General features: G+C 35.9%; 27 protein-coding genes, 4 long non-coding RNA genes, 2 other non-coding genes and 3 pseudogenes across 52 annotated transcripts in view; 18 read left to right on the forward strand and 18 right to left on the reverse strand.

Moving 5' to 3' along the window:
- Nucleotides 1–17375: 17375 nt before the first annotated feature.
- Nucleotides 17376–27204, reverse strand: LOC147563350 (uncharacterized). Of its 3 annotated transcripts, XR_015223851.1 has the most exons (4): nt 26823–27204; nt 25577–25971; nt 18552–18657; nt 17376–17671 (listed from the first exon to the last, which is right to left on the reverse strand). It is a non-coding gene; the product is annotated as an uncharacterized LOC147563350 (long non-coding RNA). The 3 variants fall into 3 exon arrangements; XR_015223854.1 differs by lacking the exon at nt 25577–25971; XR_015223849.1 differs by lacking the exons at nt 25577–25971; nt 26823–27204 and having other exon boundaries at nt 18552–19873.
- A 9476-nt stretch (nt 27205–36680) lies between these two features.
- Nucleotides 36681–39577, forward strand: LOC147563351 (uncharacterized). Its single transcript, XR_015236435.1, has 6 exons — nt 36681–36829; nt 38127–38233; nt 38485–38658; nt 38864–38920; nt 39013–39180; nt 39327–39577. It is a non-coding gene; the product is annotated as an uncharacterized LOC147563351 (long non-coding RNA).
- A 6960-nt stretch (nt 39578–46537) lies between these two features.
- On the reverse strand, nt 46538–62528 carry PHYLLO (2-oxoglutarate decarboxylase/hydro-lyase/magnesium ion-binding protein). The gene is made up of 29 exons (XM_086637008.1): nt 62101–62528; nt 61795–62007; nt 61479–61699; nt 60473–60590; nt 60167–60283; nt 59748–59837; nt 58913–58981; nt 58705–58773; nt 58080–58184; nt 57716–57910; nt 56960–57058; nt 56134–56700; nt 55514–55741; nt 54493–54795; nt 53882–53949; nt 53476–53634; nt 53063–53188; nt 52865–52972; nt 52595–52712; nt 51630–51785; nt 51226–51492; nt 50744–50911; nt 50414–50557; nt 49617–50078; nt 48859–49158; nt 48614–48771; nt 48329–48436; nt 47512–47748; nt 46538–46816 (listed from the first exon to the last, which is right to left on the reverse strand). The coding sequence occupies exons 1-29, from the start codon at nt 62296–62298 to the stop codon at nt 46684–46686; spliced, it is 5304 nt and encodes a 1767-aa protein (XP_086493134.1). The 5' UTR covers nt 62299–62528; the 3' UTR covers nt 46538–46683.
- Nucleotides 62529–72916: 10388 nt separating this feature from the next.
- LOC147563353 (uncharacterized) lies at nt 72917–73907 on the forward strand. Its single transcript, XM_086637018.1, has one exon. It carries the CDS (start codon nt 73104–73106, stop codon nt 73704–73706), a length of 603 nt encoding a protein of 200 aa, XP_086493144.1. The 5' UTR covers nt 72917–73103; the 3' UTR covers nt 73707–73907.
- Nucleotides 73908–75808: 1901 nt separating this feature from the next.
- Nucleotides 75809–78527, reverse strand: LOC147563354 (Acyl-CoA N-acyltransferases (NAT) superfamily protein). The gene has a single exon (XM_086637029.1). It carries the CDS (start codon nt 76524–76526, stop codon nt 75945–75947), a length of 582 nt encoding a protein of 193 aa, XP_086493155.1. The 5' UTR covers nt 76527–78527; the 3' UTR covers nt 75809–75944.
- Nucleotides 76877–78527, forward strand: LOC147563355 (6-phosphogluconate dehydrogenase, decarboxylating 2-like; annotated as a pseudogene).
- Nucleotides 78528–79011: 484 nt separating this feature from the next.
- On the reverse strand, nt 79012–80321 carry LOC147563356 (uncharacterized). Its single transcript, XR_015236443.1, has 2 exons — nt 79783–80321; nt 79012–79657 (listed from the first exon to the last, which is right to left on the reverse strand). It is a non-coding gene; the product is annotated as an uncharacterized LOC147563356 (long non-coding RNA).
- A 5202-nt stretch (nt 80322–85523) lies between these two features.
- On the reverse strand, nt 85524–89627 carry COL2 (CONSTANS-like 2). Of its 2 annotated transcripts, none has more exons than XM_086637142.1 (4): nt 89182–89627; nt 88449–88679; nt 86410–87964; nt 85524–86102 (listed from the first exon to the last, which is right to left on the reverse strand). In XM_086637142.1, the coding sequence occupies exons 3-4, from the start codon at nt 87151–87153 to the stop codon at nt 85743–85745; spliced, it is 1104 nt and encodes a 367-aa protein (XP_086493268.1). In that variant the 5' UTR covers nt 87154–87964; nt 88449–88679; nt 89182–89627; the 3' UTR covers nt 85524–85742. The 2 variants fall into 2 exon arrangements, with proteins under 2 accessions (XP_086493268.1, XP_086493275.1); XM_086637149.1 differs by having other exon boundaries at nt 86410–87296; nt 89182–89255.
- On the forward strand, nt 89456–95850 carry LOC147563358 (Phosphoribulokinase / Uridine kinase family). Of its 2 annotated transcripts, none has more exons than XM_086637116.1 (12): nt 89456–90349; nt 91265–91608; nt 91940–92054; nt 92941–93136; nt 93263–93376; nt 93513–93686; nt 93801–93995; nt 94279–94401; nt 94474–94598; nt 94803–94926; nt 95039–95308; nt 95452–95850. In XM_086637116.1, exons 2-12 carry the CDS (start codon nt 91272–91274, stop codon nt 95668–95670), a joined length of 1992 nt encoding a protein of 663 aa, XP_086493242.1. In that variant the 5' UTR covers nt 89456–90349; nt 91265–91271; the 3' UTR covers nt 95671–95850. The 2 variants fall into 2 exon arrangements, with proteins under 2 accessions (XP_086493242.1, XP_086493233.1); XM_086637107.1 differs by having other exon boundaries at nt 89456–90337.
- A 143-nt stretch (nt 95851–95993) lies between these two features.
- Nucleotides 95994–100788, reverse strand: LOC147563359 (protein CLAVATA3 INSENSITIVE RECEPTOR KINASE 5-like). Its single transcript, XM_086637131.1, has 11 exons — nt 99626–100788; nt 99390–99522; nt 99189–99260; nt 98950–99093; nt 98792–98863; nt 98136–98195; nt 97953–98050; nt 97701–97850; nt 97243–97584; nt 96774–97153; nt 95994–96636 (listed from the first exon to the last, which is right to left on the reverse strand). The coding sequence occupies exons 1-11, from the start codon at nt 99732–99734 to the stop codon at nt 96313–96315; spliced, it is 1884 nt and encodes a 627-aa protein (XP_086493257.1). The 5' UTR covers nt 99735–100788; the 3' UTR covers nt 95994–96312.
- Nucleotides 100789–110947: 10159 nt separating this feature from the next.
- Nucleotides 110948–113773, reverse strand: LOC147563360 (H/ACA ribonucleoprotein complex subunit 2-like protein). The gene is made up of 4 exons (XM_086637088.1): nt 113546–113773; nt 113353–113422; nt 111876–111981; nt 110948–111319 (listed from the first exon to the last, which is right to left on the reverse strand). The coding sequence occupies exons 1-4, from the start codon at nt 113673–113675 to the stop codon at nt 111158–111160; spliced, it is 468 nt and encodes a 155-aa protein (XP_086493214.1). The 5' UTR covers nt 113676–113773; the 3' UTR covers nt 110948–111157.
- Nucleotides 113774–113836: 63 nt separating this feature from the next.
- Nucleotides 113837–118449, forward strand: LOC147563361 (uncharacterized). Of its 2 annotated transcripts, XM_086637069.1 has the most exons (7): nt 113837–114258; nt 115468–115551; nt 116708–116776; nt 116870–117019; nt 117159–117256; nt 117430–117640; nt 118167–118449. In XM_086637069.1, the coding sequence occupies exons 1-7, from the start codon at nt 114129–114131 to the stop codon at nt 118250–118252; spliced, it is 828 nt and encodes a 275-aa protein (XP_086493195.1). In that variant the 5' UTR covers nt 113837–114128; the 3' UTR covers nt 118253–118449. The 2 variants fall into 2 exon arrangements, with proteins under 2 accessions (XP_086493195.1, XP_086493204.1); XM_086637078.1 differs by lacking the exon at nt 115468–115551 and having other exon boundaries at nt 114033–114258.
- TRNAH-GUG (transfer RNA histidin (anticodon GUG)) lies at nt 113911–113982 on the reverse strand. Its single transcript has one exon. It is a non-coding gene; the product is annotated as a tRNA-His (tRNA).
- A 147-nt stretch (nt 118450–118596) lies between the features above and the next one.
- Nucleotides 118597–122246, reverse strand: LOC147563363 (uncharacterized). Of its 4 annotated transcripts, none has more exons than XM_086637047.1 (10): nt 121933–122246; nt 121184–121386; nt 120898–121093; nt 120548–120718; nt 120330–120446; nt 119903–120100; nt 119733–119792; nt 119546–119644; nt 119247–119359; nt 118597–119132 (listed from the first exon to the last, which is right to left on the reverse strand). In XM_086637047.1, exons 2-10 carry the CDS (start codon nt 121324–121326, stop codon nt 119027–119029), a joined length of 1203 nt encoding a protein of 400 aa, XP_086493173.1. In that variant the 5' UTR covers nt 121327–121386; nt 121933–122246; the 3' UTR covers nt 118597–119026. The 4 variants fall into 4 exon arrangements, with proteins under 4 accessions (XP_086493173.1, XP_086493166.1, XP_086493185.1 ...); XM_086637040.1 differs by having other exon boundaries at nt 121184–121405; nt 121933–122220; XM_086637059.1 differs by having other exon boundaries at nt 121800–122164.
- Nucleotides 122247–123169: 923 nt separating this feature from the next.
- Nucleotides 123170–127216, forward strand: LOC147563364 (cell division protein ftsH). The gene is made up of 4 exons (XM_086637158.1): nt 123170–125049; nt 125263–125586; nt 125688–125988; nt 126709–127216. The coding sequence occupies exons 1-4, from the start codon at nt 123979–123981 to the stop codon at nt 126891–126893; spliced, it is 1881 nt and encodes a 626-aa protein (XP_086493284.1). The 5' UTR covers nt 123170–123978; the 3' UTR covers nt 126894–127216.
- A 2501-nt stretch (nt 127217–129717) lies between these two features.
- LOC147563365 (choline/ethanolaminephosphotransferase 1-like) lies at nt 129718–139087 on the forward strand. Of its 5 annotated transcripts, none has more exons than XM_086637180.1 (19): nt 129820–129946; nt 130129–130297; nt 131066–131075; nt 131184–131234; nt 132179–132256; nt 133305–133380; nt 133474–133496; nt 133581–133681; nt 134333–134427; nt 134871–134939; nt 135025–135094; nt 136238–136301; nt 136379–136419; nt 136494–136578; nt 136817–136879; nt 137923–137981; nt 138105–138157; nt 138384–138456; nt 138865–139087. In XM_086637180.1, exons 2-19 carry the CDS (start codon nt 130161–130163, stop codon nt 138884–138886), a joined length of 1170 nt encoding a protein of 389 aa, XP_086493306.1. In that variant the 5' UTR covers nt 129820–129946; nt 130129–130160; the 3' UTR covers nt 138887–139087. The 5 variants fall into 5 exon arrangements, with proteins under 5 accessions (XP_086493322.1, XP_086493329.1, XP_086493314.1 ...); XM_086637170.1 differs by having other exon boundaries at nt 129833–129946; nt 130106–130297; XM_086637196.1 differs by lacking the exon at nt 131066–131075 and having other exon boundaries at nt 129718–129946; nt 130106–130301.
- A 2150-nt stretch (nt 139088–141237) lies between these two features.
- LOC147563366 (proline dehydrogenase 2, mitochondrial-like) lies at nt 141238–144119 on the forward strand. The gene is made up of 4 exons (XM_086637216.1): nt 141238–141804; nt 142244–142889; nt 142981–143221; nt 143689–144119. The coding sequence occupies exons 1-4, from the start codon at nt 141265–141267 to the stop codon at nt 143738–143740; spliced, it is 1479 nt and encodes a 492-aa protein (XP_086493342.1). The 5' UTR covers nt 141238–141264; the 3' UTR covers nt 143741–144119.
- Nucleotides 144120–145324: 1205 nt separating this feature from the next.
- LOC147563367 (proline dehydrogenase 2, mitochondrial-like) lies at nt 145325–147779 on the reverse strand. Its single transcript, XM_086637227.1, has 4 exons — nt 147134–147779; nt 146215–146860; nt 145721–145961; nt 145325–145598 (listed from the first exon to the last, which is right to left on the reverse strand). The coding sequence occupies exons 1-4, from the start codon at nt 147668–147670 to the stop codon at nt 145523–145525; spliced, it is 1500 nt and encodes a 499-aa protein (XP_086493353.1). The 5' UTR covers nt 147671–147779; the 3' UTR covers nt 145325–145522.
- Nucleotides 147780–150053: 2274 nt separating this feature from the next.
- On the forward strand, nt 150054–150872 carry LOC147563368 (uncharacterized). The gene is made up of 3 exons (XM_086637256.1): nt 150054–150190; nt 150292–150360; nt 150479–150872. The coding sequence occupies exons 1-3, from the start codon at nt 150134–150136 to the stop codon at nt 150551–150553; spliced, it is 201 nt and encodes a 66-aa protein (XP_086493382.1). The 5' UTR covers nt 150054–150133; the 3' UTR covers nt 150554–150872.
- A 34-nt stretch (nt 150873–150906) lies between these two features.
- Nucleotides 150907–153570, reverse strand: MIS12 (minichromosome instability 12 (mis12)-like protein). 2 transcript variants are annotated; one of them, XM_086637246.1, is made up of 8 exons: nt 153393–153570; nt 153162–153288; nt 152973–153030; nt 152598–152717; nt 151868–151957; nt 151636–151774; nt 151194–151331; nt 150907–151120 (listed from the first exon to the last, which is right to left on the reverse strand). In XM_086637246.1, the coding sequence occupies exons 2-8, from the start codon at nt 153281–153283 to the stop codon at nt 151059–151061; spliced, it is 729 nt and encodes a 242-aa protein (XP_086493372.1). In that variant the 5' UTR covers nt 153284–153288; nt 153393–153570; the 3' UTR covers nt 150907–151058. The 2 variants fall into 2 exon arrangements, with proteins under 2 accessions (XP_086493372.1, XP_086493365.1); XM_086637239.1 differs by having other exon boundaries at nt 151868–151960; nt 153393–153543.
- A 1215-nt stretch (nt 153571–154785) lies between these two features.
- On the reverse strand, nt 154786–157532 carry LOC147563370 (protein CHAPERONE-LIKE PROTEIN OF POR1, chloroplastic-like). Its single transcript, XM_086637097.1, has 5 exons — nt 157316–157532; nt 157042–157115; nt 155538–155917; nt 155114–155190; nt 154786–155017 (listed from the first exon to the last, which is right to left on the reverse strand). The coding sequence occupies exons 1-5, from the start codon at nt 157378–157380 to the stop codon at nt 154867–154869; spliced, it is 747 nt and encodes a 248-aa protein (XP_086493223.1). The 5' UTR covers nt 157381–157532; the 3' UTR covers nt 154786–154866.
- Nucleotides 157533–159380: 1848 nt separating this feature from the next.
- On the reverse strand, nt 159381–178760 carry PPC4 (phosphoenolpyruvate carboxylase 4). Of its 2 annotated transcripts, XM_086637273.1 has the most exons (20): nt 178674–178760; nt 165897–166365; nt 165650–165813; nt 165372–165564; nt 165207–165275; nt 165043–165121; nt 164878–164954; nt 164539–164634; nt 164208–164349; nt 163839–163970; nt 163631–163698; nt 163261–163524; nt 163035–163160; nt 162819–162920; nt 162591–162737; nt 162293–162391; nt 161803–161891; nt 161049–161175; nt 160750–160956; nt 159381–160526 (listed from the first exon to the last, which is right to left on the reverse strand). In XM_086637273.1, exons 2-20 carry the CDS (start codon nt 166050–166052, stop codon nt 159702–159704), a joined length of 3162 nt encoding a protein of 1053 aa, XP_086493399.1. In that variant the 5' UTR covers nt 166053–166365; nt 178674–178760; the 3' UTR covers nt 159381–159701. The 2 variants fall into 2 exon arrangements, with proteins under 2 accessions (XP_086493399.1, XP_086493392.1); XM_086637266.1 differs by lacking the exon at nt 178674–178760 and having other exon boundaries at nt 165897–166812.
- A 1505-nt stretch (nt 178761–180265) lies between these two features.
- LOC147563372 (uncharacterized) lies at nt 180266–180992 on the reverse strand. The gene is made up of 2 exons (XR_015223903.1): nt 180813–180992; nt 180266–180668 (listed from the first exon to the last, which is right to left on the reverse strand). It is a non-coding gene; the product is annotated as an uncharacterized LOC147563372 (long non-coding RNA).
- Nucleotides 180993–188372: 7380 nt separating this feature from the next.
- LOC147563373 (uncharacterized) lies at nt 188373–189293 on the forward strand. Its single transcript, XM_086637291.1, has 2 exons — nt 188373–188532; nt 188780–189293. The coding sequence occupies exons 1-2, from the start codon at nt 188458–188460 to the stop codon at nt 189173–189175; spliced, it is 471 nt and encodes a 156-aa protein (XP_086493417.1). The 5' UTR covers nt 188373–188457; the 3' UTR covers nt 189176–189293.
- A 7247-nt stretch (nt 189294–196540) lies between these two features.
- Nucleotides 196541–197529, forward strand: LOC147563374 (uncharacterized). Its single transcript, XM_086637312.1, has 2 exons — nt 196541–196691; nt 196939–197529. Exons 1-2 carry the CDS (start codon nt 196617–196619, stop codon nt 197338–197340), a joined length of 477 nt encoding a protein of 158 aa, XP_086493438.1. The 5' UTR covers nt 196541–196616; the 3' UTR covers nt 197341–197529.
- On the reverse strand, nt 197493–203902 carry LOC147563375 (putative phospholipid-transporting ATPase 9). Its single transcript, XM_086637300.1, has 10 exons — nt 202583–203902; nt 201002–202353; nt 200728–200838; nt 200358–200634; nt 200047–200244; nt 199512–199721; nt 199295–199420; nt 198958–199056; nt 198581–198772; nt 197493–198467 (listed from the first exon to the last, which is right to left on the reverse strand). Exons 1-10 carry the CDS (start codon nt 202976–202978, stop codon nt 197838–197840), a joined length of 3591 nt encoding a protein of 1196 aa, XP_086493426.1. The 5' UTR covers nt 202979–203902; the 3' UTR covers nt 197493–197837.
- Nucleotides 203903–206128: 2226 nt separating this feature from the next.
- Nucleotides 206129–208490, reverse strand: LOC147563376 (large ribosomal subunit protein uL14x/uL14z/uL14y). The gene is made up of 4 exons (XM_086637320.1): nt 208249–208490; nt 207831–208115; nt 207122–207163; nt 206129–206339 (listed from the first exon to the last, which is right to left on the reverse strand). The coding sequence occupies exons 1-4, from the start codon at nt 208256–208258 to the stop codon at nt 206257–206259; spliced, it is 420 nt and encodes a 139-aa protein (XP_086493446.1). The 5' UTR covers nt 208259–208490; the 3' UTR covers nt 206129–206256.
- TRNAK-CUU (transfer RNA lysine (anticodon CUU)) lies at nt 208422–208494 on the reverse strand. Its single transcript has one exon. It is a non-coding gene; the product is annotated as a tRNA-Lys (tRNA).
- A 689-nt stretch (nt 208495–209183) lies between these two features.
- LOC147563378 (uncharacterized) lies at nt 209184–212454 on the reverse strand. The gene is made up of 7 exons (XM_086637360.1): nt 211731–212454; nt 211477–211569; nt 210910–211054; nt 210701–210811; nt 210523–210605; nt 210340–210397; nt 209184–209574 (listed from the first exon to the last, which is right to left on the reverse strand). Exons 1-7 carry the CDS (start codon nt 212025–212027, stop codon nt 209495–209497), a joined length of 867 nt encoding a protein of 288 aa, XP_086493486.1. The 5' UTR covers nt 212028–212454; the 3' UTR covers nt 209184–209494.
- Nucleotides 212455–212471: 17 nt separating this feature from the next.
- On the forward strand, nt 212472–213773 carry LOC147563379 (nudix hydrolase 1-like). Its single transcript, XM_086637374.1, has 2 exons — nt 212472–212610; nt 213276–213773. Exons 1-2 carry the CDS (start codon nt 212472–212474, stop codon nt 213587–213589), a joined length of 453 nt encoding a protein of 150 aa, XP_086493500.1. The 3' UTR covers nt 213590–213773.
- A 5815-nt stretch (nt 213774–219588) lies between these two features.
- On the forward strand, nt 219589–226333 carry LOC147563380 (uncharacterized). Of its 2 annotated transcripts, none has more exons than XM_086637331.1 (11): nt 219589–219741; nt 220041–220424; nt 220636–220717; nt 220890–220965; nt 221200–221280; nt 221722–221858; nt 223108–223354; nt 223478–223541; nt 223623–224319; nt 225222–225322; nt 225432–226333. In XM_086637331.1, exons 2-10 carry the CDS (start codon nt 220100–220102, stop codon nt 225223–225225), a joined length of 1713 nt encoding a protein of 570 aa, XP_086493457.1. In that variant the 5' UTR covers nt 219589–219741; nt 220041–220099; the 3' UTR covers nt 225226–225322; nt 225432–226333. The 2 variants fall into 2 exon arrangements, with proteins under 2 accessions (XP_086493457.1, XP_086493464.1); XM_086637338.1 differs by having other exon boundaries at nt 219616–219741; nt 225249–225322.
- On the forward strand, nt 225329–226333 carry LOC147563381 (protein MIZU-KUSSEI 1 pseudogene; annotated as a pseudogene). Its single transcript, XR_015223914.1, has one exon. The product of XR_015223914.1 is annotated as a protein MIZU-KUSSEI 1 pseudogene (transcript).
- Nucleotides 226334–254195: 27862 nt separating this feature from the next.
- On the forward strand, nt 254196–259034 carry LOC147563382 (ATP-dependent RNA helicase HAS1-like). The gene is made up of 13 exons (XM_086637384.1): nt 254196–254891; nt 255173–255629; nt 255873–256058; nt 256439–256624; nt 256857–256940; nt 257124–257165; nt 257297–257368; nt 257451–257750; nt 257844–257882; nt 257980–258084; nt 258189–258257; nt 258418–258543; nt 258644–259034. The coding sequence occupies exons 2-13, from the start codon at nt 255189–255191 to the stop codon at nt 258824–258826; spliced, it is 1833 nt and encodes a 610-aa protein (XP_086493510.1). The 5' UTR covers nt 254196–254891; nt 255173–255188; the 3' UTR covers nt 258827–259034.
- A 1977-nt stretch (nt 259035–261011) lies between these two features.
- Nucleotides 261012–271901, forward strand: LOC147563383 (MAG2-interacting protein 2-like). Of its 3 annotated transcripts, none has more exons than XM_086637399.1 (10): nt 261012–261241; nt 262815–262920; nt 263268–263491; nt 263692–264555; nt 264812–265773; nt 266066–266154; nt 266646–267005; nt 267394–268627; nt 268784–269043; nt 269146–271901. In XM_086637399.1, the coding sequence occupies exons 4-10, from the start codon at nt 264002–264004 to the stop codon at nt 271795–271797; spliced, it is 6111 nt and encodes a 2036-aa protein (XP_086493525.1). In that variant the 5' UTR covers nt 261012–261241; nt 262815–262920; nt 263268–263491; nt 263692–264001; the 3' UTR covers nt 271798–271901. The 3 variants fall into 3 exon arrangements, with proteins under 3 accessions (XP_086493525.1, XP_086493521.1, XP_086493531.1); XM_086637395.1 differs by having other exon boundaries at nt 261090–261241; nt 262721–262920; XM_086637405.1 differs by lacking the exons at nt 261012–261241; nt 262815–262920; nt 263268–263491 and having other exon boundaries at nt 264240–264555; nt 264825–265773.
- Nucleotides 271902–271931: 30 nt separating this feature from the next.
- LOC147563384 (rhodanese-like domain-containing protein 14, chloroplastic) lies at nt 271932–274648 on the forward strand (annotated as a pseudogene). Its single transcript, XR_015223929.1, has 6 exons — nt 271932–272300; nt 272381–272431; nt 273064–273156; nt 273434–273572; nt 273688–273790; nt 274295–274648. The product of XR_015223929.1 is annotated as a rhodanese-like domain-containing protein 14, chloroplastic (transcript).
- Nucleotides 274649–277070: 2422 nt separating this feature from the next.
- Nucleotides 277071–280457, forward strand: part of LOC147563385 (protein decapping 5-like) — a 6594-nt gene continuing 3207 nt past the window's right edge. The window contains exons 1-4 of the mRNA XM_086637422.1: nt 277071–277567; nt 278335–278435; nt 279148–279222; nt 279315–280250. Of these exons, the coding sequence (XP_086493548.1) occupies nt 277420–277567; nt 278335–278435; nt 279148–279222; nt 279315–280250 (1260 nt within the window). The 5' untranslated portion in view covers nt 277071–277419. The remainder of the gene's footprint in view (nt 277568–278334; nt 278436–279147; nt 279223–279314; nt 280251–280457) is intronic.

Raw genomic sequence — 280457 nt, forward strand, 5'->3', positions numbered from 1 at the left:
TTTTTAACCTAATATTTAACACTATTTTTTTGAACCTAATAAGTTTAGGCATGGATCTTAGAGCATGCTCTTCTCCACTGTCCTATAGCAAAAAACATTTGGTTCCACTTTAATATCCTCTCTGAAAACATTATATCTATCAAGGAATGGATCTTCACGTGGAATAATGACCATCATAGATGTCATAATAAAAACAAAACTCAATTCGCTACTATACTGTGGATTATTTGGAAAGCTAGATGCGACAGCTGCTTCAAGTGCATTAAAGCCGATACTAAGGATATTATAAACACAATTATAAGTTACTCGGAAAAACAGTTTGAGATCTCCATTAAAAATCAGACAAATGTCGAAAAGTGGATGCCCCCAAGTGAATCTTATCTGAAGATTAGTGTCGATGCCTCTTACATTTCTATCAACGCCTCAATCGGCACGGGACTAGTAGTCCATAACTCAGAAGCTAAATTTATTGAAGCTGCCGCGAAAGTATCCAGGGCCAGAAATAGCGAAGAAAGTGAAGCCATCGCCATCCTTAATGGTATCCAATGGGCGATAGATCGAGAATATCAACACGTCATCATAGAAAGCGACAACTATAACCTCATAAAGCATATCCAAGATCAACGTCACGTTATCAAGTGGCAATCCAAGATCCATATCCACAAAATTCAAAAGATGATAACAAAGCTCGACAACATTCTATTCCATTATACAAAGAGGGCTCAAAACTCCCAGGCTGATCTTCTCGCCAAGTGGCTAGGAAGAATCGTGAGATGACTTGGAAGCATGTACCTTACTTTTATCTAAGCAATATTGTAATAGAATATTAATTTAATTTATAAAGTATCGCTTTCAACAAAAAAAAATTAAGTTTAGGCCTAATATAAGTTTAAGGTTCAAACCTAAAGTTTAAGTTTGAACCTAATATTTAACACTCTTTTTTTGTTTACATAACTTAATAGAATATATATTAAGTTTAAGTTTAAGCCTAAACTTAATATAAAGTTTAAGTATAAGCCTAAACTTAATATAAAGTTTAGGCTTAATATATATACTTTTAGCAATTATATGACAATTCTCACATCACATAGAACAATTATATGACGAGAGAGAAAGAGTGTTAAGTTTGTAGAGAATAAATATTTAAAAAAAAGTGAATTTTTTACCTACTTTATATTAAGTTTGAACATTAAACTTAATATATATACTTTTTAACTTTGAACTAATCGCTCACAAACCCCGTTGAAAAGTTTTTGCCGCAAAATAAAAGAAGGGTCATCTCGTTAATTTTTCTAACTGAGGGATTTTGACGGAAGCTAGTCTTATACTTTATAGGGGCCAATTGAAGAATAGAGGAGTCCGAAAACAGGCCAACTGTGAAACGATAAATACCTCTGTGATTATAACTCGAGTTAAGTCGAGTTATGGAGGAGATGATCGGGTGAAACCGAGAGGAATGATAACTTAGATAGCTCTCGGTTGAACCCGAGGAAGATGACGATGAGTGACACTCGGTTATAACCGAGGTTAGCAGATTGATGCTCTCGGGTATGGCCGAGAGTTTGACAGTATCACTTCTCGGTTGTAACCGAGTATAGCAATGGAGATATACGAGTAAGCCGAGAGAGGAAGATGATGGAGAACAGTTGATAGTGAGAGAGAGAGAGATAGGTAAATACCTTGTTTATTCACACTTACAACTTAACTTTTACATTGTGTATGGATCTCTTTATATAGGTTTACATTGGAGAAGTTTTAGAAATATAAAACTCTATCTAAATACAACAATCCTAATAGCACTAGGATTCCTAATTATACTAGGAATCCTTTTCCTAACTATGGACTAATCCACTCGGTTTAGCCGAGTGGAGTAGACCTTCTAACACTCCCCCTCAAGTTAGAGCGGGAATGGAAGTAACGCCTAACTTGCCAATAATGTTCTTGAACGGTTCTGCCCCAAGTGGTTTTGTGAAGATATCCGCTAACTGATTATCTGAACTGGTGAAGCGCGTGGCAATGACGTTGTCTTTGATCTTTTCACGAACGATGTGGCAATCTATCTCAATGTGTTTGGTACGTTCGTGGAAGACGGGGTTGTCAGCAATGTGGAGTGCGGCCCGATTGTCACAGTAAACTGTCATCGGGTCAGAGTGATCAATTCCAAAGTCAAGTAATAAATACTTGAGCCATTGTAATTCACATGTAAGAATGGCTAAAGCTCGATATTCTGCTTCTGCCGAAGATTTGGCAACTGTAGGTTGTTTCTTTGATTTCCAGGAAAGAGGAATGGACCCAATCATTGTAAAATATCCTGTAGTTGATCTACGGGTTGAAGGACAACCAGCCCAATCTGAATCACAGTATCCTGTAATGTGGAGAGAGCTGTTTGCGGATAAGAAGACTCCTTTATCAAGTGTACCTTTCAAGTATCGTAGTACGCGATGAGCAGCGTCTAGGTGTACTTGACTAGGTGTTTGCATGAATTGACTGAGGTTGTTAACTGCAAAAGTTATGTCCGGTCGTGTGACCGTTAAATAAAGTAGTCGGCCAATGAGACGTCGGTAAATTGACGGATCGGCCAATGGTATCCCGTCGGTTGGAGAGAGACGGAGTTTTTGTTCCATAGGGAACTCCGAAGGACGTGCAGCGGTTAGTCCAGAATCTTTTAGAATATCAAGTGCATATTTTCGTTGACATAGAAATATGCCTTGAGAAGAGCGAGATACTTCAATTCCGAGGAAGTATTGTAGGCGGCCCAAATCTTTTAAGGAGAATGCCTTATTAAGGAATATTTTCAGCTGGGAAATAGCATGATCATTATTTCCCGTGATGATTATATCGTCTACATAGACGAGAACATAAATTTGAGTGGAGTGAGAACGAAAAGTAAAAAGGGAATAGTCACTCTTAGATTGAGAAAAACCACGTTCGATAAGAACGGAAGAAAATTTAGAAAACCATTGACGGGAGGCTTGTTTTAGTCCATAAAGGGATTTGTGGAGGCGGCAAACTTTAGACTCCCCCTGAGAGGAAAATCCGGGGGGAAGTTTCATGTAAACCTCTCCATTCAAATCTCCTTGAAGGAAAGCGTTATTGACATCCAATTGATGGAGAGTCCAGCCTTTGATGGCGGCGATGGAGAGAAGGACACGAACAGTAACTAGTTTAGCGACTGGAGCAAAGGTGTCATTGTAATCTAATCCTTCGATTTGGGTGTAGCCTTTGGCTACCAATCGTGCTTTATAGCGTTCAATGGAGCCATCGGATTTGAATTTGATTTTATATACCCATTTACAACCGATGGGTTTCTTGCCAGGTGGTAAACTTGTAATTGTCCAAGTTTTATTTTCTTCTAAGGCCGAAATTTCTTTGGCCATGGCGTCTTTCCAATGAGAGGACTTCATTGCTTGAGTGAAAGAGGTTGGTTCGGTTGTTGTTAAAACCGAAGAGAGGAATTGTTGATGGGAAGTGGAAAACGAGTTAATAGAGAAGTAATTTTCAAGTGGATACTTGATTAAACTCGTGTTGGAACATATATAGTCCGCAAGGTGGGCTGGTGGCCGGCGAGCCCTTTTGGGTCGGCCGGAGTTCTCATCGTCCGAATCTGAAGCGGGAGCGACGGTCGGTGATGGAGACGACGAGGAGGCGTCGGTGGGTAAGGAAGGGACTGATGATGAGGGCGCTCCTGGACCAGGGAGATCATCAGTGGAATCTGCAGGCACCCCCGAAGGGAAGGTGGTCTGTAGAGAACCCGAAGAATAACTAGCAGGGGTGTCTGTAGGCACCCCTGTTTCGTTGTCCTGTCCAGAACCGACAGGAACAGCAGCTTCATCCGAGCTGTTGTTCGTCATCTGGACAGTGCGCTTAGGGACGTTCGCCGGAAAATCAAAAGTTCCATTGTCATCAATGGACAGATGTGGCGTCGGGCAAGGAGAGGACGGTGCTGCCGGAGGAGAAGATGACATCGGAAACCGAGTCTCTACAAACGTTACATCTCGTGAAATAAAAATTCGTTTTGTCGAGATGTCGTAAATACGATATCCTTTCTGTCCACTAGGATAACCAAGAAATATTCCGGCGGAAGAGCGGGCATCCATCTTTGTTTTGACCAAAGGAATTCGGGCAAAACAAAGGCAACCAAACACACGAAGGTGGGAAAGATTTGGAGGAGATCCAACTATAATTTCATGAGGAGACTTACCTTTTAGGTTAGGTGTTGGTAATTTGTTTATCAAATAAACGGCCGTTAACACACATTCCCCCCAAAAAAGGAGAGGAAGATTCGCTTGAAGGCGTAAGGAACGGGCCACTTCAAGAATGTGGCGGTGTTTGCGTTCAACCACCCCATTTTGTTGAGGTGTGTAAGTACAACTACGTTGGTGTATGATTCCTTTATCAATGAACCAATTTTGTAAATATGTGTTCATGAATTCGGATCCATTGTCCGATCTTAAAGTTTTGATTTTGCAATTGAATTGCGTGGAGACATAATCAAAAAAACTAGTGATGAATTTGCTAGCATCAGATTTGGAATTCATAAGAAAAATCCAAGTACAACGTGAAAAATCGTCGACAAGGGTTAAAAAATATCTACATCCGGAGGTGGATGGGACCGGAAAAGGTCCCCATACATCCGCATGGACTAACTCAAATATATGAGAGGAAGAAGAAGTACTAAGTGGAAAAGGTAGCCTAGTTTGTTTAGAAAGGGGACAAATATCGCACGGTACTTTATTAGATAAAAACTTAAAATTCAAACATGGAAGTTTAGAATTAAAAAATTGAAAACGACTAAAAGATGGATGTCCCAAACGGGAATGCCATAAAAGAAAAGACTCATGACTAGAACTATCTAAACTTGAAATCGAAAGGATGGGACGCTCCGTGCGAAGGAAGTAAAGGTCATCATGAAGACTACCATGCCCAATCTCCGTCCTCGTTGTTCGGTCCTGAAAAACACACAAATTGCGGTCAAAGAGGACGGTACAACGAAGTGATTTAGATATTTGAGAAATAGATATGAGATTAAATTGAAAAGATGGAATATGAAGCACATCTTGTAAATAAAATTTATTTGTAAAATAAATTGTACCAATATGATCAACCTTGATTCGGGAACCATCCGGTAATCGAACATAGAAGTCCGGTGGTGCAAGGGAATAAGAAGAAAGTCGGGAAAAAGATTTGAACAAATATGCTTAGCGGCTCCCGAATCAATGACCCAAGGAGGATGAAAAGAGGAAGAATACGTACCCGTTAAGTTGACAAGAGGATCCTTGTTGTGGGTTGTCTATTTCGGTCCAATAATGCCAAAATACCTTGATATTGCTCATTAGTAAAGGATGTTGCTGCAGGCACCCCCAAACCGTTGGGGTTCATGGCCGAACCATTGTTGTCTAAAACCGAGGCAGCCACGGTATCTTGTCGTGTTCGGTTCCTACTACGTTGACCATAATTGGGTGGATACCCATGTAATTTGTAGCATGAGGAAACATCGTGTCCATGAATTTTGCAATTTTCGCAAAAGGGTCGAGGACGTTTAGTACGTTGTCTATCGGAACCATTGAAACGATTTTGTGAGTAATCGTTGGAACCAACGGCAAGAGCAGCCGTATTGGAGTCAACATTCATGGGAGTAATGAGATTTTGTTGAACCTCTTCTTGCTTGATAAGCGAATGGATTCGAAGAATCGAAGGGAAGGGTTCAATTAACAAGATTTGACTCTGAATTGAGGAGAACCGGTCATTAAGACCTTGAAGAAATTCCATGGCTCTATCTTGGTTGGTTCTTTCAATCAAAGAGCGACCATGTCCACAAATACAAGGCTCGGTGATTAGCAAGGAATTGAGTTCATCTTGAAGAGCCTTGAGATGTGTAAAATACGTTGAAACGTCTAAATTCTCTTGTTTGAGACAAGAAATAGCTCTCTTTAATTGAAAAATTTTAGGAGCATTGGTTTGATGGAATCGATCAAAGAGATTCTTCCATATATCGGAGGCCGTCTCATCATATAAGATAGATGATCGAAGAGGTGGGTCTACCGAATTAATAAGCCAACTAGAAACGAGATCGTTGCATCGTCCCCATTGTTCTAATTCATTAGGATCGGTGGGTTTATCGATGCTTCCATCTACGAATCCTAGTTTGCCTTTGGCTCTTAAAGCCTTTGACATTCCTCGAGACCATGAGGAGTAATTATCACCGGTGAGAAGTGGTGTGATGAGGATAGTAGTAGGAGAATCCGAATGGTGAACATCAAACGGCCCACTATTGACATTAGTGTGAACTTGAGAAGTTTCCGAAGTTTCCGGAGTAGTCATGATTCAAGAGAAAAAAAAAATATATATATAGGCTCTTATACCATGTGAAACGATAAATACCTCTGTGATTATAACTCGAGTTAAGTCGAGTTATGGAGGAGATGATCGGGTGAAACCGAGAAGAATGATAACTTAGATAGCTCTCGGTTGAACCCGAGGAAGATGACGATGAGTGACACTCGGTTATAACCGAGGTTAGCAGATTGATGCTCTCGGGTATGGCCGAGAGTTTGACAGTATCACTTCTCGGTTGTAACCGAGTATAGCAATGGAGATATACGAGTAAGCCGAGAGAGGAAGATGATGGAGAACAGTTGATAGTGAGAGAGAGAGAGATAGGTAAATACCTTGTTTATTCACACTTACAACTTAACTTTTACATTGTGTATGGATCTCTTTATATAGGTTTACATTGGAGAAGTTTTAGAAATATAAAACTCTCTAAACTCTATCTAAATACAACAATCCTAATAGCACTAGGATTCCTAATTATACTAGGAATCCTTTTCCTAACTATGGACTAATCCACTCGGTTTAGCCGAGTGGAGTAGACCTTCTAACACCAACCACTTCCACTTTTTTCTACAAAGACTATACAAACGGACAAATAGGAATTAAAGTCTCCTCCTTGAATTAAGCCTATACCAGATATTTAAATGAAAGTTCCGTTAAAAAAAAAAAGATATTTAAAGGAAAGTTTGGTCCTCCACCAAATTGACCAAAAAGTCTACCTCGTTGAGTTTTGAATTCGAGACATTAACTTTTCAGAGGCAGAGCTCTTTACAAAATGTTTACATGCAAAAATTGAGAAAGTTATTCAAATTAGGTTAAGTTGGTATGTATTAAGACAACCTGTCAACCCATATTAGGCTATTATACGTCCCTTTTCTCTGCATTTTTAGGTTATGCAAGTTTTACTATATCTGAATATAGTAATTTTCTTCTACACAAATTGTAGCAGAATTGAGTTCTTCCTGTTTTACACAAATGATAGTCTGTTTGGTAGAATATACAATATATAAAACTAATATCTACTCCCTCTCTAGAATTTCAAATTGATTAGGAGCGTGTGGACCAAATTGTGAAATTATCAATAAAGTTGACTACTTGACTTAGACATTTAATAGAATTTAAAGCATTATGAAATATTAAAATGCAATACAGATATACCAAGTATATTAGACCATTAGGATCACATATAATAGTTCTCATAAGCTGAAAGAACTCTAGCTTAAATTAGACTTGGGAATTCAATCGACTCTCCTATTTCTATGGAGTGGTTCAAAATTTTCGAAACCAAATGTCGAATAGAGGAACTTATATTTGCTATCTCATTTCTTATTGCTCTAGTACTTGTCCAACTTCCTTTCCAAGAGGTAAACGGAAACCCAATTCCTACCCTAATATTCATTGATCATCAACCTTCTATTTTCCATTTTTTTGTTTTAGCTATCAACTTTGCCTTCACCGTATCTGTTCTTACCATCACTCTTCGCCAAGACTATCCCAAATTTGCTAAATTTGGCAGACAGATTGCCGTTGGCTTCTCAGCGTCCGCACTTGTTATATTGAGTTGGGCCTTGATACCTACTTCCTTTAGCTTTGATACTTCATTTCTTTCTTTTGTTGCTCTCATGTAAGAGGTTTGTATCTGCTAGATAATCTGTTTGTACTATTATTTCTCTTTTCTATAGTATCTATCTCATTGGAATATTACCCTTATTCTTTTGTACTCTCTTACTTACATTCCTTTCCTTCTAAATTACAATGATGATAGAGGGACTCCTTGTAAACATGGGCTATGTTCATGCAAGGCCCATTCGCCAATTTTCATGGACAAGGCCCATTAGTATGTCCCATACAATAAGACCATGTATAAACTTATTGGGCTAAAGGTTTGTTGGGCTCATAAAACTCATTCATGTATTGAATCTATGGACACTAACTATGTGTTGACAACAAAGCCCATCTATAAGCATGAGGTGTATAGACTAATGAGGTGTGTTGTCTTGTCTTGTGTCTTGACACTTAATGGTCTAGTTGTTTGACACATAAGGGACACTTGTCTTGTGTCTTGACACCTAATGGTCTTGTGGCTTGACACATAAGGGACACTTGTCTTGTATCATGACACCTAATGACACCTAATAGACTTGTTGCTTGACACATAAGGGGACACATGACACCCATGTAGTAACTTGTACAAACTCTATGATGGATTAGAGAATTGTATAAATAGAGATGGAGAATGAGATGGAAAGCTATGCTCTTGCTCATTAACTCAAGCTAGTATCTCCATCACTAGTGCTTGAAGAATAGAAGAGAAAAGAGTATACAAGTTCATCTTCTAGTAAGTAGAGAATTAAGGAGTTAATCTTATACAAGAAAGGAGCTTATATTGGTTCAAGTTAAAAGTTATTTCTAATCTCTACAATGGAGAAAGGTATGTAATTATTTCATGTTAATAATTACCTAATGTTCATATTTCCATATTGATTTTGTGACAAACATGAGTCCCTAGATTCTTGTGTGTTCATGAGAAGATTTTGAATTGCTAACTTGTCTCATGAACACTACTTATTGAATGTTTAACATGTGGTATCAGAGCTATGGGTGTGGACTTCATGTTTGTTCAAAATCGTTTTGGCAAATTATCGAATTTTAATCTATGTTTAGTTGCCATATTGGAAATATATTTTTAGAAGCTATATGAGTTGATTTTGAAACTTAAAATCTTTTGTATTAAGGAACTCATGTAGTTTCATAAAAGTTCTTTTAATTGAATTAAAAGTTATTAAAAACCACTAATGAATTTTGGTTTGATTTAAGAGAACCTTTCTTTATGTGTTTTATCGCCTTATGAATTTTCGATAAAAACTAGCAAAGGTTAATTTTAGAACTTGTAAGGAGACAATATTAAAGTTCATTATGTTGACTAATTAAAGTTTGGTTATAGTCAAATAATTGAAGTATATGAAAATTGTCTTTTATAAAAGTTTTAAATGAAAATTTGACATAAGAATAAAAGTTTAACCATGATATGTATAATTAGTGAAAAGGTTGCCAAAGTGACTTTTGAACTAATCTTACATATCTAAGAAGGTTAATTAATGTTCAAACTTATGTTGGATAATTTGCATTAAACGATTTCGATAACGTGTAATTTTTCCAAAGAAGAATTATAAGTTGATTGAATATTATTGTTAATGCTTTGTACCGTCTAATCAACTTGGTTCTTTTGCCCAAAGGTGATGAACTCTTTTGTGGTTAGACGATACACTAGTGGACTCATTTATGTATGATATTTAAATGATGAATGGTATGGTATATATCTTAATTTAGACCCAAAGGATAAATTTTGATATAGTTAACTTGCTTATAGTATATTGTCTAAATGTTTGCAGTATCTGCGCCGATATCCCTACATTCGCAAGCTGCGTTTGTTCCCTTGCTTACTGGCTCAAATTTTTCAGAATGGAGCGAACATGTCAAGTTCACTTTAGGTGTTCTTGATATGGATCGAGCCCTTATGTCTGATAGACCTGCTACTCTAAATGTATCAAGTAGCACTGATGAGAAAAATTTGTTTGACGCTTGGGAAAAATCAAACAGACTAAGCATGATGTTTATGCGAATGACTATTGCAAGCAATATAAAGTCATCCCTTCCTCAAACTGATAATGCTAAAGACTTCATTAATGCAGTTGAGGAGAGATTTCGTGCAGCCGATAAGTCTCTAGCTGGCACGCTAATGGCTCAACTCACTACCATAAAGTATGACGGTGTGAGAGGTATGCAAGAGCACTTAATTGAAATGATTAACATTGCGGCGAGACTTAATGGACTTGGTATGAATGTTGAGGAGCCTTTTCTTGTTCGTTTTATTATGAATTCCTTGCCTCCTCAGTATGGACCATTCCAGATGAATTACAATTCACTTAAGGAACAATGGAATGTGAATGAACTATCTAGTATGTTAGTTCAAGAGGAGACAAGGTTAAGACAACAAGAAAGTTTCTCTACTAATCTTGTTACTCAAGAAGTGAAAAGAAAGAATTGGAAGCCCAAGAAAGGTAAGAAAGTTGTCGCACCAAAGAACCATGAACCTGCTTTAGCTCCACAGGTTCATATTAAGAAGAAGGAATTCAGATGCCATTTTTGTAGAAAGATTGGACACTTTCAGGCAGATTGTCCAAAGCGTAAGGCTTGGTTCGAAAAGAAAGGTGAGCAGTTAGCTCTTGTATGTTTCGAATCAAATCTTGTTGAAATTCCTTCTAATACTTGGTGGCTCGACACGGGCGCTAATGTTCATGTTTCTAAAACGATGCAGGGCTTTGTTTCAAGCCGAAACCCAAGTCAGACTGAACGTTTCATTTTTATGGCAAACCAGATTTCCTCTGAAGTTTTATCTGTTGGAACCTATCGTTTAAAACTTGATACTGGTTGTTTTTTGGATTTGTATAATACTCTTTTTGTTCCAACCGTATCTCGTAATCTAGTTTCTATGTTTCAACTAGATCTTTTGGGTTATAAACTGTCTTTAGGAGATCAACGTTTTGAATTGTATAAAAATAAATGTGCTATAGGTTCTGGCGTTTTATATGATAAACTTTATAAAATCAGTCTTGATAATCAGTTTGCTGAATCTATTTTAAGCCTGCATCCTAATGTAAGTTTTGGAATTGAGCATAAAATAAATGAGAACTCTAGCAACTTGTGGCATAAAAGATTGGGGCATGTCTCCAAAGAAAGAATGATGAGATTAGTGAAGGATGGGATTTTGTCAAACCTAGACTTCACCGATTTCGGGATGTGTGTCGATTGTATAAAAGGAAAGACAACAACACACACCAAGAAAGGAGCCACAAGGAGCAGAGAACTTCTTGAGATCATCCATACTGATATTTGTGGACCTCTCTCCACAGCATGTATTGGTGGAGAGAAATATTTCATCACATTTATAGATGATTTTTCACGTTATGGATATATCTATTTGTTACATGATAAATCTCAGGCAGTAACTGTTGTTGAGATTTTTATCACTGAGGTTGAAAGACAATTAGATAAAAAGGTGAAAATCATCAGGTCAGACAGAGGTGGTGAATATTATGGAAGGTATGACGAATCGGGACAACATCCTGGTCCGTTTGCTAAACTCCTAGAAAAGCTTGGCATTTGTGCACAGTATACAATGCCAGGAACGCCTCAGCAGAACGGTGTTGCTGAAAGGCGTAATAGAACTCTAATGGATATGGTTAGGAGCATGATGAGCAACTCTAGTTTACCCATTATGTTATGGGGTGAAGCTCTTAAACTGCTGCATATGTCTTAAACCGAGTTCCTAGTAAGTCAGTTCCTAAAACTCCTTTTGAATTATGGACTGGTAGGAAACCCAGTTTAAGGCACTTTCGTGTTTGGGGTTGCGCAGCAGAAGCTAGAATCTATAACTCACAAGAAAAGAAATTGGACTCAAGAACTATCAGTGGGTTCTTTATTGGATACCCTGATAAATCCAAAGGGTATAGATTTTATTGTCCTAACCATACCACTAGAATTGTTGAAACTGGAAATGCAAGATTCCTTGAGAATCATGAGAATAGTGGGAGTACTGAACCACGAAATGTGGTTATTAAAGAAGTAAGGGTAACTGTTCCCATACCCTTACCTATTGAAAATATTGTTGTTCCTCATGAAAACTATCCAACTGTTGATAGTGAACAACAATTGATGGACCCACAATCTCATGATCCAGTAGAGTTACGCAGATCTCAGAGAATAAAGAAGTCTTCGATCTCTTCTGATTATTTAGTATATCTTCAGGAATCTGAATATGACATTGGGACAAGTAAGGAAGATCCAGTTTCATTTTCACAAGCAGTAAATAGCAATAATTCTTCTAAATGGATTGATGCAATGAATGAAGAGTTGAAATCTATGAAACAGAACAAAGTCTGGGATCTGGTTCAATTGCCTGAAGGGTGTAAGAAAATCGGGTGTAAATGGGTCTTCAAGACCAAACTCGACTCTAAAGGCAAAGTTGAACGATATAAAGCCAGACTTGTTGCAAAAGGTTTCACTCAGAAAGAAGGCATTGATTATCATGATACATTTTCGCCTGTATCAAGAAAAGACTCATTTAGAATCATTATGGCTTTGGTGGCTCATTATGATCTAGAGCTTCACCAAATGGATGTGAAGACAGCTTTTCTAAATGGGAGTTTAGAGGAAGAGGTCTACATGGAGCAACCAGAAGGTTACTCAGAAATGAGTATGGAACATATGGTGTGTAAATTGAATAAGTCAATATATGGACTTAAGCAAGCCTCCAGACAATGGTTCCTTAAGTTTAATGATACCATTGTGACCTTCGGATTTAAAGAAAACATTGTTGATCAATGTATATATCAGAAGGTCAGTGGGAGTAAGTTCATATTTTTGATTTTATATGTGGATGACATACTCCTAGCCACTAATGATCTTGGTCTACTGTATGAAACCAAGAAATTTCTCTCTAAGAACTTTGAAATGAAAGATATGAATGAGGCAAAATTTGTGATCGGGATCGAAATTTTTCGAGATCGAAAACAAGGTCTACTTGGTTTGTCTCAGAAGAGCTATATCGAAAAAGTTTTAGAGAGATTTGGCATGAAGGATTGTGCACCGACTGATACACCAATACAGAAAGGAGATAAGTTAAGTCTCATGCAATGTCCTAAGAATGACTTGGAAAGAAAAGGAATGGAAAGTATTCCTTATGCTTCTGCAGTAGGAAGTCTTATGTATGCGCAAGTTTGTACCCGTCCAGACATTAGCTTCGCAGTAGGAATGCTTGGTCGTTACCAAAGTAACCCAGGGATGACTCACTGGAAAGCAGCAAAGAAGGTGATGCGGTACTTACAAGGAACGAAAGACTATAAGCTTACTTTCAGAAGAAAAGATAATCTGGAAGTAATAGGTTACTCAGACTCCGACTTTGCTGGATATACTGATAGGAGAAAATCCACTTCTGGATATGTGTTCCTATTAGCTGGAGGAACGATATCATGGAGAAGCATTAAGCAAAGTATTTATGCATCTTGCACAATGGAGGCTGAGTTTGTGGCATGTTATGAAGCCACAATTAATGCTTTATGGCTGCGGAATTTTATCTCAGGACTTGGACTTGTCGACTCTATTGCCAAGCCGCTGAGAATTTATTGTGATAATACTGCCGCAGTATACTTCTCTAAAAATGATAAGTATTCGAACTCACGAGGAAGCAAACACCTTGAGCTCAAATATCTTATTGTAAAAGAGGAGGTTCGGAAACATACAGTAATTGTAGAACATATTAGTACCATGTGTATGGTAGCTGATCCACTAACTAAGGGTTTGGTATCTAAGACCTTTAAGGAACATGTTGCAACGATGGGTCTTAGTAATCCTTGTATCGTAGTGGATTGATATGTATGTAAGTTTCTACAAATACTAATTGAGATCTCATGAATGTTATGTTTCCAAATTCTTGTTTACTCATATGTGCATAATTGAAATGAGTGAAAGTGACAAGAATAGTCTTGATTAGACAGGAATAGTCTTAATCAGACATAGCTGAATTGAAACAAAACCACTTGTGTACTTGGTTTTGTATCTAATCTCCAATGAATGGTAATGTTAGGAAGTTGCTAATGACGTGGTACATGGAAGGAAATATGTCGCTTTAAGACATATAACCGCTATGACTCGCACTAGTAGCCTACCTGTTAATGAGATTGTGTTCATTAGATATGAATGGAGTTATTTTTTAAATGCGCGCATATATGTTTTGAGCCTAAGCCTTAACCAATACATTTACTAAAAGTTTTAAATGATCTTTGAAAACCTAAAATTTTGTTTTCAATTGTATGGTCCAAGTGGGAGAATGTAAACATGGGCTATGTTCATGCAAGGCCCATTCGCCAATTTTCATGGACAAGGCCCATTAGTATGTCCCATACAATAAGACCATGTATAAACTTATTGGGCTAAAGGTTTGTTGGGCTCATAAAACTCATTCATGTATTGAATCTATGGACACTAACTATGTGTTGACAACAAAGCCCATCTATAAGCATGAGGTGTATAGACTAATGAGGTGTGTTGTCTTGTCTTGTGTCTTGACACTTAATGGTCTAGTTGTTTGACACATAAGGGACACTTGTCTTGTGTCTTGACACCTAATGGTCTTGTGGCTTGACACATAAGGGACACTTGTCTTGTATCATGACACCTAATAGACTTGTTGCTTGACACATAAGGGGACACATGACACCCATGTAGTAACTTGTACAAACTCTATGATGGATTAGAGAATTGTATAAATAGAGATGGAGAATGAGATGGAAAGCTATGCTCTTGCTCATTAACTCAAGCTAGTATCTCCATCACTAGTGCTTGAAGAATAGAAGAGAAAAGAGTATACAAGTTCATCTTCTAGTAAGTAGAGAATTAAGGAGTTAATCTTATACAAGAAAGGAGCTTATATTGGTTCAAGTTAAAAGTTATTTCTAATCTCTACAATGGAGAAAGGTATGTAATTATTTCATGTTAATAATTACCTAATGTTCATATTTCCATATTGATTTTGTGACAAACATGAGTCCCTAGATTCTTGTGTGTTCATGAGAAGATTTTGAATTGCTAACTTGTCTCATGAACACTACTTATTGAATGTTTAACACTCCTTGGTAATACTCCCAGGCGTACTCCCCCTAAAGGATAAGGTCATTTTGGTCATTTTGGTCATTTTGGTCATACTCCTTGGTAATTCATTTTCTTTTTAAACTATCCAAAATGGAGTAAGGAGAAGAAGAAAGAGAGAAACATAGTAGCTCATCTGCATATATTGAAGGTGCCCAGAATTTAGTCAACAGCAAGTCAACTCATGGGAAGTTCTAAGGATGCTCCCCATTATTGCTAAACGCGCCTTTTTACACATGAACCCTCACGAAATCATCATAAGGGGAGCATATAGCAGTAATGGTGGCCGACTATAGATCTTCCTGAATTCATTTGATGGGTACTGTAGGTGTTTTGTGAACGCCAGCCTCCAGACAGATCGGCTTGTTAGTTAACGAAGCTTATATCTGTGTTTTTTTCGATGCTATTATCTTTTATCTTCATTTTTCTTTCCAAAATGAAGAATTCTTGAAAACATTGGTTTGATGGGCTGAGCAAAAAAAAAACACTACGTCGAAAGAACAAAACGAAACCTAATAATTATTGTCTATTAAATAAGGGGTAAAAGAGAAACATGTTCGTTTCTGGACTCAAAATTAGATTGTCCTCTAAGCCCATTGGGGGCAAATCTGATTGACTAAAGTATATATATTCCTTTCTTGACTCAGTATGTTTGTGACAAATTATCTTATTAGGCGTAACAAAAGGTATATTTTGTCACAAATAGGACTTTCTAGCCACGATAAATAATTGTTCTTGTTGTTGTTTGTAGTTGGCTCATCTTCCTCCTTTCCTCCCTCAAATCTTATTGACCAGAGCTTGTATACCTCCAACCAGATTATATTTCTTAAAGCACCCACACCATTCGACAAAGGTTAGGACAGTATGCTTCTGACAAATAGCTTTCATAGGCGTAAGAAAAGGTAAACTTCTGTCACAAGTAACCCTTTTTGGCCGTGACAAATTTGGAATTTCTACATTTTTTGTACTTTTCTTCTCCTCCTCTTCTTCCCTCTTACATAAAATAATACCTCTCCCTCTGTAACTTGGTGAGCCTTAGCTGTCATTGATATTGTTCTTGCTTTGACACCTAGGCCCAAACCCAACACGTACAAAGTTCTTCTTTTTATGAAGGCGCCAGGAGCCCATTAAAATATCTCGACACTTACTAATCTTGAGAAAACACCTATACGCTATTTTTCTGGCTCCCTAGCGGTGTGAAAGTCATTCTTGATTAATTTTTTTTGGAAAACCGAATGCCCCAAGTCTTAACTGTTACCGATATTGTCCCGCTTTAGACACCATACCCAAGCCCAATAACACATTAATGTTTCTTTTCTTTTGGAAAGGCTTCATGTACGCGTCTAAAGCCATCAAAATTGGCGAAGACACAATTCGCCCTACCCATTGAGTATGCACCAACATCAGCGACTTGCGACATACTCTCATACTGTAGTGAGTTTGCAAAGCTTTAGACAAAAGCAACACCCCGTACATGTTGGGCTTGGGTATTGGTGTCTAATAGGAACAATATCAATAATTGCTAAGGCTTGGAACGCCATAGATGGTATTAGAGCCGAGAACGGTTCCTCGCCGAGGGTGTGGGGTTGTCATAGTCCAACATTGCGTGGGAGAGAGTTCTAGAGCTTGGACTATAGGTGTACGTAAAACTTAATTAGTGAAGACCCTATACCTATTGGGCTTTTGTCTGAATTTCTAAATTAAAGACGCCATACCTATTGGGGTTGTCGTAATCCAATATTGGTAACTGCTAAGACTTGAGGCGCCACATTATCTATCTCCTCTGCCCAGCTTATCCTAATGTAGCAAAAGTCTCCTCTCTCCCCAAAGGGATCTTAATCTACTACTACAGATTGAAGCATTCAAATAATTTAGATCAAGTAACCAAAAAATGGGCATCTATATATGCACAAAACAAAGTGTATATATATGAGAGAAAACATATATGGATATCAAAGAAATGCATGAGATCAAAGTCATGTATGAGTATCAAGAAACCTGATAATATATGGAATTTTCATTCCAAACTAGAAGAAAACTATTGGGAGCTAGTTAGCAAGGCAGTAGGCACAGACAAACACTAAACAGATGATTCAAGAACTAAATATGTTATAGTGATTCAGACATGTTGTCCTAAACCAACTTTAATTCTACTCCATCTTGGTGATCAAAAGTCGGAATTTGGGTGATAAATACACCCTTCAGAAACAAACTAGGTAATGATTTGGCCCTTACTCGGTGTAGTAGGTTTTAGGGTTCACTCTGTCAAAGGATGTAGTCTTAAACTCTAAATTAATAACTAAAGTACGTACGTATAAGATTAATTTAGAATATGCTGCATAAGAAAACTCATTTCTAAAACTGAGTCAGATAGATAGATAGATAGATAGATATTGTCTATGCTCAAGTTGAGCAGGAGCTACAAATAAAACAGACAACAACAACAACAAGATAACTTAGTCGTCATACAAACCATCTAGCACATGAAAACATCAAACTCAAATAGCTCTATAACAAGCATTAAAGGTCTCATGTTTGCGAAGTCATGAAAACCCAGTAGTGTGCAAGACTACTGAGAAAGTTCAAAACCAAAGTCCACTGCTCCTATCCATCCAAAGTCCGCGAAATTAATCTGAAAAGTTGACATAAAATAATGAGCAAAAGCAATAGCATCAACTCCAATTGTAAGCAACTAAGTACACACACTCGGCACTTATGGTTCATGGGTTCTTTTATCTTACAATTCTATTTCAAAGGATCAAGTTCAATGGGTGTGGCAAAAAAAAGTGAACTTTCGAGGAGGAACAAAAGATCTGTTCATATATAACATGCCATATATGTAATACTATATTTTATGTCAAATTGATTATAATGCTATCATGAAATTTGGCGTACGACAACATGCTTTATTACTGTTGTACGCATTAACTAAACTTGGCACTGAACTATTGTCCAATTCATGCAAAAAGTTATGCATTTTATGTAAGGAAAACAAATCACTTATTTCATGACATAGTTATCACAAAACTCCTAGAATTTAGTGATGAATATATACTTTTAGGAGATTACTCTCAAATTTTGCAATCCATTAGTACGTAAGCTTATGAAGCATATTTAACCACTCAATAAATAAGACAACAAGTAATGTAAGAAAATGATCCTCATGCTGATTAAACTGACGAAGGCTAACTGATTATTATGCTTTCTGGTGAGAACACACAAATTAAACAAGATTATATTAAGGAATTCAAGTATTTGTGTATATTCCTATTTTGTTAAAATAGTTAATGCTTAATTGATCAGATCATTAGCTGCAAATTCATTCATTTCTATAAATGATTAGTAATTAATAGTTAACAACAAACATGATCTATATTGGGATAATTTATTTTGTAATCTTCTTGATGACTCTTTGCCATCATTTTTCCATGAAATCACTACTCTATTATTCACAAAAAAAAGATGAAAGAAAACCCTAATTATTTAACAACAAAAAACAACAGATAGCTTACCATGCATCACCATCACCACCGCCACCTCCAGGTCCACCACCACCACCAGGTCCACCACCACCACCAGGTCCACCACCAGGTCCACGGGTAATGAGCCATATGAAGACTGCTACGATCAGGAGGAAACAGACACATGGAATGAAGACTAGATAATTGGATCCTAGCAGTAACCCAATGATACGAAAGAATGTAAAGAAGATTGAAGAATTCCCGATCTGTATTATAGTGGCGATCATAATAGGCAAGGTAGTATCATTCAAAGTTAACCCTAGGCTGATCACTCCTCCTCCAAAGGTAAGTGCAGGTAAAAAGTCTTGAACAAAGTCAGGAAAATATCCGATGATGGAAAGAACAAGAAAACCAGTAGTAGAAAGAAGAGTTAACCTAATTGTTGCTAACCCTAACTGAAATTCTCTTGATAATGAGGGAGAAGGTATGAAGGGTATAAATCGGGTGTTGAGGCGAGGGAGGAAATTAGCAGAAAGAGTGTAACGGAGGAGGTCACGACGATGGGAGTCACTGCCGGAATCGGAAGATTGGTCATCAGTTTGTAACCCTAAATGGATAGAATATAGAGTGGTAGAATAAATATCACGAATCCAGTTTGAGATACGACCAGACAAAAGATAATCCAGAAATGAAAACAAAGAGAGAAACCAGCCGATGAAGAAACCTAAGGAGCTGCTGATTGGTGAATCGGACTGTGATGAAGTGTTGTTGTTGTTGATCGGTTGGGGATTTATTATTGCGTCTGCTGGAAATCTATTTAGATTCTCGCCGCCGTTTCCCATATCTTATTTTTTACAGATATGCTTACTCCTAGATCTTCTCTGAGTTCTCAAACACTAATGTCTGAAGTTTCTCTCTCTATCTTTCTATGTACAACAGGGTGCTTCTAGTAGAGACCCATCTTTTTTTACACATGAGTGCCAAGAGAGAGAGAGAGAGAGATGGGGCGCCTTTAGAGGAATCCGTACGTATCGTTGACCTAGAATATTTCAACCTTATTTCTTATTCTTTCTTTCTCTCTCCTAGAGTACCTCCTTCGTCCTATTTTTTCAACTTTTTGGTTCCGCGAAATTATGTTAACAATGACAACGTAAGTACTCGCAGCGTGTGTCCGCCGCAGGAGGAAATTGTATAAAATCATATCTTATATGCTAAGTAAGGTTTAGCATCATTTGTTCATGAAGTGATTTGTGAATGACATCGTCAAAATGAATGAACAACGTCATTGAATACCTCACACTATATTCTAGAGATTACTATTTGTCTACCATTTTTTAGTGCAACGGTTGAACATCTCTTTGCTTGAGCCCACGAGATCATGAGATCAAGTCTCGGTATTGGCTCGCTTCTAATTTAAATAGGCTCGAGAAGGGTAGGCTCGCTGCTTCGTTCATAGTCAAATTATATTTTTCTATAATGAAAATGCAAGTGACGGGGTTTGAATCTAAGACTCTTAAGTCTCAACACTCAACTAAACCAACAACCACTAAACCACCCCTCTTTGGTGGTGCTTATATATTTTTTCCATCAATGTGGTGATTAAGATTTTGGAAGATTCCGTCAAATTTTAATTCGAGACCTTCCTGTAATAAGTCCCAAACCTAAAAAAACATTAGATGCAAAAACAAAAAAAATTTATTGAAATCAGTTGACCACTAAAATATTGAAAAAATCATCCTTATCATAAAATAAATAAGTATGCATGCATTATTGCTTAGGCAACTTAGCAACATTATATTTTGAATGTATTTAATTATAATTTAACAAATAAAATAGAATTGAACATTTATATGGTGCAATTATAAGAATTCAAAAAATACTTTAATAACAAAATAAGTATGTGATTGAAAGAATTCAATATGCATAACATTATATCTATAAGAAAAGCATTTTGACATTATAAAGTTGATAAAAAAAAATAATAAAATAAATAAAATACGCATCACTCAGAAAGTCGCAGTCAAGGGAGAAAAATGAAAAATAGAGAAAAGGAGTAAAGAAGTAAAATATTGGAGTGACCCACCAAGAACTTTTTTGTTGAAAGCCCACCAACATTTTTTTTTTTGTTGAAAGGCCGACCAAGAACTTGAGATCATATTCTCAGACTAGCTTCTTTTCGTCAAAAAAAAAAAAAGAGAAATTATAAACGCGCTCACCATTTTTGTTATATGGGATTTTTTTTGTTCAAAATAGAGATGTGATGTGAGTGCATAAAACAAATTTTGGCGAGTGCCTTGAACAATTCCCAAGAAATATTATCTGGGCAACTAACTCATCTACAGGGTAGTCTCTGCTGAGCCCTATTGAGCTATGGGCCCATAAGAGGTTATTTCCCTTGGGCGCCTCAAGACATCCTGCTTTCTACTATTTCTTTTTTTGTTGAAATAGATAAAAGAAAACGAGAGAAGCTGAGAAGAGAATGCTCATGTTCACTCCCACAAGGACCCTATGGCAACAAAGGATGGGAAACCCTAGCTGGTCCCTTTCTCAGGTGAAAAGTGCTATTGGCCTAAAAAATGGGGCTGACCACAGACAAAGTGTTGATGTGGCTGGTTTCTATTGACCAAGCTACATGGAGAGATAAACAATCAAACTAATGGGAGTCCCATATCAATATTTGGCTTCCCATGATTGCTTCTATTTTTGGGGCCAAATGACATTTCCCTTATGAAGTCGAGCGTGTGATGTCTGTTGACCACAACGTGGTCCAATTTTTAGGTTTCGAACTCAACTATAAATCATACCCTACGTTGCATATTAATATTGCCATACAATATTCAAACATCAAGCGTTAAAATGTTTGGTTAAGCTATAAGTCGAGATAATCATTTTCGTAAAGAGTTTGACTTAATAGATCCTTGTGTCATCATACATAATTGTGTGCACAAAATGTTGGTTTAATACGTGACATGCTGATGCGTCTTCATTAAAAGACAAAAGAATTCAAAATTTTACTACACGATCTACTCTTTTAACTGATAGTGTCATCAGGTCACAAATTAAGTCAAGATCTTTTGTATACTTAGTATTTCTCAAAAAATAATGTTAGGTCGACAAGTAAATTCTCGGAGAATTTCTCTTTGAGCTTTTAATTAAACAGGTTAAAATTATTTTGAAAATTGTTGAAAAAGCAACAAACATTTCATAATTATTATTTAGGTCGAAATATATAAAAACAAAAGACCATTTTGTGTAACTAATTTCTCAATTTTTTCTTTAAACTTTAATTGCATATAACATTGTCATCAAATGTCAAATTTTGATAAACTTCTATATTTAAAAATGAATTTTCATTAGCTTAATAACAAGATCTACGTTCAAAATTATTTTTTTTTCTAGAAATAACTAGGTTTTTTTTAGTTTTTTCTGCAAACTGGGTTTGCAAAACGTAAATTCCAAACTGCGATTGCAAAACATAAATTGCAATCTTGATTAGCAAGTTTTGCAGAATGTAATTTCGAGTTGCAGATCTTGTAACTCGATTTGCAAATTTTGCAAATTAACTTTGTAGATTTTGCAAATTAACTTTGTAGATTTTGCAAATCTGAAAGAAAAACCGAAATTTATTCTTCCTGAAATTTTTTTTTTCATCATCATCAGATTAGTTAGGATTTCACATCTGGTTGCACATAAACATCATCTAAGAGGATATGATAGGACTCGATCAAGTTCACTTGTTGTGAAATTCATCTTTGTTGAGCAAGACAAGAAATAGATAGACTGGGTTTGATTCTCTTATAAAACACAACTGTACACATTGAAGCATCAATAAAAAGATCAAAAGAGAGATAAATTGAAGAAGGCGGTGAAAAAATCGGTTGGTGATGGTGGTGGAATTTGATTTCAAGCAATAGCTGACTTAAATATGTTGAAATATCTTTCTATATGTTAAGATATCTCATATAATAATATTAGGAAATATCAAATATTAGTAACTAGTAAGAATTAGGAACTTGTAAATATATTAGCATAAACCTATTAGAAACTAGTAAGATATTAGGAACTAGTAAAATTAGAAACTAGTAGTGTTGTAACGCTATAAATAGAGTCTTATATTTCTTTTGTAAACCATCAAGGCATAAAACAAGTTCTTTAATCAATTTCAACTTGGTATCAGAGCCAATGGTCTTAAATTTGTTTTGTGAATATATATTGATTGAAAGAGAAAGAACCTTCATCTTCATATTTTTTTTCCAGTTTAGTTAAAGTGAAAGGCTACTGATGCTTCCGCAATAATGACTCGCAATAAGGCAAATTCAAAGTTTGCTGAAGTTGTTGGTCAATCTTACAAAACTACTTATAAGTGTACTCACTGCAACAAAATTGGTCATACCAAAAATCATTGTTATGAACTGTTAGGCTATCCAGAATGGTGGGATTATAATCGAAAGAAAAACTCCAAGAAGACCCTGGATCCAACTGTTAAGCAAGCTTCATCGACAATAGCCACTACAGGTAATGTAGGCAAGACTTTAAATATGTCTACACATGTTTCGAATAGTACTTGGATAATTGATTCTGGTGCTACAGATCATATGAATTTTGATTTTAGACAGGTTTCAACCATTAACCAATTCACAAAACAAATTTAAGACCCTATTTGACTCTTATGATAGTTCCACCAAGTAGTTCTGTCATTTAATGGCTTCCATAGGTGAGACTAAGCTTGTAAATGGATATCCAAATATTCGACAACCGATCCGCATCTGTATTCGAATTTAAAAAAATATCTGAAATTTTAGATATCCGATACGAATTCGGATATCCTTATCGGATATCTGCTTATCAGATATCGAATATGGATACACTAATATTCGATCCGATAAATATCTGTATCCTATAAGTAATATAAAAAAATAATAAAAATTTAAGTTTAATCATAATAATATATAAAATGTATGGTTGAGATTATCGTTTAAACCTAATGGTTAAAAATTTCAATTTAAAATTTTGTCAAAGTATCCGATAAGCTACCCGATATCCGTAAGTAGTATCCGATTCGGATAATTATTTATAATATCCGTTGGATAATTAACGGATATCGGATAGCTTATCGGATACGGATATCAGATAGCTTATCGTTTACAGTCCTAGGTGAGACTAAGATGGATCATGTAGCATTCATGTTTTATTGATTTCTTGTACTTCTTTTGTTACTTTATAAATTTTATTTGGTCTTGATAAAATGATATCTATCTAATCTCTTCATTTTGTAGGTTTGATGTTGAGGCAGACTGGGGATCTGCAAAGAATTATGGCACATGACCAGTCACAGTTCTAATTTTGTCCTTCATCCTTGAGAAAATCGTCAGAAGCGTACCAACAAAGAAATCAATAAAAAATCGGGTGGGGACGGTCTCGATTTCAAGTAACAAGCGACTTAAATAGTCGATGAGATTTAAAAGTGAGCTGAACCAGAGAAGAACCAAATTGGTTGGTGATGGTAGTGGTCAGACATGATTAATCGATGATGATGATAACAGGAAATAGATTGGTGAGTTTAGAGAGAGATGAAGACGAGAGGAAATGATTTACTGAAGAAGAAGATAGTTGACTGAGTTTAGAGAGAGTGTTATAGAGTGGGTTAAGTTTAGAGAAAGAGAAGAACCGGAAAAAAAAAGATAATTTAAGAAGGGGTAATTTTGATAAAAAGATAAATATAAAATAACCTGATTACTAATTATTTATATTATTTTAAATTTTATATATAATTACCAATAATATTTGGATAACTTTAGTAAATGGAACAATATACATGTTTTTTTATATGAACAAATTTTTTTACCCTAAGAGCAACTCCAGCCCCAGCCGGGCGGAGGCCATAAATTCGAATTTATGGCCTCCGCCCGGCGCTCCAAGCCCAGCGGGGCGGAGCGGAGGCCCCAAGTGACCGTTGGGGTCCCCAACGGTCACTTGGGGACAGATCTTGGCCGTTGGTTTATCCAACGGCCAGATCTGCTTGTTTTTCTTTTTTTTAATAAAAAATATAAAACAATTAAATATAAAATTAAAAATAACTAAAAAATAACTTAAAAATCAAAACCACCATTAATAATAAAATTGTATTAATACAAACCGACTTTTGCATTAATAATCCGACGATCCAAAACACGAAGCTAATAATCCGACGATCGAAAACACATTACTAATAATCCAACAACCAAAAGTTATTCATTGTCATCGTTTGATCTCGTATTCCATAAGTGTTCAATGAGATCTGCTTTCAACCGAGAATGAGTATCTTGGCTTCTAATTCGACCTACACGTTCAAGCACTTCGTCCGATAAGTCTTCTCCACGCTCTATTGGACCCATTTCACATCCCTCAATATTGATTGTAGCATTTGGACTTTCGTCTTCAATAATCATGTTATGCATTATGATACATGCCTTCATAATATCACTCATGGTCTTTACGTCCCACCAACGTGACGGTCCCCGAATAATTCCCCAACGAGCTTGCAGCACACCAAAAGCTCGTTCAACGTCTTTTCGAACCGACTCTTGTCTTTTGGCATAATATGCTTCTTTTGGACCATGTGGATTAACAATAGTTTTAACTAAAGTACCCCATGGAGGGTATATCCCATCAGCAAGATAATAACCCATATTATATTGTGTGTCATTAACTACATAATTAACTGGGGGACTCTCATTGCTTAACAGTTTATCAAAAACTGGTGAACGTTCAAGAACATTAATGTCATTGCAGAATCCAGGCATCCCAAAAAATGCATGCCATATATGGAGGTCTGACGATGCAACTGCTTCTAGGATGATAGTTGGGGTTTTGACATGGCCAGTGTACGTAGGATCCGTGCCATGAGGCGGGACATTTACTCCATTCCCAATGCATACAATCAATACTCCCTAACATTCCAGGAAATCCTTTCGATTCACCAAGTGCTAGGAGTATAGATATATCTAACTCATTCGGATCTCTCAAGTATCTAGGGCCGAACACATGGATGACTCCGATTAGAAATTCTCTTAAAGATTCAATGACAGTAGACTTACCAATCCGACAATATTCGTCTTGTGAGTCGGCCGAACATCCATATGCAAGCATCCTCATTACAACTGTTATTTTTTGATGAGGTGAGCATCCCTTTTGCCCAAATGCATCAACTCTTTCAGTAAATCTGGGGTTGTACCCCCAACAGCATTGAGAATACACAAAAATAAACCACGATTCATCCTGTAGCGTGTGCGAAACAATGTGTCATCATAAGTTCGAGTTTCATTGAAATAGTCTCTTATGATGTTTTCATGACCGAGTTGTCTATTACGATCTATAGTTTGGCGACCCAAAACCGAACCAACATGACGAGAATGTCTTCGTGTAGCGTTATTTTCCATTTCTTCTAACATTCTACGATCATCGTCATCTCTTTGTCGAGCCCATTCATCTTCTTCAAACATCAACATTAATAAAGTAAAATTAGAATTCATGGGATTGAAAGGATTTATGGGATTCATAATATTCATAGGATCCATGGTAGAGAAAGAAGAAGATGAAGTTTGATGAGAAAGAAGAAGATGAAGTTTGATGAGTTTGTAGAGAAAGGGAGATGTATTTATAGAGAAATATGAGATATTTATATGGTGGTTGGATAGTTAATAATATTTAATATGGTAGAAAAGAGTGAAATTCGAATTTTCGGCCTCAAGAGAGGCCGGGGCAGGAGCTGAATTTTAGAGGCTGAGATGAGGCCAAAAATTGGATGAAAAAGTGGTTTTTCGGCCTAAGACAGGCTGGGGTTGGAGATGCTCTAACCATAATATTTTATTTTTCTTGAATTAAGAAATAGTGTTAGGTAGATAATTGCTTTCTAAAAGAAAAGAAAGAAAAGTACTCCTTCTCATCCGCCCGGTAGATATAAAACTTTTTAGGAGCAACAATTAGATGAACGTACACGCATAAACAATTTAGTAGTGATAGATCGTTTGGAAAAAAATTTCAAACCACGGGCCAAAATTTCTTCTTGATTTAGGACACAAATCAAAAATCAACTTCAACTGTTGATTTGAAATTCCCTCCAAAATCTTCTTAAGATTTCCCTTCCTAGATCATTTTCCTAAACAATTAATTATTTTATCTTTGTTTGTTCACGAACTTTTGTTTTTCTTTCGAATGATGTAGCATTTTTGAAATTACTAGATAGTGTACTCGAACTTTTGTTATTAAGAACAATATATGTAATAGGTTAGTTTAATTAATTCAGAAATGTGGAAGAGATAAACGAAATGAAAAGTTACTTACTTCACTAATGGAGGCAGTCAATCAATATAGATTGATCGAAATCTGATTCAAATCCAATATAGCACCAATAGGGATCAAATAAGGCATAATACCGTAGAATTATAATGAAATATAGGATCGACCATTATTTATCGAATTTGGAGAAAACTCAGAAGAAATAATTCGATCGTCTTATTTCTCCAGCCGAGAGATCCATGAATCTGGATCCTAATACATACGGATACAAATGATCCAACAGAAGCAAGACTTTTGACAAACATTTGGAACACTTCCTTTGTGATATGTGATTCAGCACCCCCAGAGGGAATGAGAATGGCTACTGCAACTCAAAACCACAGAATTTATGGACTAAATAAAATGGAGATTCTTTAATTTCATCTCTTTCTTTGGAGCATCCAATTAAGAAATTCGAATAGTTGTTTACTTGTTTTATTCAGAGCAAGAACATGTTACAGATTTTAAAAGTCATCGTGGACAGCTACCTGTCATTGACTTTTAGAATTGGAAGTCCCTACAATCCTCTACCTCACTTTTCATTTGTTTTTTTTTTTTGTTTAACATTAGTGCTATTTCATTAGACAAAACATGAAGATACTTTGAAGCTCATGAGTTCAACATCCAGTTAGACTTATTTGAATGATACCAGTCTTGAATGATGAGGTCTGTTCTAATGAACTTTGCTAATTGATCCAATAAGTAGTTAATTAGTCTTTTACATGATTAAAATGTCAAATATAGTTTTGAAGTTTCTAATTTGAGTTGTAGATAATGGGACAATGCCCGGCCACAATCCGGGCGGAGTATGTAGCCGGCTAATATTTAGAGAGAGAAAGTGTTGTTTGAGTTATGGTCTTACTGGGCCACAATCCCGGCCGGGGTACTTTCTCCCTCTAAACATCAGCCCGTCGCACCCGGGCCGGGATTGTGGTTGGGCACTCTACGAGGGCTGTTTGAGTTATGGGCCTTCTACTAGGCCATCAAACCTTTGGAAACATTTTTAACTACATTCTTCTAGTACCCTTCTTTTTTTTTTGACGGAAAAGCGAATTTCATTAAAACCATCCAGAGGATGAACAGTATACACGCTTACAAATCCAAAAAAGGATCAAAAGAAAATACAGACTATTTTAAGGGCTTAAAACTGATCTCGCCAACTCGTGAGGGGCTGAATTAGCTTCCCTAAAACAATGTGTGATTGCCACGTCTCTCTGTGCTAGATACCCACGTATCCTATCCAGATCGTTCACAAGGCGCCACGGGCTTGCATCTAGGCCGTCCAATATTAGGTTAACCATTACTAATGAATCTGTTTCCATATCAAAAGTTTGTAGCCCCATTCTCTCTACTAACAGAAACCCTAGCTCGATTCCTCTAAGTTCACTGTGAAGAGATGAGATCGGCGGGAATATTTGTGCTTCTGTTTCTATCATCTCTCCTCTCCAATTTCTCGCCACCGCTGCTGCTGTTGCTTTATCCCCCGTGAATGCTCCATCAACATTGATTTTGATTCTTCCATATGATGGAGGTTTCTAAGCTCTTTTGATGTAGACGCAGCGGAATAATTAAAGAACAATAAAATAAACTACGAATAATTAAAGAAAACTGTAAGAAACGATAAAATAAACTTAAATTCTTAATAACTTCAATGGTTTTTCTCTTCAAGGTGAATAATAACATAGACTAGATCTCCTTTTATAAGATAATAAACCTTCCTAGATAGACTCAAACTAGGATTCCTAAAATAATAAACTACTCAAACATAGAAACTTAAAATTAAAGAAATATCAAATTAAAGTAACTTCTCCTCTACTAAATAAACTACTATTATGACCAAATAGGGTGTGGGCACGCGTGGACGTGGGCCCACACGTTTGTGCGCCTGCATCAGCACCCTGTTCCCCAGAAGGTTCGTCCCGAACCGATTGTAAGATGGAGGCAAGTTCATCAGATCCTTTCGCAATCGGCAACAAAGTGATAATCTTCTTCATCCATGGAAACTCATAAACGTTCAAACGGCCTTTGTAAATAGCATCCACATCTGACTGCCAAGGGCGTCCCAAAATAATATGACAAAGATCCATATCGGTAACATCACAAGTAATGTCAGATAAATAGAAAGAGCCAATAGAGAGGGAAAAGGTACACATTCGATCAACACGTGTAGCAGTACCGGATTGAATCCAAGCAGTATGATAAGGGTGTGGTTTTGGAATAGTAGGAATACCCAAGTAAGCCACAAGTTTGGAAGAAATCAAATTCTCCACACCCCCATTATCAATAACAATCGTACAAACTTTGTTCAAGACTGTTCCTCGTGTAACAATTAAATTTTTCCGTTGAGAATGGTCATGTTCAAGAGGAGTAAAAAGTACCCGCCGAGTGACTAACATAACACGGTCACTTGAATCCGGGTCAATATTGACATGATCCGTCTCTTCATCTAAGTAATCCTGTTTTTCCACTAAATTTGCCTTACCACGTAACGAGCAATTATTAGAATAGTGACCAGTTTCAAAGCAACGAAAACACTTACCTGGAGGTTGTTTTTTGTAAGGATTTTCAGGAATAATCTTAGGTCCGTCATCCGTTTGTTTAGAAAGATCAGTATCATCTAAAGGTTGTCGAATATAATTAGTACGATTGTAGTTCCCCCTGTAAATAGATCGAGAAACCGATTCAAAAGAACGAGCCACACTAATACATTCTGAAACGGAAGAGAAAGGACGGAGGTTGACAAAATCCTTAATGTCACCTCGAAGGCCATCTTTAAATTTTTTTCCAATTTCATGGATTCAGTATCGGGGAGATCAAGCCTAGTACTTAAACGCTGAAATTCGGAGGCATATTCCTCAACTGAACGTCGTCCTTGACGACAACGAAGATATTCCAAACATAATTGATTTTCATAATCGAGAGGGAGGAAACGGACCATCATAAGTGGCTTAAGTTCAGACCACGAGGATATGGGAGGAAGATTTGATAACCGTCTTTGTTCAGATTCTTGTTTCCACCATGTTAAAGCTGTTTTTGAAAGATATCCGGTGACACATCTAACCTGTTCTTGTCCATATACCTGCATAACATCAAAGAAGATTTCCAATCGAGCTATATAATCCAAAAAGTTTTCAATGTTGATGGAACCGTCATATGCCGGGACGTCCATTCGGACACGGTACATAGAAGAAGGTGGTGGAGAATCGTGATCATCCTCTAGGTGATAGTCGTCTGGTTCATTATACTTGGGACGTGGATGAGTAAAACGGTTACGTTGCATGGACCCGTTATGAAGTGGTTCATTAAAGGTGGGACGGTTTTTGGTTCTAGCCGGTTCATAAAGGTGTGGTCGGTTTGGTGGACGGGCTTCATGATGGTAAGGGGAGTAGTCGGGTTCAATTAGGTGCTGTCGGGGTTGGTCATGAAGGTCTTCTCGATTTTGGTTATGGTTTAATGGGGAACCTATGTCTCGGTTATGAGAGGAAGGCGGGTAGTCAGTGGGTCGGTTGATGACCGATTCGGGTATTCGGGTTCGGGTAGGTTGGTAGCTATCGGTGAATTGATGGGCGTGGTGGGTTACGTTTTCCGGTTCGTGGTGATGGAAGGGGTGGTGACTATCGGTTCGTTGGTTAGAAGAGGATGTTCCTCGATTTGGCGTGGGATGTGGAGAGACGGCATGAGAGTGTTGTCGAGTGGGTGTTTCCATGTTGGTTTTTGAGGGTTCGGTGTGGCGGCTTTGGTGGTGGGTTTCGAGTGGAATGGTGCTTGGTGAATAATATTGCCGAGGTGCTTGAAAGGGGTACGGTTGGGTTATACTTGGGTTGGTAGTAGAATGGTGGGAAAACGATTCGGGTTGGTTTGATGTTTGTTGGTCGTTGAAGGAAAAAGGTGGTGTGGTTGGAATGGTTGTAGGGTTTATGTATGTTAATGGGAAAACCGGTGAGAGTGGTGATGTAGGGTTGATGTGAATCGGTGGGAGGAAAGTGGTCGGGCATGGGTTAGTGATAGGTTGACCAAGTAGGGGAATTGAAATTGGTGTTGTGGTTGGGAGTGGTTGTGGTGATGATGTTTGAATGGAAGTAGTAGATGAAGGAGTGGTGGTAGAAGAGGGAGACTTACATATGCCTTCGAGTTGTTTAGATAACTTCATGATGGAATCATTGACTTGATCGAATTTTTCCATATTTTCCTTCTTGTAATTTTCGAAAGCTTCTTCCAATTTTGTAACCGAGGATAACTTCTTGTTGATGTTGTCCCATTCGGAGGCAAAAGTTGGTGTCTTCTCTTTGATTGTTGGAGTAGGAACGGTAGGATTAACCATTGTGATTGGTTAAAAAAAAATGGCTCTGAATACCACTTGATGTAGACGCAGCGGAATAATTAAAGAACAATAAAATAAACTAAGAATAATTAAAGAAAACTGTAAGAAACGATAAAATAAACTTAAATTCTTAATAACTTCAATGGTTTTTCTCTTCAAGGTGAATAATAACATAGACTAGATCTCCTTTTATAAGATAATAAACCTTCCTAGATAGACTCAAACTAGGATTCCTAAAATAATAAACTACTCAAACATAGAAACTTAAAATTAAAGAAATATCAAATTAAAGTAACTTCTCCTCTACTAAATAAACTACTATTATGACCAAATAGGGTGTGGGCACGCGTGGACGTGGGCCCACACGTTTATGCGCCTGCATCATCTTTCCTGTGAAATAGTCGAAAAAGAAGAAAAGACAGAGAGTGATGGGTGTCGTTTGAGATCTAAAGAAATGTTATGCCAAATACGATTCAGATTAAAATCAGAGTTTTGAAAATGCTTTTCATTCCTGACTTTCCACCAATGCCACAACAGATAAGTATATCTAGTACCCTTCTAAGGTAAACCTACTCTTGTGTAAATAAATTTCCTCAAAAGATACTTCATAAATGAAGGACTTTTCATTCAATTTACGTTTATTTGATCTAGAAGAGTAGAGAAAATTTAAACACAAGAGTTTTAAATTAGTGATCTTTTGAAATATATACATTAATATATATAGTCAATAGTTTTAATATTATATAAGTAATGGTGTTTAGGCATGAGTCAGACCCGAATTAATTAAATTATGTAAACAAAAAAAGTTATTGTTGCTAAATGCATGATAACGGCTTGAAATGCTAGAAAACCAACAAAAATTCCCCAAAACGTGTTACATCGTTCGAGTTTGACAGGCAGGGGCGGACCCACCAAGGGACCTGTGGGGGCACGTGCCCCCACGACCCAAAGGTGGGTTCCAAGAGTTACGCCGTAAGTGTGCCGTTCTCTGGCTTTGGCCAGAAGGAAACATTTAGTTTAATAAGTGAGAATTGTAACATTAATGGAAGTTAGCCCATTGGTACCTTAGCTTGTTTTACACTCTAAAGGTCGCAGGTTCAAGTGGTGTTATTTTGGCTTTTTTTTTTCTCTCATTTCTTGACTTACTTTCTTGTTGGCCCCCATATTTGTCTATTTTAACTTTTGGCTCCAATTTGTGTCACCTACTCTTGACATGATTTTTTTTTGGCTATTTTCTTGTTAATTTAGTTTTGGACCTCCATTTTGTTAGACTTCATCTAAGCTATTGTCAATGTTATATTTTTGTCTCAAAATTCTCTATGACTTCTACTATTTATCTACTAACCAACAAACATTAAATGGTTAGTTTCATGCATTTCTATGATGATTCAATAATCAACAAAATTTACGCAAATCTCATTTTATTTTTATGTGGAAGTATAAAATTAACTTATTTTGAATTTAAATTTTAAATATATGTTAGAATAATGATAGAGAGATCTTTTAACAAAAAAAAATGATAGAGAAAAAGTATGTTGACCAAAAAATGTCTTTGAGTTGTAGTTTACAAATACATATATGTGACAAGTGAAAATTTCCTTTCGACAAATTTTAGGTTAGTCAGGGTTGACTGAAGATCCAAGTTCCGTCCATGGTAGGTTTCTTTTCGTCAATGGGTTTATATTCATTCTAAACTCAACTCTTTGAGCCCACTTTTATTTCATGGAAAGTTTAGCATACACTTACTTTTTTTCTCTATCGCACTCACATCTCTTTAATCAACTAACGATATTTGATAAAATTTTCATTGTTTACTTTGTTTAGTTTTTTATTTATTACAATCTTTCGGCGAATTAGTATTTTTTATATTCATATTGGAATAAATTGAAAAAATATATAATCTAGTTTTGTGTCCAAAAATAAAAATTCGGTGTGGTCAACTATATATATGTTACGAATTTTTCCAGTTATATAAATGTGCCCCCAGGAGCAAAAATTTCTGGGTCCGCCACTGTTGACAGGTACATCTTTATTTAGGTGATGTAACACATATGTCCTTTGAAGTTTGAACCTGTGCGACCCTCACCCAGTGTAGTGTTAAATTTGTAGAGATTAAACTCAAAACTAATTGACAACTTTATTTACGTGGTATTTTTCTTACATCACATAGAATAATTATATGACAATTCTATTAGGCCGCGGTTTTGGAGAATAAAAAAAATCTCTGGAGAATAAAGACTAAGTCAACCGTGGAAGCATATTTATGGTTCAACCCAAAAATTCACTTGATTGAACTTTACTCCCTAATCTTCATCTCAAACAAACTTATCTCTTTCTACAATCTCAGATAAACTTCAAATCTAAAAATTCTCATGATCTTTTTACGAATTGTAAACAGATCTGAAAAATTCTCATAATTTTCGAGTTCATTTAGCAATTCTAGATCTGCAATTGTAATCCCTTCAGAAAGTGGAGGTAAGAGTTTTTTTAATACTGTTATTTTTATAGAGGTTTAATGAAACCCATCTCCTCGTCTCCCTTTCTCTCTCTAAAACAATTAATCTTGTCATTTTGCTGTTTGGTTTTGTTTCCTTGGGCCCCTTGTTTTGAACCTCTAGTCTTGATCCTCTTCTTATTTAAATAATAGACATTAAAGTTCCTTCAAGTTTTACGATCTAACCTTTTATCTTCATAATTATTTTCTTTTCTCATTCTTCTCCAACAATCATACGGTTTCAGATATGTTTTTCTCAGATATGTTCTAACTACTACTTCTTCACTAGATCTTTTCTTTTACAGCATTAGGTTCTACTCAGTGAAATTACAATGAGTGAACGAGAGAGAGAGAGAAGAAGAGAGGAGACAGAAAAGGTGGTAATGGTGGTCGGAAATGGTGGTTGGTGGTCGGAATTTGTGGTGATGAGAAGATGAAGATTAGGGAGCAAAGTTCAATCAAGCAAATTATTAGATTGAATAATAAAGATGTCAGGCAAGTCAATCTTAAATGACTTAGTCTTTATGTCCCGGGAACTTTTCTTTATTCTCCAAAGTTGCGGCCCTCTATTATTGTCCTCGTTGAACAAATCCATCATATTTTTAATCAGAAAAATATAATTCCTTTTCTAGAGATATATATATTTTTATCTACAATTGCTATATCAATTGTTTTTTTAGATGTCAACTAGTTATGGCCTCCATGACCTAAGATCTAATTGAGTGACCAGCAATTGATCGTTTCAAAGACATTTTCCTTGCTCTCAAGTTGTTAAGAGTATCTTAAGGTAGCTATCGACAACTCATGTGTGCAAAATGCCTTTCAACCGATTGAAGAATTAGTTCTTAATTATTAGAAGAATAAGACTTAAGAGTGCTTCAACAAAAAAAAAGACTTAAGACTGTACACATATTTGAACTCTAACTTCTTTGAAGGCCTTATATCAGTAAACTGTTGAGATACGGTTAAGTCTAACGGAGATTTCTGTTTTTTGTTAGAGAAATTCAATATGCACTCTCTTTTATTGTTGTTAACGCTCCTTACAGCCAAAATTAGTGATAGGTGTATGAGTAGGAGGGGCGTCTATTGTAATAAACAAGTCCTTTATAGAACCACCCTTTCCAAGTTTTCATTATATGATCCACAACTAATCTTTTTCCGTCATAAAAGTTTGGATTTTTGAGTGAAAGGTTCAAATTTTGGGGGGTAAAACTAAAATAAATTCAACCTTGTCAAAAAATGAGTTTCCAGTCCAAATGTCAGGACAGCTCATTGTTTCCTGATTTTTTTTTTTTATCCCACTCTTGCCTTTGGACGGGATATGCTGACGTTTCCTGACCAAAAAAACTGGATGGTACATAAAATAATTTCCCGTACACAAAAAAACAAAAGAAATTTCAAATTCCCGCCCAGCAAACCATCTTTTCCCGGTAAATAAAACCACAGAAAACTCAAATTTTTAAATTTTTTTGAAAATTTCAATTTCAAATTCCCGGTACAAAAGTGTCTAGTACATAAGAAAATTTCCGCTAAATAAAATAATTTCCTTGTCACAAGAAAATTTCCGGTACAAAAGAAAATTTCCAGTAAATAAAATAATATCCCAGTACGTCAGACAATTTTTCGTTTCCCGGGAATTTTTCAGTGGCAATTCCGTAAATTTCTGAACAGTACAGATTCTGATGGATGAGTTGTCAGATTCTTTTTCAGAAAAAAATCGTTTCCCGAGAAAATTTCGATGGCAATTTTGTAATTTTCAATGGCATGAACCGTAAATACTTTGTTTTCCAAGAGCCATTTCTTCATTTTTTTTTTCCCAACCTGACTCTTTGGACCTGCCTTTCATTTTTTGGCTACCTAGGATGGGAAACCTATTTCCTCTCTCATTTTGGATGGTTAACCCAATCCCTCTAAAAGTTTAATTGAATAAACAAGATTACTTCGTCTCTCCTATATATATTTCAACACTTTTAGAAGTCTGGGATGTTAAAGTCACACCACCAGCTATGCTGACTAAGCTTTAGAAAGTTACTAGTTGTTATTTCTGACTAAGTCAGTAGATAATTTCAGTTTTGCTTTCCAGTCATGCATTCCTAGTCTTTAGGAGTTAGTTAGTCGAGAGTTTCATCCTACTTCTACGAAAGTTATTTGTCTATTTAAGGAGCATAACTCTACAGTTGTCATCCGTCTTATCAATAAGAAAAACTAAGAGTATTTCAGTAGAGAATTTGTTGTCTACCTATACTTCTATAGTTAACAAGGGATGGCAAAACAAATCAAACACATTAGTCAGAACTGGCATTAAGGAGGTAAGACTTTGAATAACATCATGACAATTCTACACTAACTCAAAAATTTATTCATATTGTTACAATGATACTAACATGTATTTTGATGATGTAAATTATTTAACTTAGAAAAAAGAATTTACGAAAACTCAAACAAATGAGTGACAACGGGACAATGTTTGATTTTTGCGAGAATAGTCTTGCATAGGAGAAGGGGTATCTAACAAACAATAATATAATGTTTAGGTCTTCTCAATTCATTGTTAATTGGTTTTGAGTTGGATGACCACAAACTTAGTACGGTATTAGAATCGCGTCCACATGTGATAAACTTTAAAGCCACATTGGGAAATTTGGTCAAAATTTCCTAAAAAATTTGCCCTTTGGTTAAAAAAGATTTATCTACTTTTTATAGACTTCAGCTCCCTGTGGCATTTTTGTAAATTATATAATATAGAGAAAAGACAAACACTACAAAAAAAAGGGCTAATAGGGACAGGTATTTTGGCGTCTGTCCCTGATATATTTGAAAAAGGGACAATTTATTAGTGTTTGTCCCTATTAAAATTTCAATAGGGACGAATAAATGTCTCTTGGGGCAATCTTTAATCCGTAGTAATATTTAGAAAATTTAGAAAATAATTTTGAGTAACCAAGAGGAAAAAAGAGCGCCCAAATTTCAGTTCCCGCATCAAACTACATTGGCGGTCAAACACAAAATGAAGTTCTCAAATATTTTTCTCTCTCTCCACGATTCTACTGCTTGAGTTTTCTTCTCGTCGTCTTCAGTTTTTTCTCTCCACGATTCTACAAACCAAAAAAACAGAGAAATAAAGAAACAGGTTTTTGTGGAATTAGAGAAATAGACTGAAGCAAATTAGGGAAAATCAGAAAACAGTTGCTCCTACAGGTATCCTATTAAAATTATGTAGGGTTTTCAAGGTCACTAACTGAATAAGCAGTAAAGAAAGAATTTATTTAGGGTTCTCTTCGCCAGAAGCAGAAGATGTATTTATGGATCATACCTTGAGAAAGATTTGGATTCTAGATTGTTTCAAATATGTTGTATTTATATTACAAAAAAATATATTCTGTTTTTTATTCATCAAAGTTTGAGTGGTAACGTGATGCTTTGATTTAGTAGAAGTGGAGGTTTTAGAGAAACAGTGAGTTGTTTCATCAAATATGTGTTCACAAAACCTTTTTAATCTCTAACTTCTTTAAGAATGAACTTCCATGTCACATAAAACCCTTTTCATTTGAACTTATTTATGAATGATTTGTTTAATAGTTCTCAACACACAAAATTAGATTATTCTAACTTAGGAGATCTCTATGAAAAGTTTGATTCTTTTGCTTTCGTTTGAATTTATTGTCTAGGTTGGTGATTTTGTTACTAATAGTTCATGTGTGTTCTTCCTAGCTATTTTATTTTTGTAACTTCTTGTTACTGTTCTAGCCTTCTAGGTTTTGCTTTTTTCTGTACAAAAATAAGATAAGTGTTGATAAATTGGTATAGCATTGATCATAACTCATCTCTTGTTCGATTTCATCGACATTGACTGAGTTAGTGTTCGGATTGATGTATTTTATAGTTTGTTTGATTTATTTTTAGTTACTCTTTTACAAAGTGGTTCTTAGAAAATTGGCACCCACTAAATGTTTGATAAAATGTCAGAAGGGAATATAAGGGGGAATTTCAATCTTAAATTAGTTACTTAATGTCCTAGACCAAAAAATTCTAGTATAGTGATCTTTTTTTGTTGAAGTTGCTTTAACATTTCTAGTATATATCTCTTCTTTCAAGTTGAAGTCAATATGTTCATGAATGGCTTGTTCTTAATAGTTATTTGGACATGAAACGAAGGCAATTAGGATATTTACCTTAATTCAAGGCGATTTTATTCCTGCTTAACTGTTAGATCCGAATCGAAAGAAACTATGAAATCCTAACTCTTGATTAAAAGAAAAATGATTACTTGAAAGTATTTGTTTTGATCCTCGTATTCTTTTACTTGTATATTTAGGTAACAAAGTGATTCATGATTAGGTACTGTAGATTAAGTGATCACCTGAATGTAAAATGTTTTAGTTTTGATTCTTATAGGATTTTATCTATATGACTTGTGAGCTTCTTGTCTTATTTTGAAAATCTTTATGTAGCTGCGATATCGGCCATTTAGTAAAAGTAGCCATAATTTTTGCAGGTTTGTGTGATCACCTTGTCGATCTCTCTCTTGTGGCGTGGTTTTTTTGTTTATCTTCTACTTCTAGGGTTATTCTGGCGACATCATAGTGCAGTTAGCACCACCAGGTATGTTCTTCCTCTTCTTCTTCAGATTAATTAGGGGTAGGATTTAAAATGTGGATGTGGATGCAAATTAGGTTAAATGAATATATTAGGTTAATTTGGTAGATGTGGATGCAAATTATTCAAATGATTTCTTTTAGTTTCACATCCTTTAGGTAGTTCTAATATGTAGAAATCTGATTTCAGTTACATTGGAGAAATCAGATAGGAGAATCATCCAAAAAATTATCTAAAGGTTTTATTCGGTGTTATAGAAAAGGCAACCTAAAAACTGCTTGGGAGAATCATCCAAGATTGTATCTCGCAAGAGCAAGGAAAGGACTTCAAACTTGAAGAAAGAAATGTAAGAAATGAAAAAAGAACTTGGTAGTACAAAAGCAGAATTAGACGAGATGAGGGCTTATTTTAGGCGGCTTCGCGATGGGGAGGTACATACTTAATAGAATTATGATTCAGAGGTAGGAGTTGCTAATGATTTAAGACAAAATACTTGAATACTTGATTGATGTTGCTGGGTTATATGCTGTCATTAAACCATCTAAGTGAGTTTTACTACTATTTTCCAATAGTATGTAATTTTTTGTTTTATGGCTGTGATGACTTATCATTTCCACTACTATTTCTTGCTGTCAGGAAAGCCAAAAAGAGAAATACAATGCTATTGAGTTCTATGCTGCCCTTACCATCCATGTGAGTTATAGTGATATTTACCAACAATATGTATTTTCTTGGATTATGACTGATGACTCATTATTTCTACTGCTAAAAATTCTTACTCTCAGAAGAGAGCTAGTGTCCGTTGATGAACTCCCTGACTTGATTCCAGAATTAAGACCTTACTAGCGTCGTGTTGTTTGTTGGATGGTTCAATGAGAGAGCAGTTTCAGAAAATTATTCCAATGGGTGGAGAAAGATGTGGATCAAAATGATTGTTTTTAATTGTTTGACAAGTATATCTACGTCACTTCTCAAAGTTACATTATTGCGTAGATAAGTCAATTTTTTGTTTACTTGATTGAATATTCTAGTTAATGATATTCTTTTTTTTTTGTTGAAAGAGAGTTAATTGATATTCTAGTGTTTTTGTTTGTTTCAGTTGGACTAAGCATTTTTGTTATGGGAAATACAGCGATGGCGTTTATGATGGAGATTCAAGCGCGGGTGCACAATTATGAATGTTTATTTAATATATGTTTCGTAATTAATCTAGCTAGTAGATGGCAGGTTGGCATTAGCTAGAATAGGTATTAGAAAAAAATTGGGTATTAGAATGAGAATATGTATTAGAGTAGCTATTCCTTTTAGTATGAACAAGAAATTCTAGTTAATAATTTTGTTTTAAACCTATTTAAAGTGAGTGTGAAATTTGTTTGATATTTTCATGTAGCACGAAATCTATAAATTCAATATATATTTTTGGTAAGAATATATATTATTTTTTGGTATGAACATAATACCTTGATTGTTCTAAATGCAAGTCAGAGAACATTTCGGCCAAATTTATAGGAACAGGTATTAACTGTACTTGAGAGGCAATAGAAAATCTCTGTCGATTTTATAGTGACAATTAGTAATTATCCCAATAAACAAATAAGAGAATTTTTACTAAATTTTTAGGGACAGATGTCATTTGTCCCAAATGCTAATAGGAGGAAAATCTTGCCAAACTTTCAGGGACAGTTAATAATTGTCACTAATAAATGTTTCTATAGGGACAGTTACAAATCGTCCCAAAAAAGTGTTGGAGACAGATGCTATCCGTCGCTATAACTGTCCCTATTATTATTTGGGACGCCGCTTTCTGGGACAGACAAAATCCGTCCCCAATAATCTATTGGGGACGGTTTTTCGTATTTTCGGGACGGTTTTATGCCGTCCCTAACAACCATATTTTTTGTAGTGAAAACTGACCTTATTGCAAAGCAGTGTAAACCAGATTGCAAAGCTCTGCAAGGCAAACCAGATTGCAAAGCTCTGCAAGGCAAACCAGATTGCAAACCAATTTGCATGCAAAGCTCTGCAAACCAGATTGCAAAGTGTGTGCAAAACTTTGCAAAATCATTGCAAGGCAAACCAGATTGCAAAGCAATGCAAATGAGATTACAGAGTTCTGCAAACGAGATTCCAGAGTTCTGCAAACCAGATTGCAAAGCTCTGCAAACCAGATTGCAAACAAGGTCGCAAAGTCAACATAAACCCTAACAAAATAAGTAACTAAGAACTAAAATTATACATCGAAATAATAGCAGATTCTCCTTACATTATTGTCTATGAGTCCAATTATAAAGAAAACAATGTATAAACCCTAGCAAAATCGTCTCATAATTGATCAATACGTATTTACTTTCTCTAGAATTCTTTCCCAAAAACTAATTGAAAACCATAAAAATCAACTTCAAACAGCAAATACAAAAATCGGCTAGCTCCCACTTTCAATCTTTTTTTTTTCTGAACTTAGAAAGTTTGAACAATGTTAAATCTTAGAGTTTTTTGATAATTTTCCTAGTCACAAAGGTTATTTAAGGTATAAAAAATGAGGGGCTTTTTAAATTGTCCTTGAAGCCTAGTTCTAAAATTTTGATGATGCTTAGCAACTAATAATATAACGTCTATAGGTCATCTCCACTCATTGCCAATTGGTTTGAGTTAGACGACCGACCATAAACTAAACAATTTTCTCTTAATTAGATTTAAAAATCTAATTCAAGTTCTGAATTGATTCGCGTCAAATTTCAGAAACTTTATTTTTGTCTGACTCTTCATGTCCAACTTGTTTGGGTAGCTGGTCTGGATCGACTTTTGGCTCTATTTGAGTCAGATGATTTAGATTGAGATGAATATAGTTCAAAGAGTGAGAAATCGAACGCTTACAAAGTCTATTACTATCATAAACAAGAGTGTACCATCATAAATACCATCTTCTCCAAGTATTATGGACCATGGTTGATGCTTATGAGAAAGAACTTCGTTTGAAGGTGTAACGGTAATGATGGAGTGACATGTGAAAGGTGAAATGAATTATTTTATTTAAGCCCACCTCTCTTTGGGGTATAGGTTGAATATTCTATTGGATTTTTGAGTGAAAGGTCCAATTTTTTGGGGGTAAAACCAAAATAAATCCAACCTTGCCAAAAAATGAGTTTCCATTCCAAATGTCAGGACAGCTAATTGTTTCCTGATTTTTTTTTTTATCCCCCTTTTGAAGGTGGACGGGACATGCTGACATTTCCTGACCAAAAAAACTGGATGGTAAATAAAATAATTTCCCGTACACAAAAAAATTCAAAATTTCAAATTGTTTTGAAAATTCAAACGAAATTTCAAATTCCCGCCCAGCAAACCATCTCTTCCTGGTAAATAAAATAATTTCCCGCACAAAAGAAAATTCAAATTTTCAAAATTTTTTGAAAATTCCAATTTCGAATTCCCGCCCAGCAAACCATCTCTTCCCGGTAAATAAAATAATTTCCCGTACACAAGAAAATTCAAATTTTTTAATTTTCTTGAAAAACGAAATTTCAAATTTACCGGTACAAAAGTGTCTAGTACAGAAGAAAATTTCCGGTAAATAAAATAATTTCCCGCTCACAAGAAAATTCTCGTTACAAAAGTGTCTAGTACAGAAGAAAATTTCGTTTCCCGTGAATTTTTCGGTGGCAATTTCGTAAATTTCTGAACAGTACAGATTCTGATGGACGGGTCGTCAGATTCTTTTTCAGAAAAAAAAATCGTTTCCCGAGAAAATTTCGATGGCATGAACCGTAAATACTTTGTTTTTCAAGGGCCATTTCGTCATTTTTTTTCCCAACCTGACTCTTTGGACCTGCTTTTCATTTTTTGGCTACCTAGGATGGGAAACCTATTTCCTCCCTCATTTTGGATGGTTCACCCAATCCCCCTATTCTATTATGAAGTCTTGGAATCCAACTATTTGGGTAGTTTATCATCAAAATTTATCTCTTTTAAACTTAGACAATAAATAAAACATAGGTAGAGATGGGGTTTCTAGACCTTAAGGACAACCACAAAGGTCTTTATAAAGTCCTCAGGGCTCAAAATATCTTACTTGACAGTTAGAGTGCTCCATCAATTCACGATGTAGCACACAAGGGCGGAGCTATGTGGAGACCAGGCTGGGCAGCTGCCCGGCCTGGTCTCCACATATTAGATGAACCCTGCCATTGCTTAGAATAGTTCACCCTAGCTCTAGTGGGGAGTTCCTTATCTTTCCAAGGGGAAGACATGGGTTCAAATCCAATTGCAAGCATACTAGATCCTTTTTAAATTTTTTTTATTTTGGTTTCATGTGTCATTTTAATAGAGATTGATTGCTACACAAGATCATGTTATTTCGGTACACTTTTGGCTATCGACTTATACAATCCTACTTTAATTTGTAAATCAAAATATTACTTCTATTGTTTTAGGTAGATTATTAAGATAAATGTAAAATTCATGATATGAAAAGTTATCCTTAAAAAATTGTCTTGTATTGTATCTTGTCATACACATTATAAATAGAATTTTACTTTATAAAGACTTTAGGCTTGCCCTCTCTATCATGAAATTCTGGTTCCGCCCCTGGTAGCACATATATTCAAATACAATGACTCCTCAATCCAATCTCAAAAAAAAAACAATTTATGTAAACTCTGATTTCACTAAGGGGTGTGTAGTAATGTTGTAATTATTGCTAGATAATGTGAATTAAATATTGACCCTATTCTTCAAATTAATTCTTTGACTTCCCACCTATAATCACAAATTAAAATCAGGTGTAATCCCTAAATTTACTTTTCCTTTTAAATGGAGTAGTTCTTTTGTCAGTGGTTTCTCTTTTTTATCCCCCGCCCGAGTGAGTCTTCGACAACGACCGTGTGACCATTTCGAAAGACCTTCAGCAATGGTTTCTAAACATCTCTACCACCACCTCAAACACCACTACCATCTCTTTCTATCCCCCATATTGGTGGAAATTTCAATCTGAGGTCTCTCTCAACCTCAAAGAAACTGATTGTTTGTTGAAGGTCTCATGTTGGTAGTCCGACAACCATTTCTGGCGACCCACTCTGGAGATAACAAAGAAAAATGAGAGGGAGAAATCATTTGGAAACAAAACAATTAGGTTTAACTAACATAACATGATTCTAGATAGTCTAATACGAATCTTCCATAAATATAGGGCTAAATTTCCGCCACAAATTAAAAATGAAATTAAAAATAAATTATCAACTTTAATTGAAGGTCCTTTAAAAAAAAAACTTTAATTGAAGGTGACATATACCAAACTCCGTCTTATTATACGCATTAATTTGTAAATTTCACACATGTGGGATGAAGTTTCATTCATATTAAAGTTTATTGATTTTTTCTAGATTTGATCGATCCACTTGCAATATTGGAAAAGAAATTTGATCCCACCTCCAAATAAAGAAGACAAATTAGAGGTTGGAAACATTGACTTTTGCTTCCATTATTTGTCTCTTGACGTGCACGACAAGTCATATGTTTGTGGTGATAATTCTATTCAGAACAACTTTGACACAATTCCGCAAGTTAATCATGATATTTTTTTTTGTTGGAAAATTAATCATGATTTATAGATATAATATAACAACTGAAAAAGGTAAAGTAGATTGGGAAAATGAGAAAAATAGGGAAAATAATTACTTAAGAAACAAAAGGAAAAAAAATAATGAAATGGATTCAAGTGAACAAAGGCTCCTTGGCCAACTACTTTAAACAAAAAAAGAATTATTCTGTCGGATTTTTCGTTGTTGTATAGAGTTCCTCACTAAAGCGTTGATCCTAAGGTTTTCATATGAATAAGTGATTAAATAACATTCAAGATTCAACGGTCATATTTTCTCACCCATTTGTTAACCTCGGGGGCAAAACAGGAATTAACGGACCGTTTTTCAATACTGCTATATATATGCTTTAGTGAAGAATTAAGAGGGAACTCTTAATTCTTAATTAAGACTTGAGAATTCATTTTTTTTTTGTTTTGCCCAACTTTCAATTTCGACCAATTTCCATGAAGTTGTCCAAACTTTGCCAAATGGGGAGTAGAATAGAGGAACTAATATTCTTTCTCTCATTTCTCACTGCCATGCTACTTGTCCAATTACCCTTCAAAGATGTAAATGGAAATCCAATTCCCACCATAATATTCATTTATCATCAACCTTTTGTCTTCCATAGTTTTGTTTTAGCTATCAATTTTGCCTTCACCGCAGCTGTCCTTACTATCACCCTTCGTCAAGACTACCCTAAGGTGGCTAGGGTTTGCAGACAAGTTGCCGTTGCATTCACTTCTTCGGCTCTAGGTATATTTAGTTATGCCGTGATATCGCCTCTTGCTTACAATTTTGCCCGATCAATTCTTCCTTTCCCAAAATCACAATTTTCATCTTCGTCCCTGCTCTTTGCATACACCTGAGGTATATATAAATACGAATATGTAAGTATGTTATTTTTACAGCCTGGTTAGCTTTTATTTTTTTTCGATTTCCTTGCCAATGCTATGCGGACAGTAGTTGTGGATATGGGGAGAGTTTCAGATAAGAAGAACAAAAAATTGTTAAAGAGGAAGTTGACAGGCCAGGGAAGTGGTTAAACTTACCTGCATCCATATGTCATTCTTCCTTGAGCTTGTGCAGTTTCATGCTAAAAAAACTAAAAAAAAAAAAGAACTATTCAGAGATGTGGCAGCCAGGTTGTCGGCCTGAGTTCTACCCAACCTGTTAGCACATCTCTTATATGAGGGGTGGTACATATACAAACTACTTACATACAATATACCAGCATCTTTGAGAAAATGCACAGATATTCGAACTTCTTGATTATCGTTGATTAGTCTGCCATAATGTCAAGAAACAGTTCTTTTTATCTTTCCCTAGTCCCTACTTAAACCATGGACATATATGGTGCGGATGTGGTGTACTTTTGTATTGATACATGTATTTTGCGCTTTTGGGTAGTATTGATACATGTATTTTACCCTTTGGGTAATACTAAAGTCCTTGCACCCACACTTATATGGTAAACTTTTCTTTGTTTCTAGTTCTGAATTTTGATTCTGCAATGGGAGAATCTAAGTCAGAATAAGAAATTGTTGAAAAATATTTCCGTATATATTTTTACGAAGTCCTTTGGTTCTCTTAGAAAAAAGGAAGAATATAAAAAATTTAAGTTTAATTAGTCTCAGATGCTTTAAATCGTCGACCTTTCGGAGATGTTCTCTTAGAAAAAAAGGAACAATATAGACTATGTTTAATTATCATGTAAAGGAGTTTCCATTGTAAGCCCTCATTATTTTGACAAACTATGGTTAGTAGTTGTAGCTATGTAATATAAACTACCTAAACTTTATGGAACAAGTAATCATATAAGTTTTCCAAGACATTAATTATACGCAAATACTTCATAAAATTATTCAAATATCATATGGAATCTTAATCTCAACATATCTGCAACTGCGTTTGCATAGCAACGGCCTTTCTTTAGTTGATCAGTTTATTGTACACTTTTTGTTGCTTGATTATGTAAATTAGTTAATTAGTGAGAATGAAAACATTATGTGTGTGACTTTGTGCAAGTTTAAAGAAATATTTCATATTAATTTTTCTTGTACTGTTTTCTTTTTTATTTTCTTCATCAAAGTATGAAATTCATGTTTTTACAGAGACTTGTAACTTGATGCAAAGAAAAATAAAAGTCAATTCCGAACTATAGACAACACTGACTCCGGAAATTTATCCCCAAAGAATTTTCTAATTTTGAACATTTGAAAAAGATAAAAAATTAACCAAGAGCAAGAACAAAGAGCAAGGCAAAACCCCAACTAGAGAAACGATCTTATTAACATTAATACCCAACAAAAGGGACGGAATAGAAACCGTAAGATCGTTCAACGGGTGGGAGTCCTTTTTTCCCTCAAAACAGTGGAAAAAAAGGAAATTTAGTAGAGAGACAACAAAAATGAAGAGAGAGGAGAAAGAAAGAGATAGTAGTGGGGGCGGTGGTGGTGATCAAAGGAAGTAGTGGTGATGGTGTTTCTTTTTTGTTGAAGAAAGTGGTGATGTGTTGGTTTAACTAATGGTGGGAGTAGAGAAAGATGTTATTTTTGTAGGGTCTCTGACAATGACAGTTATGACTATCCTTGCCGGCCAGAAGAGAAAAAAATACAGGTGGATGTGAGGTCATTCAAGATTTTTCCACCCAAACTATGGATGACGTACAGATTCTCAGAATGCCCAAAGCCGCAGACATTATCTTGAATTGATTTAGGTGCATTATTGACAATTGAGGTGAAACCTTTCCATTCTCACCATTAGACATTACCCAGTACAGATCAATCTCATAGAGAAACTATTTTACTACTACAAAGAAAAAAAACAGAGAAGTGTACAGATCAGAGTAGAAAGTTTATCTAAGATCCTTCTTTCAATTTAGCCACCCCCACCACCCCCGCATCCAGCACCGCCACCTTCGCCTCCACCACCATCACCGTGATGATCACCGCCACCACCGTAAGTGGTGGCTCCACCCATCATAACAACCCTGCTACCAGAACTCCGTCGGCTAACATCACGAGCATTTAGTTCTTTTCTTTGGTAGCGTATCAAACAATAGACTATCAACCCAAGTACCACCAAAAATGCAATAATAGTAAATGCAACCAGGATTCCTATTCCGCTCATATCCTTTTCTAACTTCTGAAAATTGTAACCCTTTCTCTCTCTCTTCTATTCCTAGTTTCTGTTATGCAATGGGCAATGAGGATCTAACCCTAGTTTACTTATTAATGCTTATATCTTTGTCATACTACATGTTCATCCAATAATTGATCTTTTCCTAACTCCCTAGGTAATAACTGTATTGAAGCTGAAGTTATAAAATATTATAAAGTTTTAAGTTTTTTTCAACACATCTAGGCGGAATTCATTCAGATCCATTTATATACTAATAAATTGGCAGAAACTTTTCAATTGAAAAATTGTTGGCCATGTGGTTGTGCATGTGTTCGTGGATATTCCCAAACCCCAAACATGATATTTTCATATTTCTGAATCTTAAAAGTGTCCGTTGCCTTTTTTATTCCTTAAAAGGAATAACTATGAGTCAGTAAATTTTCCTGTTTTACAGTATAGATTTAGCCAACAGCTATATTGATTTACAAGAGTTTCTAGCAGAGAATGAAGAAGGTGAAGACATGAAGTTTGAATATGCTCAATAAACGCAACTGAAAAGTACAAATTTGAATTAAAAAGAACTACCTGATTTTTGTCAAGAACTTGCTGATTGCATTGATGAGTGACAGAGGGTTCTCTAGATGAACAGCATGCCCACAATCAGGAATTTCAACGGGTTTTTGAATTTCTTCACTGGTGATGGTTAAACTACGAGCTACTTCCTCGTACATTTCTTGAGCAATCTTCTTGAATTTTGAATCTTTTTCTCCAACAACAAACAACATAGGCTTCTTGGTTTGTTTTAGTTCTTCCCACAAAGACCTAAAATGCAAAACAACTATCAATATAGGTTGCAGAAAATACGAATAAAACACTCTGTCGAAACCATGTTTTATTGGAAACTGGCTTCAGAGAACTCTGTAGCAGCACCTAGTAACAGTATGCAGAAAGTTAGTCTAAGTGATGTATTTGGGCCAACAGTAGTTGGCACAGTGAGTTCTAAATCTCATTCTGTAACAAAGTGAATTTGGACTGGTTCCGGGCTTCGTGTCAATGACAAAATCTAACTGGAAGTTCTCTAAATGTTTGACCATATTGAATCTTAACCCATACTAAGGTTGAAAAAGGTAATGATGTCTTGTCCGAAGCTAATCCTGGGTTAAATATAATAGTTCAGTCAGGATCAGCGAACCTATTGATCAGAGAGAATCTGAATCATGTCTGAAGTGGGAGATGTATGCTTGTTTGGTGTCATAGATATGACACGAACACTGGTATGTGAAAGTGGCTGTACATTAATTCGTAATGTATTTAGCTTCTTGCAACTGCGTGTCTTTGCCAAAAAGAAAACAAGACCTAGGACAGAAACCAATTCAAAATAATTGGACAAATAGAAGCTTACTCCTGCCTCCCAATACTTAAATCTGATAGAGCTTTTGCCAAAGCAGGTATATCCTTGTGTTTAACACGACTGGAAACTATTTGCTCAAATTGCGGATGGGCTCTGAAACTGTTCAATGAGAAAGTTGTTAGGCACAAGTTTGCAAATTAAGTAATCATATCAGAGCTTCCTTCATCTTTTGGGATTGATCATGTACTCTTTAAATTATTCTATATACTGTTTATAAATAATCGTTAAGGAATATGAATATAGCTAAACAAGAGAATGGAAGTGGAGAGAGAATACCTCTTCCATAAACCCCCAGCGTACCAAGTGTCCAGAAAGAACTGCAATCCGTGTTCAGTGAGGAACCTTGCCCTTGAATCGTCTAGTGCCACTCGGCCTCTTCTTAACTCATCATCCTTTATTCCAGGGCTTCCTGATATTACAACAGCTCCATTGATCTTTAACCAATGTTTTTATTTGTGTTAGCTCGCTGAACCAATGTCCTTAATATGTAATAAGCTGAATCTATAACAAGAACCACATACCTGATCACTACAATGGAGTGACATGTATAAAGCAACCCTTGCTCCCATCGAATATCCAACAATGACAACTCTTGTATCAGTAATTTCGCGGATCAGCTTAGTCAATATAGTTGAGATTACTTCCATTGACATACTTGGTTCTTGTTCTGCCTCATCACTGCCATTGTTATGAATCTTTGATTCCCCATGACCTGGAAAGTCTATAGAAATGCATCTTGCAGACAAAGAAAGAGCCTTCATTACTGGAATCCAGTCTTCACCCGTTCCAAGAAACCCATGAAGAAAGACTAGTACATTATTCTGCACCAGAAACCATGCACAATGAGTAAAATTTTGAGAATATTGGTAAATCAACATTTGCAATGTCAAAAACAAGACCCAAGGACTGACAGTGTACACTGGCCAAATAGCATTATTTCAAGACCCCACCTTGAAAAGGTATAGCTGGGGTAAATGATAACAGGCCAATTGGATGACAAACAGATAAAAGGGATGAAGATTGAGATTGAGAATGAATCATGGTCTGAAGTCTCTGAAAATATTGTACCTGCATCGATTTGTCTCATGTGTCTCTGTTGTCATCAATTGTTCATGCTGACAATTTCAATATCTATTTTTTAAGTCAGACAAGGAAACTGAGATAGATTTACGGGAATTGAGGTCTTCTTTTTACAACTTGATTGGCTAAATTTTCAACGTGCATATTCTTTCAAGATCTACTGGTACAGAAATGAGCTTTTACTCAAAAAAATACTTACATCTGTTGCCGTCCCACTCTCTCGCACTTTAAGAGAATAAGTGAAATCCCCATGATTAACCTTCAATTGGTAAGTTCTAATGTTTTCTCCACTGTAACTTCTCTCCATGGTTCTGTCGTCAATTTTAAAGTTGTGAAGTGCACGGGAAGCATCTTCTAAAGATGCTTCGACCACATCATTGTGTGGACGACCAAGAATCTTTAGTGGTTCCATCATTACATCTTCACAGAGCCATTGATAAGTCCCAAGGCCATGGGCTACAGGTAGCGGCAAATCCCTGTTCTCCACTTTGCATATTCCTCTATGTGTCTGCTCAAGGTAATATGAGAATTGAATGTATGCAGATAAACTAAGGGTACTCTCGAACGCGGCACTGACAACAGCCATCTTATTCTTTTGCTGAGCCCATTTGGCAATAAATGCGGCATTCTCAAAACCTCCAACAACAGCTGGTTTTATAACCTGAAAAGCAAGTACAAAATAAACTAGGGTCACCCTCAGGATATTGTAATAAAATCCTCTATAGGTTATAACAGGTTTAGGTTAGATACTTTGATATGTTTGATATAAGAATACAAGTGGGATTCTTTTTTGTTCAAAACAAAAATTCAGTGAATGTGAACCCACTTTGATTGAGTGGTAACAAGGTTCGAATCTTACTGTATGCGAAAAAAAATCAGTGAATTATGAGCCTTCCTACCTACTAGTATGCAAGTTGTTTTTATAAACATTGCAAGTTAATATATTAAGTCCGTGAGGACCTGTTATAAACACTATCTTCGCAAATACCTACTTACAAATGCAACTATTCCTTGGTGCGCGAATCTTGAAAGGCTATTGAGAGGATCTCCTTGAATGTTGTCCACAGTTTCATCTAGAGCAACAGGTATGCCAGTTTCTACACAAAATTTGATAATATCGTCCTCTGAGTGCACAGGTTCCTGATAAGAATAATTTAGAGCAGTTATTAAATTGTTGAATAATATGATTTCATCTCATTGTAAACAATCACTTAGAACTGCATTACGCAACAAAGATTGGAGAATATCAATCTCATTGTAACTTTGACCACTTAAATTATTTAACAAATATAATTTCTATCATGATTAAAAACCAAGAGATTGTACCTCAATGTACTGCAGGTCACAAGACTTTACAGAAGATGCAAACTGACATGCTTCTTCATAAGTCCAATTTCGATTAGCATCAGCACGAAGTTTTATCTGGTACCCGACCTTCTTCCTTATTTCTTGTATGACAGCAGCATCTTCAAATGGACTCTCCCTACGTGCAACCTAACAGTAACTTTTTTCAATCACCAACATCAAAAATATAACTGGAAGCTACAGAACAATGACACTACTCTTAAGTTTTCTGCTTGTTCTTGTCCATACGACAAGTATCAGCAGCACAACATATGCTGACATGCCCTGCCCTCGATCATGAAATGTGCACTTATGCAGTAGTTTAAGGTTTTAAATCACAAGATTGTAACTTAATAATTTCCTCTGGTTTGAGATTAGTTATTCCTTTTAAGATAAAAGCAAAAAAAAAAAGTAGTGTCTTAGCTGTATTGAGCAACCTTGTCCATGACTATGTTATTGTGTACCTTCAATTTTATTGTGGTGAACCCTTCTTCGACCAGTTTGGCTGCCACCTGAGCTATCTCCTCAGGAGAACCGTCAGAAGATATAAGAGCACAAATCTCTATTCCTGAGCTTTTAATTGTTTCTTCAGAATCAAGAAATTGCGTGTCCGGAGTTGAACATTCACGACCAAGAAGTAAATTTGACAGACTACAACCTTGTCTCGCTGCTAATCCGTTAAGGATAGCCATCTCCAAACCACATCTCACACTTGGGAATATTGAATGTGCCTGTTACAAAATAATATCCAAGTAGAAGCTCCAACGGATAAATATAACATAGATATGGAGGTTAATGTAATAAGAACATCTTTGGCATGAGAACAGAAATGGAAGTTCTTGATATAAGATGCCATACGCAGACTTACCGGAAGTCCTAAATTTTCCCATATCCAAGAAGAAAATGATCCCTTCAGCAAAGGTAGAAGATAACTAATCTTAGTTCCACGAATCACATGAGAAAGAAACCGTAGCTGCTCTTCTACATCTATCAAACTTTCCTTGTGGATCTCTAGAGGCGCAACCTGTGCAGGGGTAAATGAAGTGAAGCAACAATAAGGTAAAGCTGAAATAAAGTATTAGCGAGTAAAAAATCTACATCATATCTGAGTCAGTCAGACCTGAAAGGCTGATTAAATATGTGATCTTCTAAAGAGTGAATTACTCATTACAGTACTCTAAAGATCCGCTAAATCTGAACATATTTTCCAGCTCCCAATTATTTTACAAAATATGGACACAGAAACTCAGCTTCTCTATGTTGTAAACATGAATAACATAGTTTTATGATACCCACTGTGAACTCGGGAATCAATACAAAAACTAAATCTAATTATTTTCTCCGACAAGAGAGTACTGTTAAAGTCTAAATTCTTTTCCCACAAATCTTCCCAACCAATTTATCTTGAATTAGCACGTGGGTTTACAGAATTAAACTTTCCTTCCCTCTTCCATTCTCTATGGAGCATCAGACGCACTTGTCACTCGTAATCCAGGAAACAGTATTTTAAGCTATCAATTTCACATTAGCATTTAACTAGCACGGATTCTACTTAGATCAACAAATTCTCATTTAGACCATGCAAATATATAAATGACACAAAGATATTTCCTTGTTACATATGTGAAAGTGTCAACAGTGACAAACTCAGAATAGCACAAACGAGTGATCCCTTCAGAACCTGAGCCATAGTCCTAAATCAGTTAAAAATGTAAAAGCTAGAACTACAGAACCCAAAAAAAAATAAAAAATTATACGCGTTCCTCCAGCGACTAGCTTATATTTTAAATAACAATTTAGAATGGTAGTAGGTAGAGAAAGCCACACATTTACCTCACCAAACCCTACATTTCCATCATCAAGGTATAAAGATAGAATGAACCCTTCTCTATAAAAATTGACTGGCTCTTCTTTGTGTGGACTTGAAGTAGGTGGAGCAGAGAGCTGAATCCTGCCATGAATTGAAACACTAAAATTATTGAATTTTGCTGTGCAAGATAAGTTAGAACTGTACATTTCATAATTACCTTTTTTTTCGAAACCAAGTATGTTGTTTCAAGAATTTTAAATCCGTTACCTTTTACTGATGTATAAGAAACTTACCTATATAACGAATACTCCATCCTGTGTACTTCCGGGGCCTGAATTGACAGCCTAGATAAGAAGCTTACTGCATGATCTGCAGCCTGACGAGCATATACCCTCAATGTCCTGGAAAGAGGCGAAAAACATGGCATTGCAATATATGAGAAATTATCTACTAACTAGAAGCAAATTTTGTGTCTGCGATAATAACCAAACCTGTGAAAATTAGCATTCTCCTCGATACCGCTTTGGACTTCTATAACGCAGTCTGTCTGTGCTTGCTGAGTTATTGATAAAGCTTTCTGTAGTTCCATTTTAGTTCCCACTTCTAAATGTTTTATACTGCATTGTAAGAGGTTCTGTAAGAGTTAGAACTTAGAAGTCAAAACTGAATATAAGGAATCTGATAATGGACACTGTACAAAAAAATAAAAAGACATCAACTTCTGAATCACGTCTTAGTTAAGATGTTAATTTTTATCCATATCACAAAAATCCAAACAAGAAACGGCAAAAAGACTAGGCGAGAGAGAGAGAGAGAAAATGAACAAAGGGCGAACATGGAAGTGACACAGACTTGGGATAGTTTACGTTTTGTTTGAAACAAATTATAAATCTTGGAGCATTACCTATGTGCCTCACACAACTTGCTAATTGACGTGTTATGGGAGGTATAAAAATACTGATTCAGGATGCTTTGCCGTGTTACATCTGCGATAGGAAGAAGTCTGAAAATTGCTCCACCATGATTGTTTATAACAAGTATCGTCATAGGCTTCCTCTGGCTCCTGCATGAAATGTAGCCCTCATCAATAAAAGGCATGGGCAGTTCTGAACCAATAAATATAGATCTTTTATAGATCAAGAGATCATTTGGCTAGTCAAGTATATAATGACAAATATGTCTTCACTACAGAAATGAATTACAGACATCCATTACTACATATCCTTGATCCTTCAGAACTCAGAGAAGGATTATGTCCAATTGTGACATTTGACGATTAATGTATGCATGCTTATACAGTAAGTACTTACCTTTGGTTCAGAATTGCTAATCCATTTGTATCATAAAGGAAAGAAATATCTCCAACAATGCAAAATACCTAAAATAGTTATGAAAACGCAAACTTTAATAGTTTATAAGTTAATAAAAAAAAGTTGGTGGTGAATCAAACGAAACATGAGCCTATAATGAAAGCTTGAAGAACCAAAAATGCATTGAAAATATAACCCTAAACTCGGGAAGAATAATAACCACATGAAGGATTGAGAACTAAAGAATAGAAGGGGAAAATGTTAAATGTGAAGATATACTTAGTTCAAAACCATAAGTGAAGGTATTACAAATAAGTATTTAAGTAATATGTGGAGGTCAGAGTACTCAGAGGCCAGTATGCATTCGACAAAATTCTTCTTATTTTCGTTTTGAGAAGGAAAATTTTATGTCCTAGTCCATCTAATAGAAGTATAAAACAACAAATTAAAAGATGAGGAACTCTAAAAGTAAAGAAGAAAATTCCTAATTCATGATAACAATTTCGCATATGCCAATTAAATTGAAAGCGCAACTAGGCATACAAGATTTTCACATACACAAAGAGCTAGATGTATAACTCTTTCCACAAAAATAAAAAGGGACACTTAACTCGCTTATTGCACCCTACTGCAAAACCAATAGCTGTACTAAGTAATCCATCAATGCCGCTTGCTCCCCTGTTTCCAGAAACTCGTATTCCGAGGCATGGTAATTCCCAGCTTGACCCAGTAGGTTCAGTGTTTGTTGTATGCTTTGCCCAACCACGTCCATACATGTCGGCGTCACGTATTACCATACTGTTCCCGATAAATAAAGCAGCATCACTTGGAAGCGCTTCAGAAATTATATGTGCAACATGAGGTTCAGTCAATGAACACTCTGAACCTATTTGAAATTCAATCTCCCAAGCAACCTAGAAATTTTGTTCATTATTAATTCAAGTATATCAGTTTTTTTCAAAAATTTGGCCCAAGTTATATGAGTAACACAAACGTCTCGAGCTCAACCATGTACATGAGCCATGGAAAGAAGATTTCTCAAGTTACAATTGCCAAGGAGGCACTGGCTAAAACCACTATAGTCCTCCGTAGAGACATGAACTGGAACTTAATATTGTCTACGGCAGGATCATTACCCTAGCATATCATGGTTTCTCTACACTAGAAACCACATGGAACAGTTATCATGAAGTAACTGCGTTAAAATCTCCATGATCTATCTTCAAATCCACTGTTCACAAGGTTATCACATACGAATTTGAATGGACTGTGTTCGAGAGGATGGTTGAGAGTTAATACAGTTATACTGCACGAGCGCACAGGGTTTGTCTAGAATCTTTCAATCTTATGATTACACGGTGGCAACTAAAAACATGACAAAGACATAGGGGACACTCTTCTAACAAATGTAAAATAAATTATGCATAAAAGATTAATGCATCAGAGTATCCTTGATCTAGACAAGCCTCATATATTATAAATACAGGTTATAGCTTCTTATGATCAGTATCTTTTTCCTCCGAGAAGTTGCTCGGTGAAAATGGTTTGCATGTATGGGAAGTTGAGAAGGTAATTTATGCTTGATATACCAAGGATATTGACCAAAAATCGAAACATAAGATTAGCACAGACCGTCTTATTCAAATCTTGCATGAGATCCTTCCATTTGCTAATCGTCATCCTTGGGAAGTGAACTTTCAGTAAACAATCTGCAAATTCAGCAATAGAACTTTGAATCCGATGAGAAACGAGGTGAGAAGGATCATGACGATAAGGATGTTCCTCAACCATGATATACGAGCAGGGAGAACAGAGCTCTATCATCTGACTAATGCGCTTGCTTGTTATTCTGCTACCAATCTGTTGATATTACAAACCAAGAATAGGAAAGATAAGAAGAAAAGATGTACTCAAGATTCTTCTGTTAATAGTATGTAAGAATAGTATCTCAGTAGAAGCAAACCTCAAACGGTTTTATTACGGAACTCATCACGACAGCATGGCTATTGATAAAAAGATTGTCACAGGGTCAAAGGAAAGCCTATTTTTCAGCTTATACAAGGTACAAGTACAACGTAGTTTCTAAACTTCACATGGTTACATATTAGTCAATGTAATTGCTATTATGCTTCCTTGACAGTTTACATAAAGCACTAGGGATAGAATATACATTATAAGGACCCAGTTTACCAGAAGACCTCCGACATTATAAATACAAATACTAAAAATGGAACAGTTCTCAAAAAGCATACCTGAATGATCACATCCGCATGTGCCAACCCCCTGACTGACTCTGAGAGAAGAGCGTGATCAAGATGATCCACAAATATTAACTTCTCATTAATTTCAAAAAATGAAGTTAAAACCTTCCTAAATCGTAGACCTGACAAGATGTCAGCTACTACAGGCCAGGAGAGATGTTTAGCCAAGAGAAGAGCTGCCCACAACTCATTCTCTGAGTGGATACCACCGATTAAAAGCAGCCCCTTGTTTGCACCTTGGATTAATTTTACAACCTCAGCCATTTGGTAAGGGATACTCGAGCATGCACTAGACTGCTGCAATTTTATGTACTTAGTAAATGGTTTTGTGTTTGATATCCATAATTCCAACCCTTTCAAGCAGCTCAATCCCCATTGTCTTGGAGTACATTCCAGTGGCTCTCTGAAAGCACAATTAATATGTACTGGACCACTCGGTGCATTGGTTGCCCAACAGACAGCGGAGTCAACTGCAGTAAGTACCATTCTTGCGGGGATATCATCAGTTGGAGGAGGTAGACTGAAGAAATGTCTTACAAATGAACCAAAATGGTTGACCTAAAATCAAATATTAAATATGTATAAATAAAAAATTACAAAAAATATTTTGTAAACTAGGTACTAACTACTACAAAAGCAACAGTGCAATACTATAGCAGTATAACCGAAACGGAAAGTGGTCAAATCATTTCACAGAAGAGCGCTTTTGCTCAAGATAATCCTCGAACAAGCAAAAAAGATATCACATTTAAAACTAATTCATTGCAGAACCTCTAACGCGGTGTGGAAAACAGACTAGTATATTTTTGCACACTACCTGATCGATTGCTTGGTTTGCTCCCGCATCCAGCAGCTCTGGAGGCCGATCAGCTGTGAGTAATAAAAGTGGTACACAATCTTGACTGGCCTCCACAACCTGCAAAATTAGCATATTAAACATTCTCTACTGAAAATTCGAAGACTGGGGAACTTGAGCAAGTTTATGAAGAAAAAGCTATTAAGAGATACTTGTGAGTCATTTTTCTATATATTATGCTTCATGTTAGAATAGCCAGATTGGTCCACCAAAATAGGACATGAAGTCAACAAACCAACCCAACTTAATCACAGGTAACGAATTCGGTTAGGTATCAGATTTTGATGTAGAAGCGCCAGACAAACAGAAATCCCACAATTTGATATGCCTACATGTCTCACACTCTGTTTAAGAAATAAGACAATAAGAGAGTTTCCTGGTTCGTGCTCAGCAAACAAAAAAAGTAATACTCCTAAATAAGCTGAGTCCGGTATCTGGCAGTGAATATACAACACCATCGACCCGGGTCCCTCGAATATCTGAGATGCACACATCTTTGTCCAGTATCTTTCAACTTATGTAACATAAAATATATTCCTGAAATCCTTTTAGATTATTTTGAAGACACAAATAATGAACGGTTAAAGCATATGCAGTTAAATATGCACCAGAATCATATACTCAAGACCAAAACAAGTATTTTATTATAGATTCCGCATTTGACCCATGATATCGATCATAACATATGAAAAAGATTCTAAAAGTTCAAAATCTCACAGCAGGAAGAAGATTTGATACTGCAGTGCCAGATGATGTTATTACTACAGCTGGTTTGCAGGAGCCTCTTCCGTAGCCAAGGGCATGAAATGCAAGAGAGCGCTCATCAAAGCAAGAAATACAACTTGCAAGCGGGTGAGAAGCAGCAGCTACTGCAAGTGGAGATGATCTGGATCCTGGTGCAATACAAAAATACTAGAATGAAGAGTTAATCAGAAACATATAAGACGAACTGGTAAACCTAATGTATTGGAGTACTAGTTCCTAGATATGATATTGATCCTTTCTCGAGGAAAGCTACAAAAACGTAACAAAAGACAGGATAAGATAATATAAGGTTTCAGATGATAATACTAGAACTCACCGTCAAACCAAGTCGAGAGCATTCCTCAATTATAAGTGATGCCCACAGAGCATTTATGTTCGCAAAAGACTGTACTGAGCAACTAATTTCACCAGGATGATCCAACTGTAAGTAATGATTGGGTAAAACCTATGTCATCATGTTTAAGCATTTACACAGTAAAAGGTAAAACATGACAAGGTGAACCACATAATGAACCTAAAACTCCATTATGCTCACATGACTAGAAGACTGAAATAGCTTGACCCTGGCGTTACATATTCAAAGTGAAAGGAGAAAAGAAAGCTAGTGCTTCACATGCACTATTAGTTTCAGTTCGAGAAAAAAAAAATTAGTAACAAGGAGCTCAACCTTTCCATGAACTGATCACATAAATTCTACAAGCAACAAAAAATTGGCAAAGAATTACACTAAAAGCTCGTTCTACTAGTTGAAAGAACATTTTCGATTAATTGCTCAACTATTTGTCAGTTTTTTTTCCAATTTGATTCTAAAAAAAAAAATTCCCGGTTGTAAGGTTTATAATTATTAACTAAATAACAGTACAATTATAATATAAGCAAACAATCAATGACAACGATAATGAACTTATATGACAGTGAATGCTTATGTGATGGGTTTATACCATCTTGCTGGTCAAAGCAACGGTTGGTGAGTGCTTGAAATAGAACTGAGAAGAACTCTGAGCTCCTTCCTGCGAGAAAGGTAATACATGCTCAGTTGGAGCAATAAGGTCTCTGAATTCATAAGCTAAGCTACTGAACTGATTTTTTTTTAATTAGTTGCAGCAACAATTCTTTCAAATGAATGTGAGAAATAATATTAATTATTACCAGGATTAAGGGAATACCATGATTAGTGCTAGCACCTTTTCCAAATTGTGAATGTTCATTAATGTACACCTACAGAACAGAACTTATCAAACCACAAGCTTCAAACAAACGTATGTCGCCTCAAAGTTCTGGCTTGCTTCTTTCGTTTCAGAAGGAAATAAAATATTTCAAGGGAAAATGACAGAGCGGAAAAATTTGTAGTCTTAGAACTTCGTCAAAAGCATGAAACTAGTAATAACTCTCAAGAAAAGAAAAAAAAAATTATTGAATCACAAAACAAATATAATTTGTAGAGATACCCTCTTATATAGTAGAGGTTTCATAACCCTAAACAACGTTTATTTCCAACTTAATTGCTTAAAACAAAAGAACTCTTGCAAATAATGAAGTTTCTAAAAAGAGTAAATCTGCTGTTTTGAAAGCCTGGATGATGGAATGCGGACCCAAAGGTATATAAAAAAACATGGCAATATCTCACAGTTGTCCATCAACCAAGCAATTTCACGCAATTATAACCCTCGCATCATTGATTTTCCACTTTTGTTTCCTTCTTATTGACTCCGGCTGCCTAAGTTGATTTGCATATGATTCAGTCACCCCTCTTATAGAAAATAATCTTGTGCCTGCTATGGTTTTAATATTCTCTCTTTCCATTTTGTGTGTGGCAAGGAATGATATAAGAATGTAATAAATGCAAAAGACAAGAGATACGGACACTTGGTAGATAGAAGAAAAATTAAGCTTAAAGGGAACCTGAAAAACACAAGAATTTCCATACGAGTATACAAGATAAGATCAGCGAGACCATGTTTAAGTATGAAGGTTTAAAAGATACCATTTCAACATCCACTCGATCAAGTTGCTTCAGGGTGGAGTTTATGCACTTGTTTTGGTAGATCTCTTTGGATGAGAAATGATTCACCGCCTGAAATTTAATAACAAATAAAGTACATAAAGACATATCTGGACGAATGACTTACGGGTGTAACGCAGTATTGATGTATAATTTATCCATTTGTTTGCATTAACTGATCAGACAGAACAGTTCCATTGACGCTGATTTCTAACATGTAGTTTTAATAATGGAGTTCAATTTTAGGCAAACTGTCAAATGTAGGAAGTCGCATAATAAGTTGAATACATGTTTATGAACTTGACATCTCATCTAAGCATTTGTGCTTCTCATTCGATAAATAGATATCAGTGGTTGAATGGATGTCTATTGAGATATCTTAGAATATCAATCACAGTTACCTGGTGGAGCGATAACTCCGTAGACCTAACAGCTGTACTGAAATTACAGAATGAAGCATCATTCCATGCCAATGTTGCTGCTAATAGAGAAGCACTCCCATATTCATGCAGCTCAATCTGTAGTGTTAAGTGCTCAAATTAGAAAAATGTACATGTGTATCGCCACAAAAGGTTGAAGCAAAAAAGACATGACTGACATGCGCTGAAAAGTTAATGTTTTTAATTTAATTTTACGGTCAAACATAAACAAGACGAAAATAACGGCCGACAGTAATTACCAAGAATAACCAGAATAGTACTTTGTACCTGAGGGATAAAAAGGAAAAATGAACCTATATCATGCCTCACAGAAGATGCTTCTGTATCAAAATCTATACCTACGAATCCATAAGCCGTAACGAGAGGTGAATCAACTGAAAGATATCTGCAGAAGAAGCAATCGACAATCTGCAGATCTTTAGTTTTCTCACATCAAATTGGCATATTTCCACAAAAAGTAATCCTATGTAATACTCCTCATCAAAGAAAGCATGTAGAATTTACCCCAAGAACATTTCTTTTATTTAGTAGTAGTAAGGGGCCTTTAGCCAAACCTCTTACTCCCAGAGTCCCAGTGTTGCACTGTGCAACCACTTTATCTAAAAGCTTAAACTGTAGCTGAGAGGTGCCGCAACTTATGTGAATATCACATAATTTTGTGCACTGCATTGATGGTTTATCATAGTTCCACTAAATTTTGTTTTCTAACCTAAAATGTTGTCGCAAATGTAATATGGAACAGAAAAAGATATAAAATGTAGAGAATCCTATTGAAGTTTCACATCAAGAACAAATTTAGGAAGTGTGCAGAGAATGGTTACAGGTGTGAGCACGAGCTTAGTAAATGTCAAGGTCTTTCGGATCGTAGCTAGTAAAAACACTGTGCCTGTTGGGCTTAGGCCTGACTAGCAAAACAAGGATAATGTCAGTAACTATTGAGTCTTAGGTCTATGAAAGTTGCATAAAAGTCAAGGATCGTGCCGTCTTCAAGAGTGGTAGGAAGTTATAGTCCCCCATTGCTTCGGGAGTGTTTGGAGCCTAGCCTATAGTACCGAAGCCTTATGAGTTGGCTCACGGAGCCCTCGTTAGGAACAAAACCTTATTGGATTTAGGCTTCAGCTAGGCGGCAAAAACAAGGACAACATCGGTAACGGGTAGTAGTTAACTGTGCTGTAAATGTTAGGTCCAATAAGCTTGTTTAACTTCGTTTACACAACAAGAACATAGTTGACACTTGCCTACATCGGAAAATGAAATGAACACGAGAATTGACCTTTTTATCAAATTCCACTTTCTTGAATCACAAGGAGAAGAACAGCTGAAGTAAACAGCAGCACCAATTCCCCAAATTCCTAGCGCTCCGTTAACATAACAGGGATCAAGAGTTTTATTATCTGAATCCATCTTAGACAGATAAAACTGAGGAAACACCTCTGAAGACTGAGATTCACTGCCTAACCAACTCGAAGCCTTTGTATCTGGCGGCACTGCTACCTGCATTCATACATAAAAGATGTATTCATGTATATTATATCAGATTACAGCAGTTTAATACTAACAATTTTAGGGTTTTTTTTATTTAACTATACCTGAAATCTCAATAAACCACTTGTGGAACGAGGTGGATTTGATTTCAACTTTTCAATAGCTTCTTTAATCTTAATGAGTCCATGTTGAAGCGTCAAAGCAGGAGGTAATGTACTTGTATAAGAAAGATCCACCGGTAATTCAGAGTCAATATTTGAATCTGAAAATCCATCAAGTCCTAATTCCATGTTGTTTGAAATCACTCGTCGAGTAAACTAACAAAAAATAAACATAAGAAGAAGAGATGAAATCAGTAAGCTAACAAAAATGAGCAAGTTTTGTAGTAAGAGATGTTATCGTGGTAGTACCTTGAAATTAGGGTTTGAATGGTGGCGGAGTAGATTAAGACAACGAGAGATAGTTGGGAGGAATGGAGTGTTGAGAGCGAAAGAGATTGATGATGATGATTGGTTTGAGTGGATGAGAGTTGTTCTGGTAAATGGGAGAGGATGAAAATGTGAACGAGGAGCGAAAGGATTCAGTAATGAAACTGAAACCTCTTTCATGGGGTAGAGAGAGAGAGAGGTAGCGGAAGAAGAAGGAAAAAAGAAGAAGAAGAAGATAGGAATAGTAATTTCTTTCCAAGGATAAGCCAATCGGCAAAATGAAATTTCACTCCTGTTTCACGGCGGTAAAAAGGAAAATAATAATACTACTCAAGTTTCCCGCGTCTTTGTAAGGAATTTCCCGTATAATATACGAGAAGGCCACACCCCTTTGGGCATCAATTTTGCTTCTTCGTTCCTACCAAGATAGACTTTTGGTGGTAAATCAAGTTTGATATTTTTAAGGGGGATTGAGTGAACCCTCCACAATCAGAGAGAAATAGGTTTCCCATCCTAGGTAGCCAAAAAATGAAAAGCAGGTCTAAAGAGTCAGGTAGGAAAAAAAAATGACAAAATGGCTCTTGAAAAACAAAGTATTTACGGTTCATGTCATCGAAAATTACAAAATTACCATCGAAATTTTCTCGGGAAACGATTTTTTTTCTGAAAAAGAATCTAACAACTCGTCCATCAGACTTTTGTACTGTTCAGAAATTTACGGAATTGTCACCGAAAAATTCTCGGGAAACGAATTTTTTCGAAAAATTGTCTGACGCACCGGGAAATTATTTTATTTACTGGAAATTTTCTTCTGTACTAGACACTTTTGTACCGGGAATTTGAAATTTCGTTTGAAAATTTAAAATTTTGAATTTTATTGTGTGCGGGAAATTATTTTATTTACCGGGAAGAGATGGTTTGCTGGGCGGGAATTTAAAATTTCGTTTAAAGATTTCAATTTTTCAAAAAAATTTGAATTTTCTTGTGTACTGGAAATTATTTTATTTACCAGGAAGAGATGGTTTGCTGGGCGGGAATTTGAAATTTCGTTTGAATGTTCAAAAAAAGTTGAAATTTTGAATTTTTTGTGTACGGGAAATTATTTTATTTACCATGTAGTTTTTTTTTTGTCAGGAAACGTCAGCATGTCCCGTCCAAGGACAAGAGGGGGATAAAAAAAAATCAAGGAAACAATGAGTTGTCCTGACATTTGGACTGGAAACTCATTTTTTGGCAAGGTTGGATTTATTTTGGTTTTACCCCCCAAAAATTGGACCTTTCACTCAAAAATCCTATTGTTAAAGGCCACCGTTTTGGGGAAAGTCGAAAAGTTTCCGAAGAAGACGGTGGAAAACCTAAAAAACTAAAACCAAACACACCCTACTTTCTCCCAGATTTTATTCCTCTTTCTGACAGATTAGAGAGAGGGAGAGAGAGAAAGTAAGAGAGAGCTTCAGCTGAATTTCATGTCTATATTCTAAGTGAGAATTGATAAGAAATAAAAAAAAGTTAAGAAATACCCATGAATCAATCAATTAATTCTTACAAGCAAAAATCAACAAAGAAAAATCATCACCTTCTTCTTCAAAAATTTCTCCTCTAACCATAACCTGCTATCTAAAATACTTCTTGTTATAAACATGAACACAACAAAACCAATTCCAGGTCGAAAAAACCAGTCATGAACATCCCACATAAAATCAACTAGTAACCCATCAATAAAAATAGTCTGATTTCCTCTGAAATTCCATTGTAATCTCTTTACTTTAATCACCCTTTTGTTATCAATAGTTTGATCATCTCTCTCTTCTGCCTCTCTCTCTCTCTCTTTTCACCCTCTCTTATCTCTTTCTTCTCTCTCTTCTCTGGCGAAAAGGGGCAGCCCCTTTGTCGGAGCAAATCAGACGAGTAGATCTGGTTTGAAGATCAAACCAGATCTACTCGTCTGGAAAAAGAAAGCTCCGACGAAGGGGCTCCTCCCCCTTCGCCGGAGATAGAGAAGAGAAAACAAAATTCCCCAGAAATGGTGGTTCGTCGAACAGTTGCCGAAGATGGCGGTTGATGCACCCGAAAAGGTTACACACCCAAGCGGAGGTATCAAGTAGTAATCCGGCAAAGCCGGGATCGATCCAAGGATAGGAAGGTAGTTTGGATATCGAAGGGTCTTGTCCCTCATTCTAGATATTTCAAGCTAACGTAGACTAAAAAGGAAAGGAAACAAAGATAAATGGGGGTTTGATCGAATAAGGTGATAAGAGAATAAAGCAAACAAGTAAAATAAACTAAACTAAACAATAAAAGTAAACGGGCGAGAAAGATTCGAGAGAAGAGTCGAAGGAACAAGAGTCGGGAGACGGTAAGACTCGATTCGGGCAACAAATAAGTGAGAGAGGTGTCGAAGTCCGGGAATCTATACTGACAAATCTACGACTATGTGTAGTCCGATCTAATGTTTCAAAGTATAATCGATGTTCGACTCCTAAGATGATGTCTATAAGCACTACGTATATCCGGAGATCATACTTAGTCAAACAAACATCATAATCGGTTAATCCCGAGTCAACGAAAGTGTTGTCTAGTCGCCTAACTATGTGAAGTGCATGACAAGACACATGAAAATATGACTTAGACTACGATCGATATCGAATACTTCGTTTCGTCTATTAACTATGTGAAGTGCTTGACAAGACACATGAAAATATGATCAAAACGATAATCGAATTAAATGAACATCAATTCATAATCAAAACATCAAATCATATTAAACATAATTACGAATTCATCACATTTCATCTCATATAATCGACACACTAAAGTTAGCTAAACATGATGATTGAATAAGAAATGGAAAGAAAATGATGAGAGAATCCCCCTTTTTCGATGTGCTTCGAGGCTAAGATCATCAGAAAATATGAGTCTCTAAGGTGCAGTCGATCTCCCCTTAGCAAATTCTGGGTTCCCCATAGGGACCACCATCATCTTCTCCATTTATCACAAACCTCCATTAAAGCTAAACCCTAGCTTTCTCTCTCTCTAACAATCTTCAACCCAAACTAAAATCAAACCACATGGGAAGCTAGAAAAAGTGATGGGGAGTAAAAGACCTATGGTTTCCGGCCAAGATTATGGCCGGAAACCATAGAAAAATCCGGCCAAAGAAGCTTCAAGATCCGGCCAAAGTCATGGAGTTCCCGCCCAAAATAGCTATCCGGGCCAAAGGGAGCTTGCTCCGAGCCGCTGCTGCTGTCCCGTGCCGAGAAGCTCGTTGTGGGCGCGCCCCGTGAAGTGTACGTGCATCCCCGAGCTCCGGTAGCTGTTGTCGCTTCCACGGGAAGCTGCTGTCGTGTTCCAGCGTAGTTGCGTCCATGAGAACTGCAGCAGCAGCTCCCGTGCATCCTTCCCGCGCCGGCAAGCTGCTGTTGCAGCTCTCCCGAGCACCCTTCCCGAGCAGCCCGAGCTGCTGCTCGGCCGACCAAAGCTAGGCCGGCCTAGTGTGCTGGCCGGCCTATGCTTTGGCCGGATCCTCCTTCTTCTTCTCTTTTGTCTTTCTCTTTCAAACCCTCTTGATGAAGAACCCTAACTCAAGAACCCCCTTGCCTCTTTACTCTCTCTTCCTTCCTTCCTTCTTTCCAAGCTTGAAGATGATGAATAGTAGCCTTTGACCCCTTACTCTAACTTGAGTCAAACCCTAGACTTAGTCAAACTTGACTAAGTCTTTAGACCACAAATGGGTGCCTATAAAATCACTACCCAATTCTTCTTCTCTTAATATTTCTTGGGCTTGGACTTGGTTTTGGGCTTTGATTTAAAAACCAAGAGAGTGCCTCCATCCTTGTCTCTACATCTTCAAATTCTTACAAAGGACTAGAATACCCTCGGACTTCTTTCTTCCACATCTTCCCCGTCCGAACTCCGAATTGAATACCGTTTTCACCGTCGGACTCGTCATTGACTATACTTGTTATTTGATTTTCTTGAAGTCTTTTTCTCTCATTTTCGGCACATGAAATGATAGTGATAATTCGCTCCTTTTATTCCGAATCACATGCTTAACTCCAAAATAAGTACCTAACATGAAAAATACATAAAATATTATTGATAACACTCAAAAAGGACTAATTAGTCTAAGTTAGGCTCTCCAAATGTGACATTTTCGTGTCACATCAGTGGTAGTAGCTGAAAGGAAGAAGAAGCTGAAAAGTATTAGGTTTTGATTGTTTGGGGGAAACAAAAAATTATATTTTTTTTTGTTTCCACCTAATACTTCACACCCCGGAAAATTTATTTATTTCCTCGTAACACCAGCCTTTTTAAAGCGTCCTTGGTTTTGGCCTACTCTCTGCGGGTGTGAACTGAGCAGTCCGAGATCCACAGGCTAGAGTCGTACTAGATTTGGACCTAATTTGTTGTTAGATCCTTGGGGGCGCGAAAGAGAGGGGGCCAAAGAAAAAAAGTAGGGGTGTTATTGACGTATCATTTTTATTTGAATTTGTCAACAGGTTTAAAGGGCCCGATCCCTTACAAAAAAACAACTAAGAGTAAGAAAGTAACAAAAGAATCGTAAGTTCACTATTTGTTGTAGCTCGGGAGGAAGATCATGCGCCGTATATTCTGACATTTCCTCATGTGTCCTCAGTTTCGACAGATAGTCCGCCGCCTGGTTTATTTCTCGAAACACATGCTTGATTGAACAAGTCTCAAACTAATTCCATATATTCCTAATCTCATTTACTAAGCGTGTAACTTGCCAATGCGGTTGTTTAGTATTGTTTGTAAGAATGTCCACTGTAAGTTGGGAATCGGTGGCTATTTTCACTCTTCTTAGTCCATACTTGATTGCTAAATGGAGATCCAAACACACTCCTTGTAACTCATGCTTCAATACTGAGATTCGGTGTGTCCTAGTTGTTGCCGCCACAAGTACCTCTCCTTCCAAATTCCGAATAATATCTCCATAACCCTCAGCTGAATCGTCCAAAGCACCATCGAAAGTGGGGGCGGGAATCCGTCTAGACGGACTGCCCACGTACAAGTTGAGGGTGGTGGTTGGAGGTGAGATTGGAGACAGGGGCGAGCCCACATAGGGGCCCGTGGGGGCGCAGGCCCCCACGACCCTAACGTGGCTCGTTAATGTTATGCGACATTTGCCACTATATTAGATACATATATCTATATATATGTATATATTTCCGTTTTTCAAACACAATTCTTCCCTAGCTTAGTTGGTGAAGTGATTATGTTTCAATATTGAGGTTAAGGGATCGAGTCCCACACACAACATTCTTTTTTATTAGAAAATTTCTACTACTTACATTTTTTTTCTAAAATATCTACTACTTAAGTTAGTTGAAATTATTGTTTGGTTTAAGATGACTACTTATTAAAAATACATTGTAAAGGTCATACTTGGTTTAAAATTGGTTCTTATGAATTGAGATAACTAAATTTTGACTTCCTCAAAGTGCCCCTACTCATAAAAGTTTCTGGCTTCGCCATTGATTGGAGATGAAGGAAAAAAACAGGTTGATATTTCGAAGTGGGGTTCTAGACAATTTTGAACTTCACTCAAATTTCGGTATCTTACTTGGGTAATGAAGGAAAAAACAAATGATGTCTCGACATCTAAATTACTATTTATGCAGCTAACTCGTTATTTTATTTTCAACTTCAAAACACCTCATCTCAACGAAAAAAAACTTCAAAACACCTCAAACTACATTTACAAATATCCGTTTCATGGTTCTTCCGTATAGGGTTTAGTCTTTGTACTTTTACCTTACGCAACGTAATTAAAATTATTTTGCTTTTCTTTTTTTGTTGTTTAATATAAAAAAATTTAGTAAAATAGTAGTTTACATGGTTAAATCGTTGATGTCTATTAACAGATGATGATATCTAATAACAGATGTTTCATAGGTGCCAACCTAATAGGAATGTCGTGTAAAGCAAAGTGAAGATATCACATCTTTCATTTAAAAAAATCGTTGCTTCCAGTACTCAAGATTTGTTACTACCGATACATGTAGGGAGATTTTATATGTACCACGTTTTTCTTTTAGTCACACAATAATCACATTTTTTTTTTTTGAGAATTCGACTATGATATACGTTAGTCGTTACAAGGCATTGATGCATCATGAAGATGTAATAAGCACGATAGCCGCCTAATTTAAACCAATAATGAAAGAGGCCTAAAGCCCAACAACAAAGAGGCCTAAAACCCGACAAACTATTACATTATTTATAGCCTAAATTACATAGGATAAATCTTGATGGCAAATTGCTTCCACCTAGACTCGATCCCACGAACTCGTGGATTTAAGAGGGGTGTCCAACCGTTGCACCAAAGGGCGGTGGACCACAACAATCACATTTAAGCAAATGAAAGTTCTAGTCACATCAGGGTGTGCACAACAAAAAACTTGCTGTGTACATAAAATTTTTATATCTCTATCACTTGACATGGGTACTTAACATAGGGGAAGGTTTATATGCCAGCAACTGCTGTAGGCGCTCCTCTACAGTCAAGATTTGAGAGGACTTGGGTGAAATGGGCCTTTCATTCTTAGGACTAACCGATAAATTTTGTGTAGTTCATTGCAGAATGGGGTGCGTTTAGCAATATTTGGGTCCATGCTAAGTAAAGCCCAATAGGCCCAGTGACCATTGGGAATCTGCTAAAAGAAAATTTCCAATGACATATTCAAGAACACATACTAAGGTGGTTCTATGCATATTGCGTACATTAGGTCATTTCACTAGCTTCCACCGTACTGAAAACGAGAATATGAATTCTTAGGGACTAGTCGACGATAATAACCCTGAAATTTTCAGCATTCGGGCTTTGAGCGGACCAAGACACTCTTCATCAACATATTAGGGCCTTACACATACACATGTTACGAACTGTAATGATGAAAAAAGATATTAGAGCGAGCAGTTTTAATGTTTTATGAGCCCGAATTATAAGAAAATTCCGTTATGTTGATCTTGTGTAAATAAAAGAAACATAAGCTACTAATGTGTATTGTTCTTAGTCTTAAAATACAACTATAAAACCAAACAAAACTTGATTAATTGAATATTAGCATGTGGCCCAAAATGAGAATTGCTTGTTCATTTTGAGGCCACTACTTTCACATCCAAGGAAACAAATCTTAGATTACAATAAGAGGCACTACTAGTTTAACTACAACAAAATCTAAAGTGAGAAAGGGCAAATAACTTGCAAAACCTAAACTAAACCATATGGATGACAGGAGTCAAGTTTTAATAAAATAATAAGATTAAGTTATTAAGTAAAATAATTAAGAACTAAAAAGTTTTGTTATCCATAATGTTAGTGGATCAAAACCTTCCTATTAGTGTACGTAAGCACTTGTTTAGAAGTTAATTAAATTATAATAACACAGGGGTAGATTCGTGTACGTTAACATCACTCTAAATGCGCCTACCCCAATTCCCACTATTCTTTACTACAAATGAATTGAAATACTTAATTATTACATTATAATAAGCTCAAGTTCATGCTAATCTAATTACTAAACTAAAGAGAAACGAACTACAAAATTGCCATATAGTAGTATATATTTTGAGTAGAATTCGTACGTGTATATGTTTTGGTATTATGTTAAAATTGTAGAGTAGATGATTGATAGGTTATAATTACCCAAAGAAAACATAAAAGGAATAAGATATAAATCCCAATGCAAAAAGTATAAGCAAATAAGTAAATAAGATACTATCTCTATCTCCCTCTCTCTTCCAAACTCTTAAAGTCTTTTTAAGAACTCAAAGAAGGGGAAGAAAGAAGTGAAGTTGGATAATTGGGTTTGGATTAGTGGGTCATCTTAGAGAAGGCAAAGTTTTTGATAATTGGGGTTGGAATTGGATTAGTGGGTCATGCAAATTAAAAGAAGGCAAGCTTGATAATTGGGGTTGAAATTTGATTAGTGGGTCATGCAAAAAGAAGGCAAATTTGATAATTGGGGTTGGAATTAGATTAGTGGATCATGTAGAGACAAAGAACAAAAAAAGTTAGGGGTACCCATGACAAAATATGGTAAGCAACATTCCTTTCCATTCCATGATGATTGATGAGTAACATGAAGCTCAAATCCACACACATATATGGAAGAGTTAGAGAGAGAAAATGGAAGAGAGAGAGAAAGAGGAGAGAGAGATATGCATAAAGTATAAGTGAGAATTAAGTGGCTTTTGGTTGGGTTGACGGGTCAATTAATGGATCCGTGACGTAATAACGCACCGTTCACCCGACACCCACGCGCGTCTGTCATCGGGTCCCATGGGCCATGGGCATTCCCAATCCTCCTCTTAGTCCTGTATATGCCCCATAGCCCGGCCTCTCTTATTTGGTTTGATTTTTCTTCTCTTCCCGCTTATGTTTAAATTGAATCGAATCATATTAAGTTGATAATTTCTCGACTATTATCTTTCAAAACTATGGTAGTTTCTCTTATTTGGTTGATTGTTCTTCTTTTTTGGCTTAGGTTTAAATTGAATCTAATTAGATTAAGTTGATTATTTCTCCGCTATTATTTTTCAAAACTACAGTTGTAGTTTCTTAATCATGATATACTTACAACTTAATTAAAGTCTAAGTAGTGGTTTAAAATCAAATCTCCAATATAATTAAAGCATAAAGTTAAGACGAAATAGGGCAAGAAATGTAAAGGATGATGCTAGAAAGAAGGTGTTAAAAAAGACTCAACATGGTCTCTCTCAAATTTATATTCTCATTTGGGATTTGTTACAATAATATCCATCCCAACAAAATGATACTTTCTTTTTAAAAAAGAAGAGTTGTTCTCGTATCTTTCTCGAAGTTTTGCAATTTTTATTATCTAATTATCTACTCAATTAAGTAATTTTATGGGCATAATATGAAACTAGTTCTTCTTGAAGAAATTAAAGGTAGCACCTACTTTACTTGTAATACAGAGCTAAGGAATTAGCTGTGCAAGAAACTTCAAATGGCTAAAATAACGAGAACGTCTATTGATACAATAAATTTACAAACATTTAATTTTTGTTGGCAAATCTTTTTTCACCAAATCTTGGATTTAAGAAAATAATAAATGAAGACGAGGTGGAACTATGGTAAGTTAGTTGTATGGACAATTTTTTGTAAAACTACTAGCCTGATTGACACAAACGATTTAACGACTTGATGTACGTGACGTGACCTATACTGGTGTATTCTTGCATGTAAACTATACGTACAAATAAAAGTGGGGAGATTTTATAGAGCCCCCTCATTTTTGTTAAAAGACCCCCCTTAATGATAATTTACCAAGTAAAATGGTTCATGAGGAGGCCTTTTAACAAAATTGGGGAGGCCTTATAAAACTTTCCATAAAAGTGAAAAAGCCATTGTTCTCCCCCATTAATATTTATGCATTTATGTCATATAATGTATGATATAATATTTCTTTAACAACAATATTTCAGTAGTGATTTATTAACCCACATTAAACATGGGTTTCATTTCGTGATTCTATAAGCCTAAAGGCATGAAAGAAATTAAGAAATTATCGAAATGCAAGGACAAATTCGAATATGAGAATAGAATTAGGTGTGTTTAGGTAAATGAAACTTAATTTTAGTTTTGTGGTTAATGTTGGTGGAAACTTGAGTCATCATCTTATTTCTTAATTATATTTTTATGGTTGAAGAAGCCGACTTCACAACAACAATAGTCTCCCATTTACGTCACGATTTATCCATTGTTGGTTTTAAAAAGTTTTGTATTTTTTTTATAGGTGATTAAAAAGATCATCTTTTCTCATCTCATAACATAAGCACCAAAAAGGCAGAAAAAAAATAATACAAAAATCAAAACATGTTTTGAGATTGACTTTCACAACCAACTTAAAGAAGAAAGACTATGTTATCCACTCAAATGTGTTGTTAATACATCATTTGATTAGCCTAAGTTTTCAAGTTTGTGCCACCAAAATTTAACCATGGGTCTGGTTTTTTAGGTAGCTGCCCCAAGGACAGTGGTTTTTGTCCTCCACAATCACTCACAAGAGGGCATATTTGTTATTAGACTTGAGTAGAATTTAGGTATAGTCGCCATGAGTCCATGATATTCGACTTTCCTTAGTCATTACTCGACATGCTGCCTGATATGAAATTACATATTCATACTACAATCGAGAATATTGAATGATAGGCTGATAATCACAGTTGTTGATTCTCTCTTTGTGAAGCGAAAATACATTTTCATACTACAAATTGATAGGTTGACGATCACCGTCTCTCTAGTGAATTGTTAGTTTGAGTTGAAAACATAAACCATTAACTATTGAAGCCAATATACTCAAAGTAATGCTAAATTTAGAAGCTACTATTTCAGCCCAACATTTTACTAATTCAATCCATAATCTTCATTCCATTGAACATAAACTTTTTAATAAAAAATGATTTCTCAGATATGTAAAACTAACACCAAAATCCTCTTTCAACAAAAAAAAGAAAACACCAAAATCCTCAACTCCTTCTCTATTTTTCAGAACTTGCCTAATAAACACTTATACTACTAAATAAACCAATATTAGGTCCCATTAAAAATCATAAAATAAATCAGAGAATTTTCTTTTGAAACTTCGAATGAATATATAACAAAATATTTTTTTTTATTTACATTTTATACGGTGAACATGTAGCAATTGTTTATGCATGAAAGCAAGCTAGTGCTGGTGAATATATATATATATATATATATAGACACACACACACATATACATATACCAAATATAAGAGATACCTGAAGCTTCCATGAAAGTTCACTGTCTTCTCTTTAAGAAACTCATGTACTGTTAATCTACTTGCTCAAACTGGCCCACTTCCATCTTTAGCTTTTCTCTTCCTATAAACACCTTCACTTCTTCCACTTTCCTTCAATCTTAAATTTTTGCTTCAACCCAATTGTCTCGTAATTCACAAATATAACTCAAGCTATGTTTTCTGGCGAGATACCCGATCTCGGATTTATAACACCTGCAAAAACGACCATATACCCAGTTCACGAAAACACGACAGGAATCAATATAGACATGTCTGAGATTCATTTCGATAGATATTCAAACTTTTTACAGTATTCTCAGATTCTTCCTGCAGTTTACGAGTTCAATCCGCAGTTTTCAAGTTTTAATAACACTTCTTCAACTTCGGATGAAGCAGAAGAACTGCAACTCAGAGTCATTGATGAAAGGAAACAGAGAAGAATGATATCTAACAGAGAATCTGCTCGTCGATCAAGAATGCGTAAACAAAGACACTTAGATGAGCTATGGTCACAAGTTGTTCAACTTCGATCTGAAAATCGTGAAGTAATCAATAAGTTGAATCATGTTTTTGATTGTTATGATAAAGTTATTCAAGAAAATACCCAACTCAGGGAAGAAGCTACTGAACTACGAAAAAAGCTTGATGAACTGCAACAACTTCATAAACCTTCTAATGGGTTGAGAGAAGTAGAAGAATTTACCTGCAACAAAGCTCATCTTAGAACAGAACCTTCAAATCAACATGTCACTAACTCCATGGATTTGCTCCATTAAAGCTTCATGTAACTCCCATATTTGATTTTTCTTTATTTTCATTCTACTTTACCTGCATGCTCATTAGTATGAATCCAAATCGGCCTTAATCTTCACTAGAGCTGTATCGGATTATAAAATATCATGTAATAACAGCTTTTGAGGATCTAATTTAAATCCAACTATATAAAATACTTAGATGTCCCGATAATCATACCAAAATCACATTCTACTATATTATATATTTTGCATTCCCATTCATCAACTCACAACAAAATCATTGGGCTTGTAAAGCAAATTCGTCGAGAACGGTAACCGAAAAGCCGCTAAATATACAGTAGCGACTCCATGTATTTTTCTTCATCAATCATTTTAATGAGCCCTACTGGCCTTGATAATGAAATACTAACCTGAAAAGTGGATATAAAAGAACCGAGCAATATCGTCACAACTTCATGACGTATAAACAGTATAGTAGAACATGTAGGATGCTTATTTCAGATTTTGGTGCTTGTCCGAACCATTACAATGACTCGAAAGATTGAGAGTCCCACCCATTCTAGCATGATAATAGCTATTAGCAGAACAGCAAAAAACATTTTGATATGCTTTCTGTTCAATACTGTTCCCACTTTCTAATGGGGACATTATTACTTGTCCAAATTTGGTTGTACAGTACAATTTCTATTTCAATTGCAAGATTAAGACCCCTGGCAGTTATGCAGTTCTAGAAGAACCCTTGACATTGAGGGAGTTGGTACCATTTATACTATTGTAATTCTTTAAGGTGCATATTTCATCTTTTTTTGGTCATGAAAACAGTAACCAAACATAATAATGATATATTAGACAATTGAAGAGAATACCCATCTTGGGAGATACATTCAGATGTCAGCAGGGAGGTTTTCACCGCAGAGCCTGATAAATTATTTAGTCGTTTATAAATTCTTTGTTAATGTACTTACCAGAACAATATCAGCTTCCTCGGCCTCAGAGATTGACCATCACTTAGATTTTACGGACTATACAAAGTTTGATGAGCAATAATAAGCATAAGTTAGAGAGAATTATCAGACGAAAAAAAGAGTTGAATTTCGAAGAGCTCGATTTTTTTTTTTCTCTTCCTAATCTCTTAAACTAATTCCATACTGAAAAATGAATCAAAGAAAACTCCTGTAGGAACAAGATGAACTCTTATGCCTGATAATACTTGATAGTGTGCGCCTGTGAAATTAACGAATGTACCATCTAGAAGATCCTTTATGGTTCACATTTCGAATAAAATATATGGGTTGGTCTTTAACTATTCCTAGTATATAAGATCTAAACTTGAATAAGCAAAGGAAAATAATAGGTAAGGTTACTAATTCACATGCAGAGGTCGCCTTAGAGCCTAAGTCTCTAACTCCTTAGACAATAAATCGCACGCCCAAGCCCTGTAAGAAATGAAGTTGTTATCAAATACATATCAAGTATAAATCTTCAGTATACAGTTATTATACTGACCTTGACTCCTTAAAGAGAAGGCATGCATCTCCATAGACCATTACTGAAGGAACATGAATTGTCTCAATCGATCTTCGACAGTTGAGGAACGGGGAACCACCAGTAATCTCACCATGACGAGAACTTATATCGAAAATGGTCAACCTGTTTGTTATCCATCTTAATATCTCCAACTGCATCACCATATAGAAACCATTGTGATCTTCAAGAACCCAAACGTGATTTCGACCTTCTTTCTGTTACCGCATAATAGTTCTTGCTTCTCCCCTTAATCCAACTCATCAAGTATCAAGTACATACCCATTTTACATACTTTTCCTCTAAAGATCTCCAAATTTATCGTATCTCTTCCGATTCTATAAGTACCTTCAATAAGTTCTGAACTTCCTTCTGCATACTTTTTTCATCTCTCCTCACATTTCTCCGGAACATAGCCATAAACATACAAGCACAGTATACTGTAGAATCGGCAATATATACAAACACACAATAAACACATAACTTGCTATGAAGTGTTAAAAATTTAAACTTTGCAATCACATTTAGAACTTCAATCACATTTACAAATTGCTGAAAACTCAATCTTTCACGAAATTGCTATTGTTATTGTTACATAATTGTTTCAAGATGGAAATTTTATTGATAATTTCAATACACATCGACTCATAATTTACAATTTCTATCAAGATACAACAAAATCAGATTGTTTTCTTTTTGTTTTTTTTAGGGTTTTTCATATCATAATAATTTACTTCATCTCCTATTTTTCTGCTTTCTAGAGTACACCATACCTCGAACCCCATCAGGATCAGCAGTAAAACCTAAGGGTTTATAGAACCCTAAAACCCTAGGTTCAGAATACAAAGCAATATTAGTAATCCCTTTCTCCAACAATTCTTCCACAACTCTCTCCATTACCGCTTTCCCCAAACCAAGCCCTTGAAATGAAGGATCAACCACAACATCCCAAATGATCGCATTAAAAACCCCATCTCCTGTTGCCCTAGCAAATGCCACTGGTTTTTTCGACCTCGAATCTTCAATCCACAACAACGAATCTGTGTGTTTCAATGCTATTTTAATCTTTTCTGGATCACGTTTTGGAAATCCAACTGATACGAAGACGGAATTGAGGTGATCGAGGTTTAACTCAGAGAATGAACGATGAAGATTGAACCCTCTAGTTTCAAGAACTTCATCTGAAATTGAGAATTTGGTGGTTCTCGGAAGAATTTGAGCTGAAATTGGGATAATTCTTTCCATGGAATTTGGGGATTTGAGACGAAATGCAGAGGGAAAAGAAGTAGAGATTGTGGAAATGCCATGAAGAAGCATTCTGAATCTTCTTAATTTAGGGTTTATCAATGGGATTTGGGAATTGGGGGAAAAATGAGAAATTTTTATCGGAATCGATTGAATTCAGAAGGAAAAATTAGGGACGGTTTTATCTATTCAGGATTTGATTTTACATTTTGTGGCTATAATCGACTGTTAAAGCTGATGTGTCATTTTTGAGTATCATCGAAATTTGAGTTTGATCTTGTATGAGGTGCTTGTAGAGTTAGTTCGTGCTCCTCAACCATCCGCCGTCCACGTGGATATTGTTTATAATTTTTGGCGCCAAATTCGCGCCAAATAGGTCTATATACTTAGGGTTCAAAAGTCTACTTTCATGAATCTGATCTATGGGTTTTAATGTTTGTCTGAAATATTTCATATTTGAACTATTAATCTTCGTAGATGTAACTTAATTTTAATGATTCTTGATTACTTTTAATGGTCTTGCTGGAGACTAGCTGTTATGGGGCAAACCCTTGCCCTCAACAAGGCTGAGAAAGGGTTTTTGATTTCCGTTAATAATCGAACGACCTCCAAGGTCCTAAATCCTTTGTTAATTTGATCGGAAAACCTTGAGTTATAATCATGTTAGTCATAGCTGGAGCTCCAGTTGATCAAACCATCAAAACCCTTTATGTTTACTTAGAGAAAGGTGATTGTATAATTAATTGATGGTGGTAAAGAATGGTACGAAAACACAGAGAGATGAGATAAAGAAATGAACGAGTTGGGTCTTTTATATGTCGGTATGAGAGTTTCAGGCGGTAAAGAAGGTGCTCGAGATGGACCTTAGATGATGGCTTGGAGGATCCTTTGAGGCCTATAAAAACATCGAAAATATTCTTGTTAAGGTTTGCGCTCAAGTTCACACAGTGGTCCTTGTGTTACTTATATAGGCTAATGAGGATCAAGGAATTTTATTAAAATGGTTTGTAACGGAATCGAACATGGTGAAATGCAACTAACAGCTGAGGGCTTATGATGTACTTATATCGGTTGGAAAGCTTTCGGTCGAACGAGGAATTACACCAAGTTTTCTTGGATTGGAACAAACGGGAGCTTCTTAGTTTCTTAATCGAAATAACAGCTGGTATTTTCGGGATTAAAGACGATAAAGGAGATGGGTATCTAGTTGATAAAGTTATAGACAAAATTGGAATGAAAGGTACTGGTGAATGGACAGTTCAACAAGCTGCTGATCTATCAGTTGCAGCTCCAACTATAGCTTCTTCTTTATGTGAAAGGTTCCTTGGTGGAAGAAAGGAAGAACGAGCCGAAGCTTGAAACATATTCAAGTCTGGTGAGTTTGATGATACCTTAATCGATCAAGTTGTCGATAAACAATGACTATTTGATGATGTAAAACAAGCTCTTTATGCATAGGAAACGTGTAGTAGTTATGCACAAGGGATGGATCCTATCCGAGCAACGAGCATCAAGAAGGGGCGCTTGAAATTTGGAGAGTTAGCTAGGATTTGGGAAGGAGGTTGCATTTGAGATGTGCTTTTGGATCAAATCAAGAAAGCATATGACAGGAACTCCAGTATTGTGAATGCTCTTGTTCACCGAGAATTCACTAAGAAGATTATCGAGCGATAATCTGCTTGGAGGCGGGCTGTTTGTCTTGCTATTAACTCTGATATGTCAGTATGTCATGAAGTCTTGCTTATGTTGATACTTATAGGAGAGACGGATTACCCGTGAATCTAGTCCAGGCTCAAAGAGATTATTTCATAGCTTACACTTACGAAAGAAATGATATACTTAGATCTTTCCATACCGAATGGCTCAAGATTGCTAATCAACAATCGAAGATCTAAGCTTCCTCTCTTGACGGCTATCCTCTCAACCGAACAACTTTTGTTTCGTCTAATAATGAATTGTTTTATTAGCTTTTCTTCATTGTTGTGATTGTTATTGGCAGAACTTCTTCCACTTTTCGATTAAGTATCGAGTTTGTTTGGGTTTGGTTATCAATTATATTTGATTTGGCAATCAGAAGTCTATCTGGCTTGAACTTTGAGTATGAATTCTTTAGATTATTAGCCATGGTGTTATATTCTTATTCCTTTTTATCTAACCATGTGAAGATCATGTTACAGAATTGAATCAGTAAATGAGTTGTCTCCATCATGTGAACAGTGTACTGTTTATCATCTTCTCCAAATTATGCATATCTGTGACTGTAAGCTTGTTTCTGTTTGTCTCTCAAGGTGGTCTTTTTTTACGATCATTATCTGAATCTGACTCATCCAAATATTAATCATCTGACTCAAATTGATCAAAAATCATCCTAAGTCAGTCACGCGGACGAGCTAGACATGACGAGTCAAACAAAAACAAATATTCTAAAATCTGACTCCAGTCAATTTAGACCTCAAGTCAGATTTCATATCTGACTTACAAAAAAAAAAAAAAAAACACTACCTATGTCAAAAGGAAATCAACAAAAATTAGAATGGATGAAGAAACTTGCTAGTTCTATCTGAATCTTACTATATATATATATTTCACAATTCAACTGTCATACCAGAATCGAATTAAAAGACGAGAGACATGGTATAATCTAATGTTCTTTTACCATTTTAGAATCACCACTAAAACCTACTAAAATTACAGAATCTAACTTCGAAGAACCGGTGAGATTTCAATTCATTTACCTTTGCCGAACCACTTGAGTTTTCTTGCTTGGGTACCTGTAGTAAAAGAAGTAGTACCATTTTTTGATAACTTAAGTACTTGTTCTTCTTTTTTGTCTAGTTTGATCTTTCTTTCTTCTTCTTCTCTTCTTTTCTCAATTTGTTTGTTTGATTTCTTATTGTTTGGATAAAACTTGTTACCTTTATTATGATTCTCATAATTCTTGACTTGAATCATTTCATGATCATTCTCACTGTTTCCATATTGATTATGTATAGGACCCGAAGAGGCATCGGAAGCCATAGAATCATCGGTATCGTCATCGTCTTTATCTTTGTATTTTGCATTTCTACCGTTCTTTATATCATCATCAACATAACCATCATCTTCATCTTCATGCATAGGAGAAGCAATATACATAGTCCATCCAGATTCACTACTGCTACATTCTTCTGTATTTCCCAAGTGTTGGGGTGACTCCATTAGAACTGCAGATAGAGAATATGATAAAGGGTATAGAGAGTGAGAGAGAGAAACCCAACAAAACAGAGAGAAAAACAGAGAAGTGCAGTTGCTAAAGATCTAAGACTAAACCAATATGAATTTTGATTACCTGAGAAAGTATTTATGTCACTGACCCAACTCTCAACTAAAAAGGCAGCTTTTTACACAAATTGAAAGCTTCTTAATCACCTAGGAATACTACTAACTTTAAGTTTTCTTCCAATTAATCACCCCAAGCAAGTGTTCCTTTTAGAGAGAGAGAGAAAGAGAGTAGAGAGAGAGAGAGAGAAAGAGAGTAGAAACAAGACCACAAAAAGAATTAGAAATCACAACCCATGTTCTTAAATTTGAATATAAACAAAGGGTTGTTCACCTGCTCATTATATTCCACACCTGGAAACATAAAAATCATACAGTATTTTTACTTCTCTCTCTCTCTTAAGTCATAAATAAAAAGTAAGCTTTTAGTACTAAAAGCAAGAACAGATGAGTTAACCCACACCACCAACAAACTAGATAGATATAAGAAACCTCTTGTTCCTTCCTACCTCAGTACAAATTTTCATCCAATAGTACCCTATTTTTTGTCTTTCACTTCTTTAATTCTTTCTCTTGTCATTACACAATTTCATCAACTTTCTTATCAAAATTTGCAGATCAAACCCTCACTGGATTCTTTGCTGAGGAGCTAGCTGGATTCAGATGAGGTTGGCAAATCACCTCTATCTCTGCTGCCTAGTTTCCCAATGCAAGTCTATATCCATGCCCTTTGGTTGAGTGGTAACATGTCTTCCTCTACGCTAAAGAAATTGGAAAATGATAAAGTTACAAAAGATTTTGACAAAAAAAGGTTCCCAGCTGATGTGGCGGGTGCGGTTTCAAACTTTGACCAAATCTAGGCCGTTGAGAGATGAAAATCACAACCGCCACATCAGTTGGGAACTTTTTTTTGTCAAAATCTTTTGTGATTCTAGCATCTCTCAAAGAAATTAGAATTTGAGTCTGAAAGGGTCTTGAATATGGGTTGATATCTAACCTGGTTTGCGACCCGCTAAATCGCTTTCAAACTGTGTGATTTGAGTGATGATGGGATTAGAGTTTCCTAAGAGATATCTTATTGATTCTAGTGAATCCCTTTGTAACTTAGCAATCAAACGTAAGTCTCCTGTCACAACACAAAGCAACCCAACAACAAGTACTGTTGTGGGTGGGGTTTATGGGTCTCATTCCAAATTGGTGTTAGGCTTATTTCACCCTTATAAAGTGATCACCACTTTCTCCGTACAACTCATGTGGCACTAACACTAAAATTTGGAGAATAATAGGATACCATGTTTAATTTGGAGTAATATTTGAAAAAAAATCATTTCGTAGAAGTACAACTTTACTCCTAAAATCAACGTGAAAATAGTTTTTAAAAATTCTGAACAAATCTTAGTTGCTCCCAACAATTTTGTAAATTTCTAAACAAATTCATTTTTGTTCAAAAATTGTTCTGTACAAATATTTTGCATTTGACAAACACAGTCCGACACTAACATTTTGGTTAAAACACTTTTCGATTTGTCTTGTGAAGAAAGAAATAGTTTTCGCATTTTTTATTTTGTTTTCGACGGAAACATTTAGACTAATCTATTTTTTTAATCTGTCTTTTTCAATAATTAAAAGGTTAGACATATTATCTTTTGTATTTTGACTAATGCATCATATACATTGTCAACATTTTATAAACAATCTGGACTGTTCTTTCTTTTTTCTAGACCTAGATTTTAGACTTTTCATGCCTTTTTTATTTTTAATAGGTCAGCCCGGATCGGTAGTTCGGTGCAAATTGCGCACCTTCTATATTCTTCTTTTTTTTTTGTTGAAACTGCGCACCTTCTATATGTTCATTGGCTTCTTTTCTTTGTTGATGACAGCCCATTGATTTTGAGGGGGAAATGACAGAGAAGAAGAGTTTAAAAGTGGTAGGACTAATTATATAAACAACAAAATGGTTTGTTCATGCTCTGTCTCATATTTTAGTATGCAAAAGTTTTGGTTGTTCCCTACCTTTTTAATTCTCTCTCTAACTAACTTATCATTTGTTACTATTATACAACTAAGGCCCTCTTGAATTATTCTTGTTGCATGTTTTCTTTTGCAAATTACATCTTCACTTGTCTTGTATTACCCCCATGTGAGATATGATTTATTTTGGAAGTTTTTTTTAATAATGAGACAAACAACATTCTCCTCTTTCAAGGTTTTAAGGGATTTGATTCACCACTTTTTACCTTTTTTTGTCTCAATTTTCTTATTTTAAACAAGCAATATATGTCACTTTGTTCTCACTTTCCTTCAAGTAATAAGAGGGTTTTTCTTATCTATTTTAAAGTATTGATTTTGGGTCAACTAGGTTTTAACTTTTGCCTTTATTCCATTAATAATTCTTCAAGAATAACATCCTTATATGTAATAGGGAAGTACAAATTTGTACAACAATTGAGTTCACCCGAACAATGAATTGGGGGTACGAGAGACAGATTTTTGTATAGAATTCAAAAATAAATAACAAAAATTGAGTTCACCCAAAATTTCACGTTCATGTTGGCACTCTGTCTATCTTTTATTTTTATTAACAACTAGGGTATATCCCGTGTCCTAGGGCACGAACACTTGGATCGAGCAAATATTACAAAATTTATTGTTATATTTTATTGAGGGAGAGATTTTTATTAGTTATTATTTTTTTTTCCGTCACGAGAGATGATAAGTTAATGACATATGTATATACATATCCCGTGCCTTAGGGCACTGACACTTGTATCAATCAAATGTTACGAAATTTATTGTTATATTTTATTGAGAGAGAGAGATTTTTATTAGTTATTATTTCTTTGTATTACTTTTTTGTTTTTTTTCTCTTAAATTAGTTATTATTCTATTGAGAGAGATAGAGATTTTAATTTCTTTTTTTTAACCTTTGAAATTTATTTTGTTTCTTTATTTCTTAAATTAGTTATTTTATTTCTAAAAAGGAAACAATTATTATTTTTTAAATAGGTAACTTTATTTCTACGAAGGACTAAATTTTAAATTTTGAGAAGGGCTTCTAGACAATATCCTTTATTAAAAAAAGATGTTTGTTCCAGTCCTCGTTTTTCCTTCTGTTTTATTATATAGATAATTTATTTTGTTTCTTTTTTTTCTTAAATTAGTTATTTTACTTTTAAGAAGGAAAGGATTATTGTTTTTTAAATAGGTAACTTTATTTCTACGAAGGACTATATTTTAAATTTTGAGAAGGACTTCTAGACAATATGCATGATTAAAAAAAGATGTTTGTCCCAGTCATCGTTTTCCCTTTTGTTTTATATAATAGATTTTTAAGAAGGAAAGGATTATTGTTTTTTAAATAGGTAACTTTATTTCTACGAAGGACTATATTTTAAATTTTGAGAAGGGCCTCCAGACAATATGCATAATTAAATAAGGATGTTTGTCCCAGTCATCGTTTTCCCTTCTGTTTTATATAATAGATGTCTTTCTTTTACATATTTTTTTGTGAATTTCTTTTATGTTATAGCCCATAACAATTATACTTTTGTGTTTTACTATTATTTAGGCATATGATTGTTGAACTTATTCAAGGCAAATTTGGTGTGCATATAATTGGATCAATTGATTGACTACACAAAATTTGTTTGGGCATTCTTTTCTAATTTGTGGGGGGTTATTTCGTGGTAGATGATTGGGACAACACAACTTAACTTTATGTGAACCAAAATTGTTCTGACAAGAATCAAATCAACTTTACAAGCCTTCTCTAATTTGGACTCTTTCTCTGGCCATCACTCACTAACAAAATTTTGGTCGGGCTTCAAGAGCTTTGTGGGCTAGTGGGCCTAATCCTTTAGCCCCTCATATTCAAAATCAGACTCAAAAGGCTAATCTATTTGCAAGTGTTATTAGAAGACCAAAATATAACTAATTCTAGTTTTAAAGAGTAGAAGTAGAATAAATTTTTGAGGAAATTATTGTGTAATATCAGAATAAGGAGTAAAGCGAGTTATGAAGAAATTTGAAAGAAGATCGCACTCTGCAATCAACATGTAGATAGATATAATAGAATGAGAGAACTATACTGGATGGTAGTGCTTTTATGGAAGTACTAAAAACGTCCCCTATAGGTGTTAAAAGCGCTTTCCCTAAAGTAAATCTTAGGGAGAGAAATAAAAGACGTCTTTAACACTTATGAAGCTTTTCAACAACAAAAAAACATTTATAAGGCTCTTTTAACACTTCTTGTGCTTTTATCTCACCCCGTATATGATCTTGGGACATGGTAGCTGATTAGTCAGAAAAAAGGTCGACGGACATTCTATAGGCACCCTATTTTCCGCTAGCTAACTCCTTTGTTTTGGGTCGAGGCACCCAAAAGCACTCTTTTATGGAGCTTGTGTCACATCAAAAGTGAGGTGGGAGCACACTTCACTGGGAGAAGTGCTTATAGCCAAATCAGGGTTGTTTATAAAGTTTTCCCTAAGGTGGATTCCCATGTTGGGCCTTTTCACATTTTTATTGGAGAAGTGAAGCTTGGCCAGGTCACTTCCTATGTTTGGGCTTTTCCACATCTGTTTATGGGAGTACTGAGTTGGGCCTACTGTATTATCGATGCTTAAATGGGCCTTGGACTTTCCTGGAAGACGACTTGGTTGGACTTTAAAATTATAAGCACTCCTTTGGTTTGGTACCCACTTAAGTTTCCAAGAAGTAGAAGTACTATGGAATCCATGGATTCTTTCCTACATTGTACTTAATCTTAAACTCTCCTTTTCCATGTCATTAGCTTTTGCAATTTAAAAGTTCGATAAAGCAATGAAGTTAAAGCAATGGAGGTTAAAAAGTGGATACTTAATGCGAAAATAAGCACGGAGCAATGAGGAACATTGAGGACCCAGCTAAAAAGATAAAACAGCTCGAATCGAATAATGCCAATTCTGTAAAGAGATGGAATCGGGTGATTCCTCGAGAGCCTTATCGTTTTTCCTCCATTTGCTTTCCATGTATGCTGGAACTTTTGTTCATGGTTTTCCTGCTTCAAACTTTGTAAAAGTGCAGTTACCTTTAGTTGTAATTCACATGGTAGAGTATAAGAATATGAACTTTTCATCTTTTTTGCTCAAAGCAAAAAGTTCAATGATAAGCAGAAGTAAATTTCAGAAGAAGAAGAGAGAAAAGCTTATTTTAGTTGGCGGTATCATGTATGTTGCTCTATTGGAGATACAGAGTTCGAATCTTACCATTTCCAGACGAGAGAGGAATGAGAGTGAAGCCCATTTTGGTTGGGTGGTAAAGTACATGTCTGTGGAGAAAGTGAACGTGAAGCTTACTTTGGTTGAGTGGTAACATGTACTTTTCTCGCTTACTCTTTCCATGAGAGAGTGAGGGAGAAACCCGTTTTAGTTGGTGGTAACACGTACCTTCCATGCTATACTAGAGAGTAGAGATACCAGAGTTCGAATCTTACTGAGAGAGGGAATGAGAGTGAACCCAACTTTGGGTGGGTGGTAACATGTAGTATATTTTTGCATTGGAAAGACCAGAAATTAAAATCTTCCCGTTTCCAAGCCTACTCTGGTTGGGTGGTGGTAACATGTACTAACTTTTTCGACTGAGAAGACCAGAGTTCGAATCTTACTCTTTTCAAGAGAGAGTGAGAGAAGCCCACTTTGGATGGAAAATACATTTGTGCACTAGGTATATATATATATATCAGAATTTGAATCTTATCATTTTCAAGGGAGAGCTAGTTTTTCTTCTTACCCAGACAAAAAGCACAAAAAGAAAATTTGAGGATAAATAACGTTGAAAATCAACTTTTGTAATATATATTTACTGATTTACATGAAAGTGAAAAGAATAATGAACTTATAAATTACAAAGCTTAATTCTCTCCATCAGATCTAATTGCTCAACTTAAGAAAGATAAACTAACTTACACAAAAACAAGAAAAATTAAGGGAATTTGAAACTCGAGAACGAAATTGCAGTACTAGTGCTACTAATTCTTCTCCAGTTTCATTTCTAGAATGATGGAACAACACAATACCCATTTTCCGATATCACATTAGACGCGTAAATCTGATCAACTTCATATTCAGCATCTGTTCTTTTTGCAAATCGACCTTTAATTCGAGGTCTTGTCTCAGCATACGCCTTCCTCGAAGCATACCTAATTGTTTTCTCAAATTTTCTTGTTTTCCTCTTCTCTCTGTATCTTAGAACTCTAGCTTCTCTATCCATGGAGCTAAACTGTGCTGGTACTTGATACGGTGTATTCGAGAAGAGATCAATAGTTCCTTTGGAAGATCTAGTGTGTGAATTCGCTATATCGTTCATGTTAGAATCTGGTACGGTACTAGCTTCCATTGATGACATCGAAACCTGTAAAAGAAATGAACTCCATTCAATCAGTATATTGAAAATTCTGCCTCACTAAAGTTTTATAATACTTAGCAACAGAGATATAGCATCAAGAAAGAGCAGATAAAAGACACGGAAATGAAGTTATCGAATCAAAAGCTTTTTGGCAGAGGGACAAAACAAGAATCTAATGTACCAAATGAATAAGATCTAGTTCTTGAAATCGAAAAACCCGAACTCAAATAACAGTTTAAAGACGCATAAACGCTGAAACTCGAATTGAGCAGCTAATAGGAAACTAAAACCAGAGCTTGAAATGGTAACTTACACTATTGCTAATTGAAGAATTGTAATTGAACCCAGTTTTCGAAGCTTCGAAATCCATCTCCAACTGAAGATTTTGTTGATGTTGTTGTTGTTCTAGATGTTGCTTTGGATAATGATCATTTTTCACACACTGAACAGGAACAACATTTTCACTATTACCACAATACTGATTCTCACTACATGAATTATACTCTTCGAGATCCAAATACTCTTCAACTTCATTTCCGAACAAAAACTCGTTACTTTGGTTATTCTTAAGAGGATTAAGTAACAACCAAGAACTTGTTTCATCTTCTTTTTCTCCTTTCTCTTCCTCCTCCTCTTTAGCTTTATGTGCCAAAATCCCATTTTCCGCATGAAGTTCAGCCACGAAACGCCTATTCAGGTGACCGGGCGAAGGCCCGTTAAGGAGCCCGGTAAAGGGTAGGACTGGAATCCGGTGATGCCTACTTGATAACGCGTTTGCTGAGTGAATTTTCGCGTCACAATTGATACAAAGAGAAGCTGCATCAGCCTTGCAGCTAAAAGCAGCTGGCATAGACTCACAAGACTCGCATACTAAGATTCGTTTGTGCAACCAAGCATCGGAATTGACAGCATGAATGCCTGAATCACAACCAATACACAAATAGGCTGAATCAACTTGACAGTAGACAACACGAGCAGCCACTCGACACGAATCACAGACATTCGTCCAGCTGCCCGGAACGACTGCCGGAAACAATTTTGAACTGTCTTTCATCATAACCAAAAACTCTCTTTTTCTTTCTTCTTTTGAGCTTGCACAGTTTATTCTATTCTATGCTTTTGCTTAAAAGGGGTTGTGAATTGAGAAGGATGGTTTCAATAAGTGTAAGTAGGCAATGGGGGGTTTTAGTAGTGAGAATCCTGTAAGTGACACATGGCAGAATTTTAGTGGGTGATAAAGGTTAGACCAATATTATGTGGTTGTATGTGTTTTAAGGTGGGCCATTGTTGAGTGGGAAGGGTTTCTTTTGTGGGTGGGTCTTAAATTTGTACTGGCTTTTGGTTTTTAAGAAAACAAACAGATAAAATAAGTAGAAAAATGCTACACAAACTTCTAAAGTCGGCTTCGATGTTGTGACAATGCAAAGACGTGTTGTACAGAAAATCTATACGTATGGATGGGCTAGTCATCTATACGTAATACATACAGACTTCTCACATGAGAGGGAACACAAGCAATCCACCCACAACTCTGTTTACGTGAAAAAGTTGTATGTACAGACGAACCACCGATTCAACTATTTTACTTCATAATCTTAAGATATTGTAAATTTTTTATTTTGTAAGTAGTAACTAGTTGCAATGTCAGCATTTGGCCTAATTAGCTACTTTCTTAAGAGAAGATTGGGTAAGAGAGAGGTGTTTTTTGAGCCAAGAGAAGGAAGCCTTGTTGGCAGAATAATGTCCACCACTGGAATATAAGGGAGCTGGATATGACCTAATCCACTTATGTGGCTGACATGTATTGAATGTGAGAGAGAAAGTAACCCTGATTTTGACTTCTCCTATAACCCAGTCAGCCTTGTCAACTGTCAACACGCAAAAAAAAAAAAACTCACATTCAAACATATGGTCCTCCGCATACAAAAGATTTACTTATCATACATGGGCAGGGTTTTCGTTCGAAGTCGGAACTGAAATTTGAAATCTGATTCGAGGTCAAGATTGACTCTAGTCATATTTCAGAATGTTTCTTTCTATTTGATTCGTGATGTTTGTAAATGATTTAGACTCATTTTAGATCAATTTGAGTCAAACGATTTAGATTTAAACAAGTCAAATCCAAACAATGAGAAAAAACAAAGGCCAGCTTTGAGTATGTGAATGTATTGATTCACATTTGATATAGCTACAAACTAGAGAAACAGCTTGACAGTTTAACGATCAAATAAGAAACATATGTCAGAGTTCAGACCATATTTTCATGTGAAAAAAGGAAATGAAAGGGTGAACAAATTAACGATAACGTATAATACTAATGCAAAATTGTTTGATATGTAGGTTGAGCTTTACTTGATTTAGGCAGGGAATGTTCTGATAAGCTTGTCGACGAGAATAATAATGTTGCTGATATCTGTGCGAACAGTGGGTTGAGGCTGGAGCATCCACTTGATGGATTAATGGAGTGAACCAGGATACGAGGGATTGGGTTCGGCTGGCCACTTCATTTGTGAATTCTCAATGGCTAACTTCAGCTTTCCTTCTGGTTCTTCGAATATATACTCAAACCGCGATACACCAAACCTATAAAAGCAAGAAGAGACATTAAAAAGTTGTGGGCGAAGACGGATATTCATGTAGATGATAAAGACCCACCAATAGTTAAGCACTAGATTATGCTCATTGGTATGGCCTGAGGTTTGATGAACAATATATCAAAGTCAAACTTTGGGGACTGGATTGAATTGGATTGAATTGAATTGAATTGAGAGTTTGGATTGTCATAAAATACAACATTTCCATAATTAGAAGTACTCATCCTTTTTATGTTCCAAATTGTCCTGAGGAGTTTTGGCCAATTTTTTCTTTTAGTTCTATAGGAAATAGAAAACCAATTTCCCCTAAATTGAAGCAACTAAAAATTTTAGGCACAAACTCTTAAAAACTTGTTTAGCACTACCAACAACATGGAAAAAGTTGTTAAACTCTGAAGTAAAGACAAACCCTAGTACTTAAACAAAGAAAAATCAAACAAAATGCAAGAATTAAGAAATTGAAAATCAATGAGGGGATTTGATATTCTAACCTGAAACATGGGATGGGTCGTTGATTTCACTGTTTATATCGCCATTACCATAAGATGTTTAAGCTGATTCTGTGCCCATCTTTTTCACAAGATAAACATAATTAGACCCCCACCTTCTCCAACCTTCTTTAAGATTCTAATCATTGATCCAAATATTCCCGCCTCCATTAACAGCACCATACTCCTTGCTGCAATTTTCTATGGTAGGTTTGTTCTTTAACCTATTACCAATAGAATATTAGATCTTCCATTCAAGTTCCTAATTAAACAATCAGCTTGGTAAGTGTAGAAGTTTGTTTTTTTGGGTGAGCTTAACAAAATTTTGGAATTGGGTATGGGTGTCTAAAACAAGGAAATTATGTATAACTACTGACACTCGGGGGCGTATCAAAAGATATCACACTCGAAGATGCCTCATCGTGAGAGTGAAAGATTGTGATAATCCCACATATCTTGCGAGAGAGTCTGAAACTTGCATTATAGGTAACCGCTCATACTTAATAAGTGTTAAGAATCTTTGAATGGACTCGTGCAACCCTCCTTTCCATGTAAAGTGCGAGAAGAAAATAAAATAAAATTCTTCCAATTCAGAACTATTCACAAAGATAATTATACATAAAACTCAAGGCAATATCCACTTAAATAAAAGATTTGAGATAATATCTAGATAGTTGAGGGAACAATGATTTAGATTAACATCCATAAACAGACTTTCTTCTTGGTGGGACTGGGGAATACTTACCTCATATATATTTTCTCAATACAAAATCAAACAGTTTCCCAATCTCAACAAACACAATATCAAAATCAAAAGAGCAATTAAGATAATCAAAAAGGGTATAACCCTTATAAATCAAAATATATCAAGTGTACAAAAGATTCATTCCCCTAAAACACACACAATCAATGAGTCTCTGTCTCTCTATGTGATGTGTGAATATAAATACGGTATCGTAACAGATGTCTCTCTCTCTCTAACCCTTTTTCTCTCTCTAGAAGTGAGTCCACAAGAAGGTGTTCTTTCTTCAAAATAGTTCCTCCCTCCCAGTCCCAGATATCACTCGGATAAAACCCCCAACCCCACTAAACCCCCAGTCTCTGCTAGAGTATTTCTTTGGACCCCGCTTCGGGAGAGAAACATAGACAGAGAGAGTCGGTTAGTAATTCAGTATCCTCATTGTTCTTCCTGATCACCATTGATTTAGCTCATTTTATTTAATGGGTTTTGTTTTCTTATCATGTTATTTTCTGGGTATCTCTTAATTCTTGTCCTATCATATGGGTTGTTCTTATTTAGCCATTTTGATATCTTTCTAAGTTTTATAATTTTGTTTTCTTCAATTTCATGTTTGTTGTTCATGAAATCTGAGTTTTCAACTTTGAAGTTATATGAATACAATCGGCATTTGGTTATTTTAAGTGCTTGTTTTTATGCTATGGTTTTGGATGTTTGTAGATTTGATAAGATGAAGATGTAGTGATTGAATCTGTTTTTGGTTCTGAATTGTGAGAATTTTAGGTTTGGAAATGTATATCCTTAAATTTAGGTTCAAATTGAAATTTGTGATTAGCTTGAAATGAATCATCTTATGATTCCAGTTTAACTTACCCATTTCACTTTGGCTAGTCTTGGATTAGTTTATCTACTAAAAATGGGGTTAGTTCAAGGTCTAGGTTATCGGAAATTGGTTTGGGACTGCATTAGAATAGGACTATAACCTGATTCATCAGTACTGAATGAAATGAGAAGAATGGGAATATTAGGAATTAGGCTCACCGTTGGAGACTCGGAGACGATTTAGGAAGCAAAACTTGACCTTATACGTATAGAGCCTAGCTTTCCAACTTGCTTATAAAGATGAAATACTTACATGTCTGATATCTTAGTTAATGTCCCAGTAGAAATATTTGTCTGATAGTTTAGGTTAAGTTCTTTTATTTGTCCGGGTAAGCAGAAATCGAGTTTCAGTTTTTAGAATATCAATTCCTCTAGTTAGTGACTTTGTGCAAGTTTGATACTTCATAGCCTATTAATCTGATACTCACAATGGTTTACAATATCTTGTACTTAACGTCATTTCAGGTATCAAATGCCTAAAGATAATGTAGCTGCTGAATCACCTCAACGGAAGCATGGTCTTTTAAGAGACCAGGTCCAATTGGTAAAGAGGAGGGATTCCGATCGCCATGAGATTGTTCCGATCCAAGATAAACTGTCATTCGAGAAGGGCTTCTTCATCGTTATCCGTGCATGTCAGCTGTTGTCTCAAACAAATAATGGGATTATTTTGGTAGGGGTAGCAGGCCCTTCTGGGGCCGGGAAGACGGTGTTTACAGAGAAGATGCTTAGTTTTATGCCTAGCATTGCCGTCATATCCATGGACAACTATAATGATGCAAGTCGTGTCATTGATGGCAATTTCGATGGTAAGAATCAGATCCTTTTTCTTTTCTTGAAAAGCAGAAGAATATGATACAGTAAGAAGCAAAATATAAGAATGTACACAAAGGCCTTTTCAAAATTATTTCAGGTTTAAGTTTTCTTTCCTCCATATATCTGTTTGTGCGGTATTATCACGCTACTCAACTCTATTGTTGGCTAATTCTATTTATTAGCATGAATTGTTGTTGATCATTTCGGCATGAGGAATTACAAAACTTATTTCCAATGAAATTTTAGTATGTTCCTCCCCAACCCAATTTGGATCGATAATATTTTAGATTCTTAATGGTTGTAATTTTTAATTTTTTCAAACAGACCCGCGCTTAACAGACTATGACACATTGCTAAAGAATATCCATGGACTAAAAGAGGGGAATGCTGTTGAAGTGCCAATATATGATTTCAAGACTAGCAGTCGCACAGGATACAGGTACAGCTTATACTAACCAGACACTCTAGTAGACCTTTTTTCCTTTTGACCAATGAATATTTAACCCGAATAATTATCGAGAACCTAAATAGGCCTAGCAGTTAGCTGATTTTCCATTAATCATTTTGTTCACCATGTACCTGGTTCTACAACTTCTAATTGAAGTAGGTTATATTTCATTCATCAAGGTAAATTTATAATGGGCGATGCTTCAAAAAGCTTACACTTTCAACCAGTTTTTGATGTACTCAAAAGTTATAGAATGATCTGATTTTGTTACTTGGTGAGAACCTGGCCTTAGAAAAACCCATGTAAACAAAAATTGGTGTAAACAGATCTTGATGCATTGTCTAGGTACGATGCGTACCATTGCTCAAAAAACTCTCAAGGCGTAGGCCTTGAGACAAGGCGGTCCACCTGATGCCTCGATGCAAGGCGGTCACCTGATGCCTCGAAAGCCCTACGTGTTTGAACTTGAGAACAAAACGTGTGCATCTGAAGTCACCTGCTATTTTGAGTCGTTGAGCAACACAAAAGTATTGTGTGTGTTTGTTTAATAAACACTCAGGAGTTAGGACTTTATATTATGGTAGTAAAGTAGAAAAACTATGTGACTATGTCACATTATTCAAAATTGATATCATTTTCCTCACAAATAGTTTTTTTTGAATCCTTACAAAAAACAGTTTACGCCTTTTACGAGACATACCCCTCGAGGCGCCACCTCGCCTTGTGAGAGCAAACCGCCTTGAGGCATAAAAACATATATTTAAAATATTGATACATACAGAAATGCTCTGGTTGTGTATGCAATATACGGTCCAGATTGTTTACATTGATACTTGTATCTGATGCATGTGGTTGTATATTTTGACTTGCCATACAGGACCGTTGAAGTACCTAGTTCCCGGATAGTGATTATTGAAGGCATTTATGCTTTGAGTGAAAAGCTGAGGCCCTTGTTAGACCTCCGAGTATCTGTCACAGGCGGTGTTCACTTTGACCTTGTGAAAAGGGTGTTACGAGATATACAGCGTGCTGGCCAAGAACCTGAAGAAATCATCCACCAGATCTCTGAAACGGTTTTTACACTTATCCCGTGTTAGATGTATTCTTAGAAGTAATTTCGATTGACTTACATAATGGTTTATTAAAAATAGAGAGCTCTTTAGTTTTCTGAAAATTGTCAATATATTTTGCCTATACAGGTGTACCCAATGTACAAGGCTTTTATTGAGCCAGATCTTCAGACAGCCCATATAAAGATAGTCAACAAGTTCAATCCTTTCACAGGATTTCAGAACCCTACTTACATTTTGAAGGTTAATCCCACTTTATTTTTTTTATGTTCATGATTATCTAAATTTCATAAGTGCCTTCATGAATGATTTAATAACTGCTCATCTTCCTGTTTCTTGAAAAAAAAATTATACTAATGTTTATATTCTTCCTGTACAGTCACCAAAGAATCTGACACCAGATCAAATCAAGGCCGTTGTTTCTGAAGAACATACAGAACGTACGGAAGATACATATGACATATATCTTCTACCACCAGGTGAAGATTCAGAAGCCTGTCAATCATATCTCCGGATGCGAAACAGGGATGGAAAGTACAATCTTATGTTTGAGGTTGGTCAGTGTTGAATTTCGAATTTCTATAATATTAATAGCTCGCTAAAAATTTGATGTTGTTGACCTATGGAATTGATGGATTTTGTTACCATTTTTGTTTATTGATTTCAGGAATGGGTTACCGATAGTCCATTCATTATATCACCCAGGATCACGTTTGAAGTCAGTGTTCGTCTTCTTGGAGGACTAATGGCGTTGGGGTACACTATTGCAGCCATACTTAAAAGAACTAGCCATGTATTCTTTGATGATAAGGTTTGCGTAAAAATCGATTGGCTAGAACAACTCAATCGTAGCTATGTTCAGGTATTACATCATATACTGCTTATATCCCTACGTTTTTTAGCGTTAGCATGATTCCGTTGCATTATGCCAAAATTAAAGTTAAGGGAAGTCATGATTCAGCAAGTTAAACTCTTAAGAAAAAGAAGATCAATCTTCAATTTAAGTGAATAGAGATACCCGTGGAGAGGTCTAGATATGTTACTAATACGCATCTCTGTCATTTCTTAAGGACTTTGTACGTAGCATCTGTCATTAATTTGCATGGTTGAGAACTGGCATCTCACTTTTGTTGTTTATGGTAAAGGTACAAGGCAGAGACCGAGCATATGTGAAATCTGTTGCCGAACAACTGGGTTTGGAAGGTTTTTATGTTCCCCGCACTTACATTCAACAGATTCAGCTGGAAAAACTTGTAAATGAAGTCATGGTATGTCATCTTATAAACTTACATAAAATCCCTTTCCTGCTTCAGTGGAATACTGATCCAATCATGCCACAGGCATTACCAGATGATCTGAGGACCAAACTCAGCATAGACGAAGATCTGGTTTCTTCAAGTCCCAAAGAAGCACTTTCCCGAGCCTCAGCAGACAGAGTTGCAATGAGAAATAAGCATCTTAAGAGGTATTGTATTCCCAATCCTTCTAGTTAAAAAATTGTTTTGGCTATTCTACAATTTCCAGATACACCCATTTTGCGTCTATTCTAGGCTCCTAGCTTTAGATAACTAATTTTCGATTCTAACCAGTACCTACTTAACTTTTTATAAGTTCTTCAGAAGACCTTGTTCGTTTTTATTCATACTAATAATTGTTTCTAATGAAACAGCGGTATGTCACATTCATATTCAACACAAAGAGACAAGAACATATCCAAGCTGACCAAAATTGCTGTTGGCGGTGGAGGGTATGATGGACAAAATCAAGACTCGCCTTCAATGCTTGCAAGCCAGGTTATCTTCTGAACATAATCTCGTCATTCCGTATGGAACAAATAGATGGTTTTTTTCATCGACTCTTCGGCATTATTACCTTTGTTCATGCTCGTAACTGGATCTGTATTAGGGAGTCGTTACTCAACTTTCTGAACAAATTTCAACACTAAACGAGAGGATGGATGAGTTTACATCTAGGATCGAAGAGCTTAATTCCAAGCTTACTACCCGAAAAGTTTCATCTAGCCAACAGAACTTATCTGCACAAGCTGAAAATTGCAATGGCTCTGCAACCCCATCTCTCTTCACCCATAGTATTGGAAATGGTTCGACTGGGAACATGCTCCCCAATTCACTGTCTTCTTCCCAGTTAGCAAAGGAATCTCCATTAATGGAAGAGGTAAAAATTTCTCCCTCCTAATGTTCACTTATTTTGAGGCGTCGTCTATAAGATATGCTTAAATCGGTTTTCATATTTGACTCGAAAATCTTTCTATTTTCGCGTAACTTGTAAGTAACATTTTGTCATTTTCTTACTAACAGATTGCGCTCATCTCTCGGGGACAACGTCAACTTGTTCATCAATTAGACAATCTCAATAACTTTCTTCATGAGAGATTGGGAGATCGGGCAGGCCAGGGAAGAACAAACAATAGCAGAGACAGAACCGGACTCCATGATCAGTTTGAGTCGATTGGAGTTTCACTTGCTCTTGCACTGGCAATCGGCAGTATCGGAATCTTCTTGTACAGGGGTCTCTAATCTGCACAATAGTCTGTTCTAACCGGACGGATTCCTTTTTTTTTTGTTTTCTTTTAGGGTTGATAGACAGTTTTCTTCTTACCTTTCTTGCCCCTGAAAAAGTTAGTTGATGTAACAGATTTTTGATAGCAAATAGATATCCTTTCATGATTCTAGAAAATAAAGGGGTTTCTTTCAAAATTGCGTAACTAAGCATATATGAAATCTATCTGAATTGACTTGAGTCGGATTTTTGAATGTTTCTTTTTTAATCTATGAAGTATGACTCGTCTAAACGGGTGACTTGGGCTAATTTTGGGTCTACTTGAAATAGGCAATTCAAATTTGAAAATTCAAGTACCATCAATGTGGAGAATCAAAATTCTTACAACTTCAAGATACAATTAGAGAATCAAAACTCAATTGACAAAAATGATAGAACCATTATTTAAACCCACTCATTCATCTAATATGATGCCTCTTCCCTTTATAAGATTCTATACATTTACATTCATAAATATAACCACACATATAACAACTATTTTGAACTCTCATATGTTACTAACTATACAACAAAAACTTCCAATATACGATAAATTCTTCGAACGATCATATTTCTACTTATTGCTATTGGTGAATGCCAAATTCTTCATGAAAATCGTCTTACCTTGGGCCAGAGAGTTCCATTGCTTGGGCTAGTAAAGAAGAGTCATCAGTGAGATCCGAGTATCGCTCAGAAGATGAAAACTCGTGAGCAGATCTTCCTCGAGTCGATTCAGATCTTTGAGAAGCTTCCCATCTCTCAGCAAGTCCGTCTCCTTCGAGCATTCGAACAACTTCAGACATCTTGGGCCTTTGGCCCGGAAGGTATTGGGTACATAACAGAGCTACTTGAACCGTTTCTTCGAGCTCAATCCGATCATAGTTAGCTTTTAAGTCATTGTCCACAAGCAAGTCTAGCTTCTTTTCTAGGTGAATTTTCTTCACCTATAACCATAAGTTTTGAAGTTAGACCAGATCTCATCTCTGTTACAAGAAGCTATGACAGTCCTTGCCCGATATTTATGAGTTATGAACAAGACATCAACAAAATCGTAAAATGAAATATGTTCGATACTACTTACCCAATCAAGCATGGCTCCTTTCTGGTTCGCTGCCTTACCGAATTCTAAGGCTCTCTGTCCTGTGATCAATTCAAGAAGAAGAATCCCAAATCCGAAAACATCAGTCTTCTCAGAGGACTGCCCTGTCGAAAGATATTCAGGAGCTATATGACCCACAGTGCCCCTAACTGCAGTAGTGACATGAGAATCTTGGTGATCTAAAAGCTTTGCCAACCCAAAATCTCCCACCACAGCTTCGCAATAGTCATCAAGCAATATATTTGCAGCTTTCACATCTCTGTGGATTATCTTAGGATCACATTGTTCGTGAAGGTATAGTAAGCCCCTGGCTGCTCCCAATGCAATTCTCTTCCTAGTAGCCCAATCCAATGCTGGTTTCTCTGTAAGACAGAACAGATAAGCGAGTACTCGAGGTTAAGTGCTATAAAGCTAGCCTCAAAATAATTCAGTCTTAGTATGGTGTCATTACCTTTTAGTCGGGAAGCAACGCTTCCGTTAGACATATACGGGTAAACCAGAAGCCTCTCGGACGACGTCATACAAAAACCCCATAACCTTAGAAGGTTTCGGTGCACGGCTAAGCTTATCATCTCAACTTCGGTTTGGAACTGAATCTCCCCACCAATGGTGTTACCATCTTTGAGCCTTTTTACGGCCACAAGGGTCCCGTCTCGGAGATAACCTTTATAGACGTATCCAAAGCCACCCTTTCCTACCATGTTTTTCTTGTGAAAGTTTTCGGTAGCTATCTGAAGTTCTCGGAAATGAAATCTCTTTAAGTTTCCTAAGCGAACTTCTTCATGGTGTTGATCTGATATTGAAAAGATTAAGTAAACATTAGAAATCAATTAACAATCAATCCTATTAGTATCCTTTATGATTCATGGTTTAGCTTTAGTTGAGTTGAGTTGCTTTTATCATACTAACCATTAACATCGAAGAATATTTGTTTGTTGTATCTATATTTCCACAATAGAACGAGCCCGATACCAACGATGAGTAGAAATACGCATGCCAAACTTGATCCAATAGCAATTGCCATTTTGTGGCTCCGAGGTCTCCCCGAAGGTTGAGAACCTTAATACAAGCACACCATTCAGAATAATGATAGGAAAACATGAAAGGATCTTTTGAGACAAGACATTGATAGTCAATATGAAATTGACTTGAAAACCATACTCTGTGAACTATTCAAGTTGAACGACATTGGGATTGGCGCTGTTCCATAGCATTCTTGCTCCGATCCTGTCGCACAGATCAGAGGATTTCCTACTATGCTGAATAAAACAAAATAAAACTAATATAAGATTTCAGGTTTTTCTTTAAGAAGGGAGACAAATGAAGATAATATGAGTTACTCACTTGAATGTTCTTGCAGGGAACTTGGGTATAGGGCCACTCAAGTTATTGTAAGAGAGGTCACTGAAAAAAATGTAAAACAAACCCTTAACCAGTTTTCTTCTACAAATATTGTATGACAAAATATTATCGATACCAAAACTCTAAATCCCATGTATCACAATCTCTAATCCAATAGTTCGGATTTTTATGTATATCTCTGGGTGCATCTGAGAGAATAGTCCCACATGGATAAAGGGCAGTCTCACAACCAAGAATATAATATTTAGGGTCTCTCCTCTCGGTACCAATTGGTTTTGAGTTCGTTTTTGACAAAATTAACGGCATTAGTCTAGCATGCGAGATTTTCTCTACCCAAGATCTCCTTGCATCTTGAACCACTAACCATCTTTTCGGCTAACCAAGCCTCTTCCAACCTCAGGACCAACAAGGATATTACAGGAATATTCACTTGTTGTCCATCGGATACACCTTTGAAGCGGACCTTAGGCCGTGGCTCACCCTCCATGAACGAACCTTACATAGAAACCCTTAGGTTATCGGGGCATTAAATCCTCACAAATGGGTCTAGTGTTATGGTATCAAAACAATTGACTTCTATGAATAGTTAAAAGAACAAATTATGTAGATACAGTATAGTAGGAGTTCAAGAGAATTACAGGAAAGCAAGATGAGCCATTTTCGCTAAAGATTGAGGGAATTCTCCATGAAGACTGTTATTGTTGAGCCTCCTAATATCAATTCAAATACCCATCATCATCATCATCATTACTCAGATCAAAAACCAAACAATTCTTATAATGGTTTTCATACTTACAGGTATTGGAGGCTTTTCAAATGGCCTAAAGAATTTGGAACTTCACCAATGAAGAAATTACTAGAAAGATCAAGAGTTTGAAGCTTCGAAAGCTTTCCAATCTCTGATGGGATTCTACCTGTTATATTATTGTTTTGTAAGAGCCTGTAAAAGTTCAAACATTTTCGAAATCAGACATAAAAAATTCTTCAAGTTAATCATTTCAAGACCCCATCTTTAAGTTCTTAAATTTCACTTACACAATTTGTAGATTTGTCAAGTTTCCTATGCTTGAAGAAAGAGTACCAGATAAATTTTGACTTGGAGTTCCTCTGCAAAAATCACCATTAAAGTGAACTTCTAATTTCTAAAGTTTTAGGTATCAATGGGGATGGGTGATCAAATAGTTCTCAATACAAATAAAAAAAAACAAAACTTATTTTTGAATCATAAAAACTTACAATCCAATCACTAAACTTTCAGATGAACAAGTAACCATAGTCCAACTACAAGGATCAACAGAATCAGCATCCCAATTATCAAGAACTCCATGAGGATCTTCCAAAGAATTTTTTATACCCATTAAAGCTTGAACTGAAAATAATAACAATACCCATATTCAAAAATCTTCATTTCTCTATTTCAATGAAGATAAACAAGACATTTATATATATATCAAAACAACATTTCAAATTACCTTCAAAGTTAACACCTTTAGGAGAAAGCAAGGCACTTGTAGAACTAATGAAGACCCAAAACAGAACCAAACTATTATAGAGAACTAATTCTCTTCTTGTTGCTTCCATTGAGAATTACAAGTTCAAAAAACAACCAAACCCAGATGCAAAAACCAGTTTTTAATGATAATAGGAAGCTAATAGAACTCTTTTAGTTGAGTCAAAGAAATGAAGTCTGAAAATGGGTTTTTGTTTTCTTTTGAGGTGAAGCTTACATCATAATCCAACAAAGAGAGCTCTTCATGCTTCCCTAATGACACAAATCCACTAACTCATATCTATTGTCAGACAGACCCCCAAGAAAAGAAAAAGAAGAAAAAAATCAAAGTATGATATATATACTAGCAAAAGGAAGAAATATGCCTGCCACTTATTTTTAGTAAAGTAAAAAGAATATAAATAAGCACAAAGTAACTTCTAACTTTAAATCTAAAGAAAAACATAAATAGTAGAGTGACTCAATCATTGTTACGTTTGTATACAAAACATATATACGGCTAAAGACTCTAGTCGGAGTTGTCACGACCCGAGAATTTTATTTTTTACATCAATATTAGAAGATCGTAAGGTTCTGAGTTCAGACTCCTTCCAAGTATGTACTATAGTAAGTATTTGTTAGATAGAGAAAGGAGGAAATTTTACAAAAAGAAATAAAGAATAAAATGAAAATTGTAATGTGGGTCAATCACTCCATTGAGATGGGTGAAGTGAATGGAATTTTTGTTGGGTATATTTGTTTGTTTAAAAGCCTAAAAGATGAGAGAGAGAAAGAGAGAGAGAGAGAGAAAGAGAGAGAGAGAGAGAAAAGGGTTAGGATTGCTTTGCTACCCGTGTAAGAATCCAACATTCTCTGTGTTTGGCCATCCATTAAAGTTTCAATTCCATCATTTTTAGGAATTAAAAAAAAAAAAAGTGGGAATTTCGAGGGATTGGGTCTGAGATTTTTTATGTAAAGAGTGAGGAAAGAAAAGAGATTGAAATTGTTAATTTGGTGTGATTTAAAGAGTGGGTAATTTTAAAATGAGGGTTTTTGGGGCTTTCCCTTGCTTTATTGATTCCATGATACTGTCAAGCACTTTCTCTCTCTCTATCTCTACTCTCTCATCCGACAGTCTTTCCAATAAACTAGTTCACTTTTAAAAGCAAAAGCTGCCATCTCTCTCTCTCTCTAGAAACAATGCACAATGCACGAGTTTAAGACCATTTTTACATGAAAATGAAATGTCACTATTATAAAGTTCTAAAATGACTCTTCAAGTTGAATAGCAAAAATTTTAAACATAAACTGTTTTCCCAATATGGGTTTGTTTATTTTTAACTTCTTAAATATCATAGCTATAACACCGTAAAATTATTATGACGATTGTATTTCATCCAAAAATGGTTTTTCATCTAAAAATGATACTATGTCCACTCTACCAGGTGAATCCCGATTAGATGAGGCAATCAGATAAGATTTAGAGAAAAAGTGAAAAACTCTAGAGTAAAACCTAGTTCAGTCACGTCGCTTCGTTGAAATTCGCTCAGAATAGTGGTCGGACATGACATCACTGTTGTCTTTCATTATAACAGTTATGTTGTATATAATCAACTGTTGTTTTAGTCGATCTCATAAATAAAAATGACTTCAAACTTAACTAAGGGTAAATTTTTCGATCTTAGTCTATTTTAATTCAGTGATGTAAATTCATCAACATTTAGTCTAAATTAAATATATTCTCACCTTTTTTTTTTTGTTGAACTAATATTCTCACCTAGAAAAGGGAAACAAAACATTATTAGTTGCATTCATTTTTAGTTCAAAATATTCCGTTCTACTTAGAAAACGACATTGAAATTTAGGTGTTTTTAGAAGATTTTATAGTTATCCCATGAAAGGTTTGTTTTTCTAGATTACTTGTGTGAATCCAATCATTTTTGTGTGGGCTCCTCAAAATTAGATCAAACATTCCATAATTTTTTTGCTTATAAGTATAAAAATTGATCAATGCACCACTCAATTTGTTCCTCATGCTTAGAGCACTTCCTAATTTTAATGGAGTGAGCATCTACTGTTTTCCACTTATTTGTACTAATGTTAAAAAACGGATAATAATTAATAATTATGTAGTAGTCATTATTTTAATAAAATATCATCGTTTCAATTGTTCTAATAAGTAAAATTTGTTGCAGAAAAACTGTGAAAGAATCGGAAAAGTATGGTAAAAAGACAACGATATTATAGTTGAAGTTTATGATTTCTTTTTCTGATTAATGATAAAAAAAAAATATTTTTTTTGTTTGGAAATTAGACTACGGTCAATGATAATCATTACAATAGCACTGATACATTGAAGATGTGATAAGTATGATAAGTCATAACCGTTTAATTTAAACTGTTACAATAATGGGCGTAAAGCCCAACTAAATTATGGCCTAAAAGCTGATTACGTTATTTATACCTGAATAGCACAAGTTCAGTAAACCATGTAATCTCATTACAATAGCATTAATACGTCGAAGATGTGATAAGCACGATAACTGCTAAATTTAAACTCTTATAAGAACGGACCTAAAACCTAACTAAATTGAGAGATGCTAGAATCACAAAAGATTTTGACAAAAAAAAGTTCCCAGCTGATGTGGCGGTTGTGATTTTCATCTCTCAACGGCCTAGATTTGGTCAAAGTTTGAAACCACACCCGCCACATCAGCTGGGAACCTTTTTTTGTCAAAATCTTTTGTAACTTTATCATTTCCCAACTAAATTATGGTCTAAAATTTAATTACGTTATTTATACCTTAATAACCCAAGTTCAATAAATCATGAAAATCAACTCCTATGGAAAACGAACCTGGGACAGGTTCGGAGTTTATGTTAACACTATGGTCCACTTGGATAATCAAATGTTGACGGAATAACAATCATTTAATGATGGAAAAAATGACAATGATTTACATGAATTCTAGTCCATTAAGTTTTTCTGAGATAAAAGAAAAAAAAAATTGAGAGGTTGATACGAGAAATGGTCCCAAAAAGAAATGCATTTTTCTATAATAAGAAGTAACTTATGAACAATAATTAACAGTGAAATAGAAATGGGGTTTGAATGTTCCTTTGTCTTTTCACTTTTTTTTTGTACCGACTAAACATGTTATTTCATATCTTACCGACATTTCTCTACAATTATGCAATGATTCAACGAGCTCGCTAACCAAATTGGGCAAATTTGGAAAAAAAAAAAATTAAAGAAACAATCATAATAGTTAGAAATAAAAAGGAAAATGTTCTATAAAAATATAAAAAACTAAAACGAAAAAGTAAGAAAAAAACAAAGAAACAAAAGAAGTGGCGATAATTACCGAAAATGTCTAACAATATTAGTAGATGGTTCTTAAAATAACAAATATATATGGAGGGAGTGTGGAATATATCTTTTGCTCTGTAGCGGAGACAGTTACAATTCATTTCCGGCACCACCAATACTGGTGGCGATTTACTTCTGCTAAGTTGGTTTTGGGCAGTTTCGGTCGGTTACTTTCAGTTACCGACGAACAGTCACATCTGTCTATCTTTCTTCCCCTTCTTTTCTGATTTAATTTGGTTGAGATTAAGTCTCTTTTCATTATTTTGATCTCCTATCTTCTTCTTTTCTCATTCGATTCATCATGGACGCAACTAATTCAGACCTCTTGCAACAACTTGAAGAACTTACGACTGATGAACCATCGGTTCAAACAGTCGAGGGATTTGAATCCCTCAGCCTTGAACAGTCGGTCATCAAACATGGAGTCCTCAAATTCGGTAGTGACAAGAGAATAGACACTAACCAGGCCATGATCAGGCTCTCAAGGGTCCTTTACGGGCCAAACAAATTCACGATTACAGAAATCAAAGACAATCATTTCTTAATCCGTTTCGCCACAGGAACTGAATTGGAATTGGCCATCGCCCGTTCACCTTGGGTGATTATGGACGAACTTATAGTGTTACAGGAATGTAATTCTCAAATCGCACCAATTAATCATTCATTTGACAAAGTGTGGTTTTGGGTTCAAATGCACGGAATCCCGATGAAACACCTCAACAGCACGAACGTCAACAGACTAGCTTCAACGATGGGACGATATCAACCGACAACACCGGATGACGTTTCTAAATGGACAGTATTCGGGAGGGTCAGAGTGGAAATACCAATTGCCGAGCCATTGCCAAACAGGATTAATCTCTCTATTTCGAACCACCAATTAATATCAGTTGAATTACGGTTTGAAAGATTGCCTCGTTTTTGCAATTCTTGTGGTCGAATTGGACACACATTTACTTTTTGTCCTATCATTCTCCTTATGGGAGACCTCCTTAAGATGAATCTTTCAGAAAGCCAACGTGCCAAACTAACATCTAGTATGATACCAAAATATTCTGATAAATTCAAAGTAAACATGTCCAAAGGTGGAACCAACAAAGAATTAGAATCTTTTGGTAGCACTAGTAACACATACTCTAATGGCATTTTAGGACCTGGTCCTTTAGAGAATATAGATGAATCTGAGTACAATCGCCGGATGTCACTAAATGAAAATTTTGGAGACATCCTTGATCATCTCACCTCGACCAAAAGAACCAGACCTACAAATCAGGCCTCTTCCTCTTTAGATTTGGACACTAATAATCTTCATGAAGTACAGGTACAAAATCAGACTACCTCCAACGACAAGATGGAAGCAACGAGGCCTTACAAACGATTGGCCAGACAGAATGCAACAAGAAATAATGCAGAACAGGTTACGGCTACCTCAAAGCCGATGGAGGAATGAGCATTTTTGCGTGGAATTGCCGGGGAATGGGGAACACCCCGACAAGAAATGCTCTTTATCAGTTCCTGAAGGCCACTAGGCCGGATATTATATTTATTTCTGAAACTAAACTTTCGTACTCGTGTAATTTTCTCTTTTTACATAATTTAGGATATAATAATTACCGCCAAGTTTTATCTCAAGGTAGGAGTGGTGGCCTATATTTAGCTTGGACGGATAATATCAATTTAACTATTAATTCCTCTGATGTTAATCTAATTCATGCCACTATTCATGACTATAATTTAAATTTGGACTGGGATTTATTCGCTATTTATGGTCCTCCTCATATTCAAGACAGATTCTCTTTTTGGACTAACTTTTCGACAATTCTCTCTTCAGTTACAAATCCTTATTGCTGTATTGGAGATATGAATGCAATCGGTCAAGCATCAGAAAAGAGAGGGGGCAATCATCCAAATTCATTTATGAATCATTTCCAATCCTTCATCCAACAAAATGGACTCATCGACTTGGGTTTTAACGGACCAGCTTTCACGTGGTCAAATAACAGAGATCGTCATCATCTGACCCAAGAGAGACTCGATAGAGCCATGGTATCATCAGACTGGTTGTTAGCTTTTCCAAATTCAGGAGTATTTCACCTCCCGAGATATGCAAGCGATCATGCCCCGATCCTTTTAAAATTGAAAGTGATAGGTCAAACAGTACCCACAATTGAAAAATTCGAAAAATATTGGACTCATCACCATGACTACAAAGATACTTTCACATCAAATTGGGAATCGGCAACAGGAACATTCTATGATAAGGCAAAATCGGTCAAATCATCTTTATCTATTTGGAGTAAGCGATCCTTTGGTATTATAAAGAACAGACTAAAGGCACTTCGCAACAGACTCTTATCCATTCAAAGACTACCACCTTCATCATTATCATTAGAAGTTGAAAGCCAAATTCAAGAAGAGATAATCTATCTAGAAGAAGTAGAAAGAACAAAATGTGAACAGAGATCTAGACTAAAATGGGCCGCAAATGGGGACAGAAATACAAGAGCTTTCCATACATCAATGTCCATCAGAAAACAAAAGAACAAGATCAACCAAATAAAGACTCAGTCAGGCAATACAACTTCAAATGAGAATGAAATAGCAAATGAACTAATTAATTTCTTTCAGAATTTGTTTTCAGCTGAACAGGTACTTCAACCACCAATGGAAATCTTGGGTGCATATAAAGTAATTCCGGCAGAACAAATCAACGCCATCTCAGGAATCCCAACAGCAGAGGAAATTAAAGATGTGGTCATGAAGATGGAATCTAACAAGAGCCCGGGGCCGGATGGACTTCCATGTGAGTATTTTCAAGTCAACTGGGACATTATAGGCAACGAACTCATAAGGTATATTCAGAACATATTTCACTTAGGTAAGATAGACCCATCCCTCAACAAAACCACATTAGCATTAATTCCTAAGGTCAAGATTCCGAGTTGCGCTTCAGAGTTCAGACCTATTTCACTTTGCACCTCCATTTACAAATTCATCATGAAGATAATTGCTAACAGATTAAAACCATTCCTAGAAGATAATATCATGTGGACACAAAATGCATTTGTCCCCAATAGACAAATCTTAGATAACATAGTGATCACCCAGGAGGTTTTACACACAATGAAGGGATCTCGAGCACAAAATGGTGGGTTTTGTCTAAAAATGGATATGGCCAAAGCGTATGATCGAGTGAGTTGGGAATTTTTGGAATTGGTGCTCAAGGCCATGGGTCTGTCAGGCCCTTTCCTGAATCTCATATTACAATGTATCACTACTCCCATATTTAGTATTCAACTCAATGGCAGATTATATGGAAGTTTTAGGGGCACTAGGGGACTTCGACAAGGATGCCCATTGTCCCCTTACCTTTTTATACTAACATCTCAGGCCCTCTCCCTGCTTATCTATTATTATGAGTCACATTGTTTGTTCACAGGATATAAGATCAATTCTTCCTGTCCATCAATCTCACACCTTTTGTTTGCAGATGATTTAATTATATTTGGTAAGGCAACATCTACTAACCTCATTGCTATAATAGAATTTATGGAAATATATTCAAGTTTTTCAGGTCAAGCAGTGAATTATGATAAATCATCCATCTATTTTAGCTCTGGAGTCACCCCTGATATTAAACAACAGTTTGTCAATACATTAAAGGCACCCATTATGACAGACCAAGCAAAGTATCTTGGAGCTCTAATCCTAAAACCAGGTAATAGAATAAAGAGTTTTGATTGGCTACAGGATAAATTCAAGAAAACTCTAGCAGGATGGAAACAAAAATTGGTATCACAGGCAGGTAGGACAGTGCTCATAAAATCAGTATTAAGTCCTTTATGTGTGTACCCATTTAGCTATCAACTATTACCACAAGGTGTACTTAACAAATTAGAGAGAGAAGAAAGAGCATTTTGGTGGGGACATGGTATACAGGAAAGGAAGATGCATTTTATCAATTGGGACATAATAACAAACTCTAAAAAGCATGGTGGCCTAGGCATAAGGTCTTTAAAAGAGGTCAATGAATCTCTTATAGCCAAAATGGCTTGGAGATTTCTTACTAACAAACAGGCAATATGGGTTAAATTACTTAGAGCTAAATATCTCCAGAAGGAAGACTATTGGAGTGTAGAAATGAATTCACCTGCATCACCATTTTGGAAATCACTACTCCAAGTTCGAACTACTCTACAACACAATACCATATGGATGATTGGAGATGGGTCGGATACAAGAATATTGGAGGATAGATGGATCCCTGAAATGAGAGATCATATTCCAACATTAATTCAGCAATTACCACAGAACATAACATGGGTTGCAGACTTGATAGGTTCAAACTCAAAAACATGGAAAATTCATCTACTCCAACAATTTTTCACCACAGAATCAATCATTGCAATAACCAACATAACAATCTCAATAACAGGTGAAAGGGACAGACTAATTTGGAAGAATACAGAGCAAGGGCGATTCACAACTAAATCATATTATTCAACCATCAAAATTAACCCAACATTACCAATGGAAATAGGTGATTTCCCTTGGTCGAAATTTTGGAAAAAGAAAGAGATGGATCCGAAAGTCCAACTGTTTATATGGAGGTTAATCCATAATGGGATTGCAACAATATCAAATATGAATCATAGACCCCAACAGACAAACCAAAATTGCAAGATGTGTTCCGAGGATGCGATTGAATCACATACCCACCTATTTGGGACATGCAAGACATTCAAAACTTTTATTATTTCCTTGCAGGATGTCGATTTCCAGAATATAACAGAGGATCCGATACAAAATCTAAAAGACATTCTTAACAAAGGGAAGGATTTGAATGAGTTTTGGTACAAATATACTTATCTGTTGTGGCATTGGTGGAAAGCCAGGAACGAGAAGCACTTTCAAAACCAAGATTTCGATTTGAATCGAACTTGGCATAAAATCTCTCTTGATCTCAAAAGATTTCCTTCTTTATCTGTTTTCCCTTCTTTTTCGAACATTTTACAGGACAAAGCATGGAATCCACCACCACAAGGACGAATCAAGATCAATGTCGATGGAGCATTCAGGAGGGATAAAGCAGCAGCAGCAGCAATTGCAAAAGATTGGAGAGGGGAGACGATAGATTCAGAAGTGCATAACTTCCCACCAATTTCATCTCTCCACAGTGAACTAAGGGGAATGGAGCTAGGTTTCCAAGTAGCTGAGAGATTAGGGCTTAATAGTTTCGAGATGGAGACGGACTCTTTAGTCCTGGTAAACCTAATAACGGATGGACGAGATGCATCCCCGTGGAGATTGATAAACGATCTGGACCGTCTACGTGGCTATCTAACGGGTAGAGATGTGGTAATCAGGCACTGTCCGAGAGAAGCCAACTTAGCCCCACATGAACTGGCGAAATCTCTTATGAATCCATAACTTTGTCTGTATGTTCTGTTTGACCCTTTTTGGGACTTATAAGCTTGTACTCATTGTATCCTTTGGATATTATCTATGAAATTAGCTTTTCCGTCAAAAAAAAAAAGATGGTTCTTAAGACCATCTACTAAAAAAAAAAAGTAAAGCATAATAAAAGGAGAGCGAAAGTAAAAAAAGAAAGAAACTTTTAATTGACAGAATTTTTTTGGATAAACAATTAAAGTTAAATTCTAATATCCTTTTCTTCACCAACACCACACCACTATTAAGAATGGGTTTAATGGAATATGGTTGATTCTTCTCCCATCCCATCATATATTCAATCAAAGATGGCTTTCTTTCTTTTTCTCTTTCACTTTATAGTTGTTTTCCTCGAACTCCAAGGCCGTGCATAGCTCAATCATAGCAGTCTCCGACTGTTGCTCATCCAACCCGTGGCTCGTCGCTATGTTGGTTTAGTGTGGTTGATTCCTGTTGACACTTGACACTACTACTTTTGTGTATGAATTATTGGATGGGAGATTTTATAGGGCCCCCTCATTTTTGTTAAAAAGCCCCTCCTCAATGATAATTTACCAAGTGAAATGGTTCATGGGGAGGCTTTTTAACAAAATTGGAGAGGCCCGGTAAAACTTCCCTTATTGGATTTGACTTATATAATAAGCTAGAATGCATGAGAAACCCTAGATTGCATTTAGAGTTGTTGAGGAGATGGTAAAAAGAGAAAGATTGATAGTGTGGATGTGGATTAGACTTACTTACAAGATTTCATGCACACATGCATTTGATATTATGATGGGATAGCTCAAATGAGTAGAAAATAATTTATGTTCTTTTTTTCTCTTGGCTACTTGATGGGTTTTTGAATGGTGGGACTAATTAGTAGTACATAGACACAAGCTTTTGACCATGCACACATGCACTTATTTTAAAGAAAGACCCATCTTATAGAATAAAAATTCTTTTCATTTTTATACTATTTATTTACTCCTATACCTTTATGTGAAAGAATTTTATGTTTCACCGATTTCAATCGAAAAGACAGAGTGCTAGCATAATTTGTTGTCTTATAATGCAGTAACACCATTACAAATTAAAGAATATTGGACCATTAGATTAGTCTAGGTCAAATTTCAATAAAATCTTATAGCATTACTCTCATTTGGGTATTTTTTTTTTTCGAAAAGAAGAAGATAAGTAAAAGATAATAAACTCGCCACTAGTTGATACTCCTTTTTATGGACCCAAAGTTTATTTGTCCAAACCACTCCACTCTGGAATTATTCTTCTTTTTTCCCATCCCTACCAAATACTTTGTACTTTGTGGTGAGAACCATTTGATTATAAATATATCCATCCCATCCCATATTTTCTTAAATCTTATCTCTCTTTCTTTTTCACTTGTCTCTGCAAATTTAGGTTTCTTTTTATCTCATCAAATAAATTGTTTAAATTAATTTTCTTAATTAAAATGATAAATTAGTCACTAAATTGCAGATAAGTTATATATGGTAGAGTAGTTCTTTTAGTTACTGGGTTCAAATATTAGGCTCATAACTCAATATGAAAAGATTTTTTTTTTTTTTTACTAATATGAAAATAATTTGTTAATGAAAAACTATTTAGTGATATTAAGATGCTTATGATATGATTTTGTCTAAATTGAAAGCTTTTGCATGTTTGGGGGAATAATTTAGGTCCTTCATGTCTCCTCAGAGAACTTTACCCCATCTTTGGTTAATTTAATTAAATTAACTTCTTTTTACTTTTTTTATTCTACTTTTAACTTTGTAATTGATCTTACAAATAAAAATGAAAAGAGAAGCGCGTTACCCTACTTATATCCATTATTATAAAACAGCTCAGTCGGTTAGAAGAGGGATGAGACTGACCGTTCATATTTGTTGGGAGCTTGATAGAGATCACATCCGACGGCTGGTACAAATCTCTCTTTATGTAAATAGACTCGAAAGGAAAGGGTAATAGTGTCATTAATTAAATCTTTTTTAAATACGGTTAAAATATCTCTAAAATAACCTGAGCGTTAGTCAAGAGGGATCTGTCGCCTCGGCGGAAACCGTCGGTTAGAGGAGGGATAAGTTTGACAGTCTATTTTTATTGGGAGCTTGATAGAGATCACATCCGACGGCTAGTACAAATCTCTCTCTTGTAAATAGACTCAAAAGGGAGGGGCAATATTGTCATTAATTAAATCTTTTTTAAATACAGTTAAAATTTCTCTAAATAACTACTGACGGTTAGCCAAGAAGGATCTACCGCGTCGGCAGAAACCTAATTATTCTACAAAGGGAATCAATCAGCCTACTCTGTCTAATCAAACTCGAGACAAAAAAATTACACTCATATTAGCAAATTAAGATGGTACTCCACTTTTGTTTAAACTCAAACACTATTGTTGATTTAATAAAGCTAATTTTTCATTTAATTTGTTCTACAGTTTTGGTGTTATGAAGTGTCTAGAAGTTTAAATTCTGAAAAGAACCCTTATGAACTTCAGCTTTGACATTCAAACATGATCGAAATATTCAAGTAAATGATCGGCATGAACAGAGTAAACAAGTTCTGATTTTGCCCGACTTCGAAAACATCGAAAAGTGAACAAATATAGCTAAGAATAGTATGTTTTTTGCATAACAATATTGAACTACAAATTCAGTAAAACATTTTAGAAACAAGTTAGGAGACAACTGGAAATTAGAAGATTGTAGCAGAAAGTTCAGTAACTTCTGCTGCAATTTGGGTATAATCTGATTTCAATTCTTCTTGTTTCTCTTGGCTGAGCTCTCCTTTTGTCGGCTTGGTTAGAACTAATACACAGCATGTTGGCCTCTTGGTAGCTCCTGCAGTGGCAAGCTCCTGAGGAAAAGAGCACAGCAGTCAGCCGTACAAGTCAGCAAAGCAACACAAATATTCTAGTTTTCGTGCAGAGTTTGTAATGAGGGTCAATAAGAACTCTGGTCTTAATTGTCATTATGATGTGAAACGAAAGTTTCATGTGCGAGGCACCCACGTTGCTTAGGAGAACTTTCCACACATGGGTTATAGCATGCCACATTGTTTTACATATCGACTAAGCCTTTTGGGTGGATTTTACACCTAGATTAGTCAGGTAGAGAAGCCTAGGGGTGGTCTAGGCCCTCAGGCAGGCTTGTGCCAAGGAAAAACCCTGTACCAGGTTTAGGGGTTGCATACATCAAGGACAATATGACAGCTACAGAGACGATGTTACATCACCTATAAACCCTAAAAACCTTTACTAACCAAATATCAAGTATTTGAAAAGCAAAATCCAGGAAAAAGGTTGCGTAGGGGGTAGATAACTCTTGTAAAATAACACAATTGAAAACATGGAAGTTACTTCTGCTTTTAAGAAAGGGAAAAAGAAGAACTTCTGCTCATAATGTCAACTTACTTCCTTTGAGGGTACATATATGTATGGGATTTCAGCCTCCTCACATAACACTGGAAGATGAGTGATAACATCAATTGGCGAAATATTACCAGCTATAACGCACAATCTGCAATCAACCGAAAAGAAAAGTTTAGAACGTTGAACTTTTCTATGGGTTTCAGAAACCCAAATCCATAAACTGGCAAATTCTAGACATTCAGCAGGTCACCCATAAATGGAAGAACTGAAACTATAGCTTTAACACTAAAAGCACATAAACCATTAAATGGTTCCCAAATTTGTAACTGAACAAATTCAATTATGTGGCTAAATGGGTTATCAAGTTCTACTTCCTACAATCTTTCGAACTTGGCTTCAGTAGCAACCAAAGCAACACGACCTCAGTTTACAAGACCACACACCAACAATGTTTTACGATTCCGTAGATGCATTATTTAAGTTTATGCAACATAAGAAGTAACAAAAGTTATTAATACTTCTTGTTTTTTAAACACCCAAGTCTTTATATTATTGTAATAAAGTGAAAATGCCTATATTATCTTATCTTTTTTACATAAATGTGGTATCATTTTTTTTCTCTAAAAAAATTAGTGTGCGCCTTTTGCGCATCTAGCAGACGGCTCAAGGCGTCGTTCGCTTTTTCAGAACTGACAGCTTTGAGGCACGCACAAAACCGTTTTTTTAAACATTGTGACCAGTCTAAGAACAACAATTAGAAAGAAACTATCTAAGAACGACATTTTCGGCACAGAAATAAAGTAACCAATTCACAAGTTAACATCAATGAAAGATGTGGGCAGAATTGCAATATATACCATCTATGAAAACATTTTTGTTACCACGACAAAATAACCAATTCAATATTAAACCATAGAATTTAGACTTGGATAGCATAAACCAAAAGTCAACATCAAAGAAGATAGGGCTTTGAGAAGTATAAACCATCTAAGACTTTGAAAGTGTCTTGAATATGAGTCAACATCGAACCCGGTTTGCAACCTGAGAAACCTCTTTGGCCCCGGAACCAAATCTTTTGCACGCTCGTTTCACTTATGTTTGCCCTAGTCTTATTAGGGTGGTTATCAACGTAAGGGATATCCGGAGTTTGAAAGAGAAGCTGCGGGATTAGGGTTTATAGTGAGCTATATAAACTGAAACCCTAGAGATATCTTTGTAACTTGTTCTTCATTTATAGTGAAAATCATCGCGCCATTGGTCACTGTAGAGTAAGTCTCTCATCAACCGAACCATGCAAATCTCTTGTGTACGAGTGATTGTTCACTCTCTTTCTTGCTTTTCTTGGTTGTTTGTCATTTGTCATAACATAAGACAACATTTTCGCTACCGAAACAGACTAACTAATTTCAATACTAAAACAACCATCAAAACAATGAAATATAGACTTGGGTTGTATAAATCACAAGTAATCATCAAAACAATGAAATAAAACAACCTAAATAATGATAAGAGAAGTTACCCTTTGTTACCACGTCTTATGCTCTTAACAACTTCTTTCACTCCTCTCTTTATGCATTTTGATTCAGTAGCTAAAAATATCAAAAACCCAAATACAAAAAACACATTAAACAAACACAATACCTATGAAATTTACTAAAAAAAAGATGGAAAAGGAAAGAACATTTGGGTAGAAAAGAAGAAAAAGTTGATACCTTTTTTAACGAGCTTGAGAGTTTTCTTACAAAGTTTTTTACCAGCAAGGGGTTTAGCTATTGGTGCCAAAGCAGCTATCTTTTTCTTCTCTTTCATGGCGGATCTATCTGCTTCACTATCACTTCCCATCTCTCTTTATCTCTTGTCTGTGGGTATTTGGGGATGAAACCTGAAAAGGGTTTAAGAAATTTCAGGCAAAAAAATGGTTTTTTGAGGGTTTAGGAGGTAGAGAAGAAGGTTGGCGGAGAAGGATGTGGTTTTATATAGAGAAAGTAAGAACATCTAGTTGATCTGGACCGTCCATTTTTTCTTTTGGTGTAATTCGAAAATCATCTGACGGACTCAAAAAAAAAGAAAATCAAAATGTGGCTGCTGGGATTCGAGCCCAGGTCTCCACGGCCACAACGTGGAATTCTTACCACTAAACTACAGCCACTTGATGCCCTAATTTTCATCTATAACTATAATAAAAGAGAAAATCGATGAACCCTAGTTATGAATTTTGCAGAATTTGAAAACTCTCTATCTCTTCCTCCCAGCTCCCGGTAGAAAGATAGTTTTTAGAGAGAGAGAGGAAGAGAGATGGGAAGTGATGGCAGAAGAAAGAAACCAGTGAAGGAAGAAGAGAAGAAAAAGAAGATGATGGCGCTGGCACCAGAAGAAAATTCTAATAAAAATTCGGCAAAGAAGATAGTCAAACGCGATAGAGAAGGTAAGGGTTTAGGGTTTTTAGATATGTTTAACTGTTTAAGTGCTTGATGTTCATTTTATAAATTTGAATGGGAACTTTATGAAAGACATAGAAGGAGATGAGAAAATGTCATGTTTATGAACATTAAAACCCCTTAATTTGTCAGGCTTGATCAGAGTTTAGGGGCAAAAGTGTTGCCGTAAGTGCCCAAAAAGCGTCACCTTAATCAAGGAATGAGATTTCAGTTTCGGAGGAAATTTCAGTAGACATGGAATTGGAATTGTTTCTGTCACTTCGATATTTCGACCTTGACAAGGCATTGTTAAGAGAAACTTAGTTAAATTCCGGTTTTGATTGAAATTTCGGTTGTCATGGAAATGGAATTTTTTTTTTTTTTTGAATTGGTAAGCGTGTGCCTCGAACCTTGACCTCTAAGTTGGAATTTAGTTCCTTGGCCTTAAGTACCTTCTAAACTCTAAAGTGTCGCTTAAGTGCCCCGGAGTTGCTTAATGCTGAAGTACCCCAAAAGCATCGGCCTAGGTTCCCCATAAACTATCTATATAAGTATCTCACAAAGGGTGGTGTGTTTTTCCGATGGCATGTTTGAGTCTAGCTTGTTTGGATTTGCATTATCATTTCAGGTTGTTTAAGACAACAGGCTGCAAAATCACCCTACTAGAGTCAAATGCACTCAATATCATCCTAACTCAGTCATTCAGACAATCAAATAAAAAACAAATGTTCTAAAATCTTACTCAAGTCTGACTTCAGATCCGAACTTGAATAAAAATATTTACCACCTAAGCGTTGTGAAAATACTGAATCGTATAAAGTTGTCAGATCGTCCAGAGTTCAGTCCAGCTAGTTAGAAATTTATCTTATGGCTATAGGATCAATAAATATTATGTATAGAGTAATGCTACAAGAGGCAGTCAGAGCCTACTCCTACATGAAATCAATGGTATTTATTTTTTAGTCAACTATCTCTCTCTCTTGATGAACATTTTCACTCTCGACGAGCGGTTGATTCCTATTTAGGTCTGCTGTATGTCTACTTTTATAGCTTCTTCTATCACCTTTCATATGTATAACAGGCTTATATTTGTTTTTGTTAATTATGGTCCACCAATTTTGGCTTTACGTAGCCAATAGGTCAGTGAGGTTGAGAGGTTCCACTCCATTCACATAACTGAAATTTTGTTCTTATTCGGTGCCCTTTGCTGTTTCCAGTCGATGAATCTATAGGAAAGAAAGAGAAGAAACGGAACAAATTGGGTGGAAAGAAGAGAGGGAAGACAGATAACAAAAGTGAAGGTAACACTATGGCGTTCAAAGAGTTGATTAGCCAGTAGATATTGTTATATACTCATAGCAACGTATATAGATAATAAAAAATGCATCGTCCTGTGAAATAGTTAGTTTTCTTTGCTGTTTTCTTCTTTTAGTTTTGAAATATTTTGTATCAATTACATATTCTTTTGGGTTAATTCCGTTTTGGCCCCCGATTTGTGACCAACTCGCCGTTTTGGCCCCCATAAGTGTCCGGCAGTTCGTTTTGGCCCCAATTTCCTGTTTGGCCCCAACATATTTTTGTAAGCTTCTCCATTATACCCTTATGGCAATTCTGTAAATTAAATGTATTTTCTTTCTCTTTGTCCACCTCACTAAGCAATTGCCACGTCATATTCGTCCACATAAGGTCGCCGGAAAATGTCGCCGGCGACATCATTTCCGGCGACCACCATTTTTTTTTTTTTTAACTTCTTCTTCTCCAACCATCTCCTTCTTCTCCAACCATCTCCTTCCTTCTTCTTCTCTCTCTCTCTCCTTCTTCTTCTCTCTCTCCTTCTTCTTCTCTCTCTCCTTCTTCTTCTTCTCTCTCTCTTCCCCTCTTCTCTCTCTCTCCCCCTCTTCTCTCTCTGTTAGGTTTCCGGCGAAGGGTTTCCCTTCGCCGGAAACCTAACAGAGAGAGAAGAGGGGGAGAGAGAGAGAAGAAGAAGGAGAGAGAGAAGAAGAAGGAGAGAGAGAGAGAAGAAGAAGGAAGGAGATGGTTGGAGAAGAAGAAGGAGATAGTTGGAGAAGAAGAAGTTAAAAAAAAAAAAAAAAAAAAAATGGTGGTCGCCGGAAATGATGTCGCCGGCGACATTTTCCGGCGACCTTATGTGGACGAATATGACGTGGCAATTGCTTAGTGAGGTGGACAAAGAGAAAGAAAATACATTTAATTTACAAAATTGCCATAAGGGTATAATGGAGAAGCTTACAAAAATATGTTGGGGCCAAACAGGAAATTGGGGCCAAAACGAACTGCCGGACACTTATGGGGGCCAAAACGGCGAGTTGGTCACAAATCGGGGGCCAAAACGGAATTAACCCTATTCTTTTCAATAGTAACTCAACTTTTCCTTTCATCATCAGCCCAACATTATATTCCTGCAGTTAATAAGGTTTCTTGTTGATTTTACCTCAGATGATGGAGTGAGTTGTCAATCCGAAACTCAGGCAATGATCGAAAACTCCGCGGAACCACAGATAACAGGTATTGGAGTAAGAACAAGCATACAAGTTTAATATTGCAGAAAAATGTAGAGATTTTGAAGTTCATTTGCATTTTTTTTACTTCTGGTGATAGATAAATCCGACAAAGCTATAAAGAAGAGAAAGAAAGATCTGATTTCGTCAAAGAAAAGTGACAAGCTGATAGAGAAAAGTAGTGAAGCTGTCACAGATGATGTTTATCAGATCTCTTCTGTGGATGAAGACTGCTCCAAAGGAATGAAAAGTATGACGTAATTTTATATTTCTTGCAAGTGATAGGTCGTTCGAAGTTTTGATTATTTTAATTGTTTGTCTTTTTTTTTTGGTGAGGCACTGTTTATACCTTTTATGGCTTGCCTAATGAACAACTTTTTTGGTCACAGAGTGGCTCACTGAATACCATCAAAGAAGGCCAGGTTTGGAAATACTGCAACAAAATATAGACGAGTTTATAATCGACCATGAAGAGCGTGAAGAAAAGGTGCTCTTCCTCTCCTATTCATGGGGGTTTTATACTCATTCTTTTAATCCAGTGGAGTTGGTCTTGATTATATAGTGCCATAAGATTCGTTATTAATGCAAAATTGAATGGCTAGTTGGAATCTGAATTAACTTATTTTTTTCACATTAATCTCACTATTCTGAGTTATCCAGGCAAAAAAAGAGAGAGAAAAGCAACAGACAGAAGGTGGATGGACTCTTGTGGAGCACCATAAAGGCAGGAAAAAGACTACAGATTCTGAAAGCGGTATTGCAGTGGGTTCTGTTGCTCAAGCTGCTGTATTAGATAAAATGGCGAAAAAGAAAAACAAGGAAGTTGGTCCTGATTTCTATAGATTCCAGAGAAGAGAGGCCCGAATGAATGGTATGTTACATTTCTGGGAAATAATATGTATCTTGTGTTTTCCACGAGCCATGACCCGATTAGCTTAAGGTTGTGTTTGATAGACTTCATTTTGGTGGAACTGGTGTTCTAAAGAAATATGCTAGTTTTCATTATACGGGTTTATTTAGATGGTGTGGACCCACTAACTCAAAACCGTGACAAAAAGTGTTGCTTTGAACAATTCCATGAAACACGTATATTTGCCAACCCCGAGGAATTACTTCTGTGGAACTTGTAGAAATGGATACACTTCCAAGGAATAAATTTCCTTGCTATTTCACACCATTAGTCTTTAATATATCACGGGAAGAAGATTTAAGATTGAGAATGAATCTATTTTAGTGATTTTAGTGCTCTTGTTTCATCTCTGAGTTACTACTTTACAAAGATGAGTTCTGTCTTGATTTCTCACCTCCGTTTATTCTGCTAATCTAACAGCACTAGATTTTTTTTTTCTCCTATACACTGAAGTTTATACGTATATTAACTTTGATCGGTTTTGCAGAGGTTATGATGTTACAGAGCAAATTCGAGCAGGATAGAAAGCGGATACAGCAGTTGAGAGCTGCAAGGAAGTTCCGTCCATATTGAGACTAGAGCAAGGTGCTAATCTTTTGGGCACACAAGTTTTGCAAGGAGTAATGATGCCATACTAAGAGTAGATTGAGATAGAATTTTTGCTCGATTCTATATTCGAGTTAAGTTGAAGTTTTTTTTGTTGTAATTTCTCCGATAGCTTGCAAAATAATATTCAATTGATTGAGGCTTGAAAAGCATTTTTTTTTTTTTGAATCGAGTATGATCTATTTTAGTCGTAACAAAGCATTGATACATCATGAAGATGTGATAAGCACGATAACTGCCTAAGCCTGAGGTAACCCATTAATGAAAGAAACTTAAAGCCCAACAACATGAAAGAGACCTAAAGCCCCGGCTTGAAAAGTATTTCTATATATCTGTCATGGGATTTCAATGTACATATATGATAAATGTTACCAAATACAAGTACTGTTACTGATACAGAAAACATGATATTCCAAAAACTTGCTGTTTTCACATTTTCTTCATGACAAGTTACAAGAAAACAATCTACCCATCTGCGTATATTTCTTTCACATGTTGTTAGATAAGTCTCCTTCCGAAGGTCAAATCCATTGGACACACAATCCTCATCTTCAAATTCGTGTTCTTTGGTATAATTCGGGGGGCTTGCTTCCTTTGTAAGAAAGACGGGAGGGAATGTGCACGATTGAATAATATGCCAAACACACAAAACACTGGGGGATGAAACGTTTCTGATTTAACCGAGTACTGCACAAAGAATAAGAAACTGTTAGTTTCGACTTCGTACAAGTATCAGACTGCTTAGTATCTGCCAGATCGACTCCTTCTGCTGCTTCTGCTGATTAGCCTATTAGGTTGCTTCCAACTACATTCAGGAGTTTGAATTGAATCTTCGAGCGTCATAGACCTGTCAGTTAACCAACAAAAAGTTTACACAAATCGTAAAACATAAACCAAAGAGTGTTTATTCTTTTTTAACAGTACAAGAAAATATGAATACTAAAGACGGCTTAAAAAGCACCTAGCGCACAATTGTCTTTCAGTGATTCGAAATTTTTGAGATTCGACACGTTGAGTAGGTTTCTCGTGTTTGTTCATGTACTCTTCCGCTAGCTCTTCCAGACGTTTGGATACCTGTTAATTAACACGTAAAGTACTTCATTTTTCCCACTGTTAACATAAGCTATTGCTTCAAATACACAAAGGGTACTGCTGTGAGAGAGAGAGAGAGAGAGAGAGAGAGAGAGAGAGAGAGAGAGAGAGAGAGAGAGAGAGAGAGAGAGAGAGAGAGAGAGAGAGAGAGAGAGAGAGAGATAGAACCTTGATTGAGTGTGCCATTGGCAAGAGTATATCTGGGTTCATCGCTTTCTCAGGAAAGTTACGGAGAGCGCGTATTAGTTTCTCGAAAGGTAATTTTACCTGATCAACCGACAACCGAACCATTAGTTCAGATGACAAGGAACTATACTTTCCATTTCGAAAATAATGTAGAAACCAAAGTACTTACAAGGTCATCGTGACAAAATTTCAACAGCGCCAAACCTACTTGAAATACTATTATTACACCCTGCACAAATAAGCTGCTTATGAACACCTAATACGTTAAAAGAAAGTTCTGGATGGTGCTCGTAAGAAAGAGTAAAGGATTACGTATTTGATCTTCAACTTTTAACTAACCTCGTATAGAAAGACATCCCAGATCCTAAGAGCCAAATGAAATGGGAATGAGTAAGAAAAGACGGTTATGAACCATTGGCTAGCATACATGCTCGGGGTTATCATTTCCTGGGTAAAATGCTCGCCCAGCTTCGGCAAATGCTCTCTCACTAGTTGCTCAAACTGAAAGAGATACTGTTGTACCAACGGAAGCCCCGCCTACTCCACAAGCATAACATAAAGATTATCAGAAAATGGAAAAAAAAACTGAAACATATGGCAAAAATGGATGAGATATGAAAGATATAACCTCTGACATTGAACAGAGTAGGACAAGTTTCTATGCTATAATATCGAAGCAACAATGGATGACGAGTAATTTATATGCTAAGTTGATATAAAATGAAATATAATGAAATCATTATCTTCTTCGAAGAAGTTATGTTACCAAATATAATCCTTCCATTGGGGCGTGAACCGCTCCTTTTAACAAAGCAACCAACAACCAGAATGCATCTTCTTCGCTCATATAAAGAAGCAATAGACCAGCTAAAAATCCCATTCCCTGCATTTAAAACAATGTAGGTCTTTCATGGTATTCGTGAACTCGAAACTATGAACAAAGAGGAGAAAACCAAGAAATCAGAGGGTGATGTTAGATAGTACCTGTACATAACCGATGTCTCTGTCATACACCGAGTATGCTTTCAAAACATTGTATAAAGACCTTTGACCTGGTCCATGTCTTTGTTGAAAGAAAACATGTGAAGGGAAAGTACGCGAGATATCTCGAATTATGTCTAGTTCCGAAGATGATGTTTCATATATTACTAGTTGCTGCAATGAAACACGATTTCTTGATCAAGACAGTAAGAAAACTAGAAATGAAGTTAGATAAAAAAAATTAATGAAGAATCAATTTATAGCATTTCTTCATAAGTAAGGTATATCGTTAACAAAGAATCTAATTAGGAGTAAGTTCTAGGTGAGGGGTGATGAACAAAGGCAACGGGTACCTCATACACACCAGGACTCATTAGCAAGAGGTCCCGACTTCCAGAGATCAACTGCCATACAAGACCTCGTAAACAATCAGGAATTCCTTTTCTTATACGCCTTAACACGACATGAGGTTTTCTTCTAACATAATGTTTCCAATCACTTCCACCAACTCCGATCATTTTCCTCCACTTCCGAATCCTTCTTTGCTCTCTGTAAAGTGTTTGTATTCATACCATGTAAAAATAAAAGCTTTTTGAGGCGAAGATAACAACGAGACTTTCAAGAAAGCAAAATGCATACCTCTCGTGCCCCTCGGCAAACCTAATCTCGTTTAAGCCGACCGGGAGATTGTTTTGATCTGACTTTGCAAATCCAAACCTGTCCACTGATCTTGCCGATGGAACTGGTCCTGGTTCGAGATCGTATAATTGTTTCTCCTCCATCGCACTACCTTTCACAACCCTTCTTATTTAGGAGAGAGAAAGAAAAGATCATCCTTGTACCTAACAGTGACAACCCTCACTAGTTTCTCAATAGTACAAGAAAAAACAATCATGAGACTAGCAAATAAAGAAGAAATAGTAAACTATGAAATAACTAAACTTCAAATAACATAAATATATACTACAATTACTAAAAGCAAGAAATCAAAAAGTGAAAAAGAAAATGGGGGATAAAATCCAAGACTCATTCATGGAAAATACAAATTCTTTCAACAGAACAACTCCTCCCAACAATCATTAATTACAGAATGTAAGAAATTTAAAAACCAAATTGAATTAGGGTTTTACACTATTGCTGCAAAGACAAATTAACAAATTAAGAACCCAAATGATAAACAACAAACAAGTAATGAATAATGAATTATATACACATTGAGACATTATTCATCCATGAAAAGAAATTAGCCACCTACCCATCAATCAATTTCTACTAAAACCACTATGGGGAATTTAAATTTGAATCAAATTTACAGATTCCTATTGTTCTTCTGAGCACAAACCCCAGGAATCAAGATAAAAATTGATAAAAAGTAGTGAAAAACCTACCTGGGTTTTGTTCTTCTGAATTGAACAGAGTAAATGATGAAGCTGGGAGTCTCTGAATTTCGAAAATGAAAGCAATTTGATTGAAATATAATGATAATAAACACAAAAAGTGACAGGAATTTCTTCTATACGAAGAAGAATGAATTGATTGGCACGTCGTCACTCAAGGGTGGTCTACCCCTTTACGTCTAGGGCCACCTTCTTTCCTCTCGGCTGGACCACACCCACACCCACACCCACACCCACACCCACACCCACACCCACACCCACACCCACACCCACACTCACTCCTTAAATCTTCTTCCCTTCCCCACAACCAAACGAACCCTAAACAATTAACAGAAATGCTTTTTGGAACGGTTGTTCTACAAGCATTTTATTATTTATTTATTTATTTTATAATGTCTTTTATTATAATATAATTTTTATTTTGATCATGATTTTTATTTTGTTTTAGCTAAGGTGGCACTTGGATTTCATTATATAACGTCAAATTCTAAATCTTGGGTGATCCACTTCGGGACAATTTGAATTTAATAAGTTTTGTGAGATTTTTTTTTATGTGTTTTCGGTGGAAGAGAAATGATTAAGAAATTTTCTTCTTGTACAATTATTTCATCTAAAAAGATTTTAAGTCGGTGTCTCTCAGTGTAAATTTGTGTTACCCTGGATTGTCGGCAGTCTTATAGTATTTCCAATGCGAAAAAAGAAACTCATATTGTCTTATATGTCGAGTCTCAATGTAAATTTTCTTAGATGATATTTCTTAGATGAAATCTCCAATGTAACACCATCAAAACTTAAATATTATTTAGGTGATATTTCTTAGATGAATAATTTCGTTTTCAGTATTGAGTGGATAATTGATAAATCTCAAATAATGAGTTTCGACACAATGCTATTATGTCATCTTAAAACCTAAATTGAGTAGTATTGTGTTAAGGTTTTCCTCCCTCATATATGAAGGTGATTGCTTAGTCTTAATCTCAGAAATCATCAACGGTCACGATGATCTACCTTGGCGCGTTCGACCTTTCGTTCTTGATGCTAGGTTTGAACTGACATCTTCTCGGTTGAGGGTGCTCCAACATTACCCGCGAGAATCCAACACTGAGGCCCATAATTCGGCCAACTTGGTGCTACAATCGTTGAATTGCTTAACTTTCTTTTGGGTCTTTATAATGGTCCAGTTGTGAGTTTAGTACTCGATTTAACTTTTTGTACCATGATTTTTTTTGTTTGGGTTATCCAATGAAGGTAAGAATTTCCAAAAATGAAAAGAAAACATTTGATGAAGTTACACCTAAACTCTTTTTTTTTTTTGTTGAAATACACCCAAACTCATTGAATTATTGTTCCAACAATAACTTAACGAGCTCCTACTTAATATGTTTCATACTCCTAAACATCTAGGTATCCTAATTAGAGCTCAAATTATATTCTGCCAACTCTATGGCTCAAGCTCCTTCAATCATTGCTGGTAGAGTCAACCCTGGACCCTGGTAGGGTAAAACTGACCTGTGTCAGAACTCAGAAGTGAAGGCAGACCGCAGAAGGGTCATGGCTTGCTGACCCAGTAAACCGCTAAAAGATTGACTCTAACTTTAACCCTAGCCCTCCTCCAAATACCAAATTAGAAGTGAGTATCATCAACTCCATAACCCAAACCTAACCCAACAGTCAACATATCTTCAGGATAAGCTCCTGGGAAGATGTCAATTGCCCAAACCCCCCAAACCCTTTCAATCTTACTCTCTCAATAAACTCAGATTTTGGGCGAATTAGGAGTGAATGAATAATACCCATTTCCAATTTCCAATTTGAGAAAGAAGGTATCTGTTTCTACAATCATATCTTCATTTTATACTAAGGATAATTTAATTCTTTGTTCTTTCACTAAATTTCAAAGTGGGTTGTTGTCAAAGACAAGATTTTTATCAAATGAGGGGAAGAATGAAACCCTGATAAATAATAAATACAGTAGTTTTCTAGGGTTTCTTTTATTTCATGGAGTAATTGCAGTTTTTGTTATTTGTAACAGTTAAAATGTCTCATTTTTCTGTATTTCCCAGTCAGGGAGTGATGGGTGTTCATTCTTCTTGTTCTAATCAATCAATGCTTCTGTGTAATATGAATAATTTTAGAGTTCATACAAGAAAAATACAATCTTTAGGAAAATATACAGGGTATTCTACTTCAGTATCTACTTTTAGCTATACATCTCTTTCTTTATCTTCATTGGATTGTTATAACTGTTGTAAATCTCAAAACGGGTCGTTATATAACACGAAGGTTAGGTCACAAATCAATAGGAATGCTGGCATTAATGAGACTAGTTCAGGACAAAGTGAAATAAGTGATCACAAGAAGCGATTTTCGTTGAGATTGCGGCCTAGATTGCGTTTGTTATCGAATAAGTTGAAAAGATTTCAGTTGAGATCACTTTTGAAGGATATTGGGATCTTTATTCGCAAGAATATCCGTAGTGTGGCACTTTCTGCGTCAATTTCTGTGACATTAGGGTTAATTTTCTTGTTCCTTAAGGTTACTGCCGTGCCTTCTCCGAAGCTAGTTCCATACTCTGAGTTAGTATTGAATCTTCAAAAGGGTTCTGTTTCTGAGGTTCTATTTCAAGAGGGTTCTCGTAGTGTATTTTACAACAAAGTTGCACAAAAGGCAAGTACAACTCAATTGTTAGATGATCAATTACCTACTGAAGATAATGCTTCTGAAAGATTTGATAATATGGAATTAAAGAGAGATGGCATCGAAACTCGACCGACAATGGGTATGGATAAGGTGAAAAAAGCATTGAGTACTACCCGTGTTTGGCAGTACTCCACGAGAAAGGTCGACCATGATGAATCGTTTCTTCTTAGTTTGATTAGAGAGAAGGGAACCATATATAGCTCAGCCCCTCAGTCGCCACTTGCTCTAGTCAGGAATGCTCTTATATCGGTTTTGTGTCTATGGATTCCCACAGCTCCTATACTATGGTTGTTTTATAGTAGATTTCTGAATGCCAATAGCCTGGCTAAAAAGCGACGACCCGATAATCAGACCGTGACTTTCGATGATGTAGAAGGCGTTGATGCAGCTAAAACGGAACTAATGGAGGTGAGCTTACATAAGTCTATTTTCATGTTATTTAATTTAGACATTTCTTAACGAAAAACTGAGCTATAAAAGGAATTGAAAATATATGGATGAAAGTACTGATCCGTTTACTATGTTTGACTCAATTAATCAAACTTTATATCTCGTTATCTATGATTTAACTCGGAAGCTAAGAGATCTTATGAGGGTTTAAGATATCTTTCCTTTTAACAGATTGCTTTGTGCCTACGGGGAGATATCGACTACAACAGATTAGGAGCGAAATTGCCCAGAGGAGTACTTCTTTCAGGACCTCCAGGCACAGGAAAGACATTACTAGCTCGTGCTGTGGCTGGTGAAGCAGGGGTACCATTTTTCTCAGTCTCAGCCAGTGAGTTTGTAGAAATGTTCGTCGGAAGAGGAGCAGCACGTGTTAGAGACCTCTTCGGTACAGCAAGGAAAAATGCACCATCGATCATATTTATAGATGAGTTAGATGCCGTGGGAGGAAAACGTGGTAGAAGTCTTAACGATGAGCGAGATCAGACACTAAACCAGGTAATTTCTCTACCAGACTCTAAGGGATCCCATCTATTGGTAGGTTTGATAGTTTCATTTATCTTGACTGAAATAAGTGTATTTTTTTTTTATCTATGCAGCTTTTGACTGAAATGGATGGATTTGAAACCGATACAAAAGTTATTGTTATTGCAGCAACTAATAGGCCAGATGCATTAGATCCAGCTCTTTGTCGGCCTGGTCGGTTCTCGAGGAAAGTAATTGTAGGAGAACCTGATGAAGATGGAAGAAGAGATATATTGGCTGTGCATTTGAGGGGTGTTCCTTTAGAGGAAGATCCATACCTAATCTCCCATCTGGTTGCTTCTCTTACGCCGGGATTCGTAGGTGCTGATCTTGCCAACATTGTTAATGAAGCAGCTCTACTTGCTGTTAGAAGAGGTAAATTAGAACTAAAAATTATACAGTATCTAATCTCCATATCTAATTCTTTCTTTTAAGTATTCTCTATGAAAGTTTTCAGTTCTCACATTCAATCTTCTTAATAGATGATTCAACGAGAGCTGTCATATATTGGTCTTTAGACATCGGCAAGTTATTACACAACATTGTTATCATGAACCAAAGCTCTGTTCGAGTTAGTCCTACATTGGTTGGTGGTCACTTTATAAATGTTAGGGAAAACCTCACCTCTTGAACTAGCTTTTGGGGTGAGAAAAAGCCCAAGACCACTTGGGAGCAATGAAGGCCCAAAACCACTTGAGGACAAGGGAAGGCCCAATATGACACCAACAAATGGTATCACAGAGCCCAGGGTCCCATTAGGACGGGAGAACATAGTTTTCCAAGTTCTAGTTTAGTTGTGGGAGGAGGTGGTGCCACTTTATAAGTGTGATGGAGCGCCTTACCTCTTAGTATAACCCTCGGGATGAAGAGAGGCCCAAGACAACACCACAAGCTCGCCCTTTTATGAACTATTTTTCGAGCTCATTAGAATGTCTTGGTGGCATTCGAGGAAAGAGAGCTATTTTATCTATTACCAAAGCAATTTATTTGAGTTATAAGTTATAACCGTGTTGGAGTTGAGTTAGATATCAAGTTTCATGCAATGACCGGCTACGTGAACATTCACCCAAGTTACTTAAACTCTGATTCTCGCAGGTGGAGAGACAGTGGCTCGTGAAGATATCATGGAGGCCATAGAAAGAGCAAAGTTTGGGATCAACAATAAGCAACCCAGTTCTTCTGCAATAAAAGCGGAGCTTGGGAAGCTACTAACATGGATGCCATCTCTAAAGAGAAGGGACGACACCACCGGCCCTTTGGGCTACCAAACACTAAGTTAAGGGTATGCTTGTTTCTCTAGTCTCGTCTTATCAACTTCTTTTAAGTCAAAACAAGCTAAATACTATAATTTGAAATATGTGTCAAAAAAGGAATTTTTGGAAGCTCTCTTTCCTTTTCTTGGTTGAGCTTCCCCATTTTCAAGAGAAGTTTAGTGGGTACTTGAGAATCAAAATTTATAGACAAAAACAGAATTTTGTATGATTGTATCTTTCAGAAGTATGAAGATGAAAAATCTGTGATCAAATGAGATGGGTTTAGTATAGCATCTGGTACTTGTTCTTATTGTATGTATCCCTTATAGTTTAATTGATCATTTGATCTACCCTTCTATATATCTTTATCTTGTTTCCTTTTAGTTACTTAGATAATGAAGAATGAGGATGATGTCGTTGCTGTCATGAAAAATATAATTGTTTCGTTTAAAAAGATCTTTAGGAAATGATAATTGTGGCAAACAAGAAATGAAATATCCTACCAAGATAAATATCCTATAATTTGTGCTTGGAATATCCTATAGTTTGTGCTTGGAATATTTAGATCATCACGCTTTAGAATTTATCAAGGGACCCCCATATCTCTACATACTCCAACTTTTGGCCTCTTTTGAAGTATTTTGGAACTAACGGGTCCTTATATTAGATTTTTTTTTTTGTGTATTGGCTAATTGGCTACGATGATCATTACTAAGGCATTGATACATCGATGTGATAAACACGATAACCGGAATTACTATTCGCTTAAAACCCGGCGAAACTAAATGACCAAATTAAATGGCCTAAAGCTCACGTAAACTACTTATTCATACCTAAGTTCAGTAATCCTGGATTGCACTTCCATGGGATTGAATTTGGGATCTCCGCGTTACGAAGTAGACGCACTGACCAACTGGGGTACCAGTTGTTGACTTTATATTTGAATTATGGTCTCGTAAAGTGGTGCTTCTTTTTCTAATTGTCTAAATTCATCTAATTTTGAATCGTTTGAATCAAATAGATCCAAAAATCAATTTAAATCACGAATTTTGATGAGTAAATTCAGACTTGGGGCCGAGATTCAAATGTGACTTAAAAAACAAACAAACACTACCATCCCGGTTGCTTTGGGAAATGATATTTTTTTTTGATGAAATATTGGGAAATGATATTGAAATGAGATATTTAGAAAGACAAATTTTGTTTTGGAACACTATTTATGATATTTAAATTTGAAAGTAAAAGGTTATGTTGCAGTTCAACATAAAAAAAAGGTTATGTTGCATCAAAGGGCATGCGTGCAAATAGACTAGATCAAAATCTAAGTTTATACTTGTTATATGATAAAAAAAAATTAATTTTGTAAACCTGAAAAATATTGTTCATCAACATTTTGAATGGTTTGGAGACCATAAACCGAACAAGAAAATAGATGACAAATTTTTTTTCCGAAGGAGTTCTTGGTAGTAAAAGTAAAACTCACACAGTTTTATACAGATGCTACCAGGAGATAGAGTCAGAATGGAAGTAAGTCGTTATGATTCAAACCGAGGTCGTGTTCCATAAATTGATCTCCAACTGCAATACTGAACTTCAACAACTACAAATTTTTTGGTTGAACTCTAAATCCAACATCTGCAACTTTAAACTGAGGTCCAATGTTATTTCTTATATTACTAGGGTATATCCCGTGCCCTAGGGCACGAACACTTGTATCAATCAAATGTTACGAAATTTATTGTTATATTTTATTGAGAGAGAGATTTTTATGAGTTATTATTTTTTTGTATTACTTTTTTGTTTCATTTATCTTAAATTAGTTAATATTTTATTGAGAGAGAGATTTTAATTTCTATTTTTAACCCTTGAAATTTATTTTGTTTCTTTATTTCTTAAATTAGTTATTTTATTTCTAAGAAGGAAAGGATTATTGTTTTTTAAATAGGTAACTTTATTTCTACAAAGGACTATATTTTAAATTTTGGAGGGACTCTTAAACAATATACATAATTAAATAAGGATGTTTGTCCCAGTTATCGTTTTCCTTTCTGTTTTATATAATAGATTTCTTAAATTAGTTATTTTATTTCTAAGAAGGAAAGGATTATTGTTTTTTAAATAGGTAACTTTATTTCTACGAAGGACTATTTTATTTCTAAGAAGGAAAGGATTATTGTTTTTTAAATAGGTAACTTTATTTCTACGAAGGACTATATTTTAAATTTTGGAGGGACTCTTAAACAATATACATAATTAAATAAGGATGTTTGTCCCAGTCATCGTTTTCCCTTCTGTTTTATATAATAGATTTCTTAAATTAGTTATTTTATTTATAAGAAGGAAAGGATTATTGTTTTTTAAATAGGTAACTTTATTTCTACGAAGGACTATATTTTAAATTTTGGAGGGACTCTTAAACAATATACATAATTAAATAAGGATGTTTGTCCCAGTCATCGTTTTCCCTTCTGTTTTATATAATAGATTTCATCAAATTTCATCCATTGAGAAAAAAAAAACAAGAAAATGGGAGCGGGGTTGAGAAGAGAAAGAAATCCTTCCCCCCCCCCCCCCCCCCCTAAATGTAACCAACTTCCAATATAGTTCCTTTTTGAGTGTTTATTTGTTAATTTCAATCAACTTTGACAATTGTCTAATTCTTTTCCTATTTACCCTTCCTTCCAAGAATTGCTCAATTACTAAAGTTAATTGAAATTGACTAATTTAGAAGTTAATCATCTTTAGGGGGTCATTTTGGTGAGTTGGTCAGGGCCAAAATGGAAAGATCCCGAAAGAACAAAAGTTTAACAATTGGGGTAACTATAAATTCTTAAGAAGTAATGGATTATTTGAGAAAGTAAACAAGTCCACCTTCACTCCCTCTAAAATGCTCTTCAAATAGTAGGAAAACAATCTCCCTATACTCTGGACAAAATTAGGACGGTTGAAAAATGATTTCTTGATCCATTTCCTGTTTCCTCAGGCAGGCAATAAGGGCGGGAGAAGAAGAAGGAGGAATCGCGCCATAAATTTTCTTTCCTGATTACTTCTTCCTTTAATCCACTCTCTGCTACTCAAAGGTCAAATTATTCTCTCTTTCTCTCTCTAGGTTTTTAACATCTTTCACTTTATTTACGAGAAAACTCTGATTTCGTCAATAACTAAACCTAGATTTGCTTCATCTAACATGCTTTTACATTTTATACTCACTTATTGTTTGCGGTTGTGATTTTGATTAGGGTTTATATATATATTTGGATAGAGCTTAGAAGATAAAGAATTGAGAATTCTCAGATGGGTTATATTGGGGTTCATGGAGTTGCAACATTGAAAAGATACAAATATAGCGGTGTTGATCATTCTTACCTAGCTAAATATGTCTTACAACCCTTTTGGAGTCGTTTTGTTCATCTTTTCCCTCTTTGGGTGTCGTAAGTATTTCTCTTTTTTTCAACCATTTCTGAGTAATTTTACCCATTAGTATTATCTTAATTTAGTCCAAGTAAAGGTTGATAATTGTTTTGTTAAATGATAGATATTTCAATTGTTGTAGATACCATGAGTAGTTAAATTATCAGAATTTGGTTTAGTTGTTGAGTATCAATTTTCAAATGGAACGAACATAGATAGAATCAGACCGATTCCCAGAAATGCCTTTCCGGATATTTCTCAATGTTCCGGCTATTCAGGGAACGTGAGAAGCAGATGAATAATCATCCGAAAGAAATTGAAGATCTTGGGAATCCTACAAGATCAATAATCATCAAATATATCAATAATCACTGAATAACTAGTTCGATAAGATAGTTACTTTTGATAAGGTCCACAAAAGAAGAAGAATTTGCTTCACAGGATGAACAATCATCTTTTAAGCTACTAGTACTACATAGTTTGTTTAGGCGTTCTCATTAGTGTTCGAAAAACAACTAAGTCTAGATAAGTTTTAAGCTTACCCAAACTTGGTCTTACTTTATATTAAGTTAATCTCTTTGTTGTCCTGTTGAAATGGGGTTGCTTCTAATTTCTGGATTGTTTGTGCCTTATTATTTAATCAGGATTCAGAAGTTATTGATGAATGTTATTACCATAATCATAAATTACATTAATGAGATTGTTAATGAGAGTTAAATCTTCACTAAAAGATTCTAATTTTCTGTATATTTTCTTTGTCTGCATATTTGGATACTTCATCACTCTAGACCAAACATGGTAACTTATTCTTTGATAGTATTTTGTTTGACAAATTACCTCTGAACTTTAAGAAGGTATGCTTATTGTGTATTTACTAATATATTTGCTACGTTCTATGTTTTACAGATAACACTTACAGGTTTCATATTCTTATGTATGTCAGCGCTACTTGGTTATGTAAGTGGCGTTTGTACTATCGTTAAATTTTCAAGTCTTATATTGTCACGCTCTTCCTGTGAAGCAAATTATTCTTCTTTTGTGGACCTTATCATAATTGTAGTTAGCCGGCACCCATATATTGAATGTTAGATATGAATGAAAACTGCTTCTAATGGGTGAACGCGAACAGTTTTTAGTATCTTATATGGCTGGCATGTTCTATGTGTTACCGGCGAACTTCCTGGTTTTCCCTATAATATATTAGTCTGTTAGATTATGTTGCCAAAGTAGATTTGACTCTTGGAGAAGGGAAGAGTAAGCTTTTGTCTAAGTGTTGTACTAATATGCTTTAATGAAACAATTTAAATATTTACGTGAATAAAATACTGAAAGAATTCGAAGAATATTTGAAATAGGAAAACAAACACGAAATATCAGGAAGAAGTCTATCAAACATAGTTGACCAAGTAACCCTGTAGTAATAAGTTTACACTGGTTGTTTACAACTTTGGTTGACATAATCTTTGAGCTGCAAAGTCACAAAATGGATGTAATTGAGACGGAAGTTATGTAAAAAGAGAAAAATATTGTAAGTAGGGTTTCTTTGACCAGATTACTTCAGATGATGCAGTCAGCATACAAATACCCTGTCAGACCTTTAGAGGACTGAAGAAGCATAGAACTCTTTTATTCTATGGATACGTTTCTGAGCTTCAGTCATGTATGGTAGAAGCATGCATCCAGTAAATCTGTAAATGAGTGTGCAGAGAGTTACACGTTACACATATACCGCGAGCATAACTGTATTTACTCGAGCATCAATTTTCTTGATGTTTTGGTTTGTCATCTTTGCAGAATAATGAGAAGATGTAGGGCTTCTCTTGGATGCTTTCTAGAGCATTTTAGTTTTATGATATTAATAACTTGTTTCTTGAGATTCTTTATTTTCATTTCTATGTCAGATATATTCACCTACTCTGGATTCAGCTCCTCCAAGATGGGTACATCTTGCACATGGATTCCTTCTTTTCCTGTATCAGGTTTGCTGCAGTCTTTCTACGAGCAGTTTTTATCTTCTCCCTTATCCTCCTCAAATGATTGATTTGCATGCATTGAATTTTGTATATGCAAAATTTTGTGTTTGTTTTGAGCTTGACTATACTAGTTTTTTTTTTTAATAAAACTCTGAAATTTATTATTTTCTATGACTTGTATTTTTAAGCTTTTCTGCTCCTTTGCGCCTTGAGTTTTGATTTGAGTGCCAATCGCCATTTGTTTTCTCGACACATTTTCTGGCTTTGTTAATATGGTTGGTGATGTTGATGGTTTTGAATCTAAAGGAGAAACCCTGAGGTTGGATAGAGAGAGAAAATAAGAGATGAGGCTCTTCATTCTTGCAAGAGAAAAAATAAACTGGAATAGCCCTCCTATGTTGAAACAATAGAGCTCTTCTTAGAGTTCATAATTATCTGAAGTCATTGGCTTACACCTTTTATCTGAATGGCACAACACCTCGGATGAGGTTTTGACTCACTTGAATTCCCATTTCTTTTATATTCTTTTTTACCTATTATACTTGGTCTCCTACATGAAAAATAAAAGATATACAGTTCAACATAGATAATTAGATCATAGTAGTTGAGGAAACTAGAACATGTAATAGGTTTAGGGGTATTTAAAGTTCTCGTCACTTGCTTAAATGTTATCTATTACTGCTTCACAGGTCATTCTAGTTCGCGGTTAGCCTGTTTTTTATTTACGGATGGAGTTTGTGGAGAAACATGGATGATATGGTCCAGATTTCTTCTACCATGCCCAAGTTAGTCGTGCATGGAGAATCTACCACTACCCTTACCCCTAGACACAAAAAACTTGCAACAAAAAGAAAAAGCGAAAATTTTATCTATAATGTCGGGAGATAGCTTACAACTCACCCCTGAATTCCATTTGTAGATGTATTATGTAGTGAAAGTCTTAAGTCTTGCATTGAATTATATTTTATTCTAGTAATCAGGGTCACATTACCTTCTTCAGTTGGAGCATATATATAATGTCGGTTTGCTAATTGTTGTAAAATGTGTTTGCTAGACATTTGATAATGTTGATGGGAAGCAAGCAAGACGTACAAATTCCTCCAGTCCACTGGGGGAACTTTTTGATCATGGTGATTTTCCATTCCCAGTTGCTTGTCTATTCTGTCTCATTTATATTTTCTAAGTTTGATGGATGTGCTTATTCCCTTTTAAATCTTATGCAGGATGTGATGCGCTTGCGTGTGCGGTATATACATTTTCATTTCTTATCTAATACTCTATGCTCCTGTTTCTTGGTCTTCTTTAAAACTTGCTTCCGTCTTTTCCTCAGTTTGCAGCTTTGGCTTTTGGGAGCACTGCAATGTGTGGGAGGAGCACATTTTGGTTATGGGTTATTTCAGCTGTTCCATTTTATGGCGCAACATGGGAACAGTATGTTACACTGATTTGTGTTTTTTGCTTACTTTTTGTTGCCTAGCTTTTGGGGACCCTCTTCCTTCTTGGATAGATTCTGAACTTATAACTTTCGATCGCTCGTCAGTAGTACTATGACAAAAGATAGATCCTCTTATATATTTATCTATTGTCTGTTCGATCGCTCGTCAGTAGTACTGGACTCTTGCTACTTGGTCTCCACATGGGAGGAGTTTGATCCCTGGAATTACCCGCGTAGTCTCAGTTATCATGCATAAATATGATGCACTTTTGGATATTTATTTTGCTAAAAACCTTAACCATAAGAGGAAAATGAAATAAATAGATCGAGCTAGTTTACTGACCCTGGCTCAGCCACTCGGGCTCCGCCTACTGGCGAGTTGCTCTAGAGTTACTCGGGGGTCCACTTAGTTTCTAGTTGCTTGTGTTGGTTAAGATCTAAGGATATGTGCTACATAATGATTCATATATTTGATGGTTTTGGTGAATTAATATGAGTAGGCAGTAGGCTTACTACTTCTCAACTAAGGAATGCCAATTTTGATAGTTCTTATATTAATTCTTTCCTTTGTTAGTTAATGTGTCCGTTACTATCAGTATTTGTTTATTTATTAATGAAGCGACAATGTTATGGTTGTTTTGTTCCAGCTTTTTCACCAATACCCTTATCCTTCCGGTGATAAATGGACCTACAGAAGGTCTCGCGCTGATTTATGTGGCCCACTGTTTTACATTTTTTGTTGGTATGCACTTCAAATCATTCGTTTTGATATTTCAAATTTCATCATTTACCCAGCTTTTCCATTTTATATCAAAATACCAATATTAGTTATGCATTTCTGTCGGAGAGATGGCAAATGTACAGCGAAGAAGTCTGGATGAATCGAAGTGATTCTTAGAATATCTAAAAATGCTTGAGTTGCTGACAACATCTCGGGGTTATGATAGAAAATGACAAAAGAACGAGTATTCAAAAGGCTTAGCTTCAAATTAGATCTTGTGTTCAGTTTATTTGGCTTTGGTATCTTTTGCCATCAAGTCTATGTATATTTGTATGCTGCTATAGTGCTTTTAGAGTTTTAGTCTGCAGCACCATCTGATAGTTCTCCAAAAGATTGGCATTCCAAGGCCAGATTTTTATTTCTGTTATTCCCTTGATAATTTTGTGATATCTTTCACTTTTCAGGTGCTGAATGGTGGATTCAATCCTTAGGGAAATCTATGCCTCTTCTGAGTTGGATACCGATTGTTCATGGTATAAATTACTCTTTTCATGTGCGTATAATTATGTTTTACTCTACCGGTCTTACTTACATTCTATATTTTTACTTTTCTGGCAGAAATTTCGACAATCAGACTTGTCATTTTCTTGATGACTGTGTTTGCTGTTATACCAACCGTGACATTCAAGTAATTGCCTTTTTCTACTATTCTTGGTTAGAAACTATTTTTTACTATTTGTCATCTGTTTATTTGGTAATGCAGATCTTAATGCTTTATCTTAACTTCTATGCTTTTAGAGAATGAAAAGACATTCTCATGGTAACTGTCAATTACTGCCATTGGCATGCTCTTTCGGGCTCATTGACTTGTGAGGTATGACTCTTCCAGATGTCTACACCAAAAACAAGTGGAATGGGTTGTCACGAGCCTACTAGTCGTTGAGTTTGAGCTGCGTATTTGCTGGACCCTATTATTAACGGTGGGATCGGCCTATTCGCTTCCTTCTTTGATCAGTTGACGATTGATTACTTAATTGATGAACATGTCCAATCAACTAATCAAGTGGTCATGTAAGTTCAAGGACCGGTAAGGACAGTGTCTGGCGCTGTGGAGTTAATATATAATATAGGACTACTGTATCAAGAACCCGTGGTTTCCAAAGCTTGTTCCTAATGTGCAGCACTAAAAAGTTAGAAGACGAAAGCACCATTTGCATGCTATTTTAAGTTGGTCAAGCCAGGTAGGTCAAATACCAAGTTTAGGTTGGGCTGATCCAGTTTGACAGTAAAGCTGGAGTCCAAGTCTGGCTCCTGTGGTGATGGCAATTGCCATGTGCCATCATGGCATGTTTAGGGCCAAACTGGCATTCTCCAATCTGTGGAAGCTTCAGTATGAAACCCGGGCCTCACTGCCATGTGATTATGAACCGCTTTTTAGGCTGTAATATTCCTGGGCTAGGATTCGAGGAGTGCTCAACATAATTTTTTTTATGTCAATGAGTCGTATCCGTACTGTAGCTTATGAGCTTTCATAATGGCTGAAGTTTGAACCCTTAATTGTGTCTCCACATGGGAAAACACCACGTCCCAGTCATTGCTTAGGTGTTGCTTTATGGTTTACAAGTGTTACGATTTAGTAACCTCCTCTGCTTTGGGGAAAAAGATAGATTTCTCCAGTCTCTTAGAGGGATTTTATTATAAATTTGGAGGGTCTGATACATTATAAAGTTAAAGGATATCTGCCTTTATTCTTATAAATTTAACCACTATAAATAAATTGATTCTTCCTCTTTCAAAAAGATAAGTGATTTATTGTCATTTTCTTCTGCAGCATCCAGAACGTCCATAAGGTTGTTCAAGCAAGAAAGGGAAGCATGTTACTTGCATTAGCGATGGTAATAGCGTTCTTGTCTAAAATTTGTCTCACTGGCTGTTAGTTTTGAGGTTGCTTAATTGTTTTCTTTGTTGCCAGATTTACCCTTTCATACTACTTCTTGTAGGAGTTCTAGCCTGGTATGGTGTTAAAATTACTCGACTCCGCCTCTTTATTTTTGAATTCTTTTTACATAGTTCGATTCTTTTTGCAGGGATTATCTGTCTCCATCTGATATCATAAGGAATCATCCGCATTTAGTTATACTAGGAAGTGGACTAGCATTTGGATTCCTTGTGGTAAGATACGTATTGTTGCAGTGTCGTTATCAATTTTGATTTTTCTTCTCTCATTATGTAGCAGTTATATATCTTGTATGGTTTATGGCATTCCACTTGAGAATACCATCTCTTATGTCTTCTTATAAGGATTTTTATCTGTTATTTTTTGGTATTAATAACTGAAGTATTAGTGGACCTAGTGGTAACTACATTCTTGTTTTTCGGTTACCTTAGAAATAATGTTTATGTTTGGCAGGGGAGGATGATTCTGGCTCACTTATGTGATGAACCCAGGGGGTTGAAAACTGGAATGTGCATGGTATGCTGCTATTTCCCCAAATCATACTGGAATTTGATGTATAATAGCATTTCTTTCCAACTTGATTTTGACATATGTTCCTTCTAACGCAAAATGCATTTACCCTGCATTTCACATTGTGTCAAATAGTAGATGCAACCTAGATTTCCTATTGATTAGTTAAATGTTGCGTAGTTGGTGGAAGTTCGAAGTGTTCCAAAGTTTTTCTAGAATCAACCAAGTGGTAGGATATCTTTATTATCTTATCTTAGAGCAAGTCCAATGTGGTGGGGGCTGGGGCTCCCAATTTGAATTTGGGAGCCCCAGCCCCCAGCCCTTGGTCTCCAACCCGGGAGCCCCGGGGCTGGGCTACTGGTGGGGCTGGGAGCCCCATGCTTCCGGGCTCCCAACCCCCAAAATATGGCCGTTGGGAGCTCCAACGGCCATATTTGGGGTGGATCCCCTAAAAAGGGGATCCACCCCACTTTATTTTATTATTTTTTTAATTATTTTAATTTTATTTTTAAACTAATTTTTTTTTTAATATTCTTATTATTTTAAATACTACTTTTTTAAGTATTTTTCTCTAATTTTTATTTTTTTTGTTTTTTTTGTGTTTATCTTTTTGAAATTATCTCTCTCGAATAATATCACATTTTAATTCATAGTCGAAATTTAAAATCAAAATTTCGCACACATACTTCGCACACGTATAATATATTGATTTGGGAGCCCCGGTTGGGAGTCAGACGTTGGAATTGAGAAAAGCCCCGGGGCTCCCAAAATTCGGAGCCCGAGCCCCACATTGGACTTGCCCTTTCATGTTAAAAAAGTTGGCCACTACATCTGATACAATAACAGTTGGCAGCCCTATCGACTTAATAACAAGTATGCCTAATGGGACAATTCATCTCCATAATTAAACTAAGTTCCAAAAGTTGTTAACTTTCTACTTCTACTTGAATTCTTAAAGTTAAAACATAGTATGAGGTAAACCGTGAACATCGTTATTATATTTCTTATATCACCAGGATATACTAATTTGTGATTTTCATGCTTAACAGTCTCTACTATATCTCCCTTTGGCTATAGCGAATGTGCTCACTGCTAGGCTCAATGATGGGTACACTATAATTGACTCTTGTGTGCAGTATATATGAAGATAACTGATAATACATGTTTAAAATTTGTTTTATTTGTTAAATCACTTGTGTCTCACGACTTTTAATGACCCTTTCTTTGGCAGAGTTCCGTTAGTTGACGAGACTTTGGTTCTTATCGGGTACTGCCTTTTCACAGGTAAGAGAGACCCTGTAATTTTTAGTTAGTGATCTACCTTTCTTCTATCGTTTATTTGGAATATCACTTGGTATCCTTTATGTTGTTTATGATTTAACTTGAAAAGGACAACTTCAGGGCTTTCCATAAGCTTCAGAAAGTTCGCCAAAATAACTTCCTACTTCACTGTTTTTACGACATTTTGTTATAAGGTGTTGTGCATCACATTGTTTTGTTCATATTTCAGCATTACTCTACCTACAATTTGTGACGTCAGTTATTCACGAAATTACAAACGCACTCGGCATCTATTGCTTCAGGTGAAAAATTTGTTGCTCAATGTATTTTCTCCCTCCATCGTAACAATCGTTCAGAAGAATTACAAAGTCTAGAGTAGTTATATACGACCGTTTTATTGGAGGTGGATAGAATCCTGCACTCTAAGCGAAGGTGGTGAAGTGCGGAGGTTGTGCAAAGCCCCCCACCGCTGCTCCCGCGCGCGCACAAACACAGCACACACACACATACACACACTGTCTCTCTCGCTCTATCACACGCTCACACAATTAGAGGATATCTCATTTTTGAGAAGGCCACATTATTAGATTCTGGTCTTTAACTCATAGCCATAGTTTAGTATTTGGGCTCTCATGGTAACTTGATGACAATAAGAGATTGATAAAGATAACATTGCCTAGTTCTAATACCGTCTCTCAACTAAATTTCAGGGTAACTCCGAAAGAAGCTTGAAAGATGCTCGATATTTTGGTTCTCTTACAACCAAATAGATAGTAATATATCCTTACTCTGGACAAATTTAGTTTTTGTGCAAAATTTGTTGTGATGTTCCATATTATGTTTTTCAAACTTCACTTGTTATATAGTCCTTTCCACCCATTATTCTTCATTTTGGAAGGGTATTCGATTCTTTAAATTTCATCACCTTGAAAATGATGGTTCAAGGCTTTTGGGCGTCCTTGTCTTTTTCGCCTTTCTTACTGTTACCTCAAAATATGTAAAAGGACAAATATACCCTTGAAAGGATATGAAAATCTAAGTAGAATGTGAAATTTATGCTTGGGAATTATCAAGGATAAAACCCATCAAATTTGCCCCCTAGATACACTAGTTTAGATTTGTGCTGAACCATCATAAGAAATGAACGGTCTAGATTTGAATTTTAACTTTGTCCAACTTGTGGGTTGAATTGCTAGATTGTTGAAGTACCAGAAAGTTGGTCGGCCAACTATATTTGATTCAATGGATTTTACCTCCCAAGTTGTTTGAAAGACATCTTGTGATTTTTAAATGAGAAATTAGAGTCGATTGAGACATGAATTGATAACTACACCCATTTAGAATGAATGTTGGTGGGAATCTCTACTTCAATGTGGTAAGAGTAGATTCTCACTTCCATTTGAATCTTTGTTTATGGGCCAAGGTAGATTCCCACTTCCATTTAATAACATCACTTCCATATGAATCTGAGAATTTTAAAATTAGAAATTGCCCTCAGATTTGTATACAAAACATCTTTTGTGAGATTTTCGTATTGAAATCCAACAACAATAGTATTATTGTCCAATTCTCAATAATAATTAGTATTTTCCCTAGGGCGCTTCTATAGCCACAAGACCAAAGTGCAGTAAGCAGACGACTCTATAAGCACTAGGCTTAACAACTACTCTCTCTATTGGCACTAGCCTATCTTTAAGCATCCCACCTCAGTATTCAACCAAAATACAAAAGAACCTTCACAAAACCCTTACCACACAAACCTTTCTCTATTGGCATTGGGGCCTAACAACTACATTCTCTATCATGGATTATCATGGATTCATGTTAGTGACAAATCAATTTCAACTTAAATAGAATCTTGCTTCCCATTTTTATACCCCACCCTCTCAAAACAAAGCCACTTTATACCCAAAAGGAATAATACTTGTAGTCATAATAATGTTAGTTTGCCCAACTAATATAAAACATTTAATACTTAATTACTTACAATTTCAAACATAAATTAAGCATGTTATATTTTCGTTATTAATTTATTCCTATGAATATTTAGCAATAATCACGTTTGGTTTGAATTCTTTAAAACTCTCTTATTATTCATTGTCGTCACCAATTTTTGTTGATGACATAAAATATATTTAAATATAAGTATAAACAAAGAAACATTATGTTCACATTGATTTTCTTCAATTAAAGTGAATTATTTTAGAAAGTAATAAAATAAGATAACATCTTATCTCTATAACAAGGAAGTATCTTTTTAAGACTATACTCTATTCTACTGTGGGTAAGATTACACTTGTGAAATTTATTTTTAAGGGTTGATAATGTATCATTCAAACTTATTTTAAATCTTTTTTATTGACTAAAGAGTTGAGGTTATACCTCATAAACTTATCTTCAAACTGATTATACCTACCAAACTTATCTCCAAAAATTAAGATTACATATTTGATAAAACTGTTTGTGCTCGACAAGAATTGAAATCGCGCATTTTGATAAAACTTATTGTACAGACACAATTTATACCCTCGTAATTTGATGTTAGTTTATAAATGAAATTACTAAAATTGATATAAATGTCGGAATAGAATGGGAATCTTTATTATGAAGCTTCCTCTAATTGTGAAAGTCACAAGGCTTGAAAAGTCAAAATTTTGATCCATTCACAAATTGGGATTTGGCTTCCACCTAATTGACTTATCATATAAGTTTTATGAAACAAAAAGATGGACTATTCTAACATATATCTTAAGGTATAGTTTGGCAATTTCAACAAAAAAAAAAAGAAGATAGATGAGTTTCGATATAATATATGATATCTTGAACAAAAATAAATTTGAAATCTTATGAATATAGAATATAAATATTCAATTAGTAAGTTTGATTTTCATACTAACTTATAAGTAAGTTTTATTTCTAAATATAATTTAGTTGACATATATTGGGGTTTCCCTAGGATTCCATTTCTTTAAAAAGCCCTAAAGTTTTCAAACTTAGTCCATATTCTATAGTATAATCACACTTAGATCCTCCAAAATTCCCTCTATAAAAGTAAACCTTGAATCTCCAAACATTCTAAGACAAGTTTTAGACGAAATTCAGACATATTCATGGCTGTAAGAGGTTCCCAAAAACTCTTCTCCAAATTCAACAAATCACTAAATACTTCAGCAACTCGGATCATCACAAGCGAACCTTCGATAAATTTAATCGAAAAACAATTCTCCGATAAGTATATTGACGAAAAACAGAAGATTAGAGAAGAAGAAATATTAGATTTTAACGATGGGAATAAATTATTTTCGTCAGTACCGACAAGTTATTTATTGAAATCAATGATGGCACAATCATTAGCATCTTATGATCCAGTAGTTGATATTGGTGTTTGGGTAATGAAATCAAAATTAGTAGAAACAATGATTATTAAGGAAGTAATTATGAAGGTATTGAAATATACATTTTATGATCATTTTTGTGCTGGTGAGAATTTAGAAGAAGCAAATCAAACACTCCAAAAACTTTGGAATGTTGGATTAAGAGGAATAATGGATTATGGATTGGAAGATGCTATTGATAATGATTCTTGTGATAGAAATTTGAATGAATTTTATAAAACTGTTGAATCTACCAAGTTGCTTCCTCCTTCCTCTGTAAGTATAAATTCATCTCTTTTATCTATTCAAATTTTTTTTTTTTTTTTTTTTTTATATTTAATTAATTTTTTCATGAGTTTGATATGGATGATTAAAGATATTTTTATTTTTTTGGTATATTTTGCAATATATTTATTGGGACTGATTCAAAAATAGAAATTATTGAGTTTAGGTTAAAATTCTTTCCATTTTCAACGGTTGCTATATGTGACAAGCCCAAGCCCAAGACCAAGCCCAACCCCAAGCCCAAGCCCAACCCCAACCCCAACATGTATGAGGTTTTGTTCTTGGCGTGAGCTCATGGCCCTCAGAGACGAGTTGGGTTAGGCTATGACGACTAAGAAATTTAATAAACTATTAAATATTAGAATCGGTTTGATCAATAGAAAGAATTTATGACTTAACAATATCTTTTCTAAACGTTTGTATGAAACAGGTGAGTTATGCTTGTGTCAAGATCAGTGCAATTTGTCCAATTTCACTACTGAGAAGAGTGAGTGATTTACTAAGATGGGAACATCAAAATCCTTCATTCAAACTTCCATGGAAGCTCGAAACCTTACCGATTCTCAGTGACTCTAGCCCTTTTTATCACACACTAAATAAACCAGAACCATTAACACAAACAGAAGAAAATGATCTTCATTTAGCTCATCAAAGAATACTCAAACTCTCTCAAAAATGTCTAGAAATCAATCTCCCATTACTCGTCGATGCAGAATATACATCCGTTCAACCCGCTATCGATTACTTAACATACACAACAATGGTAGAAATCAATAGATATGAAAACCCAATAGTTTATGGAACAATTCAAGCTTACTTGAAAGATGCTAAAGATAGGTTAGTTCAAGCAACACAAGTTGCAGAAAAAATGGGTGTCAAAATAGGTGTTAAGTTAGTAAGAGGAGCTTATTTATCTAGTGAACAACAATTATCTTCTTCTTTAGGATTTTCATCACCAATTCATGATAGTATTCAAGAAACCCATGATTGTTATAACGAATGTGCTTCTATTTTGCTCGAAAAAGCGGCTAAAAACGTTGGAGGAGTACTACTTGCCACCCATAATATTGCATCAGGTAAGGAGCAAAAAAAATATCTATAAATTTTATATCCAAAGATTAAGATCTTTTGTACTCCAATTTAATGGGTTTTTTTCTTCGATTATAGGAAGAAAAGCGACGGCGAAAGTAGAGGAACTTGGCATAAAAAAGAGTAATGAGAAGGTTCAGTTTGCTCAGTTGAAAGGAATGGCAGATGGGTATTCATTGGCATTGAAAAATGCAGGGTTTCAAGTGAGCAAGTATCTACCTTATGGGCCAGTTGAGATGGTTATTCCTTACCTTCTTAGAAGGGCTGAAGAAAACAGAGGAGTCTTATCTGCCTCAACTTTGGATAGACAACTTATCAAGTAAGTCATTAACTTATTTCAAAATATAGTTAAGTACGAAAATAATCTCGAGTATGATGATGGGGTTTGGATATTTCTCCCTATTGTATCAGTATAATATGGTCGTGTCCAATCGGGGCAGGCTAGATCAGCCTGCGTGCCATCAATGTACCATAGTTTGGTCTTGGCCTGGCTAGGTCAACATTCTTAATAGTAGTTGGCAATGGCCACATGCTACCTCTCTAGGCCCTACCCGTTCGCCAACAACTTTTTTTGAAGTTTTTTCGGAGTGATGGGGGCCGACCCCGTTAATCGAATCCGGCCTGGCTTATCACGTATAAGGGCCTAGCGGGCCTTTATCTAGGCCCAGGTCAACAGGCTGGGTAAGCAAGCCCGGTGGACCAGATCCAAGTTTTGCCCAATAGTAATGGTTTCGGAAAACCACTTTTACTCCATTCTTACTTTATGTAATTTTACTGGTTGTGTAGGAAAGAAGTGATGAGAAGACTAAAAACTTCAGGTTTCACAACATCAAGTTGAGAAGATAACGCCTTCTTCCAATCCGCCATTTAATAAAACGAACATAAGTTCGTGTTCTTCCTTTTCTTCTCCTTGGAAGCAAGCAAGAAGATGAAGTTGATTTAAATTAGACTTTTTTCCTCTGTTACAGTAATTTTAGAGCTAGCTAGCTAGCTATAATAGAAATGTGTAATATTTGAAGAAATTATTACAAAGTCAATGGACTGTGCAGTGGGTTTAGATGGGCCAACCCTACTTTCATACTCTATGCTTTTCTTTTATAAGCATAGAATAGTGTAATTTCATGTCATTTTTTAGTGATTCGACTAATCTACGCGAACTAGAAATTATATTATATCATCTTCGGAGATGTTGAAAGATAAAAATTTTTGTTCTTGAAGCAACTTCTTATTGACAATTGTCGTTGTTTTGTCTCTAATCAGACCTATTTGATTCAATTTTAGTTTTCATGTATGCTTTTTGTGTTTTGTATGGATTTTTTTTTTCGCGAAAATGATTTAAGATTTACCAATTACTATACTCAAAGATTGAAAACAGATATACCTGAAATTTCATTATAAAACTACGAACGGCTATTTTCAACAAGCATCTAAAAATGATTGGGAAAGAATACCAAATCAAAGCACCAAATACACATATTTTGGTGGTATTGTCAATATTTTGATTTGTTCACTTCTTAACTACAGCTGCATCCTTGGCAGCATAAACAGCTTCTTGTGCCTTGTACATCACTTGTGACTTGCCTATAGTATCAAATTAGAAACCCTAATATTATTACCCTTCTTAGTATATCATTAAACCTAGAAAGACGATAATCTATCCCACTGTCAGACCGACAGGCTGAGTTGGCTGGCGAGGATGTGTCAAGACGTCAAGTAGATCTATATAGAGCAGGGAAGATAATTGGTCCATCCTGTCCAGTCAACTCTGCCCCTAGGCCAGCCAATTGAGCAGAGTATCAATAATGAGAGGTTGATTAGCTGCCTAGGTATGGCATTGAGTTTATTCTATACAAATCACTGTTATGAATTTTATTGATACTAGTTCTATTTTGATCCCGATTGTTTACCAGTTATAGCCCAGTGAAATATTTGAAGTGCAGGAGACAATGTCTGAATCGGCATTGCAATAAAATCGAAAAAAGAATGAAGTATTAAGAAATTGATAGAAGGTAAACCTGCTGGCATGATTCCTCGGCAGATTGCATGCCAAAATTGGAAAAGAATACGAGTTCGTTGTTGTAATGTATTCAGATGTGAAAAGTGGGTTGCTAAACTTGAGCGGCTTATGACGCCTCCTAGGTGGAGAAAAACCTCACACTAGGGTGGCCACGCGGAATGGTGGCTAACAGAGGACAATATCGAGCATGTTGGGGGGGGGGGGGGGGGGGGGGGGGGGGGGGAAGGGTCTACAAATAGTTGTGTACGCTAATGGTAGGGCGATTCATGTCTTAGCTAATGTAAACGCTTAGCTTTGGTAGTGAAGATCACTTTGATTGAGCGGTAACATGTATGTCTATCCACTGGAGAGACCAGTGTTCAAATCTTATTTCGAACAAGGAAACACTCAAGTTAGGAACGAAAATAGAGACAAAATCAACATTACATATTTGTGGAATATATTTGTGATCTTTTCGGCGAACATTCGTACAAAGTACTTTAGCGTACGAATTTATATCGCCTCATACAGAAAGGGTGTAAAAAGACAAATATGATGGTAAATATGACAAGCATCTTCGTAAGATAGAAACAAAAGATTTTAAGTATAAACGAACGGCTAGCTTTAGTTGTTAGTTGCGTGATTCTTGTCATCAACTTTAAGTCCAAATACTGCTTTTAATCGCCTTCTTATCTCCTTTCTGCACAACCAATAAATTAAGTTAAAAAAAGTTGATTCCATCATTTAAAAGGAAAATGTCATATCTATACAACTTGTTCTATAAATAAGTTTTCGGAAAAGGACATTTTTAGGTATGCATACCTCATTAGTTGCATATCCAAGGTTGAGGCAGATAAGAGGCCTCTGTTTTCTTCAGCCCTTCTAAGAAGGTAAGGAATAACCATCTCAACTGGCCCATAAGGTAGATACTTGCTAACTTGAAACCCAGCATTTTTCAAAGCAAATGATAACCCATCTGCCATTCCCTTAAGCTGTGCAAATTGAACTTTCTCGTCGCTTTTTTCGAGCCCTAGTTCTTGGGCTTTCGTTGCCGCCACTCGCCCTATATACATATAGACATTACTACAAGTGAACAAAAACAGCAAAGCACATTTACACAATAGTAGAAAATAAGGGTAGTTTGGTCAAGTGGCATACATGCATTTCGCACATATATCACTTTAACCCTGAGATAACGGAATAATTATCGGATAACAGCAAGGTTAAGAACAAATCTCCGAGAGGGGTAACTCAAAACACTAATTACGACCAGGGAAAAAACCGAAAAAACCTAGAGATATAAACGGTTTGGTTACCTGATTCAATGTTATGGGTGGCAAGTAAGACAGCACCTGTGCCACTAGCGGCTTTTTCGAGCATAATAGAAGCACATTCGTCGTAACAAGAATGGGTTTCTTGAATACTTCCATGAATTGGTGAAGGATATCCTAAAGAAGAAGCAAGTTTTGATTCACTTGATAAATAAGCTCCTCTTACTAACTTAAGACCCAAAGTAACTCCCAATTTTTCAGCAGCTTCTGTTGCTTGAATTAACCTATCTTTTGCATCTCTAAAATACGCTTGGATTGTTCCATAAACAATTCTATTCCCATCTCTATTGATTCTTATCATTGTTGAATATGTCAAGTAATCGATAGCCGGTTGAACGGACGAGTATTCGGCATCGACGAGTAATGGGAGATTGATTTTGAGACATTTTTGAGAGAGTTTTATGAGTCTTTGATGGGCTAAATGAAGATCATTTTCTTCTGTTTTTGTTAATGGTTCTGGTTTATCTAGTGTGTGATAAAAAGGACTTGAATTTGACAACATTGGAAGTGTTTCAACCTTCCATGGAAGTTCGAATGAAGGATTTTGATGTTCCCATCTTAGTAAATCACTTACTCTTTTTAGCAATGAAATTGGGCAAATTGCTGTTATTTTTACACATCCATAACTCACCTGTTTCACAAAAGTTTCAAAAAAGTTATTAATCAAAATCACTTTTTACCAACAACCCTAAACCTCCAAGACCAAGAACAAAACCCTACTTTTCACAGTAGATAAAAACACGTGTTACCACCTGACTAAAGTAGACCCTCGGAAGAACCAAACATGAGTTGTACTACATGAAAATCTACCATGACTAGTTGTACGACGTAACATCTCTAAGTTCGAGACGAGGTCATTCTAATTGTATATATATATATATATGAGAGAGAAAGAGTTGCTTACAGAGGAAGGAGGAAGCAACTGTGTAGTAGCAATGGTCTTAAGAAACTCTTCATAATTTCGATCACAAGAAGCATTATCAATAGCATCTTCTAATCCATAATCCATAATACCCTTTAATCCTTCACCCCAAAGCTTCCCAAGAGTTGTTCTAGCTTCATCTAAATTCTCACCAGCACAAAAATGATCATAAAATGTGTACTTAACACTTGACATTATCAAACTTTTAATCATCATTGTTTCTACTAATCTTGATTTCATTACCCAAACACCAATATCAACTATTGGTTCATATGATGCCATTTTTTGATTCACCATTGATTTTATAAGCTTCCCAGTCGTCACCGACGAAAATAATCTCTTCCCATCATCAAAATCTAATATGGGTTTCGAATTTTTCTTCGTTTTTTCTTCTTCTTTTGTTGATAAATCTATCGAAATACTATCGGTGGTAGACGTAATCAAACTGACAGGAGAAGCTAGAGTGTTTAATGATTTCTCAAATTCTCTTAAAAGAGTTGAAGAACGTCTAATCGCCATAAAGAATTTGAATTCCTAGGAATTAGGATTCACTCTCTTTTTTTTTTTTCTTACTTGAAAGTTCACATTTTTTCAAAAAAGATTTTGGCCGTTTTTATAGAAGAAAAAAAGTAATAGCAGCTGTCAGTGAGAGTGAAAAAAACGTAACGACACGGGTTTCGGTGGGACCGACATAATTTAATTATGACACAGCATTGAGAAGGATCCTACACATTTGGGATTATGATTGAGATTCCATTAATAAATGATTTAGTGTAACTAGGGTTTCTATTTTTATGTACGGTGTTTAGTATTGGCCGTTGGATGGAGATTCTTTGGATTTATTAGGGTTCACTATAAGACATCAACGGATGTGAAGTTGAGGATAATAAGTCGTTATCTGCTCTATCATTTTTCAATCTTTTCACTTTTTTGGTATTACTTGTATTAACACAAACTAAACTAAGAAACTTCTCATTATTAAGGTAGTTCAAATTGACCAATATAGGTTAACTCTTACTCCCAACTTCCCCAATATTTTGGTAAATGTTCTTTTTTCTGTTAGCAACTTTACTAGCACCCACAATCAGATCAAAAAAAAATCTAAAAGTAAGCCAAAATTGATTCCAATAGAAGTCTATAATCAAAAAAGAAAAATAGTAAATGGAAAAGTCACGTCAGATCAAAAAGTAACATTAGCTCTAAATTTTTATATGGTTAACTATTTTGTATAAAACAACATGTAATATTTAAATACATCTGACATCGACACAGATTTAAATTGATGTTCTTTTACTTGAATTACGTTTATAAAAAGGATTTAAGTCATGATCAACAAATTAAGAGCAACACCTAAATGCATTTCCTACTCGTAGGTGTATTTTGTACATCTTTGATAGTCCGATTAAATTTAAACCGACAATTAACTAATCAACTTAGAGTTAAGAATCTGTCTAGTTCAAAACCAACAAAGATACCTCTTCATAAGTAATTATTTATGTTCTTATTAAACATGTTTTGTTATGATTAATAATAATGAGGGATTTACTTACTGTTGCCTAAGTAAGATTAGTGTGATAAAGCTATTAACAGGTTGTATTAGGGATTGTCCATAACAATTTGACGCGCTAGTGACTGTGTACTCTTTAGTCAAAGATAAAAATGAACATGCCATTTTATCCCCCACTCAATATAATATAAGCTTGCTGTTTCCCCACATACTTTAATTTAAAAGCCTACGTACTAATCGAGTCAAATATGAATCATTTGATCTTCTCATTAAACAATAATAGTATATTACTTTTCTTTTACTATTTTATTGATAAGCTAATAAGTTAGGATTGGATTTGGTTTCTAAATCGGTACAGTACAAACTAGTTAGCCAAATCGTACACTTTACCGCTTTGAGGACAGATTATTCCGTAATTCCATATAAGTCAAGTGGGAAAATTGGATATTGGATTTGGGATTCATATACCAATTGTTTGTAGGAAATTATGTGACCATACCTTCATCAAAAAAAAAATTATGTGACCATTATGTGAAGTTCATGTCCAATTTGAATTTGCATATTATATTCCTTGCATGAACAAGATTAGATATCAAAATATTTGAACTGGTAATTGTTACCCCATTAGTATTTTCAATTTTTAGCGAATATATTATACAAATTTAGAATAATCAAATACAAATATAAATTATACTAGTATAGAAATTAACATAAGTTATAACAAAAAATCTATTATGCTGATTTTTCTTTTCAATATTTGGTATCATATCGTATCCAATTGATCGATAAGCTTATCTTGTTTGAACTCATGGAAGAAATTCATTATCCGTCGTATAACTTATATGACCTCACATATAGATAGTTATGCCCTATCTCTAACTAGCATACCTAGAATAGAAAATGAGCATACTAAGGTAATTGTGGGGCATGATGTTGGGCCATATATATAGTACCCTTTTTGTTGAATATAGTACCTTTTTTTTTGTTAAGGAATTGAATATAGTACCTTGTTCGTCATATTGGATCTTAATATCTACATTTTTTGCACCCTTCATGCCAGAATATATAAGGTGATAAACAATACCCAATCGACTAAAGAGTTATCTTTAAAAAAAAAAAAAAGACTAAAGAGTTAGCTCAAACTGTAATTTTCTTTAGGGACCAATGGCCAATTGGCCATGCATACACATGACCACTTCCTATGATCAAAAAAGTAAGTTACCCTAAGAACAGGTGATAAACAATCCCTAGTCAAACGGCCCAAAATTTAACAAGATAATGTCCACCACATGAATGCCACGTGTTAGGACACTTCATGCATGTCACTATGACACGTGTCAACATAGAGAATTTACCAAGATTATAAATACCCATCTCATTGATTTGGTTAAAGCAATCAGAAACAAACAAGTTCTTTTGACAAATCAATAAACTCAAAACCACAAATTTGTCTTTTGTTTAGTGAAGAAAAACAAATGGATCAATCACAGAGTATGAGTTACAATGCTGGTCAAGCCAAGGGCCAAGCTGAGGTAAGCTCTAATGGCTTATTATTCTTCAAACATGACTTGCTCATGATGTGTGATTTTTATGCATGATGTATGGTGTGTGATGGGTTGGTGTTATTTTTTAGGTTAAGAAGGACCAAATGATGGACAAGGCATCAAATGCTATGCAATCAGCCAAGGAATCTTGTCAACAGGTTCAATCTTCATTTCTCATCAAACTTATAAGTTCAACTAGAGTAGGTTATATAAACTTATAGTGATCATTTTTATACATCAGTGATATTTGGGTTTGGTGTGTTTTGTATGATGTAGGCTGGACAACAGATGAAAGAGAAAGCACAAGGAGCTGCTGATGCTGTCAAAGATGCAACTGGAATGAAGAAATGAATTCAAGATATCTAGTCTCAATAAAACAATGACCCATCCAGTTTTTGTTATTCCTCCTAGCTACTACTATCCTAATATCATATGCTATGTAGTCGATAACAACGATTTATCGTTTATCGTTCCGTTGCTGATATGCAATATATATATCAGCATCTGAGAGATAATATTGACTACTTAGATGATCATAGTGTTTTCATTTTCTGCATTTTGTTTTGTGTTTTCGGTCACTCTGGATGTTCTTTTCTTGTACAACAATTGCTATCATTGTTTTTAATGTTTGAACAAGCAAGAAATCTACGAAGTTGAAGTTATTCATGAATGTCATTTTTGTTTTCAGTTTCCACTTTCTTTAATTATTCAAACTTTGAGAGTTGTTTGAATTTCATAGGGAGAAGATGACTACATTATCGAATCTAAATAAGTTACTAATATCAAGTTAACGTCGTAAACTTTAGTTTAAGTAAAACTCACATGACATATAAAACAGGAAATGGGACTCCGATATTCACATGCTCTTCAAATCAGCTACAAAATCTTGAAGATCTTTTAACTCAACTGCTGAGAGACCTACAAAAAGGAATAGAACTTGTTCAGTTTGGTTCTCATGCATTTTCTGTTTGTCCTAAAGAGAAAAGATTACCCTTGCTCCTTTGGGTCATAAACTGGTCTTCGGATTTTCCATATACTCTCTTTGTTCTAATGTGATTGAATTTCTCCAATCTCTTGGTCTTGAGGTTTTCCAGTTTCTGCTGGAGTTCAGTTGAAGTTCTTACTATATCTGCAAGCAGCGACAGGTTCAATGATATCTTCTTTTGACACAAACTTGAGATAGAACAATGTAAACTTAAATTCATCACTAATTCACAATGTACAATATACATTTCGAGCCCGAATCATGTGCTTTCTGTGAAGGAATGAACGTTATCTTGTCCTAAAATACCATGAAAAGAAAAACTGGTATACTGAAACTTGTAGAGAAGCATTTATCACATAAGATTTTGAAACTTAAGCTATTCTCCCATCATCTCTATCAAACCTACCCACTAAAGATTTCAGGATAAATGAGCTCGTAAAAGATATACCTTCAAACATATCTTGTGCGGGGTTCTGTTTGTATGCTTGCAGTGCATCATTAACTGACTCGGCACGGCTAGTGCTTAAAGAAGACTGCTGCCTCAGATCATGGAGCTCTTTTTGTAGCTCAGCTGACTCCTTTCCAACCTGAAGGATTAACCAATTAAGAATGTCAAGTAAAATTAAATTAATCGATACTAGTGATAGAGATAGCTTAAGATCAAGTTGTGTGCTTTGCACCGTAAAAAGTTTCTCTCTCAATGAATCCAACTGATTGTCCAGCTCTGCATCGGACAGTAGATCTTCACCCATCACTATGTCATTGCCATCCTGCTAAGTGCTAACATATATCATTAAAAGGACCTCTAGATTACTAGAAGGACAGAGGTACTAGAAGGTTTTGGTATTAAAACACTTGTCAGTTTTAAAAATAACTTGGCCGACTACAGTTTTTTCTTATCACAGCCAAAACTTCTACTCGGTGCATTGTGCACACAGAGTGGTGATCATATATTTGAAAGCATGAAATAGACAGTTTAAAGTCTTGTTTCTTGGACCACCCCATCCCATCCCCTGACTTGAATTGTTTTCTCCCTTTCTCCTCCAAGTTTTACGAGGTAAAGACCCAAAACTGTTAAATGTATCTAAAATTTCAAAGTAAGGTTTTTCCGGGAGATCAGAAGTTCAAAACAACTAAGTAGATGATATGAGATGGGGCCCTTGGTGTTTGTTACATATGTCGACATGGGCCATCAATGGTGATGAAGGCAATTTATATACTCATTTAGTGGACTATTCTCGATAATTGGCACACAGTTTGTGGCCATTATAAAGGATTGCTGAAATTAGCCCGAATGAGATTTAAAAAGGTTCAGCCTGTCTACTGCTGCTATAGTATCAATCTCTATGATAGAGTTCTGATGTACATGTGAAATTATAACCTATCCATCATTTGGAGCATGTAACTTACAGTTTTGGGTAACACAAATCCTTCAGGAACAGCAAAACAATGTCGAAGGCAGTATTTCTCCCACATACCCAGACGTTGGTCTAATACTTCTTGAATCACGTTACGAATTGAAGAAATGCCCTAAAAAGGCAAAAGATCATAAGCATAACGAATATGTCACGACTAATTCAGAACTACAATTTATAGGTTATAGCATGAACCAGACTTCTAAATTGTTTTAGGAATTCAAACCAATTCATTGAATTTCCCCAATTAAGTTCTTAGATTCAAGTGACTGTTAGCATCTAGAGAATAAAGATGAACCCTAATAAGTAATAACCGTTAACCCACATTGATCAACTAGAACATTTTCAAATTGATCAAGATTAACTTTACCTTCGTTAGATCTTGTGACCCATCTTCATCTCCATCCTTCACAATTTCCAATGCCTTTCTATAGATTAGTTGATGGAAATGAATACAATCAGAAACATAAACATAGAGAACTAGGGTTTCGAATTAGGGTTCAAAATCAAGAAACCCCTAAAAGAATGAAATAAACAAATTTAAGTAAGAAAATCGAACTGTTCATAAAACTCAAAAGCCCCATCGACTGTGTCATCAACGGCATTGAGAACTTCATTTATAAAGAGCTGAGGGTTTAGATTCAAAGAATCAAAAACTTTCTCGCTTTCAAATCCTTCCATTTTCGCTGCCCAGGCATGATGAATTTCAGTATCAGTAATAATTGACAACATCAAATTCAATCTAGAACAGTATAGCGAGAGAGATCATCGATGAATCCAGAGGGCGTACCTTCAGAGGGAAATGCTTTAGGGCTTATTAGGGTTTCAAGATTGCACTTAGGAATTTGAGGATGACTCTGAATTCAAACGTTCCCGCCAATACACCCTTTTAAAGGTCGGAGCCAAACCCCCGCAGAAGGCTTAACTTAGGTATTAGGGCCGATAGCAAAAGATCAAGGATTACGATTAGCAAAGTTTAAAAGCATTTCTCAAAAAAAAGAAAAAAAAAAAAAGTTTAAAAGCATTTAAATCGTAATGGTGGTTTAGATAAGCTTTAGGCCCGTTAGTCAAGATGTTTATAATCCGACATTTATAGGTTTATAGCCCGTATTGCATATTCATGATTTATCAATGTCTTGTAATAACTCTTGTAGTCTATTTTCTGAAGAAAAAAAATATATTTAGATCATTTCAGACGTAATGTCCTTTGTAAGGCTTTTAGGTCTTATCACATATCAAAATTTTATTCGTTGTTCGTAGGCAAGTTAGAGTCTAATGTACAAGAATTTGTTACCGGAAATCTCTAGAAAGTCACTCAAAAAACTTCCACAATTATTAAATATGAACATATACCTTTAGTTCAGGCTTTAAACAATTTTCCATCAGTCACCCTGGGATTTTACCCCCCGCACCCTTTCAGGGGTCGTCTTCTGATACTATATGTAATGCCAATCCTTAATAATTATCGACAGTATCTCTGCCTTATTGACATCCAAACATAAGTCCGACGAGTACACTGCGTTTTTGTTACTAGCGAAGGGTAGACAAACCCACAAAAATCCATGACACTTATTAAGTTTGATCACGTCAGTATAACAGAGTCTCCAGATGCTCACTCAATTAATGTCGGACAATCACATCCATAAAATAAAAGGGAGATTTTATAGGGCCCCCTCATTTATGTTAAAAGGCCCCCCTTCAATGATAATTTACCAAGTAAAATGGTCCATGGGGAGGCCTTTTAACAAAATTGGGGAGGCCTTATAAAACTTCCCAAAATAAAATTTGCATACTTGAAAAAGATTTTTTTTATGATTCTTAAAAAGAAATTGTAAGTGTTCGGATGTAATAAAAAAGGTATCAATCAGGCAGAAAAATAGTTTCTTCTACCTTTGTAATTGGTTGTTAGCAACTATCCATACAATTATATTAAAACAATTATACAACAAGATCCAATTTTTGTGGACATAGGATTACACCTCGTATTCATTTATAATTTGAGAGGAAAATTTAGAAGTTTTTGCCAAGTACTAGAACCACAGGATTGGAATCTGTTATAAGCTTGTTGTAGAATAGAACAACTCTTTAGGCAATCATCTTCACTGACTGCTTCCAAGAATGGGCTTGATTTTAATTCAAGAAAGAAAAACTTGATCATAAGAGTGGAAAGAATTCAGAAGACCAAGAAAGGTTTTGAACTTCCTGAAACAATCATCATATATTCTTACCTCTTACAAAAACTCATCAGAGCTGAAGCTGAATTCTCATTTCAAAAAGGTACAAGCAACAAACAAGAAGAAATAAACTACCAAAGACGTCAGTAATTCGAGCGTCCATGTTGGCTGCAGTAGAACTGATGGAACCATTGGTACGAGGAAAGATCCACACACCCACCCAACCACAAGAGCTCCAAATCTGTAACAAGAAGGCATATACACAAATTTAACTAAGAAGGAAAATAACGTCGAAAAAAAGTAGTTATTTCTCATTTTACGAGTAAGAAAATTATACCCAAGAATGGAAGCTCTAGCTACACTCTTGGTCTTGTCATTGAGGAAGTAAATACAAGCTGCTAATGAGATCGCCACCTGCAGAAAAAAGCATAGTGTTTGAGGTTTAGTGTACTTTATATTTCGGATTATGAATATTAAGACACCATTTAATTTTAGCAGGAAAGACATAGTGGTCTTTTTCTTGCTATCTAAATCTGACTCAGCTGAGCCTGACTTGTCTGACTGAGTCTTCTTATGGGCTCTTAATTCAGACCAATTTCGCATCTGACCCAAATGGTCACAAAATGAGCTCTATCAGCCATTTAGATGAGAGTCGGTCACAAGTCAGATAAGAACATATTTTAAGATTTGACTTGAGTCATATTAGATCATCTACTATAAGAAAGAAAAACCACCTTAGACAGAAAAGAAAAGGAACAGACCTGAAAAGCAGGGCCACCCTCGGCTGAATTCATTATACTCCAAGCTCCCATGAAAGCAAATAGGAATAGTCTTCTGAGAATTACTTCTGTTGGAGGCATTTCGATGAAACTAAATAAGGTTTTTAACCAAGAAGGAGACTCTTCTACTTTCTTTTTCAATCTTGTTTTCAAGTTGAACTTCGTTTTCTTCCTCTCTTTGTAGCTAGTCATCAGTAGTTTCTCAAAAGCGGCTTCAATAGATTCCTCACTTCTCTCATGTCCAGCGTATTGTTGCAATAAGAAGTTGCGTGAACTCCAGATTTCTTCTGTGGAAGCATCCTTGCTTATTCCGAGGCGTTTATAAGGATCCCATGTGTTCATTCGAGGAAACTTCAAGTTCCCTAGAGAAAAAGTAAAAATACAAATCACTTTATGAATCTACAAGAAAAAATTTAAGGAAAATCAACTTTAAGAGTCAAAGCCATTAACTGTAAGAAGTCAGGTAAATATGTGAAGCATCGGCCACTTTTATGCTTATGTAATTAGCAAAGCTCAAGAGGGAGACTAACGATCGAGATAGAATGAAAAACAAAGGCTTATATTAAACTCAAAGCTCTCAATAGTTCTATTAAGAATTATGGTCTGGTACGGTTGCTGTGAGATGGGAGAAATTCAGTTTACAAAAATGTTTTGTTTTAAAATCTAATAGGTTTAATTTCAATAACAAAAAATGTTATTATAATGAATAGATGGCTTATGAATCTACATTATAGTCCCATGCCCGAATAAATGCACCAAAAAAATTTCCCGAACACCTAATATCATAAGGGTTCTCTTAGAAGAATACTCAGCATTATGTATCTTTAGAGCTCTGCAGAAACCTTTGCTCAGTCAGTCCAACTAAATACAGTAACAGTGATTGAGACTTAGAAAGGATGTATATCATTCTCTAGCGGCTACCCATAAAACAAACCACAAAAAGGAGCAGAAACCTAAGCTACCAGCGCTAACATCCATGCCACAGTAGCCAACTGTATCGACACTAAAGTACTAAACCAGTGCAGCCTGTCCTTAAATGTGGCTCACCTCACCTACCGCTATTCCATAAGATGACACTCTACGCCAACGCATAACAAGTGTAAGTGAATAGGCGACTAGCGAATAGCCCAACTCGGGTAGCCAACCAACCCGTTTTCAAAAACCGAGTAAGACGCATCGTTCAAGTGGCGCCTAGCGTATGGACAACGCCCATCCGGTCTAGGCAACAGTTTAGACGAATTTCTTAGGTGTAGTTTACGTTTGTAGCTGAACGACAGCGGAATATACCCACAAGTCACCCCTCCTATGACTGTAACCCAAGATATATGTCTGGTTCTACCAGCAAACTTTGAAATTAAGTACCCAACTAGTCCACCCAATAAATGATAAATCCCTACTTTCTAAGTGAACTCTCTAAACTAAATTTTCTACAAACCAATTAATCAGCAAATTAGAACAGAAAATCTCTTCCATACAAACAAATTACCTCCACTTGGTGAATCCCCTGAACATCTAATCCGTGTACTAACCGACCCATTCGTCCTCGTCTTGTTCAAATTTCTGCAACAAGAAAAAAATTAGATTCAAACAAGAGAAACTCAAAATTGAAAATGAAATCATAGATAGACTATCAATAGATTCATAAATGACCTTCATTTATATATAATCAAGTAATCATATTAGGTTTTCAACTAATAGGGAAAAAAAATTGAAGATGGAGTTGAAAGAAGAAACTAATAAATTGAGAAAGAAGGAATTACAGTTTTCTTTCGGTGCATGAGTATGATGAAGTAAGAGTGGTGTTCGCGAAAGATAGAGAAGCCATTTTATCTGGAATAGTGTGACAAGAAACCCTAGTTTGTATTTGGCCTCCTATGCCATTAAAAAGTAGAGTAAAAAATTGAAGCTTGAGAAATCGCAGACGAGGGGAGAACCGGAGAAAGATAACTCCAGATGATTTGTCTAGAGGGAGGCGCCTCCAACACTTATATGGGCGCTTTTAAAACTTCATCACTTTATTGGCGCTCCTTATTTTCTTGCTCACATATCCCTGTTTTTTTTTTAAGAAATCGACTACGATATATTTTAACTATTACAAGGCATTGATACATCATGAAGATGTGATAAGCACGATAACTGCCTAAGTTAAATCGATAATGAAAGAGGCATAAAGCTCAACTGAACATGACATAAAACCCGACAAATTTATTACAATATCTATACTTTAATAACAAAGTTCAATAAACTATCAAATCCACTTCTTTCGGACATCAAACCTGTGACCTTCAGAGTTTTGGAGTTTATGTCAACATTATCAACCACTCGAGCTACCAAATGTTGACTCACAAATCCTATTTGTTACTTCCTTCCCAGTATGAAGAAGGGGTGTCTCTAACGAAAACGACCAGCGCTTTTAACACTCAATAGTTCTGACTAGGAGGAATTCTATTGTCACTAAATTTGGGTATGCGCACTGCTGAGTGCTTTAGGATTTAGCAATGTGAGCACCTGTGAGGTGGGTGCCCACTCCCTCTTATGGGATCCCAGACTTGGTCCAAATTAGAGACTCTCGAGTCTCTGACTATTAAGTCGAAGACACCAGAATATGTATTATCTCTAGGGTGCGTCTATAGGCGCCTCCCAAAACTACTGTAGGGGCCTCCCCTCTGTAGTCGCCTCCCTAACCGACTATAGGGGCCTCCCGAGCACCTCCCTCTTCTCCTCCTCTTCTTCGTTTTCCTCTTCATCTCTCTACTTTCAATCTGAAAATTAATCCCAAATCTGAAAATCAACCAACTAAAACTCATTCATCTTCAAAAAGATTTAACACAAAAGATTAAACACAAAACGATTATCCATTTTCTATCTCCTTTGGCTTCTTCCTCTCTATCTTAAACCATCTTAAACACAAAACTGAAAATCCTAGATTGACCATCCAATTTCGAAAATTTGGTGAAAAAACCCTAGATATGTTGTCCAATTTCAAAAATGTGAAGATTTAAAACAAAAATTAAGCAAAAAAAAAGATCCATTAATCTATAAAAAAAGATCAAACCAACAATAAGAAATAACCAAATCTCTATATTTGAAAGTGTAAAAAAAAATGTGGATTTTAATTGATCTTAACCTAAACTGATTGGTGATGAATCAAAATGCTATTTGATATTAGAAACAAGTTTTTGGAAGTTGACGACTGTCGGACTCTCCAGTCCGATTTGTTTCGGGCTGGGCCAGTCCGAAACAAAGTTGTGAGCCTCAGACTGGTCTGCCCGAATGGGGGGCGCCTATAGGTGTCGGGTGTTGACTGCTGGTCAAACAGCTATGGGAGGCCCCTATAGCAATTCGGGGAGGCGCCTATAGAGGTGCCCTTATCTCTATAATTGTGCCACCGACCACCGTAGCCAGTGGAATTACATGCAAACAAAATTGTGGTTCTCCGTTCGGAAAGAAAGTTCAAAAGACGACCCCTAGTTTGTTAAAGGTGGCCTATCCCTCTTACCCCGCTGAAGTGAAGCCCAATTTTTCTTTCTAATATATGCTATCATTAGAGATACACAAGAATTAATTACGGATCAATTCAAGATATGACAATTTTTTTTTTCGCTGATCCAGATATAACAACTTATATAAGTTATTTGGTTCAACATTATTGATGGAGCCGGATATTGTAATATAATAGTACATAAGTAAAAACTTTTATCATTCCAATTTTAGAATTATATACTCAAATTTTGAGTTCTTTTACAAAAAATTCTCTTCTATTCAAAATTCGATTCGAGTCTTACGATAATGTGACAACATTTAATTTTAAGATATCTGAAGAAGTAACTCAATATTTTGGATTTCAATTGAGGATCTAAATTATTCACTCCATAATACAAAACTACCCATGTAGAATTTCACACCTAAGTAATTTTTAAGTTCTTAAAGTGTTGCATTGGAAATGTCTTTTGAATTGCAGATCTCAATACCGACATCTAAGAAAAAGATAGGTTCAGTAGGACGTGATGATCTCCGTCTCAATACTAAACGTTACATATATTATATATATAGTAATAATAGAGAGATAGGTATAAAGAGGAAATAGATGCTCTCTTTTGAATCAAAAAATGAGTCTCTTAAAACATTCTCTGATCTTCATCTCAATCAGCCTGTATTTCTCATTCCAGCAGCAATTCCATTGATGGTGATAAGTAATGCATCTCGAAGCTTATGGTTATCGTCGTCATTCCTTAATCTCCTCAGTATCTCAACCTGCAACACATTTATCGGATTCAAGTATGGAAGTCTGCTCTCAATTAGTCTTCTCAAGCTCCGGTTATTTTCCGAAAGTTTTTCATGTCCACTAACCACCAAAACATATTTTCCTGTACTCAGAAGCTCCCTCCTTAGTTGTTCACCCAGTTCTCTTCTACTTTCTGCAACAAGAACTTCATCATAATGTTTTGCAATAGGAATATCGGCTTTTCCAAGAACCATCTCTATAAGATCTATAGTGGATTGAAAAAACGGCCATTCTTTGTACATCGCTTGTAAATCTTCTGTATGTCCCTTTTCACATGCTCCTTTTAACCCTGCACCAACTCCAAGCCAAGCTGGGAGAACAAACCGGGTTTGGGTCCATGCAAATACCCATGGTATGGCTCGAAGATGTCCGATACCAGTTGAGCTCTTTCTTCTTGTGGGTCTACTTCCTATGTTGAGAAATCCAAGCTCTGCTTGAGGAGTAGCTTCGTGAAAGTAGGCGAGGAATTCTGGATTTTCGTAAACAGTACTCCGATAATTGTTACAACTAATTTTCGAGATTTCTTCCATCAGAGTACGCCATTTTTCTTCTCTAGGTGGAAGAGGTGGACGTAAAGTTGCAAGAAGTACAGCAGAGGTGTAAATTTCTAATTGCCTCACGGCTGTTTGTGGTAGCCCGAATTTGGCTTGCACCATTTCACCTTGTTCTGTTGATCGAAGTGTGCCCTGAAAGTTTGAAACAAGTACATATTGTTTCTCAAGGTTAAAGATCAAAACTAAATAAAACCTTTATAGTTAGTATCCATGTAATATGACTCGGACTAGGATACTTGTGTCAAATTATCGGATAGTCTTGTCTAACAATCTACTCCATTTTCGGAAATGAAAAGAAAAACAGTACGACTTGCTTATCAGCAATAAATAGAAGCGTGTTCATAGATTGACGTACCATTACAGACCCTGGTGGTTGGGATTGAATAGCAAGATGTGTTGGACCACCACCACGACCAATGCTTCCTCCACGACCATGGAACAATGTTACCTTAATCCCATACTCGTTACAAGCAGCAACAACATCCTCTTGTGCTTTGTATAATTCCCATGCTGCTGTGAACCGTCCAGCATCTTTACCAGAATCAGAATACCCAACCATGACCTGAGACAGAATGACGGAATTAATCACCACAAGGCTGAAGGCTCATATAACTAAAACAAGAATCATCAAATCATGATATTTTTCGTATATACCTCTTGATGTCCGTTATGGTTTTTTACTATGTGCTCTCTATACCAATCTATAGATAACAACTTCCTGATCACAGCACCAGCTCCTCTCAAGTCTTTCACCGTTTCAAATAGAGGAACAACTCGCAACCTGTTTTCCGACGAACATAACCATTTTCCTTTTTTGTTCAATGGACAAAATAAAATTTTTGATAGAGGAGAATAATGTTGGAATCGGAGCCGATTTTGGATCGGTTCAAGTCATCAAACTCAGAAACGAAGCACACCATTGCGTTCGTCTCGTTGAGCTCTTAAGTTTAGACTCAAGAATCACTCAAATCCGATTCCGGATGAATGAGATACTCAAATCCGATTCCTCTTTCCGATCTTAAATCGATAGTGAGATTCGACTACGAATCATCTGTTCTAGATAACAGACATTATCGGTTAGAAATACGAAAGATATTGAGTTGTTCTATTCCTTAGTTTTTCTCCATTAATTTAGAAAGAAAGTGTTTTTGATTGATTTACAAATAAAATCAAAGTAGTAACCAGTTTCACCAGTGATTCGGTTATAGACTCGCTCAGTCAACTCGTTGAATCGGTACACCGAAACCAACAAATAATAGATGTAAAAACAAGATGAAGGCTTTGTTACTTCACAGTGGGGCGAAAAATATTCTCGCCCGAGAACATTTTCCATCCTATTTAAATACACCACCCTGTAAAGTTACGACGTAGAGAAAGAGACAGACAGAGAGGGAGATAGAAGTCTTACGTTCCACCAGGACACGGCCTACCAATCTCCCCACTAACAGCAAGCCGAGCATCTTTCTGTAAGAGCTCCACAGCCAGAACATCACTTGCCTGTCAATTATGATGTGTTAGCAACTTACATTCATCTATTAGTTCATAGGAACACAATAGTTATGTTTCTGACTCTGAGAGAAGCTGTACATGTTATTCGTCGGGCAACAATGAGGGATGGAGGAGGGTATCGGGATCTGGTCAAATTCTATCTGTTTAGACAACAAGTTTTATCTCGACGGATCCATTAAATTTAGGTGTTTATTCTTGGAATCCACGAGGGGTGAAAAAAATGGTACTAAATCCCAAATTAAATAGCTCACAATATTTGAGTTCTTCATCTCGCAATATAGAATTAGAGTGCATGGTTTTTACGCAAGCTAGTAAGATTGAGTAGCATGTTTGTAACTACTTAAATGGTTGAAATTTTTAATACAACAAAACTCAAAATGTGAACATACACTGGCGGCCATTGAAATCACATAAGCTCCCAGTGAATCACTTCCTAGTTCAGCAGCAACACGGAAGGTGTCTAAGACTTCTTTCACATCAGAAGCAACCTAAAAAATCTCAAAATTAGAATAGAAAAAGAGAAAAAGTACGACATAAGAGAACTGAAAAATAATCCAACTGCATTAGTTTCTGGATTATGATTGATGAACTACTGTACTTGTGGGACCTTGAGAGTTGGCGACATCCGTCCGCTAAAATTCACTTCAGTAATGTTTACTAATTCATTTTTCTTGGAAAAGATTGTACCTCTATTGTTGGAGGAACAAGCGGCCTCTTGCTTTTGAGTTCTCTGGTAAGAAATTCCAACTTTTTTTCTTCATCCCACTCACTGTATACCCCCATATCTAAGTACCTAGTAATTGCATCCAAAGTTTCTGCTTGTCTTCCAGATTCCTGATACAAGGAAAAGTGAATTACGCCAAAAAAAAAATTTGAAACTAATGGCAACTCGAAAGCCACAAGACCCAAATATACCTGGCGCAAATCAAGCTTCATTAATACCATTCCAAAGGTAGCAACCCTTCGGATTAGATCTGCTAGTCTACCATCAGCTAGGGCACCAGATCCACAAGATTGCTGGCAAATATCAAATATGGATATTAATAACATATATCGACAGATACATAATCGCCAAAGAAGTGGATTTTAAGGAACCCCCAGCCCAAAACAAAGAAGTGCATGATATAGTACCAGGGAATCGTAGCATAGAACTAATGGGTCAAGAAGCTGATCCGACGTTTCATAGTATTCCGAAGGATCATGATCGCAAGGTAGATCCTCAAGGAGGAGCTCCAACCTTCTTCGTGTCTTCATAAGCTAAATTCATCAGAAATAGGTACTGTTAGTACTAAAGAGATCACAGATCCTATACGTGGATATGTACACAGCTGGGTAGGCAAAAGACCATTTCACGTACCTTTTCTTTCACATTTGCGAGAAAAACTCTGTAAGGAGCATTTCCAGGTAGTTGAGGCAGGCTTGGCTCTAGAAGCTTCTGAAAGCTGGACCTGCCTATCTGAGATTCTGCAAATAGTTTCCTCTGTGCGAGGAGTTGACTTGAACTGAAAGAACTAGATTTTGGCGTTAGAGGTGACTGAAGGTTGCTGGAAGATAATGAATTGCTCGATGTAGATACTTTTAAATTTCGGACTGTTTTATGAGAATGTTGAGCTGAAGCATCCTAGAAACACAAATTGATAAGCATTTATGTTTAAGTATGATATTTTATAATATAAAGCTGAAAACATGAGTTAGTGGGAGAAAAAGGACCTCTCGAGATGTTTTACCTGACGATTCGTAGATGTGCTATCAGAGCCAGGAAATTCTAGTCTGGGATACTGAGATTCCCCGTCATCTACATGAAGAAACAAAGGTTTTTCAAGAAACTATTATCCGCTTTCCGAATTGAATAACAATACTATTGATTGAAGAAAAAAAAAACCAGTAACAGATATTAAAAACACTACGAAGAACATCAATATGCCGAAAGCATGCCTGTGCAAGAGGGCATATCTGCACCAGCTGGAAGTTGGGTTGGCAAGCCCAAAGCTTGTTGACTGAAGGTCTTAGGTTGACCTCTGTTCATTTGCTCGCTCCAAGCCTCGTGTCTTTGCTGTGATGCAGATTCTGAAACGTTCCACAATTCAATAATTACATAGATCCTGCATAAGTCTTAAAAAGAATTTTGGCAATGGATGTAAGCGAATCCACAAGAATTCATGATATATTCGTCTGCGACATAATTCTTATGCTATTTTGAACTTATAATTCACATGATTTTAGCTGAGCAATTCAAAGAGTTGACTACACCCCCAAAAAATCAGGCCATCATCTATTAACTCAAAGATTGTTACATCCGCAAACCTTTTCGTAGGATCTCTTGTACATGTCTAGCCATAGGACCACTGCACTTGGTCACAGAGAGCTCAAATCTAAGGCTATCAATTTCACGAATGTAGAGATCAATTGCCATCCACCGTGATAGTAGAGATACATCCTTCGTTACCTGTACTCCAACAACACAAGCTGATGAAGTAAGTGTAATGGTCCAAAAATTCCTATAAATTTAAAAAATAAATGAATAACAAAAGTATATCGTATGATTCAAGAAATTAGTTCGCCATTTGCAAAACTACAAGTAAAGCGTAATGATGAAACACCCTGTAGTCTTCCATGGTAATGTTAGAGTACACACCTTTGCTGTTACATTGGGATTTCCATCTCTATCTCCTCCCATCCAAGAGCCAAATTTTATTGGAGTCGCAGTCATTGGAAGTGGTCTTCCTGTGTGCTGAGAGCGACAGAGGGTATACGACGAAGGTTAATAAATGTTACAGGAAAGAATAAACTTTAGTATACATCTATTCTCGATTCCTCGTATCAAGTTTTAGTACCCTATATAGTATCGCTTTCCAACCCACAATGCAGAAATACGTAAAAGTGAATCACACTTAAAGGCACTCTGGATTAAGTCATTGAGTTGGGGCAAATGAACCTGTCTGAAAAGGCAATGTAGTTACGTCTATTTTCGTACCTTCTTAAGAGCATTGCTGACACGACGTAAATAATGAGGCATTGCTCTCCAAAGAGACTGCTCCACAATGTGCAAACCTGAAAAGTAAAAGAACATTCTTCTGACAGTCCGAATTTGAAAACAAGCAAAAGAACAACACCATGTTTTAAATTGTAAGTAACATACCAGCCCTAGCTTCATCCACTGGAGTAGGCTTGTGTCGCCTCAGCTCATCCGTCTGCCATATTGAAGTTATCTCTCTCACCTAACCAAAATGCTAAAAGTTAGACGAACTATAGACATTGTTAACAAGGTTCTCCATTATTTGAAGAAGTATATATATATATTACCAGATCTTCAATCAGCATATCTCGGTCTTCATGGCTAAGATCAGGGCGGTCGTTATATTCCAGAAGATGCTACGTACAAGAATAAGACTCTCTATTAGAACACAATGGAATTTTACGACTGTGGACTACTACATTAAAAAAGATACTCATCACCATAAATCTTACAGCAATTCTGATGTGCTTGTACTGCAACGTACGCCTGTTTATTTGCGTAGGATGCGCAGTTAGAACAATCTCCACTTCCTGCTTGCAGACGGTGTCATAGAGTTGATCTGGTGAAACTCCACCTTGTATCAATTGATTAAATGTGTCATCACAAGACTTTGACAAAAGGGCCATATTCCGTGTCTTTCGTACTCTGTATAGAGAGAAAAAATTTATTGGTAATCGAAAATGTATTGAGACACACCGACACGAGGAGGACGAAGAAATAATTGCGTTACCTGTGGTGCGTCTCAGCGATACCCATTAAATTGAGATAATGGCTAAATGCTCTAGCGAGAGTTAAAGCTTCATCAAGTGACATATTTGATATTTGGGATGCCAACTGCTTCTCAAGGAGCTCGGCCATGTCTTCTATATTTGTCATCCTCATATTACAAGCACTCTAAGTAAAGAAAATCAATACTTATTTAGGTCGAAATCATTTGGGTAATGAAATTAACCTGACGTGAGTATTTTGGTATTTACCTGAGCAAGGACTCTATTTGTTTCAAATTTGTCCATGATTTCATGACCAACTTCTCTTTGAAGAACTTCACTAAGAAGACTACCAAGTAATCTACAATCATCTTCAAAACTTTGAAATGAAATCTCCTCAACAATATCATCTGTTGTATCTGTCATTCTTTTTTCTCTCTACCACAAAACAGAAAAAAAAACTCAAACCACAAAACAGAAAGAGAGAGAGAGAGAGAGGTGCAGAGTGAGAAAGTAAACAAACACTCACAGGCAAAAAGGAAACAGAGAGAGAGTTTGTGGAGAGAGAGTTTGTGGAGAGAGAGAGAGAGAGAGAGAGAGTTCAGGTGTTTTATGTGGTTTTGATTAAAGTCGTGATCCTATACAATAGGAGGGGTTTGAAAACATAAAGAGACAGGGTATTCTTGTGAAAAGGAGTTGGTTAACAGTGATGAGTTCTCCTTTTTAGGTACTGCGGGGCCTAGTTCAACAAAAAAAAAGGTACTGCGGGGCCTAAGTTTATTCTTGAATGGAATTCGATTCTAGGCTTATAGTATATACTATGTATCCCAAGAGATGACTCAAAACTATTTTTGGGTGCATCTAAAGGTGCCATATGTCTTTTTCCTCTTAGCCCATCCCTCTCTTCGTGTTTAGGGTGGGTCTTCGAGGCCCACAAATTGCGATAGTCGGAGGGCTTTCGGACTAGCCTATGTCCGTGTTGTTCAAGTCCACGGGTTCGACCAAGTCCGGATCTTATGTAGAAAGTGGTTTCTAGCGTGTTTCAGTCTTTCACATCACGTAGTTCTGTTCAAGCTTTTTTTTAGGGCCCCGATAGAGTGCTTGCTTAGTTGGTCATTCTTTCTCTCTTTCATACCTCAGATCAGACTTTGGTAAGGTAAACTGTGACTTGAATTCGTCTTCCCGTATATTGAGGTAAGACGGGCTTAAGGGGTCCAGAACATCTTGTCTTGGACAGGTCTTTCGTTGACTTCTTAACTTGGTCAAAGTTCACCATATTTCATATCAACATTTTTGATAGGTAGACATATTTTCTCAAAATGTGCACAAAACATCGTATATTAACTTCACTGTTATGGGGCATTAAGTGGATACCCATATGAAAGCATATGTTATGTGGCATTAGGTGGTAGCCCATAAGAAAACTTATTTCTCGATGACGTGCCTGCAACATGGGAGATCAACATCCACCACTCTCATGCAAGCTTGAAGTCCTAACCATGAGGTGCCTATAGGCATCTTATTTCCCTCCACATTGGCCATGCATGGGAAGGGTTATACATACTGAAGGATATATCCGTCCGGTCTGAAGGGTATATCCGTTCGATCGGAAGGATATATCCGTTCGGTCTGATTTGTCAGTTAGGATATACCCTTCCGAAGGAGTGTCTTTCGACTAAGATGGCAATGCGCTCAATTTGTCAGTTAGGATAGTGATGACCTTATCCGGAAGATCATCTAGTCCGGTCGAATTAGGGATCGTAATACTTAGCTAGAAGCCGCTTACGATCGTCAGGTCACTTCGGTAATCCACGACTAACATAGATCAGATCCTATAATGGGTTACACCAAAGACTGGTGGCTTGATCGGAGAGAGTTGACTAGTGGGATCTTACCTATAGATGGATATGATCCAGTTTGATAGACCCAAAAGGATATAAAGAACCGGGTTCGAAAAGAAAGCCCAGAAAAGCTAGAAAGGGGTCGGCCATGAGATGGTCGACCAGGGACATGGGCCGGTTATATGATGGCCTATCATATACATGGGTTGGACAGACCAAACCCATCAAGGGGGCTGGTCTGACCGACCATATTTAAGGGAAACCCTAGGACTTTTAGTCATAAAGAGTTCTGACTTATCTTTTCTGTGGTCCGGATTAAATTTTAATCTGAATATGATTCTAATTAGGGATTCTCTATATATATAAGGACCATTATAGAACAGAAAAGGTGTGGAATTTTTTCATAGAGAAAATCACTCTTCTACACATCTAATGGAGAGAGAGATTGTAGAGAAAAAAACTCCCAACCTATCTATCTAGTCAAAAGAAGAATAGTTCTTCTTCTCAACCTTCAATGAAGGCCTAGCTGACAATTTAGAGAATCCCTCCCATCTAGGATTCCCAGTCAGAAAGAGTTCTGATTTACCTTTTCTGTGGTCTGGATTAAATCCTAATATGAATGTGATTTTAATTAGTGTTTCTCTATATAAGGACCATGAAAGAACAAAAAAGGTGTGGAATTTTCTCATAGAGAAAATCATCTCTCCCTCTCAGACGGCTAAGTGGAGAGAGATGTATTTTAGAGAAAAGGCTCCCAACCTATCTATCTAGTTAAAAGAAGAAGAATTATTCTTCTCAACCTTCAATTGGTCTTAGCTGACATTAAAGAAGAGAGATTTCAATGGAGGCTTCTAATTAGGGGTCCGAAGTTGGAATCTTGAAAACTAGGGTTGTTCCTGCTTCTATGAAGTTTAACTTTTTGTTCTGCATTGCACCTACGCCCCTTAGGTTCTTATTAAGAAATGTTCGACAGAGAAAAGAATTTCAGATTTGCTATAGACTCTTACGAAGTCTCTTATTTTATAGATTTGAACCTGTTATCTTAAATGTTTATTTTTTTGGGTTTGAACCATCAGTTGGTTATGAGGTAAGCTATGATTTCTGATGGACGGTACAATAGGTACAATATTGAGTTGATTTTCTGTCATCCTTCTTAGGGGATTTTTTGTGACCGTCAAAATGCAGTTTTAGTTCTGCACTTCATGTGTTTGACGAATTGTCCCAATAAATTTTCTCATCAATTTGCCTCTCTCTACTTTTAGGTAAGCTCACCGAAAGTTCACAAGCTTGTGAATGAATTTCCTTTTTTGCATTGATAAGTTATTCAGACATGGTCCGTGAATGAAATTCTTAAACCGTTGATTATTTGTTTGATCCTTTCTGTAATATCGAGATTTAGAAGGAGATGAAAATTAATTACTTAAGCATAACTGATTTTGTAATGGTAAAAGTTTATGTTCATGAGTTATGTATTCTTTTTTTTGTTTAAATGTAGAAGGGTGAATCCATCTTTAGCTCAATTCAATTTGGACAAACTACTTATAGAGTAACTGAATATGTCGTTGCCACAGTTTGTAGCAAGGTTGTAGACTTGGTTGTTGGAGCTTCTCTGCTTTCATTTTTTCTCAAGCTGATTTGAAATAGCTTCTTGCAGTAAATATAGCTTATTGTTTGTCTGAAATGTTGTTTCTTGCTTTAGTATTTTCAATCAAATTTTAATTTTAATTTTAATTTTATAGGATCAGGAAATCCTATCATGTACGTGTGAGATTTTTTTTGAGTAAGCGTTATACTCTCCCTCTCTTTCCCTTTCTCTTATTATGTTTCTTTTTTAGACGCTTCAAATATAGATTGTACTCAAAGTAACTAATTCCTCCACAAAATTTTCTCTCTTTTATATTTCTTGCAGGTAGTAGTACTCTCAACTATTTAGAGTTTGATTCGACAATGGTGTCTTCTTTTGAGGTCCCATAGAAAGACTTCATTTGAAAGGAAGGTGTAAGTTTTATCTTTGCCACTTAGTCCTAACTTTATTATATGGTGGTTGCTTGCTGTGAAAATAATAATAAGAAGATAATGATAATGGTAAAACCAAACTAATGATAACTCTTGCACTGAAATATTAAGAATCAAAGGTGTTTTTATTTATGTGGTGAACAATTATACTCCCTCCGTCCCAAATTAAGAGTCCCATATTGGTAATCCAACTTATTTTCATACTTTTTCTTTTTCCAGATTTACCCTTATTTATTTTTAGTTGGTGAGTCAATCAAATTTGACCATAATAATTAAAAGTAACTAGATTAATAAAAAAGAATGGATTTGTTTATTGGAAAACCCAATTTTTGTATTGGAAAGTGTCAAATGTCTTAATTAGCTTAATTAATACACTACATATTACAATATTTAAGTAAGGGTATTCATGGAAAAGTAAAGGATTTTATATGATATATTAGGAATGCGACTCTTAATTTGGGACATCTAAAAAAGGAATAGTGGACTCTTAATTTGGGACGGAGGGAGTATATAGAGAATTACAATGGAGAAGTTTACATAAGAGAGGGAATTAAAATAAGGAACTATAATTACATGTATGGAAACAACCTAAATCTAATTACAAATAGTAAGGAAGTAAAATCTTTTCTTCATTCTTCTTTCTATGTTGAGATAGTTGATTGGATTTGAGAGGCAATATTGCCAATCGCCTAATTACGTCATTACCCCACCCCGCAAGTTGGAGCGGAGGAAGAAAGCTGAGTCAAGCCTAACTTGAGAAGTAACTTGTGAAACTGGTCAGAACCCAAAGGCTTTGTAAAAATATCAGCCACCTGATCGGTGGTGCGAACATGAGAGATCTGAATAAGACCACTTTCAAGCTTCTCACGAACAAAGTGGCAATCGAGTTCGATATGCTTCGTGCGTTCGTGAAAAACTGGATTGGCAGCTATATGCATAGCCGCCTTATTGTCACAGAAGACCTGAAAGGGTTCTGGAATTGAAATCCGAAGGTCCTGGAAAAGGTATTTCAACCATTGGAGCTCGGCGGTAAGGAAAGCAAGGGCACGATATTCTGCCTCAGCGGATGATCGGGAGACGGTCGGTTGTTTCTTAGATTTCCAAGACAACGGACTCGCACCAAGCATTTTGAAGTAGCCGGTGGTGGAACGGCGTGTAATGGGGCAGCTGGCCCAATCAGAGTCAATAAAACCCGAAAGTGTCAGAGAGCTAGAGGATGAAAGGAGGATCCCATGATCGAGGGTCCCCTTTAAATATCTTAGCACTCGAGTCGCTGCATCCATATGTGTTGAACGGGGATGCTGCATAAATTGACTTAGATAATTCACTGAAAAGACGATATCAGGCCTCGTTACAATGACATAGAGAAGTCGACCAATTAGACGTCAGAAAGAAGTGGGATCGTCTAACGGTGTGCCATCTGTAGGTAACAATTTCAAATGTTGTTCCATAGGAAATAAACTCGGTTTTGCACCGAGAAGTCCAGAATCACGGATAATATCTAAAGTGTATTTCCGTTGACAGAGGAAAATACCCTTAGGGGACCTAGATACTTCTAGGCCTAAAAAATATTGAAGTCGTCCGAGATTTTTAAGAGAAAAACCTTGCTCGAGACGGTGTCGAAGGGAGTCAATTTCCTTGTTGTCATTGCCTGTAATGATGATATCATCTACATAGACAAGAATATAGATAGTAGTCGGACCATTAAAATAACTAAAAAGAGAATGCCCTGACGAAGATTGAGAAAAACCTTCGGCTTTTAAACCAGAGGAAAATTTGGCGAACCATTGCCTAGAAGCTTTTTTCAAACCATATAATGATTTGTTCAAGCGACAAACTCTAGTGTCACCTTTGTTGCTAAAACCTGGAGGAATGGTCATATAGACTTCTTCTTCCAAGTCTCCTTGGAGGAAAGCATTATTGACATCTAACTGATGCAACGACCATCCTTGGATAGACGCAAGGGATAAGAGGACACGAACAGTTACCAATTTGGCAACTGGAGCAAAAGTATCATGATAGTCGACACCTTCAACCTGGGTATACCCTTTGGCGATGAGGCGTGCCTTATAACGTTCGATGGATCCATCCGAACGATATTTAATTTTGTAAACCCACTTACAACCAATGGGTTTCTTGCCAGGTGGCAAGGAAGTCAGAGACCAAGTATTATTAGTCTCGAGGGCTGAAATCTCTTTAGTCATCGCCTCACGCCATTCTGGAGAAGCAGAGGCGATTTTGTAAGATTTGGGTTCTTCCGTGGTGATGACGGAAGTGAGAAAAGCCTTATGAGAAGGACTAAAACGGTCGAAACTTATATAGTCGACCAGTGGATAAGAAGTTTGCGAAGATGTCGTTTCTGAACTAGAAAGAATATAGTCAGCCAAATAAGCAGGAGGATTCCTAACACGAATAGGTCGTGTAGGATTACCAGATTCCTCGACAGGAGAGTCAAGTGGTGAAGTGTCACTAGTGGTAGAAGGTCGGGGAGAAGCCGAAGCAGAAAAGTCTTGAGAAGATGCATTATCCGAAGAAGCTATGGGTACCTCTACAGGAGATGGTGAAGATAAATCCTCGCTGGAATCAGAGGGAGTCAGAGGCCCAACCGAAATAGATGGCGTTGACTCAATAAAAGGTAAACGAGGAGAATCAACCGAAGGCGAGGGAGAAGACTCGACCATCGGTGGAGGTGAAAAAATATTGTGTCGCGACGGAGACTGAAAAATGTCGGGAGAAGGCACATGGTCATCCAAAATATTCAAAGGAGTAAAAAAGTGTGAGTCAGATGGAACATCAGTAACCGACTCAAAAGGAAATTTGTTTTAAAAAAAAAAGGTTACGTTTCGAGAGTCATAGAGAGTTTTAGTCTCTAGGTCATAAATGGTGTAACCCTTCCTTCCATAAGGGTACCCAACAAAGATTCCTGGTTTAGCTCGCATGTCAAATTTATTAGTAGCTTTGACATTATGGGCAAAGCACAGACACCCGAAAACACGGAGGGTCGAGTAGTCTGGTGGAGTATCATATAAGACTTCATAGGGTGACTTAAGTGATAAAATTAGAGTTGGCATCTGATTAATTAAGTAAGTTGCCGTTTTTAGACACTCGCCCCAAAAATTAAGGGGAAGATTAGCTTGAAATCGCAGAGCATGAGCGACATCCAACAAGTGTCTATGTTTGCGTTCAACGACCCCATTTTGTTGTGGAGTATGAACGCAACTGCGTTGGTGGATAATACCATTCGACTGAAACCAAGACTGTAAGTCATTAGTGAGAAATTCAGTTCCATTATCGGAACGAAAAGTCTGAATAGGGCAGGTAGAGGTGGTTGCCGAATCAGAAGAAATGGACTTAATAGTCTCTTGATATTGTTTAATTGTGAAATTGAAGAATATTCTAAGTATTTCTTAGTCTCAGATTTGGACTGCATAAGAAATGTCCAAGTATATCTGGAATAGTCATCAACTAACGTGAGAAAGTATCGTTTATCTGTGAGCGAAGGAACAGGGAAAGGTCCCCAGATGTCAGCCTGAACTAATTGGAAAGGAAAAGTACTAACTGTTGTACTTTTATGAAAAGGCAATTTAGATTGCTTAGCCATAGGGCAAATTGTACAGTCATGCGTGGAGTCGAAGCGAATAAAATCAAATCGTTGAGATAAGTGTTTAAGGCGATTCAAACTTGGATGTCCTAGTCGGCGGTGCCAAATGTCAAGCGACTTGTGTAGAGTAAGTGCTTTAGAGTCACGACGTAAAATATAGAGGTCGCCAACCTCATCAGCCTGCCCAATCAGGCGGGTTGTCAAAACTTCCGTAAAGACACAGTGCGAAGGTGAGAAAGTCGCAAGACAATTTAAAGATTTATATAATTGTCGTACAGAAATCAAATTAAACTTGAAACTAGGAATATGATAAACATTTTCGATATGTAAAGAGTCAGGAAAAATTACTTTACCGATATGTGTAACGGGAAGGGTACTCCCATCAGGAATTTGAACGTAAAGTGATGGAGGAGCAAGTTCGTACGAACTAAAACACTATAATGAAAAGCAGACGTGGTTTGAAGCTCCACTATCGATAATCCACGAAGTAGGGTGAATGGAAAGAATAGTTCCCGAGAAAAGTGTCGTAGCCGTAGGGCTAGGGTCACCAATATCTATACCGGGAGTAAGAATCGATCTCAATAAAGGAGAAGGAATATAAATCATGGGTCGACAAAAATTAGTAGAAAAACTCGAGAGAATAAATTTTAAGAGTCTGCTAAAGAAAAACTAATTATGGGAAATAGGTTGAATAAGTGATAACTCAAGTGTCATTGTCGGTTGAGTCGACAAGTAAGGCATTGTCGAAGAAATGTCAAATATTGACGGAAGAAGCGACAACAAAAATAATATTGTTGTGTTTAAAGTTGACAAGAAAATCATTGTCGAAATGCTAAAATATTTGCTAAGAAATAACAACCAAAATGATGGTGATTCGTCAGACATGATTAAAAGTCGTTTGAGAAAAATAAGATAATCACAGATTTATAAGTCCGGAAATAGGTCAAACAGTGAACATATATAAAAATATAGAAACTGATGAAAGCGACAGTTGTGTTAAAAAACAGAAACTGTGACAAATAAAGTATTGCAACAGTGTTATTCGGGACAGGAAATTCTTAATAGTACCGTCACAAATATGGAAGAGATGTTTTGATCAATTAATGATCGAAAAACAAAGTCTGCAAACGGATGATATGGCCGTGAGAAGGTGGTTGCTTTTGTCAATATGTGTCTTAAACAAGGCAGTAAATGATTTTAATCAAAACATGAAGTAGTTTTAATAATCAAACAGTAAAACATTAATTAGTTTTAAAATCAAAACAGTAAGTGGAACACTATGATTTTAAAATCAAAACAGTAAGTGGGACACTATGATTTTAAAATCAAAACAGTAAGTAGTCAAAACATTATGGTTTTAATCAAAACATGAAGTGGTTTTAATCAAACTGTAAGTGGTTTAAATAGAAGATGATTAGGTTTCCTAGATAGTCTAGTGAGAGAAGATTTTGTGAAGGAAATCTAATTAATAAGAGAGTAAACAACAGAAGCAAAACGGTCTATGGGTGTTGAAACAGTAGTCAGCTTCGTGGTTGCAATGAATCGGTGATTGTAAAAGCAACGATTCTTGCGTAGATGTGGCCGACTGAAATGAGCAAACCCTAGAGGTTGTGCGAAATCGTTTCTTCTCTTGGGAAGAACAAAGTGAGTCGGACCTTATTGGTCGGATTATGCTAAGTGATTCAGGTTTGGTCTGAATGAAAAAAAAAATCGAAATCTTAGACAAAGATTTGGTAATAGTGTCAAAAAAAAAAAATTGTTAGGAAAAGACTGACCTTTAAGTGCAGATAAGAAGCTTAGAGATGTCGAAATGAATTCCCAAATAAGATCGAAGCAACGAAATCCTTATGCTCTGATACCATGTGAAAATAATAATACGAAGATAATGATAATGGTAAAACCAAACTAATGATAACTCTTGCACTGAAATATTAAGAATCAAAGGTGTTTTTATTTATGTGGTGAACAATTATATATAGAGAATTACAATGGAGAAGTTTACATAAGAGAGGGAATTAAAATAAGGAACTATAATTACATGTATGGAAACAACCTAAATCTAATTACAAATAGTAAGGAAGTAAAATCTTTTCTTCATTCTTCTTTCTATGTTGAGATAGTTGATTGGATTTGAGAGGCAATATTGCTAATCGCCTAATTACGTCATTACTTGCATTTCTTTTTGTATGTTTTGATATGTGTTTTAGACTGACATGGATAATGTGTGAATTGTTGTAATACATGTTCGGCAAGCAACGTAATAGGTATTCACCAAAACATTGTGCTTGAAGGAAGAGATTGAAAATTAGAATTCCAAACATCCTTTGTATCAAAAAAGGGAGTAAAGTGAAGGAAAACATTTACTTGCACAAATGTCAAAAACTATTTACTAATTACTCGTTGAAATGTGCATAAATTTATGAAGTTAATAGAAAAATATTTTATGCACAACCACATGTAATATGTTTAACAAAGAGGATCTTTGATAGATGCTCATATCCTTCTCGCTCTCACTCTCCCCTTATTCCCCTTTTTTGTTTATGAAACTCTCTTTCCCGTTCATTTCCTCCCCCCATCATCTTCTTCTCATATCATGGACCTCTCTCGATCTCTCGCGCAGGCATCTCTCTATCTCTATTAATCTCTCACGCACTCTCGATCTCTCAAGCAGGGTTTTCAAGGGTTTTTTTCACTTTCTATGTATGGTTTCCAAGGGTAGCAATTCTAGGTTCGAAATTGCTGATAGTTTTGGCTAAACTTTTTGATAATTGTTGGCGTTACTGTTAGTTACGAAATTGCTGTGAAGAACAAATTTTTTATTTGATCTGTACAAGGGTTAAGTTCTGGCTAATTTTTTGGGTAAGTATAGATGCAAATAGAGTTAAAAACAAAGGTTTTCTCTCTCTCAAATCATATTAGGTGGTTCAGTTTTAGTTTGGTTAAATGCATTTTGTTTTATCAGTTTATGTTACTTATTTATATAGATTATATAGATATTTAATATATAGATTATTCATCTGACAAGTTAAGACATTTTAGAGGCTAGTTACTAGTAATGATATGTGAGTGTTATGGCTTCTCATGACACAGTCATTGTATTTGTTATCATAAACAACTATTTAGAATATTACATAAAATGCCTATAACTACTTCAAGCTCTTTAGTAAAACTAGACTGCAGCTAACCCTGGTAAGGTTTAATCTGTTGGGTTTTACACCCTACTAATGTTTATGGCAGAATCTCAGACATTTCATGTCCAACATTAGTATCCCAGGATCACATGCATAAACTAATGATTAACTAAGTAATTAAGTAAAACTAGTTTGATGATTACCTTAATCGCTAGTTTTCCCTCGAACCCTTCCAATCGCTTTAGAAGACCAAGAGCTCCAATTGTTGCTCCTCTACTTGGGACACAGAATGGACTACTTAATCTCCCACCTTGAAGTTCCGCTGCTACCCCAATGATAGTTTGATACGAAGAACACTTCTTCTTGACTAGTTGATAACTTTTGGGAATTAGCTCACTTTCTCCTCTCTACTTGATGTGGTAGAGTAAGAAAGCTATATAAGAAACTCCACACCTTATTCTCTTCCCTAAGATGCTTTATATATAACCCTAATAAGAATCCACCTCTAATTTGGTTTCCTAAAAGACCCTTTAGAATAAGAGTAAGGAAATTGCCGAAAATAGCAACTAGTTGATATTTTCTCAATTCTTTGAGGAGGTGACGTCCAAACCTAGCCAAAATTGGCAGATTTTATGTTCTTTACTAAAGGAACTGACCCTCCAAAAATCTGCCCAATCTGAGCCCAAAAAGTCCATTTTTGGCTCTATGCCCAAAACCCCTTTTTCGGGCTTTTTTGCTATATATCTTTGCCTAAACTTGTTTTAGGCCTATGAGATATATTTATGGGACACTCCCATCATTATATATCTCACTCCCACTAGTCATATCATCCGATTAAATAGTCATTCTTATGTGTAACCCGTTGTAGGATCCGATCGAAGTTAGCTACGAATTACTTCGTAATTCGACGATCGTAGTTGGTTTCTAGCTAAACACTACGACCCCTAAATCAATCGGACTTAATGATCTTCTTCATCAATTGTCCTATCCGATAAATTATTCGCATTGCAATCTTGGTCGAATGACATCTCCTTCATAATCTTCATGACACAGTCATTGTAACTTTTAGTTTAACTTATGCTCAATGAAGTTGAACATAAGTCGAAGTTTGATCACTGTAGTTTTATCTAAATAATACCTACAGGTTAAATGCAATAGAAACAATATATAGGAAATCTTCCTCAAAATCTCATCGTACAACACAACCCTCCAGGTATTCTTTATACCTTTCTCTCTCTTTCTAACTATTTTCTATCTGATCATCTAGTTCTTATTTATCAAATTGCTAGGGTTTGAGGATTTTTGCTGCTTCTATCGAGTTAGTGGTTCTTAGGGTTTTATCAAGAAAAAATCTCTTAGGATTTTTGGAGGGTTTTTGTTGAGTTAGTAATTCTTAGGATTTTCAAGAATATTGAGAGCAAAAAATGGTTAGAAAGAGAGAGAGACACATAAAATATTGAGGCGTCCTATTCTATCGGATAAGGAATCATAGTCCTTATCGGACTAAGAGTTCCGACCTTCTCGGACCAGAAACCTAGTCCATCTTGGACTAGGATAAGTCCCGGTCTTCTCAGACTTAAAGTCTTAGAAGGCTACAACCTTGACTCTCGGTCGGGTCTTAGGACGCGACCACAAAGTCAAGACGCTTCTCAAGTTAGAGACGTGTCCAGTAGCTGTTGACTAGACGCATCTAGGACGCGTCTGGGAGTCTCTAAAGCATCTCAAACTTCACGTCCGAGATGGCTTTAGACGCGTTTGGAAAGCAGGAAGCGTCCAGCCTTGTGCTGGACGCGTCTGGCTATAGGACATGACACGTTTGGAATGTGCTGTCCATATGGGCCATCCTCTATTCGACCCATGCCGAGACAAGTCTTGGGCTTGCCTGAGACTAGTCTATGGCTTTGACCAAGGTTTGAATTAGGTCTTTTAAGTTTGACTTGGGCCTTGACCCGAGTGGGAGTTTTTCGTCTTTTCTCCCAGTTCCACCCAATTTTCCGAGATTGACCCGGGCCATCCGAGGGCCCAAACGGAGTTTTTCCTAAAATTGATTTTGGAAATCATAAAGGATAAAACCGAAACGTGTCATTAGTCTGAATTTTACGAAAATAGACTTAAGGTCCGAATTTTACGAAAATCATTAATGAGAAAACCGAAACGGTCCTCCAGTCTAACTGGTTATTCTCAACGAGTCAGCAAAAGGGTTTTAGACATCGAGGCAGAAAGTAAATAAACAATCACATGCAAAAAGAAGAGCAAAGGACAGAGAGATAGAGATAGAGTTTGTGGAGAGAGAAAGTTCAGGTGTTTTATGTGGTTTTGATTAAAGTCGTGATCTTATACAATAGGGGGTTTGAAATCATAAACCAGGTCCTGTAGTAAACAGGGTATTCTTGTGAAAAGGAGTTGGTTAACAGTGACAACACGACATCTGAGTTCTCGTTTTTAGGTACTGTGGAGCCTACATTTATTCTTGAATGGAATATGATTCTAGGTTTATAGGACTACCATCCCAAGGAGATGACTCAAAACTATTTTGGGTGCATCTAAAGGTGCCATACGACCATGTCTTTTTGCTCTTAGCCCATCCCTCTCTTGGTGTTCATGGTGGGTCTTCAAGGCCCACATATTGGGATAATCAGAAGGCACTCGGACTAACCTATGTCCGTGTTGTTCAAGTCCACGGGCTCGGCCAAGTCCGGATCTTATGTAGAAAGTTGGTTTCTGGCGTGTTTCAGTCTTTCACGTCAAGTAATTCTATTCAAGCTTCTTTAGGATTCCGATAGATCGTGCTTGCTTAGTTGGTCATTCTTTTCTCTTTTTCATACCTCGGATCAGGCCAGGTCTTTTGTTAGCTAAACTGTGACTTGAATTCGTCTTCCCGTATATTGAGGCAAGACGGGCTTAAGGGGTGCAAAGCATCTTGTCTTCGACATGTCTTTCGTTGACTTCTTAACTTGGTCAAAGTTGATAATATTTCATATCAACATTTTTGGTAGGCAGACAATTTTTCTTTAAAAATGTGCACAAAACAAATATATTAACTTCACTGTTATGAGGCATTAAGTGGTTGTCCATATGAAAGCATATGTTATGGGACATTAGGTGGTAGCTCATAAGAAAACTTATATCTCTATGAGGTGCCTGCATCTAGGAAGACCAACATCCACTTCTCTCATGCAAGCATGAGGTCTCAATCATGAGGTGCCTATAGGCATCTAGGCATCTCATTTCCCTCCACATTGCTCCATACGTGTTGACATTGGTGATGTATGGGAAGGGTTATAAATCCCCCTCCACCACTCAATTATTTAGAACAACTCCAATGTAGGGGTGGCTCCCAATTTTAGGTGCCCTTGGATTTTGAAAATCTCTGATTTTTTTCAAGTTCAATGTCGGGCTCCCAACGAGAGCTCCCTAATCTAAATTATGTACATGTGTGGAATCTTGATTTCAATTTTTAACTATAAATTATTAATTTCAAATATAAAATTAGAGAAAGAATACAAAGAAAAAGTTGAAAAATAAATAAATAAATAAAAAATCAGATATTTATCTAAAAACAAAAAATAAAAAAGAAAAGAAAATAGGTGTCCAAATCGGACCATCGGGGAGCCCCAAAGGTCAGATTTTGTGGTTGGCGCTCGGGAGGGTGGAGCTTCCAGCCCCACTGAGAGCCCAAACCTGGGCTCCAGGGTTGGAGCTCCAATGGACTGGAGTGGACCCATTTGATGTGACATGAAAAATGTCATATTTGATGCACCTAACTTAGACTAACTAGTTCGAGTAAAACATCACGTTTTCCTCCCACATGAACATGAAGGCCGAAACCAAACGCCAAGGGTATTTTGGTCATTTCAAGAAATTTGAGATGTTGAGACATAAGATGAAGGTACGCCCTTAGTGTTCTTCCACAACAAAGTATTATGGATTTTGAGTAAAGAAAAAACAACCAAATGAATCCCACATCCAATCACCATAATTGAGAGAGAGAGAGAGAGAGAGAGAGAATAGATACAATCACAACAACAAAGAAAATAAAAACTAAAAAGATAATTACCAACTAAGAAATTGATTTAGTCATCAAGGAATACACTTGTGAAAACTATCTGCCGAAATTTATGGGATTAACAAACTTGAACTGAAAAAAAAAGACCCATCTCTGTTTTTTTTTTCAAGAAAACTGAATAGTAATCAGTAAGCATAAGATTTATTCTTGGGAGAATCAGCAATTTTAAGAGTTTCAGTGATGAGTTTTTGAGCTTTTTTGCTTTTAATCTCAATTCTCATATTCTCACTCTTGTCTATCTTATCATATAGTTTATTATTATTATTACTACTATTGTTCTTTGATATCTTCAATCCTTTCAGCTTTGATTTTAATGTCACCAACAATCTCTCTAATCCCATCATCACCATCTCCTATATTCTCAACTTACTTATCTTCACCCAAGACCTAATAAAACAAAAACCCAAAAAATTATATCTATAATCAATAAACTCTATTCTTATGAGATTAAGAACAATATATGTAAACAAATACAAAAACAAATGAATTATTGTTGAGCCATGAGAGAGAGAGAGAAGTGAAGAAGCAAACCTGATTACCTCAGGGAGTTAGAAGCCACAAAGAGAGCACCAAAGCTCTACCTAGAGACAGAGAGAGGATTACACTCTACACCTAGTAGACCAAGAATTTGGTGCTCTTTGGTATGTATTTATAAGCATTGTAGAGGTGAAAGATACAGGGACGTTTGTACATACTGAATTCTCACGTGACAAAACTTGCTGATGGTCTTGAACATGTGAATATACACTCAATACTTCCTCGAGTAAAAAGATTGACGATTCCATATGAGAATTTGGTCCACAAGACCTAAGCATTTAATTTCCTTAATGGACCTTATCTTTGATTTTGAAATTATGATTATAAATTTATACATAAAATACCCATTTAAAAATTTAGATAGTACTTGATTGAACCAATAGTAATAATATTCCAATTCAAATTCCATTCTCTCTCAATATTTGCATACATGGTATTTTATAATCATTCGTACACTTATATCAAACCAAATCACTTTCAAAACACTTCTAAAATATGACCTACGATATAATTGACTTTAAGGAGTAATAGCAATAATTATAATGATTAACGAAATACTCCTAATAAATTTTGCCGACTTAATATTTTCGTTCTTATTGACTAAGTTTAACATGATCATTTATTTGTTACATACTTAATACTTATTTAGTTTACCTCTATGTTCCATCTCATATACCATGTAACAGTATTGACTTAGACTCATATCAGATAGACTTGCATATTAGATAATCAAATTTTAGAGAGTGTCTTTTATGTATTTGATTGAGTGACTTCTATGTTGAAAACATTGCAGAGAATATTTATTCTTTAGGGGTATTTAGCGATACCCCCTCATCCCTAATGTCCAATTAGAGATACCCCTTTTTAAGATACCCCATTTTTTGGACTTAAAAGTACACAACTATTCTTATTTTTATTTTTTATTTTTTTTCTTTGATCTTCTATACCTCTTCGATGTTATGCTTATCAACTTATTTTCGTTTCTCATAGTTTTTTTTTTCTTAACCATGTTTTTAAAATTTACCAACAACATTTATCGAAAATTTAAAATTGATAAATCACAACATTTCGAAATAAAAATAGTACATTTTTTTTAAGAAATTAAATATCTATTTATTTTTTTATTTTACGTTGAAATTGATGTATGTGACCGATTTGAAGAAAACTTCTTGATATCTATTGTTTTTTATTAATTATAACTCGTGTACATTTAAAAAATACAAATGGAAATTGAGATTATGAATCGAACAAAAAATAAAAAAAAAGTTCAAATAAAATTACTCAATGAACTTGCAAATGAGATTGCAAAATTCTTAGAACGAGCTGAATTAGAGTGTTATGTTAGTCGTGAATTTACAAATTAGATAGAATTATTCACGAGAAGGCCAAAGTTAGAGTGTTATGTCGGTCGTAGTGATATGAAAGGGAAGAAAAGAAAAGAAAATACAATATGTCGGTCGTTGTGATTTTATTATCAATTTTAAATTTCCGATAAATGTTGTTGGTAAATTAAAAAGAGATAGATAGGAGAATAAATTTTTATGAGAAACGAAAATAAATTGATAAGCATAACATTGAAGAGGTATAAGATATCAAAGAAAAAAAAAGAAACAATAAGAATAAGGGTAGTTTTGTATTTTTAAGTACAAAAAAATGGGTTATTCCTAATATCCAATTAAAAAAGGGGTATCCCTAACTGGATATTAGGGATGAGGTGGTATCGCTAAATACTCCTATTATTTATAAGACAAAGTTTCATTTGCATCAACGATATCTAATAAGGCAACCGAAGAACTCATAAGTTCATAATTCAATATACAAAAGAGAATCTACCGAATATCATTTTCATCAATCCGATTTAGAAAGAGATTGGACTAGATTTGAATTCATCAATTTGTTTGGAAACTAATGGTCCATGACTTCCTTTCCACTCACTTATATGTAACTAACGGTTGCTACTTTTGAAAATTGGCCTTTCTTGTTTGGAAATAGAACTTTCTCTCTTTTCATGTATATATTTTTTGGTGTCTAGCTCTTATCAAAGTGGGGTTTGCTTCATCTTTTTTCCATACCTAAACTTTTTTCTCTTCTCAGATCTTTTTTTATATCTTTCTAAGTTTAGTTTACATATATTCCCAACCATTTATATCATGGAAAGCCAAGTGAACATTAATATAAAAGATAAAACTATGACAAAATTATTTGTAATTATCCAAAGGCACATATACTTACTCCACGTCAATTCTAGGTCATGTTTTGTTTGTCAATAACATTTTTATTTATCATGTATATCATCCTTACTTTGTTTAAAAAAAAAAAGTTAGATTAATTAAGAGAAAATTAATAAGGAACAAGTTGAGTATTACTACTTAATGTGTTGTTATGACATAAGCCATACATTTCTTTTAGTTTATAGCCTCTAATTTCTTAAGCTTTGGTAGGAGGGGATGATTAGTCAAATGGGAAAAGCTTGGTCCCTGGTGATGATGGGTCATGTTTCTCTCTCTATCTATACACACCTTGACCAATCCTCCCTATCAATTGTGACCCTTGGCACAACCATTTATTAGGGAGAAAATGACTTTCAGCTTAGGGTTTGTTTGATAGATAGGAAAATAGGTTGAGAAAATTGATTTTCTTACATTTTACATGATTAGAGCTGGAAAATAAAGTCGATTTTCTTCAAGACGACCTCCACTGCTATAGGCACCCGCTATGATGCCCAAGACCAAACTTTTTTTTTTTTTGTTGAAACAGCCCAAGACCAAACTTAATCCATTCTTAGATAGATTCTATTTGGGGTCTGACTTGGCCTCTCCAAATTTTGGTTGCTATGTTTTCTTTTAGTCCTGTTGAGAGGAAGGGGTTCATCCCAATAAATCCATTACTATTAATTAGGGTATATGTTAGAGATGGTATCATGTATCCTTAATTAACTTCATTAATTTACCATTTAATATCAATGGCTTTCATTAGTTTCATAAACAAGCACTCACATTTAGGCTGAACTTGATAATTAATCAAACCAGTCTCTTAATTGTATTTCTTTATTTCTACTTATCTTCCTCATTATCTCTTCATCCATGTCCTTTTTCTTCGAGAGGACCTCCATTGCTATAGGCACCCACTATGCCCAAGACCAACCTCAATCCATTCTTAGATAGATTCTATTACTATTGTCTAAATCATGATTTAATGAGCTCAACCTCAGACGCCACTGTTTGATCAGGACCTAATATGTTGTGGACTTTTACGGAACGTGCTATACAATATTTTTTTTTCATTTATCTATAGTGTAAAGATTTTTAGTTCAACAAAAAAAAAAAAAAATATAGTGTAAAGATTTTCTGTCATTGGTTCATACTCAAACATCGAGAACAAGTTCATTTGATTATTTTTCTCGCATTGACAAAACAAGTTTATTTGTGGATTTTATTTTAGTTTTTTTCCTTTTACCACAGGAAGTCGAGGAGGAAGAAAGATGTGAATACGGAATAGTGGTATTCACAGGCAGATCCAAAAGACCCAACTACAAGCTATCTGTTTTTAACAGCCAAAAATGGGTAATATATTAAAATTACAGATTTTATCGACGAATGGGGAGATATGGGTCGAAATTACACATATTTGTTACGACGTTCGACCCATGGATTCATGGCTGCTGAACCATGTGTTGCAAACTGGTTTGTGCAACATCAAGACCGGAGGAGGGAAGAAAGGAGAGTTGAAGCCTCATTGGAATATAGTCAACATTACAATCATATATTTGTTTAAATATATATATATATATATATATATATATCTTCATCTCAGATTCCGAGTCTAACACTGCTTTAAAATAAAACAGTGAGCGAATAATTAATATTTAAGTCGAATTTTTGTAATTTTTGAAAAAAAAAATTTGGTAAAAGAAACTCCCAAGCTACCCCTAAAGATATTTTTGATTTTTTTGCAGGAAGCAAATGTGATATATGAAATGCCAGTGAACACAGGCCTAACATACAAACTCAAAGTAGTACTCGAAGCGATCGGTGGTGAAAACATCATCAGTAGCAATGCCATAAAAAAAATTGGGGTTCAAAATAAACATTTTTTTTACCAAATATATCTGATCGATCAAAACAATTTTACTATGTTTTAAAGGTAATTTTTGTTCTATCTCAATTAAAGGAAAAAAATGGAGAGTTTAAACCTCATTTGCATATGGAAAACTTAACAGTCAGCATGAAAAGTGATGGTGGTATTAACTATTAATCGATCAAAAACGTTTCATTTTCTTTTGTTTAATAACGAGATCGATATGCTCTATCTAGATGCAAGTGATGGCTAATGCCCTTAAATTTCTAATTAGTCCTCATATCAAAATGTCTTTTGGATTAATATAAAGAACAAATGGATGGAATCTGTTAGATGAAAAATGCCAATTGTTATAGTGAAGTTTTCAGTCTTTAAACGGCAAGAGCCTTGGCCGGATTGGTTAAGAACTTACCTTCTAACCTGAAGGTCAAGGATTCGAGGCTTTCCCGCAACTACAAACGGTGAGGTATTCTAAAATACCTTTTTGTCTCTCTCTCTCTAAGTGGGCACTAAGCCATTATCTTTTTTTGAATTGATGAAAGCATTAAACTATTATCATCACATATTCAATTTTGTGTATTTAAATACATTTCATGAATAACACAAAAATGAATGATACAAAAAAACTACAACATAAAAGAAAAACGGCCCTACGAGCCATGACAACGTCGATGAGAAGTTCGTCGGGAGAACCACAACACAATCCCATTTCAAAAATGGGTCAGACGAGCCACCTCTTCTCATGCTAGAGAGAGTCGGAAAACAATGGACCACCCCATCTCTTGGTTGAGTTTATCCATCTATTATATCAACAAATTTATCGCCTTCTCCACAAACCGGAAAGGAAGATCTATTTGACAAGTTGTTATGGGTTTGAATGATTCTTTCTCTTGTAAACTACATGGTCTTGCTTCGGCTCGTGCGGTATAACCAACTGTATGAGGCGGAAGAGATCTTTGTCTTACCATATCACAATATTGGATATCATCCGACAATCCTTCTAGTCTTATTTATTGAATCATTCCATGACACATAAGGCAAACCCTCATTCTAACTGCCCAGAAACAAAAGGGATGAGATTAGATGGGCTTTAGGTCCCTCAGGATAACTTTTAACGGAAGATGTTTATGACCTTCAAATCAAACACTTATAGTGTTTATTTGGTTCACAAGTCCTGATGTATTTTTGTATTCTCTTTTCGTGATGTATCAATGCCTTATTGTTTTGTGATGACGATTTGTGTAGTCCAAAAAAAAAAACGGGGAACTGTATGGTGGCTAATGGTATGGGCACTCCGAGCACATTGGACTTTGGCAGATGCAGAGGACCAAACTGTTGTTCTTCTAGTATTATGAAAAACCAAGAATCTGATCTTCGTGTTTTTTTTTAATAAAACAGGGATACACTTTAGAGTGTCTTTCTGAAGTAGATTCAGAGATAATTTTATTTCTAAAAATAAATAAATTAATATTGTATCTCAAACAGATTAAAAGGAAAACACTATTATTTAAAAAAAAACAAGGATTAAATAAAGGATTAGAGAGAGAAAGTCGAGTCGAGTTGTCTCTTTCCTTAAGACAGTGAACACCCTGGTATTAGTACTAAAACCAGTAAGGTGTTTGTCTCCCAGGATACAACGGCTGTACCTTTCAGTATGACGACTAAGAGTACTTCGTTTTCTGAAAGCGTGCGAACTTAGAAGAAGTAGTAAGAACGACAGATGAATCGACTTCTTAAACTCTAAATGCTATGTAACTATGAATGCTAAAATTTTCGTATTTTTGTTTGCTGGATTTTGTTTGGTATTTATAGAAGTATTGGTGACACTTCAGACAGGTGCCTATAGACGAATGGATGCTTCCCAACAGTCATATTTGTCTGTTGGTTTTCGGGTGCCATGTTGACCGTCAGATCATAACGGATCTATTAAGATCTCGCGCATTGAACGCCCACCGTTAGATCATCAACGGATCTATCTTAAGAGCGTCAAATATCCTGATCGTCAGATCATATCTATGATCGTAAAATCCAAGGAAATAAACCATTCCCTCTTTCATAAATGTGGTACTAACTCAAAATCCCGGTTTTGAGTTAATGGTACCCATACCAAACGAATTTTGTAATAACTCACTCATACGGAATCGGATTTGGACAAAATTTGAGTCTAAATTCAAGAGCTCGACGAGACGAATCCAACGAGACGTCTTGCTCGAGATTCTAAGGAATATAGGTACATCAAATTAACCAAAAACCGGTCCAGCTACTTTTGAGCTAGGTACCGATTCCAACAAACTACAAGCTTTACATGATTTTAACAGCCAAAAATAGTGGGGCGATATGGGTAGAAATTACACATTTTCTTTACGAGGTCAGGCTGACGGTTTCATGGCTGATGAACCATGTTTGAAAACTGGTTTCTAGTTCGGGACTAGAATAGGTTTGACTCCTTAGTCGAATGGGATTTTCGAGTCTATAGAGAAATCAGACAGCTAAAATAATTGACTTTTGTAAGTAGAACTTACATATCATTATGTCAACAAAAGAGGAATACAATTTGTAGAGTGTCCAAAAACGAAATAGAAGACGGACAATGGGGATCCACAATTTTGAATTCACAATTCTAAAATCATTTTATTAGATGTGGGACTCTCTTTGGGGACCTAGCCAAACCAAAACCTTAGAAAAATCCACAATATTATTAGTACTGTGACAGTGTGGAGTTCACTGTTCACCCACCAAGAGTGTACTGTGTACATATGGTTTGAATATTTTGGTTAATTCTATTTTAGCCCCTAATTTGTGATCAGCTGGTTGTTTTCGCCTTCGCAAGTAACCGATAATTAGTTTTGCCCCAATACCTAATGTTTTTCAAAAATACTCTTGTGGTATTCTTGTAAGTTTATTTTTTTTATTCACTGCAACAATTTTTCTGCCATCCACATCATCAAACACCCCTTCCCTCCACCTCACCTCTTCTTCTTCACAATCAGCCGCCAATTTTTTTCGACGCCCTTCAACCAAAAATGATGTTCTCTAACTCTCTTTCTCTACTTTCCTTTATTACATTGAACATAAGGGAAACTCCTTCGCTAGAGAGAGACGCGGAGATACAATGACTGTGAAGGAGGAGAAGAAGAAGATCACTAGGTGAAGTTGAAGGAAGAAACAAAAAATTGAGGTGGATAAATGAAAAATATTCTAATTTACAAGAATGACACCGAGATCTTTGAAAACATACAAGAGAAAATGTATCTGGAGGCCAAACACAAATTGTCTGACATTTATGGATCAGGCGACCAGTTGATCACAAATTAAAGGTCAAATCGAAATAAGCCCAAATATCTCTAACAAATTGGATAAGGTTGGATTTTTAGGACAGTTTTTCCACATTTTGAATATTTGAAAGTCAAAGCCACACATTTTCTTCTCTCTAAAATGCACTTGCTTTTATTTATCATTATCTCTCCACCCAACCCAAGCAAACAATTCAAGATTCATTGCCTCTATAAATAACTCTCTTCTTTCTTCATTCTATCTCACTCATTATCCCACATCTCCAATTATGGCTCTTCTTATCACAAATCAATTTCTCTTCTTTTTGGTTTTCATTGCCATTGCTTCCACAATCAAAGCACAGGTACCAAGTTCACACTCCAATGAATTCTTTCTAAAAAAAATTTACATATAATTTCTATTTGTTTAAATACATATCTTCATTTTAGATTTCGAGTCCAATCACTCCTCTAAAATAAAATAGTTAGCGAGAAATAATTCTTAAGTTGATTACTAAATATGCATTAAAAGTAGTTACTTTCGAAAATATTTTTTAACTATCCGAAAATTCAAAAACTACACCTAAATATTATATTTGATTATTTTTGCAGAATACTACGAAGCAATGTGAATATATAATGACAGTGAACACAGGTCCATCAAGAGGTCCAACAGAAAAACTCAAAGTAGTACTCGAAGCAATTGGTAGTGGTGATACCATCAAAACTATCGATGTCATAAAGAATTGGGGCGATATGGGCTCGAAATACACATATTTCTTACCAAATACCTCTGATCGATTCAAAACAATTTTACCTTGTTTATCAAATAATTTTTGTTATATATCAATTAAAGGGAAAAAGGGAGAACTTAAACCTCATTGGTATATAGAAAACATAACAGTCAGTACGAAAGGTGATGGCGGTATTAATCGATTAAAAACATTTCAATTTCTTTCGCTTATCGAAACACTCTATCCAGATGCAAGTCATGGTGAATGCCCTTGAATCTCTAATTATTCCTCTTATGTCTTTTGGATTAATATAAAGAATAAATGTTGAAATGAATGGAATGGGTCTCAAAAATGGACTTGAGCTTATAATAAAGTTTTCAGTTTTCTACTGCTAAGAACATTGGCCGGAGCCCGGAGTGGTTATGAACCCTAAGTGGGCATTAACCCATAATTATCATCACATCTACACATGAACTTATATTCAATTTTGTATGAACTTTTGTGGACTGTGTGTGTTTAAATACATTTCAAAATGAACGATACAAAAACTATAACAAGCAAAAAAATTGGCCTTTCCGGCCGTGACAACATCTATGAGAAGTTCGTCCCGAAAACCACAACACAATCCCATTTCAAAGATGGGTCGGACAAGCCATCTGTTATAGTACTAGAGACGGTCGAAAACAATAAAATAGACCACTCCATTACTAGTTGGTTTTGAGTTGGATAACTATAAATCTAATACTCCAGTATGTTATCAGAACTAAAATGACATGTCCTGGCCTTAAAAGCCTTGCAAACAACCAAGAATATAATGTTGGGTTTGGGGTCAGATAACCACAAGTTTAATACCATGCTTGCTATGGGCGCCAACTATGTCCAAGCCTAACCTTAATCCATTCTTAGATGGATCTTATTTCGACTTTTGATTTGCCCCTCCAAATTTTGGTTTCCTGTTTTCCTTTGAACATGTAGTAAGAGGGGTTTCATCATCCCAATTACTGGTGTTTATAGGTCGGGGTCGGCCTGACCCAACCCAAAACCACACCGTTTAGAGAAGCCATGTTGGCCCGGCCCGTACAGAAAACGGGCCAAATCAGTTGAGTTTTATCCCAGGCCCAATATTGGCCTCGATTTGAGTCTGACGGGCTAGTCTTGCCCGACCCGAGAAAAACCCCCCCACCAATTAACTTTCATTAGTTTCAGTAACAAGCACTCACATGACTCTCATTATTGGAAGGGATATTTAGCGTTTGGGTCAAGGATAAGTACTGGTTTTAGTGTTTAGGTCACAAGTTTGTCCGTTATAGGGTCTGGATCACGGACTAACCATTGACCACGTTGACTAATGACGCAGTTAACTAGCGTCATTAGTCAACGGGTCAATGGTTAGTCCGTGACCCAGACCCTAAAGTCGGTACTTATCCTTGACCCAAACACTAAATAGCGTTGCTGTGAGCCGTTCCAAAGACGGAAATAAATTTGAACGCATTAAAATCACAAAAAGGATTTGAACATCAATTCTTTCAGGTCTTAAAATTGATGGATCAATTTGGTCTTTGTTGTTCATAGTAATCACCATGATTCTTTCTTCAACCAAGTAGAGAAAATTTCGTCCATGAAATTCAAAATTGCTGATAAACTTATAGATGTTGATTTCTCATTCAAATATAGATCTAAATCTTTAATAAAAGTAACTAATCGTTTTGTTGGTTGAAGAAGAAGCATTTTTAGGTCAGAATCATCAGTAACATTTGATATATTTATATCGTAGATATCGTAGTTCTGGAATTTAGCCATGGCGGAAACGAATGATGATTTTCCAGTTTATGGAAGACCGAAGAAGATAGCTTTGTTTCCAAACAAGACGTAATTGATGATAAAATTGTTTTAATTTAATAAAAGATTCTAGATCTGATTTTACCTTGTTTTTTAGATGTGAATCCATGGCAATTGTATCGAAAGTTGTTAGATGAGTAAATGAACAGATCTTCACCTTTTATTATGAAAAGGGGGGAAAAGCTAGGGTTTTCTGAAGTTGGGGGTTTTCCAGGGTTCTTGAGAGTTAGGGTTTAAGAGAGCTTGAAAAGAGGGAAAGAGAGAGAGAGATGACCGGCAAAAGCTTGGCCGACCGGCCAATGCTTACGCCGACACGGGAAGAAGGAGTTGAGCTCGGCTCATGGAAGGTGGCAGCAGCTTGGACGTTCATGGAAGCACCCTCGAGTTTGGGATTTCAAGGGACTAACTCGGTTTTCATGGCAGCAACAATGGGACTTAGAACGGCTCACATCAGCTCGTGTTTAGTGTTTGGGTCAAGGATAAATACCGGCTTTAGGGTCTGGGTCACGGACTAACCATTGACCATGTTGACTAATGACGGTAGTTAGCTATCGTCATTAGTCAATGGGTCAACTGTTAGTCCGTGACCCAGACCCTATAACGGACAAACTTGTGACCTAAACACTAAAACCGGTACTTATCCTTGACCCAAACACTAAATATCCCTTATTGGAATCACAATGCCTCATTCAGGTTAGACCTAATAATCACTCACAATTAAGTTAGAGTTGGTATCATAACCTAATTAAATATATTAATTAGCCAATTAATTAGTTAAAGACTTCCATTAGAACAAGCACTCATATTTAGGTTAGACCTAATAATCAAACCAGTCTCTTAATTGTTCTTCTTTCCTTCTGCTTATCTTCCTCATTATCTCTATATCCATATCCCTTTCAACAATGGCAACACTCACAAAATCTCTTTTCTTCTTTTTCTTATTGTTTTTCATTTCTAGTTCATCTACACCGAATGCAAATGTAAGCAAATGTCTCATTCAATCTTATGTAATTTGTTTGATCACGACCTAATATGGCGTGGACTTTTACGGAACGTGCTATACAATGTTTTTCCATTTATCTGTATTATGTGAAGATTTATCGTCATCAGTTCATACTCAAACATCGAGCACAAATCAAGTTTATTACTCTGATTTTATTTGACTTTTTTTTCTTTTATCACAGGAGGTTGACGAGAAAGAAAGATGTGAATACGAAATAGTTGTATTCACAGGCAGATCTAAAGGACCAAATTACCAGCTATCTGTGATTTTGACAGCCAAAAAGGGAGAAAATATTAGTACTAGTGATTTTATAGGCGAGTGGGGCGATATGGGCCGAAATTACACATATTTTTTACGTGGTTCGGCGGATGGATTCATGGCTGATGAACCATGTTTGAAAACTGGTTTCTGCAACATAAAGATTGGAGGAGGAAAGAAAGGAGAGTTGAAGCCTCATTGGAATATAGTCAACATTACAATTATAACTAGAGGTGAGAGTGCTTATAGAGTTAAGACATTTTATTTTCATGGTTCACATCATAATGTGGCTCATATTAATCCTCCTCTTAGTTATGGTTCTTGCCCTAATTATCATAATTCATAAGACAGAGAAGGGTTTGGGTTTAAGAATTTGATTCCATGTTTGTATTATTTGGGGTTTAAGAGCTTGAACCCAACATGTGTGAATCTAAATAATCTTACTCAAAAAGAACCAAATTTCATCCAAGTGAGCCATATCATCAAGAGAATACAATTTGTGGAGTGTCCAAATACGAAATAGAACCGGGACAATGGGGATCCACAATTTTGAATTCACAATTCTAAAATCATTTGATTAGAATATTAGATGTGGGACTATGGTTGAGACTTACCCAAACCAAAATCTTAATAAAATCTACATTACTATTACTATGACTATCTGTAGTCCACTCACCTATAATGTACATATGGTTTGAAAATTAGGGTTACTTCTATTTTAGCTCGTAATTTGCAATCAACCGGTTGTGTTTAGCCCTCACAAATGACCGACAGTTCGTTTTACCCCAAAAACTAATTCTGTTTTAGAAATGATCTGTTGGTACTTTGTTTTTTTTCATTTATCCACATCAACCATTTTTTTCTCATCCACATCATCAAACATTCTTCTCCCTCCACCTCACCTCTTCTTGTTCACAATCTCGGACAGACAATTTTTTCCTATGACTTTCGGAGAAAAATTCTTCCTTCACCCTCTCTTTCTTTACTACCATCTATGTCCAGTGAAGGGGAAGGAAACTCCTCCGCCAAACAAAAACGAGAGAAGACAGAGGGTGAATGGGTGATATAGAGAGAGAACAAACGGGTAGAGATTATCTTTTAGTTGTAAGAGAAAATTATCGGTCGACAACATCTTATTAGCAATCATGAATAAAACAAAGAAGAGTTGAGGCAATCAAATTTCCAAGAATGCCATCGAAATCTTTGAAACATACAAAAAAAATGGGTTTTCGTCTTCGAGGCTAAAACAAAACAAACTGGCCGACCCTTATGGATCAAACGAATAATCAATTACAAATTAAGGGTCAAAATGAAACTAGCCCACTATCTTTCACAAATTGGATAAGGGTGGACTTTGTGAGGGACAGTTTTTCCACACTTCCAACATTTGACAGCCAAAGCCACAGTTTTTCCACTATCTTTCATTTGATTTATTATTATCTCCTCACTCAAACAAACAATTCAATATTCATTTCCTCTATAAATAACTCTCTTGGTTTCTTAATTTTCTCTCACTCATTATCCCACATCTCTAACTATGACTCTTCTTATCAAAAAACAAACTCTCCTCTTTTTGGTTTTCATTTCCATTGCCTCCACAATTAAAGCACAGGTACCAAGTTCATACTTCTAATTTTGTTGATTATTTTCAATATAGTAGTTACTTACAAAAGTATTATTTTCGGTTTAAAAAAATTCCAAAACTACCCCTAAGGTTATCTCTGATTTCGTTTTTTGCAGGATACTAAGAAGCTATGCGAATATAAACTGATGGTGAACACAGGCGCAACAAGAGGACCAACATCCAAACTTAAAGTAGTACTCGAAGCAATCGGTGGTGAAAGCTTCAACACTAACAATGTCGTAAAGAATTGGGGCGACATGGGTTTTAAATACACATATTTCTTACCAAATTCGTCCGATCGATTCAAAACAATTTTACCTTGTGTTAAAGCTAATTTTTGTTATATCTCGATTAGAGGGAAAAAGGGAGAGCTTAAACCTCATTGGTATATAAATAACATAACAGTCAGTACGAAAGGCGATGGTGGTATTAATCGATTAAGAACGTTTAGTTTTGGTTCATATGATAGCGGAATTGATTTCCTCTACCCATATGCAAACGATGGGGAATGCCCCTAAATATCTTATTATTCCTAGTATGTTTTTTGGTAAATTCAAAGAATAAATGTTCAAATTAATGGATTTGGTTTGATGAGACTCAGTTACTCAGTTGTTGTTACGACATTTTTGTCATATCTCGATTGGAGGAAAAAAAAAAAGAGAACTTATATCCAATTGGCATATAAATAACATAACAGCGTACCAAAGGTAACGGTGGTACTAATCGCATAAGGACATTCCGTTTTATTTCTGCTCGTAACGACATCAGTACCCGCTATCCAGATGCAACTGACCGCGATTGCCCGTAAATTTCTTATTAATTCATCTTATATTTTGTGAATCAATTTAAACAATGGGTAAATGAGTGGAAAGCCATTAGTAGTGTTATAATTAAATTTCAGTTGTGAACTGCCAAGACCCTTGGCTAAAGTGGTTAAGAACTTAAATTCTGACCTGAAGGTCAAGGGTTCAAGGCGTGGTGGTGGTGGAAATTGGTGGTGTTGTTTATAAGGTATTATAAAATACCTTCTTTTTGTTCTCTATCTATCCCATTGCAACTATACAAAGTGGGTATCAACATCACATGAACAAAATTATTGAAAAGGAAAATGATTTACCAGGCTCAGACATGACAACATCGATCAGGAGTTCGTCGGAAAAAAACACAACACAATCCCATTTCAAAAATGGGTCAGACGAGCCATTTCTTCTAGTACTGGAGACAGTCGAAACAATAGACCACCCCATTTCTTGATTGAGTGTATCCATACATGATACATTATATAAACAAATTTACCGTCTTCTCTACAAACAGAAGAAAAGATAGTTTTGGCAAGTTGTTATGGGTTTGAGTGATTCTTCTCTTGTAAAGTACAAGATCTTGCTTTTGCTCCTGCAGTAAATGCAACTGTACGAGGTTGGAGAGATCTTTGTCTTACCGTATCACAATATTTGATATTGTCAGACAATCCTTCACGAGCCAAACTTCGTTCTAACGGCAGAGAAGCAAGAATAAGGGATGAGAATGAGATGGGCTTTAAACCCCTTAGAACGATCTTTAACGAAAGATACATATATAACATTTTAAGACTCAAATCAGACAGTCATAGTGCTTATTCGATTCATGAGTCCTGATGTATCTTTGTATTCTCTCTCCATCTTCACGATATATCAATGCATTATTGTTTTGTAATGACGACTCTTGTAGTCCATTTGTAGAAGGAAAAAAAACGCGGAATTGTGTGGCCGCTAATGGTATGGACATTTTGAGTGCCCTAGACTTCGGCAAATCCAAAGAACCAAACTACAAGCTATACATGATTTTATCAGCCAAAAATGGAGAAAATATTAGGTCTGGCTGATAGTTTCATGGATTTTTGAGTCTGTAGAGAAATCACGCAGCTAAAATAGTTGACTTTTTTTTTTTGTTAAAGAAAATAGTTGACTTTTGTAAGTATAACTTGTATATGAGCAAAAGAGGAAAACAATTTGTGGAGTGTCCAACAATATTGAAATGGAAATGGGAAAATGCTGGTCGCCAATTTTGAAATGACAATGTGGAGTACACCCAGATAGACTGATAGAGTGTACATATGGACATGGTTTGAATATTTTGGTTAATTCTATTTTACCCCCTAATTTGTGATCAGCCGTTTGTTTTCGCCTTCCCAAGTGACCGATAATTCCTTTTACCCCTAGTACCTAATGTTTTTCAAAAATATTCTTGTGTGTTTTTTTCATCTATTCGCTGCAAACATTTTTCTCTCATCCACGTCATCAAACACTCTTTCCATCCACCTCACGTCTTCTTCTTCACAATCGTCGGCCGACAGTTTTTTTCGATGACCTTCAAACAAAAATGATCTCCTCTGGCTCTCTCTCTCTCTCTCTCTTTGCTTTCCTATGTCCAGTAAACAGGAGGGAAACTCCTTCGCTAGAGAGAGAGGGGCAGATAAAGAACGAGGAAATAATTTTTCTAAGTTGTCAAAGAGGATCTTTCATCAAAAAAAATAGTTGTCAAAGAGGATTGCTGGCCGACAACCTCGAATCAGTGACCCTGAAAGAAAAGAAAAAGAAGAAGAATAGGTGAAGTTGGGGAAGGAGATAAAAGAGTTGAGGTGGATAAATAAAAAAATATTCAAATTTACGAGAATGACACCGAAATCTTTGAAAACATACAAGGAAAAAGAGATTTTGGAAGCTAAAACAAACATGTTTATGAATCAAATGATTAGTAGATCACAAATTAAGACTCAGAATCGAATTAACCCATTCTCTTTGACAAATCGGATAAGGTTGGATTTTGAGGACAGGTTTTCCACACTTTCAATAATTGAAAGTCAAAGGCACCTAATTTCTTCTCTCTATAATATACTTGCTTTTATTTATCATTATCTTTCCACCCAAGCAAACAATTCAAGATTCATTTCCACTATAAATAACTCTCTTGTGTCTTTCATTTTATCTCACTCATTATCCCACATCTCTAACCATGGCCCTTCTCATCACAAAACAAATTCTCTTCTTTTTGGTTTTCATTGCCATTGCTTCCACAATCAAAGCACAGGTACCAAGTTCACACTCCAATGAATTCTTTTTGAACTTTTTTTATATAATTTCTATTTGTTTAAGTACATATCTTTCATCTTAGATTTTTCACTCTAATCACTCCTTTAAAATAAAATAGTTACAGAAACATAATCCTTAAGTTGATTACTAAATATGTATTAAAAGTGTTCACTTTCGAAAATATTTTTTGACTATGTGGAAATTCCGACATCACCACTAAATATTATGTTTGATTATTTTTACAGGATACTAAGAAGCAATGTGAATATATAATGACAGTGAACACAGGACCAACAAGAGGTCCAACCGACAAACTCAAAGTAATACTCGAAGCGATCGGAGGTGAAAACATCAACACTACCAATGTCATAAAGAATTGGGGCGATATGGGCTCGAAATACACATATTTCTTACCTAATACCTCTGATCGATTTAAAACAGTTTTACCTTGTTTACAAGGTAATTTTTGTTATATCTCAATTAGAGGAAAAAAGGGAGAACTTAAACCTCATTGGCATATAGAAAACATAACTGTCAGTACGAAAGGTGATGGTGGTATTAATCGACTAAAAACGTTTCGTTTTCTTTCGTTTCTTAACGAGATCGAAACACTCTATCCAGATGCAAGTGATGGTGAATGCCCTTAAATTTCTAATTGTTCCTCTTATGTCTTTTGGATTAATATAAAGAATAAATGTTGAAATGAAGAATCCGTCTGAAAAATGGACTTTACTTATAATAAAGTTTGCTGTCTCTCTCTCTCTCTCTCTCTCTCCCTCTCTAAGTGGGCATTAAGCCATTATCATCACATGAAAATATATTCAATTTTGTATGAACTTTTGTGTACTGTGTGTGTTTAAATACATTTCATGAACCACACAAAAATGAATGATACAAAAACTATAAAAAGCAAAAAAATTGGCCTTACCAGCCATGACAACATCGATGACAAGTTCGTCCCGAAAACCACAACACAATCCCATTTCAAAGATGGGCCGGACGAGCCATCTGTTCTAGTACTAGAGACGGTCGAAAACAATAAAATAGACCACTCCATTTCTTGATTGAGTGTATCCATCCATTATATAAACAAATTTATCGCCTTCTCTACAAACTAAAGTAGATCTTTTTGGCAAGTTGTTTATTAGTTTGAATGATTCTTCTCTTGTAAACTACATGATCTTGCTTCAGCTCGTGCAGTAAAACCTACTGTATGAGGCCGAAGAGATCTTTGTCTTACCATATCACAATATTCGATATCATCCGACAGTCCTTCTAGTCTTATCCATTGAATCATTCCATGATACATAGGGCAAAACCTCATTCTAACTGCAGAGAAGCAAAAGTAAGGGATGAGAGATGAGATTACCACAAAGAGTGTAACGAGCCAGTAAGAAGGGGCCGGAGCACAAGCTTCGACAAAGACTTTATAGGCCGAACTTGATATCCATAGGGGTAAAGCGCCATACGCCAAGAGGAAGAGATACCATACCAAAATGCTACCCCAAATAACAATATGTTGTATGAGTGTGAAATATGAGATTGAAAGAGCTATTTGACAGTTCACTACCCACACAATACACGTATACATTGTCGCTCCTAAAACTTCGTACTCAACAATCTCACCACCTTTTCGAAAGGCTTGGTACTCGAAAGCATTAATGCAGAAGAAGAAGACTAGTACAGCCGTACAAACACCATTTGACATCCATCCTAGTATTCGGAACCAGTTGAAGAGAACATTCTGGACACCTTCTTGGTATAGTAGGGGAAACTAAAAACATGAAAAAGTTAAAGTGATAAGTCGTGAGTAACGTAAATTTAGTAATTTTCAACTAACATGCGAGTAATATGGTGATTTCCTCACAAAACGTGTAAAATCCATACCTTGAGGCAAAACCGTGCAGACACATCTTGGTCGAATATGCCAAGAGCAAAAGCTGGTAATGAAGTGAAGAAGACATTATAGAATGACATAAACCAGTCGTTGTATGCAGGTGTCCCGGAGAATGATGAATACACCTCATACAAGAAGAGAGTAAAACCAAAAGCGATGTTTTTGTAGAAAAAGTAGCATATCTGCAAAAAAACAGAGCAAAAGCTTAATCTTCCGATTTTACTATAAATTTTGCCCTCTTCCCTTCTTGTTGATGAGCTTCGCATTTTAGAGATAGAGGGTTTCTCTCTGTCGTAGTACGCCGAACTACTCTAGTGAAAGCATTATTGAGTTTACAAGATGTTATGGGAACTCTTAAGAGACATACCATCGATGATATTCTTCTATAACACCAATGCCCATGCACAAGTAGCAAACGCTCCAAAAATCGGAACTGAGCAATCGCTATGTCACTTGACATGACAGCCTGAAATTCAAAAGTACAACATGAAGGGTAGATCTCTAAAAAGTGTAAAGAGCAACAAGTCATTATAAATCGTAATAGCTATGTGGCCTCCTAGTTTTTTATCTGCACAAGGAAGTGGTTTTGAGAATGTGGGTCATTTGCCGATAAACCCATTTGGATCCTACCGTAGTTTTGACAAACTTAGATTTGAATATAAATGTAATATATGGTAATTTTTGTGTTGATGTTGGGTAATTACCTGCATTCCTTCAACGCCGCTGATACCGACCCCAATATCTGCTTCTTGAAGCATTCCGACATCATTAGCACCATCTCCAATTGCTAATGTTGTCTTACCCGTGCCAGTTTTAACCAATCTAGTTACCTAAAAGATTATGTTTGAAACCATTTTAGTCCAAAATTACACAAGTCAATGTAAAAACAAACAAGACGAGTTGATAAGAATGCGAGCTCACAAGTGCTTTCTGTTTAGGTGATGAGCGACAGCAAATAACCGATGCGCACCTCATTGCTAGTTCTAGAAACTCGTGCTTGACATTGTCGTCAAGGGCATATGCAAGTGCCTTCCCATCAATTATTAAGGCAAACACGTCAGATGTTCCGCTTGAAGCAATTAGTTGTGCCTTTGCTTCCTTTAGTTGTTGGATTATGCTTTCCTTTGATGCCTAATAGATTGATCAATAATAGTTCATCAAGATCCCCACATTATAATCTACCGTTACATCGTGACAGACCTATAATTGTTAAACAAAATGAATTTAAAATGACGATTTCAATTTTTGACATAGCAAGTCTTATATGAATAAAGAGCGCTAAACTACTTGTCCTCCACCCTAAAGCATGTGATAAGGAAATCCTGTCTAGATCATAGCGGACAAATCATTCAAGTCCTCAATAACTGTGCTCAAGGAATACGAGTAGTAATTATTTGGATGCGACAAGAACAATATGACCAAGGCCACAAAATAAGAGAACCCGGAAAATGCTTACCTTCATGATTGCTACTTTGTCCTCTGTTCTCTCTAATGCTTTAGTTTCAGGTGTCTCGAGGTTGATAATTATCTGCTTCATTCCTTGCCTAAGCAAACTACAAGCATACCCGATATTGATGGCAGTTTCCATTTTATCTCCAGTCAAAACCCATATCTTTATTCCAGCTTGTGCAAGCTTGTCAATGCATTCAGGTACCTACCAAACACAATATAAGAAGTTACTCGGAGAACTAGCTATGAACATACGATATCTTATATCTAAAATGCGAATTAATCTGTAGTACATTCAGTAGATGATAATTTACCCACCCCAAGTTGAAGCTTGTCTTCAACAGCAGTAGCACCAAGAAGAACTAAATTCTTCTCTATCTTCTCTGCCGCTTCATCAATCTTCGTGTCGTGATCTGCACTCAATGAGTTCTTTGCCTCGATGAACCCCTTCTCGAACTCTTTGTACTCTTCCTCACCCAATTCACGATATGCAAGTACCAAGGTTCTTAAACCTGCATCTGCATATTCGGTAATTTGGTCCTTCGTTTGGACTTCGAATTCCCTCCCATACTTTGCGAGTCGTTCAAACATAACACTGATTGGATAAAAATGAAAGCAATAGTATGAAACCGGAAAAGGATAATGATTTATATATAAGTTTGAATTCGAAATCTTCCTATATGCTAACCTGTCAGCCCCTTTACAAAGAAGTAGTAGCTTCCCCTCCTCGTTTCTTACGATAACCGACATCCGCTTTCTCGAGCTATTAAACTCCAAGATATTCAAAAGTTCATAGGACCTTTAAACAAAAAAATAATATAAAGATTTAGGCATTTAGCAATAACATATTAGCATAAATCGACAAAAATAGGACTTATAACTTCTGATATGAGAATTGATATACGAGCAAATCTTCTCAATATTGCTAATTTCTAGTCCAGATAGAACTGATGAAAACTGACCTGTCAACTTTATTGCCTGAGATAGGATCTATTTCATGTAATAAGATGCTTGTCTGTGTCCTCTTGTAAAATTCAAAGCCAAATTCTCTTGCTGCAATAACAAAAGCGGCCTCATCCGGCGATTCAGCTTCATATGAAATATTTCCTGTCTCGTCGTCAACGTCGGGTATTGCTGTATGGCAGATTGCTAATAAACGAAAGAACTTCTCAATGGTACCCGAGTTTGGTTCATTTACCCATCTTCCATTCATAATCCTTTCATCCTTAAAATTGAATCCTTTGATCAATGGTTTTGTATCTCCATGATTTTCGACATTGACGCCACCATTTTTTACCTCATCAACCAGCGGTGACCCATTTCTTCTAGCCATTACCCTTTCGACCTCTGTAACACCACGACCATAAGCTATTCCTCCAACAAAAAACTTCAAAAATTCCATAGAATTGCAAGTCAATGTCCCTGTTTTATCAGAAAGTATAGTGTTAACTTGACCGAGTTCTTCATTCAAGTTTGAGGTACGGGCTCGAGCAGGCTTGTCACTCTCTTCATCGTACATGTGCAAATCTTGGTTAATGAAAACGCTCTGAAGAATTTTGACGATTCCTATAGTAAAATATAAGGAAATTGGAATCAGGTACCCATACAACATGACCACAGTAAGGAAATGCAGAACTGAAGCAAGGGAAGCTCTTTTAGGATCAAAGAAAGATGTGGTATCATCTGGTCTAAGATACCATGCTGTCATCTCGCCATTCTCGTACTCCCTCTCACTTTCAACACCAAACAATACTGATCCAACAAAGGACATCACAAACAACACGAAAAACATGAAGTAGATAATGTGATCCATTTTCTTCTCAACTTTGCTCTTCTTTGAAATTGGGTCTGTCGAATTTTGGATCACTTTCGTATCATGCCCTGTGAAGATAACAGCACCATAGATATAATCCGTATTCCGGAGTTTTGAATCTCTGAGAAGAAGTTGTTGAGGACTAAGAGGATACTGCTGTTCTTCGAAATCCATAGTCCCAAGAAACGAGTACAGATTCGCATTTGGATCTTCACATTTAACAAAAGCTTTGAAATTTTGGAAGCTAGAATCATCAAGTAAGCTTGAGGTTATATCCAACGCTTGCTTTAGTTTTAAATTAGTTTCGCCGTCAAGGTTCATGGTCTCAACATAGCAAATAGCTTCTTCGTAACTAGACGAAAGCAATAAAAGATCAGCTGGGAAGAAATTGTCCTTCTCCACCTTTACTATATTCCCGACCCTCAATTTCTTCCATTCTGTTAACTCGAAAACTCCATTGCCATTATGCACCTTTACCTTTCGACTATTCACCTCAATATCCTGACAAGATTTGGTGAACTAAATTAGGAACCAAGTTATGCTAATGATTTCTCATATTCAACTTGAGAGTGAGACCTGACCTTTTAACCAAATCATCTAATTTCAAGTAGTCGAAAAAAATTCTTAGCTAAATTGAGATGGTATTTATACCAACCAAATTATGACTTAGATTAACAAGAAAAAGAAAGTTCATAATCTTATTTAAGTAAATGAAAGGCGAAAAGTTTACCTGTTCTCTCCTCCTCCAATCTTCAACAGCATCTTTGATCATCGTTGCACCGATCATAATAATAAGAGGAAGAATCGCGCTACCGGCTGTGTAAGGAGCTAGGTCTGTGAAGGCCATGAGGCCAACAACCAAGAAATATATATTCACAACTCTACTAAATTGCTCAAACAAAGATTTTGGAAAGAAACTAGCAATAGTATATTTAGTTGTTCTAACATAATTATCCCTATAATTGTTAACACCACTCTCTTGATCTTCTTTCTCATTACAGAAGACAGTTCTTGAAAACCCTGGTCCACCAATCTGAGAATGATCATCTTCTTTCACTAATGGTCTTGTACAAGTGAATGCATAAAATTTTCTGAAATGCAATTTCTTTCTTCTAACCCTACTCATTTTCTTTCCCCCAAACTAGGCCTAAACCCTAAGTTGAGATTATATCTTAAAGGACTGAAACAACCCAGAATTTCAACTTCTTGTAGAAGAAAATCCAGCAATACCCACATCAATTTCTTCAATTTAAAACCCTAAATAACATTTTGAGATACAAAAGAACAAATAGGTTTAGACAAAACAGCTGTATATGTAAATGGCCTACAACAGTTATGCGATCATCACCATCACCTTTTCATCTACCATTCCTTCACAAATTATGATCTTCACCCAAGATGATAAATACCCACAAAAAGAAACTCAAATATAAATCAAACCCAACAATCAAAATCCAAAAACATTCCACATTCACAGTCAAACCCCCCATAAATCATCAAATGAAAGAAAATATTTTCTTACTCTGTTTCATGAAATAGACATGACTTTGATTTTTGACTTCAAACAAGAAAATGGGTTTATCAGAAGATTAAACTTCTAAAACTTGGAGAAAATAATCCATTAGACCACCAACCCAGATTAAGAAATCTAACAGAGAGAGAAATATCCAGCCAGATTAATTAGAGTCAATGAATGAAATCTAAGAGAAAAGGGTAGGTGGAAAATAAAATTCCGCGGGAAATGAAATACTTTTTTGCTTGGAAATCATTTATTTCTTGATTTCTGAATGGTGGTTTGGTTCTATGGAAGTTCAAAAAGGAGAAATCAGAGAAAGACCAGATCACCCAAGACATTTTTTTTTAATAATCTGGGGTGTCTTTTAATGATTATTTAAATCATCTAATTTTTTTTTTTTTGATAAATTTTGGAATTAGGGAAAGGATTGAAATTTGGGTTAGAGCTTGGAAGATCGAAATAAAACTCTGTCATGGCGGGGAATGTTGCTATTGTGTCGGAAAGTCAAAATTCAAGTCATTCAACTACCCACCTGAAATTTAGTATCTATTTTTTTATTAATATTACAATCTTTTAATTTTGCCTTTTTGTTTTCTTCCTTCTTTTTTTTGTTCCAATTTTCTCTTTTGTTCTCTATAGTTTTTTTTTTTTTTTATAGGGATATTATAAATTATGTTAGTTTTAACAAAAATAGTCTCAAATTTTTTGTCAACTAGATTTTGATGTGGTCGGTGCAGATTGATCCAGTATGTGAGAGAGATGTCTGATCGATCACACTAACTCTGGTCTAGTCCAGATTTTTGACTCAAATATTAGTTATGTAATTATGTATCATTTAATTATTTGAAACACGTATTAAAATTGTTTCGCACAACAGAATATTAATTCAATCTTCTTAAATTATTTATGAAATGTTATTTTATAAAAAAAAAATATAATCATTAATCTTTAATCATTGTCTTGTCTTGTATAAAAGATAGACATAATGAAGTTTGGTAAACTTCATTTTCTTGGCATATTAAATAAGAACGTATAGAATCAACTAAAAGACATGTAATTGTGATGATTGTCTCAAAAAATATCATATTGGCAAGAAATCAAAGTTCATTAGAATTTTCAAGTAAAATTCTACTTCGAATTTCACTCAACCTTTTACTTGTAACCCACCCTCTTCTACGTGTGGTCTGAAAATATCATTTCTTTGTTTTATAGTATTACATTATTAGATTGATAGAAAACCGATAAAAAGAAATACACACCCTAAATGTCACCTATGCGACTAGATTTTTAAGAGGTATAAAAGTGAAATGGGAGTGCTACCATGACAAAATTCTCGACTTAATGGCTTTTTGTTACTGAAAGACAGTTTTTCCAAATAGTTTTAAAGACGTTCATTATCAACATTTGTTTTCATGTATATAAGAGTATTCATAGTTCATTATCAAAATTATTCAAAGAATCATATGCTATTTCAAATGATCAATATTAAGATGAACAATCGTATGATCTCAATTCTGAAGTAGTCGAACTAAGTAAGTCTAGTCAACTGCAAACTCAACTATCACAAAGACTTCAAACTTGAATTATTTTTTTCCAAGTCACGAGCTTGAACCGGCGAGCAAGGGTCAATAGAAGTGTAAAGATGGGAGGGTATGACTATCGGTTGATGAAAAGCTTTTGAAATTAGGGCATGTCTATTTTAATTGTGACTCCCTGATTTAGGACAACCAGTCCTTTACTGGGACAAATTTTTGCTAAATGAACATGGCCCAGCCCATGATGGTTGGGGAGGCTCACAAATTCTTAAATGAAAAAAGTGTCATTCTATTATTATTTTTTTTGTTGAGTTCTATTATATTTTATTGGTATGCCAATTCAAGTTGGGAATCTTTTATATTATACATATAATATATAATTTCTCTGATATTTGTTTTCACTTTTTCCCTTCAAAAATATATGTTTTCACTTTTTCCCTTCAAAAATATATGTTTCTTGATTTACTTAGGATTAAATAAAACTGACTCTCCCCATGCAAACAACAACTTATCTGTACATGAACCCTTTCATATAAGGAGAGGTCGGTGGACTAGTAAAACCGTACCATTGATCAACTAAACAACTTCTCTCTTTTTCATATATGATTTTTCGTATGTAAACTTACAACTTCAGATGAACTTATATACTTATTTTCTTCGTCAAAGATTATCAATTTCTAGAACTCTACCACATTTTCTTCTCACTACTATATGTGAATGAGTTAGTTGGCCCTAGAAAAAATATAACTCAAGTAAAGGATTGAATTTGAAATCAACCAAATATAAAGGAAAGAACAAATGAATAACACCGAAGGGCGTACGTAGTCATTTACTAACTACACTTTAAAATATTATCGCTAATTTTATCATTACTTTAGGACAAGTTGAACTTGCCATAATCTTGAATATCTAAGCACCCTAATAGTAACTTCTCAATTTTCATACTTAAAGCTTGAATTAAGAAGAATTTGTTTATGATATCTGAATGTACCCAATTTGAATCTTATCTTGTTTGAATTCCGACTTGTTTGGATGTTTATGTTTTTGTTAAATCTTCATTACGTATTTGATTATACGTTTTCTTATCTATTAAAATAAGGCAAGTGTTTTAGAAAATTCAATCTCATTGAGGCTGTCGTAGTCTAGGTCCATATAAATCACATTTGCAGATTTGCTTATCTTCGATATAGATATTCTAATACGAAACATATCATATACGTACTTATAACAAACAACCCACTACTTAAACTAACTATTTCTTACTGAAACAATATCTGACAGTAATTTGCTCTGTTTCCGGAAAAGAAAATGGCGTCTTTCCTAAGCCACAAATACTACAAGATTGTCAAAAACTTAAACAATAGCATTTGCTGCACTAGCAATCCTAGGCCAAAGATCGGCACACTCCTTCCCGATTGGTCCAGTAATAGCAGATCCTGAAATAACAACCCACAATAGCAATCAATATATCGGTAATCATAACTACCTTCAAAATTACGGTATCGAGAAAGTCGCAAGAAACACGCTAACAGATCAACCAGATATCACTTGCGTACTAAAAGTCCAATTGATTAACCAACATGTAGAATCGATTATAAGAACAAATATTACCAGACACTCTACCACTCCTTGAGTACTATGTATCAGATTCTACTTCAACAAAAAAAAATGTATCGGATTCTTAGTGATTTTGGGTACTTAAACGGTCCAATACTCTAATTTTGGCCCTAATTAACACAATGTATTGTAAAAATGTTTAGAAGCAACGACTTCAATTTTTAACAACAAGATTTTATAGTTAAACACTCAAGTTTTGCTATATTTTATTTAGATAGAATGTTCGAGAGTAAGTGCATCTGTTTTATACGCATCATATGAAAATATATGTTGTATGAGAAACTCTTAAACGTGTTACAACCCGAATGAGGTTAACCCCTAGTTTACCGCATACTAACATGGAAGTTGACTACTATCAGAGCAATCTTAACATTGGTAACAACGACAAGGATTGTGCACATCAATTCTGACATCGACACAGATTTTATCCGAATCAATTTCAGCGTTGCCAAAGATCAACCAAAGCAATTATACAACTAACTTGATAACTTACAAGATTCAGAGGAATCTAGTTCTGGTCGCGCATATGAATTATATATATATATAACTGTGCACAAGAAAAAGATATTTATCAACATAAGCGGTAAAAAAATTGTCATACCTTTCATTTCTCCCTTAGGGTTCACAATAACTCCAGCATTATCTACCAAGACAGGGTCCAGGAGACAAATCAGAACGAGAAAGCAAATGATTTTAAACGTAAATTACATCGTACAGATAACATTTACAGGAACAACTGCGAATACTTGCTTGGAATTGAACAAGAAGGTAAGGTCAGTTGGTATTAAAATCAATTATCAACCCAAAATTGAAATTATCTGAATCTTGTATAAAATAAATAAAGAATAAGATTTTTCAATCTAGGTGAAATGCAGTTAGTTCACACTAAAATAGGTAGACACCCACAATCCGAATCGGGCAAAATTTGGAAGCATCCTAGAAAAGCCGTGAAACTAGGTTAATTCAGATACTTCATAAGTTGATAATATAAATGATTTTCAACATGTAAAAGCAAAACAAAACAGTGGGAATGGAATATACATAGTCTTAATGAACTATCAGATCCCTCAAAATTGATGTGTTTTTATTAGGTATAATTTACGCCTCACATAACCTAAACATCTAACTTGGCGTACAAAATAAATCAGTTCAATCAGTTTCTGACCACCAACCTAAAATTCATTTATCATTGTGTATTTGAAGAACATTAAATTTTGTGATTTTTCTAAGCTATACCTAATCAGAAAATCAAAAACCCATACAAAAACAATAAGAAACCCTAAAAATGAATCAAATTTGTTAAATTTTACCTTCAAAATACATGAAGACGCCATCTTTTCGTCGCCAAGCTTTTCTCTGCCTAACAATAACAGCAGGCATGACCTTCTTCCTAAGATCAGGCTTTCCTTTCTTGACTGTCGCCATAACCATATCACCAACGCAAGCTGATGGTAACCTATTGAGACGTCCCTTAATTCCCTTCACTGAAATGATGTACAGATTTTTAGCACCAGTGTTATCGGCACAGTTCACAGTTGCTGCAACTGGAAGACCTAATGACATTCTAAACTTGCTTCCTGCAGTTCCTCCACGACCTGCAAAATCGAAGTAACAACAACAACTATAGTGAGGCGGAATAATCTAAATGTGATTTATCAGAAACCCTAATTAGAGAGGAAGGTGTTAGAAAGAGTTAGAGAGAGAGTAAGAGGGAGGTAGGTGTAGTACGCTTGGCCATTTCTGATGGATGGAGAGAGAGTGCCGGATGATTTCTTGATCACAATCGTAGTAGAAAAAAATTAGGGTTTTACTAATTTTATAGTGATCGGCTTTAGAGCGTTGTTTTTAGGGTTTTCGCGGGAGACGGCAGATGGAGAAAAAAAAAATTGAAGCCACAAAATCGCCCACCGTGGGGCTCGAACCCACGACCACAAGGTTAAGAGCCTTGCGCTCTACCAACTGAGCTAGACGGGCTGATTGTTACAAAATGAAATTAAACAATAATAATAATAAGAACTCATATCTCTTCTCCAACATAGCCAAGAGCGGTTTCAAAAGTTTTCAATTGTTGTTTTTTACAGAGAGGTTTCTTCACCACTTGTCATCCATATTTTTGTTTTCCAGTCAAGGTGGCTGGGGCGGGGCAGGGGTAAGTTACTGCGATGAAGTACTGCATCAAATCAAGAATGGAGTAAGCGGGTTATTGCGAGGTTCTTTATTTTGTAATTCATTTGTTTTATGTTTGTACGTACTTTTGTTCCGTATTATTCTTGTTATGTGAACGAATTTTGAAATTACAATCTTAGTCGTCAACTGTGATGTATAATCTACGCAAGATTACTACGAAAAAAATAAGCTTACAAGGCGGTTCCCTATTTTGGGGTGAAAAGGATAGCTTTCCAACACGAGGTGCTTTCCCGCAAACAACAAAGTTGCAAGAAGAACACCTTTCTCCACAGATCTTCCAACCTTTCCCTAACAACAACTCACTTGCCTCATTTGGCTTTGAAGGACACCATAGGTTCCTCCACAAACATCTTAGGAAGCTTCATATTTTGATTGGAAGGTACACCACCACGTCTCTACATCGAGAAAGAGAGAATAGTATTGGGTTTGAAATGTTGTAACAGAAAAGAAAAAACTTGAACAAATAAGAACTAGGGTTATGGAAGACATCCAGGTACAATATTCTTTAATTTTCATCCAATATGCGCTGACATTTCCACAATAACTCAAAATATTAATTGGCCTCTTTCATAATAACCAAACACTAAATAATCCCAACCCTTTGTCACAGTGTTAATACTAGAAGAATTAACAAACAGGAACTCCCTCTAGATTACATGCACTTTCTTGTGCCAGACGGAAAAAAGTACTATACTCTCTTGAGAGATATCTCACTACATGAATCCGACTGATTCCGTCCATTTCCGCTTTAGATTTTAATTTGAAATGACTAAATAGTGAAATAGGTTTACAAGATCTTCCACTTCAGCTCCAAGGAGTTGCAGATCCGGCCAATGCAACATGCAGCGCTTAATGGGTAACCAGAAACTGCAAATCCACAAGAGCAACAAAGAGTTACAACAAGTTTCAAAACCAATCTATTGTTTATAATTGTAGTTTAGCTATATATACAAATCAGATGAGTGATCCCGTTACAGCTACTAATAACAGTTCATACATCTTGTAAAAATAAAGTTGAAGAAATAAGATGGAACCATGTCGTGGTTGGACATCCCTCTTAAGCCCATCAGGTATTGGGATCGAATCTCGGTGGAAGCAGTTTATCACCAAGATTTATCCCATGTAATTTAGGCACTAAATAAATTAGATGTTGTCGGGCTCTAGGCTCTATGTTGTCGGGCTTTAGGCCTCTTTAATTATTGGTTTAACTTAGGCGGTTATTGTGCTTATCACATTTTAATGATGTATCAATGCCTTGTAACGACTAACGTTGGTCAATTCCTCAAAAAATAAATAACTGAGCAAGGATTCTACTCCTAGCAAACAGTTTGATATGGATGAACATTGGATGTTAACTCAAATAGAGCCTTGTAACCCCAGAAGAATATCACAACAAGTGAAAGAACGGAGAAGTGATGTGAAACAGTAAATTGAGAAGACTAAATCCTATGCATCTCTCATAAGCAAAATTCCATCCAATTTTAATATCTCTAACACAAACCAAGATGATTAACCGAAGAAGTATGTCTAATTCTCTAAACACCCTTCTAAAGCAAGAATATATTTTCTACCGTCATTTCTAATTTGTTGCAAGAAAACCCCATACAATCACTGTTTAAAAAAAAATCTTACCTGAAATGAAATCATCAGTATAGTCTGTATTGATCTTCCCATGTGACATAGCTCCAACCTAAACACAAGACAAGATGTTCTCAGAAATATGGGATACACGATTTTATGATTACTTTATTGTATAAAAACCATAAAGGCAAAGACCAATAAACAAAACAGTTAAATACTTCGTAAAAGACATACCACGAAAACAAGGTTTGTATCGTCACTAGCTGCAGCAACATAGTCCCGTAATTGCACCAACTTTTCAGAGCTATGTGACAGACCTGAAGAAACAAACCGCTTATTTACTCGGACTGTATAAAATAAGATAATCAACTAATTGAATAGCAATGCTCGGACAAGAACTATTAAAGCTTACCTATTTTACGAGAGTTTAAAGGTAAATGCCTAGTAACTGGATTTTTTATCACTCGTAAAAGTTTTTCACGTTTGCCAGCAGCAGTTATACTCAACTTTTGTAGTAGCTGTACTGAAATCAGCATTAAAAAAGACAATATAAATAACCAAACGAAACCCCAAAAAGAAATCAAAATAATCTACAAAATGGGTGAAATTGGTTCAACTTACACATGATACCGCAAAACCTCTTGAATGTTCTCGGCATACGAACATGAGGTTTAACTTCAAAGAGCACCCCTTTCTCAGTTTTCACATAAACAGCTTGTAACCTCCCAGCCTTATTAAGTGGGCTATCCAATATCGCAAGAAGAGCCTAAAGATAAGACCAATACAATGATACGAAGTTCAAGATCTAATCAATACCATATACGAGTAACTCCATCCATTAAATAGTAATGCATTTTTCTCGAACTGGTTTATAAAATAATACTACAGATTTAACTCATGAACTGGTGTTTGTTTTTCTCTCATTGTCTGAATACGGATAGTCTGACTCAAATGGACGACAAACAACCACAATCAGCCATCCGGACGAGTTAAACAGAAATAAACATTCCAAAATCTAGCTCGAGCCAATTTAGACATCGACACAGATTTCATATCTGACTAGAAGAACATCAATAACTATCACAAGACTCTCAGAGTGACATTAAGGATTTGGGAAAACCAAATAGGTGCTGCAAAAGGAAAGCTTTTTACTATTCCAACCCAAGTAAATGTGATAAATTTAAGCACCTGATGAACAATGTCAGGCCTGTAAGCAGCTGGATCCCTGTTATGTTTTCGAAGAAAATTAGAGTGTTCGTCCGAGTTCAAAATCTGGTATGTCTGCAAGTGGAAATGATGAACAACAATCAGAAAAATAAACCCACCCTTCAAATTGAATATAGGTGAAGTTACAAACAATCAACAACACTATAGCCAAAAACCCTAAATCAAAAACCCAAAATAAGCTTGTTTCTTCAACCCTAGAGAGAAAAATTTATCACCTTTCCGACTTTGCCGACTTCTAGAGAAGCTCTCTCGAGAACGAAGACAACACCAGACTTTGGTTTCTGATTAGAAGAAGGTAGTATTGGAATTCCAGCAAGTTCATATCCCTCTTCATCTGCTTTCCTATCATTACCTTCATCCTCATCATCTTCATCTACTACTTCTTCTGCTTCTGCTTCTGCTTCTGCTTCTGCTTCTTCCCCTAATGTTGTTTCTTTCTCCTCTTCATCAAAATCATATCTTTCTTCTCTCTTCTTCCTCTTCAACCTGTTTACTCCGTAAGGGCGTACCATCTTCTTCTTCTTCTTCCTTGTCTGGTTTTGGTTTCACTCTCACAGTCTCACAGCCACTACTCACACAGAAAGATTGAAGGAAAATAATTTTCAGCCACGGTCTGCCAAAGCAATTTAGGGCAAGATAGGTTTTCCTGGGAAATTCTTTCTGGGGTTTATGGTTTACATGAAAACGGGCCGGAGCCCCGGATTACTTCCCTATGGGTTGTCCACAGCCCATATACTCGTATAGTTTTCCACTCTGGACTTCCTCTCTGCCCACGACCATTGACAGCGGGTTTCGCAAAATCCTCTTTTGTAAGTAACTTTCATTTCTCAAATCCCTAATTCAATGTTGAAGGAGAACAACTTTAACATTGAATTAGGGTTTATTGGTAGCTCTGATGATTGAGTTTATTGATTTAGTGATTTCAATTGTTGAAGGAAGCATTCACGACGAGATCAATGGGTAGAACAGGAGGATCGGCTCCCAAAGTAGGGGTTGGAGTATTTGTAATCAAGGGGAACAAAGTACTTCTAGGTAGGCGGCGCTCCTCCATTGGCGACTCCACTTTTTTCCTCTCCGGTGGCCACCTCGAATTCGGTCAGTACCAACTCCTTTTCTCAAAGATGATACGAAAATCTCAACGGAACATGGGCTGAAAAACGGTCATCCACAGCCGGAGAGAACTCGTGTTTGAGTTGACTTTCTCATCTGCACTATAGGCGCCCAAAATTTGCCATTGGCCACCCTCACTAGCGTCATTTGGACAAGGCAGTTTGAGGGCACTCCAACTAGCTAGGTTTAATTTGTGCTTGGTTTGAACGATCCGTACTTGGGCCAGTCTGACTGCCCTTTCGATTGCCATATTGGTTAGACTCAGACTGTTCAGTCTGAAACCCACGAGGAGTGCTAAGAGAGGGGCGGGTATGTAGCAAACTTTGGGGGGTGCTTATAGACCCTCCCTTTGGTTTTTTGTCATTTGGAGCGAAATTTAAATCTAGCTCCAAAGAGTCTTAAATGCCGCTCGAGCGAAATTAACAGGCAATGCGCGAAGTAGGCCTGAGTCCCATCATTCAATTTCACGCCAAGACTAAGTTTTTCAGCTGCTTGTATATTTCATTTTCTAATGTATCATGAATCCACAATCATTGATTCTCTAAAACCCTAAATCTTGAATTCTAAATTGGTAGCATTTTCCACTAAATGAGATATTGTACGCAATTATTTTAACCACCATCTTCACTTTCTTGGCCTATGTTTATTAGGAGAGAGTTTTGAAGATTGTGCAAAGAGAGAAGTGAAGGAGGAAACTGGTTTAGATATAGAGAAGATGGAATTTGCAACAATCACCAATTGTGTCTTCTTAGATGAACAGCCTGAGCCATTGCATTATGTTAGTATTTTCATGAAAGGAGAATTGGTGGATTCACAACAAGGTCCACAAAATTTGGAACCGGAAAAATGTGATGGTTGGGATTGGTATAATTGGAATAATGAAGATCTTCCTAAGCCTCTTTTCAAACCTTTGGAAACTTTACTCCAAATGGGTTATAGTCCATTCCCCATTGGTGAAAAATGAGTTGGTTATTAGTAATTGCCTTGCCCTTGAGTATTTGTTGCTTGTATTTGAAAGTGTATTTTACATATGTTCAACTTTAAACATTCAATCACATTGTGACAATCTAGGTGTCAACTATTATATTATTCTCTTACTATTATGGACTATGATTCAAGCATTATAAGTATAGTCTAATTTATTTATTTTTTTTTACCGATGTGGGTTTGTGGTACAACCTTTACAACTATATGTTTTTTTAATGACTATTACGAGATCGATAGAAGTCTTTGGTAGTTATCAAATTCAAGCTTGCATGTGTGGAGCAAGGTTTAGATACTCCTATATAGGATGTGAGATAAAACATATGGAATTGTCTTTATATGTATTTTCATGTGTTTATGTGACAAAAAAATAAGGTAAAAGGAGAAAGGAAAAAAGAACAAATCTCATAAAAAAAAAAAAAAGGAAAAAAGAACAACATAGTTTTTGGTCATGCTCCTTTTTAGCTTGAAATGAAGTATGGAGCCCACAGTTACAATGTATCAGATGCTTATATTGTTTTGAGATGTACCCAACATTTAACCCTCCCTTAGTGTTGCTTATCGGATTGGATCGGTCTCGGCTTCAACCCGTGCCTACCAGACAGAGGTTAAATAGTGTTGGGTCGACTAACCCGTTAAAACTTAAATCCCAATTCGGGGTGAGACTGTGACGGGACAGGTTGGGCTAAGGTCATCAATTTCTTTAAAAAAAAGGCCGCGACTTTGGGGAATAAACAAAAGTCTCAGGGGAATAAAGATTTTGGTCAAAACGAATTGACTTTTGGAAGTCTTTATTTTTTGTCCGAAAATTGGATTTCTTGCTTTTTGGTCCTTAATCCTCATCACCACATCTTTCTCTCTCTACTCTCTCTCCTGCTGCTGCTCTCTCTTCTCACGAACCCTAACTTTAACTTGTTGGTTTTTATGGGTTTGGTTAAGTTATTGATCAGATTATTTTGCTCCTTTCACTCAAAAGAGTGAAATGTCTCACTGGTACCAAAGCTCAATGAATAGTTTTCTTTCTCCTCCAGGCAAAACCCTAGTTTTTCTGCAATCAATCAAGAATAAACAAAGAAAACCCCAAATTCCTCTAAAAGCCTTCATCTCTCTATCCTCATCATTCTCAAGAACCGAAACCCTAATTCTGTATTGAGTGATGCCTCCTAGAGCGAAGAGAGGCGGTGCGGCTAAGAAATCACGGGCAAGGAAAGTTACAACGCGAGCATCAAAGAAGCAGTTAGTTCCATTGAATGTTGTTGAAGAAGACAAGGTAGTCGAATCAGAGGTTCCGGCGAGTGACGTGAGTCCATCTGAGGATAAGATTGATTTGAAATCGTCGGAACCGAGCTTGGCGGCAGAAGAAAAAGAAAGTATCAAGATAAAAATGATTCAGTAGTTGAAGAGGTTCCTCCGACCGGCGGTGAGGAGATGGTTGTTGTAAAGGAAGATGTTTCGGTGACTACTATGGTGATTGAGGAAACGAAGTTATAGAAGAAGTTGTTGAAGAAGATAATTCAGATAAAGTGGTGGTTGAGGAGACAATGAAGGTTGTGAAAAAAATTGAGAATCTGGAAAAGGTGGTGGTGGAGGGAAAAAAAAATGGGAAAAATTGAAGATGGGGATTCGGTGGTGGTAGAGGGGAAGAAGGTTGTGGAGGAAAAGAATATGGAGATGGATAATGATGAGGCTAAATCAGTCAAGTATTGCTTCTTGTGGAGAGAGAGTAGGAAAGAGAAAGATGTGGAGATGAAGATTAGGAACCAAAAAGCAAGAAATCTAATTTTGGGACCAAAAATAAAAATGTCCAAGAAGTCAATTCGTTTTGACCAAATCTTTATTCCCCCGAGACTTTTGTTTATTCCCCAAAGCCACGGCCTAAAAAAAGTTTACGCACTTATTTGTTCTTTAAAATTTTGAATTTTGTTATACGAAAAGAAAACAATTTACACATGGACATTTATATTGGTGTTGGGAAAATAGCTTAGAAAAACAAAGAGACGTGAGTTCTAACAAAGTACAAAAATGACAGGACTCGTTATGAATACTTATAAGAGTCTCAAATGTTTTTGAGACAACTACAGGGTTGGCCCAGACTGGCTCACCGAACTTCAAAATTAAGTTCAGTCTAAGACCGGGACATAACCCATGATGGAGACGGTCCACCTTAAAACAGGGCGACCCGGTCCAACCTAATAAGAACACTACCCTCGCTAAATCATAACTTTATTTCCTCGCCGGGACCTTTTCTCACAAAACATACTACGAAGTTCAGTTCATCTCATTACTTCTCACACCCTAATTTTCTATTTCTTTTCAAGTTCATTCTTCTTAAATTCTTGCTCTATTTCTCTTGATTCTAAAGTGAAATTTCTACTTTTTAGGGTTTATTCGAGGTTCAGAGAATTGAATTTCTTCAGTTCCTTACTTTTATTGTTGTTCCCGTGAACTTTTTAAATGAGTTAATTCCTATTTGGCCCCCTACTTTGTGACCAGCTTCCTTTATGGCTCCCTATTTTTTGTAAATTCAAAATTTTTATGTAAATGTCCTAATTACCCTTCCTATAAATATTTTTTCAAAACAAAATAAAAAAGAAAACTTGAATTCCACCTCACTTTCCCTCTCCATCACACATATCTCTCCACGTCACCTCTCCCTTCTCCGACGAAGGTCGCCGGCCGAAAATATTTCCTGCCCGCGACAAAAAAAAAACTCTCATCTCTCTCTAGGAACTCCAGCGTGACCACGAAGGTCTGTTCATGAACAGACCTTGCTCCGGCGAAGGGGAAACCCCTTCGCCGGAGTTTCTAGAGAGAGAGAGATGAGAGTTTTTTTTTTTGAAGGTCGCTGGCCGGAAAATTTTCCGACAGGCGACCTTTTCGGAGAAATGAGAGGTGAGTTGGAGAGAGAGAGGGGTGAGTTGGAGAGAGAGAGAGGTGAGTTGGAGAGAGAGAGGGGTGAGTTGGAGAGAGAGAGAGAGGTGAGTTGGAGAGAAAGGTGAGTTGGAGAGAAAGGTGAGTTGGAGAGAAAGGTGAGATGAAAAGAAAGAGGTGACGTGGAGAGATATGTGTGGTGGAGAGGGAAGTGAGGTGGAATTCAAGTTTTCTTTTTTATTTTATTTTAGAAAAATATTTAAAGAAAGGTAATTAGGACATTTACATAAAAAAAGGGGGTCATATTTGAATTTACAGAAAATAGGAGACGATAAAGGAAGCTGGTCACAAAATAGGGCCCAAATAGGAATTAACTTTAATCCTATTTCGCCATTTACATCAAAAAAGGGGCTCATATTTGGATTTACAGAAAATAGGGGACTATAAAGGAAGCTGGTCAAGGTTTTTGTGTTTCTTAAAGTGAGAAAATTATGGTTTTTGTGTTAACATATGGCTAGTTGAATTTGATTAGCTAAAAGTTAAGAATTTTTTTTTAATATTTGTTGCAGATTGTCTTACTTGAATCATATAGGATTCACTAAACCCAGATTATTTGTTCTTTGAAATATAGTTCTTGAGGAAATTACGGACCTTAATCCTTATAGTGGTTATGTGGAAGGAAGTAAGAAAAATGGAGTTTCTAATTTGAAATGTGATCAAATTGAACTTGAACCTCGACCTATTGATTCTCAAGAGAAAGTGTGTATCGATGAAAAGTTAGGGTACGGAGAATGTGATGCAGTAAATATGGAGGATCATCATGATATGGAGCTTTATAGTGGTGTCGGGGAAAACAACTACCAATAAATGCAAAAATGACAAGACTCGTTATGGACACTTATAAGTGTCTCTAATATTTTGAGACAATTGCACGATTGGCCCAGACTTGCTCGCCGAATTTAAACTCAAATTCAATTTAGGACTAGGATGTAACTCAGGATGAAGACGAGCAAGTCCAATCTAAAACAGGCCCACCTGGTCCGACCCAATAAAAACACTGCCCTCGTACATTATAAGGTCACGACTTCGGAGAATAAAGAAAATCTCCAGAGAATAAATTCTCTAGAGGATCCATTTTTCTTTATAAAAATTTTAGGGAATATTTTTGTACGGGGAATACAGAAAAATTTACAACTTATAAAATTAACTTTAAGTAAACAACAAATATTTTAAGTCATTTTCCCCTCTTTCTTCTTTTTCCCCTATTTCTTCTCCTCCTCTTTCTTCTTCTTTAGAAAAAAACTCATCTATTTCATCTCCTTCATAACTTCTAGCTAAATTTTTCTTTCTCCGTCACTTCTTTTACTTGTCTTCATCAAATTTCCAACCCCTCCTACTCTTATTTCTATAAAATTAGAAACAAAGTTAGAGAGATAAAAAGAAAAAACATTCTAAATCCTATAAATCGTCAAACAAAATATCTTGAAGCTCTTAATACATCTTCAATTGGACGTTCAAAGTAAGTTTCTTAATCAATTAATCCTCCTCAATAGAGGTAAACACGTTCTAACCCCTAGAAATCAATTAATTTTGAAGCCTAAAATATATTTTTCATCACTTCTAACATATTAGGTTTGTTCTCCAAGTGTTTTCAAAGTTTAGTGATTAGAAAAAAACAAAACTTAGAGAAGAAGACGAAGAAAAGAATAAACACTTGGAAGGAGTTTAGAGTTTAGATCCCTAATAGGATTGTGTTTAAGTTTATAAAAATCGATTCTAATTCTTTTATAGGACTAATAAATTCTTTTATAGGACGAACAACTGGTAACCCAGTTGGTTAGTGCATCTACTTCACAATGCGGAGGTCCTTGGTGATCTCATGGAAGTGCAAATGCAGAAATATTGAACTTGAGTATAAATAAAGTAGTTTATGTAGGCTCTAGGACATTCAGCTTTAGGCCCTTTAATTTCGTTGACCTTTAGGCTAGTAGTAACACGACAGTTCTCGTGTTTATTACATCGTATCGATGTATTAATGCATTTGTAATGAAAATTGCAGTCAATATTAAAAAAAAAAAAAATTCTTTTATAGGATATTTTGAAAATTTAATTTTTTAACTCTCAAAATTTGAATTAGCAAGAAATAGAAATAAAAAAGTCAATCTCAGTTGACCAATTTTGTAGGCCATTTAATTTCCTCGGACTTTAAGTCAGTAGTAATTCAGTTGTTATCGTATTTATCACATCGTATCGGTGTATCAATGCTTTTGTAATGATTATTGCAGTCTATACTTACAAAAAATCGTTTATAAGATCTTCTAATTAGTCATTTTTTTTAACTCCAAAAATTATCATATAGCAACAAAAATAGAATTAAAAAAATCTTATCGATTTTGTAGAAATTTTTATTCCAACTATATTCCCCAAACGCCCGGCCAATTACCACTTTAGTTCCTCGTCGGGACATTTTCTCACAAAACTTAAAGAAGAAGACGAAGAAAAGAAGAAACACTTGGAAGGAGTTTAGGGTTTAGATCCCTAAAAAATCTTTGTTTAAGTTTATAAAAATTCATTCTAATTCTTTTACGGGACACCAACAACTGGTAGCCCAGTTGGTTAGTTACTTCACAATGCGGAGGTCCTTGGTGATCCCATAGAGTTGCAAATGTATGAATATTGAACTTGAGTATAAATAAAGTAGTTTATGTAAGCTCTAGGACATTCAACTCTAGGCCCTTTAATTTCATCGACCTTTAGGCCAGTAGTAACTCGACAGTTGTCGTATTTATCACATCGTATCGATATATTAATGCATTTGTAAGGAATATTGCAGTCAATATTAAAAAAGAAAAAAAAAAATTCTTTTATAGGATCTTTTGAAATTTTAATTTTTTAACTCTCAAAATTGAATTTAGCAAGAAATAGAAATAAAAAATTTCTCGGACTTTAGGTCAGTAGTAACTCAGTTGTTATCGTATTTATCATACGTATCGATGTATCAATGTCTTTGTAATGATTATTGTAGTCTATACTTAAAAAAAAATCTTTTATAGAATCTTCTAAAAATTTAATTTTTTTAACTCCAAAAATTATCCCGTAGCAAGAAAAATAGAATTAAAAAATCTTATCGATTTTGTAGAATTTTTTATTCTAACATTTTCTTTATATTCCCCAAAAGGCCCGGCCAATTAAAACTTCAGCTCCTCGCCGGGACCTTTTCTCACAAAACATACTACGAAGTTCAGTTCGTCTCCTTAGAAGGTACTAAAATTTACTTCTCAAACCCTAATTTTCAATTTCTCTTCAAGTTCATTCTTCTTAAATTCTTGCTCTATTTTTCTTGATTCTAAAGGGAAATTTCTACTTTTTAGGGTTTATTCGAAGTTCAGAGAATTGAATTTCTTCAGTTCCTTACTTTTATCTGTTGTTCTCGTGAACTTTTTAAATTCAAGGTTTTTTGTGTTTCTTAAAGTGAGAAAATTATGGGTTTTGTGTTAAAATATGGTTAGTTGAATTTGATTAGCTAAAAGTTAAGAACTTTATTTTAATATTTCTTGCAGATTGTCTTAATTGGATGAGATAGGATTCACTAAACCCAGATTATTCGTTCTTTTTAAATATGGTTCCTGAGGAAATTACTGACCTTAATCTCTCTAGTGGTTCTGTGGAAGGAAGTAAGAACAATGGAGCTTCTAATTTGAAATATGATCAAATTGAACTTGAACCTCGACCTATTGTTTCTCAAGAGAAAGAGTATATGGACGAAAAGCCAGGGCACGGTGAATGTGATGCAGTAAATATGGAGGATCATCATGATATGGAGCTTGAAAAGGATTTGGTTGAAAAAACACTTATTTTGCATGAGAATGTTAAATTGGAAGAGTCTGTGGTTACTGCTACCCAAACTGATAGTGACATCAACAACCCAGAGATAGATTATACCCGTATCCTGTATTCACCATTGTTTCATCGAATATTTTTTCGTGACCCGTTATTCTCTGTGACTAGGACCAAAAGTATATGGCTAGATGGTAGAATACTTGTATATTATATGGCTAGATAGCGATCTCTATTAGCTTTCTAATGGCAGGGAATGTAACAAATACGTGCTTCTATCTCTTGCCTCATGTTTTTCCATAATTATATATGTTCTAGCTATATCAGGAGTTAAAAGGTCTAGGATAGAATATGAAGATCGGGAACCTTCAGTTCGTGTCATATATAATTCCTTGACAAGGTATAAGACATGATTAATTTTCTTTAACATTCTGTAACTTAAGAATTTACATTCAGATCCCAAAGTATCCATAAAATATTGGGTTCTTACAAATTTATGCAATTCATTTTTTTCCCGTAAGGAATTTATGCAATTTAGATCTTACTCAACTTCTTAAGTTATACCTTTTCAGTGCGAGCAAAAGGAAGCTTGAAGAACTTTTGCAGCAGTGGTCTGAGTGGAATGCTCAACCTGATTCTCAAATCAAGGCAAGCCTTTAGATCTCATTTTTCATTCTCTACTTGTACGTAGTTAAGTGTCCTGGTTGGATTCATTATGTTGAGGGAGTCTCTGTGTTTCTTTGGTCCATCCTGAATTAATATGCCGAAATGTTTTCTTGTTTAAGTTGTAAGTGTCTTCATTAAAATAGGATATGTTTTAGAGATTGTCGTAGTTTGTTGTTCACTGTACATGACACACTTTTCTTGCTTTCATGATGTCAGAAACGACATGAAGCCTTGGTATCTGGTGAGGAGACTTACTTCCCCGCCCTACATGTTGGTACTGGAAAATCTCCGACCGTGGTATGTATTCTTTTCTGTGCATGCATTGCATACTGAATTAGACAATATGATTTCTCTATGTTACCCTCTGGTACTAATCTTAAATCTCAAACCAATGGCCAAATGCTTGAAGATATTGAAAGCAATAAGCCAAACGAATAAGGAGTTTCTAGGGGTTAAAAAAGAGTTTTGGTTGTAATTTGTACAAGTTATCAGCTCATGCGTCAAAGTGACATTGTACGACTTTCATATGTTTGTTTACTGTCTTATATGGGCCGTTCTTAGGCTTCATGTGCCTCAGTATACCAATTTTTCTAAGCACCTTCAGTTCTGCAAATTCACTGTTCTTGTTAAATGAAAATGTATTCAAGTAATTGTAGATTTCGAAACTGATAGGGTACTACTATGTTAATATGGTTATACCTTTATATACTAGTTACTAAATTCTCTTCCACATGTAAGTCTTTTTGGATGGACGGGCAAACAAAAAAAGACAAAGCAAAGGAGATAGAGAGATTTGATGGTGATTCTGCTCCTCTGTACGATCGAGAATATTCAATGGGGTTGACATCTGTGGATGGATCAGCTAATGCAGTGAGGTACATGCTTTCACTTCCATATTAATCTGCAAGTTTTCTTAATCTAAGACTTGCATTCTCTGTTACTTCATTAATAGTTAATACTTAGTCCAAAGACATTGTTATTAAATGAGATCACCTGACAAAGATAGTTAATAGCTTGGCTGTGTGGATCTTGAACTAGCATCACATCTCTCACTAGATATGGTTAGTGGCATCCGGTGAAGCTTTCTTTACACAGCTTATAATGCCTTATACATCTCTTACCCTCCCCTACCATTTTTGCCGACCCATAATCTCTGTTGCAATTCCCATTGTTCCTCATAACGAGGTTCTTCAGCACTGCTCTGTTACCATGATATACCTTATGACTCCACATTTAAGTGCTCCTTTAGTTTCTCCCCCTCCAAGTATATCAAAGACGTTCCTTCTTGTCTCATAGCCCAAATTCCTGCCACCACTACAAGAAAAGAAGGCAGTCTTGCCAATGATTCAACTTGTTTTAACTTCCATATCAATGTGCTCACCTAGTCTCTCCCTTCCAGGTACATCGAATACCTTACCATGCTTCATGCCAAGTTACTGTCTGCAAAACAGTGACCTCACTACCACAGGCGAAATAGTCATCAAAACCAATACCATAATTACCTCATCTGATTTGGAATCTTTTATCGAGTTCACAGAGGGGTTGATTCCAGGTTCTAGGTTTTATTGGCATTGCAGGTGTTAGTACAGGGTGGCACAAGTACTACTTTCACGTTTTAGTATGTGTAACACAGTAACAAAATATTTCATGAAAGGGTTTATGGACACTGGTTCACCTGATTTGATTGTTTCAACATAAAATCAGTTGACGGGTTAAAGTCCAATTCTAATGCAGTTCATGCTTTCCAAACAAATTCTAGGACGTAGTTTCCATTCTTTTTCACTTGGAGCAGAATTCTCAACATGAAACCAAATGTCTTCCTTTTAAAAAAGCTGAATCTAGAGACAGCGACTTGTTTCAAAACCCTACGCTATTAAAACGGAGCATGCACATGGCTAGGAGTACAGAAACTCAAAATTCCCCATTCACGAAATCTTGTGAACTTGACTATCAGGAAACATAACACCATGTATCATACAACCTAATAACTCTTTCCTGTCCTTCATAGGTTCAATTTTTTTGGGTGGGGAACATAGGTTCAATGATCTCCAGCTTTTGTGCTTATGGTTGTTACACTAACTTCCGATTACCTGCTATTACATATCGTTTTTGTATTGTTTACAGAGGGTTGGAAAGAGAAGCTTCCCGTTGTTTCAACTGTACTTCCTATAGCCACTCAATGAAGGATTGCCCAAAGCCCCGCGACAATGTAGCTATAAATAATGCTCGCAAACAACACAACTCAAAAAGGGGTCAAAGTACTGGTTCCCACAAGCAAACTCGTTATTATCAGAATTCTTGTGGTGGAAAGTATGATGGTCTACGACCAGGCTTCCTTGGTCCAGAAACAAGACAACTTCTCGGTATCGGGGTAATGTGACTCCTTATTTCAACCTCCCCACCCTAAACTTCACTGTGATTCTATACTGTGTGCTAAAGACACATTTTTGGGTACTGTTTCAGAGTAATAAGTTTTCGTTTATATGTTGTACAGGAGTTTGATCCACCTCCATGGCTACATAGAATGCGGGAAATTGGATACCCACCAGGATATCTTGGTAATTGCTATAATTCATAATTTGCTAATAACTTAATATTCTTCTAGAATCTCGTCTTATTATCTTGTTCCAATTTTATAGATGCGGATGACGAGGACCAAGCTTCTGGGATTAAAATATACATGGATGATGAAACTATGGTTGAAAAAATCAAGGACGAGCAGGACGACAGAGAACTTCCAGACATAAACAAGCCCGTGAGAGAACCAAAGAAGAAGATGACTGTTGAATTTCCAGGAATTAATGTTCCAATTCCAGATAATGCTGATGAAAAACGTTGGTCATCCTTCCAAAATCCTGTTTTTGATCCATATAAGAATAGACTTGACGCCAGCTCGAACCATTTTCCTGAGGCCATTAACGGAGGGTACAACAGTGACCAAAGGCGAATAGGGAACTACAGAGATGATATCCATCTAGGATGTAAAACCATAGATGGCGAGTACACTCACACATCTGGGTCACCTTATATTGGTCACAACAGTAATTTTGCACTCAACACTCATAGTCCAAGAGGTAATATAATACAAAGAAATCCAATCTTAGGTAGATCTCTATCTGATAGAGGGAGGATGACTCCTTGGGCTTATGACGGTTCACCAAATCAGAGCACCTCACCATATTTGAACCCAGCTATAAGACATTCACCACAAAGCTATAGCTCAAGCTCAAGCACTTCAGAAACTTGGAGTGGTAGTAGCTACCCTGATTTGAGGTCTGAATTGTCATTGCAGAGGCACAATGTCCACAGTTGGTACCATCATCATCACATGAGGAGGTAAACAGTAAGAATTACAATTCCCATCTAAGTATTTAAGTCAGTTTTATTATGGAGTTTTTCGTTAACATTTATGAGAACTAATATATTTCCATCCAAATATATATGTGAAAATTTTGTTGTTCTTAAGTTATTAATGGTTATACTACTTTTTAGTACTCATTTCATTTCCTTCGATCATTTCACTGAAAGGTGGTGTGTACTTCTTTTAATTGTCAGATTCTGATTAGTCTGAATCAAATAGATCTAAAAGAAACTTGATTCAGTCATACAAATGAGTCGGACAAAAACAAACATTCTGAAGTCTGTTACTCTGTTTCAAGTTAATCTAGAACTTGAGTTAATAAAAAAAAACGAACTCTGATTGGGATATTCATCTCGCTGAACATTAGGCCTACCGACTGTTCAGTTTTACTTTGGACACCTCGAACATCTATGGATATGATTTTAATGTTCATAATAGTTAACCAATGCCTGCCTAAATTTTAGCTTGCCTAATAAGTAGGTTCCTTTTTTTACCATCATGTTATAAGTATGTGAAAATGTTACCTCATTCAGGATCAAACAGATCTTCAACTGAATTTCTTGTTTTGGTTCTACATTATGGTACTACATACATAACTTCATGGAACTGAATTGCAGTTATGGGTATTTTTGCTGTTACTTTCAGCTTTTCTAGCTGATCGAACTTGTGACATTCGAACACTTATAGTCGACACCATTAAAACTATAGTTATGGTGGTGGTTAGGGTAGTTGGTTTTGTAAATCTAGCCAGCTAAGAGACCCCACAAATGAACATATTCCTAAGCTTTTCTACAAGAAAGGAGAAGAAAAGAAAATCATGTACAATGAATTCTATCCTCAAGAATTTACTTTGTCTCTGTTTTCTTATATTACTTAGTTAGGTGTGGCTGCTCAACTTCCTTAGATAGTTGGCAAAAATGGCTTTCTGGACATGTTAAATGAGGAGTGAGAAACAAACTTATCCAATTCACCACACAAGTAAGTTATAATCTCTCTCTCTCTCTCTCTCTCTCTCTAGCAAGTTCATGTAGAAGATGAAGACAGTCATGGCAAAAACTCCTTATGATTCTTCTCTCTCTTTCTCTAGGAGACACTTTTGTTGGATAGGAAAGACTGTTGAAGATGAAGATGAAGAGATTTTAACATCCTTTTCTTCCTCAAGAATATGTGAGGAGATAGAGGAAGAAGACACACTAAGAGGAAATGATAAATCTTCATCACTATCCAAAACAAAGAAGAAACTACAACTTATATCAGTTTCAAGACTCATATCAGTGTTTCCTGTTTTTGGTAAGCATAAATCACACTCTCGGATCGGTAACCGAGTCATTGGTACTCTATTCGGGTATCGTCGAGGTCATGTAAATTTGGCATTTCAAGAAGACCCAAAATCATATCCTGTTTTTCTAATTGAACTGGCTACACCAACTAGTGACTTGATAAGGGAAATGGCATCTGGTTTGGTTAGAATTGCATTAGAATGTGATAAAAAGATGGAACTAAAAAAGAGTCCAAGATTATTAGAAGAAACACTTTGGAGGACTTACTGTAATGGGAAGAAATTCGGGTTCGCCATGGGATTTGATTGTGGACCGGATGAGTCCAAGGTTTTGAAAGCGGTTGAACCCATTTCGATAGGTGCTGGTGTTTTACCTGGAAGTGGAGATGGATCAGAAGGTGAACTTATGTACATGAGAGGTAAGTTTGATAGAGTTGTTGGGTCTAAGGATTCTGAAGCTTTTGATATGATAAATCCTAATGGAAATGGAGGTTCTCAACTTAGTATTTATTTGTTTAGGGTTTAAATTGAGAGTGGGAATGGATGATCTTGCGATCTTATTGTATACATAAATAGTAGTTATTATCTTTGTTTGTCTCTCATTCTCTCAAAAAACTTAGGGATTATTTAGTGTAAGATCGTTGAGGATCTGAAGCTTTAGATCTTGAAACCATTGTAATTGAAATATATCTGTGTATGTTCTTTGCTAACTTCTATTGTTCTCTTTTTTGTGCTGAGTTTGATAAAATTCTAGCTCTTTACATAATGAAAGATATTAGTTGGCAGTAAAAAATGTGACAATCCATTTTTTTTTTAATGAAACCATATATTTATACTAACATTTCAAAAATATATTTATAATAACATTTCAAAAATATATTTTTCGACTTTCGTAGACATCTGTGAATATTTGTGGACATTGATGGACATCTGGTAGACATTTATTATTTTAATATTATTATTGTTGTTTGATCACATGATGGATTTCAAATGTCTCTTGTTTTTTGAAAGACATTTTGGCTTCCAAATTTGTCCCAAATCCTTCACAAATCCATCAAACTATGAAGTCCACCAAAGTCTGGGACATATTTTGTCTACAATCGAATGCTTCGGACTTTCATAGACTCTCAAATGTCTGGATTTGAATGCCTCAGACTTTCGTGGACTCTCAAATGTCTGGATTTGAATGCCTCATACTTTCGTGGACTCTCAAATGTCTGGATTTGAATGCTTCAGACTTTCGCGGACTCGCAAATGTCCACGAAAGTCTTGTCCACTGCCCCCCTAAGATTTAGCTACCCTCGGACAATCTCCATAACAATTGGTTTAATCATTGAGATGTAATTAACTAATTGAAATTGCCTAACTAGTTAGAGAAATATGACCTCATTGACAAGTAATTATCTAGTTGAGCTAAATCATTTAAACCAAAACCAAATTCTCCCAGAACTCTCCAATTCTCCATGTGCAAACTAACAAGAAGTTAATAAGAAACTCTGAGTTGTCTATGCCAAGTATATAAAACTAGAGAACGTATGCATGATTTCTCAATAGGAAGTTACTAAACAATACTTCAATCTCATTAAATTTTAGTTTTGGTTGGCTAAATTCAATTTTCTCCAACATTTCAATATCCAAAATCTTATTTTAAGACAAAAGATATGACCAAAACAGAAATATAATTATAGATATGTTCCTTCATCAAAAAAAATTATAGATATGTTTGAAAGATACGATAAGTTATTGATTTACCTTAAAACTATTTATATGCACTCACAACTTCCTCCTGCCTAACAAAACTCATTAACTTCATTTAGGAGCATACTGTAAGTATGATATAGAAACCAAACTAATGTGTTTGACAAACAAACATGAATTTACCCGGTAAGGGGGGCAACTCCCGGATTAGGCTGTGTTACTTTGTAGCTAGACCGACTGCAAGATAAAAACCGAGTGAAAGGTTTGTATCTGCACAACTCAACGGACATGTCGGATCTCCGTGAGGTAAACGAGTGGAAGCTTTATATTCTCGAAAATCAACGTAAAAGTTGGATCAGTTGAAATTGATCAAAGAACTTGTTTTATTCCTTGATGGTTTTCAAAAGAAATATAAGACTCTATTTATAGAGTTACAATACTACTAGTTTCTAATTTTACTAGTTCCTAATAGTTTTATGCTAATATATATACTAGCTCCTAATATCTTACTAGTTTCTAATATTTGATATTTCCTAATATTATATGGGATATCTTAACATATAGAAAGATATTTCAACACTCCCCCTCAAGTTGGTGCATAGATATCGCACATGCCCAACTTGTCTGCCAATTGCAAAAATATTCGACTTGAAACTGTCATCGTGGCCCGACTTAGACTTCAAAACATAAATTTCTTCACTGAGCTTGTCATTCTCTTGCTCCAATGATTTTAGCCTTTGTGCTTCGTTGTTTAGCCGTTCATTGAGCAGGTTTATCTCGTTATGCTGGTGAGCCATGACCTCCTTTTGTTCTGATAATTTACTTTGCAATTCTTTGATGGAGGATTCCTTTCTATCAAGTGATGCCTCCAATTCCTGAATAAGAGCTCCTTGCTTTGTTATTCTCTTTATTTCCACATTCTTGTGCATCTTCAATTCAATAGCCTCTTTTTTTAATCTTTCTGTTTCCTCAGTAAGACAATTGATCATCAATTCACACCGTTTAACTTTAGATTCCGAATCTTCTGCCTTCTGGTTGGCTAATGAGGTCACAAATTCTACATGTTGTCTACCAAGTTCAGCTGCTTTCAGAGTTACCTCCATTTGCTTCATACACGCGATTACTTGACCAACTGTCGTCATATTTTCAATCACCTCTTTCTGCAAGCTTGTGAACTTAATACGTATGTCACTTGGACATGAAACACCAGGAATATCATTGGTTAATGATTTCCATGTCATTAGTTCATTCTCCAACTTTCTCACATCAAATTGAGTCTTTTGTTGTTTAAGTAACTCGAATTCCGCACGCTCTCTTCGATCTTTCTCTTCTAATAATTTTTCTTTTAATAACTCATTATTTTGATGAGATGATTTCAACTTCCTTGCTTCTTCGACTTCAGACTCATAGTTCCTTAACTTTTCTTGCAACTGCTTCACCAAAATACTTGTATCTGCAGAATTACCTTCTTGAGATAGAGAGCTAAGACTTGATAGTTTCTTCTCCAATTCGCACTTTTGGTGCAGACACTTGTTTAATTGATTTCTGAGATTCTCTAACTGTTCCACGCAGCATAGTTTATCTCTAAAGTTCTTCATCTTCGTTTCTACGTTACCTGTAGTGACTACCATTGCTGAAGCTTGCCTAACAGTTGGATTTTCTTCCTCTGTCTCAACAAGTGCAGCTACAAGGGGTTTCTTAAAGTTTTTCTTTCGATTATGATCTCACCATTCTGGATAACCTACTAATTCATAACAATGATTTTTGGTGTGACCAGTTTTGTTGCAGTGGGTACACTTATAAGAAGATTTGTCGGATTGACAAATAGCTTTAACAATATTATTTTTTGTCTTATTTCGAGTCATCATTGCGGAAGCATAAGTTGTTTCAGATTCACTATTCATCGTTGTGCGTAGAACAAGCTCACGACGAACCAAAGCATAACATTCTTCTAAATCGGGAATGAGATCCTTTCTCAAAATTTCACCACGAATTTGTTCAAATTCACCATCTAACCCTGCAAGAAATATATGCACACGTTGTCGTTGAATTGATTTACGATAAGATACAATATCGTTTTCGTTTTCCATGATTACTTTATCACGGTGATCTAATTCACTAAAGATCTCAACCAGTTCACCGTAATAAACCGAGAGTATCCTCCCATTCTGTTTGGCAGAAAATGCCCTCTGATTCAAAGAGAAGACTTGCAATTCATTAGATCCATCATAAAAAGCTTTAGATAAAGCTTTCCAAATATCACGAGCTGTAGGTAAACGAATGTATCTCTTCATAATTTCTGGAGTTATAGACATCAACAACCATCTCTTGACTTTTTGATTTTCTGCATACCACTTCTCATATTTAACGTCATCTTCAGCAGGTGGTAATGAATTACCTCGAATAAACGAAAGTTTTTCTTTTTCAGCAATATGCATCTCCATGATTTGAGACCATATATCATAATTTTTTTCATTCAACATAATTACTGAATTAAAGGATCCTCCTGACTGAAAAATTGTACCAATTGTCTGATCCATATTTTCTACTATATTAATTATGAGAAAAAATTTATATCAGAAAATTTAGAAACTGAATCTTTGAGAAGATGTGTTCTACCAACTCAAAGTTTTGTAAATTGTGAGACAATATAGGTCACACAAAAACAATTAAAGTTATTGTTTTGTCTTTTTGCCTTCTTTTTAATACCAAAACTGATAAAGGATTTTTTTTCCTTCTTTGGAATTAAGATAAGAAAAAAAAAGATGAAGATATTTCAACAGGATCTTTGTGATTAGTGGTCAGTGTTCACCTGATATATTCGTTGAAATGTTAGGTAAACACGAGATATACGAGTGCAGTCATTTTCTTTTTACTCTGTAGGGTTTAATGTTTCACTTCTTCGCCATTCATCTTCTCCTTCAGTTCCTATGTTATTAAAGGCACGAGACCCAGGCACTCAAAGTGCTAGATATAAAGGGGGTTGCCTTCTTTAGATGCTAGTTCTCTTGGTTTCCCCACTTGCCAACTTGGCTCGCCTAAGCGAGTACCTTTGCTGCCACGGACGAACTCCAAGTAGGAGTTGGAATTATGCCCAGAGGCCAGCTCGACACGACCGAGTCCGACAAAAAAACGTTCAACCTGGAACTTGGCGTACTGCACGTTCGGACACTTAAGGTCAAAGACTATTACCAGAAACACTTTGGAGGACTTACTGTAAAAAAGGTCATAAGTTCGAATCCGTCAAAATTTCTCCATCTTCTTTAAGAAGATAATCGAGGTACGGAATAAGTGTATCTCTTATCTCAAGTGTGGAAACAAAAGCCAATTGAAATTTGATTAGTATTATAGGGAGTCAATCGGTAATTTCGAATAAAATTGTTTAAAACGTTTAAAACGAAACTACTAGATACCGAGTTTTATGAACAGAATGAAGCCTAGACACAAGATGTTCGATAAGATGATCTGATGTATTGATTGTCCTTGATGCGGCTGCTTAGACCTTGTTTTTAAGAAACAAGTTTAAGACAGCTTTCGCTTCTTCTTACCTGCAGTTAACTGGTTTGAAGGCACAGTTCGAATGTTGACAGACCCGTCTTCTCCAGATCCAGCTGAGACGTTACCAAACTGTGCTCGACGTAAGAAGACCTTTCGAGGAAAACAAATTTGCTTCCTGAAAAAACTACGACATTGTTACTTCCTTTAGCTGGATAAGGTTAAGAACAAAAATATCTCAAAATATTAGGTTCATGGTTGATTGAATAGGAGAGTATTATTCCCATTCTGCTCGGTGAGTTAATGATATTTAATCAACGAACAATACCTTCGAAAGCAATTGTTAACCTTTTAAACCCCGGATTCTTATTCGAAATAGTAGAAGTATTGATCTATTTTACCAAGTTCTACCCAAATTCAAACATGATAAGAAAGAAACGTCTTTTTCTCTACGCATATATTTATTTATCTTTAATATTAGACCGTATTAAGGGCCATGCACGTTGGAAGGGCCATGCACGTCGGGTCATGAAGACCCGAGACCCACACGAATCCAGGCAGCCGAGAAGCACAGCCGAGCCATCTCCTGATCTTTCTGCGGGCACTCCAGCCGACCCACCTCCTGGCTTCTCTGCAGGCACCCCAACCGAGACCTCATCTCGCTTTTCTGTGGGCACCCACATTAGCCCAGCAACTTCTCCCGCGGGCTCTACGTCTCTCCCGCTAAGTTCTCCCGTGAGTCCTATCGGCACTCCTTCCACAGATAATTCTGTGGGCACTCCTTCTTCAGTGGACCTGACAAGTGCGATACCACCAACTCGACCTCAACGTATTACACGACCACCAACCCACCTCAAAGACTTCATATGTAATAATACCAATATTTCATCTCCCTCTGTTCATTATCCCCTCACTAACTATTTTTCCATCAATGCTTTTTCGCCACCTCATCGTATTTTTTTAAACTCTATTTTATCTACGTCCGAGCCAACTTCGTACTCTCAGGCAGTCAAGTCTCCACATTGGCGAGATGCCATGTCAAAAGAAATTCTAGCTTTGGAATCCAATAACACTTGGACGATTGTTGATCTACCACCTGGTAAACACCCCATTGGTTGCAAATGGGTGTTCAAAACGAAATTTCGATCTGATGGATCCATTGAACGTTACAAGGCACGTCTAGTCGCAAAAGGATACACTCAGATCGAGGGCCTTGATTTTCATGATACTTTCGCACCCGTTGCAAAGCTAGTCACAGTTAAAGTTCTTTTATCTCTTGCTGCCATCAAAGGATGGTCTCTTCACCAGTTGGACGTTAACAACGCTTTTCTTCAAGGTGACCTTGACGAAGAAGTTTTCATGAAACTTCCTCCTGGTTTTTCTACAAAAAGGGAACCTAAGGTTTGTCGACTTCAAAAATCATTATATGGTCTCAAACAAGCCTCCCGCCAATGGTTTTCTAAATTCTCTTCTGTTCTTCTTCATAGGGGTTTCAAGCAGTCCCTCGCTGATTACTCCCTTTTTACATACCATTCTCCTTCCGCTTCCCTCCATGTTCTCGTCTATGTGGACGACATTATCATTACGGGGACTAATGATAATGAAATATCCAAACTCAAACTATTCCTTGATCAAACCTTTTCCCTTAAAGATCTAGGACGTCTCCAATACTTTCTTGGTATTGAAGTATCGCGTTCCTCCAAAGGTATTTTTTTATGCCAACGTAAGTATGCCCTAGATATCATTCTAGATTCCGGCCTATCTGCCTGTCGTCCTTCCCCATTTCCGATGGAACAAAAACTTCGACTCAGTCCGGCAGATGGAACACCACTATCTGATCCGACTGCATATCGTCGTTTGATTGGTCGCTTACTCTACCTTACTGTTACTCGCCCTGACATAAGCTTTGCGGTCAACAATCTCAGTCAGTTTCTCCAGACTCCCACTTCTGTCCATCTAGATGCTGCTCATCGTATTCTTCGATATCCCAAAGGATCCATTGGTCATGGCATTTTTCTCTCTGCCACTAGCTCCCTTCATATTTCAGGATACTGTGATTCTGATTGGGCTGGTTGTCCCACCACCAGACGATCTACAACTGGTTACTTCACCATGCTTGGCTCTAGTCCTCTCTCTTGGAAATCAAAGAAACAACACACTATTGCCAAATCTTCTGCTGAAGCAGAATATCGTGCCTTAGCCAACCTCACATGTGAGCTTCAATGGTTAAAATATCTACTTCGTGATCTAGGAATCGATCATTCTTCTCCAATGTCCGTTTATTGTGACAATCAAGCTGCGCTACATATTGCCGACAACCCTGTTTTTCATGAAAGAACGAAACACATCGAGATTGATTGTCATTTTGTTCGAGAAAAGATTAAGACAAAGGTTATCGCTCCCCGTTTCGTGTCAACTACCAACCAACTTGCGGATATCTTCACCAAACCTCTTGGTGCAGACACTTTCAGGACAACTCTTGGCAAGTTGGGCATCATCTCGATTTCTGCTCCAACTTGAGGGGGAGTATTAAGGGCCATGCACGTTGGGAGGGCCATGCACGTCGGGTCATGAAGACCCGAGACCCACACGAATCCAGGCAGCCGAGAAGCACAGCCGAGACCCACATCTCTCTACTCTCCCGCCAAGAAGATCATGAAGATCTATATTTGAATTAAGCAATTAGTTAGGATTGTATGTATCTTCTCCTTCATATATATCTCTTTAGTTGTTAAACCCTAATATGTACCTATAAATACCCCATTACACTTAATGGAAAACACATAATAGAGAACAAGTTCTCATATAGTTTCTCTTAGCTTTATTTACATTCATAGTCTTTATCTATTTAGCTAAGTAATCTAGGTCTCAATATCAGTAAGAGTTCATACTCTTCACAGACCGACCCATTAACAATGGGTTTCGAAAACCTAATATTTGAGTTTTCTGTTTCAACAAAAAAAAATATTTGAGTTTTCTTTACTAGAAATGAGCTAGTAGTTGGTTCGATGATGGTATCGGGCATTCTTCCTATGAATAGGATATGGTGGCTTCACAACTAACCTTCCCCTAACTCGTGTGACGAAATCAGGAAAAGTGAAAAGATGAACAATAAGCAGTGGGTTTATACAACTTGGTTCGTATAAACATCAAGTGAAGTCAAGAATACGAACTGGAAGTTAGGGTTTTCTTCAACTGGATAGTTTCATTTTGCCAAATCCAAGCAAATTACATCTAAACTAGGAGCAATTCTTAGAGGAGGAACTAAAAAAATAAATATGTTCCTTAACTTCTTTTTTCTGTACTCATATCTTCTACCACATTTCCCTCATATACAACGGATCTCTAAGTGGAAAGAAAGGCTTTGGATTCAGTTTGTTCAAAACATGTTATAAATTGGGGGACACTTGGGAAAAATTGGCCAATGTGGGACTAACATCACTTCAGTTATTAAGTAGTTTTAGTAAAGGAGTGTTTGGAAGAGAAATTAGAATTTGTGTTGGTGGGAAAATAGACTTTGTGTTGATGGGAAAATAGACTTTGTGTAATTATGTTCAACCCAATGAAATGAATATAACAATAGTAACCTATCAGACATTAGTAGTGCTACTTGGAACTAAAAACTGGTTTTTTGGATTGATCTGAGGGGTGTTTGCTATCTAAAATTTCAAGTCAAGTTTTTAATTTGTTTCTCCTAAAACCATGAAGATTTGAGTAAACAATAAATTTGAACAATCAACGGAAGGGAATATAATATTTTGTAAAAATTTTACCAAATGGAACAATCTCTCAATATATAAGAAGTATTCAAATGATGTTCTTTTCTCAGTGTTTGACCTTGACTTAAACCTGAATACGATTTGCAAAACCGGCCTTGTCTGTTTCGAGAATGACGCTAGCGTCGACAGAGATGAGCGGTTTGACAGTCTCTTCATTAGGTTCGCAAAACTCTTATCCGTTGAAAGAGGTAAAGGGATAGAACCGTGGAAAGATAACGTTTTGGTTTCAACCTATTGAAGCACTTAAGAAGTCCGGATACTCTAGCCTGTCTGGTGCATCTGACCACAAAGGATTTTCTACTCCGTTGTGATGATGTCTGAAAATTACTTTAGGTTATCACTCACATAATGAAGAATAACCAAACCAAATAATAAACTTCTTCTTGTATTTTTAGGGTCAGAAGCTACAAAAAACTCAAAAATCTCTACAACGATTAAGTCAGTGAGGTGTTTTTGCAGTTAATTAGTTGAATTCAAAGTCTAAGTTGAGAAGTTGATGAGCGAGATGTCCTTCAATCATTATGGCGATGCGCTCAATTTGTCGGACAAGACAAATGACGAAGATCATCAAGTCCGGTTGTTTTAGGGATCATAATCTTTAGCTAGAAATCAACTACGATATGTGAGTCACTCTGATGATTTGCGAGCCAACGACGACCGGATCCTACAACGTGTTATACAAAAGAGTGTCGACCCGATAGAAAGATTTGACTAAGGGATAAAAGGGGTGCGGATTAGATCAACCTAAAAGTAACTAAAGAGGTCTAGCTAAGAGTCGGACGAAGATAGCGAAAGGTCAGACAAACTGTCTGGACCAAAAGGTGGTCGAGTAGATGGCATGGACCATGCTAAGGCCAACCCTCTATGGCCCCGACCAAAAGCATGGGTCGGCTGGGCTAGTCCCATGAGAATGGGTCGACCATGCTAATCCCATGAGAATGGGCTGCCTTGGTCGATCATATTAAGAAGTCTCAAATGGGACATATTTCCAATATGTGAATCCTACTCAGTTTTGGTTTTCTGTTTCTATTCTTGCTAGGAATCCTATTTCTAATATGATTATAACTTGAGAAGTCTCTATAAAATGATATGGATTTAACACAAATAAGTGTAGAAAATTCTCATCAAGTTATTTATATCTTTGGCAACGTTAAGCAGAAGATAGAAAAAAGAAAATTTCAAAGCTACACATCAGTCTAAAGAGAAGGAGTTCTCATTTTCTCTGCTCAAGAAGGTACTATCTAACTCCATGAAGGAGATGTCCAGACTTCGATCAAGATGACAATGACGTCTATTTTTCGGACAGGAAAAATGATGAAGATCATCAAGTCTGGACGTTTTACGGATTATAATGTTTAGTGAAAATCCAATTACGATCTGCGGGACATTTGTATCACTCGTAGCTAACAACAACGGAATCCTACAACGAGTGACACGAAAGAGTGTCGACTCGATTGGAAGATATGACTAGGGTGAATGCGATAAAAGGGCTCGGATTAGATCCACCTAAAAGTATCCAGCTAAGAGTCGGACAAAGATAGAAATCGCTCGGGCTAAGGTGACAAAATTCTTTTAGATTTGTCTCTCTGATGACTTGGATACGGTTGACCCCTTTGTTTCTTAGTCGTTATGTTGACTTATTGACTTGGTCAAAAGTGACCATAATCGGCAGACTAGTTCATTCATCTTAATGTCCTATGCATATAATTAGATGGAATTGAAATTGGTAGTGCGTTGCCACGAGTGCGGGTAGTTAAACATTGCCCTGAAAGCGATTTCTCGGGTCGCAAACTGGGTTAGATATGGACCGTATACAAGACACTTTCAATAATTCTCTATCTTGACTTGAGTATAACACCATCATATGATCAACACCTCTCGCATGGTCGCAATTGTCTTATAAGTGTCTGACCTCTAAGGGCCCTCAACATATAGTTATCTCGAGCGCCTTATGTTAGTGTAGCCGGTAGCATTATGTATGTTATAGTTTGTATGATGTTTGATATTTCACATGCCATCAATGTGGTTAGTAAATACATGAGTAGACTTGGGAGGGGTCATCGACAAGTAATGAAATAGATACTGTGATATCTAATTAAGTGGTAGTCTAGTTACTTTACCTGAAGTTGTAGTTGTTGTCGTGGATAATGTTCAAGTGCGTGTAAGCAAACATTTGGACATCGAGACACCCGAAAGACAATCACGATGGTAACGACGAGAACGAAGAAAACGACGATGATGAGAATGAGATGATGATGACGGGACAACGACGATGATAACATAGGAGGTGATGATGAGAACAATGGTACAACGCAAAATGATGACGAAGATTACTTTGAGATACAAACATTTGGTGATTACAAACGAATGTTCAAGGTCGTAAAACGCTTAATAATTGATTTATGTGGATGAATGCGTGTATGTAACTCCGTTATAAAAAAAATAACCTTACAAGTCTCACAAAAAAACATCTGCTCATTCTCTATATAATTTAGACTTCGGATTATGATAGCTGTATATTCTTTAATTTAATAAGTAGTATCTTCACTTAATAAAGATATTCTAATTCTTAAACTAAATAAAATAAAAGCAAGAAATTTGTTTAGCTTGAATTAATAAAGTAGAAAAACAAAAGTTTGTTTAGTTAAAATTAAATAACAATTTTTTAATCTTATGTTTATAATTTTCTAATATCATTAAATTCCTATTAAAATCATTATAATTTGGTTTATACAAGTTATTATTGTAATAAAGTAGTTTATATGTAAATGTTATTGAATTATTAATAGACTTTTATTATAAGAAGATAGATTCTAAAGTTAAACTTTTTGTTTTAAATAAAAGTACATATCAATTATTTAATAACATGATAAATTTATTAAAAACTTCAAAAATAAATTTTTTTTTTTATATACATTAGGGCAATCTATTTAATAAGATTTTTATTAAAGAGAAAATATATAATATTACCCATAACATGTAAGATATTACCAAAGATCTACCATCTCAAAGCATTTCATAATATCTTCTTATTGTAAGTATCTCTCTAGAAATCATTAGTCTTAATCACATTATTCATTTTACAGAAACATATCGGAAAAAGTTGTGTGGGGGCTGAGGTACTAATAAAACTCCGGCCTGGAGTTTTTGCTCCAAGTGAAGGCATCAAAACTCTGGCCTAGAGTTTTTTTCTTAGTACATAAAGTCTCTTTAATAAGATTTTTATTAAAGAGAAAATATATAATATTACCCATAATATTTTTATTAATATAAACATCGTCACTTAATAACTATATATCTACTTTAAAAATAATATAAACAGAAAAACATATCCACTTAAAATAGTTTTGATCTTGACTCGTATGGGTTTAATATCTTAATGAAGTATTTATATATTTATTTAAAATAAGTATACAACTTGAAAAATAGTTTTTTTTTCTTAACACATTAAGTCTCTTTAATACAATCTTATTAAAGAGAAAATATATAATATTACCCATAATATTTTTATTAATATAAATATCATCACTCAATAAATATATATCTATTTTTAAACTAAATATAAATAAAAAATATATCTACTTAAAATAGTTTTGATCTTGACTCGTATGGGTTTAATATCTTGATGAAGTATTTTACATATACTTATTGTTGAATTGTTTCACGAGTTTTATTAAGAAAAATAAGATCTCAAAGTTAAAATTTGGTTTATAGCCATTTTTTTAATTAATCTATTTACTAACTTTTAAATTAATTTTAAGAAATTTTACTGTTTTAACCAATTAGCAATTCATTTTGACGCAAATTTTAAATATCATTTGCCTACGTAAGTGAATGATACATGTATTTATTTTGGTGCAAATCCTTGGTTGTTGGATCTTATATTGGCAAAAGAATCTGGGTTTGATCTGATGATGAGTCATGAAAATGCCCCATCTGAGTCGTTTAATTTAGCCGAGTTAGTTCTTTTCGAGCCTTTATTATAATAAAATGGTTGGTTTTCTTGATTAGGTGTGTTTTGCGGAGTTAGGTGTGAAAATGGTTAAAAATGAGAAAAAGATACACGGAGGGTATTTTGGTCATTTGGAGTCAAGGGTATTCTGGAAATTTGGACAAGGTCAGTGACGAGTGAAAAGTAGAGTCCGAGACGAGCTCGTAGGAGAAAACGGAAGTCAATTCGGAGTCCGGAAGAGTGAGATATGCATAGTCAAAGTTGGAGTCAAACAATGTAGACTGGTGGGACACTTTCGGGCACCATTCTGGCTGGTGGGATAATAGCAGGTGACGTGGCACAAACCGGACAGCAGCATGTGTTGTGGTCCCTCTTTTCACTTTTAAGCCCTTCGAAAATTACTTTTATACCCCTCCTTTTTGTCTCACTTTATGTTCAACCAATAAGAAATCATTTCTTGAGTAGAAAGCAACCCTAACTTCCTATTTTAACCCTCTTTCTCCCATTTTCTCCCAATTAACTCCTAAAACCCTAGCCATCAACCCATCTATAAATAAATCTCTACCTCTTTCATTTCTCTCCAGACTTGCAAACCCTCTCAATCCCTCTTCTCTATTTTCATACCTTCTCTTTCTCTACTTTTCTTTCTCTAACCCTAAAATCACCTCTCAATCCCCTCTTACCTATTTCTTTCTCCAATCTAATCCATCTTTTCCATTCTTTTTCTATCTTTCTCTACTACTACTACTACTACTTCTTTTCTACCACTATTATTCTTCCATTAATAGTCTTCTCCTTCTTCCTTCCATATTCTTCTATCATCTTTACCCCCTTTCATCTTTTCTTTCCAACTTCTTTCTACATCTAATTTCTTCCTTTTCCTTCTTTTTCTTATTTGGGTGGCAATAAAATAGCTATTACTTGAATTTCTTGGAGTAAAATTCTTGAGCACAAATGGAGCAAATCTTGGATAAAATGGGGATACATGAGAATATGGAATTTGAACATTCTTGGTGATTTCTTTCCATTAATTTCTTGGTATTTTCATTTATTTTACAATGTCAATGAATGTTACTCTAGATTCCATGTATAGTTAATTTAGCAATCTAAGATTGTAGATGAAACCCATTTTGGATCTTTGTAATACTTGTCTTGATTAATTAAATCCTTTGATGTGCTTTAATGTCTATTGATTGTTTACCTATATGGATTGGATTTTCTTTCCATTACTCATGCCTCATAATTAGATATTTCATACTTTCGTTAAGTTGTTAGATGGAGTATGCTTTTTAGATGATGAATAATAGTTAAGCAATCTGAATCTCTATAAGGAAGACAATTAGAATTAGTAATTATAAAATTGTTTTATCTAGAACATCATCCGGAATCCAAATAGTTCATTATATTGGATCCCGAGTAAATACAAAAGAGATTTAAGTAATTAAGTGCTTGTTTTATAAAACGAAATTATGCGGTGGATTTTATAACCTTAGATATCTTCTTACCTCTCACTTAGATAGTTTAGTTCGTTTTATTTATTTTCTTATTTCTTGCAAATCAATTGTCAAATTTATGAGTGGGGTGTGTGTGTGTTTTAGTCTAAGTAGTTATTAAAATTTTGATTATTGGGCTAAACTCGCCGTCAATATTCGAAGTTACCTACCTATTCCTTGGGACGATTTCTCGATTTACTAACATACTATAACTTGACCCCGTATACTTGCGGGAATAGACCTATCTTAGGCCTATCATCTGACTTTTATATTTGACTGTTAACATTTCAATAATGGACCGAATAATGTGAATAATATGTTTTTTCAATGGCTTAGTTTTGTAATGAATATTGAGGTAACTGAACTAAGAAAACACAATGAAGACCCAAATACTTACTCTATATTTAAAAAAATAATAAATATAGTTCAACTTTAGGGAACAGATTTAAAGGTATTTGATGACGCAGACAATGGTCATCACATTGACTGTCGTCAATAAATTAAGAATTGACTAAATATCCAAGTCAACCCGTCTAGAGGTAACAGGAATGCTATGGGTCAACCGGTTTAGATTGATCTGCGGTGTGTTTTGTATTATATGAATCATATTTTTCTTTCTTTTTCTCAAGGACTAATCCAACGTAATTGACATGCATGTGGAATTGAATTAACCATTTGTGAGCCGACTAATTTATCGTGGAGCCAGGGGCGGAATTAGAAGTTTCATCTAACCGGGACAGGCTTAAAGTACTCTAAATAAAAAAAGATATTATGTAAATGTGTACGAATTTCACAAACTATTATATATATATACACATCCTGAAATAAAGTAGGTAGTTGTTTGAAAAAAGAGGGAGAGTGGAAAAGGCCGAACGAAACTCAAAACTAGTGCCACTCTACAAGTGAACCTCATCTTCTTCAAGGAAGAAATAATAAGAAAAAATAACGACTTCTGAGAGAGATATAATAAAAAGTACCACGTCTTTTGTTCTCCATCATAATAATTCTTAATCTTTCATAGAACTAAACTTTTAATGAGCGAAAAATCCAAAATCTAGACCCTAATAGAAAACAAAAACCACTAAGAAATAAAATAATAGTGCAAAAAACTCATTTTTTGATATATGTAATTATATTTTAACAAGACAACATATTTTTTTCATAATTTCATCTTCACCCTTATATGTTGATAACATATATAATTGTGTTATTATAAGATGTTGACAACATGTATAATAATGTCCGGACTTGTTATAAAATGTTGACAACATATATAATTATGTTTTTAATAATGCATTAGTCAAAACATTATTTGTTCGTTAATGGATTTGTCAAATATAGGGGATACTATACACAACATTTAAATTTTTGGAAAAGACAAATCAAAAAATACTTTAGTCTAGATAATTCTTTCGAAAGCAAAACAAACAATGCGCAAACGATTTCTTTTTTTCACAAGACAAATCGAAAAATGCTTTAGCCAAAATGTCTGTGTCAGTTTGTGTATGTGAAATGCAAAAGAAAAAAATGCGAAATATTTTGGCAAAACAATGTCTGGGCGAAAAAGAATTTGTTTAGAAATTTACAAAATTGTTGAAATAAACTAAGATTTGTTAAAAAATTTACAAAATTGTGAGAGCAAACCAAGATTTGTTCAGAAATGTTTAAAAATGTTTTTTGACGTTGATTTAGGTGGAAAATTTCATTTCGAGGGGTAAAATTGTATTTTTACAAAATGTGTTTTTTTACAATATTATTTAGTTTTATCTCCCTAATTTTGGGTTTTATAATAATCCTCCCAAAAAATAAAGCTAAATTTGGTATTAAAATAATGTACAATCATTATTAAAGGAAAGAAAAGAAACAAGGAAAGTGTAATTTAAAGGGGTTATTTTAGAAGTTGTCAAAATTTGGGGTCATTTTGTGAATTGATTGAAACTAGGGATTAAAAATTTATCGGCAATGCCCCAAATTGTTAAAGGCAAATTTGCTAAAGGCAATCTCTAAAATTGTCAAAGACAATGTGTTGGTAAGAGGCAATACCTCATTCAATGTTTGACCTAACGGAACTTGACGCCGTTAGGTTGTCGACGGCCTGAGAATCATCGGTCAACGACCATATTAGTGAATACGGTAATAGTTCTTCTCTTTTTTTTTTCACCTCTTCTGTTCTCTCTCTACTCTCTATACTCTCTCTCTCTCCAAGGGAATCCCTTTATCGAAGGTGACTTAACGAAGTAACCCATATTATTGAATACGGTAATAGTTCTTTTCCAGCCGGTTTGGTGATGATGATGATCCAAATTTTAGGTTAGTGATGAAAATGAGGAAATGGGTTTGAATTATCTTGAAGGGAAATGCTAAACGTACAAAGAATCTTTGACAAGATTCTTGACAAAATGCTAAGTGAACGGTCCCGATCAAAGTCAAACTTTGAAAAACTTTGATCAACTTTTGTCTTTTAGTGAAAATGAGTCATTAAGTTAAGAATTTTGTCAAGGACCTTGTACATGTAGCACTCCCGTATCTTGAATTGGATTGGATATTGATACAGAAATTAGGATGAAACTGATTATAATGGTGGGTTTATGATTGAGAAGTTTAAGGGTGGGGGTGTTATGTGAGTTATTGAGTTATCGAATTGGGTGAATTTGGCGAATTTGGCGAGTCATCTGTTGTTCGTCATGTTGAGTGTTCAACCTTTTAGGGATGGACTCCGACTTACTAGAATCGATTCCATTTCAGATGAAGAAGAACAAGACGATCTGGGGATTGAAATCCATTCTAGAGATGATGATGAGTTTGATGATACCCAAGATGATTTGGATCCTCCTCTTTGTTGGGATTGTCTACGTTTGGATGATGAGAGGGGGAGACTAATGAAGAGTTTGAGTGGGAAGAAGTTGATGAAAGGCTAAATGAGATAGAGGGTTTGAATATGGTGATAGATTCTAATGAAAGGAGTTCAATTTCAACAGAACCTCATTCAAAAGTGGGAGATGAAACATGTTAGTAATAGTTCAACAGGATGAATTATTACCGGAAATGTGTTCGCCGATTTAACTCTTGGCGGGCAGAAGAAGTAAAAAAGCAATTGTCGGTCAGAGTTGCCGGCTGAACTCCAGCCGTCAACTCTTAGACATGCGAAGATAAAATGATGAAGTGGGTGATAAACACTTTCAAATTTGGGCATTGCCTCTAACCATTGTCTGTCAACTTGTTTTGACCAAGTTTCAGGCAAAAACTACATTGCCTTTAACAATTTTGGGCGTTACCTATAAAATATCCCGTAGAAAAAAAACGACAAAAAATAAGACATAATTGCATTGCAGGATTCGAACCTAGTGACCCTAAGTGCTCGAGGTATAATTGGTGGGCAAGTTTGGGCTTCTCTTGAAAAACCCTTACCCACTCTTATAACCCGGCTAAGTGGGCTGGTACTACTATCCGAGCTAGAAGCCTAATTGAACTAGCTACACCAACTAGTGAGTTTTTTTTTTTTGGGTATAACACCAACTAGTGAGTTGGTAAGAGAAATGGCATCTGGTTTGATTAGAATTGCATTAGAATGTGAATGTCTCATAAAATGGTGGAGCTAAAAAAGAGTCCAAGCAGAAACACTTTGGAGCACTTATTGTAATGGGGAAAAATGTGGGTTTGCAATGGGGTTTGATTGTGGACCAGATGAGTCTGAAGGTTTGGAAAGCGGTTGAACCAATTTCATTAAAGTGGATACGGATCAAAAGGTGAACTTATGCACATCAGAGCTAAGTTTGATAGAGTTGTTAGTCTAAAGATTCGGAAACTTTTGATATGATAAATCCTAGTGGAAATGGAGGTTCTCAACTTAGTATTTATTTGTTTAGGGTTTAAATTAGAGTGGAATGGATGTTCTTATCATCTAATTTGTATACATACTAGGCATGACCCCCGTCCTACGGGCGGGGGAATGCCCTTTACGCAACGCGAAGAAATTAACCTAAAAACAATCTAAAAAATTCTTAAAATAATTTAACTATCGCTTATTGAATCAAGTAATGACCTAAATAAAAACAAACCGTTACGTTGACCAACAATTAGATCTGTGAAAATCATAAACAATACAAAAGCAAACATTATCTGAGCAGTATGTGTAAATTCAAAATAATAGTTTTTGCCACTCCCTTTGCCAACATCCATTAATTCGAAACTTGATTTGAAAGTCATATTTCGACCCAGACGTTTTTGAGATGCCTCTAAGAGCAACTCCAATGGCAGTCTATCTTAGGCCGAAAAAACCACTTTGATAGATAGGTATGTACTATACAATAGTACATGACAAACAAAGAAATCAATTCTGGTACAAAATAGAGTTAGTAAATTACCAAAACATAGTTAGTTTGGTTAAAGCATCTAAATCGAACTAAAAAGATGTTAAAGACATCTGGTTCCATTCAACCCAATATGAACATCTAAATATTTTCATAGGGATCAGTTTTGATACAAAAAATAGTATGTAAACATCTAAATGGAACCTAAAACGATGGTAGGGGAAAAGATTATCAAAGTGAGAGAACCGAAAATTACCTCCAGCTTTCTTACACTGATATCAAAGTGGGCACTCTAGAACCCATAAGAACTATATTTAAAAAAGAGAACTACTTGTAGCACCAAAGAAACCAACAACCCCACAAAACTCTATTTTTGAAAATTATGTTTATAAAATCACATAACTTCTGAATCTGTCTTAGAAGTATAAAGAATATATTGCAAACCTAGAAACCTTGTTACCCTGAGCTTGGAAGATTTTAACAAAACTAAAATCATAATTCTAAAATCGATGGCCCTAAATCGGTGTAATGGGAGAGATATACAAAGTTGTAGTGAGAGATGATAGAAAATGACATAATGAAAGAGAGGTAAAGCTAACATGTTGAGAAAGAGCAAATGTTCAAAAGAGAAAACCAAAAGAAGGATGGTGATGGAAATGAACCGATCAGACGCATCTGTAATGAGATAGAGGGAGGATGATGAAGGGTTGATTGATGCATCATCGGGGTCCATTGGATTTAACTTGAGTTGGCAATTCAGAGGGCTAAATTTGTAGGGAGAAAATGGATGGTTGGATTTGAATGAGAAGTGTTTGTCCTAGTCATGTGTTTGTGTGGTTGTCCAGATAATTTTGAAGGTATTTTTAGAGATATTTGATCGTTGTTGTTCTATCGATCTCCTCCGTAAAGAGGATCTTGCTCGTGATTCTCTTCTAGTGCGGTTTCTTTATATCCTTCAACTAGATTGCAGTTCACTTGGGATTTTCTACCAATAGTCCTCCAACCCTCTTTCTCTCATTCCACCTTCCTATAGAAATGGAAAATAACGAAATCACTTAAAGCTTTTTATAAAAGACTGAGAAACAAGTAAATTAACGAGTAACTAAAACTCACCTAACAGAACTGCAGAATCACTGTTCGTGTTTCAGAAAATTATAGCATACATTACTTTTTGGAAAATTTGACTTAATGATAAAACATGGGTTTGGGTTTATTAGAAATAACTCCATACTAATAAAGGATAATATCGAAGTCAACAAGGCAAATCATTGCTTTAGATGGTGTCACGGCATAAAGATCAGATGAACTGAAGATGTAACCCTCAATCCCCTATGCTAGAATTGTAGGTTTATGAAAATGGAGAAATGCAAAATGAAAAATATTTTTAGAGTACGAATCAGGTTTATATAGTTCTATCGTCCGAGAACAGAGATACGAGATGCCTCCGTGTTGCCAGACACAAATCGAATCAATTAACACAGTTTTATGGAAGAAAAATGACCAAAATGTGATGCTTTTCTTAAAACACCATTAAATGGAGTTAGGCAAAATATAAAGGAACTTGTCTGTACGATTCAATCAAGCGTTCAACATTAATGGTTACTAAAACATTGGAATGAAACACCCCAACAATTAGAAACCCATACAATCACCTGTATTCTCAAGATTCTTCCCAAATAACATTCAACAACACAAAAAATGAAAAATGGACCCATTACCAAATTTTCAATCTTCATAATTCCGTTCAAACTTAATGAACTTCAAAACAATTTATATAATAAATGTAAGAAGCAGAAAGCAAAAGGCAAAAACTATCAGAGAATCACAACAATTTTAGAGATTAAAAAACAGTTATTATATAAGAAAATCGGCTTAGGGCTTTTGCTGAATGAACATACCTCCACAACAAAAAAAAACGATTTGACCTTAACCTTATGTCGGCAATGGAAGGAGGAAGTACAAGCAAGCTTAATTGGGGAGAAAGAAAGAGAAGTTCGACTGAAAAAGAAGAGGAAGAGAAAGGGATGCTCGATCGAAGATGAAGTGCCACTTTAGAGATTTGGATCGTCATTTTGGTGAAGAGATTGGAATATTATGACCGTGAGATTATATGGACCAAACCAAATCAGTGGTTAACATTATAATCAATATGCATTTGGACAGACAGATTGTAGACATTGTCAATTTCCAAGTATTTGTCCTAGTCAGCAATCCAAATACTTGTCCTTGTCACAGGAATGAGTATTTACTTTGTCCAAGTCAGATTTATGTAATTATTATATCCTAGTCATATTGATGTGTTTTGTATAATAGATAATTGTCCTAATCAGCAATCCAAATACTTGTCCTTGTCACTGGAATGAGTATTTACTTTGTCCAAGTCAGATTTATGTAATTATTATATCCTAGTCATATTGATGTGTTTTGTATAATAGATAATAACTAGGTTCCCACCGCGTCCGTATCCCTCTTGGCTAACGCCTTTGTCATTGTACCTATCGTGGTCGACCACATCTCAGTGGTGTGTGTATCTCGAGGTTGTGCATATCCACATACGAATAAATCACGAATTTCATTTCTACACCATACAACATTATACATGGAGAAACATGAAGAAATTAAACAAGAAGAAATTAAACATCAATAGTCACAATAGTTTTCTTTCCAAAACAATTTCCGAAACAACAGTAATTATTAAAACTTTGGCCACAATACCTATATCAATTCAAAAGTGAAACTATTAGGTCTTACGAACAGGAAATGAAGAGGTTAAGAAAAAAAACAGATAGATAGGGAGAGAGATATAACCTAATAATTCTACCATCTCCTAAGACCTGCAAGATCAAAAAACGATGTAAAAAAACTATTAAGAAAAACAACTTCCCATCCCATGGTTCAAGATGAAATAAAAATGAATGAGAATCAAGCTACACTGTAAGTTTCATCAAAGAGAGTAGAAATTGAGAAATAAAACTAAAACTTTCACGTCAATATATGAACAATTCATATTGCAGCAACTACAAACCCTTCAACGTATAAAAATGAAAAATTAGGAAGATTTTATTCAACTACAAACCTTATGATATGGACATTTTTTTCATTCCTAAAAGAAGAAAACAAACATAAGTAAAAAACTGCTTCTTCAGCTCTGTAGTACTTTATAGCCTTGAAAATTCTAACATAAGTAAAAACAAAATAAAAAAGGAAACATATGTAAAAGAAGAATAAGGATTGTGGAAGTTTGAAAAAATCAAGATCAATAATATCAAGGAGAGACTATAGGAAAGAACTGTGAGTAGTTATTTTAAAAAAAATGTGGAGGGAGGGAGATAGAACCGGTTTCAAGTGAACAAAAATTGAAGAAAAACATAATATGTACACTATTAAGAACGACAACTTGGCATGGGTTTCAAATGAACAAAAATCTACGAAAAAAAATGAGAGAAAAAAAGGAGATGAAAAAACTACAAATGAAAGAAACTAACCAATACTTTTATCTCCCATGATGCTCTCCCTGAAATAATAAGGGCCGTGCATAGCATCATCATCAATGAATAAGTAAATAAGTAAACCTAAAGAGGTTAGATAACTTTCCGAAGAAAAAATCAAGAGAGAAGTAAATCGTAACAAATTGTGTGTAAAATCTAAACAAAGTAGGTAACTAATTCTTAGATATGTGAGAGAGAAAATATTACAGTATTAATTTGAATCTTTGAGTAGTTGGCGGGAGGAGAGAGAGATAGTGCGAAGTGGGCGAGTTCAATTTAATATTTAACCGAGAGATATAATAGGTAGTTTCCATTTTCTTCCCCACTAATATCTCTTTCTCCCACGATTTTCTCCCATAACTGTGGGGTACCAAGTAAATATCCATAATGACCTTGTAGTTAATTAGTTAGGAGTTATTACATTTGATAATTTTTAATACAAATAAGGGTATAAAAGTACAATGGTAGTTTGAAGAAGTTACATAATTTATGTGAAAAACTGAATTTAACTATGTGGCGGAATCTCGATCGTGGGATGAGAAGATCGAAAAGGACAATCCGAAGGCGACGAATATCCGGAGATAAATCTACGGTTCTGCTCAAAAAAAGCTTTGCGCTATATATAATAAATAGATATGAGTAGTTATTATCTTTGTTTCTCTAAAAATATAGGGATTCATTCCGTTTGATACGTGAGAAATGATGAGTAAGAAATGATGAGTAAGAAAGTCATTTGCTTGCACATGTGAATTGAGTTTTCTGATGTCTGATAGGAGTGTGGGAAAACCAGGGGAGTGCCTTTAGAATTAGGGTTTTAAGAGTGAGTTTCATAAATTTAGGGTTCATTGCAAGTGCCTTTAGAACTTCGGTCATCATCTTCCCTAATAAGGGAAGTGCCTTTACAATTTTATGGAGGTGCCTTTAGAATTTTATGGAGGTGCCTCTGGAATTTAGTGCATTGTAACTTTGTGGAGGTGCCTTTAGAATTTCGGCCATCATCTTCCCTAAAAATGGAGGTGCCTTTAGAATTTTGTAGATGTGCCTCTACAATTTAGTGCATTGCTACTTTTGGAGGTGCCTTTAGTATTTCGGTCATCATCTTTCCTAAAAAATGGAGGTGCCTTTAGAATTTTCTGGAAGAGAGGGTGAGAAATCAGTTTTCCCACCTTTTAGGTGGGAAAAAAATTAGGCCATTTGTCCACTTTTTTTTTCCTTAAGAAATCAATATTCTTACTCATAGGCCAACCAAATGGCGGAAAACTGATTTTCTTAAGAAAATGATTTTCTTACTCACATTTGCACACGTATCAAACGGACCCTTAGTGTAAGATTGTGGAGGATGCAAAGCATTCTTGAACCATGGTAATTGGAATATATTTCTCTATGTTATTTCTAATCGATTTAAATAAAAGGGTTCACTCTTACTCTATCAGATTAGTTGTTGATAAGGTTCTTCTGAAGTAAATAATATCTCAATCTTAGAACAAATTCATCTTCTTCTTCCAACTGATAACTATAGATAGGTTCCAAAGATAAAATTAGGTATTAATTCACGTTAAAGACTATTTATAACCCGACATGCATTTTAAGCTTCCTCCTATATAACAAAACTCAGTTTTTTCATTTAGGAGCAGAGGATAAGTATGATATAGAAACCAAAATAATGTGCTTGACAAACAAACATGAATTGACAGGGTAAAGGGGGTTCTTAGATCAGGATGTGTTACTTTGTAGCTAGACCAAGCCCAATGTCGGATCTTCATGATTGGTGCTAAGTGTTCACCTAAAATATTCGTTGAAATGTTAGATACTTAGATATATGCCATCGTGAATTTGTCCCGTCATTTTCTTTTCAATGTATACAGTTTAGGGTTGCACTTCTTCACAGCTTAACTCCTCTCCTCCTTCGTATCTACGTTATTAAAGGCGCAATGTCTAGGCGCTCAAGACGCCTGATTCCGAGGCCTCCTTTGGAGGCAAGTTCTTCTAGTTTCCCTGATTGGCGCATTTGCTTGCATAAAGGAACTCTAAGTAGGGGTGGGATTTATGGAGACACCTCGGCCGAAACGTCCGAGTTCTACGGGAAAATGCTTTACTCGAAGCCCAACATGGATAGTGTACGTCCAACCCGTCTCTGATGGGCGGGCTTGGGCTTCTCCCAAAACACTTGCTCATTCTTATAACCCAGGTAATGAGCTCACTAGAACACTCATAAATAGTCCCCACCACCCAAACAAGATCAACCTCTGAGAATAATCATCAAATAGAGAGAAAACAAGGAGGTGCCTTTAGAGAAATTAGGAATTTAGGGTCTAAGGCCACTCAATTAATAGCTAAAAACAATTTTGTACCAGAATAAATTTTGGAATTTAACTTCTAAGGCCACTCTGATTAAAAGCTAAAAACAGTTTTGTACCGGAACAAATTTTGGAATTTAAGTTCCAAACATTATGTTCGATGTATTAACATTGTACCAATAACGAATTTGTAGCTTAACACGCCAATCAATTATTCTCTTAAAAACCAACACATGCTAAAAACGTAAGTCTTATAGAAAGAAACAAAAAAATAGATCTAAAATTGTCCTTTTTGTTATCTTAAAACAAAAAATTTATGTAATTTTTTTTCGATCGGTTAAGAAATTACCTAATGTGGAAGTAAAACTCAAAAATCTTGTAAGAAGATTGAGTATCATAAGATAAAGATGTTGATTTAAGTGTATTCTGATTGATCGTCCTATTTCAAACAACGATAATTTCCTTCTGAACTAACTCAGAGATAGACAGATATAAAATCCTATGAGTAAAAAACACAGATAGTTCTTACTCTATTTTTTAAATTTCAGATAAGAATAGCATTACAAATAATGCAATAAGAAATGAGGGTAGAGAACATAAAATAGTCTAGTTAGAACCGAGGCGAGGGATCTCTTTCCTTAACACAATAATTCGCCTTGTTTAATGTACCAACAGTATAGGCTATTTGTCTCCCAGAATACAACGGATCACCTTTTTGGATCGGAGGTACTTGGATCTGAAAATATTTCGAACGTCAGTGAGTATTGAAGAATTCTTGAATGCCTTAACTCTCTTAATTCGAAGTGAATTTTGAAGTCTGATTTTATGGTTTATTTATAGGTGAGAGGTGATTGTTTAACAAATAGTCACATTTGGAGGGAACAATCACAGCTCTCTTTGAAGAGAGGATGTACTGATCCGCAGGTTTAATCTGGTCCATTGGATCTATATTTAATCTTGTCCGTCGGATTGCCTTTGATACAAAAATAAAAACAAAGGCTCATACGCTCCGTGCAAAGTGGGTGCGGGTGCCTCTAAAGCGCCCACGCCACGCGCGTGCGCGATTTGCATGGTGCAAACCGCGCAAAGCCTTGGACCATTGTTTCATTCATACTCTAGTATGATAGAACAAGTTGTTATAAACCCTTCACCTTCCTTTTAGTTACCCAATATGAGACTTTCCTTAAATATTTCACATATTTTCATATTTAAATCTAAACTTCGAAAATTAATATCTTTTCATACGGAATCGGTTTTGAGCAAATCCGAGCTTGAAATTCAAGCCCTTGACGAGACGAACGCAACGATACGTTCTATGAGCTGTTTCTACAATCGAAACCTTGTCAAAAAGGCAAAAACCGCTCCTACTGGAGTGTCGATTCCAACAAAAGAAACACCAAGAAGAACCTTATTAATGGAGCTTTAAATATATATCTAAAATTCAAAAACTTATTTATCCAAAACAATATATAAAATTCTCTCGTTAAGTTTCAGCTTTAGTCATGCCATTCAAATTCAAGGCGTTAACTCCGTTTACTTAGCTTCTCCGATCGTCTCCTCCCTTTATTCCGTAGGTATGTTGTTTCCCTTTTGATTGTGGGCGAGATTTTGTTTACATGACTGGAAAAAGTAAACCAGTGTTTGAATTCAACAACAATTCAGTTCTTCAAAAAGAATTTATTAAATTTTGTTTTAGTTGTCTAAATTCAATTTTCTCCAACATTTCAATTTTTCAATTTTTATTTCCCAGACAAATGATGTGGAACAAAAGGGAATTATAACTATAGATAGGTTTGAAACATGAAGTTAGGTATTAATTTTCCTTCAAAGACTATTTGTAAGCCAATATGTATTCTATGCTTTCTCCTGCCTAACAAAACTCATTTTTCTTGTTTAGGAGCATGGGATAAGTATGATAATAGAAACCAAAATAATGTGCTTGACAAACAAACATGAATCCAGGAGGTAAAGGGGGCAACTCCTTTATCAGGCTGTGATACTTTGGAGCTAGACCAAGCCTAATGTCGAAACTTCGTGAGTAATGGCCAGTGTTCACCTGGCATATTTGTTGAAGTGTTAGATATATGTGATTTGTGAACTCAACCAGTCATTTTCTTTTTAATTTGTAGGCTCCAGGGTTTCACTTCTTCGCAACTTCATTTGCTCCTCTTTTGATTCCTACGTTAGGCGCCACGTCCAAGCGCTTATGCACCCAATTCCTAGGCCTTTTTTGGAGGGCATTTCTCTTGGTTTCATTTTTTTGGGGCCTTTCTCACATATGGAAACTCCAAGTAGGGGTAGGAATTATCCAAACCTAGACCGAAACGCTAGGCTCAGACGTAAAAAACTTTCAGCTTGGAACTTTGCGTATTACACATTTGGTCGCTTATAATTGGTAGGCAAGTTTGAACTTCCCTCGAGAAACCCTTACCCACTCTTATAACCCGACTAAGTGGGATGGTACTATTACCCGTCCTAGAAGCCTAAGGTTTTTATGAAGTAAATAATATTTCAATTGTCAATCCTAGAACGAATTCTTCTTCTTCCAATTGATAAGTTGGTTTCGTTGTGAAATTTGTGTATCCAAGATAACTATAGATAGGTTCCAAAGATAAAATTAGGTAGTATTAATTTACATTAAAGACTGTTTATAACCCGACATACATTTTTAGCTTCTTCCTATCTAACTAAACTAATTTCTTTTCATTTAGGAGCATACGTTAAGTATGATATAAAACCAAAATAATGTGCTTGACAAAGAAACATGAATTGACGGGGTAAAGGGGGACTCCTGGATCAAGTTTTGTTACTTTGTAGTTAGACCAAGCCCAAAAACAATTTTGTACTAGAATAAATTTTGGGATTTTAAGTTCCAAACATTATGTTCGATGTATTAATATTGTATTAATAACGAATTTGTAGTTTAACACATCAATCAATTTTTCTTTTAAAAATCAACATGTGCTAAAACGTAAGTCCTAAATAAAGAAACCAAAAAATAGATCTAAAATTATATTTTTTTTATTATCTTAAAACAAAAAAAAAACTGTGTGAAATATTTTCAAATTGCTAAGAAATTATATAATGTGGAAGTAAACTCAAAAATCTCATAAGAAGACTGAACATAATAAGATAAAGAAACACAAAAAAAACTTCATTTATAGAGCTTCAAATAACTATTTAAAACTTTATTTATCTAAAACACCATTTCCTATGACAAGGGAACCCGTGCAATATGCTTCATTCTCTCGCATACGCTAGGCAGGCCTCATGGGTTGCGCCACGAGGATGCTCACTTTCGTGCATACCATGCTAAGATGGGCGAGCTCCCATCCACGAGGTCTTGGCATATGCTGGATGCATATGAAGAAGGGAGACCACCCCTCCTATAGTAGCAAAGTTCTTGTTTAGCCTATTTCCACAAGGAAACATCAATCTTTCAACCAAGCATACTCGCTCTTGGCAAGACATGAATGCACCTCCGTACATGGCTCAAGAAGCTTCTGGCCCCAACGACCTCGTCTTTGGCCCTCCGACCTATATGCTCGTACGTGCTCTCCTAGCACTGTACAATGATTAAAGAAGACGAAGATGAGATGAAGGCGAAGATCAGAGATGAATACATGTGGAAATATGAAACATTAGAGAAGATGGAGACGAAAATGTAACTGAACAACAACTCCAACGAGGTATTCAGAACTTAATCCCCCAGCTTTAGTCATCCCCTTCATCACCTTAACTCCATTTTCTCAAATCTTGTTCTTGTTCTCCCATTATTCCGTAGGTACGTTGTTTTCCTTTTGATATTTTTTTGTTTTCTAAATTCAATTTTCTCCAACATTTTAATTTTAATTCCAAGACAATTTATATAGAACAAAAGATAATTAAGTGTAGATAGGTTTGAAACATAAGATTAGGTATTAATTTTCGTTAAAAGACTATTTATAAGCCAATATGTATACTAAGCTTTCTCGTGTCTAACAAATTCATTTTTCTTGTTTAGGAGCATGGGATAAGTATGATAATAGAAACTAAAATAATGTGCTTGCCAAACAAACTTGAATCCAGGGGGTAAAGGGGCCAACTCCTTTATCAGGCTGTGATACTTTGGAGCTAGACCAAGCCTAATGTCCAAACTTCGTGATGATGGCCAGTGTTCACCTGGAATATTTGTTGAAGTGTTACATATATGTGATTTGTGAACTCAGCCCGTAATTTTCTTTTTAATATATAGGCTTCAGGGTTTCACTTCTTCGCAACCTCATTTGCTCCTCTTTTGGTTCCTACGTTAGGCGCCACGTCCAAGCGCTTATGCACCCATTTCCTAGGCCTTTTTTGGAGGGCATTTCTCTTGGTTTCTTTGTTTTGGGGCCTCTGCTCACATATGGAAACTCCAAGCAGGGGTAAGAATTATGCCAAACCTAGACGGAAACGCTAGGCTCAGACGGGAAAGCGTCCGACTCACCTATAGTTGATGGGCCAGCTTGGGCTTACTCCTGAAACCCTTACCCGCTCTTATATCCCAGGTAATGGAACCGTGTATTGTTTACCCGTCTTACAATCCCCGGCGTCACGCTTATATATAGGCACCCCGATCTCAGGTTTCTAACATATTAGGTTCTCTAAAGTAAAACCCTAGCTATTTCTCCCAACTAACAGCTAATCGTTCAAAAGAACAGAGAGAGAAGTAAAATCGTCATTTTCAACTTGTTCTTCCAGAATCAAAACTCCCTAAATCAGTTCTTCAACTTCAAAGGTAATGATTGTTTCCGTTTTCTTCATCTTCTACTTCTGCTTCTTACTGTTCAATGGAACTGAACACTCAAACTACACTTCACAACCCTAGTTTCTCTCTGCTTTCTTCTTCTTAATATCTTTTCTTGTACTCCTTTTTTAAGTTAATTGATGCTTGTTGAAATTAGGGTTACATTCTATATATGGTAGTATGTATGACTTGTGAGCCGCCTAATGCAACAACATATGTGATTCGGTGTTCTTCTGATGAGGTTGTAACTTTTGTGTTTTTATCTCTTTTAGGTTATAACTGGTCGCCATGGCTGGAAATAAAGAAAAGGTTAAAGCAAAGAACAGAAAGAGAGATAGATTAGCACTCTCGGATTCTTCTGAAGAAGAAGCTATCAATGAACTGGTAGAAGAGGAAGAAGAGGCTCAACGTGAACACCAAGAGCTGATAAAGAAGAATGAAAAGAAAAAGCATAAAAAGAAAGATAGTGAGAAGAAAAAGAAGAAATCAAAATCAAAAGCGTCAGATATTGAAGAAGAAAAAGAAGAAGAAGATGAAGAGGAGATGGGGGAGGAAAGTAAACTAGACATGACTGAAGGAGAAGATGATGAGGAGAAAGTAGACGAGCCTAAAAAGCTGAAATTTCAAAAAGGGTCTGGGATTATGAGTACCCAAGCTTTCTCCTTATTGCAAGTTTCTGAACCCACAATGACTGCCATTAAAGACATGGGTTTTGAGAATATGACTCAGGTATATGCTGTTTAAAAAGTTGTTTAATTTTCAAGTTAGCGAGAGAATGATCCCAAAATTAATCTTTTTATTTTGTTAAAATGGGTGACACCAAATTTCGTTTATTGCACTGAAACCCTAAGTTAATGCTTCTAAAGCAGCTGCTATGTGCAGTTGTTATACTGTGTTGGAAGCTCTATCTATGTCTTCCGCTCCATGAAACGTATGAAGTCTAAAATCTGATCTTATGCTTCTCAATTGCAGATTCAAGCTAGATCTATTCCACCACTTCTAGAAGGCAAAGATGTTCTTGGAGCTGCAAGGACCGGTTCTGGAAAGACTTTAGCTTTCTTAGTTCCAGCCGTTGAATTACTATATCACATTTCTTTTTCCCCTCGCAATGGAACTGGTGTTGTTATCATTTGCCCAACTAGAGAGCTCGCCATACAGGTATGATTGTTATTCTCTGTTTCATTTATTTCAAGTAAATGGTCTTAAATGATTAAATGCTATCCGTAATCTGCACAATTGTAACACATAAATTACACCACACACGATATAATGTTGATTCTCCAAAATGGAGCTGCACCTCATGACACTGTTTGTACAAGTACGGCGGATCACTTGATCTTGTAGTAGTGAGATATTGAGATTCCTTCTGGAGTTCAAGTCTAAAGTAATTGAAGAACCTGTCTAATGCTAAAACTCCGCTTTGAATCTCTTGCCTGCATTTCCACTGAATATTCTTTTCATCTTGAAAAGTAATGTTATATCTAGAAAAGAGTGTGTAGTTCAATTCCCTATGCTAACCATCCATTTGAATGATGTAGACTCATTCTGTGGCAAAGGACCTTCTCAAGTATCACACTCAGACGCTTGGTTTGGTTATTGGTGGTGCTGCTCGAAGAGGAGAAGCAGAGCGTCTTGTGAAAGGGGTAAACCTTTTAGTAGCTACTCCTGGTAGACTACTTGACCATCTTCAAAATACTAAGGGGTTTATCTATAAGAACTTGAAGGTAACTGTCTTTTATATACTACATCCATTTATAAGTTTGGAACCTTGATATACGTATCAACATCTGTCTATTTTAGTGCTTTTACTGCCTGTATTTTTATTTGCAACCTTCTTTTTATGAATTATAAGTTTGTGTTATATTACTGATTTGTTGTAGTATCGAAGTAGGATTAATTCCTTAACTTCTGTTAAATTTTTATTTTCGTTTCCTAAGAACTATTTTGAATGTGCAGTGCCTCATAATTGATGAAGCTGATCGAATCTTGGAAGCAAACTTTGAGGAAGAAATGAAGCAGATTATAAAGCTTTTGCCAAAGGTAAGAGCTTGTAAACCCAACCTAGTTGTGATATATCATTCCTTAGTGATGTTCGTGGGGAACGACTTCTTATTTGTTTCAATTCTCGCTTGATCCATTGTCTTTGAATTCAGCTTTCGTAAGTACTTTCTAGTTTCTAGTTACGACTTGTGTGGACTAATTTTCGCTCTTTCATATGTTCAGGAGAGGCAGACTGCTCTTTTCTCCGCAACCCAGACGAAGAAGGTTTGTATATGAAATCTGAATCTCAACCTAGTTATGTTTGTTTCTTCTGTCCTGATGGCTTGTATAGTGTCTCAAAATACCAGATATTTTTCGATAGAGATAAGACTAAATGAAAACAAAATATTTTGCAGGTTGAAGATCTTGCTCGCTTGTCATTTCAGACAACCCCTGTATATATTGATGTGGATGATGGGAGGTCCAAGGTATACTAATTATTACAAAGATTTGTATATGGTTTAACGTATATACTTCTAATGAAGCTGACAAGAATGACTTCTGATACAGGTTACTGTCGAGGGGTTGCAGCAAGGTTACTGTATTGTGCCGAGTGAGAAGAGATTCATTCTTTTATATTCCTTTCTGAAAAGGAATCTCTCAAAGAAAGTGATGGTTTTCTTCTCATCTTGTAACTCGGTTAAATATCATTCAGAGCTTCTCAAGTACATTCAAATTGATTGCTTCGATATCCATGGAAAACAAAAGCAACAGAAACGTACTTCCACATTTTTTGACTTTTGCAAAGCGGAGAAGGGCATCTTATTATGTACAGATGTTGCCGCTCGCGGGCTCGATATTCCTGCTGTTGTATGTTTCTAATCTATTGTCTTCAACTAGAACTAGAGTATTTTTTGTATAGTCGAAGATTTCTCACGTCGATTTTGTCTTACTTTCTTGTAGGATTGGATTGTGCAGTATGATCCTCCTGATGAACCCAAGGTGTGCACTTTTCTTAGCTCATGAGCTCCTTCATATATTGTAGCCTATATATCTATCAAGAAATAGTTTCACCGTGGCTTGGTTGTTGTTCTTTCAGGAATATATTCATCGGGTTGGACGAACAGCACGAGGTGAAGGTGGAAAAGGACATGCTCTACTTTTCTTAATACCCGAAGAGTTGCAATTTCTTCGTTACCTTAAGGTATTCTATTTTATAAACAAGATCACCCATTCTCTATTTGCTTTCTGAAGTGTGATCACGTGTGAGAGATCTCTCTGATGCTATGCTTTCTTTTAACTCGGCAGGCTGCCAAAGTACCAGTCAAAGAATATGAATTTGATCAAAAGAAGCTGGCAAACGTTCAGTCTCACTTGGTATGCATCTATTCTTTAATCATCCTTTCATTTTCTTTCATTTTCTTTCATACGGTGGAACTTTTTGAGGTTATGACCTAAATAGATGGATAGATAGAGATGTTGGACCGTCCCAATTGATGATTAAGTGCGTAGAAATTAAATGTGTCAACTTGTGCAGGAGAAACTGGTGGAAGGTAACTATTATTTGAACAAATCGGCGAAGGAAGCTTACAGATCTTACATACTAGCTTACAATTCACACTCAATGAAAGACATCTTCAACGTTCATCAACTCAACCTTCAGGTACTTCATACTTAAATACCATTTACAATTCACATAACCGATATTTCGTGTTTCTCTATATGATGATTATGCTTACTCATCATGAGCTTTTGTTGAACAGGGCGTCGCTGCTTCATTTTGCTTCTCTGGCCCACCAAAGATAAATCTTACAATAGATAGCAATGCCTCTAAGTTTAGAAAGAAAGCCCGTAAAGTTGGTGATGGGCACCGCCATGGAATTAGTGAAAGCAACCCTTATGGAAGACAGAAAGAAGGCGATAATCGCCAGTTTGTAAGGTATTAGTATCGGCGAGGATCATTAGGAGGAAATTGGTTAACTTATGGTTGAGCGGAACTAGTATTTTGAAATTTTGGTAGGTTCCCTTATATTTCTGTTCTTGTAACTCTCTTTGAGCTTCAACCTCAAGGATATACTCTGATTCATATTTCACACTGAAATTCTGTTCCATTTTTCAGTATTTTATTATATTATAAAGCGGTCCTGGTATAAATGTCAACTAGTGATATTTTTGTGTAGGAATGAATGATCATATTTGTAGTGAAACAGTAAGATCTATGGTAATGGCAAAACTGTCAATACAAAACTGTCAATACTAAGCTGATGGATTGAGTCTTTCGAACCTATCTGGGCTCGCGGTTGGGCCTAATGACCCTATAGGAAAATGTCACATTCATAAAATTTATTTGAAACACTATGATGTTTATAAGACTGTTCAACTTCAATATTACTTCTATTCATATTAACAAATCTGGAAGAAAAATAGTGGAATTAACTTAGGCCGCGGCTTTGGGGAATAAGGAACAATCTCCGGGGAATAAATTCTCTAGGGAATTCATGTTTTTTTGTACATTCTCGGGAGAATATTATATTGAATTTTTTGGTTCCTAGTCCAAAAATCTACCCCTAAACACATATTTAGTCCCCCTAATATTAATATAGGATTTTAAACTAAAATAATAATTATAATTGATATTTAGTCCAAATTAGTTAAAGTAAGTCTAGACTTTAAAGTTACAGTATTTTTCTGTTTAAAAGTTCTTGTTTTGTTTCATAAATTACCTGTTATCTATTGTTAAAGTTTCATACTTTATTTCATGCTTTCCATACTTTATTTCATTTTTTTTATATGTGTCATACATAACACGTTATTTATCAACAATGTCTCTTACAAAACGAAAAGGACTAAAAACCTATTTTCTGGGAAGATTGGACCTTAAACTTTTTTTGAACTTTATTTTGGACTTAAAACCCATGGACCTTATTATATTTTAAGTCAAAAATTAACTTGATCAAACATTGCCCCCTAATCTTCATCTTCTCTATCACCTTCACCACCACAACTTCCCACCACCGTTGCCACCTATTCTCTCTCCTCTCTTCTCATCTCTCACTCATTGTTACTCTCTCTCTTAGTCTCTCCCTCTCTCTCACTACCTCTCTCTATTGCTCTCACTATATATGTCTCTCGATCTCTCACTATTTCTCGCGCCAATCTTTCATTGTTTCTCAATTGATCTCTTATTTTTTTTTCCCTCTTTTTGTATCTCTCAGAAACTGTTCCAGCGAAGGGGACACTTCCCTTCGCCGGAACAAAACCTCGAGGAGAGGTTCTGGTGAAACCCTGCGATAATTACGTGGTCGCTGGTCACAAAACGTTTCCTGACCCTGACCATTTCGTGGCTGCAAAACATTTCGTAGCTGCAAAACGTTTCGTGGCCACGAACTCTGATCAACACAGAGAGATCTATACAGACTGCAAGAGAGAGAGAGAGAGACTGCGATAAACAGAGATAAAGACTGCGAGAAAGAGAAAAAAAGAAAGGAAAACTAATCTAGAGAGAGATATGTCTACAACGAGAGAGATGCGAGTGATCTACAATGAAAGAGAGAGAGATCTAGAGCGAGAACGATATAGAAATGGTCATTGAGAATGAAAGAGATCTAGAGCGAGAACGATCTACAATCAAATTATTAAATAAATGTAATATCAAATATCAAGAAAAATAATCTTATTTTAATTAAAAAAATAAAACTAAGTCAATTTGATCCTAGAAAAATTCGGTCCTTGATTTGACTCGGAAAGAGGGATATTAGATTTGGTTTCCAAATCTGAAAGGATGAGAGAGAAAATCAGTTTTGGAAAATATCCGTTTTCCAAATTAGTTTTGGAAAATATCCTTGATCCGTTACTTCCTATTAAAACCGCAAATCACGCCCAAATCTTGCCTTTTCAGATTCTTTCCGCCCCAAAATAAAAAACCCGCTAAATATGAAGGTGGGACATGGATGGTAGTTAGTTTTATAAAACATGGGTTTTTATGTCCATATTGGAAAAGGACTAAAAATCTATTTTTTGAAAAGATTTGACACTAAACCATTTTTGAACATTATTTTGGACGTTATACTCATGAAGGCATTTTTCTATCTTGTCAATGATAAATAATGGATGCGGTTCGAAAAATGAGGAAGTCAAAAAGTAGGTGTCGGACCCAAAACGATTGAACTCGTGAGTTGTGATAGATAATTTTTGGGGAATTGACTGCTTGTTCTCAACTTTCTCTTCACCAGCCAGCTAGAGAAGTTCCAGTGAGGTAGAAAGGAAGGGTCTAGCACTTAGAATTTTGTGGCCGAAAATATAACCTAGTTTTCATGGTTTTTGTTTTGTTTTTAGGGTTTTGGTCGAATTTGAATTAAGCAGTAAGTTATTACTCTTATGTATTTTTGAATGTTGCTGCTGCTCTGTTTGTAGTTTTTGTATTTCATGTTCAAATCTAAAGAATCATTAGGGATTTCATATTCAAAATGTAATCATTTAGTAAGTTATTAATCCTATACAAGTATAAATATTGTTGTTTTTGGTATTCAAGATCATGTAGTGATTTTGTCAGTATACCATGAAGTGTTTGACAATATATATGTCTTCGAGCACGCACAGTCAGTAGTCCATATCTTTGAACCTAGTGTTTTGTTACTTGTAATGATGAACTAGTAGTATATCATGCACTCTGGAATCTAGCTACCCTTTGTATAGAAATTGGGCGATAAGTAATCGTGCAGTTATCCTCGATTGTAATGTAGTTAAACAATGAGAACTGGGGTTAGGATTGTTGGTCAATTGGGATGTTAAACAAAATATCAGAATTATGGTTTAATCTACTTGCATTGTGAAACAATCCCAATTGTTTTCTGATTTCCTATGTTACTTTCGATTTAGTTTATATTTTTAGGCATGAATGTTCTTTAACTCTGATTTGTTACTTTGATTTTTGAGTGTTCTTCAACTTTTTCTTAGATCTGATTTATATTATTTTAGATATGTTATATGCTACTTTCGATCCAGTTTTGTTCATCTCTTCAATGGTTTATTAACCAAAAGACTTAAGCTATGGTCCTTGAATAGGTAGGTTAGGTATAAGGCATAGGAAATGATCTATATTTTAGATATGATATTTTAGATATCATATTTTATATGTTACTTCACACATTCGACTTTCCAAACGGACCAAACCCTACTTCCAGGCATAGGAAATTGCAGTTAAACCACTTTAGTGCAAATAAAGTTACAATCTTGAGGAAAGACGATAACTACGAGAAGCCATGTGGTGTTTTTATTGGTAAGGCTTACTTCAAATGATTTCCTCGAGAAGTGTTAATAAGTTAAATTACATTTTCTCATTCTCGTTAGGGTATAGGTCTCAATGTGTCATTCATTGATATCTTTTGAACTCAATGTGAATAATATGGATGGTAGAGATTTTAGAATGGAACTTAGGTTGTTCATATCAAGGTATCTGGAGCCAGAAGTCATAAGTAGAACATTTGACTTTCCTTTAGAGCTGCTATCTAAGTTGCCCCTCGGTTACTTAAGTTGGCTACCATCAATAGGAAAAAGAGCAAATTTTACCTTCATTTTGCACTAAAGTGGTTTAACTGCACATCCTCATTTGCTTGCATTCTGAGACATTTCTATTGTCATTCCTCTCCTATCTTGTTTGAGGTAACATTATGTCAGCTCATGAGAATGCTAGAGCCTAAATGTGGTTAGTGGTAAACCTTTATACTTAGTGATTATATTGACGACATTGACAGTCCTGCCTATATCACTTTGGGACTGTGTATTTGTGCATTTGAACAAAAGAAATTTTCCTTACTCGTAATTCCTGACATTCAAGTCAGACCAGGAATTGTGCATTTACATATGGAGCTTGGTCAGATTATCATCAAGTTCTTGGAGTTATTGATGAAACTGATACAATCTATTTCATTAAAGCGAATGGAGAAGAGATAACACAAATTACGAAGAAGCAGTTGAAAGTGACTGTACCTATTATAGGACTGATTGTGCTGGGTGATCCAGAGGACAAAACTTCTTGTTTGTAAGTATCCATTTCATAGTTCCATGTGCATCCACCAACCAGACCTAAAAGTAATAGTCGCATACATATGAAAACCCCTTACAATGAAACCCTTTAAGCATAATCTCTGAAGTTCCCCACTCCATTGAGATTTAAATTGTGTGTGTTTTTTTATCAATCTGAATCCGAATTATATTATGTGTAAATTAGATGTTTAACATAAGATTTTGTTTAAGATCTCAAAAGAAATCTTTGTTTACCGCAAAGTTTGAATTTGACTAGAATACTTTTAATATGAGGTTATGATGAAGAGAAAGATAAACTGAGATCACGTTGTCGTTGTGTCTCTGTATTTCAAATTTTTACAGTTGCACTTTTAGCGTGGTTACATCAGATGGATTGATTCATCACGTTGAGGTCGGTCGAGAGCCAAGTGTGTCGGACTCCTCTATAAACACTTCAAATAAGCGACTGACTCTAAAGAATCAACTCTCCCAGAGTGTGTCATGCCTCGACTACCATCCAGAACATTCTTTGCTAATTGTAGTTGGTAGTCCTACTAACATAAAAGGGAACTCTAGAGATGGATCAGGTATGGATACATATTTTTGTTTTTTAACATTATTTTTTCTCTAGTTCCAAACAATTCTTTGTCGGGGGGCAGTTTTGGTACAACTCTAGTCGTACCACATTCAACTATTCAAGCTACTTGGGAGTAGGAACAAATGTGCTTCCAATTTTGTTTTGATGTGATAATGCTTTTAAATCATTTCGGTTCTCTTTCTCTTTCAGGACTGTATTGCATTTCTTTATGGCGTAAAACTAGCGACTTGGATTTAGAAGTAGTGGTTTCTAGTCCTCAGTGTGAAGGCCTAATTAACATACCTAAAGTTTCATAAAAGTCTTCTCTCGCTGTTATTGGTTTCGACGGAAGAAGAAATTGCTTGAATGCTATTGCAGATTTCACTTGGTGGTCTGACCTTCTTCTCGCAAAAATGTCTGGTGCTGTAACAATGCTTGACGTTCTTTCTGATATGAAACTTTTGGAAAACGATCTCGTATTTTCAATGCCTGTCCTTGAAAGAGTTCAGCAGTGCCAAGGATGTATTTCCTTGTAGAGTGCTTATCATCTGAGGAAACAGATTCACATATTCCAGCTGTTGAAAGAGGAAAATCAGAGGTTGGCAATATAAGAAAGGGCATTGATTACAGGTTGAATCAGTTAGATGTTGGTAAACTGAATTGGAATTTGATATCATTTTCAGAGAAATCCGTCTCAGAAATGTATAATAGTTTAATCAGCAATCAACATTATGAGGCTGCCATGGACTTCGCTAATCGTCATGGGCTGGACAGAGACGCTGTCTTGAAATCGCAGTGGTTGCATTCTAATCAAGGAACAAGTGAAATAAATATAATTTTATCAAGTATCAAAGATCAGGATTTTGTACTTTCAGAATGTTTAGAAAAGATAGGACCAACAGAAGAAGCTGCAAAATCCTTACTTTCGTATGGGCTTCGTATCACAGACAAGTACAGATTTTCGAATTTAGAGGACAGTGAACCTAACAAACATTGGGATTTCCGAATGGACAGGCTTCAGCTGTTGCTATTTAAAGACAGGTTGGAGACATTTATCGGGATAAACATGGGCAGGTACATCACCTTTCTCATACCGATCCTAGAAAACTAAACAGAGATTGTTACTTTGACCTACCTAGGCACTCCTCTAATGTTATCTACTTTGGTTATTTAAGGAGTTATTCCAACTCCTTTTCTTTTGCAGGTGACAGGTTTGTAGACGTTACTTTTGTGTTCTTTTATGCCCTTTACTATATTTCCTTCTTGATGTATTTCAGCAATAGATTTATTTATCACTTATCAGCGTACCTACTTATACAACTTAGTCCAGGTTCTCTGTGCAGGAGTACAGCAAATTTCGTATCATACCTCTCAATGAAGCTGCTGTAGCTCTTGCTGAGAGTGGAAAAATTGGGGCCTTGAACTTACTTTTCAAGCGTCATCCGTATTCCCTGTCTTCTTTCATGTTGAAAATTTTGGCTGCGATTCCTGAAACAATTCCAGTACAAACTTATGGGCAGCTTCTTCCAGGGATATCTCCTCCCACGACATTTGTTCTAAGGGAAGAAGATTGGGTTGAATGTGAAAAAATGGTCACTTTCATCAACAAAATGACCGGGGATGATTCTAGCAGAATCCCAGTCGAAACTGAATCCATTATAAAGCAACGTATGGGACTTCAGTGGCCGTCGGTAGATGAACTATCTTTGTGGTACAAAACTAGGGCCAGGGATATTGATAGTGCTAGTGGGCAACTAGACAACTCTCTTTGTTTGGTGGAATTTGCTTGTCGCAAGGGTATTTCGGAGTTGCAATCATTCAATGAGGAGATATCATATTTATATCAGCTTATTTATTCTGATGAAACTGACGAGGAAGAAAATTTTACTATGAGTCTTGGATCATGGGAACAATTATCTGACTATGAGAAGTTCAAAATGATGATTAGTAGAGTCAAAGATGATAAGGTGTTAGAAAGATTACGCGACAAAGCTATTCCCTTCATGCGAAACTGTTCCGTTTTCATGGCTTCAGCTTCTGAAGATCAGCTGATTGGAGATAAGCGGACTGAATCATTTCTGGTTAGATGGCTGAAAGAGATGGCTTCAGATAATAAATTAGACATATGCTCAACTGTTATTGAGGCCGGCTGTGGCGATTTCCAAGTTGATGGCATTTTCCTGGATGAGGTTGAAGCTGTTGAGTGTGCTTTGCAGTGCATATATTTGTGCAGTCTAATAGATAGATGGAATACAATGGCATCCATTTTGTCAAAGCTTCCAAAAATTAAGGGTAGGCTATGAATATCCATTTTGTCAAAGTTTTATCCAACACATAAAGCCAGATTTTTGTGGTTCCCAGCAAACATAGGATACAAGTCAGTTAAGTAAATTGTAGAAACTTCTGATTTCTACTAAAAAATGAAATCTCTGCCATGACTGATGACTCCTCAACCCCTCTTGAAGTGTTCTGGTAACACAGCATGCAATTAAATGTTTTACAGTATTAAAAAGTAACTCGGGATTCCATCAATCTAAAGTAGGAATTTCTTTGTAAATAAAATTTGACGAAGGTTATATTGCAGATAACAGCATATATGCTGATAGTCTAGAGAAAAGAGTACAAATTGCCGAAGGCCACGTAGAAGTAGGGAGACTCTTGGCGTATTACCAGGTATACATCTGTCTTCTCGCTTTTCAAATAAGTACTTTGTCATCGATGGTAAGTGAGGTACTAAATTACAGTTCTTGTGTGATATTTAATCCGCTTGAGACTGGAATATCTTGTTGAATTCGAAGTTAAAAATATATATATATCTTGTTGAATTTTTGTTTTTTTTTTTGTTGAACTAATGTTGAATTTTTGTTACTCTGGAAATAATTCCAGATTCATGGAAAATATAAGAACTTATTTAAGTGATGAATATATTATTTAAGTTATTGTTAAAAGATAATGAACAAATAGAAGAAGGCTAAAATAGTAAAGTATGCGTAAAAAGCATGTTCCCAAGTTGTAGCAATTGAGATTATATTGTTAAATGTTGTTCATTTCATGTTAGAGGTTTAACTGTTGAGACTATATTTTTAATAAATTTTGTTCACTTGCTGTCAGATTTCAAGAACATATAAAGTAAGAACTGAGTTTTACTTCTTGATTAACTGCAGGTTCCAAAACCAATAACTTTTCTTCAAGATGCTCATTCAGATGAAAAGGCTGTAAAACAGATTCTTCGTCTCATTCTCTCAAAATTTGGCCGTCGACAACCTGGAAGAGCGGACAATGAGTGGGCAAGCATGTGGAGAGATATGCAGCGGTTTCAGGAAAAAGCATTTCCTTTTCTAGAGACAGAGTATATGCTGATGGAATTCTGTAGAGGACTGCTAAAAGCTGGAAAATATTCTCTTGCAAGGAACCACTTAAAAGGAACGGCTACAGTTGCTTTGGCAGCAGATAAGGCTGAAAACCTTGTCGTTCAAGTTGCACGAGAGTACTTTTTCTCAGCTTCAAGTCTTTCTAGCCCAGAGGTGAGTTGAACTATTTGCAATATTTTTCATTTCTATGCGTGCAAGTTATCTGAGGATGAATGTAGTTATCCTTCGGCTTGCTGTTTCTCCTTCCAGTTAGTTAAAGCCTAGTCGGAGAGTTGCTGCCTTCATATTTTACGGGACTTTAACTAGCTCATCCTATTATCTTCTTCAGTTATTGTTCGGAATAGTTGTGTGTCAAGCTTCTGGTACTGAATTTCGAAATGTTTCCACCGTATCATCCATCAGCTTCTCACATGTTATTACATACATGCTACTAACTTTAATTTGTACTTTCATCCTATAAGATTGGTCTTCCTCCTATAAGATTGATATATTTTATCTTTGTTCCTATCTAATCCTAAGAGAAATTTATCCTTTCTTTCAGATTTGGAAGGCAAAAGAGTGCTTAAATATCTTCCCGAATAGCAGAAATGTTAAAGCAGAAGCTGATATCATTGATGCACTCACCGTGAACCTTCCAAACCTTGGAGTGACTCTTCTTCCTGTACAGTTCAGGCAAATAAAAAACCCAATGGAAATCATTAATATGGTAATTACGAGTCAAATGAGTGCTTATCTCAACTTGGATGAACTCATTGAGGTTGCCAAACTTCTAGGGTTGAACTCCCAAGATGATATTGCAGCTGTTCAAGAAGCCGTGGCAAGAGAAGCTGCAGTTGCCGGTGATCTGCAGTTGGCTTTTGATCTGTGTCTTGTTTTAGCTAAAAAAGGACATGGGCGTATTTGGGACTTATGTGCTGCAATAGCGAGAGGCCCGTTCCTTGATAACATGGATACTAGCTCGCGCAAGGAGCTATTAGGTTTCTCTTTGTGCCACTGTGACGAGCAGTCCATTACTGAGTTGCTCCATGCATGGAAAGATCTGGACATGCAAAGTCAATGTGAGACACTTCAAAATATGTCTGGGTCATCCCCAAACTTATCTGATCAAGGTTCCTCTGCTTTCTCACTTCCAGCTCATGGTAATCAGGATTTAGCAAGCGTAACCCATGGCTCAGTTGAAGTGGCAAACAATGATGATCAAGCAGTTTATCTTAAGAACGTTAAGAATGTACTTGCTAGTATAGCAAAAGATTTATCTGACAAGAATGGAACCGACTGGGAAACTCTTCTGGAAAATGGAAAAGTTCTATCTTTTGCTGTTTCAGAGCTTCCATGGATGCTTGAATTGAGCAGGAAAGAAGAGTTTAGGAAGAAGATGACCTCTCATACAAAATCTCCTGTTAAAAAGCGATATACAACTGTTAGAACACAGGCCCTGGTGACTATTTTATTTTGGTTGGCTAGAAACAATATTGCTCCAACTGATGGCTTGGTTGCCGATCTAGCGAAGTCGATCATGGAAACTCCTGTTACTGAAGATGAAGATATCCTAGGATGCTCTGTCCTATTAAATCTTGGAGATGCTTTTCATGGAGCACAAATAATAGAGGAGTTGCTGAAAACTAGGGAGGGATACCGGGAAATATGTAGCATTATGAACATGGGAATGTCATACAGTTCCCTGAACAACTCTGGCATCGATCGTGCCGATCCCACTAAGAGAAGGGAATTGCTATTGCAGAAGTTTCAAGAGAAGCAATCGCCACTCAGTCCAGGTATTTGTATTACAATAATGTGACCATCAGAATGTAATCATCTGTATTTTATAAATGAAGTCCTTCTATAGCTTTCAACGTTTTCCGCCTTATTGAAGGAAAATGTTAAATTTCTTCTTTCAGATATTTATATTTATATTTTGTAATTGGAATCAGATGCGATGGGTGACAAAGTACAGTCCACATTTTGGAGGGAATGGAAATCAAAATTGGAAGAACAGAAGCTTTTAACAGATCAATCAAGACAACTGGAGAATATATTGCCTGGGGTGGACACTGCACGTTTTCTGTCCCAGGATTCCAAATACATTGAGGATTCTGTTTACTCTGTGATTGATTCAGTGAAGGTCGAGAAGAAGTCTATCTTGAAGGAAGTGTTGAAGCTAGCTGAAACCTACGGCTTGAGTAGAACCAAGGTCTCTCTCTCTCTCATTTATTGATGCATTATCCCCAAATATTACACGATATATACGAGCATTTAGAGCCATTGCTGTCTGTTAATACGCTGTTTTTTTCAGGTGCTGCTGCGCTTTCTTGGTTCAGTTCTTGTTTCCGAGGTCTGGGAAAATGATGATATTGTCTCCGAAATTTCAGAGCACAATGTGGAAATACTTTCTTCTGCTGCCTCACTTGTTAGTACAATTTACTCCAATGTCTACCCTGCCATTGATGGTTGTAACAAGCAGCGCCTCTCCTACATATTCAGCATTCTTTCAGATTGCTACTTGCAGTTGAAAGGATCTGAGTATCCATTGTTAGATATACACTCTGAGACTGCAGATTCACATACTCCAGAGTTTGCTGAATACTATAAGATTCTTGATCAAGAATGCAAAAGGATTTCCTTCATAAATAGCTTGAACTTCAAAAATGTTGCAGGCTTAGGTGGTTTGAACATCGAATGTTTCACTGAAGAAGTATATAGTCACATTGATGAATGTAATGTTGAAGCTTTGGCAGAAATGGTACGAACTCTCATCAGCTTCTTTCCAGATTCAGCATCCAAGGGTATCATATCATGGCAATCTGTTTACAGACACCATATTCGGAATACTTTGACAAGTTTTGTCACTGCTTATAAAACAAATATTGATTTTTCTGATCCAGAAAACTTCGAAGGATTTGTAAGTGAACTTCAGCGGATTTACAGTTCTGTTCGGAACTATATCAGATCCTTGTCACAAGAAGATGTTTTGGAAATCACGCAGCAATACTACATTACAAGCTTTCCAATTAATTGGTTGTCTGGAAATCTACACGATGAATCAGAATGGATGAACTGCCTCATATTGCTTTTGAAATTTTGGATCAGCCTAACAAATGATGTTTATGATGCTGTTTGTTATGATAATTCTGAAGGAAAACTCGTGAAGTTCAATGCTGAATGCCAATCAAAATGTCTCAAGGTTTTCATAGAGCTATTAATGGAGGTAAAAGTATCAGTCTATCAAGGCTGGCTCACTGTTTCACATTATATCAGACATGGCCCTGGAGGTTTTACTGGTGGAATATTCAAACTTTGTAGAGCTATGATGCTTTCTGGTTGTGGGTTTGAAGCTATTTCTCTAGTATTCTCTGAAGTAATAGCTCATAATCTAACCAGTGCTAGTTCTGGATTAGATGGTAATCCAGATCCAGATGGTATGATCGATCTTCCTCATCTTTATGTAAGTATATTAGATGCAGTTTTGCTTGATTTGGTTAATGAATCTCGTGATCGTCAAAACTTGCATAATTTGCTTTCGACTCTAAGTAAGTTGGATGGTAATCAAGAAGATCTGAAGATGGTTAGACATGCAGTCTGGGGAAGACTCGCTACCTTCTCGGATAATATGCAGTTGAAAAATCATGTTAGGGTTTATGTTCTTGAACTTATGCAATCCATCACAGGAAGAAATCTCAAGGGTCTTCCTTCTGAGCTTGTTTTCAATGTACAACCGTGGAAAGGATGGGATGAATCATTCAGTTCTGGTTCTATTAACGATTATCCCAATCAAGGCGCACCAAATCGAGCCGATTCTTCAAGCAGGTTTGCAGGTAACTTAGTTGCCCTTAAATCGACCCAACTAGCAGCAATAATTTCTCCAAGCATTGAAATCACTCCAGATGATCTAGCGACTGTCGAGTTGGCAGTGTCCTGCTTTACTAACTTATCTGCAATTGCTAAAACTGATGCCCATTTCGAAGCTCTGCAAAATATTTTAGAAGAGTGGGAAGGAATCTTCATAACTGAAAACAAAAAAGATGAAAAGAATCAAGAAGATCCAGGTGAAGCTTCTGATGTTGGAAATGATAATTGGAGCGGAGATGAGTGGGACGAAGGATGGGAAAGTTTTCAGGAAGAACAACAACCAGTCGAGAAACCCGAAAAGAAAGAGAAAGTCATTTCTGTCCATCCACTTCATACATGTTGGATGGGAATCACTAAGAAACTTATTTCTGTGGACCAATTTGCAAATGTTTTCAAGATGATTGACCGATCCTCTTCCAGATCTAACCTCATCTTGCTAAACGAGGAAGAAACCCGAAAATTATCTCAGGTAGCAATGAGGATAGATCACTTGATAGCTCTGAAACTAGTTCTTCTACTGCCTTACCAAGCCATTCATATACAGTGCCTAGAAGCTGTAGAAGATGAGTTAAAACAACGAGGCTCCTTCGACAGAACAGGTTCAGATCCTGAAATTCTTACCCTCATACTATCATCGGGAATTATACCAACTATTTTATCCAACTCCAAATATAGTACAATATTCACGTATATATGTTATTCACTTGGTCAATTATCTTGTCTTTGTCAAGAAAGTCAGTTACCTGAGCTCAAATCTAGAAGATCAGAAACAAGTAGAGTAGATGAAAGTGATCTGGTTATTTTCAGAACTCTTTTATTCCCATCTTTTATTTCAGAGCTTGTGAAAGCCAAGCAACCAGTTTTAGCAGGATTTCTAGTTTCTCGATCGATGCACACGAATGCTTCTTTGTCTCTTATTAATGTTGCAGAGCCTAGTCTCACAAGGTACTTGGAAGGGCAGATACGCGCGTATCGAGGTTTTGATTATCTCGATCTCGGGAAGACGGGTATGTGTCGATACTTAGGGAATACTGTTTCAGGCTTGAGAAGTAGCTTAGGAAGTTTAACTCAATCTGCTTTATCTTCCCTTTTGAGTTGATGTAAAATGAGGAGAAGGAATTTAGGTCTTTCTTTCAAATGGAACACACACTTTTGTATTCATTGTAATTTTGATACATAATCCAAAATGAGTTGAGTTTGATATTTTGATAGGTGTTAACTCAGATTTTCACCCTCAAATCTTACCACTTATAACTCCACCAACTCAGACTAATAAATCAAAAACCAACATTTCATCTTTCCTTTTTTTTTTTTTGGGTTCAAATCTCAAATAAAATATTAGCTTCAATTTTGAACTTCTTTGTACTTAAAATCTTAGAAAAATGGCTGCTTTAATCCAAATCACTTCACATTCTTCAATCACTAATACTACTACTCCTACTTCTTCATTAAATCCTAGTTTCCACTCTTCATTTCTGACTCTTGATTCAAATTCTAATCTCAAATTTCATAACTCAACTGTCACTAATTTTCGACCCTTGAATAAGAGATTTTCTGCCTTAAAAGTCCAATCTGCTGCAACAAAACCAGCAAAATCTCCAGGTACAAATGTTTGTTATTTGAATGATAGTTTTGGATTGTTTGATCATTTATCTGAATTGGGTTGTTTCTTGTTTTTTCAGCTGAAGAAGAATGGAAGATTAAGCAAGCGTCAACTTCTACTACAGAAAAGGGTAAGATAATTAAATTAAAATTTTCTAATTCAGCATTTAGATTAGTAGAATTCAACTTTTACTTCCTAGTCGATTCCCTTAAGAAGTGTTCATGTTGATGAAAAACCCAAACATCTTAAACAAATTATATGCATATTTACTTAGATTATCTTTTCCTTCTTCAATGGATTCAAAGCAAGAATATTTGAATTCTAGTATAAGTTAGTTTTGTTGTTAGGTTGGTTTATAATAACAAAGAGAAGATGCATTATAGAATACTCCAATTGGGAGGTGTAGAACAACTAGAGAGTCAAATAGTGAGGCCTTCTTGGGTGGTCGTAGGCCTATGAACTGATCGCCTGTCCCTTCCACAACTAATGTGGGATTGCCACAATAATATTCCCCTCTCGCATCGGTTTTAACTTCAATATAAGAATATTAGGTTGAGATTTAGTATACCATGGACTCCGATACCAGTGTTGGGTGGTCGCGTACCTCTCTCACTCCAAAAGCCAGTTGTGGATGTGAGACTTCCGCTAAATCTTATGAACTGGCCACCTGCCTGTTCCACAACTAATGAGGGATCACTCCAACATGGCTGTTTTTTTCATGAAAATGGCTCTCCTTTATTTCACATTGTTCGTTGGTTGCAGGTAAGAAGCGTCGATGTGAAGGAAGCTTTACGCCTAACGAATAAGAATAAGTTTGTGATTCTTGATGTTCGGCCTGAGGCAGAGTACAAAGAGGTAGGTTAATTCTCTCAGTGGCTCATTAAACGCCCTAAATTTGTTTTCTCTGGTTAAGTTTTGCATCGTATGGGTGTAAGCCTACAGCTTTCTAATCAGATAAGGAGAAACCGTTATTTTGTTTGTGGTTTAACAATTCAAGAAAACCCATTTTTTCTTCAGTTTTTAAATGTTAAAAAGCTGATTCAGTAAACTTGATGAGAATGCATCCAACCCAAAACCAACTTGCCTGTAGTCATAGAGAAGAGGAACGATTTCTGATCTTTGTCTATTTTAGGCTCATCCAGCAGGTGCAATAAACGTGCAAATATATAGACTTATAAAGGAATGGACAGCATGGGATATTGCTCGTCGTGCTGCATTTGCACTTTTCGGGATCTTTGCTGGCACCGAAGAAAATCCAGAGTTTATACAAAGTATGATACTTGTACGATATTTTTACTATGCTATTATTTTGCTAAATTTGGAAGATTTATTAGATTTTATCAGCTTGAAATCAAATGAATCATAATCTTTGTGTCTAATTATCAGGTGTAGAGTCAAAACTCGACAAAAATTCGAAAATAATTGTAGCTTGTTCATCCGGTGGAACCATGAAGCCTACCCAAAATCTCCCCGAAGGACAACAATCAAGGTAAAAGCTTTTTTTCCCCTTCCACTACATGTTTATTTAGCCTTATAATGGTTTTACTAGACATGGCTACCTTACTCTACCTAGATGTGCTTTTGAACATATCTCAGTTTCACTTTCTATTGGGCATTAACGATTTTTCATCGGGTATCTTGACCTCTTAGTCATTCTTAAAAGAATGATCACTCACTCTAAAAGCTTAAAATTTTGGAGAGGGTGATGACAATGTTTTAGTTTACCACCCCAACCCCTTTACTTCAGTGACGGTGTCATTGAGCCTGAGTTCAGAGTTTCATCTAAAGAAGGCCTCACAAACAATGACACTTAACTTGGGTTTATACTTAAAGGTTGATTTGTCAATCATTCTTTTGTGTATCTCGAAGCCTCATAACCGATATACTGTAAACTTCGGTTTACACTCCGGAATTCTAAACCGTTCTTTTTTGTATTTTGAGGCCTCACATAGGATGTTTTTGTTACTAAATGGGGCTAAGATGCTTAATACAGGTCTCTGATTGCTGCCTACTTACTAGTACTTAATGGGTATGCAAATGTTTTTCACTTAGAAGGTGGTATCTATTCATGGTTTAAAGAAGAATTACCAACAGAAGGAGAAGAAGATTGAAGGAAGCTTCATTCTCACAAATGGTGGTATGAGATAATTGTGTTCTTGGCTTTCACTAGAGATTTATTCTCTTTCACAACCTTCTTATTTCTTCTTCTCACCATAAAAAATCAAAATCATATCTTATTGGGGGCCCCATGTAAACCTAACTCTTTGTATGTAGATGGATTTGAGTGTAATTATTTTGAGACCATGTTGAATTGAGGAAGTTAATACATGTTTATTTTTGTAAACAATGATATGCTATCAAACCTCCCTCTCTTAAAATCACATTCATTATCTCTCCAAATTTGTAGTCTTAATGTGAGAAAAGAAAAACTCAAGAACGGATTACTTATAAACAACCCCCTATTCCATGTTACATCGACTCGAGTGAAGTGCTCTGCCAAGAGCAAAAGATGGAGGTGCCTATAGAAAAGATGAAATCAACCAACCTTATAGAGCTAAGAGCATAGAAATAGAAATTCCACAAATGACGAATCAAATTTTATACTGAAAAATAATCCCTATTTCTAAATTATTTGAACTCCTAACATCCACCAATGATGAGAGAGAAACAAGAGTTGGGTCCATCCCTCAATCCTTCCTAATACAGATATCTACTGACTACTGGCTACTGGCTACTGCAAAAGAAAACACTTTTTCCTTCTAAGAAGGTTTGTTACCAAAATCAGATAAAGCCAACATTATCTTGTTATCTTTTGTATAGTTTCTGTTTAAAGATTATAACTTCAAACCCATTTGTTGCTCAAAGAGCAGCAGCTTGTGGTGGTGAGAATGCTGAGGTTATTATCTTAATGAGACCCAGGACTTTATATTTGCCCCTGCTTTGGGGAATAAAGAATAATCTCCGGGGAATAAATTCTCTAGGGAATTCATGTTTTTTTGTACATTCTCGGAGGAATATTATATTTTAAGCCAAAAATTAACTTGTTTAAACATTGCCCCCTAATCTTCATCTTCTCTATCACCTTCACCACCACAACTTCCCACCACCACCATTGCCACCTATTCTCTCTCCTCTCTTCTCATCTCTCACTCATTGTTACTCTCTCTCCTAGTCTCTCTCTCTCTCTCTCTCTCACTACCTCTCTCTATTGCTCTCACTGTATATGTCTCTCGATCTCTCACTATTTCTCACCCAATCTTTCATTGTTTCTCATTCGATCTCTTATTTTTTTTCCTCTTTTTGTATCTCTCAGAAACTGTTCTTCCCTTCGCCGAAACAAGACCTCGAGGAGAGGTTCTGGCGAAACCCTGCGATAATTACGTGGCCACAAAACGTTTCCTGACCCTGACTATTTCGTGGATGCAAAACGTTTCGTGGATGCAAAACATTTCGTGGATGCAAAACGTTTCGTAGCTGCAAAATGTTTCGTGGCCACGAACTCTGTGATCAACACAGAGAGATCTATACAGACTGCAAGAGAGAGAGAGAGAGAGGGAGAGAGGGAGAGAGAGAGAGAGAGAGAGAGGGAGAGAGAGAGACTGCGATAAACAGAGATAAAGACTGCGAGAAAGAGGAAAAAAGAAGGAAAACTAATCTAGAGAGATATGTCTACAGCGAGAGAGATGCGAGTGATCTACAATGAAAGAGAGAGATCTAGAGCGAGAACGATATAGAAATGGTCATTGAGAATGAAAGAGATAGTTGTTGGGTTATGGTGTCACCTAGTGTTGTGAGACAATGGGAGGGAGAGAGAGAGAGAGAGAGAGAGAGAGAGAGAGATAATAAGTAAGAGAACGATAGAGTAAATAAAAGAGGGGGAAGATGAAGATTAGGGGCAATGTTTAATCCAGTCAATTTTTGGATTAAAAGAAACATATGCCCTCTAAATCAAATTTTATTCATTAATTCTTTATTCCCTGAAGATTTTTCTTTATTCCCCAAAGCGTGGCCTTAACTTATGGCATCTAGTTTTTTGGTAGACAATGAAAGTTTTCGTATATCATGCGAATTTTGAAGATTAGTTTGTGCTAACGAAGTTTTAATTGCACATAGTGAAATGAGATTATCATCACTAAACATTCTAAAATAGTGTTTAATACACGGACATATTCGCGAATGAAATTAATTTTTACCAATTCTATTTCCAATTGAACTCGACATTAACCTACAGTGTTGCAGATAAATCATATTGTGGAACAACTAAGCTTAATATTTGTAATTAGCGGTGAGTAATGGTCAGTCAAATCGACCAGATTAAATTTGGTCGAACCAAATCGAATGGTTTTTGCAGGTTTAATTTGGCTTTGGCTTGGGTTTTTGCAAATTATCCAAGTTGAACCGACTAACTTAATATGTATGTATCTTTGGAGATGAATTTGAGAGGTGTAATCTAATTCATTAAAAATAAATTTAGAGAGTATAATCTCAATTTTTGGAGATAAAGTTAGGAGATGTTATCCAACTCTTAGAGATGAGTTTGAGAGGTATAATCTTAGTCATTAATGAGGAAGATATGTTCTAAAAAGATATCATCATCCCTAACGTTAATATTACTATTCAACATTTAATAGAGGTTGTAATCTAAGATTTTTTTTGTTGCAAGGTTGTAATCTAAGAGATTGAATTTTTAATGATTCAAAAGTTGATTTTAAATTTGACTTTCAATTCTTCTTGGTTAATTTATGGACTTAAACTGAATCGAGTCAAATGAAGTCAGTTGGCGGGTTGATTGACTCAGTTTTAGCCCATGACCTAGCCAACAGCTATGGGCTAGTATGGGTTCGACCTAACTTTAAATGGTTTGGGTTCGACCTGACCTTAAATGGTCGGCAACTGACCGATGTTCCCTCGTAATCCCCTCCTCCAAACATAACCTTAGTGAGGACCTCCATATATTATATATAGAGGGAAAAACGCTAGTATTAGTTCTCTTCTCTCATTTCTTTTTCTCTCTCTCTTAAAACCACAGACAGACAGAGAAGTATTAGTAGTTTCTTATGCTCTTCTAACTCTCTGCCTCCAAACCGGAGAAAGAAAGAAAGAAAGATCTCCCGCCCCATGGCATCAGAAACGTCGAGATCTAATGGTTCCGCTGCCGATTCATACGTCGGCAGTTTAATTAGTTTGACATCAAAGTATGAAATCCGTTACGAAGGCGTTCTCTATAACATCAACACCGATGAATCCAGCATTGGATTAACTAATGGTTCGTTCGTTCGTTTCTCTCTTTCATTTTATTACTAATCTTCATTTCTTTCCAAACCCTAGCTTTTTTTGTTTTAGGTTAATTATGGGTTTTTTTTATCATCTTTGGTTTTGGTTGATCATCATATATTAAATATTCTCTATTTTAATTCTTCTGGTTTTCTTTTTAGGGTTATTCAGTTTTATGCAATCGCGTTTCAATTACGTAAAGAGAATTAATCAATTGTTGTTGTTGTTAGCAATTTTTTAAATGCTACTCACTCATTCATGCATTCAATTTTTGAGCCCTAATTTACCAAACTCAATGATTTGAGAAAGAAACTGGGTATTGGATGGTGTGTTTTCAGCAATTGTTTTGTTTCTCTGTGCTAATAATCTTAAGAAAAAAAAAGTTGTTTACTTGTTTTCACTGGAAGTGAGGTGAGGATTTTTCTTAATGTCTCTACAATTTGACAAGTATACCTACCATCACCATATGTTTGTACAGTAGGCATAGGATGACTAAAATATCACACCTTTTGCAGGTAGGGAAATTATGCTTCCCTTTGTTTTCTTGGTGGGAAAGTTGGTCTAGTTATGCATTTTGTTTTATGAAATGGGGGATGAATGAATATTTTCCAAGAATATTTACCTAAAATGAAGTGTTTTACTTATAGTAATTATGTTCTTACTGCATCTTCCTTTGCCCCTGTCTTTATTTTGAGCTGTATCGAAGTCTACGAGAACAGACCAAAATTTTGTTTTACTGATTTCTTGTTGTCTTGGCAGTAAGATCGTTTGGAACGGAAGGACGAAAGAAGGATGGTCCACAAGTCCAGCCAAGTGAAAAAGTTTATGAATACATACTTTTCCGTGGGAGTGACATAAAGGTTGCAATTATCACTTTTGAAAATTTAATTTTTCAGTGTTAAAGGATTTCTGACTCAAGTGGTTAACTTGGGATATGTTGGTCTTCAGAAACACAACAGTGATTCTGCTTCAGTTCAAATCACACTGTATTTCGCTTGGTTGAAAACACTTGAGCTGGCTAGTTTCTCCTATTGACTCTTTCAGTTATATGAGTTAATCTTAGTAATTTATGTGAGCCATGTAATTATCCATGGTACAACTGCCATATAGCAAGTGATTGTCAACAGGTTGGTGGTCGTTGCGCAGTTTCTCCTCTTGGCTTCTGATTCACTTAGCCTCTCTGAGGAAATTATATCGGTCTAATTTGTTTTATCCCAATCTATTGCTGATATCGGTGTTGCCAAGCATCTTCTGTCTGGAAAGCACATTAGAGAGGGGTGCCATTTTATTCTGATTTCTTCTGTTAGCTGCTACTTGATTTTAGAAGAAGTGCTAATACCATGGGATAACCATCAGAGCCAGTGAAGAGGGAAGGCGACATACCCCATTGACGTTGACATGAAGCTTGTAGTAGTTTGCTTAATTTCTCCAAGGAACTGACATATCACATGCAACACGACCTTTTGTTTTGCATTATATGTGGAAAGCTGTCCAGTTTTTGTTAATTATATTTCTATCTACTACTCAACTCTAAATATTGTGAACTCATCCCTTCTTCATGTGGTTGTGCAGGATTTGCAGGTTAAATCTACCCAGCCACCAGTTCAACCACCAGCGCCTGTTCACAGTGATCCTGCTATAATACAGGTCTGCTTTACCTCACTCCCAATATTTATTAGGTCAAAGTTAATCTGTAAATTTGATCTAAATTGTTCGCTTATTCTACCTTTTTTCTGCAGTCACATTATTCTCACCCACCTGCTGTGTCTACGAGCTTGCCTCCTTCTCTTAGTGGGTCTGCAGCAGATCCTAGTTCCCACCAAACGCATATGGGCATCCCCAGGTCAACCCAACAAGGTGGTGTTCCTCTATATCAACCTGGTGGAAGCTTGGGGTCTTGGGGTTCTACACCACCTCCAAATAGCAGTGGGCTTTCCATGCCAATGTATTGGCAGGGTTTCTATGGACCTGCAAGTGGGCTTCCTCCTTCTCAGCAACCTTTGCTTCAGCCACCTACTGGCTTGTCATTGCCTCCTTCAATGCAGCAGCCAATGCAATATCCTGGTCTGAATGCAGCCTTACCCACTGCAGTTTCAAACTTACCTTCTTCGAGTACTCCACCTTCAAATGCTTCAGAATTTTTGTCTCCTGCGCACCCACCTTTTAGTAGTGGTGCCCTGAACTTAAATTCTAGTTTACTGAGACCAAATTTTCCCTCTAATTTGGCTCCCACCCTTTCGGCTGCATCAGCCTCTCAAACAATACCAAATCTGGTACCAACTAGGATTCCTACTGCTGATATTCCTAATGCAATACAAAGTGGCAGCTCCCTATTCTTGACGACTTCCGGTGAAGAGAAAAATACAATTGTTCCTCCTGTCTCTGACAAACCTCAGAATGTTGCTGGTGAATCTATGTCTGTATCCTCAACTTTTGGGACATCCAGATCAAGCTCTACTGAAACTCCATTACCTTCTCTGATAACTCCAGGACAGCTGTTGCAGCAGCCACTGCAGAAGCCTGGTTCTGCTGTAATTTCTTCATCTGAGTCCTCACAGACCACTCACAAAGATGGGAAGGTAGTTCAAGCCCCATTGTCATCTGAACAACTTCCATCTTCTTCAAAAGAAACCCAGGCACCCTTGTTGCCATTGCCTACACCTTCTGGTCAAAAGGTATGTATTATTATAGTTGGAATCAATTGCAGAATCGTTTATTTTCACCACGTTGCGCCTATATTGCAAAAAGATATCTTATAATGTTAGACTCTTATACTTTGGGAGCCTTTGTGTTTGCATGCTGTGTGATCACCGTTCATTTAATACAAGATCTATCTTTATGTGACTGTTTTTCTAGACAATCACATTGATTAAATGCTCGGT

This window comes from Eschscholzia californica, unplaced genomic scaffold, assembly GCF_041429995.1.
Source record: "Eschscholzia californica isolate CP2 unplaced genomic scaffold, dmEscCali1.0.p SCAF_1, whole genome shotgun sequence".
Lineage (NCBI taxonomy): Eukaryota > Viridiplantae > Streptophyta > Magnoliopsida > Ranunculales > Papaveraceae > Eschscholzia > Eschscholzia californica.

Bases quoted from the DNA above. Each gene is read 5' to 3' on its own strand.
- LOC147563367 (XM_086637227.1), bottom strand. From the start codon at position 147,670: ATGGCGATTAGACGTTCTTCAACTCTTTTAAGAGAATTTGAGAAATCA. The intron at 146,861-147,133 runs GTAAGCAACTCT...TTTGTGAAACAG, and splicing joins AGTTGCTTCCTCCTTCCTCT to GTGAGTTATGGATGTGTAAA. The intron at 145,599-145,720 runs GTATGCATACCT...TTGGTTGTGCAG, and splicing joins TTGGATATGCAACTAATGAG to AAAGGAGATAAGAAGGCGAT.
- LOC147563373 (XM_086637291.1), top strand. From the start codon at position 188,458: ATGGCTCTTCTTATCACAAATCAATTTCTCTTCTTTTTGGTTTTCATT. The intron at 188,533-188,779 runs GTACCAAGTTCA...TTATTTTTGCAG, and splicing joins CTTCCACAATCAAAGCACAG to AATACTACGAAGCAATGTGA.
- LOC147563365 (XM_086637180.1), top strand. From the start codon at position 130,161: ATGGGTTATATTGGGGTTCATGGAGTTGCAACATTGAAAAGATACAAA. The intron at 132,257-133,304 runs GTTTGCTGCAGT...TGTGTTTGCTAG, and splicing joins TCCTTCTTTTCCTGTATCAG to ACATTTGATAATGTTGATGG. The intron at 134,428-134,870 runs GTATGCACTTCA...TTCACTTTTCAG, and splicing joins CTGTTTTACATTTTTTGTTG to GTGCTGAATGGTGGATTCAA.
- LOC147563363 (XM_086637047.1), bottom strand. From the start codon at position 121,326: ATGGAGGAGAAACAATTATACGATCTCGAACCAGGACCAGTTCCATCG. The intron at 119,645-119,732 runs GTAAGTACTTTG...TCGGTTGATCAG, and splicing joins AATTTTGTCACGATGACCTT to GTAAAATTACCTTTCGAGAA. The intron at 119,133-119,246 runs GTGCTTTTTAAG...GTTAACTGACAG, and splicing joins GAAAGACAATTGTGCGCTAG to GTCTATGACGCTCGAAGATT.
- LOC147563379 (XM_086637374.1), top strand. From the start codon at position 212,472: ATGGGTAGAACAGGAGGATCGGCTCCCAAAGTAGGGGTTGGAGTATTT. The intron at 212,611-213,275 runs GTCAGTACCAAC...TATGTTTATTAG, and splicing joins CGGTGGCCACCTCGAATTCG to GAGAGAGTTTTGAAGATTGT.
- LOC147563366 (XM_086637216.1), top strand. From the start codon at position 141,265: ATGGCTGTAAGAGGTTCCCAAAAACTCTTCTCCAAATTCAACAAATCA. The intron at 141,805-142,243 runs GTAAGTATAAAT...TGTATGAAACAG, and splicing joins AGTTGCTTCCTCCTTCCTCT to GTGAGTTATGCTTGTGTCAA. The intron at 142,890-142,980 runs GTAAGGAGCAAA...CTTCGATTATAG, and splicing joins CACCCATAATATTGCATCAG to GAAGAAAAGCGACGGCGAAA.
- PPC4 (XM_086637273.1), bottom strand. From the start codon at position 166,052: ATGACAGATACAACAGATGATATTGTTGAGGAGATTTCATTTCAAAGT. The intron at 164,955-165,042 runs GTATGTTACTTA...TTTACTTTTCAG, and splicing joins AGTGGATGAAGCTAGGGCTG to GTTTGCACATTGTGGAGCAG. The intron at 161,892-162,292 runs GTATGTTCACAT...CATAATTGACAG, and splicing joins TGATTTCAATGGCCGCCAGT to GCAAGTGATGTTCTGGCTGT.
- LOC147563359 (XM_086637131.1), bottom strand. From the start codon at position 99,734: ATGGAAGCAACAAGAAGAGAATTAGTTCTCTATAATAGTTTGGTTCTG. The intron at 98,864-98,949 runs GTAAGTATGAAA...AATTGATATTAG, and splicing joins TTGAAAAGCCTCCAATACCT to GAGGCTCAACAATAACAGTC. The intron at 97,154-97,242 runs GTAATGACACCA...TCTGTCTTACAG, and splicing joins CGTTGCTTCCCGACTAAAAG to AGAAACCAGCATTGGATTGG.
- LOC147563376 (XM_086637320.1), bottom strand. The intron at 207,164-207,830 runs GTAAAATTTAAC...CTGTCTTGGTAG, and splicing joins CGTCTTCATGTATTTTGAAG to ATAATGCTGGAGTTATTGTG. The intron at 206,340-207,121 runs GTATGACAATTT...TTGTTATTTCAG, and splicing joins CCCTAAGGGAGAAATGAAAG to GATCTGCTATTACTGGACCA.
- LOC147563354 (XM_086637029.1), bottom strand. From the start codon at position 76,526: ATGCTTCTTCATGGCATTTCCACAATCTCTACTTCTTTTCCCTCTGCA.
- LOC147563360 (XM_086637088.1), bottom strand. From the start codon at position 113,675: ATGGGAAGTGATAGTGAAGCAGATAGATCCGCCATGAAAGAGAAGAAA. The intron at 113,423-113,545 runs GTATCAACTTTT...TGATATTTTTAG, and splicing joins TCTCAAGCTCGTTAAAAAAG to CTACTGAATCAAAATGCATA. The intron at 111,982-113,352 runs GTAACTTCTCTT...GGTTGATTGCAG, and splicing joins ATAAGACGTGGTAACAAAGG to ATTGTGCGTTATAGCTGGTA.
- LOC147563364 (XM_086637158.1), top strand. From the start codon at position 123,979: ATGTCTCATTTTTCTGTATTTCCCAGTCAGGGAGTGATGGGTGTTCAT. The intron at 125,050-125,262 runs GTGAGCTTACAT...TCCTTTTAACAG, and splicing joins CTAAAACGGAACTAATGGAG to ATTGCTTTGTGCCTACGGGG. The intron at 125,989-126,708 runs GTAAATTAGAAC...TGATTCTCGCAG, and splicing joins TCTACTTGCTGTTAGAAGAG to GTGGAGAGACAGTGGCTCGT.
- MIS12 (XM_086637239.1), bottom strand. From the start codon at position 153,283: ATGGAAGGATTTGAAAGCGAGAAAGTTTTTGATTCTTTGAATCTAAAC. The intron at 151,961-152,597 runs GTAAGTTACATG...GTTAGCACTTAG, and splicing joins GATTTGTGTTACCCAAAACT to CAGGATGGCAATGACATAGT. The intron at 151,775-151,867 runs GTGCAAAGCACA...TTAATCCTTCAG, and splicing joins TGAGAGAGAAACTTTTTACG to GTTGGAAAGGAGTCAGCTGA.
- PHYLLO (XM_086637008.1), bottom strand. From the start codon at position 62,298: ATGAAAGAGGTTTCAGTTTCATTACTGAATCCTTTCGCTCCTCGTTCA. The intron at 55,742-56,133 runs GTATGCTTTTTG...TAATATCAACAG, and splicing joins ATGCGGATGTGATCATTCAG to ATTGGTAGCAGAATAACAAG. The intron at 51,493-51,629 runs GTAAGTCTGCGT...ATTTTGTAACAG, and splicing joins GGGAAAATTTAGGACTTCCG to GCACATTCAATATTCCCAAG.
- LOC147563383 (XM_086637399.1), top strand. From the start codon at position 264,002: ATGTATTTCCTTGTAGAGTGCTTATCATCTGAGGAAACAGATTCACAT. The intron at 267,006-267,393 runs GTGAGTTGAACT...CCTTTCTTTCAG, and splicing joins CAAGTCTTTCTAGCCCAGAG to ATTTGGAAGGCAAAAGAGTG. The intron at 269,044-269,145 runs GTCTCTCTCTCT...TGTTTTTTTCAG, and splicing joins ACGGCTTGAGTAGAACCAAG to GTGCTGCTGCGCTTTCTTGG.
- LOC147563361 (XM_086637069.1), top strand. From the start codon at position 114,129: ATGGGAAGTGATGGCAGAAGAAAGAAACCAGTGAAGGAAGAAGAGAAG. The intron at 114,259-115,467 runs GTAAGGGTTTAG...TGCTGTTTCCAG, and splicing joins AGTCAAACGCGATAGAGAAG to TCGATGAATCTATAGGAAAG. The intron at 117,257-117,429 runs GTGCTCTTCCTC...TGAGTTATCCAG, and splicing joins ATGAAGAGCGTGAAGAAAAG to GCAAAAAAAGAGAGAGAAAA.
- LOC147563382 (XM_086637384.1), top strand. From the start codon at position 255,189: ATGGCTGGAAATAAAGAAAAGGTTAAAGCAAAGAACAGAAAGAGAGAT. The intron at 256,059-256,438 runs GTATGATTGTTA...TGAATGATGTAG, and splicing joins CTAGAGAGCTCGCCATACAG to ACTCATTCTGTGGCAAAGGA. The intron at 258,258-258,417 runs GTATGCATCTAT...CAACTTGTGCAG, and splicing joins CAAACGTTCAGTCTCACTTG to GAGAAACTGGTGGAAGGTAA.
- LOC147563368 (XM_086637256.1), top strand. From the start codon at position 150,134: ATGGATCAATCACAGAGTATGAGTTACAATGCTGGTCAAGCCAAGGGC. The intron at 150,191-150,291 runs GTAAGCTCTAAT...GTTATTTTTTAG, and splicing joins AAGCCAAGGGCCAAGCTGAG to GTTAAGAAGGACCAAATGAT. The intron at 150,361-150,478 runs GTTCAATCTTCA...TGTATGATGTAG, and splicing joins CCAAGGAATCTTGTCAACAG to GCTGGACAACAGATGAAAGA.
- LOC147563353 (XM_086637018.1), top strand. From the start codon at position 73,104: ATGTTTTCTGGCGAGATACCCGATCTCGGATTTATAACACCTGCAAAA.
- LOC147563380 (XM_086637331.1), top strand. From the start codon at position 220,100: ATGGTTCCTGAGGAAATTACTGACCTTAATCTCTCTAGTGGTTCTGTG. The intron at 221,281-221,721 runs GTATGTATTCTT...TCCACATGTAAG, and splicing joins CTGGAAAATCTCCGACCGTG to TCTTTTTGGATGGACGGGCA. The intron at 223,355-223,477 runs GTAATGTGACTC...TATGTTGTACAG, and splicing joins GACAACTTCTCGGTATCGGG to GAGTTTGATCCACCTCCATG.
- LOC147563370 (XM_086637097.1), bottom strand. From the start codon at position 157,380: ATGGCTTCTCTATCTTTCGCGAACACCACTCTTACTTCATCATACTCA. The intron at 155,918-157,041 runs GTAATTTGTTTG...CTTTTTCTCTAG, and splicing joins AGGGGATTCACCAAGTGGAG to GGAACTTGAAGTTTCCTCGA. The intron at 155,191-155,537 runs GTCTGTTCCTTT...TTTTTTCTGCAG, and splicing joins AGGGTGGCCCTGCTTTTCAG to GTGGCGATCTCATTAGCAGC.
- LOC147563375 (XM_086637300.1), bottom strand. From the start codon at position 202,978: ATGAGTAGGGTTAGAAGAAAGAAATTGCATTTCAGAAAATTTTATGCA. The intron at 199,722-200,046 runs GTAAGCATTTTC...TCAATCTATTAG, and splicing joins ACAAAGTAGCAATCATGAAG to GCATCAAAGGAAAGCATAAT. The intron at 199,057-199,294 runs GTAATTACCCAA...TTTGAATTTCAG, and splicing joins GCGGCGTTGAAGGAATGCAG to GCTGTCATGTCAAGTGACAT.
- COL2 (XM_086637142.1), bottom strand. From the start codon at position 87,153: ATGATGAAAGACAGTTCAAAATTGTTTCCGGCAGTCGTTCCGGGCAGC. The intron at 86,103-86,409 runs GTAAGTTACCAT...TTTCTTTTACAG, and splicing joins ATTCTTCAATTAGCAATAGT to GTTTCGATGTCATCAATGGA.
- LOC147563374 (XM_086637312.1), top strand. From the start codon at position 196,617: ATGGCCCTTCTCATCACAAAACAAATTCTCTTCTTTTTGGTTTTCATT. The intron at 196,692-196,938 runs GTACCAAGTTCA...TTATTTTTACAG, and splicing joins CTTCCACAATCAAAGCACAG to GATACTAAGAAGCAATGTGA.
- LOC147563378 (XM_086637360.1), bottom strand. From the start codon at position 212,027: ATGGTACGCCCTTACGGAGTAAACAGGTTGAAGAGGAAGAAGAGAGAA. The intron at 211,055-211,476 runs GTGCTTAAATTT...TCTTATCTTTAG, and splicing joins GGCCTGACATTGTTCATCAG to GCTCTTCTTGCGATATTGGA. The intron at 209,575-210,339 runs GTAAGATTTTTT...GTGGATTTGCAG, and splicing joins TACTGATGATTTCATTTCAG to TTTCTGGTTACCCATTAAGC.
- LOC147563358 (XM_086637116.1), top strand. From the start codon at position 91,272: ATGCCTAAAGATAATGTAGCTGCTGAATCACCTCAACGGAAGCATGGT. The intron at 93,687-93,800 runs GTTGGTCAGTGT...TATTGATTTCAG, and splicing joins AGTACAATCTTATGTTTGAG to GAATGGGTTACCGATAGTCC. The intron at 93,996-94,278 runs GTATTACATCAT...TTTATGGTAAAG, and splicing joins TCAATCGTAGCTATGTTCAG to GTACAAGGCAGAGACCGAGC.